Source organism: Schistocerca serialis, chromosome 2, assembly GCF_023864345.2.
Source record: "Schistocerca serialis cubense isolate TAMUIC-IGC-003099 chromosome 2, iqSchSeri2.2, whole genome shotgun sequence".
In the NCBI taxonomy this organism is placed as follows: Eukaryota; Metazoa; Arthropoda; class Insecta; order Orthoptera; family Acrididae; genus Schistocerca; species Schistocerca serialis.
Genome location: NC_064639.1, coordinates 907,423,482 through 907,650,219, shown reverse-complemented (window position 1 = coordinate 907,650,219; position 226,738 = coordinate 907,423,482). Strand labels below are relative to the sequence as shown.

The 226,738-nt window shown below is 41.0% G+C and overlaps 1 protein-coding gene and 1 pseudogene across 1 annotated transcript; both read right to left on the bottom strand.

Moving 5' to 3' along the window:
- Window positions 1-2,599: 2,599 nt before the first annotated feature.
- Window positions 2,600-2,717, bottom strand: LOC126459372 (5S ribosomal RNA; annotated as a pseudogene).
- Window positions 2,718-32,889: 30,172 nt separating this feature from the next.
- Window positions 32,890-211,123, bottom strand: LOC126458260 (esterase E4-like). The gene is made up of 10 exons (XM_050095185.1): window positions 210,870-211,123; window positions 132,841-132,969; window positions 123,826-123,985; window positions 123,074-123,259; window positions 105,852-106,036; window positions 103,299-103,473; window positions 72,391-72,566; window positions 61,387-61,534; window positions 60,814-60,946; window positions 32,890-34,337 (listed from the first exon to the last, which is right to left on the bottom strand). The coding sequence occupies exons 1-10, from the start codon at window positions 211,092-211,094 to the stop codon at window positions 34,088-34,090; spliced, it is 1,767 nt and encodes a 588-aa protein (XP_049951142.1). The 5' UTR covers window positions 211,095-211,123; the 3' UTR covers window positions 32,890-34,087.
- Window positions 211,124-226,738: the final 15,615 nt, after the last annotated feature.

The following is a 226,738-nucleotide window of genomic DNA, read 5'->3' as shown; positions in this document are numbered from 1 at the left end:
TTGCATTTCACAGTCTTTTACTTTCACTGCTCACAACCCCCAATAATACACAATTATTTGGCCAGTGCACTATAGATTAACCTTCAATAAGCCTCATTAATAGGTTGCAGGTGAACATCCACATACTGCTATTCTTGAAGAATAGCCAGGTACATATGGAGCAAACACTGCCATTGATTTTACACATGGCCTAATTGTGTTACACTTATTTCACGGATGCATAGTTGTTGATCTAACCAACACAGGTTCCTCATCTGAAACTCTGCCGTGGACTGACTGTCTTGTGACCAACAATTGGGCCCTTATGTATCCTCACTGTGGTGTCACCGCTAGACACCACTCTTGCTAGGTGGTAGCCTTTAAATCGGCCGCGGTCCGTTAGTATACGTCGGACCCGCGTGTCGCCACTGTCAGTGATTGCAGACCGAGCGCCGCCACACGGCAGGTCTAGAGAGACTTCCTAGCACTCGCCCCAGTTGTACAGCCAACTTTGCTAGCGATGATTCACTGACAAATTACGCTCTCAATTGCCGAGACGATAGTTAACATAGCCTTCAGCTACGTAATTTGCTACGACCTAGCAAGGCGCCATTATCAATTGCTATTTATCTTGTGATGCATGTACCGTCAGACCGATGTTCACCAATTATGGATTAAAGTTAAATATTCCAACAGATATGTACTATTTTTGCTAGTCTCATATCCCTGACCTGTTCCAGACCTCACGCCAGCCTACGTGAGCTAATCGCGTGCCTTTTGGCTACCCGTCACTGTGGATTGGCTGTCTTGCCAGTCCACAACACTCACAATAATAGGTGGTGAAACTACGCATTGTTCAAAGTTTAATTTACAGAAATTACAATTAAAACTTAACTCATTAAATTAACTGAATACATCAAAAAAATTCCATCTTTTAACAGTTGCTTCTACTACAAGAGTTAGGCTGAATTATTTGTTTAAATCTTGAATTTAAAATATACAGTTATGCAAACAATACTTTTGACAAAACTGTTAATTACTTTGGAATTAATTGAGTGCTGGCTTTTCTAACATGTTTTCGAATAGAGCCAAATAAATCCTTTAAGAATACTATTGTTTCGTCTCCCAAATGTTTATAATTAGTACAGAATTTATATTTGTTTGTATGTCAACAATAGAATTTAAGTTAGAAACAATTACTGATTTCACCCTACAATAAAATATACTAGCTAGTAATAGTCAAAATAAATTAGAAAATGAATTATATACAGAAAACTAGGCACAAAATTGGATCTGGTGTTAAATTCTTTAAAACTGAGGGCCAGTCTTTCTCTTTTATGAAAAAGCAGATTATATACACGTATATTAATGGTAATTAGTTGGAAGTGAAAAAACGAATTTAAGGAGGCAGATAGCAAAACAAGAGGGGAAGTAAAAATATCCCAGCTTTCTTCGTCACACACTGGCTCAGAAAGCATGTAGAAGTTTTATGTGTGTGTTCCCCTGCCAGTGATTGTTGAGTAGATTTCTCATCTATCCACACACTAGTTTTAATGCCCCCCCCCCCCCCCCACCCCAAATATAGCAACAAGTTCATTATTATGTTCTGACTAGTACTCGTTTTGTACTAACTGCTTAGTTGTTTACCACTGATGATTATCTTGCATATTTCTACTCAAAACAAAGTTATCAGGTTAAACTAAACATTTCTACCATTTCTCATCTAAGAGACTAATAGGTCATACACTTTTCATTCTGTCTTCTCATCCAATATACTCTTAATCACTTTCCAAAATTACTTATACTTCATTATAAGCATATTGCAGTATGATTCCTTGGATGTAATTCACTACATTGTCTGATTATTAGTCCCAAACCATAAGTTCATCTTCATATTCCTCTCAAAATATTTCATAATCTCCCACAGTACACCACAATCTTCATCATAATTACATCATCTCAAAATAAACTATCATTACTTCATTGGTCTAACATTATACATCTAATCAAAAACTAATCATTGACAAAAGCTCTCAACATCACCAACAGTGCATGTGACATGATTCTTAACTGTACATTGCCTGGCATCCCACAAAACTTCTCTTCTTTTTTCAGTATTTGATGAAATGTACCTCAGAGTATGAATGACATAAATTTAGACAAAGATGTTCAGTATATCATTTATTTACATTAAATTGGATGACTATCCTGCTCTACCATAAAAATAATGAATGCTTGACTGTAGAAACAGTATTCTGGTTCTCCCACCTATCCATAACTCTCATTATTACTATAATTTTTTCTTTGTAAATAAACATAATAATTAAAAGGTCAGACATATGCAGTTAACAGCAAAATCAATAGTTCAGTCATTTCACTTAAAAAGTAGTTAGTAATACAAATCAATTTGCAACAAGAATTATTGTTTTCATTGTTGTAGGAAATGTACAGCATTCTGTCTTCAGGCCACAAGTGGCCCATTGGGACCATCTGACCGCCATGTCATTGTCAGCTGAGGATGCAGATATGAGGGGTATGTGCTCAGCACACTGTTCTGCCGGTCATTATGATGGTTTTCTTTGACCGGAGCTGCTGCTATTAGGTCAAGTAACTCCTCAATTGGCAACAGCACATGGCAACCCGGTTGGTCACCCATCCCAGTGCCGGCCATGCCCGACAGTGCTTAACTTCAGTGATCTGATGGGAACCGGTGTATCCACTGCAGTATGGCCGTTGCCAGGAAATGTACAGGGTGGATCAAAAAGAGTCATCTGATTTGGCATGTCTATATTTCTGAAACTAATAAACATATGCATTGAATTTTGGTTTTTGATGGACAGAAAACTCAAAAAGTTTTTTTATACCTTTTCATAGGTGTTCAATATGCCACCCCTCCCCCCTTGAGATGCACAACATATGTCAATGCAATATTCAAATTGTTCCCACACTGCAACGAGCATGTTTTGAATTACAGCTTCCACGGGGTAACGGAGGCACATAAACAGTCTTTTGTAAACCCCCACAGGAAATAATCATGTACAGTCAGGTCCACTGACCTTGGAGGCCAGTAATGTAAGGCTGAATCATTTGGTCCAGTGTGATCAATCCATTGGTAAGTAATCCTTTGCTTTAAAAATTCCTGCACTTCCAGATGCCAGCATGGCGGTGCCCATCCTGTTAATAAATGAGTTGTTGTTTGAATCAGTCTCCAACTGTGAGAAAAGAAAGTTCTCAAGCATATCAAGATATGTGCTTCCTGTGACAGTGTTCTCAGCAAAGAAAAATGGACTATACACATTCTCCTGAGAAACTGCTCAAACCACATTAAATTTTGGAGAGTCCGTCTCATGTTGTACAACTTCATGTGGTTGTTCCATACCCCATATTCTCACATTATGACGGTTCACCTTTCTATTTAAATGGAATGTTGCCTCATCACTAAACACTAGGCATGGAAGAAAACTGTCATCCTCCATCTGGCCAAGAACTAAATTACAGAACTCCACATGTTGTTGTTTGTCACCTTTATGAAGTGCTTGCTGTGGCTGAATTTTGCATGGTTTCATTTGTAAATGTCAACTGCTCATCACTACTGATGCCACCTCCCTATATACTAACATCCCCAATCCCCGTGGCCTTGCTGCTATACAACACTATCTTTCCTAACACCTGATGGATTCCAAACCTACAACCTCCTTCCTAATTGCCATGACCAACTATATCCTCACTCATGATTACGTCTCCTTTGAAGGCACTGTCTACAAACAAATACAGTGTATGACTATGCATGGCATCATCCTTTGCCAACCTATTCATGAGCCATCTAGAGGAAACCTTCCTAAACACCCAGAATCCCAAGCCCCTCACTTAGTTCAGATTCAGTGATGACATCTTCATGATATGGATCGAGGGTGAGGATACCCTATCCACATTCCTGCAGAACCTCAACACCTTCTCCCCCATTCGCTTCACCTGGTCCTATTCAACTCAACAAGCCACCTTCCTTGATGTTGACCTCCACCTCAAAGATAGCTACATCAGTACCAACCACCAGCAATACCTCCACTTTGACAGTTGCCACCCATTCCATACCAAGCAGTCCCTTCCATATAGCCTGGCCACCCATGGCTGTTGCATCTGTAGTGGTGAGCAATCCCTCCCAAAATACACCAAGTATCTCATTGACGCCTTCAACCTTGTACAAAAACATACCTCTTGGCCTTATCTCTCCAGTCACCCATGACTTTCCAAAGCCCCACCATCAGACCACAGAGGAGCATTCCCCTCATGACTCAGTACCACCTTGGGCTGGAGCAACTGGATCACATTCTCCATCAGGGTTTTGACTATGTTTCGTCATGCCCTGAAATCAGGAATGTCTTACACACTACCCTTCCGATCCCTCCCACAGTGGTATTCCATCACCCACTGAACCTACACAATATCCTCAGCCATCCCTACACAACTCCTGTTCCCAACCCCTTGCCTCATTGCTCATATCCCTGTAATAGACATAGATGCGAGACCTGTCCCATACATCCTCCCATCACCACCTACTCAAGTCCGGTCACAAGCATCACCTATCCCATCTAAGGCATGGCTACTTCTGAAACCAACCGTATGATCTGTGCTGGTGTAAGCTGTCACTAACACTCTGATTGGCAAAGAGGTGGTGAGAAGATTAATAGTAGGCACTGCAAGCAACCTGTCAGGAGAGAGGACAAAGGCAAACTCACAAGAAATGTGCGACCAATGGCCTCTTGACCACCAGTATTTAGACTGCCGCCATGGACCAGAGGGCCCAGTCAGTCAGAGCCGCAGAAAGAGTCAGTCATCTAGTGAGTCACTGAGTTGAGTCACTTGCAGTCACAGACAGTTGCAATTGCAGTCAGTCTCAGCCTCAGGCAGCACATAGTGACCAGAGTAGAGAACATAGCGGGACTTGTACTTCACTAGCAGCGAGGCTAATGTGGCCTATTACGGAAGAGCTTGTACCACAACACTGGACTATCTTAAGTTAGGTAGCTTCTTGTTTAAGGTAATAAAGAACCCTGTTAATACATGTGTACAGTTGTGTTACAGAAATAGGATACTGGCCACCAAACAACATCCTCTGCTTCCTTCCCATGGTGCAAGCCTACAGTGACAACGAGACGACACAAAATGATCAAACTAAGCTGCAAACACTGTGCTGCATTCTATATGGGCATGACAGTCAACATCCTGTCTGTCCACATGAATGGCCACCGAGAAACTGTGGATAAGAAACAGCTGGACCACCCTATTGATGAGTGGGCTGCCCAACACAGCCATCTTCATTTCACTGACTACTAAACAGCTTGGGGCTTCTGGATCCTTCCTACCAACACCAGCTTTTCTGAATTGTGCAGATGGGAACTCTTCCTGTAATATATCCTGTGTTCCTGTAACCCTCCTGGCCTTGACTTTTGTTATTCTTTGTCCATACCATCTAACCCCTTCCCTGTTCCCATTCCAGCACTACACAGTCCTCTATTCCATGAGAGCAACCAGTCTTTTTACCACTCTCCTTTTCCATTAACCCTCCCCCATCATCTGTATAACCTCCCGACTGCACGTAGCTGCCCTACCCTCTCTCCACCTCATGCCTGTATGCTCCCACAAACAGCAGTTCACCATCCCTCACCCCTACCCTGCTATGCCCTCCCCCCCTCCCTGCCCCAGCCTCCTCCTTACCCTCTCGACACGGTCTACAATCCTGTGCTGTTGCTCGCAATATGGCCTCAGCTGCCAGAGACTGCAGTCATATGTGTGGGCATTATGTTTGTGTGAGTGTGTGTGTTTATGTTCTATCATTTTTTTGTTGTGCCTATCTGCGATTCAGCATCTCTGTTTTATGGTGAGTAGCAAATGTCCTTTTCATAATATTGTGCAATAGTTAGTTAGTTTTTTTTAATATAAAGAAATGAATTGGTAATTCCTACCCACCACCCTTTACACATTGCAGTGATAGAAATTCTTCTACGGAATAGAATGACCTGTCAAGGAGAAATTATTTCAGTTTGTTTTCGAACGTTACTTTGCTGTCAGACATTTTATGAGAATTGCCCAGAAAGTAATGCACCACATTTTTTTCTCAGCCAAAAACAATGCTACAAATGCAAAAAGTTACATATGTATTATTTGAAGTCTACTGAGTGAGTTCGCCAAGTCTCCGTCACTTCCAACAGATAACATAGCTGGAGGACAGTTACAAAATAGCGTATGTGGGTGATGTATGTTAGAAGCAACATGCCATCATTAAATTTCTCACGGCAGAGAAAGAAACTGTGGGGAACATCCAAAAATGCTCTTGCAAAGTCTATGGTGCATCTGTTGTCAAGAGAAGTACAGTCAGTTGCTGGGCAAGAAGGGAGAGGTCATAAGAAGGCGGTTTGGTGGAGCTCCACAGTTTGCACTGGTCAGGGAGACCATCCATGGCTGTCACACCTGACATGTTCCAGTGAGTTGATGTTTGGGCAGTTAAAGGATGTCATTCATAGTAGACATTTTGAGGACGATGAGTGTTGAGGTGATTCACACAGTGAAGCACTGGCTGCACCACCACGACAAGGACTGGTACCATCAGGGCATACATGCCCTTGTTTTGTGCTGGAGGAAGGCCATAGAATGAGAAGGAGATTATGTGGAAAAATAGGGTGTATAGATAAGACACCATTCTTTCATGTGTGTAATTCTCTTTATGTTCAATAAAGAATTAATAAAAAAAAACTGCACTGCATTACTGTCAGGGCTACCCTCGTACATCAAACTTTTGGCTGCAGCATTTTACACCCCTTTTTGTGCCAAAGGCAATCTCAATTAGGAGTAGTAAATGCCACTTTTTCTTCTGATATTACAGTATCTACATTTTTGTCTCTTTTGAACTGCAGTGGGCTATTTACAACTAGTTATGTAAGGGAATAATTACACTGGTAGTCAAAATGCCCAATGTCTTAAACAGATATCTACAAGGTGACTGTGGGTGAACACCACATATTACTCTTGCAACACATTTTTGAGCATGAAGACTTTCTTTCTTAAAGATGATTTACCCCAGAACATTATTTCAAATGACATCACTGAAAGAAAATATGCAAACTATCTCAGCTTACTTATTTCTCTCTCCCGCAAGATTAGTGATGATTCTATATGCAAATGTGACTGAACTAAGCTGTTTTACAAGTTTCAAAATCTGCTTTTTCCAGTTCACTGGTGGACTACCTTTGAGATCTACAGAAATGGATATGCCAAATTTTTACTTTATATTTATTTTTATCAAGAGAGATCATTTACAGAAAACCAGACATTGATGCTTTCAAAAAATTGGATAAATTACAATACTAGTGTCATGGGCAAAGAGAATTAATTCTGCATGTTGTATATCTGATGGAAGTCCCATACATGGTTTCTCTCCAGAAAGAAGAATATCCTATGACTACATTGGCTGAATTACTAAGTACAACTTTATGCATGATATTGTTCAGCAGTTGGCTGTAACAGTAATTACATTAAATCTCAGCACTTATAGAATATTGTGATTCATGCAGTCAAATGCCTTACACAGACTGCAAAATATGCCAAGCAGTATTTTTTTTTAATGGTTATAAAATTTGGTGAATGAATGTGTAAATGGTATTCTCAGTAGAGCAACTCTTCTGAAATCCAGACTATGATAGACTAAATATATTGTTGTTGCTCATGTGAAATACTGCTCTAGAAGACACCACCACTCAAAATGTTTGAAGAACAGTTTGGCAGTTATTGACATCTCTCCAATCACCTTTCTTATAGAGATTAGATTTGCCTTAAAGTTTTGCCAGTGGAACACTAACATCCAAGTGGAACATTAATGACCAATCCCAAGCTGACTAAATAAATTCATGCATTGCAGATGTCATGGATGTACAAGCAGCAGAATGTTAGATATGCCTCATAGAGTCACATTTCTGATACAAGGGAAAAATCCTCCATCTTGCGATTGGGTGTTCACAGCTGATGCTGGGCCATATGAAGTGCAAATTCTTGTAGAGGTGACGTGCTGGCAAAGCATACCAGAGTGGTTAGTTGTGCTGCAAAGCAGATGGTTTCTTTCCATCTTTCTTCCCCCCAAATTATTATTATTTTTTGTGAATATTTTCAATATAATCATTTACATGAAATGTGCAAATAGAGAAAAATCTTGAATAGTAACTCAGGGCTTAGCCAAATTAACCAGCACCTGTTACAGATGGTTAGTCATTTAGAATCTGTAATTTAATTACTTTTCCTAAAACAGAGATAATTATAATTACCAGTAATTAAAGATTTTCTTAGCACTGTTCATATGTAAACATATGAGGTGTGATCAAGAAGTAACAGGTATTTTCGTTTTTCTTGAAGAATCTTTATTTACTCATCAACAAATGTCTTCAGGCACTGACAAAGTACCTGGGCCAGTCATAATAAAGTATGCTAGTGTCATATCAGAACCACTCTCACATATCATAAATACATCACTGTCTGAAATAGTGTTCCCCAAAGATTAAAAATTTAAAAAATAAACCCGCTGCACAAAAAGGGCAATACATACAATGTGGGAAATTATAGGCTAATAGCTTTGTTATCTCTACACTCCTGGAAATTGAAATAAGAACACCGTGAATTCATTGTCCCAGGAAGGGGAAACTTTATTGACACATTCCTGGGGTCCAATACATCACATGATCACACTGACAGAACCACAGGCACATAGACACAGGCAACAGAGCATGCACAATGTCGGCACTAGTACAGTGTATATCCACCTTTCGCAGCAATGCAGGCTGCTATTCTCCCATGGAGACGATCGTAGAGATGCTGGATGTAGTCCTGTGGAACGGCTTGCCATGTCATTTCCACCTGGCGCCTCAGTTGGACCAGTGTTCGTGCTGGACGTGCAGACTGCGTGAGACGACGCTTCATCCAGTCCCAAACATGCTCAATGGGGGACAGATCCGGAGATCTTGCTGGCCAGGGTAGTTGACTTACACCTTCTAGAGCACGTTGGGTGGCACGGGATACATGCGGACGTGCATTGTCCTGTTGGAACAGCAAGTTCCCTTGCCGGTCTAGGAATGGTAGAACGATGGGTTCGATGACGGTTTGGATGTACCGTGCACTATTCAGTGTCCCTCGACAATCACCAGTGGTGTACGGCCAGTGTAGGAGATCGCTCCCCACACCATGATGCCGGGTGTTGGCCCTGTGTGCCTCGGTCGTATGCAGTCCTGATTGTGGCGCTCACCTGCACGGCGCCAAACACGCATACGACCATCATTGGCACCAAGGCAGAAGCGACTCTCATCGCTGAAGACGACACGTCTCCATTCGTCCCTCCATTCACGCCTGTCGCGACACCACTGGAGGCGGGCTGCACGATGTTGGGGCGTGAGCGGAAGACGGCCTAACGGTGTGCGGGACCGTAGCCCAGCTTCATGGAGACGGTTGCGAATGGTCCTCGCCAATACCCCAGGAGCAACAGTGTCCCTAATTTGCTGGGAAGTGGCGGTGCGGTCCCCTACGGCACTGCGTAGGATCCTACGGTCTTGGCGTGCATCCGTGCGTCGCTGCGGTCCGGTCCCAGGTCGACGGGCACGTGCACCTTCCGCCGACCACTGGCGACAACATCGATGTACTGTGGAGACCTCACGCCCCACGTGTTGAGCAATTCGGCGGTACGTCCACCCGGCCTCCCGCATGCCCACTATACGCCCTCGCTCAAAGTCCGTCAACTGCACATACGGTTCACGTCCACGCTGTCGCGGCATGCTACCAGTGTTAAAGACTGCGATGGAGCTCTGTATGCCACGGCAAACTGGCTGACACTGACGGCGGCGGTGCACAAATGCTGCGCAGCTAGCGCCATTCAACGGCCAACACCGCGGTTCCTGGTGTGTCCGCTGTGCCATGCGTGTGATCATTGCTTGTACAGCCCTCTCGCAGTGTCCGGAGCAGGTATGGTGGGTCTGACACACCGGTGTCAATGTGTTCTTTTTTCCATTTCCAGGAGTGTATTTTCAAAAATAATAGTGACAGTCATGAAATACAGAATCATAAATTTCCTTGATTCAATCTCATGTCTGTAAACCAACACAATTTTTGCAAAGGACCGAACGCAAAATTCATTGAAAATAGTGTAATGGGACTAGACAGAAACAACAGTGCAAAAGGCATAAATTTGGACTTATCAAAGACATTTGATGCTGTCCAACATAATATCTTGCTAGCGAAATTAGAAGTTACTAGTATATGAGGAGTTGCAAAAAAATATTTTCAATCTCACTTCCATAATAGGAGACAGATAGTAAAAATTACCTGAGCCAACATTAAATACCAGAGTCTCGCTTACAGATCTGATTTTCAGACTGTACCAATAGCGGTACCACAGAGAGTATTCTAGGACCTCACTCATTTCTAATGTATGTAAATGACATCAATATTCCAATCAATCGTACTCAAATAACCTTGTTTGCTGATGATACAAATCTTGTTGTAACTGATATAAACCAGATATTGCCAACATGTGGAACTAGAGTTTTGCAATATTTACTAAACTGGTTTGTAATGGACAAGTTAATGTTAAATATTTCAAAAACTAATTATATCAATTACAGGGAAACAAAGTCACAAAATGACCTGGGCCACAGAACAAAAAGTAAAGTAGTTAATAGAGTAGCTGTCACAAAATTTTCAGTTATCCATATAGATGAAAATTTTAGACTAGAAAACTCACATTCACTATGTCACTAACAAGTTAAACTGTTCTTACTTTGCACTACGTCTAATTCGTAGTGCGTCTGGTAAACAGTGTATCAGAATTGTCAACATCTACATCTACATCATAACTCTGCAAACCACTGCAAAGTGTATGGCAGAGGGTACATCCTATTGTCCAGTTATTAGGGTTTCTTAGTGTTCCATTCATGTATGGAACATGGGAAGAATGACTGAATGCTTCTGTGCATGCTGTAATTATTCAAATGTTCTCCTCATAATCCCTATGTGAGCAATGTGTAGGAGGTTGTAGTATATTTCCAAAGTCATCATTTAAAGTTAGTTCTTGAAAATTTGTTAGTAGACTTCCTCAGGAAGTTTTATGTCTACCATCAAGGGTCTGCCAGTTCAGGTTCTTCAGCATCACTGTAACACTCTCGCAGGGTCAAACAAATCTGTGACCACTCGTGCTGCCCTTCTCTGTGTTTGTTCAATAACCCCTGTTAGCCCTATTTGGTACAGATCCACACACTTGAGAAGTGTTACACCCAAGCATTTGTATGAGTTTTTTATTTTGGGAAGTGTACAATTTTACATTAATGAATGTTTAAAGCAAGTTGACCATCTTTTCAGAACATTGAAATCTTACAAAGATCTGACTGAATATTTATGGAGCTTCTTTCAGGCAGTACTTCATTATCAATAACTGCATCATCTGCAAAATGTCTGAGGTTACTATTAACACTCTCTCAAGGTTGTTAATATACAATAAACTTCCCTGGGGTATGCCCAAATTTACTTCTACATATGATAATGATTTTTGATCCAAGATAATATCATGTGTCCTCTCTACCAAAATATTCTTAATCCAATCACAAATTTCACTTGATACCCAATATGGTTGAACTTTACACAGTAAATATAGGTGTGGTACTGAGTGAAATGCTTTTTGGAAGTCAAGAAATGCTGCTTCTACCTAACTACCTTGATCCAAAGCTTCCAGTGTGTCATGTAAGAAAAGTGCAAGCTGGCTCTAATGCGATCGCTGTTTTTGGAATCCATGATGGATGACAATGAGGAAGTTGTTCTGTTTAAGATGCCTCATTATGTTTAAGCTCACGACCTGCACTTTCTTCGAACTACTAGTGATGGTTTATTGTTTGAGGAATCTACAGTAGTTTAGAAGAGGTGCTAACTCAGCTGCAAATTCAATGTAGTACATGATAGCAATTCTGTCGGACCCTGGAGCTTTGTTCAGCTTTAATGATTTCAGTTGTTTCTCAACACCACTGAGACTAATACTAATTTCACTCATCTTTTCAGTCATATGAGGATTAAATTGTAGCCATTCTCCCAGGTTTTCCTTTGTAAAGGTACATTTGAAAATGGAGTTAAGCTTTTCAGCTTTTGCTTTGCCACTCTCAGTTTCAGTTTCAGTCTCATTCACTGGGGACTAGATGCTAACTTTGGTGTCACTAATAGCCTTTACATATTACCAGAATTACTTTGGGTTTTGTGAAAGATCATTTGATAATACTCCACTATGGCAGTCGCAGAAGGCTTCACACATTGTCTTCTTGACAGCCAAATCTGTTTCATTGAGCATTTATCTATTATAGTCCTGTGCATTGTTTTACACCTGTTATGTGGTAGTCTGTTTCCTTAGAAGTTTCTTTACAGTGACTGTATACCATGCAGGGTCCCTTCCATTATGAACTATTCCACTGGGTACATATCTGTCCTGTGTATGGTCAATTATTCTTTTAAACTTGAGCTGTAGCTCCTGTACAAGCTTCTGCCCTGATCTGTAAGTTTCAAGTTCCTCATTGAGGTATGACATTACTGATTTTTTAAATCCAGATTACTGAGCATATATATCTTTCTTCAGAGAAGGCATTTAGTAATGTTTCACAGAATGTCTTAGCACACCCACCACTACCAAGACTGTCATTTTCCGAATAGTTGGTTGGATGATTAAAGTCTCCTCCAATGATTACAGTGACTGGGGAATGTACATATAAGTGAACTGAGGTTTTCTTTAAAGTTTACAGTCTGGCAGGCAACAGAAGGATCTAATTAACATTTTATGCCCACTCTTGATAATGAGTCATGCCCAAACAATGTCACAAGCTGCTTCAATTTCTGTCTTGGTGGAGTTGAGTTTTTTGGCTACTGCAACAAATACTCCACCTCCATTTCCCTTCACTACTTCTGATTGACTCAGAACTAAGGGCCATGATCGCTTCTGTGGAGAATGCTGCAAACTGTGAGCTTCATTGATATTCCATGCGCAAGACTGGTCTTCTCAACCTTCTCTGCCAGTTGCTGGATTGAACCAAGTATGACCTCTGAGACCAGACAACTGCGGTGGCTGAGGCAACATATTTGTTTTTTTGTCAAAAAAACCAGCATGCTCTACACAGTGTCGACAAGTTGCAATGGCTTGCTCAATCACTAGTTCTGTCTCCAGTCAAGCACAGATGGGACATGTTTGTGGACTACTCCAGTGTCATCCACAACCAACATTAACTGTCCCCGTATTGACCGACCAGGTGCAATAGGCATGGAAATTATAACGATATGTTTACGTAATGAGTATACATAAACATACAGTTATAAATGTCCCCGTTCGTAGCCGCTAATTATAACAATATGTTTACTTTTGTGCTGTAACATATAGCTATAATCAGCGGTGGAAACATATTTGCGAACGCCGACCGTGTGCGGCTGTTTCTTGTTGGATCGTCTGATCAGTCGGAAGTTGCATTGCGGAAGAGAGTAAATGCCTATTCAAAATATAATTATTTTTGGATACCTCAACATGAATTTCCTAAGGGACCGTAGTTTATCATGCATTTACCAATAGAACATGGCGCGGAGAAAATATTTCGCCGCATACAACTTCCGTCCGATTTCGACGAAAAAATTCGTGACTGTGAACTCTCTATTTGGCAGAAACATAAAGAAAATTAAATAACTTCATGAAGGAGTGAGACATAGATTCTATATTAAATAAATAGTCCATACACCAGTTCCATTTAAATCTGAATTTATGGCAATTAATAGACGAACTTACACTGCGACGAAGGATTTAACATGGATGCCGTTTTGACTGGCACTTCTCATAATGAAAACAATTCCTTTGACGTTTTCTCATACACGTCGCACAATAAATCTACTGCTAGGCACTTTTAGTATTACACATTTACTTTACACTAGAACAATATTATTTTTAACAATAATAATACGGCGGCAAGACATGCGCGTCCGACACACGTTACAGGAGACAAGAGAAGAATGAGTAGCTGTTCATCGAGAATATCTCGTACATAAAAAAAAAAAAAAAAAAAAAAAAAAAAAAAAAGTGTTCTTCTTCTGTCCGTTTTTTCGCGCCGCGGTTTTCAAAGTCAATAACTCACAGCATCTCTGACGGCGCTTCGACAACAAACAAGTTACGTCACAGGTCGTTCACCTTTTACATTCTCGCAACATTATTTGCTAACTGTAGCTGTTGCCGAGCGACTGCTCGATTAGTGAATGATTTAAAATGATAAGGCAATCACATAATGTTACATTGCCTTCCATGGGAATCTTGGAAATCAAGGAGATTACCAAGATTCACATGTCGCCGTTAACATTATGGGATTGAGTACTTTACAGATTTACATTGATCAAACACAGTATTCCTGTCATTTGATTATTAGGATTACACAAATATGGTGATCTCTCATTCATAGACAAAGTCAGTTCTTAAGGTAAAGACACACAAAAAAATTTAAAAACTAAGAAAGTAAATCTATGAAGTTTACAATGGACATTATACATTATACTCATTACAGTCCTTTTTTTACAGAGTTCATACCGACCATCTTTGTGGCCTCAAGTTATTGTCCAGAGCTCATAGGCTCTTTGCTCCTGAAAGAAAACACATAGGATTCGTCTTTTTATACACACATTATTCTCACACAATTCTCACACATGGAATTTCTCACACGTGTCCATTTTTATACACATATACTTCTCACACATGGAATTTCTCACACGTGTCCATTTTCCATTGTTCACTAATTGTTATAATTTTTACGCTTTCATTGTTTGTGTATTGACAGGAAAGTTAAAATTTGATTCTTCTCCAGGTGAAGCTTATGCCTTGAGAAGTTGGATCGCTACTTTGCGGTCTCCGAGTAGAAAACTTTTCATCAGCTCTGGCGGGCGAGTCTCTCTCGCACGTTACGTACACACGTTACATGTAACAAAAAATATAAATACCCATTAGTCTAAGAACTAAGCTTAAATCTAATTTTAGGACTTGGGATTCATAGGAATTTGACTTTGTCACTATTCGCGTGTGGTTTGGCTGTTCGCATTTCATCCACGGGATATAACATTAGCATAGTATGTGATATGTTGTGAACTCATATAAGAGTCTTTTATTTTGGGAGCGGCTTTCATGGAAAGTCCGTTTCTTCGAACTGATTGTTAGAGCTGAATCGCAACTCGAGGCGCTCACCAGCCTCCACGCGGTACTTCAGCTTTTCCGCGCACGGTTCAATGAACACGTTGCGTCGATGGTGTTGTGGTTTGCTGAGCTGGTGCGGAGGGACGAGGATTACCAGGGACAGAGACTCCATTGAAACCATCCCTGTCTCCACATTTTCCAGCCGATTTTGAAGATTTTAAGGTAGGCTAGCGCTCGCACTTTGCAAAGCAGCTAACACACTTGGTTTCCGATGCACTGCACGTAATCACATCACCGCCTTCGGTTACACAACCGGACTATCATTGTCCGTCGGCCTATCTGCACGTTTAACACTTTTTATCTTCATCGTGGCTGTGGCAGACTTCCACACCATTTTAAGCCTTCACTTATACATTACTATGTACACAATTTTTTTTACAGTTTATAATCAAATAGTTTGTCTCACTTTGAAGCTTGCTAATTGAGAGCTTCGATTATCATGTCCATTTCAATTTCTGTTACTTTGTTGGTAACTATCTTTAACATTTCGCTTTACATTGTTCATCATCTTTCTCTAAGACTAATTATGCTTTTAGTTCACAGTCACAATACATTAGTTTCTCCGATCTGTTAGCAATTATTATTATTTTAATTCATTTCAACCGTTCTTTCTATTTATTAGATTCATTAAAGTTATCACTGTCATTTCAACAAAAATTCTCTTTTTACTAGATGTGAGGATCAATCAGTCACATTTGATCGCCCTCTCACATGAGAACAGAACACCATTCAAGAAAATATTCAAATTCCTTATCGCGATCTCGGTTTCCGTCTCGGACTGACTTTAAAAGGAAAAATAAAGACATTTCAAAACTAGCTTTTCCCGATTTCGTTCACGCGTTTCCTTTTGAAAATCGTATGCCAAACCAGCCTTCCACGTCGACCGCATTTCTCAATCTGTGACGTCAAGTCTACGGGACGGGTTTAGGCGGGTTAGGGTATTTAAACAAATTCAGAAGAAAGACATAGGTATAATAATACATAGAAGAAGAAATCTAGCAAACAACTCCTTGTTCCTTATGACTTAGAAATTAATTTCCCTTTGCGCCGTACGTCTGCGTACGCGCTCCAATTAAGAACTAGCTGCTTTGTTTTGCTGCCTGTTTCATTGTCATTTTATTCTCGCCTTGATGCCTGCTTGCGCTACACTGCATTGACCTCTATATATGACCTTAAGTCATTATTGCTTTGTCCTTGCCACTTACGCTCTTACACTTGGTATTTATTTCACTTATGGCTTTTAATGTATCTGACCTGCCTATTGCAATTACAATTAATGCTACTTTGTTTATCTAGCTGAAGGATAGCGCTTTCGTGGTCATGTTGGTACTTATTAGTAACTCACATGCTTCGTAAACATTACGTTATTTTAATGCAGAGATGAACCTGTTCCAGATTTCTATGTACATTGGAACTTAATCTAGACATAGCTGACTTAGAAACTAGTTACTTGTTTTCCTTTTTAGTGGGATCAGGAACCAATAATTGTCAAGCGACCCTTGTCCTTGACGAAAATAAATTTCGTTTCTGGATCATTGCTCCTTGAACTTAAAAAAAAAAATTGTTACATACTATGTTTTATTTTCACTTCTTTAGCATTTCATATCGCAGAAGCCGGCTTGTTAGGCACATCCTTCGCTTTATATTTCATTTTTCTCTCTTAAATATTATCTCCTTAAAACTAAATCATAAAACTAGAGTTCTTGGAGTTGATCACTTTCTTTGTTAAACAAGAATTTTTTTTATTTGTCAGCTTGTATGTACTTAAATTGTGGCTCGAGATAACATATTTTAAATTGTCTGCTGTATAGCAAGATAGATTCACTGTCGTGTAATATATTCTAAGCATTTTTTTTTAACGAAGTCAAATCAGTTGTCACTTAGTCACTAGCGGCTAACCTTCTCTTGTCATTATAAAGCTTTCCTTTTGACTTATTCTGTAGCATGTTATTTTTTAAGATCAGAGTGATGGTATAACCCTTTTATTTTTCCATTTGTGGGATCAGAAATCAGATAACAACCTGTGTGTGGTATACGAAGGATCTCGTAAGGTCCCTCAAAAAGACTTTGCCATTTTCGATTTTTGTGTAAGAGCAACGATGGTTTAAAGTGTGTTTTTAGCAAGACCTTTTCGCCTACTTTATAAGTTAACACCTTATTTCAGTACAAGTACGTCATGGTTAGTCTCTCCGTCGAAGTGGTCGCCCCCGTTCTGTCTCACAGCATCACTTAGGGAGCTTTCAGATGCTGAACTTAGTTTTCCTGCTTGTGTGGTTTTGATTGGCCTTCATCATTAGAAAGTTCAACCAATCTGACATTGTGAGAACACTGAGGAACAAAATTACTGTTATGCACAAACCTCGTGTCAAAATGTTGCTGCGTTGGTTCTGGTGTCCAATACGTGTTACTGTCTTCCGCGTTTGCGAAAAATACAGGGGGATTGTAATGCCTTCGCGGGGTCTGATGATTTTTATTACTATTATGATTTCCGGAATTGTTACTGTGAAATCCACCTTCACACTGTGGTTTGCCGTTAAACTGTGTGTTTCTGTACATTCCCTGCGCTTGATTTTTACTAGGCGCGGAGTTGTATTGGTATGAGTGGGCGTTATCAGCTGTTTGTTGCTGCCCGTAATCTGAGTGTTGGCTGCACGAGTACGGTGCATTCCATTGCGATCCGCTCTGCTGTTGCCAACCTTTTTGACTGAAACCGTTTCCAAACTTCTGCTTGTACGATTGATTGCCGTACTGGTTACCAGTCGTGTTATACACGGGTTGAATCGGTTGTGTTGATTATGTCTATTCCTTTTGTGCGGATACCCACTGCCTTTATTTCCGTTTTGCCAATCGTTACTATTTTTTGAATCGTTCCCTGGCTTTTCATAGCCGTTACTGTCGTAATGTTGTGGCCAAGAATTGTGCGGAGTATTCCGCGGTTTGTTAGCTCTCATGTCCTCATAGATCAGGTCTAGGGAATCTAATATCGACAGAAAGGTATCTGGATCATCATCTGGTATGGCTATCGGCTTTTCACGAATCGAAATGGGTAATTTAGACTTGAGAACCATAATTACATCTTTACTATTGATAGGGTTATCCCAATACCTAATGTTGCCAAGATATTTTTCGAAGTACTTTCTCAGGCTACTATTCCTGGGGTCAAATTGTTCTGCATTATAGACTTCTTTACGAAGGCGCTTCTGAACACCTTCGCTCCAAAATTTGCTGAGGAAACAGTGCTCAAATTCCTCATATGTTCGACACTTATCAACCATTTCTGTTCCCCATATTGCCGATTCGCCACCTATATATCCGGTAACAAATTGGATACGCTGTCTATCAGTCCACGAATTTGGAAAAATGCCGGAGAATCCACGAAGAAAAACAATTGGGTGGATATTTCGTTTTTCCGGGTTAAAGGTTTGAAAAACTCGGTGCTTTCTTCCTTCATCATTTTTACTACTGAGTCAGATTCTTGGTTTCGGTGACTAACTGGAATATGTGGTGGTGAAGTGTGTTCATTAGATACAACAGGTATTCGGAATTGACAAAATAATTCATCTTCTTCCTCTGAGGCTAAAGAATTAGGAAAATTCGGTCTCTGTATTCGGGAACTACTACTCACTTGTGCCTTCAGGTTATTTAGCTGTTCTGTTACCTCTTGCTTCCAATTTGGTAATATTTGCTGAAGGGTACACCTAATGCTACCGAGTTGAGACATTACGGCATCTCCGGAGCTTCCAGGAGCTGACAAGATACCAATAGTGGTTGCTTTCACAGTCTCTACTAGGTCTTTGTTAATTTTATCTTAGACAAATTTGTCCTTTCCAGCAATCCAGTTCTCATACTTTTCTCTAAATTCTCTCTCATGACTATCTAGCCTCTCCTTTACTTTCGTTTCCGTTTCCAGAGTCAAGTTTGACATTCCCTCGGTTAATTTTTCTACCTGCGTAGTTACTCTGTCTAATCTGTGATTAACCGTGGTTGCGGTGGAATCAAGATTCTTGGTTGCGTTTCGGATGTCAGCTGTCTCGCTTTGCATGGTAGCTAAAGTGTCATTCAGTTCGACAATTATTCCACTTCGCATTTGAGAAACAGCATCCTTAACTTGCTTTGCTACTTCTTTGGCTACGTTTCCTCTAACAGTTTTTATTTCTTCGCTTACTGTAGACAGTTTATCTTCAAGCGAGGCTAACATTTGGCGATTTCCGTCCTGCATCATTTGACTTATTTGACTCAGTAGCTGTTTGAATACATCGTCTGTCACTACCCCTGAATTGCTTTCACCTGCCTCCCTTGTAACCGGTATATGGCTACGACTACTAGTGGCAGAAACTATGCTGGCATTGTCCAGTTCAGTACCAGTAACATTATGGTGTGAGGCATCAAAGTCCGTAAGATTTCCCACTTCACTTTCTACAGTTGTTTCGATTGGTGTCTCAGCCCTACTAATTATTGTGCGGGACCGTAAGCGACGCGACACTTCACTCGTTTCATTCTGTTCATTTGAATCTAGTGATGACATTTTATCGTCTGCCATAGCTCACTTATTTATAAACAGTAAGTCAATGAAGTTCATTTGAGCTACGGCCGTCAGCTGTCGACAGAGATGTAATTTATCGGTTGCGAGTCGGTTGTCACTGCTACGTCCAAGTTCGGAATGTCGGGAGTTGCACGTCACGAGAACAAGAGACTATCCTGGACCGTAAAGAAAGGAGGATGCTAAGTTCACCGGACTTGGATACGATGTGACGTCATTATGACGTATACACGCTACATCGAAAACGATAGAAATCGTATATCAACTATTCGACGTTTGTGAACTTTCGAGAGGTTGTGACAGGGTAGCGCTGTGCTCTCCGCCATTCGTTTGTGAACAGTAGACTCTAAAGCTGAACTGAGTATATGATGACCTAACACATTGGTTCTCCGAGTAAGAGACCTTTACTGTTGCCATCTTCTGCAAGCTGCATCCAGCAAAAGTAACGAGACTTCTGCATAGTTTAAGGTATCCGCTCATGTTGTGATGCAATCCGTATTTTGTATAATCTTGTCTTAGCAAATTATACTGCTGACATAAACTACACTGACATGGCCAGGTACATGCTAAAACTATTGTGGTTGTATACATGACAATAAACAGTACGTCTGGTTTATCATACCACCGTGGAATGCTTTGACACTGCATTCAATTATTTCATACGTCAATCAGTACTAGACATTAACCTTTGGTTAAGATTACATTGAGAAATCCACTTCCCCTCGTATTTCATCTCCGGTCGACGATTTTTCTTTAACAATGCCTCATATTTTTCTTTTTAAGTTCGAAAATCAATCATTCTACACACCAGTCATTACTGGACGCTAAGGTACCTGTCTCTGCGGTCCGAGTGTAAAATTACTTGGAATTATGGTTGATAAAAGACTATCTTGGGATGGACATATAAATTACTTAGCTAACAAACGTGCACGAGTTCTCTTTCAGCTATATAAATTAAGAAAAAAAGTCAGCAAGAGTATGCTGCTACAATCTAATATGTACTGACAAGACCAATTGTATGAAACCATACTAAAATGTTGATAGTAAATAAATATTATTTTCGGCGTAAGCATTCAATACAACAATCACACAATCTAATCTGGTCGGCACATAAGAAGACTTCACTTTTTTACGAAACGTGTTGTCCGTGGCGTTTTCAAGGCCGCGGTCAGGAATATTTCTACTAATATCCAGCTCTTTTATTCTGGCGAAATACATATACGCTGCCACACTGAGCTGTTTTCAGAATCGCACATGTCAAAACAAACCACTAGCAGACGACAGTTTAGTATCTCGATAGGTGTGTTAATCGAATAAAGCGTATATACGTCATAATGACGTCACATCATATCCAGGTTGGGTGAACTTAGCATCCTCCGTAAAGAAAGTATGGCTGCACACTGGTCAAAATAAATGAAAACTAAGGCTGGTCAGCTCCGTGAACAGGCAGCGGACATTTAAAAACAATTAATATGCAATACACAATAATGTAATTTAAACAATACTTGAAGAAATTTCTACTCTACTAAATGCAATCTACTGAATTCAAAGCAAATTTTTACTGCAACTACTAAAGATCGTCACAAATTGATTAATGTCGGATGAAATTAAGGAAGCTTGGCTATGGCTAACGAAATTTTAACTTACGTTGTTGATGACTGCCTTGGGCGTTGCAACTAGATTTTCGCACAAATTCTGTTCCAAAAAAAAATCTCTCTTCCGTAATTTTCTCTGAATATCTCGTTTCTTTCACTCAATGGAAATTTTATTGGATGGCGTTTGATGTCATGTAACAAATAAAAAGCACAAGATTAGCTACAATTATTTATGAATATTTACACAATGCCTAACTTACATAAATTTTTATTCCTTTAAGTTTTTTTTTTTAAATTCGGGTCCCTGTTCGGGCGCCAATTATAACGATATGTTTACGTAATGTGTATACATAAACATACAGTTATAAACGTCCCCGTTCGTAGCCGCTAATTATAACAATATGTTTACTTTTGTGCTGTAACATATAGCTATAATCAGCGGTGGAAACATATTTGCGAACGCCGACCGTGTGCGGCTGTTTCTTGTTGGATCGTCTGTTCAGTCGGAAGTTGCATTGCGGAAGAGAGTAAATGCCTATTCAAAATATAATTATTTTTGGATACCTCAACATGAATTTCCTAACGGACCGTAGTTTATCATGCATTTACCAATAGAACATGTCGCGGAGAAAATATTTCGCCGCATACAACTTCCGTCCGATTTCGACGAAAGAATTCGTGACTGTGAACTCTCTATTTGGCAGAAACATAAAGAAAATTAAATAACTTCATGAAGGAGCGAGACATAGATTCTATATTAAATAAATAGTCCATACACCAGTTCCATTTAAATCTGAATTTATGGCAATTAATAGACGAACTTACACTGCGACGAAGGATTTAACATGGATGCCGTTTTGACTGGCACTTCTCGTAATGAAAACAATTCCTTTGACGTTTTCTCATACACGTCGCACAATAAATCTACTGCTAGGCACTTTTAGTATTACACATTTACTTTACACTAGAACAATATTATTTTTAACAATAATAATACGGCGGCAAGACATGCGCGTCCGACACACGTTGCAGGAGACAAGAGAAGAATGAGTAGCTGTTCATCGAGAATATCTCGTACATAAAAAAAAAAAATGTAAAAAGTGTTCTTCTTCTGTCCGTTTTTTCGCGCCGCGGTTTTCAGTCAATAACTCACAGCATCTCTGACGGCGCTTCGAGGAGGATGCTAAGTTCACCCAACCTGGATATGATGTGACGTCATTATGATGTATATCAACGAGTTAAAATTTCATAGAGTGGCTGAGATACTAGTTACAGCGCTCCTAGCGGCAACCAACGCTAACTCGGCCGCCATGTTCTCCTTAGTCAAAACATTAGGAAAGCGTTACTGTTGTTTGTGTTGGAAGTGTGTCAGCCGTTGTGATATTACTGCAATATTTAACTTTTCTAGTTGACTTTTTTGTTACAAAATATAAAGTCAACATGCCTGCAGTGTGTTCAGCGTTCAACTGCACAAATCGCAGCAATAAAACAACAAATATTTCATATTATAAGTAAGTATATTAGTACAGAAATACGACACAAGTTTTTTAATGTTTATTAAAGAGTCATTTGGATTGGAACTGTAATTATGCTTAAGACAATTGCAGGAAGTAATTTATTTATCGTTGATTACAGATTTCCTTTAAAAGATAAGGAAATTACAAAAAGATGGGTTATAAATACACTCCTGGAAATGGAAAAAAGAACACATTGACACCGGTGTGTCAGACCCACCATACTTGCTCCGGACACTGCGAGAGGGCTGTACAAGCAATGATCACACGCACGGCACAGCGGACACACCAGGAACTGCGGTGTTGGCCGTCGAATGGCGCTAGCTGCGCAGCATTTGTGCACCGCCGCCGTCAGTGTCAGCCAGTTTGCCGTGGCATACGGAGCTCCATCGCAGTCTTTAACACTGGTAGCATGCCGCGACAGTGTGGACGTGAACCGTATGTGCAGTTGACGGACTTTGAGCGAGGGCGTATAGTGGGCATGCGGGAGGCCGGGTGAACGTACCGCCGAATTGCTCAACACGTGGGGCGTGAGGTCTCTACAGTACATCGATGTTGTCGCCAGTGGTCGGCGGAAGGTGCACGTGCCCGTCGATCTGGGACCGGACCGCAGCGACGCACGGATGCACGCCAAGACCGTAGGATCCTACGCAGTGCCGTAGGGGACCGCACCGCCACTTCCCAGCAAATTAGGGACACTGTTGCTCCTGGGGTATCGGCGAGGACCATTCGCAACCGTCTCCACGAAGCTGGGCTACGGTCCCGCACACCGTTAGGCCGTCTTCCGCTCACGCCCCAACATCGTGCAGCCCGCCTCCAGTGGTGTCGCGACAGGCGTGAATGGAGGGATGAATGGAGACGTGTCGTCTTCAGCGATGAGAGTCGCTTCTGCCTTGGTGCCAATGATGGTCGTATGCGTGTTTGGCGCCGTGCAGGTGAGCGCCACAATCAGGACTGCATACGACCGAGGCACACAGGGCCAACACCCGGCATCATGGTGTGGGGAGCGATCTCCTACACTGGCCGTACACCACTGGTGATCGTCGAGGGGACACTGAATAGTGCACGGTACATCCAAACCGTCATCGAACCCATCGTTCTACCATTCCTAGACCGGCAAGGGAACTTGCTGTTCCAACAGGACAATGCACGTCCGCATGTATCCCGTGCCACCCAATGTGCTCTAGAAGGTGTAAGTCAACTACCCTGGCCAGCAAGATCTCCGGATCTGTCCCCCATTGAGCATGTTTGGGACTGGATGAAGCGTCGTCTCACGCCGTCTGCACGTCCAGCACGAACGCTGGTCCAACTGAGGCGCCAGGTGGAAATGGCACGGCAAGCCGTTCCACAGGACTACATCCAGCATCTCTACGATCGTCTGCATGGGAGAATAGCAGCCTGTATTGCTGCAAAAGGTGGATATACACTGTACTAGTGCCGACATTGTGCATGCTCTGTTGCCTGTGTCTATGTGCCTGTGGTTCTGTCAGTGTGATCATGTTATGTATCTGACCCCAGGAATGTGTCAATAAAGTTTCCCCTTCCTGGGACAATGAATTCACGGTGTTCTTATTTCAATTTCCAGGAGTGTATGAAGCGTGAAAACTGGTTTCCTACTACAGCCAGTTACCTCCGTTCAGCTCATTTTGAAGAGAAATATATGTACCACACAAATGTCCAGAGGCGCCTTTTGTCAAAACCAGTACCTAATATCTTTAACTTTCCACCACATTCACAAAAGCAAGATAAAGTATTACGACCACAACCCAGAAAGCGATCTTTCGACAATTTGCAATATAGTGCTATTGCAGTGACATCATTAGCACAATGTAAATCAATAATTTAATTTTACTCCGTGTTCTCATTACTTTGAATTACATACTTTCTATTATAATCTTATGGTGTAACTCTGTTATAAACTTATGATGTAACTACATTCTTTCAGTGCCTGTCGGACCCACATCTGTTTCTGCTGACCACAATTACTGTCTACCAAGCCCTAAGAAGTTGAAAACACAATATAACAGAGTACAAGCAGAGAATGTGCGACTAAAGAAGCGGATAAAGCAAATGAAGCAACTTAGTGTACGGCACAAAAGAAGAATAGTGCAGTTACAGACTTTAGTTGCTGGTTTGAGAAGAAGGCTATGTAGTTCAGTTTCTGATATTTTAAACAGTGAACATGTAGTTGGTTTGTTGAAGGAGCTATCGGAACTTCAGTGCAGTGCTAAAGTATGCCATTATTCTCAGCAAATAAGGAAATTTGCCCTGACCCTACACTTTTATTCTGCCAAGGCGTACAGCTACTTACGAAAATTTGTGAAATTACCCCACCCAAGAACGCTTCGACTTTGTTATTGAATTACTATGCTTGTGTTAACTACTTGTAACACATATTTCAAATAAATTCTCGTTCACAGTGTACTGGTTTTTGAGGCTTTGACTGTTTACTTTGAAGTAGCGACAAAAATATCGCATTTCTGCGCCCGTTACTGTTTCTAATAGTTAACCACAGCATGTTTAGAAGTTTCACCGTAATATTCTGGTGGTACCTGCTCTAATTGCATTAATTTATGGGCAACAAGTAACGTTATAGTGGATGGACAGACTTATTTGAGTTGTCTTGTAGTGTTATCACATCGAAAAGTTTAGCCATATTTCGACAAAAACATCCCTTTTTGCTGTCAGTGTACACTGAAATCACTGCTGTCTATTGCTTGTTTTAGAAAAAATAAAGCTGGTATGGGCTATTTCAAGTAAGTAAAATGCAGTTACAAGGGGGCGGGACACAGCAGACGAATGCCTTGACTAAAGAAAACATGGCGGCCAGAACTTCAATTTGCTTCAAACATGGCGGACCTATAGCCACTCTATGAAATTTTAACTCGTTGATGTATATACGCTTTAGTCGATTAACACAACTATCAACTTTTACGAACGTTCGAGATTCTAAACTGTCGTCAGCTAGTGGTTTGTTTTGATACGTGCGAGTCTGATAACAGCTCAGTGTGGCAGCGTATATGTATTTCGCTGGATATTAATAGAAATATTCCTGACCGTGGCCTTGAAAACACCACAGACAATACGTTTCGTAAAAAAGTGAAGTCTTCTTATGTCCCGACCAGATCTGATTGTGTGATTGTTGTGTTGAACGCTGACACCGAAAATAATAATTATTTATTATCAATATTTTAGTATGGTTTCATACAATTGGTCTTGTCAGTACATAATACATTGTAGCAGCATACTCTTGCTGACTTTTTTTTCTTAATTTATATAGCTGAAAGAGAACTCGTGCAAGTTTGTTAGCTAAGTAATTTATATGTCCATCCCAAGATAGTCTCTTATCAACCATAATTCCAAGTAATTTTACACTCGGACCGCAGAGACAGGTACCTTAGTGTCCAGTAATGACTGGTGTGCAGAATGATTGAATTTCGAACTTAAAAAGAAAAATATGAGGCATTGTTGAAGAAAAATCGTCGACCGGAGATGAAATATGAGGGGAAGTGGATTTCTCAATGTAATCTTAACCAAAGGTTAGTGTCTTGACGCATCTAAAGATTTTGGCTGCTGAGTGTTTCTTCGCACTGAGTACGAATAACCGACGCACTTCAGCTGGGTCAGAAGTACATCAATTTCTGCTTGAGATTCACAATAACCACGCAATTGCCCGTCGTCATCGATGCTGAACTCTTTCAGATTTTCTCTCATTAGTCTCTCGAATGCTGAACACATAATTAGAGACGAGCAAACGAAAAACAACGCACAGGACACAAACACAGCACAATACACGATTTAAACGCAAGGAGCGCAAAGCACATTTAAACGAATGGCGCAGAGCACAGCGCTACCCTGTCACTACCTCTCGAAAGTTCACAAAAGTCGATATACGGTTTCTATCGTTTTCGATGTAGCGTGTATACGTCATAATGACGTGACATCGTATCCAAGTCCGGTGAACTTAGCATCCTCCGCGCTTCGACAATAAACAAGTTACGTCACAGGTCGTTCACCTTTTACATTCTCGCAACATTATTTGCTAACTGTAGCTGTTGCCGAGCGACTGCTCGATTAGTGAATGATTTAAAATGATAAGGCAATCACATAATGTTACAAACTCCATCCAGCAAAGTGACATCCGGCACCGGTACAACACAATGCATGCATATTTGCATGCTTGCATTCATCATTGTGGCAGTTACACTGGTGATTAATGTACCAGCATTTCACATTTGCAAAGGCTTATCTCACATTTACATTAACATGTGGTCTTTTAATATATATCACTTAAATATGTTACCTAGACAAATGCATTGCTGAAATTTCATTACTGTACATTAATTGTTTTTTGGTGTTGTGATTTTTTTTTTTCTTTCAGCACATTTATATAGGCTCCCTAGAGCTACACACATTTTGAAGGTTCCTATTGTCATCTTTTATAATTAAATTCTCTGCAGCTACATCCATACTCTTCATACTACTGTGAAGTGCATGGTAGAGGGTACATCCCATTGTAACAGTTATTAAGGCTTTTCCTATTCCATTCAGTATGGAATACAGGAAGAACGATTGCTTAAATGCCTCTGTGAGTGCTACAGGTAGGCTAACCTTCTCTTCAGGACCTCTATGGCAGCTGCACGTAAGTGGTTGTGATATATTCCTAGATACACCACTTAATGTTCGCTCTATGAGCTTACTAAGTTGATTTTCACAGGTAGTTTGTGTCTGTTTTCAAGCATCTGCCAGTTTAGGTCTTTCACCATCTTTGTGACGCTACCACTGGTCAAACAAACCAGACTGTTCAGTGTCTCCTGTCAGTCCTATTTGGTGTGAGTGCAGCACATGTTACAAATTTCTAGGATGGGCCGCAGTGTGTTTTGTATGCAGTGTCTTTTGTAGACTGATTGCATTTCCCTAACATTGTACCAATAAACACCAGTCTGCTACCTGCTTTACCAACAACTGAGATTATGTAATCCTTCCATTTTGCACGCCTGCAAACTGTTACACCTAAGTATTTGTACGAGTTGACTGATTCCTACAGTTAATCATTAATATTATAGACATAGGATACTACATTTTTTTGTTTAATGTGCTGCACAATATTACATTTAAGATGATTTAAAGTGAGTTGCCAATCTTTGCACCATTTTGAAATCTTATCAACATCTGCCTGAATATTTGTGCAACTTCTTTCAGACACTACTTCATTACAGATAACTGTAGTACCAGCAAACAGTTTGACATCACTATTAATATTGTTTGCAAAGTCATTAATATACATCATGAACAGCAGTGGTCACTATGGCACACATGAAGTCACTTCTACATCTGTCGATGCCTTTCTTTGTATTTTTATTGGTGAAGCATTCATTCACTAAAAATTTGATGTGGGATACAGCTGACTTTGTACATTAGTACATAATTTTAAATACATATTACACAACAGTTAACACTGATTTGATTAAATAAATAATTCAGGCACATGATACAGTGCAGTAAATCATTGAAATACAATGCAGGCTTTTACTGAAAGCTCAATGTGTAATGATCTTTTATTGTGCTTGTCTGCAACTCAGCATGTCATCTTTATGGTGAGTAGCAATAAATCCTTTTCATAATATTGTCATGCTGCTACCTGGACTTCCCATTCTTTGACTGGGCATCATTGTTCAGTTACTTTATTTTATTTTTTGTTTGATATGCCAGATGCCTTATAGTACTATACACATTCAGCATGGGAAACTTACATGCAAATGTAACGAAACATTATTCATTATAAATTTAGTTACACATATTATAGTACTTATAAACCTATAGGGCATACATGTTGTAATCTGTCAAAAAATTAACAATTAAACAGAAACACTTACATTACAAAGCCAAGAAATGGCACAGTCTGTGAGTCTATGCAGATCCTCTAGTGAACCATCCTGAAAACCATGAGTTTCACACTCAACTATGTGCTGCATTGTCTGTTAGGTTAGGTTGTTTGGGAAAGGAGACCAGACAGCAAGGTCATCAGTCTCATCAGACTGGGGAAGGACAGGGAAGGAAGTCGGCCATGCCCTTTCAAAGGAACCATCCCGGCATTTGCCTGAAGCGATTTAGGGAAATCATGGAAAACCTAAGTCAGGATGGCCAGATGCAGGATTGAACCGTCGTCCTCCCGAATGCGAGTCCAGTGTGCTAGCCACTGCACCACCTCACTCAGTTGTATTGTCTGTATTTCGCCACAGTCACAGTGAGGATCGTCCACATAGCCCCACTTGGCCATCAGCTCGTTGCACCGTCCAACACCAGTTTTCATTCTGTTTAGTGCCACCCAGGTTCTTCGGCATGTTGAGGACAGGAACATGATCAGCCGGATTCTAATGAAGTGACCAGTGTTAACACTTGCTTGTTGTCATAGGTGTTTCCATTATGCTATGGTGTCCCGATTGTTTGAGGAGTGATGTCATAAGGGATTTCTTGACTTTAACCATGTCAAGCCGTGCAGATCAACATGTACTGGGAGGGTGGTGTCAGCAGAAATTGTTTGCATTTCTCTTTGGATTGTGTGTTGTCTGCAGAGTGAGGGAGGTTCAATGTTTGCCATAGTGTTGGGGTAGGTCTCACTGTTCCAGTTATTGTTCTCAAGGTGTCATTTAGGTGAACATCTACTATATACACATGCAAACTGTTGGCCCATATAGGCGCACAGTATTCTGCAACACTGTAGACTAGAGCCAAGGAGGAAGTGCGAAGTGTTGTAGCATTACTTCCCCAGGTAGAGCCTATGAGTTTCTGGATGATATTGACTCTGCCTCTGAGTTTTTGGCTGACATCCTGCAGGTATTCTTTGAATTTTAGGTTGCAGTCTAGTTTAACACCCAGGTATTTTGGTGCTCTTTCATGTATTATATTCTGGCCTACAATATTCAAGCACAACTTCCTATCTGATTATTTGTTATTCAGTTGCATCACTGTGCTTACTGTTTTTGATGCATTAAGGTACAGATGCCAGGTCATGTAGTAGTTATGAAGCTGCACCAAGTCAAATTTAGGCCTGATTCCAATTGTTCGAATGACTCGCCATGCAAAGCACTGAAGAAATGTGCAGAACAGTCAGACATTGTGAGCTCTGTCTCTGAAGAAGAGTTGATAACTGCAATAAACGACATCAAATCAAGGAATGTTGCCGGACCTGATCGAATCCTACTAGAGTTTCTAAAGAACGTAGGTCCAAGAGCATGCACATGGTTTTGCAAATTTTTCACCTCCATACTTAAGACTGGAAATATCCCAAACAAATGGAAGGAGTCGAAGATAATAGCTATCTTGAAGCCTGGAGAGGACAAGAGAGATCCCAAGAGCTACAGACCTATCTCTCTGCTATGTGTGATGTGCAAACTTCTTGAGAAAATTGTTCAGTTATTTGCTACAAAGGTTGGTGATCTGCAAATGCCAGGCATTTTATGATTTTCTTGTTTGCACACATTCTTCCTAGTTGGTTTCCTTTTACTTTTTCTTCCCATTGTTTCATAATTTTGTCCAAGACAATGTTGAATAAAAGCAGTGAGAGACTATGTTCTTGTCTGACCCCTGTATGTATCTCAAATGGGCCTGAGATTTCTCCCACAGATTTTATTTTGGGTGTGATATCTGTTGTATGAGTGTCTTAGTTTTTCTGTCTGTTCCATATTCTTTTAGTATGTCAAAGAGAATCTGCCAGGTCTATGGAGTCATAGGCCTTCTTAAAGTCCATGAATATGACTACAGTGTTGTTTGTCTGTCTGATCTTGAGGAGCATTTGCTGGTTCCATATTTGTTCAATACAGGACCTTCATTTTCTCAAGCTTGCTTGGTATTCGCCTATCTTTTATCAGCTTTTGGTTATATTCTGTTGAGTAATGCCATGGAGAGAATTTTGTGGGTGACCGGTAATAATGAGATACCTCTGTAATCATGACGGTCTGTCTTATCACCCTTTTTTTTTAGTGGGTGAATCAGTGCACAGTGCCATTCCTGTGGAATTTTCTCTGTATTCCATATGTCTATAAGGATTTCATGGATTTTCTTTGTGATGATTTGGTATTTGAGTTTACAGAACTTGGAAATAATGCCCTGGGGCTCTGTTGTGTTTTTAGATGTTTTATAATCTCTTCTACCTCTTTTACTGAAGATGGCTTTGTATCTGGGTTTGGTACTGTTTTCATGTAGAGTAATTTTTCTTTAGAATTCTTGCAATTGAAAAATTTATCAAAATAATTCTTAATTATTTTACAGTTTTCTGTAATATTTGTTTCCAGATATCCATCTGTTCTTTTGAAGCAGATATTTGGAGGCTGATAACCCTTTATATTTTCCCTGAAAATTCTGTAGAAATTTCTCTTGTTATTTATCTTGAAGTCTTCCTCAATTTCATTTAGTCTATTTTTGTCATATGTCCTTTTCACTCTTCTAATACCTTTCAAGGATTGTTTCTGGACATTGTAGAAATTGTAATTTATATTTGATTGTTTTATACCTCTTCTCACTGTAGGGAATTCCTAAGCATTTTTAGCATATTTTGTACCTACACAATGCTAAAATTTATATCTATGAGCCTCTGTAAGTACTGTCCCCATGTATAATTATGACTCATTCTGTATCCATGCAGTTCTCTTGCATAATGGATAAATGGAACATGAATAAATAAATAAATAAAAATCATAATAACAGACACATGTTCCAGTTCAGCACTAAGACTGAGTGGCTTATGTGCACTTGACAAGTCATCTTGTTTTGATCCCATACTAGTTCTGTTAATGGCCTTTGTTGGGAACCTGTAATTAGATTCCACTAATTTCTAATCTCATGTACATTCTGAACCGTCTATGCCTTTGCATTTTTTTGCTTTGCAAATGCTTTTGATGTGTACCTGCACTCCACATCAAAAGCAAACTGCATCTGTAAATGCACTATAAAACATGAATGCTTGATATAACACTGAGTACACAAAGGGAGTCTTAATACTTCTTGTAATGAGGAGGCAAGTAACAGATGACTTTCTTCTCACCAAATGCTGGTGGCATGTAAACAACATTTTTGCTTGCTGCTCATTTCATAGGTCCCTTGACTAGAGGTGCCTCATAATATGTGGAGACTTTTCCTTCCTCATGCCTGTGTACCTACCTAGTGGGACACTGCATGCAATGTGAACATTATCAGTTCCTCTGTGCTATCCTTAACACATCTGCTAATGACAGATCCTGTTACCTTAGCATTTGTGATCTTATCCTATTGTTGGAGGCTAATCTAATCACAATATCTCAGACAAGGGCCTATGGATAGGACTGCTGACACTGAGGATTTTCAGATTGAAATTTGCAATGACAACTATAGTTTTGAAGACTGATAATAAATTATTGATATGGTTGATCAGGTCTCATCTTATGCTAGTTGAATTCTAATGTAGCTGTCACTACATGAATTTTCATAGTGCAAAATTCAGATAACACTTCGCAAACATGCGAAAATGAAAACATATTGGACACAACTTGCTAGGCAACTGTACTACTTTCTTTTCAAGACACCAATAACACAACAACCTTGGGAAATTGTAACTGTTGCTGCAGTATCTGACATTACACTTCCCACTCATACAAGTGAGATAATGGAAAGTGGCAAAGGTTTTGGGTACAGGCCTAAGATGTATAAAAACAAAAGGGTTCTTACAAACCACAATCTAGTTAGTGCAACAGTCTGAGACAGTGACAGAATAAAAATCTTCCTAGAATGAGTGCAAATACAGGTAACGTGAAAAATCAGGTCCTCTGATGTCCTAAGAGCCTCAACGGAACTACAATCTTTTACCTGAAGATCAAGGTAATGTGTAGGGAACATTGTAATATACACAGAGAGAAAAAAGAAAACCTGCAGAATGACACATTAATTTTCAGAATTTTATATTCAGTAAATTTATTACATTTAGCTATAACTAAATGGTAACAGTAAACTCATTTATGATAGCTTACTGTTTATACTGCCTGTTACTTTTGCATATAATGTTCACAAAATCAGCAAGCCTGTTTCACAACATTTTCTTTTTTCTTTAATATAAGCAGTGGGCACTGATTCTTTTTCTTTGGCTTCACCATCACAGACACTCTCCTGGAGTCCTCTGATATTCTTCTTAAAAATTATGAGCATTGAATGTAGAAAAATTGTGAAGAAATTGATTTTACTGAAAAAATTAGTCACAAATATTTAATTTCAAGCATTGTATAATAGATCTCTCAATATTGAGAGACTAGATTCATCAAGAAAAATACAGAATATTCAAATTTGTCCTGTTCCACATACATATTAATACTTGAATGTAATCATAACAAGTCAACTAGCTTGCCGCAGGGCAATGAAAACAGAAATTAAAGAAATGTCAGATGCTCTGAACTCCCTGTGACTTCTGCACACTTCTACCCAGAGTCAGTGTCCAGAAATAGGTGGCAACTAAGTTAACTTAACAAAAAATGATAAAACAAATTAAGAGTGTAACTGATAGTAAGTCAGTGGTTACAATAGGTATATAGGAACTGACAATGTAAAGACATTAGATAAATGAATCCAATTAAAAAAAGTACAAACCTCATCCTGACATATTTTTTGCTCATTATAAGTATCATATAAAAGTTGCAGGCCATCTTCACAGTTTAGCTCTTAGCTATTATTTACTTTCTGAATTTAATAGAAAACTACACTGAATTCTGAAAGAAATGTGTGCTGAAATAATTTCTAATGAGAGACACATTTTTAACAGTATAATCACCATTTTATTACTGCAGATCATACACACATGTACAGTGTCACCTTGCAGTTGGCACACAATTTCAATTTTTATGGTCATTTCAAGTCAATACATTCGATGCTGCTTCCCCTTGTGTCACCACACAGTAAGTGCTCTCTTAATGCAGCAACAAACATCACAATTTCCCACTACCAAAATTAGTATGACATGCTTTCAAACTGGACTTCCTTCCATTTAGTATCAGTACTTATAAAACTTCACAAATTATCTGAGATTTTCTACAGTTATTGTTACAGTCTGACAGAGAAGACAGCATGAACTTTCTCAAACATCATTTAAAAATGTAAAACATCTCATTAACAATCCACTTTCAAGAGAACTGTATTGTACGGCTTGCTGCAGATTTAAGGAAGTGAGCTATTTAATGAAACAGCAAAGAACTAAAACTAAAAGAACTTGTTGCACTGTTAGTCCTGTTTCTTTTGTGGTGCCAGAGGTGGTATTTTGATAGAGAGGGAACAATCTGTCCCACAGCTGCATCCTGTCTTTGTAGTAAAAGCCTTGTTTCATCATCAGGTCTGAGCCTATCTCCAGGTATGCTGGGCTTGAAAGGTTTAGTGGCTGCCAGTCAATGTTAATCAGGTCATTCTTCTCTGATGTTGGATTTCTGCAACAAATTAAACAGATGACCCTTTGTAATATGATCAGGTATGAACATTTACGAGCAACAAGTATCACATCTTATTAGTGACTAATGAATTATGAGACAAAACTGCTGGCCACTACTTACATTGTGTAGGTGAAACACACAGTACTGCAAACAGGCACATAGGGAAATACAAGGGAAAGTGAGGCACAAGAGAGATTGGACCTACAGTACTCTCCCCAAAATTTTCACCTTCACCTTATTTGTCATCGTTAGTGGTGGGTGCCTCTCATACTGGTGTGTGGGTAATCAATGCTTCATTTTTATGCTTCCCTGACCTCTCCCTCTGATCTACTTTTGGAAGGAACTGTTTGTTCTGAAAGCTAGAGACTGTACCATTTTTACTTTTCTATGCATTTATTGGTAGTATTACACTTTTCACACTCTGCTCAACATCCAGAGACTGTGGTCATGTGTGTGTGAGTTGCATTTTCTTGAGTGTATGTGTGTATGTTGTCTATTTCTAAAGATGGCCTGTTGGTCTAAAGCTTACTTTCTGATAGTCTTTTTGTTGTGCCTGTCTGTGACTCGGCATCTGCACTAGCAACTATGCTTTTCATAGTCCCTATTTGAGATGTGTTTCCCAAAAAAGCTCACAAAGATCAATGTCATGCCTAGGAACACAAGCCAGTGGATAACACCTGCTATTAGAGTATCTAGTCAAACACTAAAACATATCAGTCAGCTCAAAAAAGATAACAAAGATGTACACTTCACAGATTATGTTAAGACATACAAGAAAATTTACAGGAAGGTGATCAAAAAAGCCAAGACAATGCACAATGACAGTGTAATTGCTGGGTCAGCAAACAAATCGAAAGCTATATGGAATGTAGTAAAAAAAGAAATAGGCCCAAGCAAAAATGTTAGAAATCTGGATGACTATGTTTTAAAAGATGATCAAGGTGTGCTAGTCAGAAATCTTACTTTAGCAAATTACATTAATGACTACTTCATAAATAGTCCAATCAATCTGAGTAAAAATTGTTCTAAGATTAGTAGAACATCAATCCCAGAAAAACAAAGTGTTAATTCATTGTTGCTACCTCCCATGAACAAATTGGAAATTGAAACTTCCTGGCAGATTAAAACTGTGTGCCCAACCGAGACTCGAACTCTGGACCTTTGCCTTTTGTGAGCAAGTGCTCTACCATCTGAGCTACCGAAGCACGACTCACGCCCGGTACTCACAGCTTTACTTCTGCCAGTATCTCGTCTCCTACCTTCCAAACTTTACAGGAGCTCTCCTGCGAAACTTGCAGAACTATCACTCCTGAAAGAAAGGATAATGCGGAGACATGGCTTAGCCACAGCCTGGGGGATGTTTCCAGAATGAGATTTTCACTCTGCAGCAGAGTGTGCGCTGATATGAAACTTCCTGGCAGATTAAAACTGTGTGCCCGACTGAGACTCGAAGTCGGAACCTTTGCCTTTCGCGGGCAAGTGCTCTACCATCTGAGCTACCGAAGCATGACTCACGCCCGGTACTCACAGCTTTACTTCTGCCAGTATCTCGTCTCCTACCTTCCAAACTTTACAGGAGCTCTCCTGCGAAACTTGCAGAACTAGCACTCCTGAAAGAAAGGATAATGCGGAGACATGGCTTAGCCACAGCCTGGGGGATGTTTCCAGAATGAGATTATCTTTTCTTTCAGGAGTTCTAGTTCTGCAAGTTTCGCAGGAGAGCTTCTGTAAAGTTTGGAAAGTAGGAGACGAGATACTGGCAGAAGTAAAGCTGTGAGTACCGGGTGTGAGTCGTGCTTCCGTAGCTCAGATGGTGGAGCACTTGCCCGCGAAAGACAAAGGTCCCGAGTTCGAGTCTCAGTCGGGCACACAGTTTTAATCTGCCAGGAAGTTTCATATCAGCGCACACTACGCTGCAGAGTGAAAATCTCATTCTGGAAACATCCCCCAGGCTGTGGCTAAGCCATGTCTCCGCATTATCCTTTCTTTCAGGAGTGCTTGTTCTGCAAGTTTCGCAGGAGAACTTCTGTAAAGTTTGGAAGGTAGGAGACGAGATACTGGCAGAAGTAAAGCTGTGAGTACCGGGCGTGAGTCGTGCTTTGGTAGCTCAGATGGTAGAGTACTTGCCCACGAAAGGCAAAGGTCCCGAGTTCGAGTCTCGGTCGGGCACACAGTTTTAATCTGCCAGGAAGTTTCATATCAGCACACACTCCGCTGCAGAGTGAAAATCTCATTCTGGAAGTTAATCGAATAATAAAAACAATGAAGAATAAAATGTCCTCAGGGATTGACGAGATACCTTGCTCAGTCATGATGAGATGTGCTAGTGTCATATCAGACCCACTCTCACACATCATAAACATATCATTTTCAGAAGGTGTCTTTCCACAACGATTAAAAATTGCAAAAGTAAAACCATTGTATAAAAAGGGCAATATATATGAAGTGGGAAACTATAGACCAATAGCTTTATTATCGGTATTTTCAAAAGTAATAGAGACAGTCATGAAAAACAGAATTACAAATTACCTCCAGAAATTCAATCTATAGTCTGTAAACCAACACGGATTTTGCAAAGGAATCACCCAATTCATTGAAAATATTGTAACGGGGCTAGATAAGAACAACAGTACAATAGGAATAAATTTGGACCTCTCAAAGGCATTTGATACTGTCCAACATGATATCCTGCTAGACAAATTAGAATATGTCGGTATACGAGGAGTAGCTAAAAAGTGGTTTCAGTCATATCTCCATAATAGGAAACAGGTAGTAGAAATTGCAACAACAAACAGTTAAAACCAAAGTATTGTTTACAGATCAGATATTCAGACTGTGCCAATTCGGATACCGCAGGGGAGTGTTCTAGGACCTCTCCTATTTCTTCTTTACATAAATGATATCAAGATTCCGGTAAATGGTACTTATATAACCCTGTTCGTGGATGACACAAACATTGTAGTAACTGACATAAACCAGGTATTGCCAACATCTGCAACCAGAGTTATAGAATATTTGCAAAATTGGTTTGAAGTGAACAAATTAATCATAAATATCTCTAAAACTAATTGTATCCATTACAGGAAAGCAAAGTCACACTCTGATCTAGATCTTAGAATACAAAATAAAGAAATTGTGAGAGTTGCTACCACAAAATTCTTAGGTGTACATATAGACGAAAATTTAGACTGCAAATCCCATATCCTGTATCTCTCGCATAAGTTAAGCTCTGCTTGCTTTGCTTTACATGTTATTAGCTTGGTATGTACTAAGGAATGTAGCAGAGCTGTTTACTTTGCTTATATACATTCTGCTATTACCTATGGCCTCACCTTCTGGGGTCATAGTAAGAAAAATCTCAAAACCATCTTCACTCTACAAAAACGAGCTGTTAGAATAATTACCAACAGTTCAAGACTAACTCCTTCAAAGCAATTATTTAAACAGCTGAATATTCTACCCCTACCGTGCCTCTATATACAGAAAAGCGTAATTAATGTAAAAAGAAATATTAACAGTTTCCAATCCAACTCGGATCTACATACTTACAACACAAGAAAGTGCAATGACATTCACATAAAAAGAGTTAACAAGGCTTTGGCGCAGAAACAAACAAACATACAAGGAAGCAGATTGTATAACAAACTACCGGTAAAGATAAAAGAAATAAAAAAATTGTCTTCATTTAAAGAAGAAGTATTCAAATTTTTAATGACCAACTGCTATTATAGTATAAAAGAATACCTGGAATAGCTTCATACTAAACAATTATATTTATGTACTCTGTGCCAATAGTAATTTCTATCTGACTGTTGCTATGATCTAAATAAATAATATGTACAAAAGTGCTAGAATTGTATATGTTATATCTAAATATCAACTGTGTATACCATGTAAAAAGTCTTTCTCATACATCAATGTAAATAATCAAAGTTGTACATGCTATTTCAATGTGGTCTGATGTTATGTAGTCTACTATGCACATCTGTATTTTGTATAGTATTGTTAACCCTATATGTGTGTATATATATACTATGTATTTTTGGACGAAATCCATGCAATGTACATTGTCTCTGGATGAATAAACTACTACTACTACTACTACTACTACTAGTAGTAGTAGTATTGTCATATTCCATTGTGGATTTTCCATTATTTGAATTTTCCATGTGTTGTGATGACATTAAAAGACATAAAGCATTGGAAAACACTTGCCAGCAGTTCTGTCTCATAATTTATTAGTATTGTCATATTCCATTGTGGATTTTCCATTATTTGAATTTTCCATGTGTTGTGATGACATTAAAAGACATAAAGCATTGGAAAACACTTCCCAGCAGTTCTGTCTCGTAATTTATTTACAAAATAATTTATCTGGATAGATAAAAAATCTACTCACCAAGCAGTGGCACAACACACACGTAAAAGTCGTTTGTAAATGGCAAGCTTTAGGAGCCAGTGGCTCCTTCTTCAGGCAAAAGGTTTGAAGGGAAAGGAAGAAGGGTGAAGGAAAAGAACTATAGAGGTCTAGGAAAAGGGGTAGGTTTCAGGAAAGTCACCCACAACTGTGGGTCAGGGGAGACTTACTGCATGTTTATTTGTTTTATCACCCAAATTTTTCATATATTGATGCCACTAAAGGTACTTTTACACTGGGATACATGTATCGCGACATGTACGAGCGACATGTCAATTTGACATGTCCCGATACATCACCTCATACAAAAATTCACGGAACTTGTATGTGGACCCTCGAGCTCATACATGTCGCGTATACATTTTGTATATTGCTTTTTGGCCATATACGCGACATATATGAGCGACATTTGAAGAACTCGCGCATGCGCAGTACTATCATTTCCTGTCGCCTTGTCAACTGCCGCTTATTTCGACGATTAGCGTATGCGTAGTACCAGGCTCTTTGGCGGCTGTTTGAGTTTTGAAGGTGCCGACTGTCGTTTCGACGTTAATGTATCTGCATAGAATATCAAAAAGTGCCATATGCAACATTATTCTTCGTGTTTGCGAGGCCATTGTGCAAGTTTTATCCCAAGAAGTGAAGGTAAAAGTTTTATATATATCAGAGTATGTAATACATTATATAATTTTTTCATGCATCTGGCACGTATATCAATGTTTTGCTGTTATTCCGGCGGCCTCGCGTGATAATGTTGACAACGGATGCCGACAATCGTGTGTGAGACGTTGGCAGTAGCTATCGCGTGACAATGCAAATGTTTTGTCATGAAATCTTCGTTTTACGAGGAATCCCCAGTGGCTAAAAAACGGATTGTTACTGCCAACTGATCCTCTGGTGGAATCGCTTCCCGAAAGTTTGTGTTGGTTTTGGACACACGAGGAGCCAAAAGTGATAACAAACCGCGGAAATCCTCCATACTCATCCTAACATAATTTCTACACTGGTTGATATGTATCACTCTGCGATAGCTTCTGACGACGATTTGGAAGATTTCACATTTTTATGTGCTGATACACTTGCTCTTTTGGAAGATGATAGGAAGAAAAGGCGGGAGGAAGCGTAGATGGTGGCACAGAGAGTTTCTCGCGAATTAACGATAGAGGATGGCGCATATTTTAGAAATTATGTTAGGATGAGTATGGAGGATTTCCGAGGTTTGTTATCACTTGTGGCTCCTCTTGTGTCCAAAACCAACACAAACTTTCGGGAAGCGATTCCACCAGAGGATCAGTTGGCAGTAACACTCCGTTTTTTAGCCACTGGGGATTCCTCGTAAAACGAAGATTTCATGACAAAACATTTGCATTGTCGCGCGATTGCTAATGCCAACATCTCACACACGATTGTCAGCATCCGTTGTCAACATTATCATGCGAGGCCGCCGGAATAATAGCAAAACATTGATATACGTGCCAGATGCACGAAAAAGTTATATAATGTATTACATACTCTGATATATATATAAAACTTTTACCTTCACTTCTTGGCATAAAACTTGCACAATGGCCTCGCAAACACGAAGAATAATGTTGCATATGGCACTTTTTGATATTCTATGCAGATACATTAACGTCGAAACGACAGTCGGCACCTTCAAAACTCAAACAGCCGCCAAAGAGCCTGGTACTACGCATGCGCTAATCGTCGAAATAAGCGGCAGTCGACAAGACGACAGGAAATGATAGTACTGCGCATGCGCGAGTTCTTCAAATGTCGCTCATACATGTCGCGTATATGGCCAAAAAGCGATATACAAAATGTATATGCGACATGTATGAGCTCGAGGTTCCGCATACAAGTTCCGTGAATTTTTGTATGTGGTGATGTATCGCAACATGTCAAATTGACATGTCGCTCATACATGTCGCGATACATGTATCCCAGTGTAAACGTACCTTCACACATACAAAGTGTTTAGTGGTGGGGGATAATAATCAACTGAAATACACAAAGATGGCCGCCGAGTAAGTGACGCCAGAAACTATTTCCAGAAAGTTAAGTGATTTAGACAGGAATATAATTTAGTTTAACGCTGATAACAAATTAAATACGTGCATTAGTGTATCGTTTAGTCTTGCCGTTGAAGGTTTGACTTTTCTTTGCGTATTTTTTCGGAAAACATGAAAGCTCGTAACTTCGCGAAGTCGCGCTTAGGCTTAAATTTTGTAAACATGTTTGTTTCTTGTTTCAAGGGTAATTTAACTAGTTTCTCGGTAACAAATAAGTAAACTACCGTAAATAGCGTACAGCTTCATTGTTTTGAAACAGATTTCGGAAAAAACAGCGTAACTTTATATCAGAAACTTGCTTATATACATTTGTTTATAGGCTTAATTCTCGTAACGTTTTTGGAGAATCAAACTTAAAGTATCTCGTTTAATTGTCCTTTTTTCATTCCATCGAGTGAAATATATAATAAATAGCGTATACCTTCATTGTTTTAATACAGATCTCAGAAAAACAGCGGAATTTTAAATCAGAAACTTGCTTATATACATTTGTGAATAGGCTTAATTCTTGTAACGTCTTTTTTTTTTTATTTTAGGTAATTTAATTGATATATTCTAGCTAAAGTATTATTTTTGCCATGAGTGAGAAGTGCCTGACTTGCCGTAGAATTGTTAGTTCCGGGGTTTGGTGTGATGGATGCAGTAGTTTTTTTCACTGGGGGGACTGCAGTAGTGTGGGTGTCGACGAAGTGGATCAGGCTCATCAGTGGTTATGTAGGATTTGCAGCAGAGATAGGAAGATAGTGGAACAGGAGGGGAAAATTGCTGCCCTTCAGGCTGAGCTAGATCAGGCTAGGGAAGATCTGGGCAGGTTAAGGAGGGAGAAGGGCAAAGAGAGGTGGGAAGTGGCAACAGGTGACAGAAGGAACAGGCCTAGAACTAAGTCTGACAGTTTTGTGGTGAATGTAAAAAATAAGTTTGACCTGTTGCTTCAGTTAGAAACTGATGAGCCTCAAGCATTGGTAGTTGTAGACAGGACACAACAAACTTTCAATAGGAAATTGCAAAAGAATGTAGGAAAGTCATCGAAAAGGAAGAAAGTTTTGTTGTTAGGCAGTTCTCATGCCAGAGGTGTAGGCCAACTTCTGCAGAAGGAATTAGGACCAGAATACCAGGTCACAAATTTTTTCAAACCAAGTGCTAGTCTGGATCAAGTGACAGAGGATTTAGGTTCACTCTGTAAAGGATTTACCAGGGAAGACACTGTGGTTATTGTGGGAGGGCTAGGGAACAGCATCGACAGAGATCCTGGGTACAGTATAGAGTGTGACCTGGTAAAGATAGCGTCGGCATCGAGACACACCAATCTTGAATTTGTATCTGTCCTGAGACGCCATGACTGGCCTCATTTGAACTCTTCTGTTGGGAGAGTTAATTTGGAGTTGGAACGGCTGCTTGGGCCGGATGCGGAGGCTCATATTGGTGTGGTTCCTGTTGATTCTCTCAGTAGGTGGGACTATACCAGGCACGGCCTACATCTCAACAGGAAAGGGAAGGGGAAACTGGGGTAATAGCAGGAAATTTAAGAGGGGGAGGCACTGCGATGAATGGTAAAATACCAGTGGTTACAGGTGTTGGAGCAGCACCATTTTTAGGATGGGTAAGACAGAAAGATGCCAAGTTCTACGAGAGGTCAGGATTGAAACAAATCTTCTGTTTAGGAAAGAAATTAAACAGCACAATTCTAGCACATTGGATCACCAATCACAGCTGTCAGTTATAAATTTTCACTAATCACCAGAAATTTTATCTCCACCAAGTTGTATCTCAGTCCTAGGTAATTGCATTGATGAATTAAACTCACCCAACCCAGTTGACATAATCTGCCTCTCTCAACACCATGTGACCACTGGTATAAGAACTACGCCTAAGCACAATGAAAAACTCAGACAGGAGAGTACTGCAAATGTTAGAATAAGGAAAGGTTCTCATAAAAGTATAATTAAAAATAATGTAAGTATATTTCATCAAAATATTGGGAGTTTAAAGAATAAAATAGATGAGCTTCTGGTTTGTTTAGAAGATTTAGAAGCTGAGGATGAAATAGATATACTATGCCTGTCTGAGCATCAAATTTTTACTGATATGGATAAGGTAAATGTAAGTGGATATAAGCTCTCTGCACATGTAATGAGAGAAAATATGGAGAAAGGAGGAGTTGCCATATATGTCAAAAGTTATCATTGTGCAAAAAGTATAGAAACAAAAAAGTTTTGTGTAGAGAAACATATAGAAGCATGTGCCTGTGAGCTTAAATTAAATAAAGGCACATTTATAATTGTAACTGTATATAGGTCCCCATCAGGAAATTTTCATCTATTTCTGAAAAATTTGGACTCCTTGTTGTGCTATCTGTCAGACAGGGGGAAGCAAATTATTATTTGTGGCGACTTCAATGTAGATTCTCTGAAAGAGGGCAATAGGAAAAATGACCTTGAAGTATTACTCGGTTCTTTCAATTTGACACCCGTTATTGATTTTCCTACTCGGGTGGTAAAGGATAGCAGCTCACTGATAGATAACTTCTTTATAGACCAAGATAAGTTTAACCAGATAAATGCTCAGCCTGTTGAGAATGGTCTTTCTGATCATGGTGTACAGCTAGTTACAATATATGACATAGCTCCATTCAGCAATACTAAACAGTCCTCAAAGGAGTACGTTCAGTCAACGATTTAACAATTGCAAATTTCAAGGAAAGCCTACAGCAGTTACACTGGGATGAGGTGTACCGTGAACCTGATGCCAATTTAAAATATAATTTATTTCATGACATTTTTGTAAATGCATTTGAAAACTGCTTCCCCAAGAAAATAGTTAAATATACTCATAAGAAACCTTGTAACAAACCATGGCTTACTAAGGGTATAAAAATATCTTGTAACCAGAAAAGGGAAATGTATCTGACAGCAAGAAAGAGTAGTGACCCAGAAACTATCAAACATTATAAAAACTACTGTGTTATATTAAGAAAGGTTATTAAAAAAATCCAAAAGTATGTGTATCATGTCTGAAATCAGCAACTCTGATAATAAAATTAAAACAATTTGGAATATTATTAAAAGAGAAACAGGTCAACCAAGAGCACAGGAAGACAGAATTACCATCAAATTGAATGAAAACTTTACAAACAAAAAGTCAGAAGTTGAAAATATTTTTAATAATCATTTTCTAAATGTTGTGGATATAGTAGGATCCAGGTGTTCATTAGAAGATGGTAGGCCAATTAATGGAAGAGGCCATACCTATGCAATTTGGTACAATTGAAATCTCACCCACTTCTCCCTCTGAAATTAGGAAAATAATAAACTTGCTTAAAAGCAAAAACTCACATGGAATTGATGGCATTTCCAGCAAAATACTAAAAGCTTGTTCTCAACAGATAAGTAAGATTCTCAGCCACCTGTGTAATAGCTCTCTGGAACAGGGCATTTTCCCTGATAGACTGAAATATGCTATTGTTACACCTTTGCATAAAAAAGGGGATAGATCTGATGTCAACAATTACTGTCCAATCTCCCTTCTAACAGCTTTACCCAAAATTTTTGAGAAAGTAATGTATTCAAGAGTAGCTTCACATATCTGTAAAAATGAAGTACTAACAAAATGTCAGTTTGGTTTCCAGAAAGATTTTTCAACAGAAAATGCCATATATGCTTTCAGCAATCAAATTTTGAATGATCTGAATAACCGAACACCACCCATTGGGATTTTTTGTGATCTCTCAAAGGCTTTTGATTGTGCAAATCAAGAAATTCTGCTAGACAAGCTCAAGTATTGTGGCATGAGTGGGACAGTGCACAAATTGTTTAATTTGTACCTAACTGGACGAGTGCAGAAAGTTGAAATAAGCAGTTCTCATAATATGCAAAGATCAGCACATTCCTCAAACTGGGGAACTATCAAGAATGGGGTTCCACAAGGGTCAGTCTTGGGGTCCTTTGTTGTTCTTAATATATATTAACGACTTGCCATTCTATATTCATGAAGTGGCAAAGTTAGTTCTCTTTGCTGATGATGCAAGTATAGTAATCACACCTGACAAACAAGAATTAACTGATGAAATTGTCAATACTGTCTTTCAGAAAATTACTAAGTGGTTCCTTGTAAATGGACTCTCACTGAATTTTGATAAGACACAGTACATACAATTCCGTACAGTGAATGGTATGACGCCATTAATAAATATAGACCTTAATCAGAAGCATATAGCTAAGGTAGAATATTCCAAATTTTTGGGTGTGTCCATTGATGAGAGATTAAATTGGAAGAAACACATTGATGATTTGCAGTGTGCATAACTACAATACTAAGAGAAAGGATGATCTTCACTATTCAAGATTAAATCTAACTTTGGCACAGAAAGGGGTGAATTATACTGCCACTAAAGTCTTTGGTCACTTACCAAATAGTATCAAAAGTCTGGCAGATAACCAACAAGTATTTAAGAAGAAATTAAAAGAATTTCTGAATGACAACACCTTCTACTCCATAGAGGAATTTTTAGATATAAATTAAGGGGAAAAAAAACAAAAAAAAAATTATTAAATAAAAAATAAAAAAAACATAAAAAAGTTGTTATATTAACTTAAGTATGTTGTTAAAGTAACTTAATTATGTCATGTATTGGAAAATTTGACTCGTTCCACATCATTATGAAATATCGTATTCATGATCCATGGAACTAGTATTAATCTAATCTAACACAACCAGTCACTTTCATTTTTCTTACCACTACACATTCTGGAGGACTATATCTCTTGTATCTCAAGGAGATAGTTCTTCAGACACTGGCTCCAAAATGACATAAGTTAACAATACTTCTGGCAGGAGGAATTGAGCCAGGGGGATCAGTTATTGAAACTAAGAAGAAATTGAGCTGCTATGGAATTACCACACAATACAGCACTCAAACTGCCTGAGCTGATCCCAGGGAACAGAAGAGACCAATTTAAAAGGAACTGCTGGATGGAGCTAGCAGTTTGTGGCTTGATTAGAAGCTTCTGTACCTTTGACTAGAGCTCTACTTGAGTGTTTTGGTGGTGTATGGGTATTGGGATCTGAATTGGGATATTTATCCAAATTTTAGTTTTGGAGACACTACATGGAACCTCTTTGTTCATGGAATACATTGAAGAACATACATCTACATCTACATCTACATGGATACTCTGCAAATCACATTTAAGTGCCTGGCAGAGGGTTCATCGAACCACCTTCACGATTCTCTATTATTCCAATCTCATATAGCGTGCGGAAAGAATGAACACCTATATCTTTCCATACGAGCTCTGACTTCTTTTACTAATTCTCAAAACAACCAACCCACATTGCCAACTTATTAGAGAAACAATTCATGGATACCAACTGTGCTCTTGCTCTTACATTATCAATTACATATTGTTTCTGTTTACGATGATCTTTGTGGTTCAAATGGCTCTGAGCACTAAGCGACTTAACTTCTGAGGTCATCAGTGGCCTAGAACTTAGAACTAATTAAACCTAACTAACCTAAGGACATCACACACATCCATGCTCGAGGCAGGATTCGAACCTGCGACCGTAGCTGTCGCTCGGTTCCAGACTATAGCGCCTAGAACCGCATGGCCACTCCAGCCGGCTTATGATCTTTTTATATCTTAAAGAAAATAATATGTTATTATCTCGCTATTTAGTGAGATAATAATAGGTTGTATTTCCCGACATCACACCACGCCTCTATTTGCGCCCCAGCGGCGCGAGAGATTTCAAAAGACTGCGCAATGGAGAGAACTTCATCTAGAGTCGGATTTGCCAACTGAAGGGCATGTTGCCGAACTTCTTTGTTGGGTGCCGACCAGGTAATAGCATCCCATACCATGGAATCGGCATAGGATTCTTTGTGAACATCAGTAACAAATTGACACTTTCGACTGAGGCCGTGAAGTTCAGCAGCCCAAGCGTGATAGGATTGATGTGGCTGTTTTTGACAACAATAAAAGGCAACACGAGAGGCTACCACATGTGTTTGCTTTTGAAAATAGGCAGACAGAAGAGAGCACATTTCAGCAAAGTACAAAGATGCAGGATCCTTCAAAGGAGCCAATTGCGACAACAAACGATACATTTGAGGTGAAATCCAGGAAAGGAACAGAGACTTACATGGTTGTTCGTCCGTGACATGAAATGCCAAGAAGTGCTGTCGAAGACGTTTTTCATAATCAGACCAGTCTTCCGCCGTCTCGTCGTAAGGAGGAAAAGAAGGTACAGCCAACGACGAGAAACGCCCCGCATTTGACGCCGCGACGAAATCGCGAATTGCCGCTGTTAGAAGCATTTGCTGTTCAAGGAGAATTCGCAATAGTTGCTCGACAGTAGCCATGGAAGCCTGTGGGTCAACGGTGAAAAGGAAAAATCCACAACCTCGTCGCCAATTGTTATAACGTCAAGTTTAACAAATATATTTCAGAACAACACAACACATATAGTCACAGAGTAAGTTGACAAGCAAGACATGTGTACATGTTAGCATTCGAATGAGCACTGAGTCCCAGTCTAGCGGCCGCTGCTCGGCTGGCCGCTTAGGTGGCGCAGCTGCTGCATGGCTGGCAGACAGCGCCGCACATAGAGGACGCGCGTAATTGCGCAGCGGCGCTTTGAATGATCGGCGAGTCACAACCGTAATCAATCTTAGTGAAGATTAAATGTGTGTGTCAGGGCAAACTAAATTAAGATGTCATGTACATCTTTGAGCAAACATCATCCGACACTCATTTAGACTTTCAGCTTTGCAGTGCTTGAGATTGTTGCTACCAAGGCAAAACTATGCTATGGAGGAAAGATTATAAGAATTACATCAGTATAGCTACATATATGTGGTGCCGTACCAGGTGAGGAACTGTCCCACCATGGTATAATTACAACTTGGATGTGTTGAGGCTTGTTCCACCCTAAACAATTAAAAAGGACAGTGAAACAATGGAAAATCCAGATTTATGTACAGTGGTAAAAAGCTATTGGACAGTGAACTATATTTTTGTGGGGTATAAACAAGCTAAGACTATGTTTAGACAGCAAATATGCCAGTGCATGAAAAGTAGTTGGACACTGCAAATTATGTTATGTGAAACACAACATCAAGCATATCTACACCCAAATCTACATAGACGCTCTGCAAGCCATCGTACGGTGCGTGGCGGAGCCTATCCTGTACCACTACTTCTCATTTCCTTTCCTGTTTCTCTCACAAATTGAGCAAGGGGAAAACAACTGTCTGTATGCCTCCATATGAGCCCCAATTTCTCATATCTTATCTTCATCGCTCTTACACGCAATGTATGTTGGTGGCAGTACAATCGTTCAGCAGTCAGCTTCAAATGCTGGTTCTCTAAATTTTCTCAATAGCAGTTCTTGAAAAGACTGTCGCCTTCCCTCCAGGGATTCCCATTTGAGTTCCCAAAGCAGCTCCATAGCACTTACATGTTGTTTGATCCTACCGGTAACAAATCTAACAGCCTGTCTCTGAATTGCTTCGATGTCTTCCACCAATCTGACCTGGTATGGATCCCAAATACTCAAAAAGTACTCAAGAATAGGTTACACCAGCATCCTATATGCAGTCTCCTTTACAGATGAACGACTCTTTCCTTAAATTCTCCCAATTAACAAAAGCCAACTGTTTGTCTTCCCTACCACAGTTCTCACATGCTTGTTCCATCTCATATCACTTTGCAACGTTATGCCCAAATATTGAAACAACTTGACTGTGTCAAGCAGGACACTAGTAATACTGTATCCAAATCTTACAGGTTTCATCTTCCTACTCATCTCCATTAACTTACATTTTTCCACATTTAGGACTAGCTGCTATTTATCAAACCAACTTGTATCTTCGTACAGTCACTCAACTTCAACACCTTACCATAAACCATGGCATCATCAGCAAACAACCATGGATTACTGCCTGGCCTGTCAGTCAAATCATTTTTGTATATAGATAACAACAGTGGTCCTGTCACTCTTCCCTGGGGCACTCCTGATGATACCCTTCTCTCTGATGAACACACTTTTGTCGAGGACAACATACTGGGATCTATTATTCAAGAAGTCTTTGAGTCAGTCACATATCTGTGAGCTTATTCCATATGCTCCAACTTTGTAACTTTGCAGGTCTATCCTTTTACCTTTCTTTATACTGAAATTACTTGCAATTTTTTCCATTTGCTTGGGACTTTGCACTGGTTGAGAGACCTGGTGATTTATTTGCTTTCAAATTCTTCAGTTGTTTCTCTATGCCGGGTATGCTTATTACTATGTCGTTCATATGGGAGTGTGTCCAATGGTCAAATGATGGTATGTTTGTATGATTCTTTAGTGTAAACAATGGTATGTTTGTATGATTCTTTAGTGTAAACAATTTCTTGGTGGTGAAATTTAAAACTTCAGCTTTCGTTTTGCTATTTTCAACTGTCACACCAGCCAGGTCAACAAGGGACTGAATGAAAGCCTTAGACCCACTTAGTGGTTTAATGTATGACCAGAATTTTCTTTGGTTCTCTGTCAGATCTGTTGCTAAGGTGTGACAGTAGTAGTTGTTGTATGCTTCATGCATAGATCTTCTCACAGATGCACAAATCTCTACTAACCTTCACTTGTCATTATTTATGCATTCATTTTTGAACCAAGTGCAACAGTCTCTGCTTCCTCAGCATCCACTGAATTTCATTATTAAACCATGGTGGGTCTTTTCCATTCTTTATCCAGTTATTAGGCATGTAACTCTTCAGAGCATGAGTTACCATCTGCTTAAACTTTGCCCATAATCCTCTACATCCACCGTACTGAAACTAAGTGATGCCAATTCACTGTCTAAGTGAGATGTTAATAATTGCTTATCTGTCCTTTCTAGCAGAAACTGTCTCCTACCATTCTTGAGTGATTTATTAAGTTTCGTAATCATATTTGCTATAATGACATTATGATCACTAATCCCTATTTCTATTTACTGACATTGTTGATAAGGTCTGGCTTATTTGTAGCTATACGGTCCAAGATATGTCCATTGCATGTGATCTACCGAGTTAGCTGCTTGAATCCATAGATATCCCAGTCTATACTCAGCAGGTTAAAATTGCCTCCAACCAGTATTGCATGATCTGGGTATTGATGCACTATTGACTGTAGACTTTCTTCGAATGAATGTAGAACTGTCACATCAGAATCGCGTGGCTGGTAAAAAATCCACCTACATCTGTTATATGTGAACAGAAGACTTCATTGTCACATTTGATGCCATTATGGAGAAGACTTTGGTGACGTCAACATTGTCATCAACACCATTTTGAACAGCAGGCAATCTGTGCAGAACCCAATTATCGACAAATCAGATTGGTGTGAAAGTATATGTAAGTGGCATGGAAGTTATGAGTGGAAGCAGTAAGCAGATGGCAGTTATGAGCTGCAACAGCAAAAGATTTCAATAGCAGCAGCACCTGTCATTGAAAAGTTTGGACTTAAAGTATTTTTTTTTTTTTTTTTGTTTAAGTCTGAGTAACTGTTTGCCAAAATTAGTGACAAGGGGGGAGACAGGGTGTTTGACAGTGAGGGATGAGTAGTAAACGGTAAGAGTGAATAAGGGAGAAGGAGACAGTACATTTGACAGTGAGGGACAAGTAGTAAACAGTAAGAGTGGACCTGAAGATGACAGTGGGGTAAAATCAAAGGAATGTTATCATTATGATGAAAGCAATGAAATCAGATAATAAATGACACGTCAAGGGCTTGACCCACTGATTGCTGAAATGTGAAGGAGGAAGAGAGTGTAATTCAGAGTTGATGGGACAAGTTATTGTTAAATACAAATTTTGTGAAGAAAAACGAAGTGAATAGGAAAAGTATGGAGGTGATGGTATTAGGTCAATACTGCGGCAGTTTGCAGACAAGATAGTGATAAAAATGAACAACAATACTAGCGACTTCTAAAAAAAATTTAAAAAAGACATTGGTATTTTAGATTCAAAAATGAACAAAATAGTAGTGACATTAAAGAAGACATTGATAGCTTCAAATTGAAACTAAAAAATGATACTGACAATTTGATTTCAAATTATAATCTATAAAAGTTTGTTCTGAAAATAAATTAGATACCTGAATTCAGAAAATGTGACCCAGTGAAAATGTAATTGAAAACAGGTGCAATGAGAGTATGGAAGTTGCTGTTGTTCATCCTTGTCAGGATGAATGAACAAAACCAGAGAAGAAATGGGTTGATAGGGAAGATGATGGAATTTTTCTTGGTAAAAAATAAGTACATACATCAAAAAAAGTTTTGCACCACCCCAGTTCCCAGAACTCCTGAAGGTAGACATTGACTATGGATATTGTATCACAGACACAGTCCCTTTGACAGTTCAGAGATGTCACTAAACCCACGCAAAGATGTAAACAATCATGCATGAGCAGCGCGTATTAGACGGAGAGGGTCCATCAGCCGATCAGTTCCAGTCATTCCATCAGGAAGGAGGTACACGGCTTGTGCTGTCTGCAGTTCAACCATGTCTAGACAGTCAATACCGCAGTACAATCGTGTCTGCATTGTTACTTTGTGCCAGGAAGGGCTCTCAACAAGGGAAGTGTCCAGGCATCTTGGAGTGACCCAAAGCAACGTTGTTCAGACATGGAGGAGGTAGAGAGAGATGGGAACTGTTGACGACATGCCTCGCTCAGGCCACCCAAGGGCAGACACAGTACGTCATGTTATGACTCAGACTGTGCGCGCTCGGCTGCATGATGCAAAACTTCACTCTCAAAACATGCAGCACAGTACACATGAGGCCAACAAGATGCCGAATGGACTGCTCAGGATTGGCATCACGTTCTCTTCGCCGATGAGTGTCGCATATGCCTTCAACCAGACAATCATCGGAGATGTGTTTGGAGGCAACCCCGTCAGGCCGAAAACCTTAGACGCACTGTCCAGTGAGTGCAGCAAGCTGGAGGTTCCCTGCTGTTTTGGGGTGGAATTATGTGGGGCCACCAACATACACTGCTGGTGGTCCTGGAAGGTGCCATAACAGCTGTATGATATGTGAATGCCATCCTCTGAGCAATAGTACAACCATGTTCTTGTTGCTGTGGTCTTCAGTGCAGAGACTGGTTTGATGCAGGTCTCACGCTACTCTATCCTGTGCAAACTTCTTCATCTCCCAGTACCTACTGCAACCTACATCCTTCTGTATCTGCTTAGTGTATTCATCTCTTGGTCTCCCTCTACAATTTTTACCCTCCACACTGCCCTCCAATACTAAACTGGTGATCCCTTGATGCCTCAGAATACGTCCTACCAACCGATCCCTCCTTCTAGTCAAGTTGAGCCACAAACTCCTCTTCTCACCAATTCTATTTAGTACCTCTTCAGTAGTTAGATGATATACCCATCTAATCTTCAGCATTCTTCTGTAGCACCACATTTCAAAAGCTTCTATTCTCTTCTTGTCCAAACTGATTATCGCCCGTGTTTCACTTCCATACGTGGCTACACTCCATACAAATACTTTCAGAAACGGCTTCCTGACACTTAAATCTATATTTGATGTTAACAAATTTCTTTTCTTCAGAAACACTTTCCTTGCCATCACCAGTCTACATTTTATATCCTCTCTACTTTGGCCATCAGCAGTTATTTTGCTCCACAAATAGCAAAAGCATCTACTACTTTAAGTGTTTCCTTTCCTAATCTAATTCCCTCAGTATCACCCGACTTAATTCAACAACATTCCATTATCCTTGTTTTACTTTTTTTGATGTTCATCTTACACCCTCCTTTCAAGACACTGTCCATTCTGTTCAACTGCCATTCCAGGTCCTTTGCTGTCTCTGACAGAATTACAATGTCATCGGTGAACCTCAAAGTTTTTATTTCTTCTCCATGGATTTTAATACCTACTCCAAATTTTTCTTTTGTTTCCTTTACTGCTTCCTCACTATATAGATTAAACAACATCAGGGATAGGCTACAACCCTGTCTCACTCCCTTCCAAACTACTGCTTCTCTTTCATGCCCCTCAACTCTAACTGCCATCTGGTTTCTGTACAAATTGTAAATAGCCTTTTTGTCCCTGTGTTGTACCCCTGCCACCTTCAGAATTTGAAAGAGTATTCCAGTCAAAATTGTCAAAAGCTTTCTCTAAGTCTACAAATGCTACAAATGTAGGTTTGCCTTTCCATAACCTATCTTCTAAGATAAGTTGTAGGGTCAGTATTGCCTCACATGTTCCAACATTTCTATGGAATCCAAACCGATCTTTTCCAAGGTCAGTTTCTACCAGTTTTTCCATTTGTCTATAAAGAATTTGCATTAGTGTTTTGCAGCCATGACTTATTAAACTGATAGTTCAGTAATTTTCACATGTGTCAACACCTGCTTTCTTTGAGTTTGGAATTATTATATTCTTCTTGAAGTCTGAGGGTATTTTGTCTGTCTCATATGTCTTGCTCACCAAATAGAAGACTGTTGTCAGGGCTGGCTCTACCAAGGCTGTCAGTAATTCTAATGGAACATTGTCTACTCCCGAGGCCTTGTTTCGGCTTAAGTCTTTCAGTGCTCTGTCAAACTCTTCACGCAGTATCATATCTCCCATTTCATTTTCATCTACATCCTCTTCCATTTCCATAATATTGTCCTTAAGTACATCGCCCTTGTATAGACCCTCTACATACTCCTTCAACCTTTCTGCTTTTCCTTCTTTGCTTAGAACTGGGTTTCCATCTGAGCTCTTGATATTCATACAAGTGGTTCTCTTTTCTCCAAAGGTCTCATTAATTTTCCTGTAGGCAGTATCTATCTTACCCCTAGTGATATATGCCCCTACATCCTTACATTTGTCCTCTAGCCATCCCTGTTTAGCCATTTTGAACTTCCTGTCGATCTCATTCTGAGACATTTGTATTCCTTTTTGCCTGCATCCCTCAAAGCTGCCCATATTGGCGAGGCATTTGTCTTCATGGATGACAATTTGCGCCCCCATCATGCATATCTTGTGAATGACTTCCTTCAGAATAATAACATCGCTCGACTAGAGTCGCCAGCATGTTCTCCAAACATGAACCCTATTGAACATGCCTCAGATAGATTTAAGGGCTGTTTATGGACGACGTGACCCACCAACACTCTGAGGGATCTACGCCGAATCGCCATTGAGCAGTGGGACAACCTGGAACAACAGTGCCTTGATGAACTCATGAATAGTATGCCATGATGAATACAGGCATGCATCAAGGCAAGAGGATGTGCTACTGGATATTAAATGTACCGGTGTGTACAGCAATTTGGACCACCACCTCTGAAGGTCTCACTGTATGGTGGTAAAACATGCAATGTGTGACTTTCATGAGCAATAAATGGGCAGAAATGATGTTTATGTTGATCTCTATTCCAATTTTCTGTACAGGTTCCAGAACTCTCGGAGCCGAGGTGATGCAAAACTTTTTTTGATGTGTGTAAATATTGTTGATAATTGGGGTCTGGAATTTGTACAGAAGGTTGTATCTTTAAATGTAAGTGATATTTTAAAAAAAGACTGTGTACAAGCAGTGACAGAAATTATTGTCAAAGTTAATGAATTTTTTAGTGAGATGTTAAGCAATGTGATGATGACAGTGTTGGTCTTGTTGGAAGAATGTATGAAGATACTGATAGATAATGAAGTAAATGAAGGACAATTAGTAAGCATTAATGTAAATGTTATTGTGATGCAGTGTAGTCCAGCTGCAAAGTGAAATATTGCCAAAAGGAAGAAATATGTTAAATTGCCAATGGTAGCCATCCTTAAGTTATTAGAAGCTAATTTTACTGGTGGAAGAAATAATTTTTTGGAACTGACAGCAAAGTAAGCAGTTGCCAAAAAGTAATGTGCAGTGTTACTGTATCAAATGTTCTGAAAGATAGAAGTTGTTCTGCAATCAGTAATGTAAAACTAGATGCAAGGTCATGGGGTAAGTTTAATTGTGAATCCACCTGTGGGATGCGGTTCACTGCCCTTTAGTAAATACATTACACAGTGCATAATGCCTCACAGAGCTACATGATTTCATTGTTCCTCTTTCCTGTATCCCTGAAACTCTTTTACTATGCTGTCAGTAGCTTGTAAGTAGATAGTAATCACCATCTACTTTGCACAGTTTTAGGTATAAGGAGATATAATGTATTGAATGATTAAAATCTGCAGGGTGTTGGGCATAAAATTTGTGTAGTGATGAACTGCAGCAACACAACAGGATGGAAGCCTGTACAATATATAAAACTGTGATACACTTTATGATTTATTGTTTTGATTTTTAAAAATATAATAATGATGAGTTTTTTGTGTTTGTAATAATCACTTTTTTTTAGCCAAAAGGTAACTTACAAATGTAAAATATAAAATGTGTAAGAATGTAAGAGAATGTTTAAGCATTGGGTGAGGATGAGGAGGAGATTAATGTTTAACACCCCATCAACAATGAGGTCATTATAGATGGAGTACAGGCTTGGATCGGAGAAAGATAGAGAAGGAAAGTGGCTGTGCCCTTTTGAAGGAACCATCCCAGCATTTGCCTTAAGTGATCTAGGAAAATCATGGAAAACCTAAATCAGGATGGCCACACACTGGATTGAACCGTCATACTCCCGAACATGAGTCCCATGTGCTAACCACTGCATTACCTTGCTCAGTTTAACATCTGGAGATAATACTGAAAATCCAATGTAACCAGCAAATATGTGAGCCAATAAATGTTTATATAGCAGCTGAAAGACAGAACATTTTATATACATGTGCCAGTACTGTTTCTGTAAACATGTTAAAGTCTTTCGTTCAGTCTAAAGTGAAACTGAATGCGACTGCTTATGGAAAAAGTTCATCTTTAGTTGAAATGTGGCATATTTGAGTCCTTCAGGCATTAGTAAGGAAAAAGTGAATATTGTTGCATATAGTAAAGTCTGTAGAATAAAGAAAACATTTGTGTCTGTGTTGCCTAAATGCAGAATAGTGCTTTGACATAAAGCGAAGTATTCATTTCACTAATTGATGTTTTTTGTGTTATGAAAAGTGGAATTTTATCTATAAATGGAAATGCCGTGTGGCTAGGGCCTCCCGTCGGGTAGACCGTTCGCCTGGTACAAGTCTTTCGAGTTGATGCCACTTCGGCAACTTACGTGTCAATGGGGATGAAATGATGATGATAAGGACAACACAACACGCAGCCCCTGAGCGGAGAAAACCTCCAACCCAGCTGGAAATTGAACCTGGGCCATTAGGTATGACATTCTGTCGCACTGACCACTCAGCTACCAGGGGCAGACATTTTATCTATAATATTATGTTTGGTTGCTGTGGGGTGTAGTGCTCTAGAATCATTTTTAGTACATTAAGCAATGCAAGTGTTTATTTGTTGTTTAATGAAGTAATGACGTAAAAATGAGGTGATGATATAATGAAGTATAATGGACTATGTGAAGTACAGATAATGAGGAAGTATTAATGAAAATTATTATATGTAGTAGTCTCCTGACTTTTGCTGTAGTTTAATTTTTTCCAAATGCACTCCTCTAGTTAACAAGGTTGGTAAAGAAAGAATTTCATGGGAGTAACAGGCTTGAGTAAATTATATAAAATTAACTGTGTACAGACAAATACAGACTGAGTGAGGTGGCACAGTGGTTAGCACATTGGACTCACATTCAAGAGGATGACGGTTCAAACCCATGTCTGGCCATCCTGATTTAGGTTTTCTGTGATTTTTCTAAATCACTTCAGGCAAATGCTGAGATGGTTCCTTTGAAAGGGCATGGCTGACTTCATTCTCCATCCTTTCCTTATCCGTTGGGGCCAATAGCCTTGCTGTTTGGTCCCCTCCCCCAAATCAACCAATGGACCAACAAATACAGTTTTTGTTCTGTTGAAACATCTATATTGACTGCAGTAACGTCTAGTTTTGTGTATGGCACTTCCAAGAAAGCGTGAACTGAAATATTAATACATCAATAAGTTATTGAATATACCTGGTAGCATACCTAGTTTTTCATGCAGTGCAAATTTGATGTTTATAGTTTTGATGCTGATGATCTTGCAATAAGTGAAAAGTATCATGAATATTCTGACAGAATTTAACATTAGTAAGATAGTAATTTTGGGAAATACTACATAATACTTTGAACATTTTACTGACATTTGACTTTGATTCAGTAAAGTTAATATGTGCTTTGAGCAAATGTACAAGTTAGTATGAAACAATTTCTACCCCCTTCACTGGTGTGGACATGTAGTGTATTGTAATGTACAAAGTGGATGGGAAGATTCTCCATTTCTTATGAAGAGATGCTCTGTGGAGACAGTACCACTTTACACCAACAGATGGTGCTAGCTGTATGAACTTCATGTTAGTCTAAATTACTTAATGAATCATAGTGAACATATCACTACAGCCATTTGTCAGCTGGTGGTAACTTTTGTTGTGGTGGTGCACTTCTAAGCAGATCATTCTCACAAATTTAACATTCCTGTAATATGTAAGTTGATGAAAATTTGTCATTAAATATTTTTTTATGTTTTCTTATGTTCTCACCTAATGAAAGAACAAAAAGAAAATAATGTAATCTCCAAATTTTAATCAGGGACATAAAAAAGACAATGTTGCAATGATTTTTTTTTTTCAGTTTAATGGATTCATACAGTATATTAATTTTTACCTTTGTTTATACATAGATCTGTGCTTATTTATCTTTTCATCTTTTTTAAGGCCATCTTTAAATAACTGACATTAATCACATACAAGCTCATGCTGAGATACAAGGCTTCCATGCCAATGGGATGTCTAACACCAAAATTATTCAGACATTGGGTGTTGATTGAAAAATTGTTAGAGTTTGGGTTAATAGAGGTGACTGTAACGTTAGTGACAGCAACAGGGTTGGAAAACCAACAAAACAAGCGACTGAAGATAATGGTGGCATTTGTAGCTGTGGAAAAACTGAACTGCACCATCAGTGGTGATTATTATTGGGAAAGTATTGTTCCTGTCAGTGGTCAAGCAGTCCAGAATGGTCTTTTCCCAAATCCACACAATACTGTTCTTATGCTAGAGGGAGTAACAGCTCACACAGCTAAATAAGCAGTAGTGTTTCTTAAGAGAATGTTTCCTATTGTGTGGGATGATTGGTCTGGAAACAGTCCAAACCTAAACTCTATAGAGCACCTATGGGTCAGACTACAGGATGCAGTCTTCAAAGAACCTCATCCACGTAGCAGGGGCCAAATTATTTCATGTGTTCTGGAAAAATGGAACTCAGTCACTCTTGAGGAGACAGCAGTGCTCGCAGAGAGTTTTGGCAGATGAATTGAATATTGTCTTCATAATCAGGAATGCCATAAAAAATACTGAAAAAGTAACAAACTGTCCAAAATATTCATTCAAATGTAAAAATGTGTTTTTGCAAAAAAAGAAAAAGTAATAATAATAAAATAAAATCTGCATGATCAAAATATTCTAAAAACACTTGAGATTTCATTGGGAAATAAGGGCCAACATCTAAATGTAAATAATGTTCCCAATAAACAAATAATTCAAGTTTATATGTGAATGTAATGCACCACCGAGTCTTATGCACATTCCAGTTTTGGATACAGCATGAAGGCACTATGCATATTAGATTCATCTAAATAAAGCAATTTATTTCATTTATCATTAGGTTTTTATATGCTACTTAATGCTGTGGTTATGTTCACTTACATTTTAATTTATTCCTTAGTTGCATAAGTTTTGGTTGTATTATTTTGTTATACTTTTACCCCATCCTGAGATCTAACTCAGGGTATGCATGTCCCTAGCTGACAAGCTCCAGTTCTGGCATGATGTCTGGACTTGCTGTTTAATTTCCTTATACTATATTTGTACAGGCACTATGAGCCACTTGCAAGCATTTATGAGCTCTTTTTGCATTAATGCCTTTTTTATTGTATTACGTACAGTTCTTGTATTTTTAGGACTACAGTAATATGTTGCATACACCTATCTACTTTTGATGCTTACTAATAATGCAATAATTGTATGTACCATATTTTTATCTTTAAATTTTAAACTTTTCTTTCTCGAATATTAATATTCTTCTCTAATTTGTATTTATTTGTGGTACATTTTTCTGTACAGTCTTCTGAAGAAGGGCCCTAGATGCCTGAAACTAGTAAAGGAATAATTCCCCCCCAACTGGTTGCTGATTCATGGAGCTGTGTTCTATCTTTGCAGTTAAATGAAAGGCAGCTTGTTTTTTTTTCATACTTATTTTGCTTCTTTTATTGATGAAACACCCTCCCTGGTGATTTCCAATGTTGTCAGTCCATGTATGTTGTTCTGGAGATGCGTTTACTCGGTTCCCATACTCCAGATGGCTGATGTTGTGTTGTGTTGCATTATTTTTCTATATTTTTGTCCACCTCTACCTCCACCATTCCTTCTCATATATTTCCCATCGCCTAAAAAATGTGCATCATAGTGAGTCACTATTTCTTGTTCTTGTTCTTCTGATGAGTAGAATGTGCTACTCCATGTCACTGATTGCAGGTATCTAAAGTTCTGCTCGGATTTTGGATGTCTGAATGATTTGAATCACCCAGTGATCTTCTTTCATAGTTCACTGCACATGCCAAGTCCAATTTCTTTTGCATGTCAAATACAATAAACTGCCTATCAATTAATGATACAGAAAGTCCGACATCTCTCTATTGATTGCTTCAACTTCTCCTTGTGATGAAACTAGAGTTGTTACACTTTTTGATTTTTCCATTCTGCATCTTTTCACCACTTTTTAGCATATTTTTCTTGATGAATAAAGACATCATCTTCTATTCTTTTGATTTCAAGTCCAAGACACGTTGTTGGTTCTTCATCAGCTGTAGTCTCAGATTGTTCTTCAGTTTGTGCAGAAGATTTTTCAATTGACAGTTGCCTTCTCTAAACAGAATCCCATCATCAACTTGTACAGCAAGATACATTTTTTTCTCATGCATGATGTCTCCACACCATGCCTGAAGAGTTAACACTGGTATGTCACTCCAAAAATTTAGAAGACAGACCATGATCTATCACTGAAAATGATGCATTGCCATTTGTCAGCAGTCTGTGTTTCATGGGGTATGGCACCACTTAAAATGCAGCTGTCTGTGCTGTAAAGGAATAGCCCATGCATGGGATGGTGATCTGGTAACCTGGCTTTAGCTAGTCCCTGATCAAAGGTGTGGCACATCATGGAGTACTGCAGTGAGTGCATTACTTGGACTTAAATAATAGGCACAGAGGTTATGGCAGCATGAATTACTTTGTGCACCATGCACTGATCCTCCATTAATGTGTTCAAATTTGATCAACCAAAACCTTGATGTCACATGTGGTTTCGTTCAAGTTTTCCCATTCAGCCCAACATCGTACCACTGTCACATCCGGACACCACACATACACCAGCTGGCGATATGCAGAGCTACAATGATGCCCTTTCAAACTTTGTCAAATGTGAGTAATGTTGTCACACAAGCACAGATTTCTCCATGGTCCCTCACAATGTTCACCAACTGTTTGCCATAGAGCACACCCATTACATACTTTGTAACGTCTGATAACATGTATGACAACAGTAATACCATCTGGTAAGCATTCTGAAGATCGCGAACTGTTGCAACTCTCATAATACACACATATTTGATGATATCTATGTGTATAAAATTAGGACTTTATTGGACCATTCCTTCCAGGTGCTAAACTTCTCTCTCTCTCTCTCTCTCTCTCTCTCTGTCTCTGTCTCTGTCTCTGTCTCTCTCTCTCTCTCTCTCTCTCTGTATTTGTGTGTGTGTGTGTGTGTGTGTGTGTGTGTGTGTGTGTGTTGTTTCTGTTAGGTTCTATACGCAGGTAACCATTATTTGAAATTAGTAATTATTAGTAGTATTTAATATAGACTGCAGATGAATTCACATGAACTTACCCATTTTTAACAAAATTTGCCCACATTTTTGTCAATTTTTTGACTGTTTGATATTCAGGATCAGTCTTTAAAAAATTTGGAAACATTGCTGAGATGAAGAATAAATAAATCAGGTCATCCTGGTGCAAAACACCTGTGAAAATGAATAAAAATTAATATAACTAGCTATAAATAACACATGAATATTATGTAAGCTGAGAATATAATTAAACAATTAAGATGTCAAGATATTACACATAAATTTATGCAAATAATAACTATATCTTGAAAATGGTTGTCTCCATTGACATGGAAATTTAGTAACATTCCCTTGTGGACCATGTCTCTGCTCACCAAAACCATATCTGACACAGACGTCAGACCATTGCACTTCTCAACTGTAGGTTCAATTTTCCTCATAGTAGCTATTTCTTACTATTGAATTTCTGCTTGGTCATTGCAGACATCTGTCATCATGCATCTATGCTTGCAACCTCTTTCTTTTAATTTTAACATCCTTTTTAAAACTGCTCTTTATATGAATTGCCATGTACTGAAAGAAAGTAAAGTTAGAAACAATGAGTGCGGACGTACCAAGAGGTGTCAAGGTTCCTGGTTTGTATGCCCAGCTGTACCTGCCTTGGTAAGTGAACTGGTAATAATAAACAGGCTCAGTGTTCTGCTGAGATACTAGCTTGGCTACACGCTCCACTGGGAATATTACAGCAATGTCGGAATAGACCTATAAAGAGAAGCTGAAAGTACATGAAATTCAAAGAACACACTAATTTTAATACAATCAAATGAAGATTAATCTTTTGTAATTGCAGCTCCAGTAGCACAAAGACTGGAAAAAGATAAATTAGTAGTACTGTTACCAATCATAAGACTTGTTTATAGTAATTTAAAATATTCATAGAAACATACACCTGATTTTATGTGTTAATAGACTACAGGTGGTTCAAGAACCATCTTCTCACACAAGTGAAATAGCACTTGGTGCCCCCCCAACCCCCCTCCCTCCCCCCCCCCTCCCCCCTTTCAGACATTACTTGCCTTTCCTTGGGATATTCACAAGAAATTTAAAAAATAAGTTTAAGCCTACTGATCATGCAAATGAGTTGTTTTTTTCCTTTAAAAATAAGTACTACACAGAGTTCCTCTCTGACTGAAGTAAATTCTGGGATACTGTTCCGTTGCAAAATATTAAAATAAGAAACAGTTAACCTTCATTTAAGATAATTAATGAAATCTTTAAAAGCTTTTAATGGAAGCAAGAAGAACTAAATCTGTTGTACTGTTCTCTCTTAAATAAAAATATGCTCTCTATTAAACTGAGTGAGAAGAATGAAAATATAATATCTCTCTTATTTTTTTAATTGTAATAACAGAACTTTTTAATTACATAATTTACAAATTACTTCGCTTTCGATTGGAAGAAGTGGGACAGAAATAATATCGTCTAATTTAAACATACATGTTAATCATAATGCACTATTTAACTGCAGAAGTTGTATGCTACGTGTAAACAAAACGTGAATGCCATTGCACTTGGGTACCTCTGGCATCCCTCTTTTATAGAGCCTCAAGCAGCTTGCTTATGTTTCTTGGACTGTAAACTGGCCCTGAATATAGCATTTTTGTTGCAATAATTAAATTCTGTTAATATGAGAAGAAACTGAGAATAATGTCTGTGATAAGGGTCAAATTGATTCAATATCAGGCCTCTTCTTTTCATTGATTCTTTAATCATGTTCTGTACATCTCATCACAAAAGTGAAATCGTGAGAAAAGGGAGTGAATGAGGAAATTTTTCAAGAAAATGAAGCCACTGTTAGAAACTGTTGAAACACTATTTGTTACTAGTTAAGTTAAATTAAATATTGCAAATTTTAAAAATACTGCTTTCCCTTAGTTGTGACACTGCTGCCATTTTTCTCCAGTGGAACCTTAATGTATACATACCCAGTCTGCTGCATAATTTACAATGTGGCATTCATAGAGTACAATTATTATAATGTAATGAAACCATTCACTAGGCAGAAATGAGCAAAAAGAATACTTCACAAAGTAGACAACTGCACATCAATGAAAAATATTCAGCTAAATAATAGTGTAACAACTACAATGCAAGAAGGATGTATAAGTTTCATGCAGACTTAGCTTGAAACTTCCTGCAGATTAGAAGTGTGCATCAGTCCAGGACTCGAATTTTGGGACCTTTGCATTTTGCGGACAAGTGCTTTACCATACCCAAACATGACTCCTGACTTGCCCTCTTAGCTTTACTTCACAGAAGTTCTTCTATATAAGCTGTAGGACTAGAATTACTGGAAGAAAGGATATTTCAGAGATATGACATAGCCATCACCTGGGGAATTGTGCCCAGACTGAATTTTCATTCTGCTGCTGTGTGTGCACTGACATGAAACTCCCTGGTAGATTAAAACTGTATGCCAGACCAGAACTCGAATCTTGGACCTAAGCCTTTTGTGGGAAAGTGCTTTACCAACTTATCCACAAAAGGGAAATGTCCAAGTTTCAAGTCATGGTCTGCCAGGAGATTTCATTTCAGTGCACACTTTGCTGCTGGGTGAAAGTTCATTCTGGTAGACTTAACTTCCTCTCCTAGGGTTCAGAGTAAGGATCTGCATTTTGAAGCAAAATTCTGCAATAAGTTCCCATTAGTCATAAACCAAGAAATGGGAATCCCTAAAAATGAATAAGAAGTTTACATAATATTTCATAATATCTATTCCTCTTGCAAATTATCTGCTAAATTTAAGGACTGAAGTCTCTTTTTACTCATATGGCACATATGAGGGAGTGTCTGTTGTTGTAAATTTAGGTAATTGTCACTGTTAAGCAAATTTCAACATGGTCTTGTTGCAGCAATAGATAAGCAGCAGCTATTTAATGACAGGAACATCTTACCTTTGTAAGTACAAACAGAGGACAACCATATTGTGAGAATTTACATCTACATCTATACTCTGCAAGCCACTTGATGGTGCTTGGTGGAGCACCTTTGTGTATCACTGCTGTTTCTCCCCTTCTCCTGTTTCCATCATGAATAGTTCATGGGGTTACAGTTGTTGATAAGCCTCTGTAATCTCAAATCTTTCTGATTTTACTTCCATAGTCTTGTTTCAAGAAACATGTAGAAAGAAGCAATACATAATTTGACTCTTCCTGGAACACATGCTCTCAGGATTTTACACCATGATGCAGACTGGCTCTCTTATGCATCTGCCACTGGAGTTGACTGAGCACATTTCCATGATGCTTTCAGGGCTACTAGATGGATGTGGCTGCTTCCAGTGGTTGTTCTGCAGTTGTATACTCATGCAATAATGGGTATTTCTGTCTATTTATGCAGAATACATTACATTTCTGTATGTTAAGGGTTAATGCCGGTCCCCAGATCAACTGTCAGTCGTCTGCAGGTCTTCTTGCATTTTGCTACAATAAAGCGTTGTGACTTTGTATGCAACAGCATCATCTGTGAAAAGCCTCATGGGACTTCCAACATTATCCACTAGGTCATTTACATATGTATGTTGCTATAACACTCGCTTGGGGATACACCCAACATTACTTTTATGTAGAGGATTTTTCTCCATGCAAATGACATGCTATGTTTTGTTTGCTACAAACTCTTCACTCCAGTCACACAGATGGTCCAATATTCTGTACATTCATATTCACCATATAGGGGAGATGCTGACTCACAGATAGGCACAACAAAAAGACTGTCACAGAATAAGCTTCTGGCCAACAAGGCATTTGTCATATGTGTGTGTGTGTGTGTGTGTGTGTGTGTGTGTGTGTGTGTGTGTGTGTGTGTGTGATCTGTTTTTGACAAAGGCCTTGTTGGCCGAAAGCTTATTCTGTGACAGACTTTTGGTTGCGCCTATTTGTGATCAGCATCTCTGCTATATGGTGAGTAGCATCTTTCCTTTCATAATATTGTTACATTCCATCTCGGATTTTCCATTGTATGATACATCCATATTCTGTTCATTAGGTAGCAATGTAGAACCATATTGAATGCCTTAAAGAAGTCAAGAAACACGGCATCAATCTGGGAGCCAGTATCTACTACTTTCCGGGTCTCAAAGATGAAAAGAGAGCAAGTTAGGTTTCACATGATCCTTGTTTTTGGAACCCGTGATCCCCATAGAGCAGATTATCAGTCTCCAGATATTTCATAATATGAAAGCACAAATTATGTTCCAAAATAGTTCACAGATCGACATCAGAGGTATAGGCCTATAGTTATGGGCATCTGTTCTATGACCCTTGCTGAAAACTGATATGACTTAGTATTTCTCCAGTCATTAGGAATGCTTCCCTCCTCCAGAGACCTATGGTACACCGTTGCTAGAAGAGGAGCTATTTCTTTCGCACACTCTACATACAGTTGCAGTGGTATCCCATCAGGCCCAGTGACCTTTCCTCTGTTGGGTGATTGCTGTTAATCTTCTATCCCACGGTCACTTACTTTGATATTTGTCATTTTGATGTTCATCTGATGATTTAAAGGAGGAACTACACTGTACTATTCCTCAGTGACACAATTTTGAAAAAAGACATTTAGAACTCCTCTCTGTCATCCTATGTTTTTATGCTATAATGACTATGGAGTGTCTGAACAGATGGCTTTGAGTCATTTACTGATTGATCATAAAACCAAAACTTATTAGGATTTTTTGTTAGATTTTTACTTTTGAATTTATTGACTGCATCCCTCATGGCTCTCTTTATTATAGGTTTGGCTTTGTTCAATTTTTGTTTGTCGGTGAGGCTTTGGCTATGTTTAAATTTGCACTGCAGCACTCTTTGCTTTTGTAGTAGCTTTCTAACACTACTTTCCAACCACGGTGGGTCTCTCCCATCCCTAACAAGTTTGCTCAAAACATGCCTGTCTAAAGTATTTTGTACAATATTTCTGAAAACCGTCCATCTGTGCTCAACTTTTTCAGTGATAGAGATGAAATTTTCATGTTGACCACTCAAGTAATCTCAAATTTGTTTCTTGTCCCTCTTTCTAAGCATAAATATCTTACTATCTTTCTTTATTTCTTATTTACAGCCATATTCACTGATGCTGTAATGGCTCAAGATCACCAATTCCCTGTTCTATACTAAGTCAAGAAGTTCAGGCTAGTTGGTGACCACAAGAGCTTATATGTTGTTTTCATGAGTGGATTTTCTGATAACATGCTCAAGGTAATTTTCAGATAAGCCATTTATAACAATTTTACATGATTCATACTTCCTGCCTTAATAATTTGCAACTCTCAGTCCATGGTTCGTAAATTGATATCGCCACCTAATACTATAACATGATCAGCAAATTTTTGCAAAATTTTCTCCAGGATTCCCTTCAAATGTTCTGCCACTACTGATTCTGTGGCAGGGGGTCTATAAAAGCATCTGATGACAATGTCTGATCAATTTTTAGCACTTATATTCAGCCAAATTACTTCGCATTCACATTCTGTACTAACCTCATTAGATATTATCATATTTTTTTGCAGCTATAAACATGCCTCCTCCACTAGCATTCAACATATCTTTGTAATATACATTTCAGCTGAAATTTAGAATTTCATTGCTGATTTCAGCCAGGTTTCTGTCACTAGCACTATGTAGATATTGTTATTAAGAAACAGAAATACACCTTCAAACATCATTTATGGTGTACAACAGTGATCTAGGCTGTTTATAGTAGAACTAAATTGATAATGTCAAGCATATATAACACTTGGTCTGGCTCCAGCTGCCAGAGACTGTGGTCATGTGTGTGTGAGCTGCATTTGCGTGAGTGTGTGCATGTATGAAAGTTTCTGTTCTTGACAAAGACCTTGTTGACCGAAAGCTAACTTTCCAACAGTCTTTTTGTTGTACCTTTCTGTGACTCAGCATCTCTGCTACATGGTGAGTAGCAACCATCCTTTTCATTATATTATTACATTCCATCCCAGATTTTCTACTGTTTTATATATAACACTGTTATGAGCAATGATTTGCACATGTTGCATGTAATTGCTGATGGCAGAGTCTACTCCACATGTGAAAAGAGAATCCTTGGAAAGCAAGCAGAGCAGACAAAGGCCTTCTTTCTCAGTCTGGCTCTATTTTCCCAAGGGACTCCATCACCTGCCTACTTTTGCATCTCCCAATGACAAGAAATCCTACCTTGTACACTTGTTTGGACCCTTCAGGAAAGTCAACCCAAGTTCCAACAGACATGTCCTGTGCTGGCTCAGACATATTTTCAGGAGAGGGCAATACCTCAAAACTGTTTTTGAGTTGTAGGAGGACAGTTGTGTGGCCACATTCATGATCCCATCACCATCAGATAAGAGTCGACCAACTACTACAAGCAAATAGGTGGACTCTATGATATCAGGGATCCCATGTGACATTGTAGGCTTCAAAGGTGCCAAATCATTTGTCTCACATGCCTCAGTGACATCACAGCCCAGGGTAGCAGCCAGAAGCCTGTCAACCTTGGCCAGCTTCCACAGTTTATGGACAATAGCAAATTTCCCTGCTCCTGTAAAGAGCAGGTGCAGTGCCCATTGATCTTTAATCAATTTTTTTTACACCACAAGTAACATTAACACTAACCTAAGAAGTCACTGAGTGCAATCTAAATTCTTCTGGTACCCTACTTCCAGTTTAACTACACTCCAAAGTCAGCTCCCACAATGAAAATTGAAATTTGTGCAAAAATTTGGACAAAGTTAGTATACAGTAGTCAACACAGTATGATAATGGATACTTCTCGCAGAAGGACATGAGAACAAAAACTAAGCTTAATTCTATATACAAACAGAAAACAAAAATTGATTTTGCTGCTGGCATGTCTGCTGCCAGAGCTGTGGATACATTTGTGATAAAGCAGGTTACCTCCAAACATTCTAATTTGACTAGACTCCTAAATGATGTTTTAAGTCCAGAAAAATTTTGCTGACTTTCTTTTCAAGATTCTGATGTAAAAGTTCCTACAATGAGCACATTAAGCACTTGTCATGCAAATTATTAAAATCATAGAAACAAATTACCCCCCCACCACCACACACACAAAAATTTATTTCAGATCATTCAATTCTTTGTTCTGGCTGCAATGTGCTAATTAATTTCTTCACAAATGATGGCAATCAAGAGTTAGTACAACAACAAAATTTCACATATCAGGAAAGTGTTATGAGCTAATAGATAGATTTGTAAGGAAAGACCACTTTCAGATTAAAGAGCTAGTTTTTCTCTTTTCAGTGATGTATTTGCATTAGCCCAAAATTAATTCATTTAAAAAATAATGATAATTACAAATTTCACTTGATTCAAACTTTCAGTGCCAATTATAGCCTAACCACTATGAATTTTCAGGAGCTGTTGACATACATTTGAGTGCCTGATATTTCTAAATTTGTTGACACCCACATTAATGAGCAGGAGTCAAAATTAAAAATTACTGAATTTTCAATAACATGTTAAACACAAAAGATAGATCCCATAGGCATAAAGCTGGGATTCCCAATCCACAGGTATAAATTATTACAGTAATTTTAACAGATAAATAATATACAATCAGAATATAATGATTGACTCGATACCCAATAAAGGACAAACTTTTAGATCTGTAAAATTTATAAACTTAAAGTTGACTCTTGCACCATTTCCGTCATTCTGCACTTAGCCTTCATTTATTATAGCTTCATTCCAGCTAGTCTGCAGTTTAGCCCAGCCTTGGGACCCATTTGCATTGCCTCTCAATTCATTTAAATCAGGCTGAGAGAACACATTTTATAGTTATGAGCAGTAGACATCAAAATGTGTGTGCTTTTCTTCAGTTGAATGATATTAGTGAGTTAAGTAACAGTTAAGTGACTTTTTTACTTAAATGAATGTGAAGCAACTAATAATCACTTCATCCATACTGCATGCACTTTACTTTCTGAAGAGATACAAACTATTACCGTATTTACTCGAATCTAAGCCGCACTTTTTTCCGGTTTTTGTAATCCAAAAAACCGCCTGCGGCTTAGAATCGAGTGCAAAGCAAGCGGAAGTTCTGAAAAATGTTGGTAGGTGCCGCCACAGCTAACTTCTACCGTCGAATATATGTAGCGCTACACAGGCATGCTTTGTAGGCACAAAGATAAATACTGGCGCCAAAACCTCTGCGTCAGTAAATAAATTACAAAAAAAAAAAAGGTGGAAGACGAGCTTTTTTCTCCGCCCCGAGTTTCGACCACTGCATTTTCATACATTATTCAACGAAGTAAATACAAATTCCGTATTGTTCATCTTCGAATGTAGCAGAATTTCAATGCAATACGAAAATCCGACTGGCAAGACTGTTTGGGATGTTTGTCAATATGGCCAACCCTACGTTCTGAATTTTTTCCTACCTGTGAGAAGAGATGGTTGCTAATAGGAACCTGATGAAATGTGAATCACATGCAGTATTCTCTTCACTATAAGAATAATACGAATATAAACATTTTGCCATGTATTCTTTCGTGTTTGCTGCTATCTCATTTAAATCCTGTCTGCCTAATAAACTACGAAACTAGAGTGAGACAACAGCAAACGCGGAAGAATATACGTATCGTTTCATGTTTATATTCGTATTATTCTTATGCCTAATAGTGATACAGTCAGAAATGAAGCACGGCAACTGACTAGATTTTTAAATCTAAGGTGACTCTAATTTCTGTGTAGAATTTGATGTACTAAAGAAGCGGCCACAAAGATTTTCAAACGGAGAAAATTTTTCGACTAACACTTGTTCAGAACTATGTTCTATCATACGCAGTCTATTATTTGGTTCTTGTTGATCATTATCAAAGAAAGCAGCAGTGTATGTAACAACAAATAGCAGTCTCTTGCCGTTGTTTCGGTTATGAGACAATTCCTCTATTTTTTATTATTGTAAGCGGCGGTAGCGCGCACAAAAGCAAGCCACGCCACGAGCGGCGACAGGCCGTAAACACGAACTATCAGAATGCGACAAACAATGCATGATGCAGTACAGTAATGTATTTTCAGCTTAGAGTGATGTAAACACCTACAACAAAGAAAACGGCACTTATCAGATCAAAGCAAAATAAGCAATCAATTCAATGAAAAAGGAAGGGTACCTGTATAAATACGGATGGAGTGCCTGACACACAGCAATGGCTACCTGGTAAAGCTTAACTGCTAAGCTTACGATTCCAACCAAATTACTGTAGCTGTATCGTCATTCATTCGACCTAAATAGTGTCTCATATTACAATGGACCAACTTTGTTTCGATTTGGAGGTGCGGCCTAAAACTTTTTTCTCCCTTTGAATTTCGAGTCTCAGATTTCAGGTGCGGCTTAGATTCGAGAATTTTTTTTTCCTTTATTTCAAGTCTCATTTTTCAGGTGCGGCTTAGATTTGAGTGCGGCTTAGATTCGAGTAAATACGGTAGGCTCCACATATGTCCACACTAACTACCTGTTTGTAAGCATTATCAGAGACTTTTAAGGGACCTAGTCACCACTGGTAGGGTCAAAGGACATGACTAAAGATTGGTGAACTTCCAATTTTTAGCTTCAAAAAGAAGCTTCTGGCTACTCATTTTAAGGATAAGTATTACAAAAGCAATTTCAGGTGGTGATCCAGAAAAACTATGCAGCTACTGAAGACTTATAATACAACAGGTAGGTTTAGTTATGAGTCACATTGACTATGCGAGAGATGTATTCATTGGTCATGAGATTCAGATTGAATCAGGCAACAGTAGCACTTATGGTGGCACAAAGTTACACAAATTTTAAAGTTGCAAAAAAGAATCATTCGCAATATGTGCTCTGCATGTCAACCATTATTTAAAGACCTAAAAATATTAACTGTCCCCTCTTTATGCATCTTTGAGGTGGTTCTTTTCCTATGCAGCAGAACTGATCTATTTAAAAAAATAATAATAATAATTTTGAACACTCATACGACACAAGACATAAAAAAAACTTTATGCTTACCTCTCATTGCTTAAAACTGCGTGCTCAGACTCCTCAGTATATAGCCATGAAAATTGACAACACAATAAAGGGTGTGACATAATGAATATGAAGATAAATATTTTAAAAAACGAGTTGCATGATTTTCTGATTGAACAATTACTCTGTGGAAGATCTCATGAAATGGAATAAAAATTTATGATAGTCACAGTAGATGTAAATATTGTAAAGATTAGGTGACTTACCGAACGAAAGCGCTGGCAGGTCGATAGACACACAAACAAACACAAACATACACACAAAATTCAAGCTTTCGCAACAAACTGTTGCCTCATCAGGAAAGAGGGAAGGAGAGGGGAAGACGAAAGGAAGTGGGTTTTAAGGGAGAGGGTAAGGAGTCATTCCAATCCCGGGAGCAGAAAGACTTACCTTAGGGGGAAAAAAGGACAGGTATACACTCGCACACACGCACATATCCATCCACACATACAGACACAAGCAGACATATTTTAATATAATTTTTCCCACGTGGAATGTTTCCTTCTATTATATTGTAAATATTGTAAGTTTGACAAATTTCAAGTAAGTACATTCTCCACAAAGTATTATTGTAAGAGTGACAAAATTTTAAATGAGCAAATTGTAACCTTGACATGTCTCCTGTACATCAGACATTTGTACTGAAGTTGTGTACATTATGAGATGAAGAAAACACATTTCACAAGAAAACCAGCTCACTCAATGCAAAATTTTAGAATATATTAGGTTACACTAGTCAATGTGGTAACATACACAGATGCAGCTCATTTTTTTACAGAAGCGCATGAGAACAAAAAATACACTAAACCTAATGTGCAAACAGGAACTGCTGCTGGCATGTGTGCTGGGCTCTGTGGCTTTGGATGGACTGAGATTACAAGCACTGCTTACTGCAATGCAGGTTATAATAAGTTTATATCAGCTGATTTTCCTCTGTTACTCATTTTACATCTTGGAGGAGTAATACATCACAATGTAACCTATGAAACACTATGAACGAATGAATCAGTGTTTACTACTCGAATGGCTCAGCTGCTCCATGACTTGAACTGAAGGCTGGAACTTGAGCCGTCACAGTTTGTTATTATTCCTTATTTCTGTCTTGCATTTCAGGTATGCATCTTAGAGATGACTCTGACAGACATAAGCATTCACTTACTTCTTTTTCAATTTTCTAAAATGTGTGTCCTGTTTTCTTTTCATTTAAGAAACTGTTGAAAGAGGACATCAGATCCAACTCTAGTAATGCTAGCTGAAAAGCCTTATGATGGTATTGTAGTTCTGGACTTCATTTTTTACTTTCCTCATTAATTTTTTAAAATAAAATACTCTAGAACAAGAGGCATTTTCCTTCCCGATAAACAGTTCGCTACAAATGGACAAATTATTGATTTAACTTTGCAAATGAGTGTAAACTATTGACAGATTTATAACTGCCCAATTTATTCATAAAATTAATTGACCTTTATTACTGAACATCTTAAAAATAAAATGTGGAAAACACATTTCACCACAAACTTTATTCAGTGTCATTTAAAGAGGAAAAATTTACTTACTTGTCCAAGACTAATCATGGAATCATTTGTTATTGGTTTATCATGAAAATAAAATTTCCGGATCTCTCTACTAATTTCTCGTGAACGTGGAGTATTACGTTCATAGAAAAAGGCTATTGGGAATACAGTCTCATAATTTTTTGACATATTTTCTGCCAAATTATCATGAATGACATCTGAAAAATAAAAGAAATTAATTACAACTGATTGTTTGATATATTATATGTAAGTGTCAGATCTTATTTATTATCTTACAATACTGTTCCCCACTCTCCTTTAATCTCCATAAACCATCATTTGTTATCATAGCACTGTTTTTACATACATACATTTGTTCAAAACCATTAACATTGGAAAATAATGCCAAATAGTCAAATAAAAAGTTAAGAGTTTCTTGCAAGAGCTCATATGCTTGATGCACAAAATAGTCAGATACTTGAACAAAACTGCTTATGTGGAAATGCAGTGCTATAGCTGTTATGCACTGTTGCTACCACTATAGCCATAATACTTGAGACATATTCTGACAGACTTCAATATGCTATAGTAACATCACTCTACAAAACTGGAGCTAAGCAAACCACCTCTAATTTCAGACCTATGCCACTCCTCTCAGTCTGATCAAAAGTGTTTAAAAAATGGTCTATGAAAGAAAACTGATTCTTTTAACTGAGCAGAACTTGCTAAGCAAGTCTGAATTTGAATTTTGTAAAGGGTTCACTATGCAGAAAGCAATGTAATACCTCACAAATGAAGTGAGCAGCACAAGAAAATTTATCTTGTTGATAAGTTTGTGACCTTGGCAGAGCCTTTGATTGTGTAGATCATAAAATATACCTTAGCATACTAAAGCAGTACGGCATTATGGCATTCCTATCCAGTGGATGAAAGCTCACATTCACAACAGAAAACAGAGGTGTCAGGTAATTAACTGTTTCAGTTGCAAATAGTTTTATTGGTTCAAAATCATTACAGATTTGGGACAATTAGAAGCCCATCATCAGGTACAAAAGTCTGCAAAAGGGAAAGTGAAAAAGCTATAATAAGAGACTATGTAAGACAATACTTTTTAGGTATAATAATATTGGGATCCACTCTCCAATTATAAATATGAGATTGATACGGTTGGGTTAGTCAAAATGGAAACAGGGATGTCACATCAGATAGCCACAAAATAACCTAAGAAAAGTGAGTGCATAAAGGAAGACAAATGGAGAGAAATACAAAGGAAACATCACTGAATGATTTTAGATGAAGTACATCAAGAGGTGCATGGTCTTCATACACTGCCCGCAGCCTAGTTTTCGTAGAGTGTGCCTGCATGAGCAAAGAATGGGGGGGGGGGGGGGGAGGGGAGAGTAGCAGGAGAAGGCAGAACATGATCTGCAGTAGTGGGAACAGATTAGTGGAGGGTTAGGCCAGGAGGACTGCAAGAATGTTTGAGAAGCAATGGACACCTGCATAGTTCAGAGAAACTTGTGCTGGAAGGGGTACATATTGTGACAGTTTATTGTTAACACAGTACACAAATTAAGTTTCTATGATTTCTTTGTCTTATACCTTGAGTCTTTCCACATCCCTGAAGGTCTTCTTCTTCATAAAACATGTTGAATGAATGGGTGAATGAATTTTTGGAAATTTATGCCATCACAGGTGACACTGAGTGTATGAAGATAGAGGGTTCTATTGAAACACTTACAGCCCTAGTGACTGAGATATCCAAGCAAACTGCAGTACACTATATGAGATGCTCCAGCTGAGTGCCACAGAAAGAACCTTTGTTTTTATTTCGTAAAGTAGAGAAAGCAGCAGCTTTTTATAAGTGGAGGGAGGCGTGTTAGCTTTGCTACACTAAATTTAAAATGAAGAAGTAAGAATTGTTAACTGAAATTTAATGGCAGTCAATTATTGGCACAACTTTTAACAGCAGCTTCACTTTGTTAATGAACATCTTTACTGACTTTAAATCTCTGGAGATTCTCCTTTGTAAAGGGACCCTCACAGTGTGATGGATAAACAAGAGAATAACTGGAATTATTTCTACTTCTAGCTCACTGTCCAGTACACTGAAGAATTAAGTGACATAAAGCATTTTTCTGGCAGGATGTATATTCCCTTCATTGTAGTTTTGGTTCCTCCTTACAGCACTATTATTGCAAATCACTTAAAAAATTATAAAAAAGGTTAGTTTTGGTGTGTCAAATCCAAACAGTCTCAATGACATTTGTACATCTTACACAATTAATTGACACAGTAAAGTAATTATGTTGAGTGGCACATGTGGAAGTTGAATTTTGCAGGAATGCTGGAACGAAATTATGAATCTATGGCTGCACCCTCCACAAATTTGAAAACTGGCAAGGACTGTTCATCAGTATTGTACAAGGTGAGTGTCACACCATCTACACGTATATCTATGTCTATACTCTGCATATCATCGTGAAGCACATGGCTGGGGATATGTCCCACTGTACCAGTTACTAGGGTGTCTTCTCATTCCATTCACTTATGGAGTGCGGAAATAATTATTGTTTGAATGTCTCTGTGCATGCCGTAATGATTCTAACCTTATCCTCACTATATGAGCAATACGAAGGGGGTTATATGATATTCTTAGAGTCATCAGTTAATGCCGGTTCTTGAAACTTTATTAGTAGGCTTTCTTTGGATAGTTTACATCTATCTTCAAATGTCTGCTAGTTCAGTTTCTCAGTATCTCTGTGACACTCTCACATGGACCAAACAAATTTGTGATCATTTTCACTGCCCTTCTGTGTATACGGTCAATATCCTCTGTTAGTCCTATTTGGTACGGGTCCCACACACTTGAGCAATATTCTAGAACTGGTCACATGAGTGCTTTGTACGCAATATCATATGTAGACTGATTGCACTTCCCCAGAATTCTACCAATAAACTGAAGTCTACCACCTGCTTTACAAATGACTGAGCTTATCAAATAATTCCATTTCATATCCCTATAAAGTGTTACACACAGGTATTTGTATGAGTTGGCCAATTCCAACAATGACTCATGAAGTTATAGTCACAGAATACTACATTTTTTTCGTTTCGTGAAGTGCATAATTTTATGTTTTTGAACATTTGAAGCAAGTTGCACCACTCTGAAATCTTATCAAGATCTGAATGAATATTTATGCAGGTTCTTTTAGACAGAACTTCATCATCTGCAAAAAGCCTGAGGCTAATATTAATACTGTCTGCAAGATCATTAATATACAACATGAACAGCAAGGGTCCCAACACACTTCTCTGGGGCACACCCAAAGTTACTTCCACATCTGAAGTAGACTCTCCAGCCAAGACAACATGCTGCATCCTCCCTACCAAAAAGTCCTCAATTAAGTCACAAATTTCACTTTATACCCATACGATCATACTGTTGTCAATAAGTGTAGGTGTGGTATTGAGTCAAATGCTTTTTGGAAATCAGTAAATACTGCATATACCTGACTGCCTTGATCCAGAGCTTTCATTATGTCATTTGATAAAAAATCCAAGTTGAGTTTCACAAGATTGATGTTTTCAGAATCCATACTGGTTAGCATGGAGGAGGTCATTTCCTTTGAGATACCTCATTGTTTTTGAGTACAGAATACATTCTAAGATTCTACAGCAAATTGTTGTCAAGGATATTGTATGGTAGTTTTGTGGATCACTTCTACTATACTTCTTGTAGACAGGTGTGATCTGCGTTTTTTCCAAGAAATGGGCACGATTATTTATTTGAGGGATCTATGATGGATTATAGAGCTGCAAATTCATTACAGAATCTGACAGGGACTCAACTGAGCCCTGGAGCTTTGTTCAATTTGAATGATTTCAGCTGTTTCTCAACACTACTGACACTAAAACTTATTTCATTCATCTTTTCAATGGTATGAGGATTAAATTAGGGAAATAGACATATGAAAAGGGAGTCAAGCATTTCAGCTTTTGCTTTGCTACACTTAATTTCAGTTCCTGTCTCATTTTTTAGGGACTGGACACTAACTTTTGTGCCACTGGAATTTACATATGACCAGAATTTCTCTGGGTTTTGTGAAAGATGAGTTGACAATATTCTGCTACAGTAGTAACAGAAGGTTTCGCACATTGCTCTCTTGACAGCCAAATGTGTTTCACTGAGAATTTCTCTATCTATATGCCTATGCATTGTTTTATACTTATATTGCAGTAATCTCTGTTCCTGTAGAAGTTTCTTTAAAGGGGCTTTAAACCATGAAGATTCCCTCTCTCTAAAAACTATTCTACTGGGAAGATATATCCAGTGGATGGTCATTTATTCTCTTAAACTCAAGCCATAGTTCCTCTACAAGCTCCTTCCCTGTGCTGAAAGTTTCAGTTTCCTCACTGACATATGGCACTGTTGCTAATGTGGTCTTCAGTCCAGAGACTGGTTTGATGCAGCTCTCTATTCTACTCTATCCTGTGCAAACCTCTTCATCTCTGAGTAGCTATTGCAACCTACATCCTTCTGAATCTGCTTAGTGTCTTGGTCTCCCTCTGTGGTTTTTACCCTCCACACTTCCCTCCAGTACTAAATTGGTGTTCCCTTGACACCTCAGTATATGTCTCACCAACTGATCCTTTCCTCTAGTCAAGTTGTGCCACAAATTCCTCCCCTCCCCAATTCTATTCAGTACCTCCTCAATAGTTATGTGATCTACCAGTCTAATCTTCAGCATTCTTCTGTAGCACCACATCTTCTTATCTAAACTATTTATTGTCCATGTTTTACTTCCATACATATCTACACTCCATACAAATATTCTCAGAAAGGACTGAAATTTAAATCTATACTCAATGTTAAGTAATTTCTCTTCTTCAGAAACACTTTCCTTGCCATAACCAGTCTACATTTTATATCCTCTCTACTTTGACTGTCACCAGTTATTTTGCTTCCCAGGTAGCAAAACTCATCTACTACTTTAAGTGTCTCATTTCCTAGTCTAATTCCCTCAGAATCACCTGATTTAATTAGACTACATTCCATTATCCCCATTTTACTCAAGACACTGTCCATTCCGCTCAACTGCTCTTCAAAGTCCTTTGCTGTCTCTGACAGAATTACAATGTCAGCAGCAAACCTCAAAATTTTCATTTCTGCTCCATGGATTTTAATTTCTACTCTAAATTTTTCTTTTGTTTCCTTTCCTGCTTGCTTAATATATAGATTCAATAACATTGGGGCTAGGCTACAACCCTGTGTCACTCCATTCTCAACCACTGCTACCTTTTCATGCCCCTCAACTCTTATAGCCATCATTTGGTTTCTGTACAAATTGTAAATAGCCTTTCACTCCCCATATTTTACCCCTGCCACCTTCAAAATTTGAAAGAGAGTGTTCCAGTAAAGATTGTCAAAAGCTTTCTCTAAGTCTACAAATGCTAGAAATGTAGGTTTGCCTTTCCTTAATTTACCTTCTAAGATAAGTCATAGTGTGAGTATTGCCTCACATGTTCCAACATTTCTATGGGATCCGAACTGATCTTGCATGAGGTTGGCTTCTACCAATTTTTCCATTTATCTGTAAAGAATTCGTATTAGTATTTTGCAACTGTGAATTATTAGACTGACAGTTCAGTGATTTTCACACCTGTTGACACCTGCTTTCTTTGGGATTGGAATTATTATATTCTTCTTGAAGTCTGAGGGTATTTTGCCTGTCTCATACATCTTGCTCACTAAATGGAAGAGTTTTGTCATGGCTAGCTCACCCAAGGCTGTCAGTTGTTCTAATGGAATATTGTCTAATTCTGGGCCTTGTTTCAGCTTAGGTCTTTCAGTGCTCTGTCAAATTCTTCATGCAGTACATATCTTCTATTTCATCTTCATCTACATCCTCTTTCATTTCCATAATATTGCCCTCAAGTACATTGCCCTTTTATAGCCCTCTATATACTCCTTCCACCTTTTTGCTTTCTCTTCTTTGCTTAGGACTGGTTTTCATCTGAGCTCTTGATATTCATACAGATGGTTTTCTTTTCTTCAAAGATCTCTTTGAATTTCCCATAGGCAGTATGTCTTTCCCCTACTGATACATGCTTCTATATCCTTTCATTTGTCCTCTAGCCATTCCTGCTGAGCCATTTTGCACTTCTTGTCGATTTCATTTTTGAGACGTTTCTATTCCTTTTCACCTGCTTCATTTACTGCATTTTATATTTTCTCTTTTCATCAATTAAATTCAATATCTCTTCTGTTACCCAAGAGTTGCTACTTGCCCTTGTCTTTTTACCTGCTTGATCCTCTGCTGTCTTCGCTATTTCATTTCTCAAAGCTACCCATTCTTTTTCTATTGTATTTCTTTCTCCCATTCTTGTCAATCATTCCCTAATGCCCTCACTGAAACTCTGTAAAACCTCTGGTTTAGTCAGTTTATCCAGGTTGCATCTTCTTGAATTCCTACCTTTTTGCACTTTCTTGAGTTTTAATCTACAATTGAAGGGCTTATTTCAATAGTGGTACAAGTCCATTTTTGTTCATATTCTTGAGTATTTTTGGTATCTCAACTGCAGATTTTGCAGCGCTCAATTTACTTTAGGACTCTGTATCTCAGAATGAACAAAAATGGACTTGTACCACTATTGAAATAAGCCCTTCAATTCATAGCCAATAAATTATGGTCAGAATACACATCTGCTCCTGGAAATGTCTTACAATTTAAAACCTGGTTCCTAAATCTCTGTCTTACCATTATGTAATCTATCTGAAACCTTCCTGTGTCTCCAGGCCTCTTCCACATATCAACCTTCTTTCATGGTTCTTAAACCAAGTGTTAGCTATGATTAAATTGTGCTCTTTGCAAAATTCTACCAGGCAGCTTCCTCTTTCATTCCTTACCCCCATGTCATATTCAGCTACTACTTTTCCTTCTCTTCCTTTTCCTACTATCAAATTCCACTCCCCCATGGTGCATCATACATTTCTTCAGTCTCTATGGCACTACTGAATCTTTATCTAGTTTACTGATCATATATGTCTTTCTGCTTGTTTTAATCATCCTTTGTACTCTGGTAATCATTGTTTTAGAGCAGGCATTTAGTAATGTTTCACAGGATGTCTTATCAAGTCCAAGACTAACAAAATTGTAATTTTCCCAATTGATTGTTGGATGATTAAAGTGTTTGCCAGTAATTACGATATGTCTATGGAACTTCTGTACAAGTGAACTGAAGTTTTCTCTAAAGTTTCAATTGCATCAGGAGATGAATCTGATGGGCGATAGAAGGATCCAATTATCATTTTGTGTCCACTCCTAGTGTTGAGTCTTGCCCAAAGTCTCACACACAGCTTCAATTTCTATCTTGGTGGATCTGAGTTTCTTGTCTTCTACAACAAATATACCACCTACATTTCCTGTTTGCCTACCCTTTTGATATAGACCCAGTTTTCCCCAAAAATCTCACTGCTATCAATTTCAGGTTTCTACCAGCCTTCTGTACCTAGTATTATGTGAGCTTCACTGCTTTTCAGGAGCACTTCAAACTCTGGCACTTTGTTGTGAATGCTTCAGCAGTTAATCATTAGGATTTTAATACTCTCGTCTGTGGGAGTCATTTATTTTGATCTCACATTGATACTTCTGTGTTTCTTACAGCTATCATCATCTGTATTGGATGGAGAGTTGCCTAACCTAAAAATCTCTTGTGTGCATCCCACACACAACAGCTACCTGCGAAGCAGCCTCTGATGTGCAGTGCATATCTGACCCAATTGGAGGACCCTTCAGTTCTCAACCCTATGGCAAAAATCCAGGAAGTCACAGTCTAGCTTGACACAAGAACCTTCAAAGTCTCTGGTTCAGTCCTTCCACTCTACTCAGAACCAAAGGCCCATGATCAGTTCTGTGCACAATCGTGCAAATTGTGAGCTTCATTGAAGCAACATGCACCAGGCTGGTCATCTCATCCTTCTCTGGCTATCACTGAAATGACCCAAGTATGAACTCAGAGCCCAGATGACCAACATCATTTGTTTCAGCATACACTACAGTCTGCAATTGGTTGCACCCTGTTCCCTCAATGGCTGCTGGAATAGCCTCTTCAACATGTTGAATGAGGCCCCCAAACATACACTCTGAGTACAGATGATGTCCTTTCCTGTCTCTTGGTGCCATTTCCCTAAGGGAAATCTTCTACAGAAATGAAATCTGACATTGTCAAATTGGAGTAGATGATCTATTTTGAAAGATACTTTTTCATTTATAATTGTCTTGATAGTATTTGATTCATTTGTGACAGTGTACTGGTTTCAGCTGTTACCATTCATAATCATAACTGAAACTCCACAAAACACCAAACAGCAAAACTGCTGTTAAATATGAAAAGTTACAAAAATATTAAAAAGTGCAAGGTAAAGAGAAAAAATAAAAATATACCCAGTATCTCCATATTTAAGTAACATTCAAATAGTCATCTAGGCCCATTGTGGTAACTTAAAATTGACAGTTGTGTCTGCTCACACATTTTACTTACACAAATGAAACAGTTTTGTTTTTAGAGGATGAATGAGCATGCTTGACTTACATGTGCAGGAAGTACAATTTAAAAAATAATAATTACATTTAAAAAGCTTTACCATAATCATTAATTTTTACATTAATCACAATTTAGAATATTAAAGAAACTTAAACAAATTGGGTACCATTCATCCAATAAAATGAAATAAATATGTTTTTTCTCTACTATAATTACGAGCACACAAAATTATCAAAAGCAAGGAAACGAAGGATATGTAAAAATGTAATTCTTAAAGACAGAGAATTTTACCAGAAAGAGACAATAAAATGAAAACATACAGTTGGAGTTGTGTGAAGACACCTTATAGATGGGCCATGAGGGATGGCTCTGCCATGTCCTGCATGCCTACAGAATTTGGAGGCAACTACAAACTGCAATGTCATCTATGGTGCATGGTCAGAAGCTGACTAATGCAGAAACTATAATACATATGCAGTCATTTCATTCACAATGCTACAAAAAAGTTTTCTTTTACTCTATGATACAACACTTAATAAGATATACCTTACAACTAGAGAAAATAAAGAAAAAGCTTTAGCTCATATACAAGAGATGGTGGTTGCTAACAGCCATAAGAGCACAGAAGTCCAAACCTTTAATGCTTTCATTCTTTGTTTTCTATAGGTTTCATCAAGAAGAAGAACTTTCAGGGATGTGGAATGAGTTAAGGTATAGGTTAACACAAGATGTCACAGAAATTTAATCTGTATACTGTATAAGCAATAAATTATGATTTAGTGCTCTTCATGTTTACGCCACTAAATTTAATCGAGTAAATTATTAAGGAAGTTGAAACTTTGAAAAAAAGTTACCACTTCACCAGTTTTACTGTATAGTTGCTGTTCATCTGCTATTAGCAGCTTACTGTTTACTTGATTACAATGGCATTTTTCAAAGAAAATGTTTTTTACACCTGTGAATACTGAGTCCTATTTGTAGTACATTATTACTTCTCACACAGCTTTATGACAAAGATTGAAACTTCCTATGCAGCTAACAGAACCTTTCAAACCCTTAAGCTAGATATTCTGATAATTTGTAAAAAGAGTGGTTGATGAGATTCGTTTTTAACCTTCTTTTGAACTGGTAGTGTTCCCCAACTTTTTTCTTATTGAATATCCTACCACATTTATTCTGTATGGTCAGCTGAAACTAATTTCTATTGTCTATGACAAAAAGCTTGAAGGAATAAATATATTGCAAAATCAGTGTATGAGTACTTATATCCCGTAAAAAAGTCTTTTGCAAGATGTACAGTTATCTACTTCACAAAATACTCTTATTGCTTGTTTCTGTTGAACAAATTATTTACTTGCTTTAGGTACACTGCACTAGAAGATAATTCCACAAGAAATTACCTCCTGAAAATATGCAAAATAAACCAACACTTACTTCCCGACCAGCTGGGCCTCAAGGAAGTTCATTCAGTGTATGACTGTTAATATCTACTTCAGGTGTTAAGACAGCATTATTTATTGCTTGTTTGAAATGGTGCAATGTTAGTCTTTGTGAGGTTAAGACTTCAGCTGTTACATGTGACCCACGTGTAGGCCTGTTCACTTGTCATCTGAGCCATGTCTGCTAGGGCTGAGATTGTATCCTTCATTAGAATGCTCATATAATAAGATTATAAAACAAAAGTATTGAAGCCTCTAAATGAAAATAAACCACTCCATAACCACAATAAAGAAAGAAAAGAAAAAAAAAACTAGACGTGTCTCTATGATTTTAAGTGGTAAAATTTCACAGAAAATTAAAAGGTGGGTTAGAAATAAATGTCAAAATTGGCTTTCCAACTCAAACACTTAAAATATGATTATATAATAAAATAGATCAGAAGGTTGAGAAACTGTACTAATTGTGACAGCTGTTGTACACTGATCATCCAGAACAATATGACCAAACCTAATAGCAGTATGTCCACCTCTGGCATAGATAACAGCAGCAACACCCCATGGCATGGAAGCAATGAGGACTTTGTAGGTTGCTGGCGCCATATCTGCACACACAAGTCACCTAATTCCCATAAATTCTGGGAAGGAGGCAATGAGCACTGATGCCATGTTCAATTACATTCCAGATGTCTTCGATCGGCATCAGATCTGGCAAGATTGGAACTTGCCGCTGTGTTTCTTGAACAATTCCATCACACTTCTGGCCTTGTGAAATGGGGCATTATCTTGCTGAAAAATACTACCTCCATCAGGAAACATGACCATCATGAAGGGTGTACACGGTCTGCAACCAGTGTATGATTCTCATTAGCCATCACAGTGCCTTACTTGAGCTCTATTGGAGCCATCGATGCCCATGTGAATATTCCCCATAGCATATGGAGCCTCTGCCAGATTGTCTCTGTCCAGCAGTACAGGTGTCAAGAAGCTGTTATCCTGGAAGACAACGGATTCTTGCCCTCCCATCAGCATGATGAAGAAGGTATTGACATTCATCAGACAATGCAAAGCTCTACAACTGTGCCAACATCCAGTGCCAATGGTCACATACTAATTTTAGTCATAGTTGCCAAAGTCATCGTGTTAATGTTGACATGCATGGGTTGTCGGCTGCAGAGGCCCATTGTTAGGAGTGTTTGGTGCACTGTGTGTTCAGACACACTTGTACTCTAGTTCATTGATAATATCTTCATGATCTGCACTCTGGGCCGAGACACCCTATCTTTGTTCCTTCACAACCTCAACACCTTCTCTCTCATCCACTTCGCATTGTCATCCTAAAACAAGTGTACCACCTTCCTAGATGTTGACCTCCTTCTCTATTATGGCTCTATCAACACCTCAGTCCACATTAAACCCACCAACCACCAACAGTACCTACATTTTGACAGCTCTCATCCATTTCATGGCAAAAAATCATTCCCATACAGACTGGCCACGTGGGGATGGCATATCTGCAATGACAAGAAGTCCCTTGCTCAGTATGCTGAGAGCCTCATGAAGGGATTCACAGATAGGCAATATTCCCCAGACCTAGTCCGCAAACAGATTTTCTATGCCATTTCCCCTCATGCCCCCAATCCCCCCACCAGCCCCCAAGAACCAGCCCAAAGGAGTATCCCCTTTGTCACCCAGTGCCACACAGGACTGGAGCAACTGAACCACATTCTTCACTAGGGCTTTGATTACCTATCATTATGCCCTGAAATGAGGGACATCCTATGTTAGATCCGTCCCACCCCTCCTAAAGGGATGTTCCATTCCCTAACCAATCTCCATAACAACCTAGTTCATCCCTATGCCACTCCCAGTGCCAACCCCTTGCCACAAGGATCATATTAGTGTGGAAGACCCAGGTGCAAGACCTGCCCAACACATGCACCCAACACTTCCTATTCCAGTCCTGTCACAGGTTTATCCTACCACATCAGGGATTATGCCACCAGTGAAAGCAGCCACGTCATTTACCAGCTCTGTGGAAATAATTGCACAGCTTTTTATATTGGCATGACTACCAACCAGCTGTCCACCAGGATGAATGGTCGCCACCACACTGTGGCCAAGAGCAAAGTAGACTGCAGCTGAACACAACATACTTGATTTCAATGGCTGCTTCACTACCCGAGCCATCTGGAGCCTTCCCTCCACCACCAGATTTTCTGAACTGCGCATATGGGAGTTATCCTTACAGTACATTCTTCGCTCCAGTAACTATCCCAGCCTCAACCTGTGATAACATACTGTCATCACACCCTCCACCCAACAATTTCCACCCCCTCTGTCTGATCACCTCCTCTCCTTTCTTTTCTCCCACTCTGTTTATTTGCCACTCTCTGCCAGCTCACCTGCCCATCTTTTTCCCAGCCTCCCTGCCCCACAACCTCCTGATGTTGTGCCTGTTGGCACTCTAGTCCCTGCACATTCCACCAGACAGCATTTGTCTCTCTCACCACCTGCACACAACTATCCTTTCTCCTTCTACACCCCCTCCAGATTGTTGCTTGCATCCCATGTGGTAGTTACATCCTGGCCCGAGATGCTGGAGTTGGTGGTCATGTGTGCATGAGATATGCTTGCTTGTATGGATGAACAGTGTGTGTTTCTCTTTTGCTGATGCAAGCTGCAGCCTAAAGCTTTATGTAAGTTTCTTTTAATTGTGCCTGTCTGCAACTTAACATGCATTCTTTACAGTAAGAAGCAATCTACCTTTTCTTAAATTGTGTAGATAAAAAATCTACTCACCAAGCAGCAGCAGAACACACACATAAAAGGTGGCTGTAATTAGGCATGCTTTCAGAGCCAGTGGCTCCTTCTTCAGGCAGAAGAGCTGAAGGGGAATGAAGACAGGTGAAGGAAAAGGACTGGAGAGGTCTAGGGAAGAGGTAGATTTTGGGAAAGTCACCCACAACTGTGGGTCAGGGGAGGCAATTTGCATGGGATGAGATGGAAAGATTGATTGTTGGGGAATGCAGTGGTCCAGATTTGAAAACCTGAGAGCTTAAAGGCGGAAGAGAGGTTAATACACAAGACAGAGATTACTGCTTAAACATCATGCATGAGTTAATAAGAGTGAAAAGTGAGTGGATTGTATGTAACAGAGGTTGGAGGGGGCCATGAAATATAGATGGGTAAGACAATGAAAGATGTAGAAAAGTAAAATATAGTGAAGAAAAGAGTAGTTACTGTGAAGAAATGCTGAAACAGAAGAAATTAGTGTAAATTAAGGTGGCAAGAACAAAGGATGTTTTGTAGCACTAGTTCCCACCTGTAGGGTTCAGAGAAACTGGTGTCTGGAGGAAGAATCCAGATAGTGGGTGTGGTGAAACAGGCACCGAGGTCACAATTCTAATGTTGTAGAGCATGCCCCGCAACAGGATATTGTCTGTTGCCAGTATACACCATCTGCCTACGTCCATTCATCCTGACTAATAATTTGGTGTTGTTGTTGTTGTTGTGGTCTTCAGTCCAGAGACTGGTTTGATGCAGCTCTCCATGATACTCTATCCTGTGCAAGATTCTTCATCTCCAAGTACCTACTGCAACCTACATCCTTCTGAACCTGTTTAATGTATTCATCTCTTGGTCTCCCTCTATGATTTTTACCCTCCACGCTGCCCTTCAGTACTAAATTGGTGATCCCTTGATGCCTCAGAATATGCCCTACCAACCAATCCCTCCTTCTAGTCAAGTTGTGCCACAAATTTCTCTTCTCTTGAATTCTATTCAGTATCTCCTCATTAGTTATGTGATCTACCCATATAATCTTCAGCATTCTTCTGTAGCACCACATTTCGAGGGCTTCTATTCTCTTCTTGTCTAAACTATTTATCATCCACGTTTCACTTCCATACATGGCTACACTCCACACAAATACTTTCAGAAACAACTTCCTGACACTTAAATCTACACTTGATGTTAACAAATTTCTCTTCTTCAGAAATGCTTTCCTCGCCATTGCCAGTCTACATTTTATATCCTCTCTACTTCAACCATCATCAATTATTTTGCTCCACAAATAGCAAAACTCATTTACTAATTTAAGCGTCTCATTTCCTAATCTAATCCCTGCAGCATCACCCAATTTAATTTGACTACATTCCATTATCCTCGTTTTGCTTTTATTGATGTTCATATTATATCCTCCTTTCAAGACCCTGTCTATTCCGTTCAGCTGCTCTTCCAAGTCCTTTGCTGTCTCTGACAGAATTACAATATCATCGGCGAACCTCAAAATTTTTATTTCTTCTCCATGGATTTTAATTCCTACTCCAAAATTTTCTTTTGTTTCCTTTACTGCTTGCTCAATATACAGATTGAATAACATCAGGGAGAGGCTACAACCCTGTCTCACTCCCTTCCCAACCACTACTTCCCTTTCTTGCCCCTCAGCTCTTATAACTGCAACCTGGTTTCTATACAAATTGTAAATAGCCTTTCGCTCCCTGTATTTTACCCCTGCCACCTTCAGAATTTGAAAGAGAGTATTCCAGTCAACATTGTCAAAAGCTTTCTCTAAGTCTACAAATGCTAAAAAGATAGGTTTGCCTTTCCTTAATCTATTTTCTAAGATAAGTCGTAGAGTCAATATTGCCTCACGTGTTCCAATATTTCTACGGAATCGAAACTGATCTTCCCCGAGGTCGGATCCGACCTGTTTTACTATTCATCTGTAAAGAATTCGTGTTAGTATTTTGCAGCAGTGGCTTATTAAACTAATAGTTCAGTAATTTTCACATCTGTCAACACCTGTTTTCTTTGGGATTGGAATTATTCTTCTTGAAGTCTGATGGTATTTCGTCTGTCTCATACATCTTGCTCACCAGATGGTAGAGTTTTGTTAGGCCTGGCTCTCCCAAGGCTGTCAGTAGTTCTAATGGAATGTTGTCTACTCCCAGGGGCCTTGTTTCGACTTAGGTCTTTCCGTGCTCTGTCAAACTCTTCATGTAGTATCATATCTCCTATTTCATCTTCATCTACATTCTCTTCCATTTCTATAATATTGTCCTCAAGACATAGTCCTTGTATAGACCCTCTATATACTCCTTCCATCTTTCTGCTTTCCCTTCTTTGCTTAGAATTGGGTTTACACCTAAGCTCTTGATATTCATGCAAGTGGTTCTCTTTTCTCCAATGGTCTCTTTAATTTTCATGTAGGCAGTTTCTATCTTACCCCTAGTGATATGTGCCTCTACATCCTTAAATTTGTCCTCTACCCATCCCTGCTTAGCCATTTTGCACTTCCTGTCAATCTCATTTTTGAGACGTTTGTATTACTTTTTGCCTGCTTCATTTACTGCATTTTTATATTTTCTCCTTTTATCAAATAAATTCAATATCTCTTCTGTTACCCAAAGATTTCTATTAGTCCTCCTCTTTTTACCTCCAGGCTTCTTCCATGTATACAACCGTCTTTTATGATTCTTAAACCAAATGTTAGCTATGATTAAGTTATGCTCTGTGCAAAATTCTTCCAGGTGGCTTCCTCTTTCATCTCTTACCCCCAATCCATATTCACCTACTACATTTCCTTCTCTCCCTTTTCCTACTATCAAATTCCAGTCACCCATGACTATTAAATTTTCATCTTGCTTCACTATCTGAATAATTTCTTTTATCTCATCATACATTTCATCAATCTCTTTGTCATCTGCGGAGCTAGTTGGCATATAAACTTGTACCACTGTGTTAGGCGTGGGCTTCTTATCTATCTTGGCCACAATAATGCATTCACTATGCTGTTTGTAGTAGCTTACCCGCATTCCTATTTTCCTATTCATTATTAACACTCCTGCATTACCCCTATTTGATTTTGTATTTATAACCCTGTATTCACCTGACCAGAAGCCTTGTTCCTCCTGCCACCAAACTTCACTAATTCCTACTATATCTAACTTTAACCTATCCATTTCCTTTTTTAAATTTTCTAACCTAAGTGCCCGATTAAGGGATCTGACATTTCATGCTCCGATCCGTAGAACACCAGTTTTCTTTCTCCCAGATAACAACGTCCTCCTGAGTAGTCCCCACCCGGAGATCCAAATGGGGGACTATTTTACCTCCAGAATATTTTACCCAAGAGGACGCCATCATCATTTAACTATATAGTAAAGCTGCATGCCCACAGGAAAATTACAGCTGTACTTTCCCCTTGCTTTCAGCCGTTTGCAGTACCAGCTGTAAGGGGTCCGTAGGCCCTTACTATAAGTTTTGCGACAGCACAGGTCGACAGGACAAACAATCGATAGTGTGCGTCGGGTGGCGAGAGCGAGAGCGAGTGTTGAGAGAGTAGTAGTGTGGTACGCGCTGTGGGCCGAGCCGGGTGGAGGTCTATTGCTGGAATGCAAGACCGTACCGACAAAGGGAGTGGCCATCGCCGTGGTTTAACCCCTTTGTGTTAGAAATATACGGGAAAGTGAACAAGTACAATTACTAGTGTGATTCAGTGATATTTCAGTGCCGATATTTGTATTTTCGCGTCTACCGCGCCGGCATTATTTGGATTGCAGTGTTGGATACAGTGATTAAAATTTGCGTGTGACGATAATGAATAACAAAAGGGCCTGTGCTGAGATTAGCCATTATTAATTTTGTATGACAAAGGCAGTGGCTGTCTCCTTACTTTGTGTTTTTGGTGATAAATATAGGTTGTTGATTAATGAAGCTGTGTTGTTGTTCTTCTTGGCACCAAACATATCATTATTACTGCATTTGAGAAGGACAAAATGGAATGTAACCACTCCATAGCAGTCCAATCCGATTGCCAGCCCCATTAGGTACACGGTCACATTAATTAATATCTATTTGGGCTGCTATCAGATCCCGATCGAGCGGGATAAGTCAGTAGATCAAACCGGAGTGTTACACCCTTGGCTTACCGTGAAAGGACAAGTGCAATTTTCGGACGAATCATAAAGAACAATAGGTAATATTATCTTATTTAACGTGAGAAAAAATTTTCCAATGTTGGATCGGGACATAGCATAAACTTTAATATCGCGACAAGAACAGTGCATTTTGAACAATACGAAGTAATAGCACCTTACGATTGTGACTAAACTTTTTTCTTGCCATATTAGATGAAAATAATAGTGTCAACAAACTGTGTTATAATGTGCAAATGTGTAAATCCGCGCGAAAAACTGTGAAAAGTGAACACCAAAGAAGGACACGTGTGAACATTATCACGACAAAAGGGCCAAGAATTCGCCACGAAAGCTTTACAGAAGTGTTTAATAGTAATATTGTGACTGAAATTGTTTTTTGAATAGTGAAATTCAGACAGCTTCATGCGGACCCATAAAATGGTATGCGGACGACAATGTATTGTGGCGACGCAATTATTGAGTGACGTCATGCAGACACGTGTAGCAGTTGCGCCAAAGAGCTTCGATCTGCGAGGTGATTTCACACGTCATCCCAACTACCTGTGCAAAGAGTAGTTCAAGCACAGACGCACTAGACCGAGCGCCGTCCCGACATCTAGCAGCCGAACTACAAACTACGCCCGCCTGCAGCACCACGGAGCGGCAGGCTGAGAACTACGACGTCGTCCCGCCACAGCGAGCCGCGAGACCTTCACGCGTTCCGGCGGCAGTACAGCGCCACGCCCACTTCAAACGTCAAAACATCGCGACTCGTGGTAACGTCGGTTGGTGAGTGAAGACGACTGATTGACATAACATTAAATTGCAATGTGCAGTTTTCGCGGTAAATAAACATTTGTAAACTGAATTGCGTGTTAGGAAAAGTGCCCAATTGCAGTAATTTCCTAACAGTTTGCGAAAAATACTCTGAAATTGAGCGTACTTATTTATGCATACTGCGCTGTCTAAATGATAATTATACAGATATGCTTATTGTTTTTGGGGGATTTTATATGTATAGATTTTATGAATAGTATGATTTACCTTATTTAAAACATTTTACATAAGCTGTGTATGTGAAAATTGATATTTGAAGTGATTAGGTTTTGAGAGTTGTTGTGTTCGATGCTCTTGCATATTGTATCAATTTAGGGATTAATTGAATAATACTTCAGGTACTGTTTGATTAGTTTCATGGTAATTAGGAGTGTTTTGGGTTACTAGAGGTTATTCTATATTACCTACCTGTGCATTAAAAATAAACAAACATGTCTACTGAAGATAAGCAGGTTTGTGAGGCAGTAGTTGAAAGGAAAGGGATAGGACAGGAAGACAGAGATGATTCGGGAATCAGTGATTATGGAGTGTCATTAGATAGCCCATTAGCACACTCAACTAGTTATCCCGAGACACCAGGACAAACGACGAGAGATAAGCCAATTTCAGAGGATGCAGATATACGGTCGATGTTAGCAGAGTTGTTAAAGGGGACCAAATCATTAGAGAAAGGTTTACAAGGAACTAACGCATCATTAGAGAAGAGTTCACAAGAAACAAGAGAATCACTAAAAAGTTTACAAGAAAATCACGCATCGTTAGAGAAGCGTTTACAAGAAACTAACGCATCGTTAGAGAAAAGTTTACAAGAAACTATAGCACAAGAGATCAAAACATCGCAAATGAAGATGGAATGTAATCTGAAGAAGGAAATGCAGGAGTTACAAGAACGACTGAAGATGGACATCGACGAGAGAGAGAGGAGGCTACAGAAGAGCATAGACCAAGTCCAGGGAGACGTGGAGAAGGTGGAAGGAAAGTTAACAAAAAAGATAGAAGACGATATTGAAGAAACGAAAGCCGAATTGGGAGAAAGAATCAACGAAGTGGAAACAAATTGCAATCATCAAATCGCCGAGGTGACGCAGATGCAGAGACAATGCAATGATGCGGTTAAGGGGATAGGAGATAGGCAAAACCAACTGGCTATCAATCTGAGAAATGCTATAGCCATGCGACGAGAAGAGGATAATCAGAGGGTTGCAATGGAAGGCGAGGCCTTCACTTGGGGAATCAAGAAGAAGGAAGGGACTAAGGTTCATGTAAAATCAAAGAAAATAAACTCTGAAATAAATAAATTCAACCACGTTTATAAGGGACCATACAGGATTATAAAAATTGGTCATCCTAACACTGTGGAGTTGGAGTATGCACGGACAAAGAGAGTGCATGGTAAGGAACATGTGGAAAACATAAAAAGGTACTACTCACACGAGAACAGGGATAACCCAGATGAGGAAGAGGTATGAGTTGAAGAAAGTTAGGTGTAGGGAGCTAGCAACTCTTTTGCTGGTATACCAAATGGCGACTGGTACACTCCCAGCTGGGTGAGACTTTACTTCTAATTTCAAGTTTCATTCCTCTACCATCTTTCTCTATCCTTAGGTTAAGAAAGTTAGTGTGTAGTAGTTAGAATAGGTAGTGGTTGTACAAATGATAGTTAGGAATCTTGTAGCAAATTTATAGTTCACTCATATATGGAGAAGTAGTTAAGGTGTAGGGAGCTAGCAACTCTTTTGCTAGTATACCAAGTGGCGACTGGTACACTCCCAGCTGGGTGAGACTTTATTTCTAATTTCAAGTGTCACTCCTCTACCATCTTTCTCTATCCTTAGGTTAAGAAAATTAGTGTAATAGTTAGGATTGGTAGTGGTCATCCAAGTAATTCAGTCAGGAACCATGTAGTAAATTTGTAGTAGTTGCTGTTGATGTAGAGTGTGAGATGTCAGAGAATCAATAACTTAAAAAAGCTCAGTTTAGTGTGAGTAAATAACCAAAATTAATAATGCCAGAAGGAATAAAACGAGAACCATATCAGAAAGCGAATGTTTACATAATGTCGTGGTAAGCTAATTGGTTAAACAAGAATTTGGGTAATCTTATAGAGTTGTTTTATGAGGCATGAAAAGGTCAAACTGTTGTAAGAAAATTGAAGTAATGTATCAGCTTGTAAGTAGATGAACATATAAAGAAACAAATACACAAGGAGATAGTTGTTCGAATAAATGATGTGAAATATGATGAATGGAGAGGCTAAGGAGCCTGAAGTAGTATTTTTATGTCGTTATTGCAGCGAATATGGAGAGTTGATGTAGGTTGAAGATATATATGCAGTTGAAGTTGCTGTTAAGTTGAGGGAGTTATGTCGTAATGATGTGTATTGAGTATGAGATATTTGAAGTATTGAATTATATGGAGAATTGATGTAGGTTGAAGATATATATTTATTTGCAGTCGAAGTTGATGTTAAGTTATGTGTAATGAAGAATATGGAGTATGAGATGTTTGAAGTATTGAAGTATGTCATTTAGCGCATGAGCAACATCTGTTTGCAAGTTATTTGTAGGTATACATGTTTATCTGAAGTATGCTGATAAAACAAAGTGTAACTAATGAATAATTAGTAATTCATGTATCCAATTAGCTATCAGAGTCAATTATGGTTATACGTAGGTCAAGCTTCAGAAGCAGAATTCTGGCACTGAGTAATGAATGACAAATATCCATATAGTGGATTTGAATTAATGTGAATATAACAGGAAATATTGTACCTCTCATCTAAGCTTTCTTGATAACAATTCAGATATGGCAGTAAGGTTTGGCAAAATGAAATGATCAGTAGTTTAAAATTTTTCATTGGGTGACCACATTAGTTGTAGTGTTGCAAATAATTATGTAAGACATGCTTAGCGGTACAATGTAGCATTTAAATTTATGGAATCTGTAATGAACAAGTTGTGAATTTCTTCCTTAACTTTTATGTGTGTTGGCCAAGTGAGTTATAAATTAGAGTGATAGTAGTATGGATGGCACAAACCCCGCTGAAAAGGACGGCATACCAAAGGGGTAGCTGGCATTCACCTAGTTTGTTTTCTTGTCTTTGCTGTAGCAGTAAGTTGTGAATTTCTTCCCTAACTTTTATAAGTGTTGGCCAAGTGAGTAATGAATTAGAGTGATAGTAGTATGGACGGCACGAACCCCGCTGAAAGGACGGCATACCAAAGGGGTAGCTGGCATTCAACTAGTTTCTTTTCTTGTCTTTGCTATAGCAAGTTATAACAGATATGTAGTTAATGACTCGTACTAACCTTTGAAAGTGAAAAGTTTTGGAAATTTTTGGTAAGATAAGTTTATAAAAAATATTTACCATGCTATGTTAAGTAAGTAGGATTGATGTTGTGTGTTATTTGGACAATGCCATATTTTTGAGATGTAATAACTTTTTGTAGAATATTATTGTAGAGGCAGCCCACTACCGGAGTCAAGGATTTTCTTGGTGATTGTTTATTTGCACTGTGTGTTTTGTTCATATGTAGTGATGTCTAATTCCCTAACCGATTCTTTTACGCCTGTGGCTTCAAAGAAGTTTTCGAGGGCGGGGATGTAAGGGGTCCGTAGGCCCTTACTATAAGTTTTGCGACAGCACAGGTCGACAGGACAAACAATCGATAGTGTGCGTCGGGTGGAGAGCGAGAGCGAGTGTTGAGTCAGTAGTAGTGTAGTACACGCTGCGGGCCTAGCCGAGTGGAGGTCTGTTGCTGGAATGCAAGACCATGGTTTAACCCCTTTGTGTTAGAAATATACGGGAAAGTGAACAAGTACAATTACTAGTGTGATTCAGTGATATTTCAGTGCCGATATTTGTATTTTCGCGTCTACCGCGCCGGCATTATTTGGATTGCAATGTTGGATACAGTGATTAAAATTTGCGTGTGACGATAATGAATAACAAAAGGGCTTGTGCTGAGATTAGCCGTTATTAATTTTGTACGACAAAGGCAGTGGCTGTCTTCTTACTTTGTGTTTTTGGTGATAAATATAGGTTGTCGATTAATGAAGCTGTGTTGTTGTTCTTCTTGGCACCAAACATATCATTATTACTGCATTTGAGAAGGACAAAATGGAATGTAACAACTCCGTAGCAGTCCAATCCGATTGCCAGCCCCATTAGGTACACGGTCACATTAATTAATATCTATTTGGGCTGCTATCAGATCCTGATCGAGCGGGATAAGTCAATAGATCAAACCAGAGTGTTACACAGCACAGCAAGGCCATTTTGGTTAGTGTTACAAGGCCAGATCAGTCAATCATCCAGTCTGTTGACCCTGCAACTACTGAAAATGCTGCTGCCCCTCTTCGGGAACCACACGTTTGTCTGGCCTCTCAACAGATACCCTTCCGTTGTGGTTGCACCTACGGTACGGCTATCTGTATCACTGAGGCCCTCAAGCCACCTCACCAATGGCAAGGTCCATGGTTCATGAATGGGGGGGGGGGGGGGGTAGTCATGCCAATGCAAAAGGCCAAACAGTGTTCACATGCAAGCCTTTACATATACCAACTGTTATGTAAACACTGTTAGCCTTTTACATTGGCATGACTACCACCAAATTATCAGTTAGGATGAATGGGCATAGTTAGAGGGTGTATGCGGACAACACACAATATCCTGCTGCAGGGCATGCTCTACAACATGACAATTGTGACCTCGGTGCCTGTTTGACCACACCTGCCATCTGGATTCTTCCCCCTGACACCAGTTTCTCAGAACTCCGCAGGTGGGAACTAGCACTACATGTCCTTGGTTCTCGTCACCCACCTGGCCATAGTTTATGTTAATTTCTTCCTTTTCAGCATTCCTTCACAGTAACTACTCTTTTCTTCACTCTGTTTTAGTTTTCTACATCTTTCATTGTCTTACCCGTCTATTTTTCACCACCCCCCTCCCTCCTCTGTTACATACAATGCATTTCACTTTTCACTCTTATTAACTCTAGCATGATGTTAAAGCAGCAATCTCTGTCTTGCATATTACCCTATCTTCCACCTTTAAGCTCTCGCATTTTCAAATCTCATCCAATGCAGTCCCCAATAATCAGTCTTTCCTTCCATTCTGTGTGGTACGTCTCCCAGCATGTTAGAGGAACTAGAGGTTTTTATACCAACAAACAACATATTGACCAGATATTAAATGAACAAAGTGAATTTAACCAAAAGTTTTGTTTTAATATTTTCAAAAAGTTGATTTCCTGATGATATTTTGCACCTGGTATTTTCAGTGGATAATCTGATGTAGTGCCTCTTAACAAGATAGTCATTGTTGTGTGCTTTCAATGGTGCACAGGACCTGACATCTCAGTGGACCACTTGTCCAAATGTTCCACAGGCATGCAGAACGTAGTGGAGCTGTTGCTTCTTACTCATTTATAAGCTGTTGTCATACAATTCCAGCAGAAAGCAATAACAATAAAACAACAACTCACTTGCAGGTTATGAACCACAGTGGCTACATTGAACAACTGTCAATCAATTCTACTTTTTCATTTTATGGTCCCTTTCTGACAAAATTGTTTGCCTATATCAATGATACTTTTACTTACGGATGATTTCTTTGCTTTTTATAATTTTATATGCTCCCTAAATAAAGTAGTGAATAGACACATATGTTTCATTTTGTTAGATGAGTGGTCCTCAATTATCTAATTTTGTTTAAAAGCCATAAAATTAGGAGACAGAATTGCTGGCCAGAAATTGCATGTAGTAGAAATGACAGTACTACCAATAGGGGTTCCTGCAGGTTTTCATGTCAGTAGAGTACCTGAATCCTTCCCAGGGGACATTGCCTTATCGAAGGTACCTTCAGTGCTGGTCAGGAGGGTTTGCGTGCTCCAATGAAGTCAAGAGCTGTATCAGCAGTAGTGTAGCTACTGGCAGGGTCACCCAAGCTGGAGTGGTCTTGACAAAGGAGCCAGACAAAGTGTGTCCCACAACATAGGGTAGGGAGGGCTCTATAGGCATAGTGAAGCCAGCTGCCTTAAAGGAGTAAACCTCATGCAAATCCTGGTCCTCCAAGTTGGGGGTTGGACAAGTGGCTAACAACCCTTTCCTGTAAAAGAAAAATCTTGTTTAGAAATCTCTGAGTAAAGAAGCTGGACGGATTTATGGACAATGACATGGCACTGTTAAAGGCAAACGAAAATGAAAAAATGATGTGTTTATTGGAACCTGGAACGTACAATCACTGTACAGGGTGGGGCCCCTGAGGTCACTGCTGGATCAACTTGATAAAACCAAGGAAGGCATAATTGCCCTAAAGGAAATATGATGGACTGGACGTGGAGTGCTTGATATGGGAAGGTGGATAATTTTCTACCATGGTCCAGAGAGCCACCATCAATTCGCTACAGGGTTCATGGTAAGACAAAAATTTATTCACTGGAATAACATCTAGGATCTCACATATGAGACTGAAGACCCAATTCTCAAACTACTCATTGATCAATGTACATGCACCCACAGAAGTATCCGATGACCAGGATAAAGACACCTTCTTTGAGAACCTCAAGAGAACTCATGCCAGATGCCCTGTGTATGACACTAAAATAATTATTGGAGACCTAAATGCATAGATTGGTAATGAACATTATCTCCCAGCAATGGGGAAGCACAGACTCCATAAATACACAAATGACAATGGCTACAGAGTCATTCAGTTTGCACTGTCACATAATATGACTGTAGGTAGCACTACGTTTCCACACAAAAGGGTTCATAAAGCAAGATGGTGTAGCCCTGATTAGCATACCTTCAACCAAATTGATCTTGTAATTATTGATGACAGGCATTATTCACACTTACTAGATACACGAACTTACTGAGGAGTTAATGTAGATTCAGACCAATACCTTGTGATTGTGAAACTAAGAGCTTGAATATCCAACACAAGAAAAGTCGAAGGAACACCTCAAAGTAAGTATATGGTATCGAAGTTAAAAAAATGAAGACATCTCTAAAATGTACTCTGAGAAGCTTGCTGAGAATCTTGCATTACACACCCCTACTATAAGTGATAACCTGGATCAGGAATGGAATGCTTTCAGGGATACAGTCATTAAGGCAGAAGACAAAGTGCTAGGGAAAGAAGAAAAACAACTGAGGAATTCCTGGCTTGATGAAGAATGTTAGAGAATAAGCCAGGAGAAAAATCTGGCATACAGAAAAATGCTTGAGAAATAATATACTCGTTTAGCAGTAAAAAATTATTAAGATAAAAGGAAAGAAGAGAAGAAACTGTGTCAGAGAAAGAAAAGGGAATGGGAAAGAAAGCAGATTGAAGAACTGGAGACAAATGCTGCTAGCAAATTTTATCAGAAAATTAATGGTGGAAGAAGAGCATTTAAGCTGTAAAAGTAAAAAAGGGACGCTAATAACCAGTGATCAAGAGGTATTGGAGCACTGGGTAGAGAATGTCAGTGAACTATTGGATGCTTCAGAGCCCCTTTTGAAGATATCCCAGTCGCTTCAGAAGATGATGCCATGGTACCCCTCCTTCCCAAGGAGAAGTGAACAAAGCAATTGTTCAATTGAAGAACAATAAAGCACCAGGGACAGACAATATAACATCTGAACTATTGAAAACTGGAGGAGTTGAGCTAAATCGTAGGATCTACAAGACTGCATGCCTCATCTGGGAAAAGGTAGAGCTAACAGAAGAATGGAATGTAGGGATAATGTGTCTGGTGCATCAGAAAGGAGATCTATTTGAATGCAGCTACTACAGAGGCATAACATTTTTAAATATTATATATAAAGTACTATCAAATATCCTGTTTAGTAGACTTTCACCTATAGCAGAAGATATTACTGGAAGCTATCAATGTGGGTTCAGACCAGGAAAGTCAACTTAAACCAGATATTTACTCTCCAACAAATAGTAGAAAAGACCAATGAATTCAATGTTGGTGTGCACCATCTTTTCATTGACTTTAAATCTGCATATGACACAATAAACCAGGCTAAACTTTATGAGGCAATGTGGGAATTTTGAGTGCATGGAAAATTGGTGCGTTTAATAGAGGTCACCATAAAGTATCCCTAGTGTACTGTGTGAGTGCAGTCAAGTACAGTCAAGGCTATCACCTCAGTTTCCCATTCAAACTGGGCTAAGGCAAGGAGATGGGCTTTCCTGCCTACTTTTAAACCTGTCGCTTCAAAAAGTGGTACATGAATCGGGTATTCAGACAAGAGGAACTATCTACTATAAGTCTGTATAAATGCTGGGGTATGCAGATGACTTGGATTTAATGAGCAGAACACTTAGAGATCTACAAAGTGCATTTTCATCTCTAAAACTGAGTGCAGAGAAGATGGGCCTGAGAATTAATTAAGGAAAGATGAAGTATATGAACAGGGTGTTCAAAAAGTCTCTCCACAGTGCTGTATGATTGTTAGCCATGCGTGCCGTATGCTGCAGTGAATATACTGAAATTAAACTCAGTGAAATACAAGTTATTAATTTATTGAATATTCATTTTTACTTACAAATTTTCACATTAAATGTTGAAAGTGTCCCCCCTGTTGTTGAATACACAATTCAATTCGTCTAATCATACGGCACGAGCAGCTAACAATCATACGCCACTGCGGAGAGACTTTCTGAACACCCCGTATAATGGCACTAACCAACCCTTACAGCCCGCAATAACCCTTGATGGAATGACATTTGAGCGAGTGGAATGTTTCACCTATCTGAGCTCAAAGATAGAAGCAAATGGCACCACCTTTACTGAAATTATGGCTCGCATAAGTGCTTCTAACCTATACTACTTTGGAATTTTGCGACATTTTAAATCCAAACTTATATCATGAGGGCTAAGTGCTGACTTTACAAAACACTGATAATGCCCAGTACTTACTTATTCCTCAGAAACATGGGCAATTATGAATCAGGGAGAAAACAAACTGAGATCACATGAAAGAAGTATATTGAAATGGATTTTTGGCCCTGTATATGAAAATGGGACCTAAAGAAGACAAAGAAATGATGAACTTTGTGATTGCTATAAGGAGGATATGTGGTCAAATTCGTAAAGCTGTGTAGACTGGGATGGGCTGGACATGTGATGTGACTTGATGAGTCAGATCCTGCAAGGAAAGCCTGCTGCAGTGAACCTGGAGGAAGAAGTGCAAGAGGACGACCCAGGTTGAGATGCAGCGATGAGGTTGGGGAGGACACTGCTAGAGTCGGTTGCCATAACTGGAGGTCGACGGCAAAGTCCAGAGAGGAATGGCAGAAAATAATTGAGGATGACAAGTCCCATCCCGGGATGTAGTGTCAATGGAAGAAGAAGAGGAGTAACTGAGTGCCAATAGATTCATAGAGAAATACATTTACTATCAAAACTTTTGGACCTAATAGATTAGATGGTTAGATCACATAACTAATAGAATTGGGGAGAAGAGGAGTTGTTCTGAGGCATCAAGGGATCGCAAATTTAGCATTGGAGGGCAGCGTGGAGGGTAAAAATCATAGAGGGAGACCAAGAGATGAATACACTAAGCAGATTCAGAAGCATGTAGGTTGCAGTAGGTACTGGGAGATGAAGAAACTTGCACAGGATAGGGTAACATGGAGGGCTGCATCAAACCAGTCTCAGGACTGAAGACAACAACAACAACAACAGTTGCCTCCTAAGGGTGGTGAGGACCTGAGGAAGGCCTATTAAGTCCAAAAACTAGGATAGTGGTATAGTTTTATATGTTCCCTTGGAAGTTTGAACAAGGGAGTTACATGTATGTTATCTTACTTCTGTGTACTGAAAACTATAACAAATATTTGTGTATCTATACTTCAGGAATGTGTGTAAAATACTGTATCACATTTGTATTTCTTCTTAAATGTTCTTATTCTAAAACTTGACATGTCTTCTGTACATCAAATCAAATGATTTGAAAATTTCATAATGAGCTGATTAGATCACATTTCACTTTAAATTAAGTTTTGAAAATTTTTGAAAATGACAGAAAAAATAATTATTATGTTGCAGTTTTTTAAACATAAAAAAAATTTAAATTTTACTTCCCACTTATGTAAGCCAAGCCTCTAAAAACAAATCCATTCCATTATAAGTACAATGCATGAGCAGGAGGGCAGCTGATTTTAAATGACCACAATGGATGCCAGATGACTAATTTAAGTGAGCAGGCTAAAATGAGATAAAGGGGAGGAGGATGGGAACACGTACAAATGGGAATGAGGTAAGGTTAAGTGGTATCTATCTTGACCACCACCATCTGCCATCTTTACCACTATGTCAACACATCACTACAATTGCCTGAAGCAAACCAGGATTGAAATTGGAAAATATAAGGGACCCAAGTGCCAATGTGTACTTGTTAGATTCTACGTAGAATATGCAAGTGAATTAGTTCCACACTCAGACATAATTTATGATAGACTACAGTGGCAGAAAATTATTCCTGATGATTGCATTAGAGCACACAGGTTACATTCATCTACAAAAATAATAGTAAAATAGTTTACACAACTATGATTATAAATGATTTTCCTCCATTTGTCAAAGAATTCTAATACATGCTCTGAATTCAGTATAATAAACTACATAGACAAAATGAACTATTCTTTGGCAACTAACACGGTGTGCAAAAATACTGATAATGAAAAACACAACTTCCATTCTCCACATACGATACCCTAAGTGGCATGAATAGAGTTACCAAAAAGTTTTAGTGTTCTTAGACCTCTGACATACTACCAGATCATTACCACATAGTCATCTACACTATGTGATAAAAAGTATCCAGACACCCCCAAAAACATATGTTTTTCATACTAGGTGCATTGTGCTGCCACCTAATGCCAGGTACTCCATATCAGCAACCTCAGTAGTCATTAGACATCGTAAGAGAGCAGAATGGGTGCTCTGCAGAACTCACAGACTTCGAACGTGGTCAGGTGATTGAGTGTCACTTGTGTAATATGTCTTTACACAAGATTTCCACACTCCTAAACATCCCTGGGTCCAATGTTTCCAATGTGATAGTGAAGTGGAAATATGAAGGGACACGTACAACACAGAAGTGTAGAGGCCGACCTTGTCTGTTGACTGACAGAGACCACTGACACTTGAAAAGGGTCGTAATGTGTAATAGCCAGACCATCGCACAGGATTCCAAACTGTATGAGGATCCACTGCAAGTACTATGACAGTTAGGTGGAAGGTGAGAAAACTTGGATTTCATGGTCAAGTGGCTGCTCATCGGCCACACATCATACCGGAAAATGCCAAACGATGCCTCTATTAGTGTAAGGAGCATAAACATTGGAGGATTGATGAGTGGAAAAATGTTGTATGGAGTGACGAATCATGGTACACAATGTGGCGATCTGATGGCAGGGTGTGGGTGTGGCGAATGCCCAGTTAACGTCGTCTGCCAGCTCGTGTAGTGCCAACAATAAAATTTGGAGGCAGTGATGTTATGCTATGGTTGTGTTTTTCATGGAGGGGGCTTGCACCTCTTGTTGTTTTGCATAGCACTATCACAGCACAGGTCTACATTGATGTTTTAAACACCTTCTTGCTTCCCACTGATGAAGAGTAATTTGAGGATGGCGATTGCATCTTTCAACACAATTGAGCACCTGTTCATAATGCACGGCCTGTGGCAGAGTGGTTACATGACAATAACGTCCCTGTAATGGACTAGCCTTCATAGGGTCCCGACCTGAATCCTATAGAACACCTTTGGCTTGTTATGGAAAGCCAACTTTATGCCAGGCCTCGCCGATTGACATTGATGCCTCTCCTCAGTGCAGCACTCCATGAAGAATGGGCTGCCATTCCCCAAGAAACCTTCCAGCACCTGATTGAACATATGCCTGTAAAAGTGGAAGCTGCCATCAAGGCTAAGGCAGGGCCAACACCGTATTGACTTCCAGAATCACCGATGGAGGACGCCACGAAGTTGTAAGTCATTTTCAGCCAGGTATCCAGATACTTTTGATTACACAGTATATCAAAGAAAATGCATTCATTTAGAATATTAATCCATACTTATGAACAGAGTGATAACATCACAACAGACACAATACAGTACATTTACCATTGTACATAGTGCCCTTCACAGATAGAAATAATTTCAGACGTACCACAAGGAGGAGTGGTAGTACCAGACATTGTGCAGATGATGTGATCTGTGAAGAAGGAATGTCTGACAAATATTATAGCAATATCCAATTGAAAGTGTACAAAATATCAAAATTGTGTAACACTCATAATAGAGTGAAATGTAAAGTTATGCTCTTGTACAAACGTAGTAACTTCAGACTAAAATATTTTTCAGTAAGAATTGGGGTCAGTCACATCATATGAATAATGGAAACAACAATATGTGTGTGAAAATGAAACAGGATGGTCAGGTAAATCAAATTTTAAGTAAAACAAGTGGCAGGTTTTCAGTTTGTTTGTATAAACTACAGATGATCTACAAAAGAAATTGCTTATAAACCACTTGTACTGTATGCCCTATACTTAAAAACTGTTGAAGAGGGTTGTCCTTTTCAGGACACATTCTTGTACACAGATGGTGGTACAAATTTTCACATAGTGTTTGGTTGCCAAACCAGTGTAACTTCAATACTGAATAACCATAAGTGGCCTAAATTGGAAGACAGATGCCCAGTACCTCATGATAATGTGCTTAAAAAATTCCAAGATGAGCATCCAATGCAAAATCTATAAATATTCTTCAGCCCTAAGTTGTTATTATTATTGTATGAATCATTTAAGTAAAATTTGCTCAATAACAACACACACTAACACTAATAAGCAACTAAATGAGCCTTAAGATGAAAACAAAAATGTATCCAGTGGTAAATGAGTTATCATTCTTCTCAACTCCAGCCATTAATAGGTAAGAATAACGTTTCACATAAAATACATAATACAACTACTCTTTGGCATGCACTTTGCAGTAGTCTTCTCAGTACAGATATTGATGCCAATGTAAACTTACAAAAGTATAGAGTACGGTTTTAAGAGCTCAACTTTTACTGAGAATTCTACCATTTAAACAACATTATTAATTGAACAGATCTTCTTGTATTTTACTCTGACTTTCAACCTTCAGTCTGAATATCACTGAAAACAATAATAATAATTTGTGTCCAAAACAAATGACAAACCCAAGCCTTTCCAAGAGATTTCATCTTTAGTTGTTCCTATTATCAATGGAATATGAGTGAAATTCCCTGAAAGAAACAGTTCCGTGACATCAGCTGTCAAGAATCTTTCAGCTCCATCTCCAAAATCTTTCTCAGTGACAGATCCAAATGCAACCATTGGATCAAAGCCCCATTCCTGTAAAAATAATGCATCAGACACAATTGTGGAACAGTGATTAATCTTTCAAATCTATTCTGCACTATATTCATCAGCTTCCATGACAAATACATGAATCTCTGTCCAAAGAAGAATAAGTGAAAGACACAGTTTATTTTTGTTATTTTTTATTGTTATTTCTTTAGGTACTGGCTCATAGGAGATAGCTAATGATTATCCCACTGATGATTATGTGAATGCTTTATGTATACATGACCCACATTAAGTGAAATAAAATCAGACAGAAGACAACATTTTATTGTATACATGACCCACATTATGTGAAATAAAATCAGACAGAAGACAACATTTAAAACACTGAAAATGAAGAGAACTGCATCATAATGGCACACCAATAAATATCATGCAAGTTTTAGTTACTAGTACACACCATAATAACTGCTGTGTCCCAATCATAGAAGGTTACAGAGCGTTAAAGGCAAAAGTAGATCACATTAGCAAACAAAAGAATAGGTAGTTGTCCATGAAAGCAAAAAACAACAATGAATTGAAGGGCATGGTAGCTGTAGACATACAGTATTTTATAAAATCTGTCATGACATGATGGAAAAAAAGTAAAGAGACTAATTTATTCTCAAATGATATTGTGGCATTATCTTTTGGATGCACTGTGGTTTCTAAAAGGTACCAAGTAAGCAACATATAGTTATACCTCTGGTGCCTGATAGTCCACAAGATACTACAGAACTGCATGAGGGAATCCGCTCAGTTATGTCTGTAGGTTACGAAGTCCATGATGATTTGCAAGTTTTTATGTTTCTTGACGTGAGGGTAGTGGTTATAATAGTGGAAAATTGGTGTTCCAACTTGAAGGAAAAACCAATAATTATTGAATTGAAATCACTTTCTGATATTGAGTCACATGAGTAGGTTGGGAGATGTCTGATATCCAACACAGTGCTGATGACTTGGGAAGTTTCCATGATAGAAGCGCATCCTTGTGATGAGTGTTACATGCTGTACTGCAAGTCCAGTCCATAAATTTTGTTGATTTAGAAGGATCAGGTTGGAGTTATAGTACTGACTTCCTTAGTATTTCTTCCTACTCTTCTTTCTATTATATGACCTAACTTGAAGGATATGGTTAGCCTGTAGCATAGTTTGTAAGCATTCTTGTACTGCCAACAACTGTTGTTGACATTGTATGTCTGATGCAACAGCTGGGATCTGACAGCTGATCATGGCACTCAGAGCAGGTAAGTACTGCTATCATTAATAAATGCCTTAGCATATAAATAAGAATCTGCCATAGCTAGACCTCTTTGTAAAGTAATTTTGTGAAAAATGAGCCATCCATTTATTTATAAAACTGTATGGATCACCTGTGTGTCAAAATGCTCACCAAAGCAGTTAGCATATTTATCACAAGGGGCATAAAAAGAGTGATTTGAGCAAATTGTAGGTAATTTAAGTGCTGCCTTAAAGCAGGATATATGGGAAAAACTGGCATCTTATTCCATAAATAACAAAATATGTTGGTAATTCTTGAAAGCTGAAAATCAGTATGCTTATTCTGAAGATCAATCAAACAGCTTTGTTTCTCTTGCACCAATGTCTTTGTAAATCATCTGATATTAACAACAGGTACAATTCATTGTACAGTTGATTTAATTTTGTCTGCAGTTATGCTTTTATCAACAATTTTGGTACACAAATCAGAATATAGGCATCTGAATGTTTCTGTTGTGGTCACTAACATGTTTGCATTTGTGATGGATTTCAATTCTGTTTGAATCCAGTTCCTAAATATATCACAAATATTAATGACATCATCTACGAAATCATTAAAAGGCTGAGTGTCCATGGCTCTGTACATGTGCTTTTGAAACAGTCTGACAGGATAACTATTTGCTATAGAGCCAGGTGCATTGGTTGTTATCATGCCCCGTCTGATTACCACTGGAACCCAGAACCTTGCCTTTTGCTCTTACCAGTAGAGTTATACAGGCATGACTCATGCTCCATCTACTCCTGCTTTAAAAACTTTTAGAGAAGCTTCTGAAATAAAACAAAGACTCAGAACCATCAGTGTTACATACTTCAATTGTGACTTCCATAATACAACTGTTACTACACAACTAGTACGAAGCTCTCATTACAAGGGAAAAAACACTATGGTGGGACATATAATGAAGCATCAGGACAAATGCATCAGGTCATTAATGGAGTAGTAAATTGGGGGAAAACATAGTAGGAAATGAGAACAACTGGAACAAGTAGTACAGATTATTGAGACAATACAAGGCAACAGATACTGGGAGGTGAATTAATTCACACAGCAGAGAAGTAATTACAGGACACATGTAACATATTACAACTAAAAATATGATGCTTACATAAAACTGTGTTACTGATTTTGCAATTTCCAAAGCATCCTTTTCTCTCAAGCAACTAATTATCTCTTCAGATGATGTATCTGGGCAGTTCAATAGTCTTGCTTGTTTTCTGGCTTTCTGCACTGGATCAGGATCAGTACTTGTCAGGTCAGCTCCACTCATTACAATGCCCTTATGAAACAAACCTGAAGAAACAAATTATTTCTTATTACAATTGATAACAAATGTCTATTATAATCTCGTTGATTTATGGTGTGATATTTGTACAATTTTCAATAGGGCTTCAAAATCTGGACTAAGATTTCTATAGCATCATAATTCTTAGATTTTTGTTTGTGTTCTTTACTGATGTAGAACTTTGTATTGCTTTTATTGAAATTTACACCCTTTCAGAGCCACTGGCTCCTTCTTCTGGCACAACAGTTGAAGGGGAAGGAAGAGGGGTGTAGGAAAAGGACTGCTGAGGTTTAGGAAACGAGGAGAGCTTGGGAAAGTCACCCAGAACCCTGGATCAGTGGTGACTTACAGGACAGGATGAGAAGGAAAGATACCTGTTGGGACTGCACTAGATAAGATTTAAAAACCTTAGTGTTTAAAGGGGGAAGATAGGGTAAGATGCAAGTCAGAGATTAGTGATGAAACGTCACACATGAATTAAAAGATCAGGAAGCTAAGTGCATCCTATGTGGTAGAGATGGGTGGGATGGGTGGTAGAGGTCAGAAGATAAATTTTCTTTTTCTTTTATTTTCTGACCTGTCTAACTCCCTTGGCCTCCTCCCCACCACCACCTCTACCTGCTGTAATTAACTCGTGCACAGTGTTTTGTCAGTAATATATGTATTGTGTATTATCCCATCTTTCATCCTTAAGCTCTCAGGTTTTCAAATCTTGTCCGATGCAGTCCCAAACTATCAGTCTTTCCTTCTTATCCTGTCTGGTAAGCATCCTCTGATCTGGGGTTCTGTGTGCCTTTTCCAAACTCTCTCCATTTCTTAAACCTTACTAATACTTTTGATTCACCTCTCTTCCTTCCCGTTTAACACTTCTTCCAAAATAACAATCCACTGGATCTGAAAGCATGCAAATTTCAATACCTTTGTATGTGTTTTCTCCTGCTGCCACTTGATGAGTAGATTTTTATCTATCCAGTTACCTTGTATTGCTTTTAGTTTTTGTGATATGTAACTAAAATTGATAAATTACTTACAGCAAAAAAATACACACATCCACTAAGTCAGTATGTTATAAACATATCATCATGAAGGACAACTTTCAGGGATGTGAATTCAAGCAAACTCAAATTCTTGTTTAACTATTTCAAAAAAATAAAAAATTAAAAAATCATGCTAGTCCATAAATTTACATTAACATAATTCAGTGACTGAATTTCTTTCAACAAAATTTCTTGGTATCTAGCTAGATAACTATCTTAAATGGAGCCATCATCACAGACAAAACTGAAAGATTATTTCCCGTATTTCCATTCCTACTCACCATACAGGTGAAATCAATGAAGTTACACAAATAACAATATGGCAAGGACAGATTGCTACTTATCACATAGAAAATAATTCTAAAAATATTTCAGATTTTGGTCAAAATCCTTCTTTAGAAATAGAAAATTCATACACACATAAGGCTATTGTTTCCAGGAGCTAAGTCAGGCCTCAGTGCCAGGAGGCAGCCACTTTTTGTGTGTCAGTTGTGCTTGTTTGAATGTGTGTGAGTTTTCAACTTCTGAAAAAGGATTTTGACCAAAAGCTGAAATATTTCTAGAATTCTTCTCTATTTGGCGAATAGTAATGTATCCTTGCCATATTGTTGTTATTCCATCCAGGACTTTCCATTGTTTAAGTTACATAAATATTTAATCTGAAGTAGAAGCTGTGGTGACAATTATTATAACAGAGCAGTTGACTGGGTTGATAGATGTGGGGAGAAGGTAGCAAAGGATGCAAATGGTAAGGAGAGGTTGCGGAATAGCACAAGACAGTAGCGAGTAACACAGATGACTGAGCGGATGCACAATATATGATGGAAGGAACAGTTCGGGGAGGTGGGGGGGGGGGGGGGGGGGGGAAGAAGGGATGAGAGATATATGTAGATGGAGAGGGGGAGATGGAGTTAGGGAAGGGAGAGAGAAGGGGTGAAGGGTGGAAAAGTGGGGGGGGGGGGGGGAGGAAGGGAAGAGAGAAAGAGAGAGACAGAGAGAGAGGAAATGACCACATGATTTTTTTGCAGGGGTGTCGGGGGTGGGGGGAGGAGAGGGAAGAGTGGTGGGAGAAGGTAGTACATGGCCTGGGCAGGAAAGGAGTAGTGCAAATGGCAAGGTGAGACAGTGGGAAACACTTTAGTAGAGGTTTAGGCCAGGAGGATTGAGAGAGCACAAGATAAGCTGGAGAGACAATACCAATTAGTTCAGATAAACTTGTTCTTGATGGAAGTCTCCAAGTCATATGTGCAGTGAAATAGTTGTTAACATCTTTTGTGTTGTAGTGCACAGTACATTCGGCAAATGGATGGTAAAGTTTGTGAATTGCCTCAGTTCAGCAATCACCACTCATGCGAGCAGACATTCATACTGTCATACTGACTCAGAATGCTGCACAGCAACTGTAGTATAACTGATTTATGATAGGGCTGCTTCTGCACATGGAACTGCTTTTTATTGGGTACAGAATACCTGTTACTGGATGGTCATGGTGGGCAAGTGTGTAGGACAAGTCTTGCACCTGAGTCATTCACAAGGAAGTGACTCACTGGATGTAGGATTGGAATAGAGATGTACAGGATTATATAGGTTGGCTGGGCAGCAGAACATTACTTTGGGTGATATGGTTAAGATTTTTGGTATGATTACCCTCATCTCAGGACAACAATAGACAGTTGAAGACCTGGTGTAGCATGCAGTTGAGCTTCTCAAGTCCAGCATAATATTTGGTGATTAGTGGTGTGTGGATCGGCTGCTTGCTAACAAATTTATTGCTGTCAGAGGAGGACAAGGCATGGGAGCTCTGTTTATGGATGAACTGGATAGGACATTGTCTATCAATAAAGGCTCTGGCAGCATTATTGACATATTTTGACAACTCCTGTTTTCCAATGCAGATGCAGCATCCACGGGTGGTGAGGCTGTAAGGAAGAGATTTTTTAGCATGGAATTGGTGACAGCTGTTAAAGTAGATGAATCGCTGGTGGTTTCTGGCCTTGATATGAACAGACATATTTATGGGACCACCTGAGAGTTGGAGATTGACATCTAGGAAGGTGGCTCATTGAGTTGAGAAGGACAAGGTGAAATGGTTTTTAGGAGTTGGCAGTAAGGGAGGAAAGAGTAAAGATTGTCCTTGCCATGAGTGCAGATCATGAGAATGCCATAAATGAATCTAAATCAGATGAGGGGTTTTAGGCATTGACTAGAGATGAAGGAATATTCCAGCTGGCCCATAAATAGTTAGCATAGGATGGTGCCATATGTTTACCTATGGCAGTACCACGGATTTGTTCATACATATGGCCTTCAAAAGTGAAATAACTGTAGGTCACAACGTGGTTGACCAGGAGTATTCGAAAAGAGATGGTAAGTGTGGTATCACAAGGACATGGGGTAGGTGGCATTCCAAGGCACCATCTATGCTAACTTATCTATGGGCCATCTGAAGGAGTCTTTTCTCTCCAGCCAACACATTAACTGCTTGTCTGATTCACATTTACTGATGATATTTTCATGATTCAGGCTCATGGCAAGGACAACCTTCACTCTTTCCTCAGTAATTGCAACATCTGCCCCCAAAACCACTTCACCGGGTCATTTCCAACACAAAGAGCCGCCTTCCTAGATGTTGACCTCCACCTCTCGGATGACTCCATAAATATGTCCTTATATATCTAGCATGCCAACCAGCATCAGTATTTCCACTTTAGCAGCTGTCACCCATTCTATACCTATAAGTATCTTTCTTTACATGCCACACCAACTGTTGATGTCACAACTGCAGTGAGAAGCAGAAGTTGTCAAAATTGCCAATAATCCTGCCAGAGCTTTTACTGATAGAGAAAATCATATCCAGCTCATCCATAAACATATCCTGGTACCAACTGACGGCCATGCCACCCTCCATGACTGCTACTACTTGGCCAAGTAGCTCCTCAGTTGGCATCGTGAGGCTGAGTGCACCCCATTCCAATCCTCTCACCAAGGAAACATTGAAGATTGGGTCCTCTGCATAGCAGTCAGACACATTGATCACTCAGTTTCCTCAAGTACTGTGCAGCATTCTATGTGGGCCCAACAGGTAACTGACTGTTTACTCACATGAATGAGACTGCTAAACTCTGAGAAACCAAAAACTAGACAATCCAGTTGCCAAATGTCCTGGTCATTACAACAAAACTGACTTTTACAGGTGCTTCACTATGCATGCCATTTGGATACTTTCATATAGCACATGTTTTCTGAAACACAAAGGTGGGAATTGTCTCTCCAGCAAATGCTGCATTCTCACAAACCCCTTGGCCTAATCCTCCACTAACCTGTTTCCCACTGCCTCAACTTACCCTTTCTCTTCTCTTTTCTGCCCACATCACTCCTTCCCAATCCAAATCATGTACTGCCTTCCCCGCCACACTTCTTCCTCCCAAGTGGGTATTTTCTCTCTCTCTCTCTCTTTCTCTCTTCCCTCTCCCCTTTTGCCTGTCTTCTTCATTTTCAACTTCCTCTCTTTCTCCACCTCCATTCTCACCTCTCTATATCTCTTTAATTCTCTACTGTCTGTAATCCTTTCATCTTGTTGTACAGCCACTGAGTCATCTATCAAAAGACCTGCCTTTTTCTAACTACTTTATGTCATTCCCTACACCCCCCTTGCTTCCTTCCTTACCTCCTCCCCACTTCCTTCAGTGCAGGCAACTGCTTTCAGTAATGATAATCAGTCTTTTCATGGCCACAGGAGTGTGCATTTGTGAATCTGTGTGGTTGTATGTGCGTGAATGTGTGATCTTCTACTCGAAAAAAAAAGCAAAAACCCAAAAGCTAGTGTGACGTTGTGGTCAAATTTATACTTTGACTACTTCTGTAGGTTATGGGTCAGGCACTGCTTTTTAGGTCAGAGATCTTGCAAACACAAACAGATCTCTAATCTTGCAGTCTGTGGATAGCTCTCATTCTATGAAAATTGTTAAAGTGCTGTACAAATATTCCATGATAAATCACTTAGTAGCTGGGGCTGTACCGAGTGGCTAGCATTCCAAAACAATGAAGATAACTTTGAACTGACAGTAGAATGTCTGATCAACAATAAACCTACATTGAGTAAGGATAAGACTGTTGTCATGAAGTTTTTACTAAATTATAAGCAATCTCAAGCAGACATAAATAATGAATCACTGTCTACAGCTGAAAAATCTGATAAACATAAATTTTTAGGCATTTTGATTGATGAATATCTTACATGGAAAGTGCATATTGCTACAAGTGTAAAAAGATTAGCTACAATATTTATTTACTAAAAGTGTCACAAACATAATAACTTATGCTATTCTTAAATACATATACTATGGATTAATCCACTTTCATTTGCAATCTGGGGCTGAAATTTGTGGTGAAGCACACACTGTCTACAAGGGGACTGCAAAAAGTAAGTTACACATTATAATGCAGGCCACATAACTTTTATTGAATGCTTCACTATGCTTCAAAGTGATAAAGATATCTGACACTATTTTTCAACATAGTCACCAAGTCTCAGTAAACAATAGTTGGAATGTTCTACCAATATTCAGTTAATCATTGATAGACATCTGCCACTGGTCACAAAGCCATTCGATAACCAATGTGTGAATACCCTCATTGTCAGAAAACCTGCAGTTCATGGTAACTGGTTCCTCTGTTTTCTGGGCATTGTCATCTATGGTTGATGTTGATGGTCTTCTTCTCACTATGACCCACATTTGTGACACTGTCCCGCATATTTCAACTTTGGAGTATGTTTCGAGTTGCTGCATTATTCACTCCCACACTGTGATACACCTGTTGTCTATACCACAGTATAACTGAGTCTGCAGAAAACCCTGAACATGCACTCTCTTCTGACAATGCATCATTCTTGCTGCACATTGGTCTTAGCATGGGATGACTTATGTAACTTACTTTTTGAGATACCCTCATAAACGGATAGAATATCCAGGCTTCAGGCAAGAGAAATTAGGATAATTCCTAATATAAATAAACACCAGTCCTGTAGGGACCACTTTGTCAGCTATAATATGAGGTTCACTCAAAAAATTCCAGAAGATTCATAATTTCACACCAGCGATGTGTTGGAGCAAAATGGGGTTGGCATCCCTGCACACATCTGTGTTTGATGTGTAACTGCCAGATGCTTCATTGCTGCATGTCTGTTAGTTTCTGTTCAGTACTGTATTGAGTAAAACACTGTGCCACACACTTTGTGAATTTCAAGACAGTGGAATTATGGGAGCAACACGTCTACATTAAATCTTGCATGAAATTCAAGAAAATCTTTACAGAGACACAGGAAAATGATGCACCAAGCATACAGTAATGAGTGCTTAAGCCATACTCAGTGTTACAAATGGCTCAAACAGTTTACAAATTGCCAGATGGAAGTTAAAGATGAACCTCTTTCAGCAAACCCTGTGATGTCTACTGACGATGCTCATGTCAGGGTTGTCAACAGAATTGTGTGGCCAGTCAATCACTGACCGTCCAAGAGATTGCAGATTGCAGTTGGATTGTGTCATGAAATCCTGACACAGCAGCATGGAGTGCATCAAGTTGCCACCACTTTTGCCTCACAGCTCATGAATCAAGACCAGAAAGGCTTTCACCTCGCTATCTGTGAAGACATTTTGGATCATGTAAATGAGAACAAGATATTACTTAAGAGAATCATAACTGGTAATGAGCTGTGGTCTACAGTTATGATGTTGAGACCAAGGTTCAATCTTCAAAAAGGGTCAGGAAAGGTTTTCTAAAATGTCAGGTCAGGTCAAATGTCAAAGCCATACTGATAGTTTTCTTTGGCTTTGAAGGATTAGTTCATCATGAATTCATTCAACAGGGACAACTGTTAATCAGTGATTCTATCAGGACATTTTGTGATGTCTGCAAGAAAATGTGAGAAGGAAATGACCTAAATATGGCGAGACAATTCACGGCTCTTGCACCACAATAATGCACCCACACCTTCATCCCTGTTGGTGTGGGACTAGTGCGCAAAAAACGAAATCACTGTGCTGCCTCATCCTCCGTACTCTCCAGACATGCCCCCTGCAGACTTTTTTTCATTTCCAAAGCTGGAAACCCCATTGCAAGGATGAAGATTTGCAACAATATACAAGCTAATTGAAAAATTGCAGATGGCACTTCGCATGAACCAGCAAATGGGGTACCAAGACTGCTTCTTGAAGTGGAAATGACATTGGGAGTGGTGTATCAATTGTGGAGGAGAGTATTTTGAAGGAGATGATGCACAATAAATAATAGGTAAGTGAAGAAAAATTTTGTGGACAAAGTTCCAAAATTTTTGAACAGACCTCGCATACTGATTGTGTATGCATCATATGTGCTTAAGACAATTACGTTTGTAAAAAAGAATGAAACATTGAGCAAATTAATTGTATTTATTTTTTATTTATTTATTTATCCAGCCATAGACAATAAATATTGTATGGATGTTGTCCAAAGTACATGTAAGTTTATGAGAAACAATTTGTGCAAAAGGAACATACAAAATTTTACATTAAGTAGTACAAAGAATAATACATACAAAAATGTACAAAAAATGTACAAAGAATAATACTTGGTCATACTGAACACAGTAATACAACTTTTTATACTTGTATACTAACAGTATTGTAACTGCATAGTCTGTCTGCCCTAAGGCTTCACTTTTGTCTTCCCTAAACAGGAAGACCTTATATTCACTACAATAATTCAGTAAAGATTTTACCACACTCAGCAGCTGTCCATCAGATATACAAAATCAACAGAAACTGTATGGGATGAAAGACAGTGTTTTCAGTTTTGCCTTAATATAAACATTATCAGAATTGTTTATTGGCCTAAATAGTCATTTACTGGGTAAAAACATTGTTCAAGTAGAAACTCATTAAATTCTGCTTTAAATCTGTTTTCATCTTACTTTTTTATGTTAGCTGGCAGTACATTGTAGAGTTTTGTACCAATATGGCTCACATGCCTTTGTGTGTGTGTTCTTTTTGTTCACTGAGTATGGAATGCTGTGCTGTTTCAAGTATTGTAGTTACCCAAGTCGGCATTTGTTTGAAAATCTGCAAGGTGGGTCCTAACTTATAAAACACATTTGTATATACAGGATGTTACAAAAAGGTACAGCCAAACTTTCAGGAAACATTACTCACACACAAAGAAAGAAAATATCTTATGTGTCTGGAAACGCCTACTTTCCATGTTAGAGCTCATTTTATTACTTCTCTTCAAATCACATTAATCATGGAATGGAAACACACAGCAACAGAATGTACCAGCGTGACTTCAAACACTTTGTTACAGGAAATTTTCAAAATGTCCTCTGTTAGCGAGGATACATGCATCCACCCTCCGTGGCATGGAATCCCTGATGCGCTGATGCAGCCCTGGAGAATGGCGTATTGTATCACAGCCGTCACAGTACGACCACGAAGAGTCTCTACATTTGGTACCGGGGTTCCGTAGACAAGGGCTTTCAAATGCCCCCATAAATGAAAGTCAAGTGGGTTGAGGTCAGGAGATCGTGGAGGCCATGGAATTGGTCTGCCTCTACCAATCCATTGGTCATTGAATCTGTTGTTGAGCAGCGTACGAACACTTCGACTGAAATGTGCAGGAGCTCCATTGTGCATGAACCACATGTTGTGTCGTACTTGTAAAGGCACATGTTCTAGCAGCACAGGTAGAGTATCCTGTATGAAATCATGATAACGTGCTCCATTGAGCATAGGTGGAAGAACAAACTAAAATGAGCTCTAACATGGAAATTACACATTTCCGGACACATGTCCACATATCTTTTCTTTATTTGTGTGCGAGAAATGTTTCCTGAAAGTTTGGCCGTACCTTTTTGTAACACCCTGTGTATAAGGGAGGTATTGTTAGAACTTTAATTCTGTTGAATAAGGGTTTACATTGTGTCTGTGGATGGTTGTGTGTTATTATTCAGATAGCCCTCTTCTCTGACAGAAAGATTTGTTTTAGACGGCAAGTGGTGGAACCCCAAAATATTATTCTGTATGTTGCTAGAGAATGAAAACAGCCAAAATATGCCATCCTGGCACACTCTGCAGTATAGACATCTGTAATAATTCTAAGAGCAAAACAGGCTGAGTTAAATTTGTGCACAAATTTCATTACATTGTCATTAAAATTAAGATTATCATCTACATGAATCCCCAGCAATTTTGTTGATGCCACTCTGTCTATGGCCTTGTCACCCAACAACAGATCAAAATTTACATTTTAACATATTTTCCCAAACTGCATATAATTTGTTATTTGCATTTAATGTCAACCAGTTTGCATTGAACCAAGTGTGAACATTCTTTATTACTTGATCAATAGTTGTTTGCAGCATTTGCTTTTGTGCACCTATTATCACACTAGTGTCATCTGTATGGCCTCTGCTGCTCCATCTAAGGTGTGAAAGTCATTTATGTAGACAAGGAACAATAAGGGACCTAGAATACTGCCTTGCAGCACTCCTATTTCCACTTTTTTTGCATCTGATACTAAATATATTTTGTGGTTGGAATAATCTGACATCAATCCTACAATCTGTGTTCTGTTTTGTAGGTATGATTCAAACCACTTTTTCCCTGTCCCATGAATACCTAATGCTTCCAGTTTTTCTAAAAGAATGCCATGATTGACAGCATCAAATGCTTTGGAGAGATCTAAATTTATTCCTACTATGCTGTTGCCTTTTTCTAGATTTTTGATTATTTGTTCAGTGTAGCACATTAGTGCTGTTTCTGTATTTTTACCTGCCTGGAAGCAATGCTGATTTCTATTTAGTAACTTATGGTCATTGAAATATTTCTTGATTCTGTGCTTCATTAATTTTTCTTTTATTTTGGAAAATACTGGAAGGAGGGATATTGGCCAATAGTTTTCTACCTTATGCTTGTCGCCATTTTTGAATAATGGGACTTCACTTTTGACATTTTCATCCTTTCTGGAAACACTCCTTTTATTCATTTATCTACAAATTCCATTGATCCTGTTATGTGTATGACGCTAGGATGTAGAACGACTTGAGTAATATATGTTCACAGACCATGGTATCAATAAGTTTACAAGAGCAGAACTAGACATAAATTACATAAGACTTGCAAAAATAATAATGAACTAAAATAAAGTCATAGGAATAATACATTATGCAAAGTTTATCACATTGCAAAACCCTATTTGTCACAGTAAGTATATGGTTACAAATAGGAACACAAGGAACATAAACAAACAACAGTAAATATACATACATACAAAGACTACTTTTCTCTGTTGAAGTATTCATCAACTGAGTAAAATGTTTTCTCGATTAAATATGTCTTTAGATTGTTTTTGAATGATGCACTGTTACTACGTAGACTTTTTATATAGCTCGGTAATAAGTTAAATATTTTGACACTGGAGTAATGCACTCCTTTCTGTACCCGAGTTAAACTTTTTAGTTCAAAGTGGAGGTCAGCCTTCTTTCTTGTATTGTGATAATGGAAGCTTCCATTGGTTTCATAGTGGACAGGATTTTCAACCAAGAAACTCATTAGGGAAAAAATATACTGGCAGGTTGTGGAAAGTATTCCAAGTTTTTTAAAGAGCGTACGGCAGGAGGTTCTCGGGGGTACTCTGCACATTATACGGACTACTTTTTTCTGCATGAGGAAGATTTTTTTAGATGAGGGTGAATTGCCCCAGAAGATGATGCCATAACACATAATGTAGTGGAAATATGCAAAGTATGTGGACTTCGTGACATTTATATCTCCAAACTGTGAGATTGTCCTAACGGCAAAAATTGCTGTGGACAGCCTTTTTACAGTCTCGAGGACATGGTGGTCCCAGTTGAGCCTACTGTCTATGTGGAGGCCTAAGAATTTGGTGCAGTGTACCCTTTCTATCTGATTATTGTTATTTAAAACAGTAATCTCCTGAGGGAGTTTGTGGTCAAGGCTGAAATGGATATAATTTGTTTTACTCAGGTTTACTTTGAGCGAGTTCTCTTGGAACCAGGTTAATAGCACTGTAAGTAATTTGTTGGCATCAACCTCTATATCAGTGAGCTGTTTGTTACTAATCAAAATGCTGGTGTCGTCAGCAAACATGGTGGACTTGCATGTATTGCATGAAAAAGATAGGTCATTTACGTATATCAGAAACAGCAACGGACCAAGGACAGATCCCTGGGGTACTCCATGGAGCACAGTGCTCCAGTCTGACTCTACTACCTCTCCCTCTTTATTGCTCCCATTGAGAATTACCTTCTGCTTCCTGTTTTGGAGGTAGGATTTTAGCCAGCTTCCCAGTGCCCCAGTGATCCCGTAGTGGCGTGCTTTGTTGAGGAGTATTTTGTGGTCCACACAGTCAAAGGCTTTGGACAGATCACAAAATATTCCAACTGCCTTCATTTTAATATTTAGGGATTCCAGTATATCATTTGTGAAAGAAAATATGGCCTCAGTTGTGGACATACTTTTCTGGAAACCGAACTGTCTATCACTTATGGTGCCAAAGTTTTCTAGGTGCCTTACAGTTCTGGAGTGCAGTAGTTTTTCAAGGACTTTAGTGAAAGTGGACAGGAGGGAGATTGGACGATAGTTTGAGACTTGCGTTGTGTCTCCCTTTTTGTGGAGACGCTTCACTATAGCAAGTTTCATGCCCTCTGGGAAAACACCCTGGTACATAGAGGCATTAAATATATGGGCTAATACTTTGCTTAATTGGTCAGAGCAGGTTTTTAGCAGCTTACTGGAGCTATTATCTACACCAGATGATCCCTTACATTTTAATGAGGCAATGGTTTTTTTAATCTCATATCTGGTTATGGGGGATGTCCTTATCTCGCTCACTGAAATGGGAAAACTGTGCTTCAGTAGATCCATGGCACTTTCTAAGGATCCATTGCAACCTATTTGCTCTGCAGCACTTATGAAGTAGTCATTGAATGCATTCGCAACAGTCTCTTGGTTGCTGACAGTATTGTCATCAATGTTTAGTACAATGTCTACTGGTTTACTGGCACTGTTCGTACCAGTCTCGCTCCTTATTATGTCCCAGATTGCTTTAATTTTATTACTGGATTGGTTGATTTTGGATCTGAAATATATGCTTTCTGAAAGTTTGATTACCTTACTCAAAGTTTTACAATACTTTGTATAATGATTTATTTGACTGGGGTTTCCTGATTCTTTTGCTGTTATGTACAAAATTCTTTTCTGCTTGAAAGATGTCCTAATCCCATTTGTTATCCATGGTTTTTTTGTGTTTTCTTTTGGTACATTCCTATAAACTTTTTTTGGGAAGGAGGTTTCAAATATTGATGCAATTTCTTTACTAAACAGGTTATACTTGGAATTTACATCTGTTTTGGAATATATGTGACTCCAATTTACATTATAGAGGCATGATTTGAATGTTTTGATTGTTAGTACATTTATGGGCCTGAATACCCTCCACGTTGGCTCTGTTTTATTCTGACAAACATTTATATTTTTGATGGTAAGTCTTTGACCATCATGGCCAGAAAGACCATTTATTATTTTACTAACGCTGATACTGCCCAATTACTCTTGGTCTACAAAAATGTTGTCAATTAGTGTGCTTGAATATGAAGTTACTCTGGTGGGAAAATTGGCCACTGGCAGAAGGTTGTAGGTGTACAACAGATTTTCTAGGTCTGTCTTCCCACTACTATGTGTAAGAAAGTTGACGTTGAAATCTCCAAGTAGTACAACATCTCTTTTATAGTTGAATAAGTGCAGTAAAAGCAAATCGAGCTGCTTCAAAAATAGGTCAAGATTTCCTGAAGGTGCTCTATAAATTGCCACAATTAATAGGGTGGAATTACTTACAGAAATTTCGATGGCACATGATTCAAAATGTTGCTCTAAGCAAAAATTTTGAACATACATTTCTTTGAAATTGATACTGTTCTTAACAAAAATTGCAACACCACCACCTTTTCTTTGGTTTCTGCAGTATGAAGACGTCAGGTTGTAGTCAGGTATTACCAGCCTTTCCATCCCTGAGCAGGCGTGATGCTCAGTGAAGCATAGTACATGGGTGTGATCTATGCTTCCATTGTCTTGCACATTGACTGAGAGTTCGTTGAGCTTATTAAACAGGCCTCTAGTATTTTGGTGGAAGATTGCAAGTTGATCCGTTACAGAGGCTGTTACAGGGTTTTGCCTAAAAAATTATTCTTAACTGTCGAGTTCACGAATGCACTCTTGTCCTGTTTTTTGAAAACCATTTGTCTATTGTAGTTTGTTTATACGAAGTGCATCTCGTAGAGTTGAGTTGTTCTGTCATTGCTGCTTTTAGGAGAATACCTAATGCTCTCTTTCCTGCCCGGTTTAGATGCATACCATGTTTTGTGAACAACTCTCTTCACTAAATGATAAGTTGGCTATGTATGCCAGGGGCCTTGTGATTTGTGCAGCTGTCATTGTTATAATATGAACATGCACCTCATCTAATCCTGCTGACATTTTAGGTTTCAAGCTCCTTATTACTTTGAGCACTTCATGTTCATCTGTTGGATCTATCCTCATGCTACAAGCAGATTTTGGAAATTCAGGTTTTTCTTGGTTTGTAAATTTTGAGCTTAATGAAGTTTTGCATATATGAAATAATTGTTGATGTATTTGGCAAATCTTGTTTTTTAATATTGATATTTTCTGTGTTTTTGAGAATGATGTCCTGGTCTTTGCATCTCTTTCCTTTTTCAGTCTTCACAATACACCATATGGCTTTTGATTTGTTACCACTGTCTTATTAAGTTGTCATTACTCATAAATTTTGCCTTGGCAATAACTTTTTGATGTACCCTCTTGTAATTCTTAACATATTCTATGAACTGTGGATCTGTAGATGTATTCAATTTTGAATTTAGTCTGTTTATAGAGTTCCACATGAAGTTTTGATGCCAGCTGTGATCCAAGAACTTGGCTTTGTATTGTGAAATGATGTGATTCTTGACAGCTTCTTTGGAAAGCACATTTTGAAATATCCCATGAAAATTTAAGAAAAAGTTTTTTTATGCATCATTTGTATTTGTTAGGGACAACACTTCTGCCAAGAACTCACTAGTTAGAATATTTGTAAATTCTACACAGTTTTCAGTGGAAAATTTACTGTTGTACATGAAGTACACTTTTTTTCCTTGCAGGGACATTGAAGGAAATTTGAGGATAAGAGCATTATGGTCTGATAATTCCAAATCAGTATTTGTTACTTCTATTTCTGTGGATTGTATATTTGGATTGGATTGAATTGTTTGGGGGAAGAGACCAAACAGCAAGGTCATCGGTCTCATCGGAGTAGGGAAAGACTGGGAAGGAAGTTGGCCGTGCCCTTTCAAAGGACCCATCCCGGCATTTGCCTGGAGTGATTTAGGGAAATCATGGAAAACCTATTCAGGATGGCCGGACACGGGATTGAACCATCGTCCTCCCGTAGATTGTATATTTGAAAATATATTATCTATAAGGCTGTTTGTATTATATGTTATTCTTGTGGGTTCATGTATGTATGGAAACAGATTGAAACTACATAATAGATTTAGGAATTGATTTTTTAGCCTACTTTCATTCATAAGATTTATGTTGAAATTCCCATAGACAACTACAGTGGCTCCTTCAGTAAAAAGAATGTTAAGCAGTGTTTCTAATTGATTAATGAATATGCCTGTAGGTTGTCTGTATATTGCTATGACTATGACTTTTCCCTGTATTTCATACAACTGTATATATGATTTTCACACTCAAAGATTCAGCTTCACACCTTCTTTTGCACCTGATACTTGATTTAGTAAAGATACATACACCTCTGTTTTTGGTGTTTTTTCTACAGTACTGACTTGTCAATTTATATGGATGAATATTAATGACACTTAGTTCAAAACTTCTGCACCAATGTTCCATGATGCACATTCAGTCAATATTTGCACTATTCATTGCTACCTCAAGTTCCAGTGACTTATTTGTAAGGCAATGAATGTTTAATCTTAAAATCTGCAGGTGACTAGGGTGAGAACTGGTTACAGTTTTATTTATGTTTTGTGCTGTCATATTTGTTCCCGTGTCCTGTTGAGATACCAAAACTCCTTGAGAAGGACAGGTTTCCTGCACCTCTCGGGACGTACCTGTACATTGGGCTGCGATGAGTTGCTTGTTGCTGCTATTGGTGCTTTTGCTAATGTACTTAATACTGCCAGATGGTGATGCTGTTTCTGACATTTCCAATGCTGGTTCTGCCACTACTGCTGTGCTTTCTTGTGAACTTGGAGTCTTCTCATTTTTCTTGTTTTCATCTAAAATAATATTTGGATGGTGAGGAACTGTAGTTCTCTTGTCGTTCAAATTGCTGTCCACTGTTCTTTCTGTCAACACTTTATCTTTTTTTAAATGCTTTGCTGGTGCTGATGATGGTTCTAATACTTTTACTTCTTTTTGCAGTGCTTTTGTGATGGAGTCTGGTGATGTTGATGCAATTGTCATTCTGGTTTTGAATTTATTTGGGTGGTTTTATATTTCCTTGGTTACCAGGTTCGCCAGATATTCTTTCCCCAAGCCATTCAGGTGAAGTCTGTGTGGAATCTACATCCAAAATTGCTTCTATAAACACATTTCACTTTTTTAAGATGTCTGCAAATTTTTTCAAACTGATTGTTGGCACTTTTTATTTCCATATTAACACATGACCATCTTACAAGATCATAGCAATGTTGAATATTGACCATTAATATGTTTGCGTGAGTGAGGTTTCTCAGGCACTGTTTAAGACCGCGAATGACACTCTCTGTTTCATTTTTGTAGACGTCGTTTGCACCTCGCAGAAGTATAACAAAGTACCTGATCATGTACCAGATGTGATTATCATCGATGTTTATATTCACTCAAATTCTTCTACGCTCGGTGGCAAATGTTTATGTAACAGTTCCTAAAGTGCTAATTGTTATATTTATGAAAATATATCACTGTTGTAAAAGTACAAAAAATTATGATGTTCAAGACTGTAAAGCATTATGGGCAAATAAAGATTATTTTTATCATCGTTTTTATTAAATATTAATTACTAATTTTATTGGTCTCACTTACACAAAAAAATAGGAGAATCATAATAATCAATTGTTAACACAGTCAGCAGAATTATTTTCTGATGGCTACTGCTCTCCATTAACACTTGTCTTGAGTTGTTCTGCATTTCTGAAGTTCTCTTCAATTATGAGGTTTCACTTGATCTTGTTGATACCTATTACATCTCAAAAATTCCAAACGCATTTCTACTAGCAAGCTACAGTAATAGCATTATGAAACAACAGCTACACATAATTGGAAATTTTCAGGTTACAGATTTCTTCATTTGATAAAACAGAGGAAAGGCTGGGGAAATGAGGCTATTTACCAAATACAAGGACTAACTTTTCTTTTTTCCTCCAACTTCTGGTAGGCATTAATAAAAGACAAGTGTTTATAAAAAATTGTAAGTCTTTGTAAATTTTAGTAATACAATACTATAGCATTGTAATTAGGATAACTAGTAAAGTCTTCAGATTCAAGGAGATACTGCTAGGTGTGATAGCAGAGAAACTAAAAATGTAAGAGCAGCAGCAGACAGTATTTGAGAATCCGAGGGATCCTCAGATCATAGAAAGTGAAATAATTACTCTGCACTGCATTTGCCATTCAGCAGATTCTTGGTCAGATTCAGCTTACAGAATCAGCTACTCAAGTTTCATTTTCGGTCTGTCAACCACTTTATTTCTGCTTTGTTTGAGCCAGGAAAATATATGTGTACAATCTACTTGAATGGATGTGTGTACTGTTATGGACACACACACACACACACACACACACACACACACACACACACACACACACACACACACACACATACCCCCCCCCCCCCCCCCCCCCACACACACACACACTCACACACTTTTTTTTGAGAATATGTAGCACATACCTTTAGACATTGGGGACAACATGTGCAAACATACACTGACAGCACCAGCACTATAACCAGCAAGTGTCACGCTATCTGGATCCCCACCAAATGCAGCAATGTTCTGCTGCACCCATCTGAGAGCCATCACTTGATCCTTTAATCCATTATTCCCAGGAAGAACTGAGTCTCCAGTGCTTAGGAATCCTGCAGCATAATCATTAATTTATTAAATCATTTAAAAAGTGCATTTTGTAGAGTCTACGTTATTGTGTTATAGGATACAATCTGAACTAAGGCATAGTAAAATTAATTTTCATAATATTATCTGACCTTACAAGTATGAATGAAATAAACAGTATTCTCTAACACATAATTGCAAAACATCCCATAGCCTCTGTTCCTGTAACTAAAACACTTCTAATTTTCTCCATTGCCTTGAGACAACATCTGTTCCATTCCCAGCAGACTCGTGGTTTGCCACTGTCGACACTGTGTGTGCATATGGACCAACATCCAGCACTACCACGGTTTTACCTCTTACTGCATCCTGACATCAAATTCATCACCTCCTTAATCCTTCTAGCCAGTCAAGATCTGACATATACTTCTTTCAATAATCATTATTTTATGCATATGTTTCCCGATTAAATCACTGGTTTCTGAAAATTAGGTATTTCAATCTATAAAGAACAGGTATATAGTTTGAAGCATTGCCTAGCACATTTTTTTCTAAATTGTTAGGAGTTAATGCATTCATTTCATTTACATACCCAAAGCTCCAAGCCTGTAATTGAGTGTCACCAGAACTATGTCTTCATCCATTAGGTACTGTGGACCAAACAAGTCACTGGTGCCTCTGTAGACGTAAAAACCACCAGGGTGAAGGAAAATCATCACTGGTCTCTTAGGATTGCCTGTTCTATCTGACAACTGGTATAATGATTCATACATGAAATTTGACAAAGAGCTAAATGGAAACTCTTTTTAATGATTAACATTGTAATGTAATTATCACAAAATAGAGAAATGGGATAGCTTATTTGGTTTATGTATTTGGTTACTACATTCTGCAAATTTTTCAACAAATATTTTAAGAACTGTTGGTTTGACAGCTGTTCTTGTAACTAATTAAAATGCAGCATTATGTACATAATTTCTGTTTGTAACAATGACAGTTTACAAGACACAATATACTTATACAACAAATATTATGAAATAAGTTATACACTGAAGCACCAATGAAACTGGTGTAGGCATGCATATTCAAATGCAGAGCTACGTAAATGGCAATAATACGGCACTGTGGTCAGCAACACCTATATAAGACAACAAGTGTCTGGTGTAGTCGTTAGAATGGTTACGGCAGCTACAATGGCAGCTTATCAAGATTTAAGTTAGACTGAACATGATGTTACAGTCACCATGCAAGTGATGGGACACAACATCTCCGAGCTAGCAACAAAGTCTGGATTTTCCTGTACAAGCATTTTGAGAGTGAACTGTGAAAATCAGAAATCCGGTAAAACAACAAATATCCAACATCGCTGTGGCCAGAAAAAGATCCTGCAGGAACAGGACAAATGATGACTGAAGAGAATCATTCAATGTGTCAGAAGTGCAACCCTTTTGCAAATTGTTGAAGATTTCAATGCTGGGCCATCAAAAAGTGTCAGCATGTGAACCACTCAACAAAACATTATCGATATGAGCTTGCTGAAGGGCCACTCATGTACCCTTGATAACTGCATGACACAAAGCTTTACACCTCACCTGGACCTGCCAACACCGACATTGGACTGTTGATGGATGGAAACATGTTGCCTGGTTGGACAAGTCTCAATTCAAATTGCATCAAGTGGATGGACACAACCTCATGAATCAATGGACCCTGCATGTCAGCAGGAGACTATTCAAGCTGCTGGGGGCTCTGTAAAGGTGTGGGGCATGTGCAATTGGCGTTATATGGGACTCCTGATATGTCTAGATACAACTCTGACAGGTGACATGCATGTAATTTTATCCATTTTTGTCCATTGCACATCCCGACAAACTTGGGCGATTCCAAGAGGACAATGCGACACCCTACATGTAAAGAATTGCTACAGAGTGGCTCCAGGAACACTCTTATGAGTTTAAACACTTTCACTGGCCACCAAACTCCCCAGACATGAACATTATTGAGCATATCAGGGGTGCCTTGCAATGCGCTCTTCAGAAGAGACCTTCACCTCCTCGTACTCTTACAGATTTGTGGACAGCCCTGCAGGTTTCATGGTGTCAATTCCTTCCAGCACTACTTCAGACATTAGTTGAGTCCATGGCACATTTTGCCGTAGCACTTCTGCATGCTTGCCGGGACCCTACACAATATTAGGCAGGTGTCCCAGTTTCTTTGGTTCTTCAGTGTAGATGTAGACATGGCTTTATGCAAAGTTTCAAAATCAGACAAAAAAAGTGGCAAGATATTTTGCATCAGCATGGAACAAAAATTCTTTCATGTGCAAAACAGGCTCTTGTTGCAGTCTCTTCTGACACAGATTTCTTATTTGTATGTTTAACTGTCAACAATACAGGGCTATTACAAATGATTGAAGTGATTTCATACATTCACTGTAGCTCCATTCATTGACATATGGTCACAACACACTACAGATATGTAGAAAAACTCATAAAGTTTTGTTCGGCTGAAGCCGCACATCAGGTTTCTGCCGCCAGAGCGCTCGACAGCGCAGTGAGACAAAATGGCGACAGGAGCCGAGAAAGCGTATGTCGTGCTTGAAATGCACTCACATCAGTCAGTCATAACAGTGCAATGACACTTCAGGACGAAGTTCAACAAAGATCCACCAACTGCTAACTCCATTCGGCGATGGTATGCGCAGTTTAAAGCTTCTGGATGACTCTGTAAGGGGAAATCAACGGGTCGGTCTGCAGTGAGCGAAGAAACGGTTGAACGCGTGCGGGCAAGTTTCACGCGTAGCCCGTGGAAGTCGACGAATAAAGCAAGCAGGGAGCTAAACGTACCACAGCCGACGGTTTGGAAAATCTTACGGGAAAGGCTAAAGCAGAAGCCTTACCATTTACAATTGCTACAAGCCCTGACACCCGATGACAAAGTCAAACGCTTTGAATTTTCAGCGCGGTTGCAACAGCTCATGGAAGAGGATGCGTTCAGTGCGAAACTTGTTTTCAGTGATGAAGCAACATTTTTTCTTAATGGTGAAGTGAACAGACACAATGTGCGAATCTGGGCGGTAGAGAATCCTCACGCATTCGTGCAGCAAATTCGCAATTCACCAAAAGTTAACGTGTTTCGTGCAATCTCACAGTTTAAAGTTTACGGCCCCTTTTTCTTCTGCGAAAAAAACGTTTCGGAACACGTGTATCTGGACATGCTGGAAAATTGGTTCATGCCACAACTGGAGACCGACAGCGTCGACTTCATCTTTCAACAGGATGGTGCTCCACTGCACTTCCATCATGATGTTCGGCATTTCTTAAACAGGAGATTGGAAAACCGATGGATCGGTCGTGGTGGAGATCATGATCAGCAATTCATGTCATGGCCTCCACGCTCTCCCGACTTAACCCCATGCGATTTCTTTCTGTGGGGTTATGTGAAAGATTCAGTGTTTAAACCTCCTCTACCAAGAAACGTGCCAGAACTGCGAGCTCACATCAACAATGCTTTCGAACTCATTGATGGGGACATGCTGCGCTGAGTGTGGGAGGAACTTGATTATCGGCTTGATGTCTGCCGAATCACTAAAGGGGCACATGTCGAACATTTGTGAATGCCTAAAAAAACTTTTTGAGTTTTTGTATGTGTGTGCAAATCAGTGTGAAAATATCTCAAATAATAAAGTTATTGTGGAGCTGTGAAATCGCTTCAATCATTTGTAATAACCCTGTATATTAAAAAACAAAGATGCTGTGACTTACCAAACTAGAAAGCACTGGCAGATACACAAAATAAAAAACACACAAACACACACACAAATTTCAAGCTTTCCCAACCCACGGTTGCTTCATCGGGAAAGAAGGAAGGAGAGGGAAAGACGAAAGGATGTGGGTTTTACGGGAGAGGATAAGGAGTCATTCCAATCCCGGGAGCGGAAAGACTTACCTTAGGGGGAAAAAGGGACAGGTACACACACACACACACACACACACACACACACACACACACACACACACACACATATATATATATATATATATATATATATATATATATATATATATACACACACACACACATCCATCCGCACATATACAGACACAGGCAGACATATATAATGACAAAGAGTTTGGGCAGAGATGTCAGTCGAGGCAGAAGTACAGAGGCAAAGATGTTGTTGAGTGACAAGTGATGTACAAAGGGCGACAATTTGAAATTAGTGGAGGTTGAGGCCTGGTGGGTAACAGGAAGAGAGGCAAGTTCCCATCTCCAGAGTTCTGATAGGTTGGTGTCAGGGGGAAGTATCCAGATAACCCGGACGGTGTAACACTGTGCCAAGATGTGCTAGCCGTGCACCAAGGCATGTTTAGCCACAGGGTGATCCTCACTACCAACAAACATTGTCTGCCTGTGTCCGTTCATATGAATGGACAGTTTGTTGCTGGTCATTCCCACATACAAGGCTTCACAGTATAGGCAGGTCAGTTGGTAAATCACGTGGGTACTTTCACACGTGGCTCTGCCTTTGATTGTGTACACCTTCCGGCTTACAGGACTGGAGTAGGTGGTGGTGGGAGGGTGCATGGGACAGGTTTTACACCGGAGGCAGTTACAAGGGTAGGAGCCAAAGGGTAGGGAAGGTGGTTTGGGGATTTCATAGGGATGAACCAAGAGGTCACGAAGGTTAGGAGGACAGCGGAAAGACACTCTTGGTGGAGTGGGGAGGATTTCATGAAGGATGTATCTCATTTCAGGGCAGGATTTGAGGAAGTCGTATCCCTGCTGGGGAGCCACATTCAGAGTCTGATCCAGTCCCAGAAAGTATCCTGTCACAAGTGGGGCACTTTCGAGGATCTTCTGTGGGAGGTTCTGGGTTTGAGGGGATGAGGAAGTGGCTCTGGTTATTTGCTTCTGTACCAGGTCGGGAGGGTAGTTACGGGATGTGAAAGCTGTTTTCAGGTTGTTGGTGTAATGGTTCATGGATTCAGGACTGGAACAGATTCGCTTGCCACGAGGACCTAAGCTGTAGGGAAGGGACCGTTTGATATGGAGTGGGTGGCAGCTGTCATAATGGAGGTACTGTTGCTTGTTGGTGGGTTTGATGTGGTCGGATGTGTGAAGCTGCCATTGGACAGACGGAGGTCAATGTCGAGGAAAGTGGCATGTGATTTGGAATAGGACCAGGTGAATCTGATGGAACCAAAGGAGTTGAGGTTGGAGAGGAAATTCTGGAGTTCTTCTTCACTGTGAGTCCAGATCATGAAGATGTCATCAATAAATCTGTACCAAACTTTGGGTTGGCAGGCCTGGGTGACCAAGAAGGCTTCCTCTAAGCGACCCATAAATAGGTTGGCGTACGAGGGGGCCATCCTGGTACCCATGGCTGTTCCTTTTAATTGTTGGTATGTCTGGCCTTCAAAAGTGAAGAAGTTGTGAGTTAAGGTGAAGCTGGCTAAGGTAATGAGGAAAGAGGTTTTAGGTAGGGTGGCAGGTGATCGGCGTGAAAGGAAGTGCTCCATCGCTGCAAGGCCCTGGACATGCGGGATATTAGTGTATAGGGAAGTGGCATCAATGGTTACAAGGATGGTTTCTGGGGGTAACAGACTGGGTAAGGATTCCAGGAGTTCAAGAAAGTGGTTGGTGTCTTTGATGAAGAATGGGAGACTGCATGTAATGGATTGAAGGTGTTGATCTACGTAGGCAGAGATACGTTCTGTGGGGGACTGGTAACCAGATACAATGGGGTGGCCAGGATGTTTGGGTTTGAGAATTTTGGGAAGTAGGTAGAAGGTAGGAGTGTGGAGTGTTGGTGGGGTCAGGAGGTTGATGGAGTCAGGTGAAAGGTTTTTTAGGGGCCTTAAGGTTCTGAGGATTCCTTGAAGCTCTGCCCGGACATCAGGAATGGAATTACCTTGGCAAACTTTGTATGTAGTGTTGTCTGAAAGCTGACGCAGTCCCTCAGCCACATACTCCCGACAATCAAGTACCATGGTCATGGAACCCTTGTCAGCCAGAAGAATGACGATGGAGTGGACAGCTTTCAGATCGTGGATAGCCTGGGCTTCAGCTGTGGTGATGTTGGGAGTAGGATTAAGGTTTTTCAAGAAAGATTGAGAGGCAAGGCTGGAAGTGAGAAATTCCTGCAAGATTTGGAGAGGGTGATTTTGAGGAAGAGGAGATGGGTTCCGCTGTGATGGAGGATGGAACTGTTCCAGGCAGGGTTCAATTTGGATAGTGTCTTGGGGATTTGGATCATTAGGAGTAGGATTAGGATTATTTTTCTTCGTGGCAAAGTGATATTTCCAGCAGAGACTACGAGAGTAGGACAGTAAATATTTGACGAGGGCTGTTTGGTTGAATCTGGGAATGGGGCTGAAGGTGAGGTCTTTGGATAGGACAGAGGTTTCGGATTGGGAGAGAGGTTTGGAGGAAAGGTTAACTACTGAATTGAGGTGTTGTGGTTCCAGATTGTGTTGACTAGAATTTTGAGGTTTTGGGGGCAATGGAGCTGGAAGTGGGAGATTGAGTAGATCGGAGAGACTAGGTCTGTGTGCAATGAGAGGAGGTTGAGGTTTGTTGGAAAGGTTGTGGAGGGTGAGTGAGTTGCCTTTCCAGAGGTGGGAAACCAGGAGATTGGATAGTTTTTTGAGGTGGAGGGTGGCATGCTGTTCTAATTTGCGGTTGGCCTGTAGGAGGAGGCTCTGTACAACCAGTGTGGATGTGGGAGAGGAAATATTGAGGACTTTGATTAGGGATAGGAGTTGACGGATGTGTTCATTGGCTGAGTTGATGTGTAGGTAAAGGATTAAGCGGGTGATGGATATGGATTGTTCAGTTTGGAACTGGTATAGGGACTGATGGAAAGAAGGGTTACAGCCACAGGTGGGAACTTTAAGTGTGAGGCCTTTGGGGGTAATGCCAAATGTCAGACAAGCCTGAGTAAATAAAATATGGGAGCGTAATCTGGCTAGGGTGAAGGCATGTCTGCTGAGGGAATGTAAATAAAACTTAATGGGGTCGTTGTGGGGATGTTGTGAGGGTGACATGGTATTAGAAGGTGGAAAGGGTAACATGAGGCTAAAGTGAAAATAAAAATATATGGGGAGAAATAAAGGTGAACTAGAAAGCAACTGGAGTTCTGGTGGGAAAAAAGATGAAAAAGTTTTGGTTTAAGCTGAGCTATGTTGATCCTGTGGTAAACTTAGGTTGGTGAACAACGATGTGTACAAAAGTTAGGTAGTTGTGCTGCCTCCAAAACACGTTAAAGGGGGGAGAAATTCGGGAAAATTTCGAAAAAGCTGTGTGTGTGAGACAGGAAGCAAAAAGGTTCCTCTTGTCATAGAAGTAAAATTTTCAGTATAAGCAAAAACGTTTGATAACATCTAACATATCCATTTTTATTTTTGCATGTATTATAATAATTTACTTCATACTGTGTGCATGTTTATATACGTTTCAAAGTTGTTTGAATCCAATGAAGTCAATAATGTCATTGAAAGTAATTGATGTCAGTCTTCTGAAAATGGACATCTTGTTGTTACAGGGAAATAACATTGGCCTGACAAGAGCACCCTTTTCAAAATCTCGCAGCTGTGTATGTAATGCTTCACAAAATAATATATATCCTAACTTTTAGAGGCATTTTGAGGTGCTCAGAGTGGCTTTGTATAAAAGAACAAGATTTTGTGATTGCAGTAATGCCAAACACGATAAGTGGTCCCTTCTTGTATGAAAGTTAAAAATGCCTACTGACATAGCCAATTTTGCAGTTGGCCATAACGTAGAATAAAAATGCCTACATTCCCACAAACAAGCAGCACCGGATTCACCATTTGCTCTCAATTAGCGGCCAATTTACTTGGTTTTAAATTTATGTAGACTGCAGTATGATGTAGGTCTGAAGGAATTAACCACATGATATGTACTGTTGATTTAAAAAATGCTACACCATTTGACAAATTACATCCTAAGGGTAATATATATGCAGAACTGGTTTCTAAAATACTTCAAATTAAACAATGGTACAGTAATAAAATGTAATTTTAAAACACATTATCTCGAAACAATACCAGAGAAGGAACATTGCTACTCACTATACAGTGGAGAGTCACGGTAGGCACAAAAAAAAGAGAAATTCACACAATTATAGCTTTCGGCCATTAAGGCCTTTGTCAGCAGTAGACACACATACACACACGCACGCACACATTCAAGCAAACGCAACTTGCACACACGTCTGCAGTCTCAGAGAACTGAAACCACACTGCGAGCAGCAGCACCTGTGCATGATGGGTGTGGCGACTGGGTGGGGGTAAGGAGGAGGCTTGGGTGGGGAGGGGAAGGAAAATTGTATGGTGGGAGTGGTGGACAGTGAAGTGTTGCAGTTTAGACGAAGGGCAGGAGAGAAGGTGCAGAGGGGGGAGGGGGTAAGTAGCAGAAAGGAGAGAAATAAAAAGAAATTAAAAGCCTAGGTGTGGCGGTGAAATGATGGCTGTGTAGTGCTGGCATGGGAACAGGGAGGGGGCTGGATGGGTGAGGACAGTGGCTAATGAAGGTTGAGGCCAGAACGGTTATGGGAACCTAGGATGTATTGGAGGGAAAGTTCCCACCTGCGCAATTCAGAAAAGCTGGTGTTGGTGGGAAGAATCCATATGGCACAGACTGTGAAGCAATCATTGAGATGAGGGCTCTGAGCGCTATGGGACTTAACATCTGTGGTCATCAGTCCCCTAGAACTTAGAACTACTTAAACCTAACTAACCTAAGGACATCACACACATCCATGCCCGAGGCAGGATTCGAACCTGCGACCGTAGCAGTCGCGCGGTTCCGGACTGAGCGCCTAGAACCGCTAGACCACCGCGGCCGGCTGATATGAGGGATATCATGTTTGGCAGTGTGTTCAGCAATGACTGCTCCACAGCCTGGAATAATGTCCAAAACTGTAAATTTGAAATTTCATCTTATAACAGAGTTATGCCTGGATTTTATCCATGAATGCAATAGGTAGGTGGTAAAACGATTTTGATTCACTATGTTCACTTCTCCTCACACTTTATGGTGGCTTGCAAAGAAGGAATGTATGTTTAGATATATGTACACACTAATGCTGCCCAGACAGTCATGTGGCCTTATTCACCAGCAAATTGCCAGTCAGAAAGAGTGTTTACGAAGCTAAGGACACTTTTCTTATACCTGAAAAGATTTATATCATTTATGAGACCCATTTGAGAAACTGTACTCTAACATCAGGTGAATATTATTCCTGGATCCTCTGTTGTAGCAGTTACAGTATACTACACACAAGTTTTCAATTTGGGGGTTTAATGGATCTGTTCCAGAGTTTAACCATTTCCTGAGAAAACCACATTTCCCAAGGTTGCTCCATGTTTTTCAAATCTTTTAATACTTGCTCCAGTATTTGAGCTAATATTTCTGGGTACCACACTTTCTTAATCACCCTTGAACAATAGCTGAAATGTCAGGGGACATACTGGAAATAACAGACTATTATATGAAAGAAATGTTTCCATTGACTTCTTAAGTTTAGCGACTTTTAAGGCATTTATAGGGATTCTATTATGATTGAATAAACTTTACTTACGCTGGTTGTATACACATTGAGTAGCAAACAGTCTTCAGACGTTTTGTCAGTGTTTTCTACCTCTGGACACCTTGCCCCATCCTCTGTGGCATCCATAACGCCTTCCCATGGATCTACTGGTTCTGGTGGCTGTAAAATTGGACTCTGGTGAGAACAAAGAATTATGTATTTACGTGCATATGTAATTACATAGAGACCAACATTTGATAGTTCTGGCTTATGTCGTCACATTCAACACACTGAACTTGATCTTTGAAAGATGTTTTATCTGGTCATAAAATGTTTACTCTCGTTTAATCTATTTAGTCCAGTTAACACATCTGCTATTTAGTCCAGTTAGACACATCTGCTCAGTTGTCAATGGAAAATAAAGAATGGGTCACACAATTTGAACATAATAACTTGTAAGTTGTGGCATATACTGCACAATATCAGTACAAGGTTTATGCCCCAACCCAAACGAATGCTGCTCATCAGATCTTTCAGGCGACGCCCAATTGCCGAGAGAAAGCATCGGTTAGTTTCCAATCACTAGAAAAATGACCCTCAATTTTGTGTTACTATTCCATTGAACGGCCCCAAAGTAGTATAGTCGGATATTCATTTTATCTATCTGTATTGACAGGAGGAATAAAATGCGAAGAATAGGAAGTTCTCCGGCAGTGACTGCGTGGCAGTAGCAGCATGGACCAGGGTAGTGCTGTCTCTGCTTGGACTGCTGGTTGTTGTTCGTGTTATACTGTCTCTGTTAACACAGATCGATTAAACGAGTATTGCACTAGGATAATTTTGAACCGCTCAATCGAATGGCAACATAAAATTCCACTTTGAAAACTATTCTGCTGCTGTCGGCACTGGGTGTCGCGTGAAAGACTTGATGAGCAGTACTTGTTTGGACTGACTCTAGGTACACAGCGCAAAAACTAAATTGTAAATATCTGCCGAAACATCACAGAAAGAGCTCGTGACGACCCATAGGAGAGATTATCTGTATAATGTCAGCTGAATGTTTAGCTAGCTAGTTACACAGTTACCGGTTTACGTAACAATTTTTTTGTCACTTTTTGTGTCTTTCACGCCTGGGCCGGTTGTATTTAGGCTCTGTAGACCCAAAGGCTGAACCTATGATTTGGGCCCTACCAGGAGAAATTTTATGATATCATAGCTAACCATCAAAACCTTCATTGCAACTTAGCAATTAAAAGCCTTAAATGCGGTACTTAAATTTTATTATTTAACTGTACAAGATTTCTGATTCGACGAATTGATGAAACAAATAAAAGAACTGAAATTATTAAGTTATGCAACACAATTTACTGACATTGCTAAGGGCAACTACGTACATTAAGAAAAATAAGATTGATGTCCAGGCAATATTTAGTATTTCAGTTTTAAAATAACATATTGTCAACTATAAACGAACGTTACGCATATACAAGATAACAAATGGAACGCACACTATTACTTGGCTCCTGAGCGGAGGATGATTGGAGCGAAAACTTGCGATCGGTTTGTAACACATTGACTGCTGAGACAAGGCCCGTCTCCTCCTGGAGCAGGCAGATTATAGCTTATAAAAGAAACGATCATGTAATGGATTGATGCATCGCAGAAGTGACGCAAAAGTTGATAGCATGCCGCTAGAACGACCAGGTACAGCCTCTTCCCCCCGTTTTTTGTAGCTAATATTAACAATCACTAGGCGTAACAATGCACACGGCTACTTACTGTTACGGAGCACAGTACTGTTACATAGCTAATGCTGGCAACGAGCGTAAGCATTCCGGAGTGGCACGAAGTCACCGGACTTCGACCGATCCTACAGGAGTCAAATAGAAGTGTGCGACAAGTAACAACCGGGTAAAATTTTACTGATATTTAATTCAGTTCAACACATTCCCTACGTAGACTTAAATGAAAGTTCCAAGTAATCTTGTCGTCTAATTGGTTTGCACCCATACTACATACTAATGAAGCTGCTATGCTTGTAATTGCTGCACCCACCATAGTGCTGTGTTACATGGATACTGACAAATTTTTTGAGTTATCTCCAAATGCTAGTAATATAATTACTAGCATATAAAATAGACAAGTTGGTCCATTGATCGTGACCGGGCCAAATATCTCACGAAATAAGCGTCAAACGAAAAAACTACAAAGAACGAAACTTGTCTAGCTTGAAGGGGGAAACCAGATGGCGCTATGGTTGGCCCGCTAGGTGGCGCTGCCATGGGTCACACGGATATCAACTGCATTTTTTATTACACATTCGTGTAGTACGTAAAGAAATATGAATGTTTTAGTTGGACCACTTTTTTCGCTTTGAGATAGACGGCGCTGTAATAGTCACAAACATATGGCTCACAATTTTAGACGAACAGTTGGTAACAGGTAGGTTTTTTAAATTAAAATATAGAACATTTTATTTTGGTTGTTCCAATGGGATACATGTACCTTTGTGAACTTATCATTTCTGAGAACGCATGCTGTTACAGCATGATTACCTGTAAATACCACATTAATGCAATAAATGCTCAAAATGATGTCCGTCAACCTCAATGCATTTGGCAATACGTGTAACGACATTCCTCTCAACAGCGAGTAGTTCGCCTTCCGTAATGTTCGCACATGCATTGACAATGCGCTGACGCATGTTGTCAGGCGTTGTCGGTGGATCACGACAGCAAATATCCTTCAACTTTCCCCACAGAAAGAAATCCGGGGACGTCATAAAATATGATATTTAATACCGCTTCAACCGCACGAGAGCTATGTGCCGGACATCTATCATGTTGGAAGTATATCGCCATTCTGCCATGCAGTGAAACATCTTGTAGTAACATCGGTAGAGCATTAAGTAGGAAATCAGCATACATTACACCATTTAGATTGCCATCGATAAAATGGGGGCCAATTATCCTTCCTCCCATAATGCCGCACCATACATTAACCCGCCAAGGTCGCTGATGTTCCACTTGTCGTAGCCATCGTGGATTTTCCGTTGCCCAATAGTGCATATTATGCCGGTTTACGTTACCACTGTTGGTGAATGACGCTTTGTCACTAAATAGAATGCGTGCAAAAAATCTGTTATCGTCCCGTAATTTCTCTTGTGCCAATTGGCAGAACTGTACACGACGTTCAAAGTCGTCGCCATGCAATTCCTGGCATATAGAAATATGGTACGGGTGCAATCGATGTTGACGTAGCATTCTCAACACCGACGTTTTTGAGATTCCCGATTCTCGCGCAATTTGTCTGCTACTGATGTGCGGATTAGCCGCGACAGCAGCTAAAACACTTACTTGGGCATCATCATTTGTTGCAGGTCGTGGTTGACGTTTCACATGTGGCTGAACACTTCCTGTTTCCTTAAATAACGTCACTATCCGGCGAACGGTCCGGACACTTGGATGATGTCGTCCAGGATACCGAGCAGCATACATAGCACACGCCCGTTGGGCATTTTGATCACAATAGCCATACATCAACACAATATCGACCTTTTCCGCAATTGGTAAACGTTCCATTTTAACACGGGTAATGTATCACGAAGCAAATACCGTCCGCACTGGAGGAATGTTACGTGATACACGTGATACCACGTACTTATACGTTTGTGACTATTACAGCGCCATCTATCACAAAGCGAAAAAAGTGGTCCAACTAAAAGATTCATATTTCTTTACGTACTACAGGAATATGCAATAAAAATGGGGGTTCCTATTAAAAAAAAAACGCAGTTGATATCAGTTTGAACTATGGCATCGCCATCTAGCTGGGCAACCATAGCGCCATCTGGTTTCCCCCTTCAAGCTAGACAAATTCGTTCTTTGTACGTTTTTTCGTTTGACGCTTATTTCGTGAGATATTTGGCCCAGTCACGATCAATGGACTACCCTGTATCCCGTAAGTATACAATCATGAATTTCTTTCTTTCACAAAATTCATTATATTTTGCTCATTTGACTTTTCAATTGCCCACTAAAACGCTCATGGTGGCTGTATGAACAAGGGCGCAACTAGGCGGGTCCCTGCGGACAAGGAGCCCATTGGCACACAATAGAATGTAACGGAAAAAACGAGGAAAAAGTAAGATTAGTTTTTCACTCTTTCTCTTCGTAGTAGCCTAAAAACTTTTAAGTATTCTATACACATTAAAAAAGTTCTGCATCACCTCGGTTTCTTAGAGTTCCGGAACCTGCATAGAAAATTGGAATAGAGATCGACATAAACATCATTTCCGCGCTTTTTATTTCTCATGAAAACCACACATTGCATGTTGTACCACCACGCAGCGAGACCTTCAGAGGTGGTGGACAAGATTGCTGTACACACCGGTACCTCTAATACCCAGTAGCATGCCTGTATTCGTCGTAGCATACTATCCACAAGTTCATAAAGGTATTGTTGGTCCAGATTGTCCCACTTCTCAACCGCGATTCGGCGTAGATCCCTCAGAGGGGTTGGTGGATCACATCGTCCGCCCTGTTCAATCTATCCCAAGCATGTTCGATAAGGTTCATGTCTGGAGAACACGCTGGCCACTCTAGTCGAGCGATGTTGTTATCCTGAAGGAAGTCACTCATAGATGTACACGATGGGGGCGCAAATTATCGTCCATGAAGGCGAATGCCTCGCCAATATGCTGTCAATATGGTTGCACTATCGTTCGGAGGATGGCATTCACATATCGTACAGCCGTTACGGCGCCTTCCATGGCCACCAGCGGCATACATCGGCCCCACATAATGCCACCCCAAAAAAGCAAAGAACCCCCACCTTGCTGCACTCGCTGGACAGTGTGTCTAAGGCGTTCAGCCTGACCGGGTTGCCTCCAAACACGTCTCCGACGATTGTCTGGTTGAAGGCGTATGCAACACTCGTCGGTGAAGAGAACGTGTGCCAATCCTGAGCGGTCCATTCGGCATGTTGTTGGGCCCATCTGTAACACACTGCATAGTGTCGTGGTTGCAAAGATGGACCTCGCCATGGACGTCGGGAGTGAAGTTGCGCGTCATGCACCCTATTGCGCACAGTTTGAATCGTAACACGATGTCGTGTGGGTGCACGAAAAGTATTATTCAACATGGTGGCATTGCTGTCAGGGTTTCTCCGAGCCGTAATCTGTAGGTAGCGGTCATCCACGGTAGTAGTAGTCCTTGGGTGGCCTTAGCGAGGCATGTCATCGACAGTTCCTGTTTCTCTGTATCTCCCCCATGTTCGAATAACATCGCTTTGGTTCACTCCAAGACCCCTGGACACTTCCCTTCTTGAGAGCCCTTCCTGGCACAGAATAACAATGCGGACGTGATCGAACCGCGGTATTGACCATCTAGGCATGGTTGAACTACAGACAGCATGAGCCGTGTACCTCCTTCCTGGTGGAATGACTGGAACTGATCGACTGTCGGACCCCCTCCGTCTAATAGGCGCTGCTCATGCATGGTTGTTTACATCTTTGGGCGGGTTTAGTGTCATCTCTGAACACTCAATGGGACGGTGTCTGTGATACAATATCCACAGTCAACGCCTATCTTCAGGAGTTTTGGGAACCGGAGTGACGCAAAACTTTTTTTGATGTGTGTATATTCCTATGTTTCTTCTAATCTTTGGTGATGATCCTTAATTGATCTTGGATATTACTGAGAGAAATGTCATAGAGAAACTGCAGTGAGAACATCGGAAAAAATGAATTCAGGAGCATAAAAGCAGATGTCGAAGGAAAAAAATAGGTAAATTAGTCATACAGGGATATACTTTGCAGTTGAAAACTACTACGTCCTATCTGATACATCTCAAGCCGTGGCAGCCACAGCGGATAGGCTGCATACGTTACACACTTGGGAGACAGAGGGTACTGCACGAAGTGGCCACCCTACTACCAACACAATTGTATGAATGTCAGTTTTCATTCTTATTTGTGTACTGCTTATTCATAGAAAAACGAAGCGTACGACAAAACTTAGTGAAAGCGGTAGTCAATATTACATAGTTGTGTCATTTTGCTGAGCTCGTATCCCTACATTCGTTATCACGTCGGTAATGTGTGTGCACTCTGTTCGCTGCATATTCCATCGTCCTTTGTGTAAATCAATGGGACATAAATTCAGTACTCCAATAAAAATGACATGAGCAGCATTTCCAATCCTGATTACAGTTTTATGAGATCCAAATACTTTTTCACAAAACGTTGACATTCAGACAACTGAGACTAACTTTCAACTTTCGGTCCAAACAATCACAATCCGACTGATTTTGCGGACGCAGCAGCAGTAGTAGGTCTACACCGGTAGATACAAAGTGTAACAATGGAAGTTTTACGATGCATTATTAAACCGTACGTGATAGAGTTGGGCAACACGATTCTTTTTCCCGATTCGATTCCTACGATTCAATCTCAAATTGCGAATCGATTCCTACGATTCGTTCACGATTCATTCTAGTCTGCGATGGCACGATTCTTACGGAGTGCAAAAAGTTCTACATCTTACTCACAGATGGCAAGACATGTCTGAAATTGTCAATGGGGTTAGAATCGAGCTGTGTCATGATATGCCAGAAATAGTTTATTTATGAGTAAACATGCATATGACGTTACAAGTGTGATTCTCGATTTATACGTGTAATGCCTGAATTGATGAAAGGTCACGTTTGATTTGATTGCATCTATTGTTTTATTTCAGTATGCCAGGACAGAGGAGTTGATTTGTGCGAAAGGTGGTGCAAAATTACGTGGTATGCCAGTTTCGTTGTGTGGCCTGAACGTATTTAACTACAGACGTCTGTTTTATAGTAACAAAATCTAGCAGTGAAGCAGACGTGGTTTGACTCATATCATCCTATGTTTTTCTGTGCTAAGATGTCTTTCCAAGTCCACATCACCCTTGTAATTCATAACGCAGCTGACAGCCCTCCCACACAGCAAATTTAGCTTAACTTTCATTTCTTCTAAATACAAAGCATAGGTATTTTGCTTTTAATTTGTCTGAGAACTTGCCGCTGTCATTATTATTTGCGTGAGAAGATGTACTTCTAAACAGTAGGATTCAATCGGATACAGCGACATTACTTCAGTAAAATTTAATGTGAATCTGAACACGATAACATTCGAAAACTCGAACTTGAAATTATTAATTAAAAAGCTTTTGTTTAACGACGGCATTACTTCGTTTGTTCGTTCCGTGCTTCCTTTGTTTTGTTCACACGCATCCTCCATCTGACTGCCATCTGGCGGTCGTAATCATTCGGCACGACTCGGCATGATTCGGAAGTTGCCTTCGAAGCATAGCGTACTAAAGTGCGAGTCGTATGTCTTGGCGGCCGAGTTTAGGTTCGTTCTGCGCATCTGACGTCACAAAACACAATCAGCCAATGAACAGAGAACGACGTTGCCAGATCTCGACAGCAGTGCAGAGCACGGACGAGTGTCTTCAGTTTTAGAAACGTTCAGTCATAAATAAAGTAATAGAACAAAAGCAATCTCTTGATAGCAGACTTTCTTTTACAGAAAGTTTGGAAAAAGTATTCTTTTCCGCTTCATATTCTATTAATTAATTAAACCAAACAAGCAATAAGACTCCTAATTCAGGCGATAGCAAGGAAAGGTGTTTGTTTCAATCTCATGAACTGCTTTTTCGCAATAAAGAATAGTGGTAATTGTTTATTTCCTATCGTACTTCGACGAAGCGTCAGTATTTCATAGTCATACCAACAGTGTTTATAAGTAGCTGCGTGAGGTGTTAAGAGTCCTTATGGAGTTACTGTTTGTTGAGCTGAGGTAGCGGAACGGTTAAGGTGTTGGGCTGCCTAGTGAAAGGTTATGAGTTCAAACCTTGTATGGTACTTAATATTTTCTTTATTAAAAAACAATATTGGAGTGCCTTACTTCACGAATTTTATTCGTTTGAATGAAATTTCTAGTGCTTTGCCTCTTCATTAACTTTTTCGCTGCTGCAGACACGTGCTCCCCGCATTCCGCGCTGTGCGCGATTTTGTCATCACTGCACTTCTCGCCTGTGCAGACACATGGTGTTCCCACTGCTTTGACACACTTATCATTCGATTTCACAAAAACTATTTGGCCAAAAAATTTGATTTTTACACGTCTTCTTGCCTGATACCTTCCCCCCCATAAATGACTTAATTTTGTTTTGATGTGCAGCATTAAATGTAGTAAACCATTGCAAAAAATTTTGAAGAGTTTGCAGAGGTAAAAGTCCATAGTGTATACTTTCCGTATGGTCGATTTTAGTTGCCACAATGTTGAGAATGAAATGTGGACAAGATACCCAAATTTCATATAATTTTACTGTATAACAATATCTCATTTAATTTAAGTACCACATAGGTGTCGTATGTAATATTGATAAATATTCCGTCTTTCGCGACTGTAATAAAAGTTTTATATACACACGGCGCGTTTGGCTTTATTTTAAAGCACTTCCATCGGTGAAAGGTATGGCACATACACAATGGTATTCATGTTCTATTTCTTGTTTTTGTTCCACAGTCGCAGTTTTACCAATGGTGTTGAAATATATCCCTCTTCTGCAACTGTAATAAGCGACTTATTTAGACCAGACGCGTTTCTCTCTTTTGAAGCATCATAAGAGGACTATTTTGCGTCCTCCATTGGCAAGTCACCTTTCGTAGTTTTGTGCTGCAGTAGCACAATATTCAACGTTTGTGTTGGCTCATCAGTGTTTTAGCAAATAAATGCTGTTTGTGTGTGCCACACACAAAATTATATTTGACATAGCTCTGAGCACTTCACTGACAGACGGTATATTCAAGTCCTAATGTTTTTGTAAGTCCACAGTTTTGTTTAATGTATTTTGTCTACTTCCTTTTGATTGATTGAAGTGCTTTAAAATAAAGCCAACCGTGCCCAGTGTAAGTAAAACTTTTGTTACAGTCGCGAATGGTGGAATATTTCTCAATATTACATAGACACTTATGTGTTACTTAAATTAAATGAAATATATAGGTATCTTGTCCACATTTCATTCTCAACATTGTGGCAACTAAATTCGACCATACGGAAAGTATACTCTATGGACTTTTACCTCTGCAAACTCTTCAAAATTTCGTGCAAAGGTTTACTATATTTAATGCTGCATAATAACTGCGTTGAACTTCGAAACAAAATTAAGTCATTTATGGGGGGAAGGTATCAGTCAAGAAGATAGGTAAAAATCTAATTTTTGAGCCAAATAGTTTTTGTGGAATCGAATGACAAAGAGTGTCAAAGCAGTCGGAACACAATGTGTCTGCACAGGCGAGCAGTGCAGTGACAAAATCGCCCACAGCGCGGAATGCAGGGAGCACGTCTTTGTAGCAGCGAAAGGGTTAATGCGGCCGTGGTGGCTTTACTTCATGAACTGCGCGCTCCCCCCTACACGTAAGCTTGCGAACTATGCTATACTATGACGCTGCTTCTATTGGCACGTGCGTCGTGTGCAACTGGCAATGCAGCAATCTCCAGCGTCTGGGCGGGCATGCGCGAGCCGCCAAGATAAAAGAATTGAACTATAAGAATCGATGAATCGTTGGAACTTGGAATCGTCGCGACTTGGAAACACGCAATCGTTCTTACGATTCTTTTGAACGACGATTCGTCCGTATCACGATTTGATTCTTACGATTCTTTATTTAGAGTCGTTCAAATGAACGACTCATTCACGAATCGCCACAACTCTAGTACGTGAATGAACCAACAGTTAAAATTTACAAACTCACAATAGTTCTGATACGTCATCATACTTTCCAAATTTCGCATATATGTTTGATGTAATTACAATTTTCGTAAGAGTATTTTCAACATGAAAATTAGTAAAACAAATTTTTGAAACAGTTAGATGTGAATAGTTATGGGCTGCACTTGCATTATTTTAATTGTCAACAGTTGCGGCGTAATTTAAAATTGTACAAAATTTATGTACCGTATTGTAGTGTTTTTACTTTTGTTTGAAATTACATAAATGTGTAAATGTGACTAAGTTTGCTTAGCAAGCAAATAGATCTTTTGTATAATCGAATAACAATAAGATTCCTTGTACATAGGAATAACATAATGATCAGCAATGAACACCAAGCGAATCCAAGGGGGAGCGGTGTGGGGCGCTGTAGGGCTGCTTGCCCTCCCTGCCAGAACAACATCTCTTTCTTCTTAATCTACGTTTCTCGCAGTATTTCGTTAACGAATGTAGTTATCTGAATATGGTTTTTCCCAGATTTAAGAGCTCAGAAATCCGTGTCTTGAAACAGGCAATAAAAAAATTATGTGTCTTAGTTTCTGTGTAATGAGATCTGGAAGAATTAAAACTCACTTCAAATTGCTAAAGCTCTGTTAACCGTTTTTTAGTAGTCTTTGCAATTTTACCAGCTGAAACATCACGCTTCTGACTGGGAGTCACTGGGAATCTGACACGAGTTAAGTGCGGGGTTTGAGAAGTGAATGCTGATTTGATTCTCATGAGCTGTGTAATAGTTTTTGTAAATGTCAATGTAGAAATAAGTTTAAAGGCCTTCGCCAGTGTAATGCAAGCTTTTAGACCCACAATGACTCATTGAAAATTTATTGTGCGTGGACGAAAGAAAGGACATTCAAAGCTTAGAAGCTACTATCTTCAACGATGAATATCGAAGTAGGTAAAACAGAAATGGCCCTCCCAGGGGACACCGCTTTATCGTAGGCACCTTCAGTGCCGGGAGGGAGGATTTGCACGCTCTGCCTTAAGGCCGGTTCCCACTAGGGCTGCCGCGCGGCAAAACCGCTGCCGCGTGCCGCGCTCCAGGTGCACGCCGCCAATCACAGAACGCGCTGAGCGTGACGTCAGGTACGGACCCCCGGGCCACACGAACTTTCGCCGAACCGCTGGCGCGGACGCGGCGCCAGCTATGAAATACTTATCATCCGATTCCAAGAAAACTATTCGGTAGAAAAATTTGATTCTTGGGAATGTTACAGCCTGATATCTTCTCTCGATAAAGGACCGAATTTCTTTTCGTTATTCGTCGTGGTTACTTGCTGTATCGCATTTACGTAAACCTTTACACGAAATTTGAATGAGTGTGCAGAGGTAAAAACGCATTGCGTGGACTTTGCGTACAGTTCATTTTAGGTAATACATTATTGCGTATGAAATTTAGTCAACATATCGAAATTGTTTTTAAAGCTGAGAGCAGAACGATAGCTATCACCGTTCTCGAGATATTGAATGATATGTCGGCGGACGGGCTGTGCGGTGACCGCGCGCGGATCGCTCGCGACGCGACCGATACTTCGTCCTGCTCGTCATAAACCATGTGGTTGTATCAACTGCAAATTTCGTAAACGGTTCAAGAAATCGAAACGTGTTTTTTTGCAAACGATAACTTGTAAAAACTCATGTATTTCGTCGCATGATAAATATCCAAAATCTGTTTAACTACCAAGATATAAAAGAAACTACAGTTTTTTCGGAAGGGATAGATGAATTTCTTAAACAGCATTTAATAGCATGTGTAATGAGAAGTTAAACCGAGACTAATTTGCTGGTATGTCATAAGATGTAATTTGCTAATTATCTACAGCTATTGATTATTTCCTTTGGAAGTAACAAACGTTTTTTTCTTTATCCAGTGTATTTTATTGGTTCAAGACGCATTTCGCCTTTTACTTTAAGGCATCTTTGGTGGAATCTAGAATGATTCAGTTTTGTTTTGATACGTGATACTTGCAGATTATAAAACAGTTCACATCTTTTTTTACGTGAATAACTGATTACTCTGAACGGAATGGACAGTGTCTTGAAAGGAGGATATAAGATGAACATCAACAAAAGCAAATCGAGGATAATGGAATGTAGTCGAATTAAGTCGGGTGATGCTGATGGAATTAGATTAGGAAATGAGACACTTAAGGTAGTAAAGGAGTTTTGCTATTTGGGGAGCAAAATAACTGACGATGGTCGAAGTAGAGAGGATATAAAAGTAGACTGGCAATTGCAAAGAAAGCGTTTCTGAAGAAGAAAAATTTTTTAACATCGAGTATAGATTTAAATGTCAGGAAGTCGTTTCTGAAAGTACTTGTATGGAGTGTAGCCATGTATGGAAGTGAAACGTGGACGATAAATAGTTTAGACAAGAAGAGAATAGAAGCTTTCGAAATGTGGTGGTAGATCACATAACTAATGAGAAGATATTGAATAGAATTGGGGAGAAGAGAAGTTTGTGGGACAACTTGACTAGAAGAAGGGATCGGTTGGTAGGACATGTTCTGAGACATCGAGGGATAACCAATTTAGTATTGGAGGGCAGCGTGGAGGGTAAAACTCGTAGAGGGAGACCAAGAGATAAATACACTAAGCAGATTCAGAAGGATGTAGGCTGCAGTAGGTACTGGGAGATGAAGAAGCTTGCACAGGATAGAGTAGCATGGAGAGCTGCATCAAACCAGTCTCAGGACTGAAGACCACAACAACAACAACTGATTACTTACAGTGAATCGAGTTTTTGGCGGACATCTGCGTTTCCCCTCACCTGGTCACATGCTGGAGGTTGAACTAAAACTTAGATTATGGAACATAAGCACATTTTCATGTTCGCTCTTTTTTCTTCTGTAACTAGCTGTAGACATTTTACCGAAAACACTGATTTGAAGTCATAACTACAGTGTGTTCACCTCATGTCCCTTCCTGTTTGGTTTGTTTATGTGCATGTTGCCAATCTTAAGAATTATATGCTGAAAACTAATGTTTGTTTATTTCTGTCCTCCTTATATCTTTATGTGTGTGTGGCTAGCCAGTGATAGTTATAGAAAGTTGAAAGAGAATGCAGTAGTTGTCAGACAGTGGTTGAAAGATTTGGTGTTCAGCTGATTTCAGTTCTGGTTTAAATGTTTCGTGGAGAAGTGCATAGAATAGTAAATTCACTGCTTACATTAATCGATAAAATAGCAGAATAGCATTTCAACAGATGATTATTATCAGAATACTATCACCCAACCCCTTTGTCCTCACTCTTTGACGCCTCATAATATGTCCTGTCAACTTACCCCTCTTGTAGTCAAAGTTGTGCCGTAATTTCCTCTTCCTCTTCATGCTCTAATTCCGTTCCTCTTCTTTAGTTACACGATCCTCATATCTAATCTTCAGCATTCTTATTGATCACCACGTTTTGAAAGCGTCCATTGTCTTCTTGACAGAACTGTTCATAGCCCACGTTTCACTTACATACAAGGCTGCACTCCACACAAATACCTTTGTAAAATTGTACCCAATCATTAGAATTTATATTCGATGTGAACAAAGTTTCTTTTTCAGAACGCTTTTGTTGGTATTCACAGTCTTCATTTTATATCCTCTCTACTTCTGCCTTCTCAATTACTGCTTCCCTTGCAAGTCATTAAAGTCTTAGAAATGCAGTTTGGTTTCTGTACAAGTTGTAGATAATCTTGTGGCCCTATGTTTTAGAGCTTCAAAGAATGTTTTAATTAAGATTGTCAAAATCTTTCTCTAAACATGCAAATGCTATAAACACAGTTTCGCAGTTCTTCAGTGTGTCTACTTAACTAAGTGGTAGGATCAGTATTGCCTTGCGTGTTCAGACATTTCACAGGAATCTAACATTGTGCTTATGTTAGTTTGTACAACCCCTTCCCCTCTCCTCTCTACATATTCCTTCCACTTTCTAGCCTTCTCTTATTTGCTTAGTTCTGGCTTGCCAGATGAGTCCTTGGCAGTTGCTTCTCCTTTGAGCAAAGTTTTCTTTGTTCTTTCTCATTTTCATTCCGCTGTTTTCCAAGTGCAAAATCGCGTTGCAATTTTGGACTTTCTGTCAACGTCATGTTTAGACATTTCTATTTCCCATGGCCTACTTTATTTGCTGCATTTTTATATATTTCCCTCGTGTCAAATTTAATATATCACGTTTTATCTAACGATTTCTACTGTTCCTTCTTCCCGTTCACATACTCTGCTGCATTCACCACTTTTTCTCTCAAAGATATCCATTCGTATTCTAGCGGATTCCTTTCTCTGTTTCAGCCAGTTGTTGCATTACGGTAACTTTAAGATTATCGAAAAACTGTGGGTCTTATTCAAGTTCCATTTCCTTAATTTGCTACCGTTTACTGTCTCTTTAGTTGTAAACCGCAGCTCGTAACCAATAAATTATTGTAGGTTTGCGTCTGCACCAGGAAATATCTTATAATTTAAAATCTGGTTTCGAAAACTTTGTTCCAGGTATGTATTATTCTTTCATGATTCTTAAGCAAGGTGCTGGCGATGATTACATTGTGCTCTGTGCTAAATTCTATCAGGTGGCTTCCACTTTCATCCCTTCCCCCAAGCCTTTGTGTTTTTAGTGTTTTCCTGTACCTGCTACCGTATCACACTTTAAATTTTTGTCTCGCTTAACTATCTGAATAATCTCTTTTATCGTACATTGTTTCAATGTGTAAGGAGTAGTGAACAATCATGAACGGTAGTCATGAAATCTGTTTATGTTGAAATGAGAAAACATGAATAATGAAATATGTAAAAGAGTACATTGTACAGAAAATGAAAAATTTGTATGTCTTCACCCAACTTCGTCTTTCCTTCATGTAGGTATAAGATATAGTTATTCAAACACACCGGTCGTTTCGGTGGGTCCCACCCCGTACCTCAGTGGCTGTTCGTCATTGGCTACCGCTAGCGTCTGCCGCTTCCAGATGGGAACGCCAATTCCGCGAGCCGCCGCGTCAAAGCGGAAAACGCTTGTCGCTGCCGTTGCCGCACGACGCGCTGCCGCGCTCTAGTGGGAACCGGCCTATTTAGTCGAGAGCTGTGCGGGCAGTAGCGTAGCTACTGGCAGGGTCACCCAAGCCGGATTGGTCTCGATGGAGGAGTCAGACAAAGCGTGTCCCACAACGTAGTGCAGGGAGGGGGGGGGGGGGGGGCTCTATAGGCGTAGGGAACCCAACCTTCCTAGGGGAGTAAGCCCTAAAAAAATCCAGGTCCTCCAAGTCGGGGCTTGGGAAAGAGGCTATCAACCCCACCCTGGAAAAAAGTGCTGTGGCGGATACTAAACACATGCCTCGCAACGGAAAGGATTGCCTGTTGACGACCCGGCGAGAAAAACGGTTAATGAGAAGGAACAAGGGTATTCGGATAGCCACCTGGAATGTGAGGACACTCAAGAGGCCTGGCAAGCTACAAGAAATTGGGAATGAACTAGATAAGTATAAAGTGAAAATAGAGGCAATACAAGAAACTACATGGAAAGGGCAAGGAATGATAGCGTCGGGGGAGCATTTAGTGATGTATAGCCGTGGAGATACAGGCCTTTATGCCAGTGGTTTCCTTCTATGAAGGTCTATGAAGGCTAATGTAATTGGTTTTACGGCAATAAGTGACAGAATGTGTTCTCTAAGGATAAGGGCAAATTTTTTTTAACGTTTTAATAGTGAATGTCTACCTACGGAGGAGGCAGATGAAGATGCAAAGGACATATTTTATGCCAAACTGGAAGAAGAAATTGGTAAAATTCAAAGGCATGACGTGAAAATAATACTTGGAGACCTAAACGCAAAAATAGGGAAAGAATCAGACTGATAGACTTCGACAGTGGGAAGAACATGATAATAAAAAGCACCTATCACCCAAGGAAAGATATTAAGAAATGTGCATGGGTATCACCAGATGGAAACACAAGAAACCAAATAGATCACGTACTCATAGACAAAAGGCATGTATCAGATACTATGGAAGTTAGCAGCTGCAGAGGGGCGGATGTAGACACAGTCCATTACTTAGTACGAATTAGATATAGGCAGAAGATAGATTTGGTAAGAAGCCAAAGGAATAGCCGGCTGCCGTGGACGAGCGGTTCTAGGTGCTTCGGTCCGGAACCGCGCGACTGCTACGGTCGCAGGTTCAAATCCTGCCTCCGGAATGGAAGTGTGTGATGTTCTTAGGTTAGTTAGGTTTAAGTAGTTCTAAGATCTAGGGGACTGATGACCTCAGATGTTAAGTCCTATAGTGTTCAAAGCTATTTGAACCATTTTCGAATCAAAGGAATAAGATAAGAATGAAACACAATATACAAAGTCTCCAAACGGAGGAAACACAGGAAGAATATAAAAAGAAACTAGAAGAGATATTGGAAGTAGGGAGAAACACAGGGAACGAAGATAATGTGGAAACTAAATGGGAGTCGTTGAAAACTGCCATTAGCGTAGCTGCAGAAGAGATACTGGGGAGAGAACAACGCAAAGGGTGGTTAAGTGGTTCGACGAGGAATGCTTAACGGTAATACACGAGAGAAATGAAGCGAGACGGAGAATGTTGCAAAGGAACACGTGGTTAGCGGCAGAAGAATATAAAGAAAGGGGGAAAAGAGCGGATAAGCTTTGTAGGTTAAAGAAAAGGCAGCATGGAAGGAGAGGGACAGAGCAGCTGGACGAAATGGGAGACAATAAAGAGATCACGAGTTTTTTTTAAAAAAGAACAGGAGATTTGAAGAATGTTTTCCAATCTCGAGCAGTCTTCTATAAGGATAAGGACGGAAATCTAATTGGAGATAAAAGTAAAGTCCATCAAGGTGGCAGAAGTATTTTACCGAATGCTTGACGGGAAAGAAGGGGATAAAGAAGACGGAACCGTGATTGAGAATGAAAGGGAACAGGACTCAGAATTGGAATCAGAGTTAGAAGTAGAGGATCGGTAAGAGGAAGTAATACCAGAGATAGAAGAAGTGAAGAATGCTATCAAGAGCCTAAAAAATAATAAAGCAGCAGGAGATGACGGCACAGAGGCTGAATTATTAAAATATGGGGTAAAGAAAATGGAGGAGGCAGTCCATGAATTGATAAAGGAAATATGGATAAAGGAGGGAATGCCTAAGGATTGGAACATGGGAATTATACGCCCTTACATAAAAAAGGCGACAAGTCAGAATGTAGCAATTATTGTGGAATCACTCTCTTGGACGTAACATATAAGATATTTAGTAAAATTTTAGCCTCCAGACTTGAAGGCATAATAGAAGGATATTGGGGGACTATCAGGCTGGATTTAGGAGGAACATACCCACGACGGATCAGATATTTTTATTAAGACAAGTGCTAGAGACGTTTTATGAGTATGACAAGCAACTACATCAGTTGTACATTGATTTTAAGCAAGCGTACGACAGACGACACAGGAAGAAAATTATACAGATCATGAAAGAATTTAGAATTCCACTAATACTGGTCAATTTAACAGAAATGACAATGAAAGCAACAGTGTGTAAAGTAAGAATAGAGCAAGAACTGTCTGGTGAATTCCAAGTACAGAGGGGCTACGACAGGGAGATGTGATCTCTACAATTCTATTTACTTTAGTTTTAGAAAAGGTGATGCGGCAAATGCCGAAAAACCCAGGAGGAACAATACTTAATCGGCAAGTTCAAGTGGTAGCATATGCGGATGACGTAGCATTAATGGCAATGGATGTAAGGGCACTAAAGGGGAACTACGATAAGTAAGAGGATGCAGCAAGAGAAGTAGGTTTAGAAGTAAACATAAGCAAAACAAAGTATATGGTGATGGAAGAGCCCAATATAAACGGACAAAAGAATTCAATAGTAGGCCTAATGAATGGGAAAGAATATGAAAGAGTGAAAACATTTAAATATTTAGGTTCTGTAATAATAGATGACAATAAAGTGGCAGTAGAAATTCAAAAAAGGATATCGAGTGGAAATCGTTGCTGTTTTGCCTTGCAGAATGTATTTAATTCCAGGAATGTTAGTACGAATACAAAAATCAAAATATACACGACCATATTAAGACCTATAGTAATATATGGATCAGAAGGCTGGGTATTAACATTAAAGGAGGAGAACTGGTTATTGAGATGGGAAATAAAGATACTGAGAAGGATTTTTGGAGCAGTGAGAGAGGAAGACGGCCGGAGAGTAAGGACAAATGTAGAACTACAAACACTTTTTGGACAGATGGATATTGTTAAAATGAAGCAGAGAAGAATAAGATGGGCAGGACATGTACAGAGAATGCCAGAACCTCGGAATGTCAAGAAAGTTTTCATGGGAAAACCTGACGGGAGAAGGAGAAGAGGTCGACCCAGGAAAAGGTGGCTGGACGATATGGAAGAAGATCTAAAGGCGATGGGAATAAGAAATTGGAGAAGGAAGGCGATGACAGAGAACAATGGAGACTGGTGATACAAGAGGCCAAGGTTCTTCAAGGACTGTAGAGCCAACCAAGAAGAAGAAGAAGAAGAAGAAGAAAACAGAAATGGCTTCAGTACATCTGACTTAAAACTAATGAAACCTTAACTGGTAGATTCCTGCTATTTCCAGAACGTCAAGACAGATGTAATAGATCGCTAACATTTCACTGTTTTCGTCGTTCGCCCGATGTATGCAGTGCTTCACAGCAGACTGGTCAGTATATTCCAATTTAACTCTAGAATACTACTGGCAGTCGACTCGACGAACACATTTCTCTTCAATAACCGCTCTGTTGTTGTGGACGGGAGGGGCGCGAGGGTTTACGATTCTACTGTTGCGTCTCTTTTAGTAATTTTGCTGGCCAAACCTATGTGTGGTAATCAAATCGACGAAGGTATAGGTATGAAAGTTTTCGAAATTGGTATAGGATTCAATGGTTAAGTGTATAACCATGTAGAACTGGTATTCACTTTAGGCACATGCCAAATGATGAGCTAGAGGTGCTGCTTTGGCTTTATTTGTTACATCGATATCTTGTTATAGCCGACAGGTGACTGCATTTCACGCTGCGAAACTACCTATTTGAACATTCGGAGCACTGTCCGGGGAAAACGTGGCAGTCGCATGAGTATTGGTCACTCTCTCTCCTTTAACTTCTGTAGGCCCTCCTCAAATCACGTTTTTGGAGTTTGCCGCATCAACCGCAGGCCACCTGCTCACATTTCCGGGAAGGCTGCGAAATGATGCCCACACAACGGTTTCTTCATAGCCCGGAAAATTTGGTAATCCGAGGGGGCCGAGTGAGGAGAATTAGGTGGGCGTGGCAGTACCTGGAACTCAAGCTCAGCGATGGCAGACGTGGTTTTCCGACGTGTGTGGGGGCGGTCGTTGTGTTGCGAAAACACTTCCGTGACAGGGCACTCTCTCCACACACTGCCACCAGTCGCCTGTGTTCATACTCCTCCATCCACAGAAACCACGTCGTCAAGCGCTGTCCTTGATGATCACACACTATGTTGTCCGCTCTCGTGATGACAGCGGTAGGGAAAATGGGCTGCAGGGTGTTACCCTTCCCGGTATTACACTATCATATTTCTTTGTCTAAGCTGCTATGTCAAATATTGATGTCAAAGAGATTTGACAGTGTAATAGGGAACTTTATCAAATATCGCCTTTCGTCAAAGAGATATGATCAAATCTAGAACCTCACCGTAGATCTGACCATAAAAGTCATTCCTCTTGTGTCCACTGCAATGTGAAATTTAACCGCTTGGAGCGCTGACATCGCGACAGGTATTTGACATCTCTAAGTGTATTTGTAAACATGGCTTCAAAGTTGGGACCAGCGATGGGTGGAACTCTTTTCAGTAACCTTGCTTGGACGGGGGTTGGGGCACAATGCATGCCATCAATCGCGTGCTGATGGGCAGGTGGAATATGCTGCAGGCGTCTTCCTATCTACAACGTCAGTTACAGCCAGCCACATATACATCTGGAAACATCCAGGCAGCTTTTAGTAAGCCGGAATAGAGGAGGTGTTCACACTCTAAAATAAAAAATTCTTAGCTCTCCATTTTACTTTGTCTATTTTTTAACTCCAGATGCAACAAGTTCATCTGCTTCTTACTTTTTTTAATTTTGTAGTTTTTGTAACACTAATTCAATTAATTAAATTATTCAAAAATAAATATTGTTCTTATTGCCCATTTAGCGTACTAAACATTTATTTACCTTCAGATATTCCCCCTTCAGTGCTTTATAAATCGCTCCACACGTTTCTGGAACTATTTTTAGTTAATGTGCACTGTGGTATTCGAGGGCTACTAGAGTAGCTATCTCCTGTATCAAGAAATCATGGTGTCACAACGAGCTTCTCTTCTGCACGTATAGCATTTCTCAAGTGAGTATTCTGTTTTGTAATTTGAGAACCCACTTTACTGAGCAAATACTGAAATACACTCTCATCCATTCGTAAGTAATTTGTATAAGACTTTCCGGTCTCGTAAACTGGCATATGGCCAGGAGAGCTGTCTGCTGATCACATGCCTCTCCATATTCGCATCCAGTGACGCCTGTGGGCTGAGGATGACACGACGGCCGGTCGGTACCGTAGTGCCTTCATGGTCTATTCGGACGGAGTTTAGTTTTTTTATATCAGACTTGAAGTTCTCTACTTGCAGCTCTTGTAACAAATTTCACTGCATGCTTTTATTATCTCGACGTAACTTATTTATTCACACTTTAAGCACAAACCTTCAGTCCCCTTCAAAGTACTCTCCACTTGCACTAATACACTTGCCTACTCTTTCACACCATTTTTCAAAACATTGTTTAAATTCATATTTTGTGATGCTCGACAGCGCCTTTATCGTTTCTTTTCCTTCGCCTCAGCAGCGCCAGCCAAATGCTTTCCTTTCGCATCTGTTTTCATTCTAGGAAACAAATAAAAAAAATTCACTGGGCAAGGTTGGGTGAGTATAGGAGGTTAGGAACATGGGTCATACCATTTTTCGTCAAGATTTGTCATATAGAAAGGGCTGTGTGAGCAGGGGCATTGTTACGATGGAAAAAACAGTCACCCGACTGCCACAAATCAGGTCGCTTCCGCCGCACACTGTTGCGCCTTTTCAAAACTTCCAAGTAGAAAGCCTGGTTACCTGACTGACCCTGCAGAACGAACTCTGATTGGTGACTGCTCGCACATCGAAAAAACAAATCAGTATTGGCTTTAATGTTTGATTTCACCTGGTGGACTTTCCTGGAGCGAGGCGAACTTGAAGTCTTCCATTGGCTTCATTGTTGCTTTGATTCAAGATCGCAAGCATAGCACCAAGTTGCGTCACCTGCGATAATTTTTGAAAAAAAAAGGTTTCAATCATTTCGAGACTCTTCTTTCAAAGCACAGCATGCTTCCAAGCGATCTTGTTTTTGTTCGTCAGTCAGCAGTCGTGGCACGAATTTGGTTCAAAATGGCTCTGAGCACTATAGGACTTAACTTCTAAGGTCATCAGTACCCTATAACTTAGAACTACTTAAACCTAACTAACATAAGAACATCCGAGGCAGGATTCGAACCTGCGACCGTAGCGGTCTCGTGGTTCCAGACTGAAGCGCCTAGAACCGCTCGGTCACTTCGGCTGGCCACGAATTTGGCAGCCACTCTTTTCATTCCTAATTCTTCTGTCACAATTCGTTGTGCTAAACTACAAGTCACATCCAGCAGCTCCACAGTTTCTTCAATAGTTCGTCGTCGATCTTCGTAGATGATTGCACGAATGTTTTCAACACTTTTGATGTTTTCGAGTCGTGGAAGGACTACCAGAACGAGGTATGTCATCAACTGACATTTCATCATTTTTTAAACGCGTAAACCGTTCAGACATTTGAGTTTTCCCCATAGCACCTTCCTTGTATGCCGTTTTAGACATTTTCAGAGATTCTGTTCCACGTATTCCGAGCAAAAAGCAGAATTCCGCGACCGCACGCTGTGCAAGATAACCAGCCATTGCAAAAACGAGAATCACACTAAACAGCTGTCACTATAAACTCTGTCGAAGCTATTCCTGACTTTATTCAGCGACGGAACTCGGCTTACTGACTCTGGAATGTTCTCTCTGTGCACCCCTAGTGGAAAAATGCAATACTACACACCCTCTGCCCACCAGAAATAAGTTCGGTTTCTTTTGGTGGCCTCCCCGCAGGGCGGAGGACGGGCGGAGTGGCCCATGGGAGCTCCCCCTGCCCTGCGCACATCCTTCATTTCGTCGTCGAACACATTCTGCCTCATCGGCATCTCGAGGACTGGTTGAAAACGGCCAACAAACACGTTCACTTGCGACAGAACTTATGAAAGGTGAAAACCGAGTTTCGAGAACTGATTTTCGATGTCGTGTTTACGTACGAGGGATATTAACAAATTAACCCTATAGTACCTACTACAAAAAAAAAAAATAGATTTTTTTACATGAAATCTGTATTTACATGTTGACTTCTTACATATTCGCCGTACAAATTCATATACACTGGTGTCCAAAATTAAAGCAAAAAACTGAAATTTTGCAAGGTTGCGTTTATTTTGTCATAAAACAGTGCAGACAGGTGATAGTAAACGAAAAACAACGTAAAGAATAAAGAATGTAAACAGCTGCAACATGCATAACAGTAGACGAAAATGTTTGTCATTTTTTCCAACTTAACAGATTTGCACACGCAGTCCGACATCCGCGTTAATGTGCTCACTGTAGTGTGTGACCACCTCTGGCAGCAAGTCAGACCTGACAACGACGGAGCATACTCTGAATGACGTCATCATTGTCCTGTTGAGGCAATAACACCCATTCACGTGCGGAGCTGATCACAAGTCTTGGTGGATGGTTGGTGGATGCTGACGTGATGCAACCCGTCTCCCTAGTGCATCCAGACTTGCTCTATGAGAATCAAATCGGGAGAGCGAGCAGACCACGCCATACGTGCAGTATCTTCTGTTTCCAAGAATACGTCAACCACTCGTTCTCTATGACGTCGAGCATCGTTGTCCATCAGTACCAAGTCTGGGCGCACAGCACCTCGCAACAACCGCACGTGAGGTGCGAAGATCTCGTTACTATACCTGACAGCAGTTAGACCTTTCCCATCCACCCATACAATTTTATGAACAGATGTTCGAATGATCAACATAATCCCTGCCCACACCATTAGCGATCCTCCTCGATATCAGTTTAATTCCACAATATTCGGGTCTCGAAATCGTGTGCCTCATTCCCTCCAGATGCGAACCCGTCGAGAACTCCTCTCCAGACCAAATCGGGACTCATCTGTGAAAAGAAAATTGACCCACTGTTCGACTGTCCAGGTGGAATGTTGACGACCACATTCTAGACGTTCCCTTTTGTGAAAACACGTCAGAGGCACACATACAGCAGGTCTCCGACAATAAAGGCCACTCTGTCGAAGCCTCCTCTGCACCCTTTTGCCTCGATACAACACGTCCAGCGGATGCAGCGAGGGCAGATGCCGGTTACAGTGCAGTACTAAGGCGGTTCCGTCGTGCCTTTACAGCAACAAACGGGTCCTCTCTTTCTGATGTCACACACGGTCGACCCTTCCTTAATCTTCGGGATACAGTTTTGGTCTCTATAACTGTCGGCACGTCCGAAAAACAACAGAACGATTCACTTTGAGATATCGGGGTACATGAGTTTGCGACTATCCTGCTTCCATTATTCCTATTGCCTTCTACCGCAGACAGTCTGTAGGCGCCTTCTCTGTGCCATACTGTACTGTCTGTGACTGTGTACACAGCAAATGTGAAGGTGGGTCTACACAGCAAACACTACTCCATTTAAATGTGAAGGTGGGTCTACACAGCAAACACTACTCCATTTGATAGGTGCCCTGAGGTCATCCTTGGCGTGGTTTTCAGTTGAGCGAAATGTCATCTTACATGCAGAACACGATCGTACGGACGTCTATTGACAGTTTGTATGATTTTATGCTGGCGCAGTGGCCGAGCGGTTCTAGGCGCTTCAGTCTGGAACCGTGCGACCGCTACGGTCACAGGTTCGAATCCTGCCTCGGGCATGGATATGTGTGATGTCCTAAGGTTAGTTAGGTTTAAGTAGTTCCAAGTTCTAGGGGACTGATGACCTCAGATGTTAAGTCCCATAGTGCTCAGAGCTAATTGAACCATATGATTATATCGTGAATTATACACAGGACGGGGAAATAGCGGTTTGTTGCTTTAATTTTGGATACCAGTGTATTTTCTGTACCGTGCTCCTTTATCCCTCCATCAAAAAATGGTGGAGACAGGCGCCTCAGCCAGTTGTTGGCAGCATCGTTGACGTCATCATCGGTAGTGAAGTGTTGAGCAGTCAGCCAGGCCTTCATCTTGGCGAAGAGATGAAAGTCATTTGGTGCCAAGTCCGGACTACAGGGAGGATGCTGAGAAATCTCTCAGCCAAAAAGACTGACTTTTTCCTTCGTTCGAGTCGCAGCGGGCTACGTGGTCGCGCATTGTTGCGAAGGTGAATCTACATCTTCAACTACATCCATACTCCGCTAGCCACCTGACCATGTGTGGCGGAGGGTACCTTGAGTACCTCTATCGGTTCTCCCTTCTGTTCCAGTCTCAAATTGTTCATGGAAAGAAGGATTGTCGGTACGCCTCTGTGTGGGCTCTAATCTCTCTGATTTTATCCTTATGGTCTCTTCGCGAGATATACGTAGGAGGGAGCAATATACTGCTTGACTCCTCGGTGAAGGTATGTACTCGAAACTTCAACAAAAGCCCGTACCGAGCCACTGAGCGTCTCTCCTGCAGAGCCTTCCACTGGAGTTTATCTATCATCACCGTAACGCTTTCGCGATTACTAAATGATCCTGTAACGAAGCGCGCTGCTCTCCGTTGGATCTTCTCTATCTCTTCTATCAACCCTATCTGGTACGGATCCCACACTGCTGAGCAGTATTCAAGCAGTGGGCGAACAAGCGTACTGGAACCTACTTTCTTTGTTTTTGGATTGCATTTCCTTAGGATTCTTCCAGTGAATCTCAGTCTGGCATCCGCTTTACCGACGATCAACTTTATATGATCATTCCATTTTAAATCACTCCTAATGCGTACTCCCAGGTAATTTATGGAGTTAACTGCTTCCAGTCGCTGACATACTATTTTGTAGCTAAATGATAAGGGATCTTTCGTTCTATGTATTCGCAGCACATTACACTTGTCTACATTGAGATTCAATTGCCATTCCCTGCACCATGCGTCAATTCGTTGCAGAGTCTCCTGCATTTCCGTACAATTTTCCATCGTTACAACATCTCGATATACCATAGCATCATCCGCAAAAAGCCTCAGTGAACTTCCGATGTTATCCACAAGGTCATTTATGTATATTGTGAGTAGCAACGGTCCTACGACACTCCCCTACGGCACACCTGAAATCACTCTTACTTCGGAAGACTTCTCTCCATTGAGAATGACAAGCTGCGTTCTGTTATCTAGGAACTCTTCAATCCAATCACACAATTGGTCTGATAGTCCATATGCTCTTACTTTGTTCATTAAACGACTGTGGGGAACTGTATCGAACGCCTTGCGGAAGTCAAGAAACACGGCATCTAACTGGGAACCCGTGTCTATGGCCCTCTGAGTCTCGTGGACGAATAGCGCGAACTGGGTTTCACACGATCGTCTTTTTCGAAACCGATGCTGCTTCCTACAGAGTAGATTTCTAGTCTCCAGAAAAGTCATTATACTCGAACATAATACGTGTTCCAAAATCCTACAACTAATCGACGTTAGAGATATAGGTCTATAGTTTTGCACATCTGTTCGACGCCCTTTCTTGAAAACGGGGATGACCTACAGTACACCGCTGCAAGAAGGGGGGCAAATTCCTTCGCGTACTCTGTGTAAAATCGAAATCGTGTCCCATCAGGTTCAGAGGCCTTTCCTCTTTTGAGTGATTTTAATTGTTTCTCTATCCCTCTGTCGCCTATTTCGATATCTACCATTTTGTCATCTGTGCGACAATCTAGAGAAGGAACTACAGTGTAGTCTTCCTCTGTGAAACAGCTTTGGAAAAAGACATTTAGTATTTCGGCCTTTAGTCTGTCATCCTCTGTTTCAGTACCATTTTGGTCACAGAGTGTCTGGACATTTTGTTTTGATCCACCTACCGCTTTGACATAAGACCAAAATTTCTTAGGATTTTCTGCCAAGTCAGTACATAGAACTTTACTTTCGAATTCATTGAACGCCTCTCGCATAGCCCTCCTCACACTACATTTCGCTTTGCGTAATTTTTGTTTGTCTGCAAGGCTTTGGCTATGTTTATGTTTGCTGTGAAGTTCCCTTTGCTTCCACAGCAGTTTTCTAACTCGGCTGTTGTACCACGGTGGCTCTTTTCCATCTCTTGCGATCTTGCTTGGCACATACTCATCTAACGCATATTGTACGATGGTTTTGAACTTTGTCCACTGATCCTCAACACTGTCTGTACTTGAGGCAAAACTTTTGTGTTGAGCCGTCAGGTACTCTGAAATCTGCTTTTTGTCACTTTTGCTAAAAAGAAAAATCTTCCTACCTTTTTTAATATTCCTATTTACGGCTGAAATCATCGATACAGTAACCGCTTTATGATCGCTGATTCCCTGTTCTGCGTTAACTGTTTCAAATAGTTCGGGTCTGTTTGTCACCAGAAGGTCTAATATGTTATCGCCACGAGTCGGTTCTCTGTTTAACTGCTCAAGGTAGTTTTCAGATAAAGCACTTAAAAAAATTTCACTGGATTCTTCGTCCCTGCCACCCGTTATGAACGTTTGAGTCTCCCAGTCTATAACCGGCAAATTAATATGATTCCTTTGGTAACCATCCTGCTTGACCTTCGGAATTTCGTAAGAGTCTCTGATCTCACAGTACTGTCATGCGTTACTCTCATGAAATCTGTTGTCGAAATTACTTTGAAATAAAAAAAAGTAACCATCATTTTACAAAATGGTTCAAATGGCTCTGAGCACTATGGGACTCAATATCTGAGGTCATCAGTCCCCTAGAACTTAGGACTACTTAAACCTAAGTAACCTAAGGACATCACACACATCCATGCTCGAGGCAGGATTCGAACCTGCGACCGTAGCGGTCGCGTGGTTCCAGACTGAAGCGCCTAGTGCCGCTCGGTCACATCGACCGGCCATCATTTTGCACTCTGACATCGTTCGCTTGAAGTTTTTGGGCTTACTGAGAGAATGAGTGTGCATCCACTGTGTGGAATGTATCTGAGGTTCAAGATTACACGTACTGCACCCATACCTCTTCTTCAGTAATAGTTTTGGTGAAAAATTCCTCCCTGTCTTCATGGTAACGCTGAAGGAAAGTCACGTCTGAACCCATTATTTAAGTTTTGTGAATATCAGTTAGAAATTTTGGTGCAGACCGTGCACAAAACATACGATAACCTGACCTCTCTGTGACACTGCTAAAAAGGGTTGTTCTTTAAAACTGAGGCATATCTTCAGAAAAATAAGAAAATGTGATCTGAGGTCTCGCACAGGCAGTTTTGTCGATATGTTGCACAAGTTCGCCAGTAGCATCTGCATGTCTTCCTCGACTGCTTTCATCGTACACATCTGTGAGATGAGCCCCGAATTTTCTGTAACAGTCCTTCATGACAGTAGTAGTGGGCTAGTAAGACACTACCCCAATTATGATATCAAATTGATATGCAAATTAATTAAATTGATCAATTATTTACCCCCCAAACACGCCGCCCCCACCCTGACCACACCCACACCCAATCCCGGGTGATTCTGTGTGTTTTTCTCTGCCTGCAAGAGGGCCCCAGCCCCTTCCCCATCCCTATCCCCTACCCCATGTACCCTCCTGCACGTGGACCGCAACCCCCTCCCCCTTCACTCCGCCACATACCCCATTGGCCGGAATTCCGAATTTTGGCGGGAATTCTGAATTTTGGTAAGAATTTCTTTGTCTCAGGGCTGTACCAGTGTGCGACCTCACCCCCCACCCAGGAACTGGCAGGATATTAAAAATAGTGGTACCCTTTATAGCACTCGAATCCAGGTCCTCCTGGATGGAAAGCCCAAGGGCACCCCCTAAACAATTATATCACCAGAGGCTCTTGGAATTGACGGGAAATTAAAAATGGCAGTGCCATTTCTGGGACTTTAACCTTGGTTCTACTGGATGGAAAGCCCAACACATGGAATCTGTCCAGATGCGGGAGAGGAAGGATACGTTAGTGTACTTTATTTATTTTGGTTGTGAAAATGAAGTAAAGATAGGTTCTAACTATGTAATTAATCATAAAGATCGGCCTAATTACACAACTATATGTTTAACGCTACACAAGGGCAGCCTAAAAACGCAATACGACTAAAAAACAGACAATGCCATGCAACTGGTGTTATCCTGCTGTAAAAAAAATTCGCAATACCACTCGAAACTAGTGACAGACACACTCAAACTTTACCCTTCACCTAGAAGCTGGCGGGAAAAAGGCAGGGGTGTTAAAGTACTGTCTTTATTCTTTTTGCGTGGAAATATGTACAACTGACAAGATGCTGGTGTTGGACAGAGAGGAGTTTAAAAAGTGTATTACCTGTAGGCAAAGAGCTGAGGACAGTATCTATCGTTGTTTGACGTCAGAGTTCGCTACACCTGCTCAAAAGCTACTCTGCTGCCCAGGTAACTGAAGCCAATACATGCTACCACAACTGATCGAAAAAAAATCATCAAAGTTCTAATTACACTTCAAAATTGTCATGAAAAAATCAGTACTAATAATGAACAGTTCATAATGCAACACATGTACTGGGGAAAATCGTCGGCCACAGCAATGCCTCTGCGACGTGCATGGCGTCGTCGCTGGCGGCGCAGTGTACCTGTGTATCGCAGTTTGAAGGCGATTGATATTGACTTGGCTGGGCAGTTTAATAAACAGCAATTGATTGGAGGTCCAAATGGTTTTCGTGGACTCCATATGAGCTTTACCTGTGATGTACAAGCAGTAGTTGAACGTGCGTTCTCCTCAAGAGGCGTCCACAAACTGCCGAAAATCGAGGCCCTCTTACCTCCCCTCATCCCTCCCCTCCCTCCCTCCCTCCATCCATCCAACGACAGGGAGGACACAGTCTTTTTCAAACGGCCAGCTGCTCCGCCGTGCTTTGTGCGGTCGCTAACCACCTTGAGGTGACGCTCCTTCGCCAACACAATAGCATGTATAGTCAACTAAACTATAGGAGATAAAAGGACAGCCACCCAAGAGCAACTTGTTTGTCTAAAGTATAGCGACAGTGCCCCCACACTTCACCCCCCTGGTCATGTCTGGCGACCAACCACGGTAGAACGGTAGACATACCCCCCCCCCCTCCCTTTCGCCCCCAGCATTCCGCCGTTCTGTGATGGAGAATGACTGTATTAATCGTCAACGCAATTTTTTCTTGCAATCTGTTAAATGTATTTCTAGGGAAGACTGGATCCCTCTGGAACAACAACGAAATTCCGAAGAATGCTCCAGATCGTTTTTTCAAATGGCTTGCTGTTCCGCCAAGCACTTTTTCTCTGGTCCACTGCCACCCCTATGCAGTGACTGGTCTCTCCAGCCTCTTCACTATCCTCTGCGGTCGCTCACGGTACGCTGCCATCCTTGAGGCGATGGTTCTTTGCCAACACAAAATCAGTTATAGTTAACTAAACAGTGGGAGATAGAATGACGGCCACCCAAGTGCAACTTGTTTGTCTAAAATATAGCGATGCAGACCTGCCCCCACACGCACGCCCCTGAGTCAGCGGGCGCACCTGCGGTGGCGACCTCACACAGACTGTGCATGTCCTCAATGGCTCCCATAGCCCTGTCATTATGTGATGGAGAACACTTTTATTTAGCGTCAAGGCAATTCTTCTTGCAACTGTTAAACGTACGAAGGTAAGTCAATTATTATCAGCAAAGTAGTTATAAAATTTTATTGTAATCAAATACGAGACTTACAAGAACATCATTTTTCGACATAGTCTCCTTGCGTTTCAACGCACTTGGTCCATCGTTGTACAAGCTTACTGATTCCCTCATAAAAGAAGGTTCTCGGTTGAGCTGCGAGCCAGGAATGCACCGCTTTTTTCACTGCTTCGTCCGAGGCAAATCGCGGCCCCTTAACGCCTGTTTGAGTGGACCAAACAGTGATAGTCAGAAGGGGCAAGATCGGGACTATATGGGAGATGATCCAGTACTTCAAATGTTAGTTTCTGGAGCGCTTCAGCAGTCTGGGCAGCAGTAAGCGGACGGACATTGTCGTCCAACAACACAACGCCTTTTGACAGCAATCCTCGGCGTTTGCTTCGAATTGCAGGCTTTATCCTGGCAGTAAGCGGCTCACTGTAACGTACACTGTTTATTGTTGTGCCCCTATCCCCGTAATGTTCCAGTACTGGACCTTGTGCGTCCCAAAAAACCGTAAGCATCAATTTTCCTGCGGACGGTTGGGTCTTGAACTTTTTCTTGTACGGCGAATTTGGGTGTTTCCATTCCATACTCTGCCGTTTACTCTCCGGCTCGTAATGATGGATCCATGTTTCGTCACCAGTAATGATCCTGTCTAAGAAGTTGTCCCCTTCGTTACCATAGCGATCCAAATGTTTTTTGCAGATGTCCAAGCGCGTTTGTTTGTGCAACTGTGTGAGTTCTTTTGGGACCCATCTTGCACAAACTTTATGAAACCCAAGTCTGTTGTGAATAATTTCTTAGGCAAAACCGTGACTAATTTGCAGACGATGTGCCACTTGGTCAATAGTTAATCGTTTTTCTAAGAGAATCATTTCACGTGAACGCTCAATAGTTTCTTCATTTGTGGCGGTAAACGGTCGTCCGGCTCCTTCATCGTGCGTAACACTTGTGCGACCATTTCGGAATTTTTCAATCCATTCGTAGACACTCCGTTGTGGCAAAACACTGTTCCCGTACTGTACCGAAAGTCTTCGATGAATTTCGGTCCCTGATACGCCTTCCGACCACAAAAAACGGATCAATGAACGTTGCTCTTCTTTGGTGCAAATAGACAGCGGAGCAGCCATGATTAACAGCACGGCAGCAATAAAGAAACTAACCTAGCAGCTTGAAAATTACAAAGCTATAACAACAAATAAACAAAGCATGCGCCATCAACGTAAAACGACAGTACTACCAAAATAAACAAAAATATAACTAAATTGCGGATAATAATTGACTTACACTTGTATTTTTCGGAAAGACTGGAGCCCTCTCGAACAATAACGAAATTTCGGAGAAGGGACCAGATGGCTTTTTCAAAAGTCGGCTGCCTTGAAAACAGGAAGCCTTCCCCGTAAAGAGACTACAGTATATCAGAGCAGCCTCACACCACAGAGTTTTCACTACAATGCCCGTTTGCGAACACTTTGCTGGGCTATATACTCGTACATTTCCGAATTATGGCTGGTTCTCATAAGCAGTGTTATTCCCTAAGTAGTAAAGAGAAGAATCATTGCGGTTATCAGATTTAAGCCATCCTTAGAATAATCTGTAGGAGAGTTGACCGATGTCACATATATCACCTGTTGTAGTGTGAGGGGGGTGTACTCGAGAGCCGGCCGGGGTGGACGAGCGGTTCTAGGCGCTACAGTCTGGAATCGCACGGCTGCTACGGGCGCAGGTTCGAATCCTGCTTCGAGCATGGATGTGTGTGATGTCCTTAGGTTAGTTAGGTTTAAGTAATTCTAAGTTCTAGGGTACTGATGACCTTAGAAGTTAAGTCCCATAGTGCTCAGAGCCATTTGAACCATTTTTTGTACTCGAGAGCTGTGGTGTCAGAATGAAATTGCTACATTATCCTACACATGAGCAAAAATATCTAACATGAGACCAGGACTTCTTTGTGCAAGTTGAATGCTACCGGAGCTGTGGCGATGCTACTGAAAACAGCAATAAGACAGTTACATCTCGGTTGTTGACTGATTAGATGCATACTCTCTCATAAGAAGTTGCTGCTTGCTCGTGTGCATTTTCCTGCATCAGTGTTTGTGTGGTATCAGCTGTCAAAAATATTCAAGTCGGTTTTTCTTTGCTCTATTTCCTCGTGAGACATAGCCGCATCCGTCAAAAACGGTACTACTACTACTACAACAACAACTACTACTAATGATATGCACGACTGACATGGGAAGTACGATTGAGGGTACGTACGTTTCCTACTTAAAAAGACATATAAATCGATTAGTTTCGTAAGAGATGGAACAAAAGTCTCCTGACTTCGTTCTAGTTGGTTAGAGCGGTGGATATACACTGACGATGTCATCTTAGGACACCAGAATAGTGTGGAAGGGCTTAACAACATAGCGTTTTTAGGTGCAGAACCATTTAATCATCGAAGCGTGCGTTTATGCCGTACTATCATTTCTCTCATGCTGGTACATTCCTGGTACTGGTTCTGAACAGTGGAATAATACTTCAGAATTGATTGCATGATTGATTTACGTGAAATGTTTCAAACTCAATCCATCTGGAGCTCTATCATGTATAAGCCACACGTTTCTTCCTAACCGTCTGTTATACCAACGCAACACTCTTATGTTTACTATACACCTGTAAGAGGTGCTACCCTTCTCGACAGGCACGCATCTGGTTAGATCTTGTGCTTTTGGATGGGTGCCGTGGGTAAGAATGGTGTTGCAGGGAGGATTTGTCAAGGACAATGTGGGAGGGATCTGTCAATCTTCGACTTTATCCTACGAATGCGACAATACTCTGTGACGCGCATCCACACAGGGAAAGATGGCTAATCGTAATCGTAAATTCTGCGCCATGATCGATGCGCTGGAAATATGTAGATAACCTCATTGCATCGGTATAGGACGTTGTCTGGTATACTTTAGCGTATACGGTGGAATGGAAGTACTTGCACAGTCATCTAGCTGCATTCGCAGTCTAGTATATGATACTTGCAAGGTAGTGGAGGAGTGATTTAGCGATGATGCAGAAACTGGGAAGCATTCTACTGTGTTCCTGACTGGGGTTGAAATTACGGAACAACTGGACATCTGCTACTTGGCACTGTGGAGCATGGGAAGAAACGTAGACAGTTGTTTGGAGGCGTTCCTCAATGCTCCAGAGTCGTCCTATATCCATATGCTGCGGTGCCCCCCACGCTTTTATTTTTAGTTTTTCATCAATAACATAACAGTACCTCTTTTTAATTATACTACCTCGCACGTATTGTGAACAGCACCTTTCGGCGATGGTCAACATCCCCCACACAGTGAGATGATCTATGGCCGATCTCCCACTACTGAATAACGATCTTGATTGTTCCAGGAATGCAGCAGCAGCAACAACTGGGACACATCGCCATCGCTTGTCATGGTAATGATGCATGATACCTATACTAACTAATCCAACCTTGCATGAACTATCGCAGCTAGTAAGCCACTACTGCTCTTACTACCCATCCCACTGTCGCAGAGGTTTTTTTCCCACGGCACGAGCCATGGCACTTTTTTTTCCTCTGCTCTTCAAATCGCTACCCTCACTCGCGTTTCGTCCACTATCTATCACCTGATGGACCGTGTTAATGCGTAGCCTTACCCAGACGCACGGACAACATCACAGCCCAGCATCCTGTGTTCCACATACTAGACAACTAACATGTTTACGGAGGTGACAGTAGAACTTTTGGTTTGGTCACCACGTTGGTGCGGGAGTGGAGGGGCCCCATCTCTTTAACCGGAACAGTAATCATGCACTTGACTGCAAAATGAGGTAGCAATGCTCTTCGAAACGAAACACCGAGACATCCTTTACCCTTTCGCTGTGGAAGATGAGATTAACTGTGCAGGCCATCACCTTCGGATAGCTGTTGGAAACGCTCTACAATACAACAAACTCTTCCAGTTTCCATATGTTGCGACGACTTCCACATTTTTGTCAATGAGAAATATCGTTCCTGTGTTTCATTTCAAACAAATTGTATGTTGTGGGAGCTGTATAGTTTACACCATGCGTTGTTCAGCTTTCTGTGAGAAACACGTTAATGTCGATTTAGCAGCAGCTGACACAGAACTCGAAGTAATGGTAGAAAAACATAGTGTATGGAGGTATACACTGATTGGATGTTACAAAAGAAAAACAATGTATTAAACTCTTATCAAGGAACATCAATGTTAACACATGGTTTAAGTATCATGAAAGAAGGTTGTATACGTGGAAGTGGCCTGGAGACACTGGAAGATTTCAGATAGATTATATAATGATAAGACAGAGATTTAGGAACCAGGTTTTAAATTGTAAGACATTTACAGGGGAAGATGTGAACTATGACCACAATTTATTTGTTATGAACTGTAGGCTAAAACTGAAGACCGCAAAAATGTAGGAATTTAAGAAGATGGGATCTGGATAAACTGAAAGAACCAGAGACTGTAGAGAGTTTCAGAGAGAGCATTAGGGAACGATTGACAATAACATGGGAAAGAGATACTGTAGAAGAAAAGAATGGTTAGCTTTGAGAGATGAAATAGTGAAGGCAGCAGAGGATCAAGAAGGTAAAAAGACGAGGTCTAGTAGAAATCCATGGGTAACAGAAGAATATTGAATTTAATTGATGAAAGGAGAAAATATAAAAATGCAGCAAATGTAGCAGGTGAAAAGGAATACAAGCGTCTCAAGAATGAGATCGACAGGAAGTGCAAAATGGCTAAGCAGGGATGGCTAGAGGACAAATGTAAGGATGTAGAAGCATATATCACTAGGAGTAAGATAGATACTGACTACAGGAAAATTAAAGAGGCCTTTGGAGAAAAGAGAACCACCTGAATGAATATCAAGAACTCAGATGAAAAACCAGTCCTAAGCAAAGAAGAGAAAACAGAAAGGTGGAAGGAGTATATAGAAGGTCTATACAGGGGCGATGTGCTTGAGGGTAATATTATGGAAATGGAAGAGGACATAGATGAAGATGAAATGGGAGATATGATACTGCGTGAAGAATTTGACAGAACTCTGAAAGACCCGGGGAGTAGACAACATTCCATTAGAACTACTGATAGCCTTGGGAGAGCCAGACATGACAAAATTCATCCATCTGGGAAGCAAGATGTTTGAGATGAGCGAAATGCCCTCAGACTTCAAGGAGAATATAATAATTCCAATCCCAAAGAAAGCAAGTGCTGACTGTTGTGAAAATTACCGAACAATCAGTTTAATAAGACACAGCTGCAAGATACTAACACGAATTCTTTACAGACGAATGGAAAAACTGGTGGAAGCCGACCTCGTGGAGGATCAGTTTGGATTCCCTAGAAATGTTAGAACACGTGAGGGAATACTGACCTACGTCTGATGTGAGAAGATAGGTTAACGAAAGGCAAACCTACGTTTCTAGCATTTGTAGACTTAGAGAAAGCTTTTGACAATGTTGACTGGAATACTCTCTTCCAAGTTCTGAAGGTGGCAGGAGTCAAATACAGGGAGCGAAAGGCTATTTACAATTTGTATAAATACCAGACGGCAGTTATAAGAGTCGACGGGCACGAAAGGGAAGCAGTGGCTGCGAAGGAAGTGAGACATGGTTGCAGCCTATCCCCGGTGTTATTCAGTCTGTATGCTAAGCAAGCAGTAAAGGAAACAAAAGAAAAATTCGGAGTAGGAATTAAAATCTCTGGAGAAGAAATAAAAAATTTGAGGTTTGCCAACACTGAAAATCTGTCAGAGACAGTAAAGGACCTGGAAGAGCAGCTGAACGGAATGGACAGTGTCTTCAAAGGAGGATATAAGATGAACATCAACAAAAGCAAAACGAGGACAATGGAATGTAGTCGAATTAAATCAGGTGATTCTGAGGAAATTAGCTTAGGAAATGAGACACTTAAACTAGTAGACGAGTTTTGCTATTCGGGAAGCAAAATAACTGATGACTGTCAAACTAGGGAGGATATAAAATGTTGACTGGCAATGGCAAGGAAAGCGTTTTTGAAGAAGAGATATTTGTTAACATCGAGTATAGATTTAAGTGTCACGAAGACTTTCGTGAAGTTATTTTTATGGAATGTAGCCACGTATGGAAGTGAAACATGGACGATAACTAGCTTAGAGAAGAAGAGAATAGAGCTTTTGAAACGTGGTGCTACAGAAGAATGCTGAAGATCAGATGGGTAGATCACGTAACTAATGAGGGGGTACTGAAGAGAAATGGGTAAAAGAGGAATTTGTGAAACTACTTGACTAGAAGAAGGGATCGGTTGGTAAGACACGTTCTGAGACATCAAGAGATCACCTATTTAGTATTGGAGGGACGCGTGGAGGCTAAAAATCGTAGAGGGAGACCAAGAGATGAATACACTAAGCCGATTCAGAAGGATGTAGGTTGCAGTAGTTATTTTTAGATGAAGAGGCTTGCACAGGATAGAGTAGCATGGAGAGCTGCATCTCACCAGTCTCTGGACTGAAGACCACAACAACATGTAGGAACAATGCAGTAACCCACTCGTGTGCCTGATTGTCTGTTGGATAGGTCTTCCTCCAGTACAGACAACAAAACTTTGTGCAGATCTGCGCAAACGACTTCGAACACTGACCTCCACCTCCAATGGAACGATACGTGTATATGTAATATGCTCGATGACAACATGCAGACGGTAATTGTTTTTCGATATATCGGAAGAGAGAGACGCGGTAAAATCTTATAGGAGGTTGTATTACAAGGTGTGCTGGTTAAAGTTTCTCTCAAAACTACACCGATTTTGCTCACAAAGCTAATAGGAATCGGCTATATTTATTCTCGTGGAATCATGACTTTATATTATCGTCACAACTGCGTGTTTAAAAATTAGGTGTTACGACACGTCCTATGTTATTTCACACTTCATAACCTCTAATTATAAATGGACACCACTTATGTTACACATAGTTAGTTGTGGAACCTAGAAAGGGTGGTGTTTTTTTCCCCGACATGGGAGTAGATTGCGTGAAACATGCTGTGCTGATCAAATTGTTTACAAGACTAGAACGCGAGACTCTGCTATTGTATGACAGAACCTTTACAGACATGTCGGTAGAGGTGAGTTCTGCATCAAAAATGTTAAATGTGAGCGCGTAGACGGTAATTGGTTTCGATGTAACTGATTAGAGAGAGACGTAATAAAATCTATTACAAGACAGGCTCTCACGATTTGTTTCGTAAACGCCACTATGATATAGCATTGCATTGGTAAAACGAGACATGCCATCGTGTACAAAACAGCTACGTCGTCTTGAATTATGGCTTGTTGTTGTTGAACATAAAATGATTGTGGTTTTTTTCTGACATGCGAGCAAATGGTGTGAAACATTGTACGCTGTAATGTTATTTCACGTGTCTGAAATGTTTATAATCATATGTGCAGTTTATTTACAGACACTGATTTGAAGGTGGTAGACGCTCTCAGCTCGTGTAATTTGTTCATTAAGCTGGAAGAAATTGCTTTACATAGATTTTTTTTCTTCAAAGTTTAAATTCTCGCTTTTTCTTCACTCCAATGACGGTTTCGAAATAACGAGGACATTCTGCGGTGATCGGTAATTTTCGCATCAAAACAACGGAAGTTTTTTTTCCCGATTTTACGCAGGGTGGGCATGTCTCTGCTGATCGTCTGTAATCAGTGGCGGTGCACTTCGTTGGATGCCCCAAAATAATGAGGTGTGAGTTGTAACCTGCAGTTGAACCTAAAAACTGTACTGATTTTGCCCATAAAACTAAAAGAAAATGAACTGCACCTATTTTCGTGGAAAGGGCACATTCATTATCGTCGCCATTGCGTTTTCTTTTTTTAAATAGATGCTTGATTATAGGAGATGTGATGATGTTAAATACAAATAATACAGTCCAATGCTCAGAACGGTGTGGGGCCGAGTTACGTAGGATATCATGGATGTCCCTTTAGACAAACAACCTGCTGTCCGGATAGCCCTCATTTACCTCGGTTTAGTGTTCAGAGATGCCGACATTGGGCTTTATTGTAGCGTAGCTTTTGTTGGCGTCGATAATGCTGACCATCCAGCAATGTGCATGCGAAGGCGCATTGTACAGAAGACACTGTGGTATGAAGCTGCTTTGATGCCTGCAGTCGCTGTAGGTGAAGGCTTCCTGTTTTCCAAGCAGCCAACTTTTGAAAAAGCCATGTGGACCGTTCTCCGGAATTTTGTTGTCGTTCGAGAGGGGTCCACACTTTCCGAGAAATATGTTTAACATATTGCAAGAAAGAATTGTGTTGACGTTAAATAAAAGTGTTCTCCATCGCAGAAGGACAGGGCTATTGGAGCCATTGAGGCTGTGCATAGTCTGTGTGAGGTCGCCACCACAGTTGCGCCCCCTGAGAGTGGTGCGTGCTTGTGGGGGTAGGTCGGCATCGCTATATTTTAGAAAAACAAGTTGCACTTGGGTGACCGTCATTTGATCTCCTACTAATTACTATTAAAAACAGTGTTGATCACGATTTATTTCACAAGGTGACCGGTTTCGACCACTACTGTGGTCATCTTCAGACCATTGAGTAGGAACCTCTTTCTATTGGAGAATCAGTAGTGATTCTCCAACAGAAAGAGGTTCCTACTCAATGGTCTGAAGATGACCACAGTAGTGGTCGAAACCGGTCACCTTGTTAAATAAATCGTGATCAAGACTGTTTTTAATAGTAATTATTTATAAGACATTGATCACTGCTGTTCCCGTAATGCATTCAAAAGTAATTGATCTCCTACTGTTTAGTGAACTATATCTGCTTTTGTGTTGGAAAGGTTCATCGCCTTAAGGCGAGCAGTGTACCATGGGCGACCGCGGAGGATAGCGGAAGGCCTCGTGAGACCAGTGACCACAGAGGGTGGCAGCGTGCTGCAGAAAAAGCACTTGGTCGAGCAGGTAGCTATTTGAAAAAGCGATCTAGAGCATTCTTCGGAATTTCGTTGTTGTTCTAGAGGTGTCCAGTCTTTCCTAAAAATATATTTAACAGATTGCAAGAAAGAACTGCGTTGACAATAAATACGATTGTTCTCTATCGCACACCGGTGGACTGCTAGGGGCGAGGTGCGGCGTGTCTACTGTGGGTGGTCGCCAGACATAGCCGCACTCTGACCATGGAGGTGAAGTGTGGGGGCTCTGTCGCTATATTTTAGATGAACAAGTTGCCCTTCGATGGCCGTCCTCTTATCTCCTATTGTTTAGTTGATTATACATGCAATTATGTTGGCAAAGGAGTGTCACCACAAGGCGGTTAGCGACAACACAAAGCATGGCGGAGCAGCTGGGCGTTTGAAAAAGCCTGTGTCCTCCCCATCTGTGGATGGATGGAGGGAGGGAGGGAGGGAGGGGAGAGATGATGGGAGGTAAGAGGGCCTCGATTTTCGGCAGTTTGTGGACGCCTCACCAGGAGAACGCACGTTCAACTACTGCCCCCTCTGTAGTCTTTTGGGGCGACTATTTTCCCCGGTACATGTGTTGCATTATGACCTGTTCATTATGAGTTCTGATTTTTTCATGACAATTTTGAAGTGTAATTAGAACTGTGATGATTTTTTTTCTATCAGTTGTGGTAGCATGTATTGACGTCGGTTACAACGGCTGCAGGGTGGCTTTTGAGCAGGCGTAGCGAACTCTGGCGTCAAACAACGATAGATACTGTCTTCATTTCTTTCCCTATAGATTATACACTTTTTAAACACATCTCTGTCCAACACCAGCATCTCATCCGTTGAATATATTTCCAGCCGGAAAGAATAAAGACAATATCTTACATCCCCGCTTTTTTTCTGCCAGCTTGTAGGCGAATGGTCAAGTTTGAGTGTGTCTATCACAAGTTTCAAGTGGTACTGTGAAACGTTTTCCCGGCAGGATAACACAAGTTGTATAGTGTCGTCGGTTTTTGAGCTGTATTGCGATTTTAGACTGTCCTTGTGTAGCACTATGCATGTAGTTGTGTAATTAGGGCCAATATTTATGATTAATTACGTAATTAGAACCAATCCTTACATCATTTTCACAATCAAAATAAATAAGCTACACTAACCTAACCTTCCTCTCCTGCATCTGGACAGTTTCCATGTGTTAGAGGGTGCACTTGCTCTTTCCATCCAGTAGAACCAAGGCTCGAGGCCCGGAAAGGGCACCGCCTTTTTTAATTTCCTGTCAGTTCCAAGCGCCTCTGGTGGTATAATTGTGTTAGGGGGTGTCCTTGGGCTTTCCGTCGAGGAAGACCTGGGTACGAGTGCTAGAAACGGTACCATATTATTAATTTCCCGCCAGTTTGGGGAGGGGGAGGGGGACGTCGGCACAGCCCTGAGACAAGGAAGTCTCTACCGAAATTCGAAATTCCCGCTAAAATTCGGAATTGCCACCAAAATTTGAAAGTCCTGCCAAAATTCGAAATTTGCAATAAATTCGGAATTCCCGCCAATAGAGTACGTGGGGGGGGGGGGGGCAGGGGGGAGGGGGCTGGAGCCCACGTGCAGGCTGAGAAAAACACACAATGTCATCTGGAATAGGTGTGGGTGTGGTCTGGGGTGAAGGTGGGTGTGGTCAGGTGTAATTAATTGATGAATATACTTAATTTTCATATTAATTTGATATCAAAATTTGGCTGATGTCCCCAATACCCTACTACTGATAGTATCACTCATAACACCTTTCCTATACACAAGCCACAATTGACGATGAATCTAAACAGCACAGACTCCTTCTGCTTGCAGGAAACGAATGACAGAATGTACCTCGCATCTGGTACGAGGCGCAGTAACACCGCCCAACTCAGTCACTTGCTGCTCCTACACTGATGAATGCAATAGAGAAGTGACTGGCGCAACATTACCTTCAAAAATCTCCTTTTCCAACCACGCAGGCGAAATGATTTTAGCCAGCCGGAGGTTAATTTATAGGTAACTCTTGTGTTACACCTGAACCCGTTTTACTAGACCGACCAAACAACAGTTTCCCGAGTGTCAGTTGTTTTACACGAAAGATGTTTGTAAATCAGTTGTTCTGATTTAGTCTGCAGGATGAGGTGAGATTACCACTACTACTTTTGTTATTTTTTACTGAAAGTAAGTACGATTTCCTTACGTATCTCAGTGAATTCATGAGAAGGAGTAGATTGTTGCCGAAGAGATGCCCAAAAACCTTATTCATGCTGATGTATGGATGCGAACCTCTTATTACACCCAAATCAAGAGAGATATAATAGAGCATGGGAAAGATTATTTATATCTTGTACAGAAAGCAGACTGCGGTTATAATAGTCGAATGACGTGAACTTGAGGCATCAGTTGAGATAGAGCTGAGACAAGGGCGTAGTCTGCTATACTATTCAATCTATTCATTTAGTAAGCAATAAAGGAAAGCAAAGAGAAAAGGGAATTAAAATTCAGGGAGTAGAAATAAAGAAATTGACGTTTTCTATTGACATTGTTATTCTTTCAGAGATGGCAAAGGACTTGGAATATAAATTAAACGGATTCGATAGCGTTTTGAAAAGAGGTAATGAGTTGAATGCTGACAAAAGTAAAATAACGCTAAGAAGTGTAGTTCATTTCAGTTATACGTATAAAATATTTTGAAATATTGCGTTACGGACGAATGCTTGAAGATTACATGTGTAGACAGGATAACTAATGAGGACATACTGCATTGAAATTGGTAGAAATTAAGTTTAATGCACAACTTTAGTAAGAGAAGGGTTGGGTTGTAGGACGCATTTTGAGAAATCAAGGAATGGTTGGTTTGGTAATAGATCACGATGAAGTCCCATATTCCTCGACAGAGCGTAGGGGACGATGCGGGAGACCCGCACCGCTACACTAGGCAAGGTCCTAGCGGAGGTGGTTTGCCATTTCCTTCCTCCTACCGTAATGAGGATGAATGATGATGATGACATAACAACACCCAGTCATCTCGAGGCAGGTGAAAATCCCTGACACCGCGGGGAATAGAACCCGGGACCCCGTGCTCCGCAAGTGAGAACGCTACCGCAAGACCACGAGCTGCGAACTTAATAATAGAGTGAAGTGTGTGTTTGTGTGGGGAAGAGGGAGGGGGTTTGAGGCTTCGGACTGCCAAAACAACAATATATCGCGAGCGCTGAGAAAAAACTAATCGCTGGCGGAATTTTACTGCATTCCAAAATTTTCAAGATTTGGAACGTTTACAAAACTTCCAGTGAGTAAAGGCACATTCTAATTCTTGCGTACACAATTAGCGAATGTTTTGTCACTAGCCATTTACTATGTATTAAGTCCGCCCCAGGTAGCTGAATGGTTGGCGTGACGGATTGTCAATCCTCTGGGTCCGGGTTCGATTCCCGGCTGGGTCGGGAAATTTTCTCCGCCCAGGGACTGGATGTTGTGTTGTCCTCATCATCATCCTATCATCCTCGTCGACTGCAGGTCGCCGAAGTGGCGTCAAATTGAAAGACCGGCAACCGGCGAACTGTCTGCCCGAAGGGGGGCCCTAGCCATACGATTATATAAAATAAACTGTGTATGAAAAAGAGCTTTGCCATTAAAAGAGGGACTGTATATAAAAGTTTACACATTAGCCTGTAGTACAGAACATAGTGTTGTTGCCAAGCAGTTCGATTTTGCTAAGTCAGCAAACATATCATAATTCATGAGTATCTATTCCTCTAATAGAGATAAAATACGTTTCTCTTCAACTAAATAAGGGACGCGAGTAACCTGCTCAGTCGAATGCTTCTTTTCATTCACTCCGCACAAAATCACTTCGTCCGAATGAAGTACCGTTTTGCAAAGCGTATAGTAACCTGACGGCCCAGCGACTCTTCTTTACTCTGGTGTGTTTGGTGCAGGGTGTCGCCTTTTAGTGCAGCTACTATCTGATTATGGTGATAATAGCGACGCACCTGACAGAAACGAGCAGGCGACCAGGGGAAGGGTTCTGACCTCGCGCCAAGTGAAAGGCAGCCATCTTGTTGGCTAGGCTCCAGCGCTGGAACGTGTGCCAGCTAGATACGGTGCTGTTACACCCGCTGTCAGAGGTAGCCATGAAGCGTTCTACTCCGGAGACGAAACTGTCGCATTATTCCAGTTGGAGCCTCAGAGTTGCCTCAGTTGAACAGGCATCGAAGGAAATCCAGAGAGTCGGTGGTGGCGGGGTAACGTCGCTTCCTCGATTTCTGCGTAACGAGCGAGGAGTAAATTTCACTTCAGATACTTTTGTTATGCTGAAGATATTGATAATTTATTTTCACTTTGACGAACAGGCACTTTGGCCTTGCCACACAGATCGTGCAGTGTGGTATCACGAAAAGCCGAGGAGCCGCCGGCACCAGCCAGAGGGAGCTCCAAAAAAATCTGAGGATGGCTTTAACATAAGCCGAAACCGGTCATAATAAACAAATCTACATCTACATTTATAATACGCAAGCCACCCAATGGTGTGTGGCGGAGGGCACTTTACGTGCCTTTGTCATTACCTCCCTTTCCTGTTCCAGTCGCGTATGGTTCGCGGGAAGAACTACTGCCAGGAAGCCTCCGTGCGCGCTCGAATCTCTCTAATTTTACATTCGTGGTCTCCTCGGGAGGTATAAGTAGGGGGAAGCAATATATTTGATACCTCATCCAGAACCCACCCTTTCGAAACCTGGACAGCAAGCTACACAGGGGTGCAGAGCGCCTCTCTTGCAGAGTCTGCCATTTGAGTTTGTTAAACATCTCCGTAACGCTATCACGCTTACCAAATAACCCTGCGACGAAACGCGCCGCTCTTCGCTATCTACTAGGTCATTTGCATATATTGTGAAAAGCAATGGTCCCATAACACTCCCCTGTGGCACGCCAGAGGTTACTTTAACGTCTGTAGACGTCTGTCCATTGAGAACAACATGATGTGTTCTGTTTGCTAAAAACTCTTCAATCCAGCCACACAGCTGATATTCCTTAGGCTCTTACTTTGTTTATCAGGCAAGAGTGCGGAACTGTATCGAACGCCTTCCGGAAGTTAAGGAAAATGGCATCTACATGGGAGCCTGTATTAGTATTTTCTGGGTCTCATGAACAAATAAAGCGAGTTGGGTCTCACACGATCACTGTTTCCGGAATCCATTTTGATTCCTACAGAGTAGATTTTGGGTTTTCAGAAATTACATGATATGCGAGCAAAAAACATGTTCTAAAATTCTACAACAGATCGATGTCAGAGATATAGGCCTATAGTTTTGTGCATCTGCTCGACGACCCTTCTTGAAAACTAGAACTACCTGTGGTCTTTTCCAATCATTTGGAACCTTCCGTTCCTCTAGAGACTTGCGGTACACGGCTGTTAGAAGGGGGGCAAATTCTTTGGCGTACTCTGTGTAGAATCGAATTGGTATCCCGTCAAGTCCAGTGGACTTTCCTCTGTTGAGTGATTTCAGTTGCTTTTCTATTCATTGGACATTTGTTTCGATGTCAGCCATTTTTTCGTTCGTGCGAGGATTTAGAGACGGAACTGCAGTGCGGTCTTCCTCTGTGAAACAGCTTTGGAGAAAAGTGTTTAGTATTTCAACTTTACGCGTGTCATCCTCTGTTTCAATGCCATTTTATCATCCCAGAGTGTCTGGATATGCTGTTTCTATCCACTTACTGATTTAACGAAAGACCAGAACTTCCTAGGATTTTCTGTCAAGTCGGTACATAGAATTTTACTTTCGAATTGACTGAACGCTTCACGCATAGCCCTCCTTACGTTAACTTGCTATTGCGCTCTCGACTGTTTTTTAATTAAAGTTAGTACGAGATCGCTGCACTCCACGGACAATGTTGTTTACATTAATAAATTTCCACAGGCCTTGGTACAGCCCTGCACTGCCCTGATCACCTATGTGCCTAAAGGCAGTACCCTCACACAGCTAAACTGGGCACAGCAACAGTAAATACACGCCACTCAGACCTTATCAGCAACCTGTCTTCGACTACTGCCAATGCCGTGTCATACTCCACGCAGTCCATTGATCCCATGAAGGCCAAGCACCAAGGGTGCGAAAGAGGAGAGCTGAAAAAGCTAAGACATCCATTGCTGTTTCAGATGACTTTCAAATTTGGTCGAATGGTTTTGAACAGTCCCTAGTGGTTTCGCTGTATATACCAGAACAACAATTTCTGTCGTCCTACACTCCAAAGGGGTCCGTCCAATGGGGTTGCAGCCCAACGTCCATACAGAAGGCCTGAATCGTCCTGGGGGGTGTCAGCACTGTCGAACATTGTCAATAATTTAATCTGTTGCTCATCACACTGAGAACTGCCAATTTTAGACCGCGATATGTGTGTGAATCAACGCCCCAAGGGAAGTGTGGTGGTTTCATTGGCGCCCCTTACGCCATCTCCTGAGGCTTTTTCTTGCCGATTATGAGCGTCAGTGTGTCTGAAATGTTTTCCACAGCCACCTATTAAGGAATACGTGTGGTTTCAACGTTGGGCACCGCGGTCCTGGCCGGCCAGTGTGGCCGAGCAGTTCTAGGCGTTTCAGTTTGGAGCCGCGCGACCGCTACGGTTCCAGGTTCGAATCCTGCCTCGGGCATGAAAGTGTGTGATGTCCTTAGGTTAGTTGGGTTTAAGTAGGTCTAAGTTCTAGGGGACTGATGACATCAGATGCTAAGTCCCATAGTGCTTAGAGCCATTTGAACCATTTGAACCGCCGTCCTGACCCCCAACGGAGAGGCAACAAAGAAGGGGTGACATTTGAGTCAAAGGGGGATGTGAAGATTTTCCCATAGTCTGACATGTCCTTGGCAGAATTGTGCTGATATTTAGTGAGAATGTGACACCATTAACCCACCTCACACCTCACATGAACTTCTGAGCTCTGGCCTTTTTTCTTCTTCTTAATATTTTTCCTCACGTAACCGACACCTTGCTGTTTGAAGTGTCGCTGAGTCCGAGGGTGTCGTCGCAGGGCGCCATGCTTTCACATCATTACAGAGGAAGGTTGTAGGCACCTTCAAACCAAATTTCAAATTTCTTCGTAGCGATGGGAGGTAATGACGGGATTTTAAAAAAGTAACCCTTTGTGTTTCGCAATGTACATATTTTCGAAACAGTTGAGAGAGTTGTTTTACTACATAAAAGTCGGTCAGTAGAAGTGTGTGTTAAGGCTCAGTGCCTGGCACACAACTGGTTTCTCGCTGGTTATCACACTCCGAGCCGTGATAAGACGTGCGTCGGCTCAGGTAACCCTGCTGCACCTTCAGCGCTTTTCCACTGACGCATCATTTATGTGAATTACATTCAACACACCGTATTTCTTATTCAAAGGCAGTATGTGCACAGGATGCACTTCATCCCCTTGTTGACAAAGTGGTACAATAATAACCTTTCGTTTTCCAATTTTTGTGGAATTTGGTAGTGGATAGCCATCTTGTTGTAATTAATTGCAAAGAGTGCGAGCAATAATAGATCATTTATTTACTTGTTTTGTCCTTGGCACTTTTCAAAAGTTGTTTTCAGTGTTGTAACCGATAGTGAGTTTATGAACGCTGTATGTCCCAGCGTCTCGACAGAAACAGCCCTGTTTCGAGGTGCAGCGATGATTTATTTCCTCTGCGACTACCGTTTTTCCTTTGTTGTGGTCGAATTTGCTCCTGCCAGTGTTACGACACCGGCTAAAGCTCCTACAAAGTTTTATTCTTCTTGATGATTATTCCTCTTTCTCTGCTAGTCAGCTGTTTACGTTCATGTTAGCGCCAAAACTGTCTCTTGTGAATGTCTTATATTCCCCTATTGCTATCTGGGTAACGTGAATAGTGGTAGAATGGAAGTGTATATGTTTTAAATTTTACTCTTTAATTAAATAAACAGGCTGCCGCTACGCTGTATATAAGTGATTCAAGACTACATGAATGATATCCAGAATGCATGTTACTTTTTTTTAGACTGCTGTCTTCTTCAGAAATTACATACTATTTACTATGTACTTCATTCAACTGCGCTATGCTCGGACCTGTACGTTGTTACCATACCATTTGGCTACTCTCTGTCAGTTGTACTTTCCCTTCTCAAGCATGGAACTTCAGGCTTCAATGACTGTTATCACTCGAGGGCTTACCAAAAAGTTTCTGACTTTCACTTATAAAATCAATCTTTACTCAGGTTCAATTGTTTGACTCAAGTCCCATACAAAGCTCTCCCCTTCGGCTTCTACATACCCCTCCCAGCGCTGTTGTCACTGCTGGAAGCACAGCTGGAAAGCCTCTTTTGATACGGCGTGCAGCTGCTCCATCGAATTCTGTATAATGTATTCCTTGTTCTGAAATCTGGCCCCTCTCAGAGTCTTTTCTACCAGGGAAAAGCCTGGAGTTACTCGGTGCTAGGTCAGATGAATAGGGAGGTTGGCAAACCGAGGCCGTGTTGTGTTTGGCCAAAAAACTCTGCGTTTATTCAGAACGATGAGCATGTGCCTTATTGTGCTGAAGGTGCCACTTGCCTCTGCACACAAGTTGACCCGTTTGTGTCTCACTGCTCCACGAAGGTGAAGCGGAACCTCTTGGTAGTATTCCCTATTGACATTATTACCTTGAGGGGTGAACTCATGATGGACCACGCCACTGGAGTCAAAAAAGACGGTCAGCATGACTTTCAAGTTGCTGCGGATCCGCCTCGCTTTTCTGGCTCTCGAGGATGATGGATGCTTCCACTGCGATGATTGGAACTTTGTTTCTGGTTGAACCCATCACCCGAGACTCAGCACCAGCGATCACTGCTTTAAGGAAATTTGGGTTTCCAACATGCCCTGTGCGATATCTGAACGAAGTTGCTTCCACTCAGCTGTTAGCATCCTAGACACAAATTTTTCTGAGATACTCCTGTGGTCCACGTGTTTAGTTAAAATGGAATGAAAGAATCCACTACTAATTTTAACCTCGTCTTCAGGTTCTGTGATCATGATTCGTCTATCCTGTGCCACCTAGAACCTTACGTGATCAGTAAGAACCTCAGTTGCGAATGTTGAGGGCCCGCCTGAACGTCCTTCGCTCTTCACTGATGAGCTGCCATCTTTTGAAGCGGTTGTACCACTTCTTCATCTGTGTAGTACTCATTGTTTCTTCCCCAAACACTTGTCGAATCTTGCAGTATGTTTCAACTTGGGAATCGCCCAGTTTAAAACAAAATTTGATGCAATAACGTTGTGGTACTGAAACAGAGGATGACAGACTAAAGGCCGAAATATTAAACGTCTTTTTCCAAAGCTGTTTCACAGAGGAAGACTGCACTGTAGTTCCTTCTCTAGATTGCCACACAGATGACAAAATGGTAGATATCGAAATAGACGACGGAGGGATAGAGAAACAACTAAAATCGCTCAAAAGAGGAGAGGCCGCTGGACCTGATGGGATACCAGTTCGATTTACCCAGAGTACGCGAAGGAACTTGCCCCCCTTCTTGTAGCGGTGTACCGCAGGTCTCTAGAAGAGCGTAGCGTTCCAAAGGATTGGAGACTAGAAATCTACTCTGTAGGAATCAGCATGGGTTTCGAAAAAGACGATCGTGTGAAACCCAGCTCACGCTATTCGTCCACGAGACTCAGAGGGCCATAGACACGGGTTCTCAGTTAGGTGCCGTGTTTCTTGACTTCCGCAAGGCGTTCGATACCGTTCCCCGCAGTAATTTAATGAACAAAGTAAGAGCATATGGACTATCAGACCAATTATGTGATTGGATTGAAGAGTTCCTAGGTAACAGAACGCAGCTTGTCATTCTCAATGGAGCGAAGTCTTCCGAAGTAAGAGTGATTTCAGGTGTGCCGCAGGGGAGTGTTGTAGGACCGTTGCTATTCACAATATATATAAATGACCTTGTGGATGACATCGGAAGATCACTGAGTCTTTTTGCGGATGATGCTGTGGTATATCGAAAGGCTGTAACAATGGAAAATTGTACTGAAATGCAGGAGACTCTGCAACGAATTGACGCATGGTGCGGGGAATGGCAATTGAATCTCAATGTAGACAAGTGTAATGTACTGCGAATACATAGAAAGAAAGATCGTTTATCATTTAGCTACAATATAGCAGGTCAGTAACTGGAAGCAGTTAATTCCGTGAATTATCTGGGAATAGGCATTAGGAGTGATTTAAAATGGAATGATCATATAAAGTTGATCGTCGGTAAAGCGGATGCCAGGCTGAGATTCATTGGAAGAATCCTAAGGAAATGCAATCCGAAAACAAAGGAAGTAGGTTACAGTACACTTGTTCGCCCACTGCTTGAATATTGCTCACCAGTGTGGGATCCGTACCAGACAGGGTTGATAGAAGAGATAGAGAAGATCCAACGGAGAGCAGCGCACTTCGTTACAGGATCATTTAGTAATCGCGAAAGCGTTACGGAGATGATAGATAAACTCCAGTGTAAGACTGCAGGAGAGACGCTCAGTTGCTCGGTACAGGCTTTTGTTTAAGTTTCGAGAACATACCTTCACCGAGGAGTCAAGCAGTATATTGCTCCCTCCTACGTATATCTCGCGAAGAGACCATGAGGATAAAATCAGAGAGATTAGAGCCCACAGAGAGGCACACCGACAACCTTTCTTTCCACGAACAATAAGAGACTGGAATAGAAGGGAGAACCGATAGAGGTACTCAAAGTACCCTCCGCTACACACCGTCAGGTGGCTTGCGGAGTATGGATGTAGATGTAGATGTACCACTTTTTCTGTCATTTTGCCCACATCAAAAATCCGAAACTACAACTTACATGTGTTCACTCGTCAACGGCCAGCCAGCACCTGGTTGTTTCCGAAATCGTGAAAAAAATCAGGCATAAGCACTTCGTGTACCTATAAACACAGAAAGCGCGCCCGCCCTGATACTATTGTTGGTTTCAACAATGAAAATAAGGTCGGACACTTTTTCAACAGTCCTCGTACATATGTCAGTTTACTTTTATTGTTATCATCAACATTCCCTAGGCATCATTCGGGGCTGAAGTCGTTTCCTGAGCCCGAGTGATTCCATTTCGCACAAATGGCAAAATACCAAATTTCTTAAATAAAATCCCAAAATCTTGCATGTCATTGAAGTCAGTAAAGAGTAGCACAATTATTTATTTTTATTTTAATGCCTTTATCTTTGGCCATAGGTGCAAAATGTGACACTTAACTGGTTTTGGTACTTAACATCTGCTTTTTAATTCATGAAGCACCATTATGAAATTTTGTTGATTACTTGCGACTTCTTTGTATTTCAGATGCGTGAAGTGACATTTAAACTTGTAGTGGAAGTCAGGAACTTGTCGAATTCTACATATCAGCTATGAACACTTTTAAAATCTGTTATTCTATTCGCCTTAATGACGAGAGGACGGTATTCCACAGGAGGAGAGGTGCTGCCAGTTTTCTGCAAGTGAGAACAATATGTTTTTAAAGAGAACCTAAGATAAAAATCTAGTCCCTGTCGCTATTTCTCTTTCCCTCATCGTTTAAAAACCAATGGTCCTGTCTTTCAGCGCAGATGCACACCATGCCCGATCTCTTCAGGGAATCAGTGACTGCGAGTAACGTGTTCATGAGTGGGTGACGCTATGCCAGTAGGTGTAAGAGGCCGGGAATTTGGATAGGATGGAAGGCGTGCTCGGATGGCCGAGGCGCTTTAGGCAACCGCTCGCGTTGCATGGGAGATCCGGGTTCTACTCCCAGTCCGGTACAGAGTTTCGCCTGCTTGTATTGATTCATTTCATTGTCTGATTGTGGCTAACATTATTAAAATATTTGAACAAGAAAATTAGTATGTCACAAGGTCGTCAGAAAGAATGCAAGGATCTGACTGAAAGTCAGAAAACAGAGACACCAACGGGTTGGCACGCTTCTGGCAGACAAGCTCACTGACTTTTGTGATTCCTCTGGCGGTCTGGTCACCACCTGCGACCACTTGCTGATTACTTACCCACTGTCTCTTCATTCTCTCTTGAATGTCTGATTATCTGATCCCTGGCACTTCTGCTTGGCAGTTTTTGTTACCTCTCTTCCACAAGGTCTTCCACGGTGCACAGTTTTCCACTGCAGCGTCTTTATCATTGGTGGGCCCAATTTGTAATCCCACACAACTAATGATCAACATTGTGTAACCACGCCTCCCAGCATTCATACATGGTGAAAATTTCCGATTTTGCAGCGGCTAGCTTGTGACCCGAGAACTCCCGTCTCATCCCCATGTTGTTTCATCTTATGGCAGTTGCCAGTCCTGGCTACAATCTCCCCAGTGCACTGCAAAACGCTAGGCATTGCTTCAAGTGTTTGTCTACATTCCTGAGTTGTCAAGAAAGCAAACACACAACAACAACAACAACACCGCTTCTTCGTAATGTGAATCCTTGTGCTTCGCTCATGTATCCCCAGGCGCTTATGACTTTGCAGAATTTCTCTTGCTGTCCGTCACACTTTCCGTGGGCAACAAATTCCTGAACAAGGCAAATACTTGAGTTAAACCATGCCTGAACGACTTTTGAGCAAGTTTCGTGCACCAGTTGCTACATAAGCATTCCTCTTGTCCTCAGTGCCCAGCGGCGAATTATTACATCACATTTGAAAAAGCGAACTTGATACCAGTGTATCAGCAATTAATATAGCTATGAAAAGAGATTGTATATCGTTCGGTAAAAACGTTCTCACAATTAATTTGGGTGAAATGGAATTAACTTTAATGATTCCAGAAATATTTAATGAAGTCTGAAGAAACTTTAAACAGCCAAAATCGCTAGTAAAGCATTTATGATTTATTAGCGATCTTGGCATTTGGAAACTTCTTCAGAGTCCATACTACTGCAGATCGCCCCCACGCTGATACAGTGCAGGTATATTGTTGTTGATGTTGTGGTCTTCAGTCCAGAGACTAGTTTGATGCAGCTCTCCATGCTACTCTATCCTGTGCAAGCTTCTTCATCTCCCAGTACCTACTGCAATCTACATCCATCTGAATCTGTTTAGTGTATTCATCTCTTGGTCTCCCTTTACGATTTTTACCCTCCGCGCTGCCCTCCAGTACTAAATTGGTGATCGCTTGATGACTCAGAACATGTCCTACCAACCAATCCCTCCTTCTAGTCAAGTTGTGCCACAAATTTCTCTTCTCCAATTCTATTCAATATCTCGTCATTAGTTATGTGATCTACCCATCTAATCTTCAGCATTTACTGTAGCACCACATTTCGAAAGCTTCTATTCCCTTCTTGTCTAAACGATTTATCGTCCACGTTTCACTTCCATACATGGCTACACTCCATGCAAATACTTCCAGAAACCACTTCCTGACACTTAAATCTATACTCGATGTTAGCAAATTTCTCTTCTTAAGAAACGCTTTCCTTGCCATTTTATATCCTCTCTACTTCGACCATCATCAGTTATTTTGTTCCCCAAATAGCAAAAGTCATTTACTACTTTAAGTGACTCATTCCCTAATCTAATTCCCTCAGCATCACCCGATTTAATTCGACTACATTCCATTATCCTCGTTGTCAGGAATTTATAAGAAATATTTGAGATAAACGGCTTAGCTGGAACATTCTGTATATGCTCTAGTCCCGTTACAAGTTTTCTATAAATTTACAAGCAATTATCTTGAGAAATATACATGTACATCTTTTTGTTTTCGTACTTGAAATCTTCTTAATACTTTGCCTTCATCATTACAGTAATCTTCATAACATCATTTTAAATGTTTGTCGAGGCTAGATGTTACAGAGAACCACTGACATACGTCACTACAGCTTGTCTTTGCTACTCCTGTGTTTTAAAAAATTGCCGCATGCGATCACCTATTTGATATATCTAAAATACACTGGGCTGGTAAGTTACAGGATACTTCCTAATATCGTGTCGGACCTCCTTTTGCCCGGTGTAATGCAGCATCTCGACGTGGAATGGACTGGACAAGCCGTTGGAAGTTCCCTGCAGAAATTTTTAGCCATGCTGCCCCTATCACCGTCCGTAATTGCAGAAGTATTGCCAGTGCAGGATTTTGTGCACGATTATGTCCCGGAAATGTTCGATGAATTCATGTCAGGCGACCTAGATGTCCAAACGATTCGCTATAACTGTCCAGAATGTTCTTCAAACTAGTCGCGAACAACTGTAGCCCAGTGAAATGGCGCATTGTCATCCACAAAAATTCCATCGTTCTTGGGAAAATGACATCTATAAATGGCTGCAAATGATCTCCAAGTAGCCGAACAAAACATTTCCAGTCAACGACCTATTCCGTTGTACTTGAACACAGAACACACCACTGTGGAGCCACCACCATCAGTACAGTGCCTTGTTGACAACTTGAGACTATGGCTTCGTCTTCGAACTCTACGATCATCTGAAATATGGATCTGACCAGGTCAGATTTGGTCAGGAGCCTAGGAAAGGCGCTGCAGACGACGTCGTGTTGTTAGCAATGGCATTCGCGTCGGTCGTCAGCTGCCATAGTCCATTAATGCCAGATTCCGCCGCACTGTAATAACGGATACGTTCGTCGTGCGTCCCACATTGACTTCTGCGGTTATTTCACCCACTGTGGTTTGTCTCTTAGCACTGACAACTGTATGCAAACGCCGATGCGTTGGGTCGTCAAATGAGGGTTGTCAGCCACTGAGTTGTCCGTGGTGAGAGGTAATACCTGAAATTTGGTATTCTAGACACATTCTTGTTACTGTGGGTTTCGGAATTTTGAATTCCGTAAAGACTCCCGAAATGGATTGTCCCATGCGTCTAGCTCCAATAACCATTCCACGTTCAAAGCATATTAATCCCGTCGAAAACCTTTTTATATGAATCACCTGCGTACAAATGACGGCTCCGCCAATGCACTGCCATTTTATACCTTGTGTACGCGATACTACCGCCTTTTGTATATGTGTATATCTCTATACCATGACTTTTATCACATCAGTGTATATTTGTTTTTCGATAATAAGTGTAACGGTACTCTCATACGTAGCACTTTTATCAGAAGAATTCGCGAATCTACGAGTTCGTGCTGAAAAGTAATGCCTCCGGATTTTTTATTCTGTTCTCAACCATCGCACGAGGTATTACATGTCATGCATATTACTCAGTCGACTTTCCCGCTTCGCCGACCCAAGTTGCAAACCTCTGGCGCTAGAGGACACCAGATTGTAGTGTGTGACGTGGCGGTATGTGACGTAACTACGTGACTTCGTGAGAGACCCTCAGAAAACTGAAAGAACGACTTCCAAGAGTTCGTCCACACATGAAGAAACCTTTCCTTCAGCATGACAATGTCAGACCACAAATGAGCGCTGCGACCTCTACAACAATCCGACGGCTTGCGTTCATGCAGTCCCAACTTGGCCGCATCTGGTATTCATTGGTTTCCAAAACTTAAAGAACACCATCGAGAACTTCACGCTAGAAATGATGAAGCGGTGCAACTAGAGGTGAATCTGTTGCTTCATCGACAAAGTCAGACGTTCTACATTGACGGCATAACCAAACTGGTCTCTCGTTGCAAGAAACGTGTTCGTCACTAGGGTGAAGGTGGAGAATAAATGAGTAGATATGAAGCATAAAGATGTAGAATGTTAGTAAAGTTTGTTTTGTATAAAAGGCTTTAAGAGTTTTCACGTAAAATATTATAGGACATTGCTTTTCAGCACGATCCCGTGTACAAATCTCAGTCCACGTTATTCCTTGTATGACACGTAATATACAGGGTAGTCCATTGATAGTGACCGGGACAAATATCTCACGAAATAACCCTCAAACGAAGAAACTACAAAGAACGAAACTCGCGTAGCTTGAAGGGGGAAACCAGATGGCGCTATGGTTGGCCCGCTAGATGGCGCTGCCATAGGTCAAATGGATATCAACTGCGTTTTTTTTTTAAAAAGAGGAACCCCCATTTTTACTACATACTCGTTGGTACGTAAAGAAATATGAATGCTTTAGTTGGACCACTTTCTTCGCTTTGTGATAGATGGCGCTGTAATAGTCACAAACGTATAGGTACGTGGTATCACGTAACATTCCGCCAGTGCGGACGGTATTTGCTTCGTGATACATTACCCGCGTTAAAATGGACCGTATACTAATTGCGCAAAAGGTCGATATCGTGTTGATGTATAGCTATTGTGATCAAAATGCCCAACGGACGTGTGCTGTGTATGCTGCTCGGTATCCTGGACGACATCATCCAAGTGTCCTGACCGTTCGCCGGATAGTTACGTCATTTAAGGACAGGAAGTGTTTAGCCACGCGTGAAACGTCAACCACGACCTGCAACAAATGATGATGCCCAAGTAGGTGTTTTAACTGCTGTCGCGGCTAATCCGCACATCAGTAGCAGACAAATTGGGCGAGAACAGGGAATCTCAAAAACGTCGGTGTTGAGAATGCTACATCAACATCGATTGCACCCGTACCATATCTATATGCACCAGGAATTGCATGGCGACGACTTTGAACGTCGTGTACAGTTCTGCCACTGGGCACAGGAGAAATCACGGGACGATGGCAGATTTTTTGCACGCGTTCTATTTAGCGACGAACCGTCATTCACCAACAGCGGTAACGTAAACCGGCATAATATGCACTATTGGGCAACGGAAAATCAACGATGGCTGCGACAAGTGGAACATCAGCGACCTTGGCGGGTTAATGTATGGTGCGGCATTATGGGAGGAAAGATAATTGGCCCCCATTTTATCGATGACAATCTAAATGGTGCAATGTATGCTGATTTCCTACGTAATGTTCTACCGATGTTACTACAAGATGTTTCACTGCATGACAGAATGGCGATGTACTTCCAACATGGTGGATGTCCGGCACATAGTTCGCGTGCGGTTGAAGCGGAATTGAATAGCATATTTCATGACAGGTGGATTGACCGGCACGTTCACCGGATCTGACGTCCCCGGATGTCTTTCTGTGAGGAAAGTTGAAGGATATTTGCTATCGTGATCCACCGACAACATCTGACAACATGCGTCAGCGCATTGTCAATGCATGTGCGAACATTACGGAAGGCGAACTACTCGCTGTTGAGAGAAATGTCGTTACACGTATTGCCAAATGCATTGAGGTTGACGTACATCATTTTGACCATTTATTGCATTAATGTGGTATTTACAGGTAATCACGCTGTAACAGCACACGTTCTCAGAAATGATAAGTTCACGTAGGTATGTGTATCACATTGGAACAACCGAAATAAAGTGTTCAAACGTACCTACGTTCTGTATTTTAATTTAAGGAACCAAACCTGTTACCAACTGTTCGTCTAACATTGTGAGCCGTATGACTATTACAGCGCTATCTATCACAAAGCGAAGAAAGTGGTCCAACTAAAACATTCATATTTCTTTACGTGCTACACGAATATGTAATAAAAAATGGGGGTTCCTATTTTAAAAAAAACGCAGTTGATATCCGTTTGACCTATAGCAGCGCCATCTAGAGGGCTAACCATACGCCATCTGGTTTCCCCCTTCAAGCTAGACAAGTTTCGTTCTTTGTAGTGTTTTCGTTTGACGCTTATTTCGTGAGATATTTGTCCCGGTCACGATCAATGGACCACCCTGTATATTAGAACACACAGTGTCAATGTAAGTGCTCTGTCTTTCATGAAATGACCACCACATTCATCTGTTCGTGCTCTCGAATAACACTCGAACACCCCTGTTTACTGACCGGTCAATCGAATCCGCAGACCAGCTCTAGCAGCTGCAGAGTACTTGTATACAGCAAAACCTGCTGTTCCGCTACGTGCAGGTGATAAAAGTTCTGACAAGACTGCTTTGTTAGGTCAGTGAGTGGAAACTACAAGGAACGACATTAGCACAGTATTTAGCTTGTATTTACCGCCAATCTCTCGCCGAGCACAAAGTCCCAAGCGACTGGAGAAAAGCGCAGGTGGTTACCGAATATAAGAAGGCTAAGAGAATGTACTCGCACAAATACAAAATAATCTTCTTAACATCGGTTTCCTACAGAATTTTTGGACATATTCTGCGTTTGAATATAATTAACTTCCTTAAGATAGAAACGTTTATATCCATAAATCAGCACGGGTTTAGAAATCACTGCTCGTGCGAAACTCAAATTGCCCTTTTCTAACATGATATACCGCAAACCAAGGAAAGAGGGCAACAGGTAGATCCATATTCCTGTATTTGTGGACAGCGTGTGACACTGTTAACGAAGGTCCGAGCTTACAGAATAGGTTTCCGGATATGTAAGTGGCTCGAAGACTTCTTAGGTAAGGCAAGTGTTCATAGGAGACAAGGGTATAGCCAGAAGTGCCCCAGAGGAAGTACGATAGAACCACTATTACTCTTATCTACATAAATGAACACAGTTTGCGGCTGATCGCTGATGACTCTGTGGCGTACGGGAAAGTGTTGTGGTTGAGTGATTGTAGGAGAATACAACATGACTTGGACAGAATTTCTCATTAGTGTGACGAATAGGAGCTTGCTCTGTGTGTAGAAAAAGTAAGTTAGTACAGACTGGTATGAAAAACAATCCCGTAACGTTCGAATACGGCATTAGCAGTGTGCTGCTTGACACAGTCACATCGGTTAAGTATATAGGCTTAACGTTGCGGGGAGATGAAATGGAACGAGCATGTCAGTTTGGAAGGAGAATGGCCAACTTCAGTTCATTGGGAGAATTTTAAGAAAGTGTAGGTCATTTATAAAGGAGACCGCCTGCAGAACATGAGTGCACCCCAAGCTTGAGTACTGCCTGAGTGAGTGGAATCCTCATCAGGTCGGATTAAAAGAAGACATCGAAGCAAATACCGGGTGGGCTGCTAGATTTGTTGCAAGTAGGTTCTAACGGCATATAAGTATTCTGGAGATGCTTCAGAAACTCAAAGGGTGTCCCTGAACGGAAGACGACATTTATTTCGCGAGGCACTACTGAGATAATTTAGAGAACCAACATTTGAGGACGACTGCAGAACGATCGTTCCGCCCTCGACTTACATTTCGCATGAGGACCACAAAGATAAGATAGTAAATTAGGACTCGTAAGGAAGCATATCGGCTGTCGTTTTTGTGTCGCTGCGTTTGTGTGCAGAACAGGAAAGGAAATGACTGTTGAAAGTACAAGGTACCCTCCGTCGCGACCCACGGGGTGACTCGTGGAGTGTGTATATAGATTGTACATGTAGATGAAAACACACAAGTGAATATCTTGTTACTGTTCTCGTGATGTATTAATGACCATACTATCTAAATGCATTCTCACTGTAAAAAACAGCAGTCACATACCTTCGTTCCTACAGCAGTATGTCCGAAGATTCCGCCCTCTCTCCGCTCCTGTTTACCTTTCACACTGATGTCATGCCTGAGCCACCGGCTAATGTCCAAATCCTCCAGTATGCCCACTAAACCACCTTTTTAGAGCGTTACCCTATCCTCCAAAAATCCCAACGATCCCTTGAGCTCCATTTCAATCAGCTCGTCTCATGGTGCAATCAAGTGGCTCCTTAACATAAACTCATCTAAACTCTATGCAGTAATTATAGCAAGAACCATCCGACGAACGGATCAGTATCAACAGTGTCACTTCATGAGATGCTATGGAGACGTTTGTAATTTGACTCAAAGCCTTAGTGGAAAGTATGTTAACCAGGAACAGGGACTCAGTACCACAACACTTTGTTCGCCAAATATTGGCGATAAAAATAGCTTCCGCAACCAGGGCACTAGAGGATGTCAAACCAAACATCTTTCAGCCATCTAATTTCCAAACCTATTTTATTTGACCACCAGTTTCGGCGAATTACTACACCATCTTCAGGCCTCTGACTAACATGTTGGAAGATTCCACATCGGTTCTGATCAAAACAGGGGCCAGAATTCGAATACTGGTATCTGCAGATTTCTGCTTGCTATAGCGATCACTTCATCCATCATCCACCGTCTGTTCAGATCTATTGCGGGGTAACTATATAGATCTAGATGTAGGGAGGAGAGAGGGGGAGCCCTATTGTGAAGTGGAAATAGGTGGGGAAACTATCTACTATGGTAGGGAAGTCATGAGCGGGAAGGTCAAGGGACGCAGAAAGTGAGATCGAGTACAAGGTGTTCGAGGATTTGGAGCGACTTTGATGGGGCAGAGATCCGAGCAACATTTGGTGCGATAGGGATCATTACAACATTTTCAAAACAGAGGATGGGTCAGATCAAGGTTTTGTAAGTGTGGAGAATAGTGGAGGGATGTAATCCCCAAGTCCTGCCTGTTATTGGTTTTAGTCTATTGTACGCTTTCTGTTGGAAGGTTGGTAGGTGAGGCTACCACATTAGCCACCAGTCGAAGGTTAGTTAAAGATATTTTACTGTGTTATTTAACTGGGTAGGACGGTCGTAAATGGTAGGGTAAAAGTCATGGAGATGAAAGGTGCAGTGGTTCATACTATAATTATTACCTGTGTTTTGGAGGGGTTGATCTTGAGGAGCCATTGGTTCCACCTGGAGGTAAACTAACTGAGGCAGATTTGTATGGAGCATCTGGATGTCTGAAGAGTAGGGTAGAGGGTGAGGAAAGCGATGTAATCAGCATACTGAAGGAAGTGGACTGGTGGGGGTGGTTTGGACGTATCACGAGCGATAGAAGATGAAGGCGACGAGAGAGGGGACAGTCTAGGCGCACTCCTGCAATGGGATGGAAGGTAAACGTATTGGTACTGTTAGTAACAGCAAAGGATTGGTGATTAAGTAGGAAGGATGCAATTAAAAAGACTCACTTAATTGGAAGTGCATAGGTATGGAGTTTGAAAAGGAGACTGGATTGCCATACAAGGCTGTAGGCTTTGTCTAGGTAGAGGGTGACAAAAACAGCAAATTTTGAGGGGTTGAGTTGTTGGTGGCTGAGGTGTATGAGCTGGTCATCAGAGGAGAAATTGGAATAGAAGCCAGACTGGTTAATGGGAAGGAGGTGGTGTTGGTTCAGTTGTTGATGGATGTGTCAGGAGAAAACGGATTAGAAGACCCTGCTGAACACTGAGGCGAGGCAGATGAGCCGATAGGAGGAGGTATCAATTGGGGGTTTTTGCACTGTGAGGTATAATAGGATTTTGGGGTTTTTCCACAATTTGGGATAATAAACTGTGGAGAGGGACAATGGTATAAGGGATTAAAAGGGAGACTAGAAAAGGGGGAGATCATTCTTTAAGCTGTCAAGAAGTGATGCTGTCGTGACCAGGGTATTTGTTGCATCTTCTGTGAAGTACTTGTTTTATAATTGGTGTATTTAATTCTGTTTGTGGTATGTTGTCCAAGCACTGGAAGCTAGGAGCCAGGCGTTAGACAGCAGTGTTTGTAGATTTGTGGATGGTAGGGAACAGGGGGTAATGAAAATGAGGGTCATCAAGGATGGAGATGTTGGAGAGAAAGGATGCAAAAAAGTGGTCACCTTTGCTCAGATTCTCAGGTAAGTGATTGTTGTGGAGGAGTGGGTAGTGAGGTATGAGGTTACTGCCAGTGAGTCGATAGAGTGCTTTCCAGTTCTTGGAAGACTTTATGGGGAATGTAGCTTTGAGTCAGGTTCCTGTCAGGCGCCAGACGCGGCGTTTTTGTGCATTTAATAAATTCCTGTTAGTCTCTGTATTTGTTCGTGGCCGATGAGTGTATCCCAGTCACGAGTTTGAAGAAAGGAGCAGTACATGCCATGGGATTGTCAGAAGAGGAGTAGTGCTTTTGGGGAGAAGGTGGAAAGGTGAGGATGTATTGTCTTGGTAGGAATGAGGGTGGATATAGCGTCTGACAAGGTCTGCTGTAGGAAGGGTGTGGTATGAGGGACATCATCAGGTTCTGAAAGGTCAAGGGATGCCTTCCTGTCTGGGTTTCTATCGATTCCCAGTAGGCATTTCAGTTGGTGTGGGAGAAGTCTCGCATAATTCTTCGATAGAGACTGGGATGGCGTGCAGGGGGATGAGGTTGTTTGTAGGAGATGGTGAGGAGTACAGGTGGGTGGTCACTTCCATTCAGGTCAAGGACTTCTGCAGTGAGGTGTCCAAGGAGGTTCGGGTGGTGTTGCTTTCAGGATGGGTGTAGAGTGGGATGGAAACATTGTCACCTTGCAGGGAATCGGTAAACTGACGCCCTGAAGTTCTGTGGGGGATCTACTATGGATGCTGAGGTCAGCGGCAATAATATAGCTGGAAAAGGTATGGTCTTTTTGGGTGAGGAAGGCATAGTGAGTGGGATGATTAGATCAGATGTAGATGGTGGCACAGGTAGCGGTTAGGATTTGGAATATAAGGGTAAAGATAAGGCGTTTAGTGTTTTGTATAAGGGCTGTGGCTGAATAGGGATGTTCTTGCAGTGGTCAACTGTAACTCCGCCTCTGGCAAGGGGAGAGGGTTTATATGTGCAAGGTAGGGTACAGAGACGGGTCCAGTTTGCGTGATAGGGTTGGAGGAATGTTTCATTAAGGATAAAGGTGGGACATTGTGTTGGGGCAGGGTATGCCTTAATAGGTGTTTATTGGTAGGTAGGAATCGGATGTTGCTGTAAAAGGATTTGGTAGTGCCGTCGATCTGTTATAAGGGATAAGAGTGCTTCTTGCAGGTGAGGACTGGAGGAGGTTTAGACAAGATTTTCAAGGTGTGTACAGATGAAATGGACTTGGTTGCGGAAGCAGGTAGCTTGAGTGTTGAGATGGAAGATGGAGTGGGCAGCAAAGGAGATTTGTTGGAGGAGGTGTGGATGTTGGAATGGATGGTTGTTTTGGAGGACGATCATCATGACTTTGATGATGTCTTCAGCACTGGGAGTTGGATGGAGGGAATTGTTGATGTGAACAGGGGTGTCAATCGGACGGATTGGGACGGTGAGTTCAGGTCAAAACACTATGAACGGAATTGCTGGTATAGGAGATAGCTGAAAATGCAATAAGCGACAACAGCATGACGGTCACAAGTCTAAGAACACAGAAAAACGCAAGTAATAGGAAACGAGCAGTAAATGTCGGCAGGGAGACAGCCTACACACTGAATGTTCCAGACACATGTATTTGTTTGTGACGGAGAGGCAGAGAATACGTATAGAGGCTGTGGCACGTTATACGGAGTTCCTTGTGTTGCCAAGCCACACTACTATGAGTTATGTTTCGGGAAGGCATTGGTTGGAGGAGGGGACCAAACAGGAATGTCATCGGTCCCATCTGATTAGGGAAGGATGAGGAAGGAAGTCGGCTGTGCCCATTCAAACGAACCATCCTAGCATTTGCCTGAAGAGATTTAGGGAAATCACGGAAAACCTAGCTCAGAATGGCCCGACGCGAGTTTGAAACGTCGTCCTCCCGACTGTGAGTCCAGTGAGCTAACTACTGCGCCACATTACTCGGTGGGAAGTCATGATGCGGCTATTTTGAATGCAAAAGACTTTGTATCCTCAGTACAAAGTGCCAATTACTCTACGAAATAGCCGGCCGCGGTGGCCGTGCGGTTCTGGCGCTGCAGTCAGGAACCGCGGGACTGCTACGGTCGCAGGTTCGAATCCTGCCTCGGGAATGGGTGTGTGTGATGTCCTTAGGTTAGTTAGGTTTAAGTAGCTCTAAGTTCTAGGGGACTTATGACCTAAGATGTTGAGTCCCATAGTGCTCAGAGCCATTTGAAACATTTTTGAACTCTATGAAATGATCTTGTTATGCTTTTATACACACGTAGTAATTTTGAAGAGTTTGGATCTATAGAAGGAGGTGGATGAACATAGCCCAATAAACGCAGGAAGTCAGCCGCATTGAGTGTACGCTAGTGTGTTTTAAAAGCGCCTGTCAAATGGTACAGGATAAGTTCCATTACATGTGACCTTGAAAAGCCACATATGTTCGACTGCATCTACACTCTGAAAACCACTCTGAAATGCATGGCAGAGGGTTCTTCCTGTAATACTGTAGTTGACTGATTCCAGTTGTGACAGTACAGATGTTAATTGTTTTATCTACGCTCATCAGCCGAGTATAATCGTCTGCTTGGACCGTGTTCAGTGTGGCTACCATGCACATAAAGACTCACTCGGGGAAATGTTCCTGGACTTAACAGGTGAAGAGTGGCGTGTGACAGACCGAATTCAATGCAAGCGCCGTGTCGTAAGTAGGAAGTGCGACAGGAAGGAAAGTGAGGGGGAGGGGGGAAGATAGTTTCCTGCGTGCGGGTCGACACCTGCGCACCTGGAGGTGGCCCCCTGCAGTGGTCAGCCTGATCGTGACGCAATCGGCGAAGTCTTCTGCGCGGCCACAGTTCTACAGGAGCACTCCAAGAAGAAACTCCCCAATCTGGCTTGTGGGTTTAACTAAGTCAATAGAAATAGGCTGACATCGATCGCTATTCATTGCTTTGTGGTCGCTGCCAACATCAGTTACCAAATCACACTATGTTTGCCACCGACCGAGGTGGCGCAGTGGTTGGCGCACTGGACTCGTATTAGGGAGGACAACGATTCAAACCCGCGTCCGGCCATCCTGATTTGGGTTTTCCGTGATTTCCCTAAATCGCTTCAGGCAAATGCCAGGATAGTTCCTTAGAAATGGCACGGCCGACTTCCTTCCCCATCGCTCCCTAATCCGATGGGACCGATGACCTCGCTGTTTGGTTTCCTCTCCCAAATCAACCAACCAAACAACTATATTTGCCTAAAAACTTCTCGGTTCACTTGCCACGTCAGATTCGGATAAAATTCCAAGCTTTCGATGATAGAATCCATCGTTATCCTCAGGGACTAAAAGCGACTGTCGTGATATGGCAAATTTCCCTCTTTTATACCCAAAGGACGGCATCTGAGTGGCTGGATTACGTGATGATGAGGCGTACAGAGGTGGCGCGCTCTACGTCCATAGACGCTGCTTGCGCACTCTATCTAGCGTTGCTTGCAGTGCCACCCATCGCAGCAGGCGGTGAACTGCGAGAAGTATTCCTATGAGTTTTCTCCTTGTCAAGTGCACGCTTTCATGCGTTGCTAAGTGCATGGCCGGTGTCTCTATTAAAGTTGTTTGCCGGTCGGTGTGGCGGAGCGGTTCTAGGCGCTTCAGTCTACGGTCGCAGGTTCCAATCCTGCCTCGGGCATGGATGTGTGTGATGTTCTTAGGTTAGTTAGGTGTAAGTAGTTCTAAGTTCTAGGGGACTGATGACCTCAGATGTTAAGTCCCATAGTGCGCAGGGCCATTTTTTTGAAGTTGTTTTCACGAAGCCTAATTTCAACAGGTCGATGCGTGAGCAAGTATTCTCGTTTGTTCAAACAAAATCACGTGCTTATTTAACAGGCTGTACGCTGCCACCACCAATTTAGCCAAAAGGCTGTATGTTACGTGACGCTGATGCTCGACGCAACAATCGGTAAGCGTCCGTATAAACTGGCCCCCGTAACTCTTGCCACACTGCCGAGGAATGTTAAAAGTTCCCGGCCCTCCTGAGTCGATATTATCTTTAACCGATTGCAACATTTCTTTAATTTTTCTGGGTGGCCAGGAGACTGGTCTGATTCCTTGGCTGGTTCAAATGGCTCCAAGCACTACGGGACTTAACATCTCAGGTCATCAGTCCCCTAGACATAGAACTACTTAAACCTAACTAACCTAAGGACATGACAAACATCCGTTTCCGAGGCAGGATTCGAACCTGCGACCGTAGCAGCAGCACGGTTCCGGACTGAAGCGCCTAGAATCGCTCGGCGATTCCTTGCCTGTTTCGGACTCTACCTGTCTTGTTAGTTGTTGCATCGCAGAATAGAACGCGCGCTGTGTACTGGATCTCTCGACTTGTTTGAATGGCGTCGCGCCTTGGTTTTCTCAATAGTGTTGATCTAATGTCAGGGACAGAATACCCGTTCCTTCCGAACACCGTCTTCAGATGCATAATCTCGGAACCAAGGTGGTCCATGTCCGAAATAGTTCTGGGTCCTTGTGCTAATGTGTTCAGCAAAGCTGTCTTCTGAACTGGATTGCGAAAGCTACGCCCGTTGAGATACAGATCTGTATGCGTCGGTTTCCTGCAGACAGAATGGCCGAATGGTCCATCTGATTTCCGTTCGATCAGCGTATCTAAGAAAGGTACCTTCCTGTCCATCTCCACCCACTCTGTAAGTCTAGATAGAGAGCGGAAGGAAAATCTACGGACATAGGCGGCGCCACTTCTGTACGCGCGATCATGACGTAATCCAGCCGGTCGGATGCCATCCTGTGGGTGTTAAAGAGGGAACCTTGTCAGTTCACGACAGTCAGCTTTAGTCCCTGACGACGATGGTGAAGTCTATCTTTTATTTTCCTTTATTGAATTTCGATTCCCCCGAAGGGGGCGGGCTGGCAGCAGCTTAGTACGCTGTTCTTCAGCGTACAGAATTTTTAAAACATAAGAAAATAAGAAACAATAAAAGCAGGCGATAATACGGTGACTTAAAGTGTTAAAGGGCGGAAAATTGTGGAAAGTTAAAGCATAAAACAAAGCGTGGGCGCTGCTAATAAAAGCCGGCCGGAGTGGCCGAGCGGTTCTAGGCGCTTCAGTCTGGAACCGCGCGACCACTACGGTCACAGGTTCGAATCCTGCCTCGGGCATGGATGTGTGTGATGTCCTTAGGTTAGTTAGGTTTAAGTAGTTCTAAGTTCTAGGGGACTGATGACTTCAGATGTTAAGCCCCATAGTGCTCAGAGCCATTTGAACCATTTTGCTAATAAAATACACAGGTAGCAGACAGGTAAAATAGTAGACAGACAATTAAAAAACAAGGCGACAGTCTATTTTCTGTTCCCAAGAGATATAAAAATCACACCCAGCGACAGTATGATGTCCGTTCGCAACACTTCGGAAAAGACGCACAACACTTAACAATCACTGGAAACACTGCACTAAAACGTCGGCATGAAGATGATACACCACAGCCAAGGACAGATGGGTGGGCGGGGGGGGGGGGGACCTGGACAGATGAGGGGAATAAAGGGGGAGGAGAGGAAAAACGAAAGGAGGGAGGGGACCGATGGAGGGAGAGGACTCATGGGGGGGGGGGGGGGGGACAGGGCAGACGCGAGAGGGAATAGGGAAGGGCAGAGGACGGAAATGAAAAAGGACTCAGAGGAGAGAAGGGAGGCAGAGAGAGGATAGGCAGGGAAAAAACAGGATGGAAAGGGGGGGGGGGGGGAGGGGAAGGAATCAGTCGCTAGTTCCGAAGCGGTAGCAGTAGTCCAGCTACCACAGTGACTATGCGCAGGAAGTTAAAAAGAATGGGGTACAGTAGGCGAGCAGCTTCCCATAAGTGACACATTTCCGTAACCAGTACTAAGTGATGCTTGAGGAGGTGGGAAGAACGACGTGAATGACTCAAACGAGTGAGTTAGAGTGATGAATGGCGCTGTACCCTCTGGAAACCCTACGCTAGGTTTTGGGTTTGGCGAATGCGTGGAGAACGTTACCTGCCATCATGTGCAGTACCAACAGTAAAGTACGGAGGAGGTGGTGTTGTGTTATGGGGGTGTTTTTCGTAATTAGGGTGGGGTTTCCTTATGATGCTTAAGAAAACGCTAAAAGCAGAAGGATTTGTACACATTTTATAGCATTCTGTACTGGCTACAGTAGGGGAACACTTCGGATAGGAAGACTGATTGTATCATACCTCTCACATATCAGCATCTCTGGGGCTATGGTTCCTGGAGAACAACATTCCTGAAATAGACTGGACTGCCTAGAGTCCCGACTAGAGCCCAATAGATAGAACGTCGACATTGCTCCAGATCGTTCGTCCAATATCACTATCTTTTCTGGCTTCGGCCCTTGAGGCAGAATGTCCTACCATTCCTTCACAGACATTCAGACACCACTATGAAACTGTCTCTTTCGCCAAATAACCTGCTTGCACAACGACTAACTGTGCTGCGATCGAGCGTCGTCCTCATACTTCCTCTTCAATCACTTGTGAATATATGTCACTGTCTCTTCCCCACAACACAGAAACTATATAACAGCACGCTGCTTCAGACGAACATTAAGGACAGCTGTTACCTTGACGGAGTACTTCTACAGCATGGCTGGAGGAAACAAATTGCATTACATTTGAATTCAAGCAGCAATAATGTTTCTATGACTTCCGTGAATGGCAAAGATTTAGAACGAAAGTTGGGGCTTTGAAAAAAAAATTAAATAAATAAAAGAAAAATGTCGGGAATTTGTTTTGGGATGACCCTCGTACTTTCACGGCTACTTTTAAAACTTAAAGAAATACTGAGTTACGGCGCACTGTCTCTTGCTTTCTCAGCCTGTAATGGCGGATGTCGCTTGATGGCCAGAGGTTGAGTACCAAACTGTGAAACGAAGACGAGTCGATCCGCAGCCGTCCTAGCATATTTTCGGTCGTTTATCGAGTCCTTCACCTCTGGTAATGCTTGGTTAATGTAAAAATGCCAACTTACACTGTTGTTCGTAGTCCACGGCAAGCTGTAGATCCATCTATAACTGGCTACGGGAGTTTGCTCAAGGGGAAGAGACTAACATCTCAATTCCTGGCAGAACCTATGTGCTATTCCCTTGGCTATTGTCTACTTCGGGGTCGGGTACTGACGAAGAAGGCTTTTTTCGGGCTGGAGCACATGCGCCAGTCTTCCTCTAATCAAAAAAATGGTTCAAATGGCTCTAAGCACCACGGTACTTAACATATGAGGTCATCAGTCCCCTAGACTCAGAACTACTTAAACCTAACTAACCTAAGGACATCACACACATCCAAGCCCGAGGCAGGATTCGAACCTGCGACCGTAGCAGTAGCGCGGTTCCGGACTGAAGCGCCTAGAACCGCTCGGCAACAGCGGCCGGCTTCGTCTAATCCTCCTAAATAGGTTGTGGCCGGAGACTACTTGGCTGGCTTTCAGGAGGAGTAACTCCTCCACGACGGCCAGTGTTTCCAACACCTGTGGCAGAAAAATACCTTAAGTCTTTTCAGAAGGTAGCGCCTTACATAAGCGCTGTAAGCATAAGCATGAAAAGTGTAACGCGAATGTCTGCATTCTGCTCCTGTTTCTAATTGGCTGAATGGCCTGTATGTTGAATAACTTCATGATTAAGTTTTGTAGCTGTTGAAATCGACCAGTCGGCCATCAGCTCTCGTGCTGTTGAGGTGACAAGTCGTCAGCCTCCTGAGCGCTGTTTGCGTTTTAAAGTGGTTATCGTTTCGGAAGTCTGGAATTTCTCATCTTTTCGTGATGAACGAAGTTACTTTCCTGGTATGGAAAGCCTACAAATTATTGGAAAGTGCAGTCCCGTACGCGGGCATCGACTTCTACTTAAGCATTTTCCTGTTCTTCTCTCCAAATGTTGTGGATTAATGAGTGTGGAGTTGATCAAAGGCCTCAGAGAAGAGCATGAGGACATTACACTGAGGTGACCCAAGTCATGGAATGCCTCCTAAAATCATGTCGAACGTCCATTTGCCGGCGTAGTGCAGCACCTCGACGGGGCATGGGCTCAACAAGTCGTTGAAAGTCCCCTGCAGAAGTACTGTCAATTTTTATTTGTAGTTCACTGTCGCTATTTGACTTTACATATTATCACTTCGTCGGAGATAGTGAGTGGAGCTGTGGACGCTATAAATTGGAGTGCCAAGTGGACGACAAATCGGATCATTTTCAACGTATTCTATTTGAATTCAATAGAGGAGCGACAGCAGCGAAAGCAGCCAGAAACATTTGCGCCATATACGGGGATAACGTCTTTGGGCAGAGGCCGGCAAGAAAATGGTTTTCTCGTTTTAAGGAGGACTGGTTTGACATTAGCGACTCGCCATGTTCATGAGGTGCTTCGGGGTTCGATGAAGATCATTTAAATACGTTAATCCACAATGGTCGGCGTCAGTGTACTCGAGAACTGGCAAATGTGACGAACTGTGATCTTCCACCATTGTGTGACATTTGTATACAATGGAGAAGGTTAAAAAATCGGATGTATGGGTACCGCATGTTCTGTGCCAAAATCACATAAATCGGTGGGTGGCCATATGTGCATTTCTGCTTGCTCGTCATCAACCGGCTCGTGAACAACACCGACCATTCCTATGCTGTTTCGTTACTGGTGACGAGAAATGTGCTAAGGAGGAGAGGAATGGCTGAGCCCAAACAAAGCAGCAGTTCCTGGTACAAAGACCAGCGCGCATTCACAAAAGATAATGTTACCCATCTGCTGAAAAAGTCTTTGTGTGGTGTACAACTGAGGCGTTTTACAGACGCAATCCAAGAGCAGGAAGACAGCGTGAAGTGACGCTACTCCACGTTAACGCCCCCTCCCCCCCTCATTTCTAATACACTTGCAAAAAACGCCATACCGTAGTTAGGTTGGGAATCATTCCGCACCCACATTAATCACCTGACCTTGCGCCCTTAGACTTCCACCTTCTTCGTTTTGTATCGAACAACCTTCAAGCAGCTTCCTTTTCCGTTAAAAGTATGGTCCGAACATGAGTTCTTCGCCTCAAAACCACATGATTTCTACAATGCTGCATCGAAAAATTACACCAGCGTTTGGAGATTGTTGTAAATTGTGAAGGAGAATATATTACACTACTGGCCATTAAAATTGCTACACCACGAAGAAGATGCTGTGATATGCAAATGATTAGCTTTTCAGAGCATTCACACAAGGTTGGCGCCGGTGGCGACACCTCCAACGTGCTGACATGAGGAAAGTTTCCAGACGATTTCTCATACGCAAACAGCAGTTGACCGGCGTTGCCTGGTGAAACGTTGTTGTGATGCCTCGTGTAAGGAGGAGAAATGCGTACCACCACGTTTCCGACTTTGATAAAAGTCGGATTGTAGCCTATCGCGATTGCGGTTTATCGGATCGCGACATTGCTGTTCGCGTTGGTCGAGATCCTATGACTGTTAGCAGAATATGGAATCGGTGGGTTCAGGAGGGTAATACGGAACGCCGTGCTGGATCCCAAAGGCCTCGTATCACTAGCAGTCGAGGTGACAGGCATCTTATCCGCATGGCTGTAACGGATCGTGCAGCCACGTCTCGATCCCTGAGTCAACAGATGGGGACGTGTGCAAGACAACAACCATCTGCACGAACAGTTCGACGACGTTTGCAGCAGCATGGACTATCAGCTCGGAGACCATGGCTGCAGTTACCCTTGACGCTGCATCACAGACAGGAGCGCCTGCGATGGTGTACTCAAGGACGAACCTGGGTGCACGAATGGCAAAACGTCATTTTTTCGTATGAATCCAGGTTCTGTTTACAGCATCATGATGGTCACATCCATGTTTGGCGACATCGCGGTGAACGCATATTGGAAGCATATATTCGTTAGCGCCATACTGACGTTCACCGGGCGTGATGGTATGGGCTGCCATTGGTTACACGTCTCGGTCACTTCTTGTTCGCGTTGACGGCACTTTGAACAGTGGACGCTACGTTTCAGATGTGTTACGACCCGTTGCTCTACCCTTCATTCGATCCCTGCGAAACCCTACATTTCAGCAGGATTATGCACGACCGCATGTTGCAGGTACTGTACGGGCCTTTCTGGATACAGAAAATGTTCGACTGCTGCCCTGGCCAGCACATTCTTCAGATCTGTAACAAATTGAAAACGCCTGTCAATGGTGGCCGAGCAACTGGCTCGTCACAATACGCCAGTCACTACTCTTGATGAACTGTGGTATCGTGTTGAAGCTGCATGGGTAGCTGTTCCTGTACACGCCAGCCAAGCTCTGTTTGACTCAATGCCCAGGCGAACCAAGGCCGTTATTACGGCCAGAGGTGGTTGTTCTGAATACTGATTTCTCAGGATATATGCACCCAAATTGCGTGAAAATGTAATCACGTGTCAGTTCTAGTATAATATATTTGTCCAATGAATACCCGTTTATCATCTGCATTTCTTCTTGTTGTACCAATTTTAATGGCCAGTAGTGTATTCATGAATGAAATCCCTGTTATGTGCATCTGTTGTGTTTATTAAACTCATGGAAAAACACTATGAACTTGCGCACCAACACGATAGCTAGCTAGCTACAAAGCTTTTAATCATTGACTCAGAAGCTGTGAGCAGTTTAACCTTGTCTCGCGGGTCAAAGCGAAGATGGCGATCCTTATACAGACTGATTTCATAGTGTAGCAGAGCAGAGAATTGATAAATGTTTCCGATTAAGCCGGTGGAACAGTACGTGGCGTAGTTCGCCTCGCGCGCCGCGCACTGCCAGGATTCGTGTGGATTCTGACAGTGGCACTGGCGTGTGTGACTTCCCGCAGTGCTAGGGAAGCCCCGACGCATGGCCGGGAGCATTTTAAGAGAAGGGCGCGGGCATAGTCACCGGGCCTAGGAAGGCAAGGTGGTGTTCAACTCGACCTTCGGGACGAGGACAAGTACAGTTTTACTCTTCCTCAAGTGAACTGCTGCACGGTTTACTACTTTCTGGCTGATACTCAGAACGCAGCACGTAGTTCAAATGGCTCTGAGCACTATGGGACTTAACATCTGAGGTCATCAGTCCCCTAGTACTTAGAACTACTTAAACCTAACTAACCTAAGGACGTCACACGCATCCATGCCCGAGGCAGGATTAGAACATGCGACCGTAGCGGTCGCGCGGTTCCAGACTGTAGCGCCTAGAACCGCTCGGCCACCCGGCCGGCTCCGGAACTTTCTCCACAGAATTTTTCTACTTTTACCTTCTACTTATTGTGCATGGTTTCCTTCAGAATACTCTCCTCCACAACTGATACGCCACTGCCAACGCCGTTTCCACTTCAGGAAGCACTCTTGGTACACCTCTCGCTGGATAGTGCTAAGCGCCGTCTACGAACTTTCTTGTATCTCGTCTCCCGTTGCAAAAATGGTTCAAATGGCTCTGAGCACTATGGGACTCAACTTCTGAGGTCATTAGTCCCCTAGAACTTAGAACTAGTTAAACCTAACTAACCCAAGGACATCACAAACATCCATGCCCGAGGCAGGATTCGAACCTGCGACCGTAGCGGTCTTGCGGTTCCAGACTGCAGCGCCTTTAACCGCACGGCCACTTCGGCCGGCTTTCCCGTTGAAAATCTTCGTCCTTTCAATGGGGTTTACAGCTACGTAACTAAAAGAAAAGTCCGCAAGGGCCAGGTCTGGAGAGTACGGTGGATGAGGCAGCACAGTGGTTTCGATTTTTGTGCAATAGTCACGCACTGACAGGGATGAATGTGCCGGTGCGTTATCGTGATGCAAAACCCATCAATAGTCTCGCCACATTTCAGGTTGTTTCCTTCTCACATTTTCTCGCAGGCGTTGCAACACGACCCAATAGCACCATCGATTAACAGTACTCCATGTGGCACCAGTTCATGACAAACTTATCCTTCAAAGTGAAAGAAAAGTATCGGCATGGCTTTGACATTTTACATGACCTGACGAGTGTTTTTTGGTCTTGGAGAACCCTATTCGACCCATTCTATAGATTGAACCATGGTCTGCGAAGGAACTTGCCCCCCTTCTTGCAGCGGTCTACCCAAGGTCTCTAGAAGAACGCAGCGTTCCAAAGGATTGGAAAAGGGCACAGTTCATCCCCGTTTTCAAGAAGGGACGTCGAACAGATGTGCAGAACTATATACCTATATCTCTAACGTCGATCAGTTGTAGAATTTTGGAACACGTGTTATCTTCGAGTATAATGACTTTTCTGGAGACTAGAAATCTACTCTGTAGGAATCAGCATGGGTTTCGCAAAAGACGATCGTGTGAAACCCATCTCGCGCTATTCGCCCACGAGACTCAGAAGGCCATTGACACGGGTTCCCAGGTAGATGCCGTGTTTCTTAACTTCCCCAAGGCGTTTGATACAGTTCCCCACAGTCGTTTAATGAACAAAGTAAGAGCATATGAACTATCAGATCAATTGTGTGATTGGATTGAAGAGTTCCTAGATAACATAACGCAGCTTGTCATTCTCAATGGAGAGAAGTCTTCCGAAGTAAGAGTGATTTCAGGTGTGCCGCAGGGGAGTGTGGTAGGACAGTTGCTATTTACAATATATATATATATATATATATATATATATATATATATATATATATATATATATATATATATATATATATATAAATGAGCTTGTGGATAACACCGAAAGTTCACTGTGGCTTTTTGCGGATGGAAAATAGTACTGAAATTCAGGAGGATCTGCAACGAATTGACGCATGATGCAGGGAATGGCAATTGAATCTCAATGTAGACAAGTGTAATGTGCTGCGAATACATAGAAAGAAAGATCCTTTATCATTTAGATACAATATAGCAGGTCAGCAACTGAGAAGCAGTTAATTCCATAAATTATCTGGGAGTAGGCATTAGGAGTGATTTAAAATGGAATGACCATATAAAGTTGATCGTCGGTAAAGCTGATGCCAAACTGAGATACATTGGAAGAATCCTAAGGAAATGCAATCCGAAAACAAAGGAAGTAGGTTACAGTACACTTGTTCGTCCACTGCTTGAATACTGCTCACCAGTGTGGGACCCGTACCAGATAGAATTGATAGAAGAGATGGAGAAGATCCAACGGAGAGCAGCGCTCTTCGTTACAGGATCATTTAGTAATCGCGAAAGCATTACGGAGATGATAGATAAACTCCATTGGAAGACTCTGCAGGAGAGACGCTCGGTAGCTCGGTACGGGCTTTTGTTGAAGTTTCGAGAACATACCTTCACCGATGAGTCAAGCAGTATATTGCTCTCTCCTACGTATATCTCGCGAAGAGACCATGAGGATAAAATCAGAGAGATTAGAGCCCACACAGAGGCATACCGACAATCTTTCTTTCCACGAACAATACGAGAGTGGAATAGAAGGGAGAGCCGATAGAGGTACTCATAATACCCTCCGCCACACACCGTTAGTTAGCTTGCGGAGTATGGATTTGGATGTAGATCACAATCGTAGACCCACGTCTCATCATCAGTTGTGATTCTCTTAGGGAACATCTCCTTCTCATTTGCGAAATCCAAAAGCTCTCCGTAGATTGCGAGGTGAAGGTCTTTCTGGTCCTAATTCATGAGCCGTGAGACGAACTTAGCGGCAGCACGATGCGTTCCAAGATGCTGTGTCAAGATTTCATGAAATTATCCAACTGAAATGTTACATTCTTTTACAAACTTTCGGACAGTCAGTCTTCGATTGGCACACACAATTTCGTTGACGTTCCTGACATGAGCTTCGTCGGTAGACGTCGAGAGGCGTCCTGAACGATGGTCATCTTTAACTTTCGTCTGGCCATTTTCAAACCTCATGAATTGTTCCTACCACCGGGTACGGTTTAAGCACTCATCACTGTAGGCTTCCTGCTTCATTTTATGTGTCTCTGTATAGGTGTTCTTGAGTTTTACGCCACATATAATTCAAACGCATTGGTCCTCTGACTCTGCCATCTCGAAATGCGCAAACTCCGCGACAACTTTCTACTCAGTACAGCACTCAACAATAACTCAGGCATAAAATAGTGAAACTTCTCGCAGTTGCACATCAAACACAGGCGTGAGCAGGGATGCCAACAGATTTCGCTCCAACACACCATTGTCGTGAAATTCTGAGTGTTGCGGAATTTTCTGACCAGACCTCATGCGCTCTTTTGGGATACAATAAAATGCTGCTGTATGACCTCTCTTGTTTTCCCAGCTAGTTTTTCAATAATTTGTGTTGTTTTCGATGATCGACTACCTGCTGCGATAGTTGACGTGTGCTGGCATGTGGTCTTTATGCAGTCAGTTCAAATCCTACCGGTTCAAGAATTTCCCACTGCCATTATTTATCCACTTAGAAGAAAGGAGTAACTCATTTTTCATTCTGCTGAATACTTGCTTCGTACCAAAGGTCTTTATAATGATTTATTTCTTTCAGTCTGACACTACAGCTTCAATAAATTCCAAGAAAACAAAATCACTCCTGCCATAATAACGACAAAAAACAATACAGAATACTTAAATGAAATCATTTCCACTTCTTTTGTTAAAACATTATTTATTGCGATTGCAGTTCGAAAACGATATGTCGAAAAAAAGTCGCAATAGGAAATGTTTCAATGTGCAAAAGCGGAAATGATTTCATTTAAAAATTTCACAAAGGCTGTGTGGACCTAGCTATCATCAAAATTCTGAAAACAGAATCCGATTTCTTCTTCAAAAAACAATCAAATAAATAAAGGACGATTCCTGTTTAATTTCCCGTAGACAGTGAGGTCATTAGAGACGATATCTTTTCTGCAGAATGAAGTAAAAGCATTTATCCAACTAGCCCCTGTGGAAATAAATTTTTTGTTTTGTTTTTATAATCAGTAATCCACTGTGGTTATCTGATGTTATTTAAATGGACTACGTCGCGGTCAGTTTTGTTATGGGCTTTCGGGAATTTATACACTATTATTTGCCACAGTCTTGTCTTGTATACTTCTGATGCTGTGCTCGCGATCTTGTTGCTGGCAGTTGTCTTTTTTCATATTTTTTCCTTTGATGAAAGACCGTTGTTGTTGCGGCAATGTTTGTATTGTACTTCTAGTATGCCCTTTGCTTATCTGTGATTGTGTCTTCAAGTTCTGGCAACCAAATATTTAAATCCTGTTTCGTATGACACTTATTTTTCTATCTTAATGCTTCATTAGTTGCTTTGCTACTGCATTTGAAGTATTTCACTATTCATCTTCAGTATTGACGTGAATACTATCATTCTATCAGTCATTTAATAACCTCTTTTGCTATAACATTTCGGTATTTCTTACAATCAATACTCTTTACAAACTTCTTGTCCATTCAATGGTTGTGGTGTTTTTGCCCTTTAAAGTTCAGCCTCGGTATGTATTTGTAAGATGTTGAGGAAATGGTCTGATGCTGTGTCGTAGCTTCTGTATAAGCTCAAGTCACTCAATTGTCCGTGTAGTTTCGAATTTACTAAAACAAAATTTATTATTGATTAATACTCCCACATCGGCCGGCCGAAGTGGCCGCGCGGTTCTGGCGCTGCAGTCTGGAACCGCGAGACCGCTACGGTCGCAGGTTCGAATCCTGCCTCGGGCATGGATGTGTGTGATGTCCTTAGGCTAGTTAGGTTTAACTAGTTCTAAGTTCTGGGGGACTAATGACCTCAGCAGTTGAGTCCCATAGTGCTCAGAGCCAATACTCCCACATCGGGCAATTATATTTGCATACAGCTTTCTGTATCTTGAATTTATCGTTTTTAGATAATTTACAGTTACAAATCCCGTAGGGATTATGTATCATTGTTTCTGGAAGGCATTTGTAACAAATTATTAATCTATCATTCTAACCCTTTTCTGCTACCACTCATCTTTAATTGATGTATTCATTGTTTTATAGACTTTTTCGCTTTCTTAATTTTAAAGGACGTTACTGCTTTATCTACATTCACATTTCCTTCTACCTCACTATATAGCATGATATGATATCATATATCTTTAATTGATGTATTCATTGTTTTATAGACTTTTTCGCTTTCTTAATTTTAAAGGACGTTACTGCTTTATCTACATTCACATTTCCTTCTACCTCACTATATAGCATGATATGATATCATATATATTTAGTAGTTTTAATTTTTTCTTAGTTTCAATAATTTCTGCAAGATATGTCCTTTGGTGAATGAATTTGTTTTGGATTTCTTGCTATCTATTAGCAATACTTCTGAAATTTCGTGTTGGAAATCTAATTTTTGCCAGAAATCCATCCCAACTTGATTTGTATTCTTGCTTGTGTTTCTGTGTTTATTTCGATTTTTTATATATTTTAAGGTGCAAATTTGTGGACTGAGACCAATTATTATTGTTCCAGCAGCAGATTTTTTGTCATTTGCTTAATTCCTAATCAGTATGACCTGTGTTTGTCATCAGTGTTTATTTATCTGTGATAGCTAGCATCACTTTGCAATAAGAGGCTCCCTCTCACCCCTTCCTTAAGTTGGTTGACTCATGTTCCCACATTCTCTACTACGGCTTGTTCACTCGTTATAACCATGACACTTATCATACTACTGCTGCTATAGCTCACAGCTTCTTCAGAGTAGTGTAGCTTCCTACTACAAGGCAGTGCCAGCCAAGCAGTCTATAATAAAGAAAAGAAGACAGAAGAATATGGAATGAGCATCTACTGAGAATGCAGCCTGAAAGACTGCCAATGCAATTTAAAAAATCGTGCCAAAAGGGTAAAAATATGTTGGTTAATCAAGAAAAACAGAGTACTATGACAGGCGGTAAATGGCATAATGAAGAAGTATGAGAAAGACAAAAAAGAAGAGGAGAATGGAGAGGAGGTTAAGGATAAGTGTGAGGAGGAAAAGAAGCCGTTCTAGAGGAAGAAAAGGAAGGAGGTGCAGGAATAGGAGGAAAGAGAGAAAGTGGAACGCTGGATGAGGAGGAGAATGAGGAGGAAAGTGAGGATGAAAGAAATGACGAGACAGTTTGAGAGAATGAAGAGGAAAAGAAAGAATAGGCAAAGGAATAGGAGAAATGGGAAGCAATGAAAAAGAAGATGAGGAAAGGAGGGGAAAAATGTGGAGAAAGAAAAGAAGGAAGTGAAACTGAAACAATGAAGGGAGATTCAGAGTAGGAAGAGGAATGACAGAAGGAATATCATCGTATGAAGCTTCCTAGAGAATCTCAGGGTTACAATGCGCCATGAATTTTACTCTGTTATTGGAGATTCATTAATCAGTGGTAAAGCAAACTTTGGCAATGATGTTCTAGAAGAAGACACTATAAATTATACACAGGGAAGAGAAATAAATAGCATTGACAAACAATTTATGTCGTTTATTTGCTCTAACCAGAGTTTACAAAAGGAGAGAAAAACTGATTTTAGAAGGCAGTTCACATTGAGAAATAAAGGAAAAATGTTTGCTCCTCCCTTCCATTCAAATACTGATGGTGACAACATCAGTGTCGAGGCCAATTTCGTACAACAGAACTTTACAGAGTTTTTCGTTATCTTTCTAAGAACGCAAAGTGCAGACTCGTTGTCCATGCATAAAATCTGAACACTATTTATTTTTCAGACGTTGCGTCGCTTTTACGGGGGAATACCGTCAGGAGAGGTTAGCAATGGAGAGACGATTAGCAAGCAGCAAAAGCAATCCACCAGCGTAAGAGAGCGGAGCGAGAAGAGTTCTTGGCAGCCAGCAACAGACTGTACTAGAACAGGTTACGTGAGCCACCTTCCCCTCGACGTCAAAACGTTCTACAGCAAAATCCATGAAATGAGGTGACGCACAGTGGAACGCATCGTGAAAGTACGCCACCGATCAACCACGCCGAGGAAGCCTCGATAGCCACAATAGGACGCTTATCTGATGCGCGTAGCGCAGAAGCTGCGTACCTTGAAACGTCGCTCGCCAACAGGTGGCCGTGCGTAAGGCACTCCTCGGAAGGAGAATATCTGCCGTCCGTCCAAGGACCATAGGATGTTGCCCCGCACTTGGCCTAAGGGCGTCTGCACCTCCGGGAACTCTGGCGTCGAGGTGGCATCATCGGCGTCTTCCTCTGCGAAGCCGACAATACACAGCAACACGGCGGCCGCCACCGCTCGTCCGACCCCAAGCATGTCTGCTGAGACACTGCCGCCGGTCCGCCTCCGCCGCTGCTGCTACGTAATCTGGCGAGACCGCGCTGCTTCGTGTCCAGCCGGTTCTTCCTAGACAGTGCTGCGCGGTGTGGTGCCTTCCGCAACCACTTGTACCGAATCCGCTCCAATCAAGCGCTTCTCGTCTTCTCGTTGGGCTGCAGTCACAGTGGCTCCGATATCGGTGGATTCCGTCGCCGACCGACCGTCTCCGGCCGATCTTCGAAGTCAGTTCGCCACTACGTCACACTATAGCCGATCCTGTCGCTCGAACGTACAGACTACAGACGACTATCGGTGAAATTCAAATCTTTTTTTTTTTTTTTATCTTCGGTCAAATCGACCGGCGTTCTCTCACACGAAATACGGAGCGCGAGAGACTGATAAGTTTAGTCTGAGAAAGAGTGAGTTTTGTGGCATCCTGAGTATGAAAATTTCATAATCAGGATATAGTTCGGAATCTGTTGACTGAAATCGCAGGTTTATTCGAAACCTCAAACAGGCAAAATCATCAATGGAAATTTTAGGCATAGATCATAAAATCAAAAATTAGTTTCTTGAAGTGAAGAGGTTGACGTTCTCATATGCTTATAGCCACTGTAATGGATCCTCTTTATAGTAGGTTGTGATTAGTTGTCTACAAATTATTATTACTGCTTACTGGCGTTTTGTGGCAGTAGGGTAGTGATACTGTTAAGCTGAAGTGGTTTGCAAATGTGGTGTACAGTACATATTTCCACTTTTAAATGCTTTACGTTTTCAGAGTACCTTATGCTACACTTAACGCTTATCTTTCACTCGTATGCTAATTGACGGCCAGTGAAGGTTAATTGACATACGTCAGCACAAGTTTAAATAGGTACACCGAAATAGAGTGTTTATAACTTGCTGTTCAAGGCCACCCCGCATTATCTAAAATATGTAACGGAACGTTTCTCCCGTCATCTCATATATTTGTAAAACTTGTCTGGTTATTCCGATAACTGAGGACAGAGCGTATAGTGGTCGCCACGTTGTTTGCGGGACAGAAAAGCTCATTCACATGCATTAGGCTTCTCTTTAACAGCAGGAGCCGCTACGCAGCAGTCGTATCCAATCACAGAGGCCTCGTGGTATTCACCCCACTCTAACAGGTTAAAATCTAATCTACTTCATACATACAACAGATTCTAACCTAACCTCATCGACACTGCCAAAAACTGACGAAGAAGATCGGACACACTATGACCACGATGTCGGCCAACGTTGCCGGGCGACGTCTAGCGACGCTGTTTGACGACCGTTGTCCCTGTCACTGTAAACGCAGTCTTAGGCTGCGTTGGTAGTTGCACTGACGACGGTCGTCAGATGCCGTTTCCAGAGGTCGCCCGATATCATCGGCCGAGTCGACCGATGAGAGCCAACAGATTATTCACACTGTTTCCGATCTGCTCTGCCGGTTTTTGGAGGGTTCAAGGAGGATGGGTTATGTTAGCTTATGTGAGAATCTGTTCTAGGTATGAGGTAGGTCAGATTTTAACCACCTAGGGTGGGACGGATACCATGACGTCTCTCTGCCTGGAGACGCGTGCTGCACTGTGGATTTTGCTCTTAGAAAGACGCCAAATGCATGTGAATAACGCAGAAGACTTTGTGTTCAGGGCAGCCACAGCCTGGATCTATCATTTTGAAGATAATACCGCTTCAGATGCAAGTACTTAATTATAAGCACGGCCGGTTTCGCAGCATTATAGCTACATTATCAGGTGCAATAAAATCATGTTCTGACCAAAAAAGAGAATGGGACAAACCAGTGTTCCGAGTAAGCAATGTTTCGCTGTGTAGCGGACTTCAGTTATAATATAGCATAAACCAACATAGAACGCTCCCGTGATACGCTCCCGTGATACGCTCCCGTGATATCAGTATCTGGTGAGCTAACGAGTCCCCATACAGCGAAAAAGTGGTCAAAAACCGGCCGAAATACCACATTTGAACCTTTTTACTACCATTTACGTGTTGTTTATCTGTGGCAACATCGGCACTTATAATAATTTTTAAGAAATTTAGGTCTTTCAGCACATTGTAAGAACTCACCCAGCTTTCCCATCAGCCTAGTCATCGATCTACATGTATGGTTATCTACCAATGCGCATGCGCGCTCCACATGAACCTTCTCTCCATGTCGCTATATGGCGCTTCCACAGTTCCATCTTGACACGCCGCCCTTTATTTCACATCCAGTGCGAGCGCTTACGATGGTAAATGAGGGACCGGTGGTGACTAATTTTAAGTAATCCGATAGATGATCACATACGGTGGGTTTTTGACCAATTTTTCGGTATATGAGGACTCGTTAGCTCACCAGATACTGCCATCAAGAGAGTGCACCACGGGAGCTTTCTAAGTTGATTAATACTACACTGAAGCGCCAAAGAAACTGGTATAGGCATGCGTATTCAAATATAGATGCAGAATACGGTGCTGCGGTCGGCAAAGCATTTTTAAGACAAGTGTCTGGCGCAGTTGTTTGATCGGTTACTGCTGCTACAATGGCAATTTATCAAGACTTAATTGAGTTTGATCGTGGTGTTATGGTCGGCGTTCGAGCGATGGGACACAACTTCTCCGAGGCAGCAATGAAGTGGGGATTTTACTGTACGACCTTGTAACGAGTGTACAGTGAATATCAGGAATCCGGCAAAACACCCAAATCTCCGACATCGCTGCTGACAGAAAAAGATCCTGCAAGAACGGGACCAACGACGACTGAAGAGGATCGTCCAGCTTGACATAAGTGCAGCCCTTCCGCGAATTATTGCAGATTTCAGTGCTGGGCGATCAACAAGTGTTAGCTTGCGAACCATTCAACGAAACATCATCGATATTGGCTTCGGAGCCGAAGGGCCACTCGTGTACCCTTAATGACTGCACGACATAAAGCTTACGCCTGGGCCCATCAACACCGACATTGGACTATTGATGACTGGACACATGTTGCCTGGTCGGACGAATCTCGTTTCAAATTATATCGAGCGGATGGACGTGTACTGGTATGGAGGCAACCTCATGAATCCATGGACCCTGCATATCAGCAGGGTACTGTTCAAGCCGGTGGAGGCTCTGTAGTTGTGTGTGTTTGCAGTTGGAGTGATATGGGACCACTGATACGTCTAGATACGACTCTGAAAGGTGACACATACGTAAGAATCCTGCTGATCCCCTGCGTACATTCATGTCCATTGTGTATTCCGACGGACTTGGACGATACCAGCAGGACAATGCAAAATCCCACACGCCCAGAATTGCTACAGAGTGGCTCCTGGGACACTCTTCTGAGTTTAAACACTTCTGCCGGCCACCAAACCCCCCAGACGTGAGCTTCATTGAGCATACCTGAGACGCCTTGCAACGTGCTGTTCGGAAGAGACCTCCACTCACTCGTACTCTTACTGATTTATGAACAGCCTTCAGCATTCAAGGAGTCAGTTCCCTCCAGCACTACTTCAGACATTAGTCGAGTCCATGCCACGTCATATTAAGGCGCTTCTACGTGCTCGAGGGAGCCCTATACGATATTAGGCGGGTGTTCCAATTTCTTTGGCTCTTCAGTATACTTTATAATTGACGTCCGCTACATAGCAAAAAATTATTAACTATGAACGCTAGGTCATCCAGTTCTCTTTTTTGATCAGAATATGACTTGATTTTATTGTACCTGATGATGCAGCTGTAATGCTGCGAAACCGGTCGTGCTTATAAATGAAGTACTTACAGCTGAAGCGGTTTCACAGTACCTTCAGCATGTGAATGAGCTACATCTGTCTCGAGAGGAACATGGCGAGTATTCTCTACTCTGTCCTCATTTATCAGAGTAACCAGACAAGTTCCATGAATGTACGAGATGAAGGGAGAAACGTTCTCTTACATACTCGAGATGATTCGTGGTGACCTTGAAAAGCTAGGTTACAAACACTCTATTTTGGTGTATTTATTTGATGTTGTGCAGACATACGTCAATTAACCTTCAATTACCATCATTCATCACACGTTTGAAAGCCAAGCATTAAGTTTAAAATAAGATACTCTGCGCAGCAAACGCACTGAAAAATGGAAATACTCGAGTCACATTTGCAAACCACTTCATATAAGAAATAAACCAGTAAGCAGTAATAATATTTTATAGACAGCAAATCCCCGCAAACCACAACCCAATAAAAAGACCCGCTATAGTAAGTATAAGCATAAGATACGATACCTTTCTCACTTGAACACATTGTTTTTTCAGATTGTCATTTACGGCTAAAGTTCCCTATAAAGAATTTGCCTATTTGTTGTTTCACATAAATCAGCGATTTCCGTCGAAAGATTCCGGACTATATGCCGATTAGGATACTTTCCATCCTCAGGATGCCACAATATCATTCTCTCTTGGACTAAACTTATCAGTTTCTCACAGTCCACAGTTAGTATGTAACAACGTCTGTCGATTTGGCCAACGAAAGCAAACCGATCTGAATTCGACTGGTTGTTGTCCGAGGTGTGATCGGCTACAGGGTGACCGCACACGTAGTGGCGTATTGATCTGAAACGATCGGCTGTTTCCGGCCGATGTCAGTCGTCGTCGTAATCCACGAATATCGGGGTCACTGTGACTGCACCCTAACGTCGCGCACTGCGGTATTCCTCAGTGTTTTTCAGTTCGGCGCCCCCTTGCTCCCTTGGAATACAAGTCTGCGCCAACCCGCCACCTCACACCCCACTCCCCCAATACGCCATCGCCATCTCGAGTCTTCCTAGTTAACGTAGTCAAAGCAGACACTTAAGTGGACAGAGCATATTACAGTCCTCATTTATAATTCACGGCACGTCTAGTTTCCTGCCCCCCCCCCCCCTACTTTCCACACACACACACACACACACACACACACACACACACACACACACACACACCAAGGGCAGCGCTGGCATTGCTATAGCGTTAGCACCTGATTAGGGGGTGTGTCCACTGTGTTTACGGCGCTGCTGGTACCGTGGAACAGTGCAGGACAAGAGTTCAAATGGTTCAAATGGCTCTGAGCACTATGGGACTTAACTTCTAAGGTCATCAGTCCCCTAGAACGTAGAACTACTTAAATCTAACTAACCTAAGGACATCACATACATCCATGCCCGAGGCAGGATTCGAACCTGCGACCGTAGCGGTCTCGCGGTTCCAGACTGTAGCGCCAGAACCGCATGGCCACCCCGGCCGGCAGGATAAGAGTAGATCCACCTTCTCCTCTTCGAACGTGTTACATCTCCCGGAAGCCTGCACCATTACTGTGGTCGTACAGCCTGTGGCGCGTCGTCAACAGTCAGTGTAAAGTGCGCAGAGCTGGAGCAGTGGCCATTGTTGGCAGCTCAGTTTGTGCTTGGAGGCGGACAGTGTTGGACCAGTCAGCACGAGCCAGAAGGAGCAGTGATAGACGGTGGGGTCAGCGGCTCAATGGAGAGGAAGGAGCCTATTTTGGCAGAACCGATAACAGGAGCCTCGACAAGCTCTTGTAATGTGGTGCTGTCGTGCGGACGTCACTAGCGTTCAATGCAGGACGTGGAGCGTTTTCGAGCGGTTGGTGTCTTTTACTTAGCTGGGAAGGCAGCGATTCCAGTGGAGGCGGAGAAAGGGGCTTCTGTATGTCAAGAGGATCGCTACTGTAGTGGTTTAAAACTGCTGATCGTTGCGCTGTAATGCCTTAGTGCTTCGATACATTGAACTGTGTTGTGTACGAGCAGTACAGTGGATGTGCGGGTTAGTAAACAACAGTACACACGAAATTCTGTAATTATCGTGTAATAACTTGTGGTTATTGATTGATTGCACACTGGGTGTGCACTTGTATTCTCTGTGAATGAGATCCATTTTATTTGTTACATTACTCGCTGTGAGCATGATTAATTGTTTTTGTATTACACAGAAAGTGTGTATTTAGAACTACACTGTGAGCCTATCTGATTTTTTTGATGCAATTTGTATTAAGAAAGTCACCTTGTCATTTGTTCTAACTGATTCATGAGTTTCTACATGTTATTCTATACAATTTCATGGACATATTTACGTATGCAGTTTCTAGAGCGTCCACGGTAGCCTGCTGTAGTAGCTACTTGGTGATGACAGTGGTAGTAGACCAATATGTAAGTGCATGCTATTTAGATCTTAATTAAGTCTGAGAGGTGTTTTGGTATCTTACGCTTAATTGCAGAAGCTGTATCTGATATGACTCCTCTCTATGGTCGAGGGTCTTACGTTGCAATTGTTGCCGTAGTTGGCCGGTTATGTACCCAGGGGCCGGCCGTGGTGGCCTTGCGGTTCTAGGCGCTACATTCTGGAACCGCGTGACAGCTACGGTCGCAGGTTCGAATCCTGCCTCGGACATGGATGTGTGTGATGTCCTTAGGTTAGTTAGGTTTAAGTAGTTCTAAGTTCTAGGGCACTGATGACCTCAGAAGTTAAGGCCCATAGTGCTCAGAGCCATTTTTGTACCCTGGGGAAACGTTAGATTTTAATTCTGTTCAGCGAATGGAAGTTATTTTAGCTGTACTTTATTTTTTGAGCCCTGTTTAAGGAGTTATATGGTGTACATAATTATATTCTGTTTCGTAATTATTGTGTTATTCAGAAGTATTTTATGTTTAGTAAATTAATTGTTAAATTAAGCCCCATATCTGCACAACCCCCCAGCCCGAACCCCATTCCACCCAAATCCTGCTCCACAGCCCTAACCTGATCATGTCAAATAAATGTATAAATACTTGTATAAAAAGGTATGTGTTATCATTCTAAGAAAAGAAACTCCTGAAGATAAATCTAGCGTTTCCGAAATGCTATAGTGCATGATACAAAGAAAATTATTATGTGACTGAAAGCGGCATTAGCAGACAAGTTCAATTGAGTTATCACAGTCACTGTTATTTGCATCCTAGTGGAATTATTTTTATTTTCTGTATCTGACTAGATAATTCATCAAGATATGGATAATAATATCGCAGAAATAATATTATAATAATACATCAATATTTGTAAGAGAAACAAATTTAAAATTTGGTTTTGCGAGTACTTAGCGACAAAGATGCTTTTCTCACCGCATGTTATAGAGTTTCGATTGGTGCCGGCTGTGTTCTGATTCTGTCAGACCAGAGGGTCTTCTTCAGTTTGTGGTCACATGTTTCATTCCCATTCAAGTACCCTGTCTAACGAGACTGGTGTCATACCTGGAAACTTCCGTCTTCTGTCCGGTAATGGATTCCAAGTCCCATAGTGCTCAGAGCCATTTGAACCATTTTTTTTTTTTTTTTTTTTTTTGATTCCAAGTGAAGTCTGGGACGGGGAAGCCTGCAGAGGGCCGTTTTGTACTTGCTGTGGCCCCAGTTCCATTCTGTGAGTTTCTACGTTACCAGTAAATGGCGCAATTATTCTTAAAAATCTCTTCCTTGATTTAAGACTGGACAGTGAGATCTGATGGCTTGTGCAGTGGGTGGTTTAGATCAGTAGTTTGTTTCTTCCACTCGATTTCTGCTGTGACGACTCTCCTTGTATCAGATAGAATAATTCCTATAATGGAATAAGTTTTCTCTATAGGTGTGGGATTCAAATACCCCGACATAATACGTCCTAAGCGACTTTTGTTTTATAGTCATTAGGCTGTGGTCCAAGGGATATTTTTGTGCCTAACGATTCATCTCATAGTACTGTAGGCGTCATCACAGGGTATAAAGTCTTAGATATAAGTTTCACACTTAAACAAGTTCAGTAAGCCAAACTGTTTGTATGTATCCACCCAACAGTCCAGTCTTAAGCCGTCGGCACACGGACCGTGCATCCGAACGTTGAGCGTGGAGCGTGCCGAGTTTGTGACGTCATAGCGTGGAATAGCACGTTGGGGAGTCTTTCCGAACGTGCACAGCAATATCTAGCATGTCAGATTTTCTGAGCATGCGTCTGAGCGTTGACCAATGAGAGGGCACACCGCCACTTACGTCACACGCACGCCATCTCCCTTCAGCACAGAGTTGTGAGGCGCCGTACTGATATTAATTTCAATCCTATACGTATATATGCCGTTTCTGAGCACCAGCAAATTGAGAATCACTCGAAAACACGTTAACTGTGTGATTCGTTGCAATAAAATAATGAAAAACATCATATTCGTGGCAAAAGAATTATTGTAACTTGCTTATTATGAGACTAGGCCATTTGAAGACAACGACACACTGAGGATCTACCAAAAACGCATTTTTCTTGGTACAGTTTGTTGTAATTAAATTTCAATGAGTAACGTAGCTACGATTAAAGCTTTTATCAAGTGTCAACATGCTAAGATTGGCTACCATATATGCGTCGGCGGTTCCACGTAGTGGTAGCGTTACTGATTCCTGAAAGAGATGGGCGGTGGTTCGCGTCTATCCTCGTTTAATTGTTTTTTCCCCTAACATTCACGTTTTAATAGGTTCTGATGCTTTATTATTAGTTTAACATAAGTATATACTGTAATATTTGATGTTATGTAAATATAAGTTCACATTTTTTTGAGGAGTGAGTTTGTTCAATTGACTTAATCTTCAGGACAGCTTGCGCTACTTGTATAAAGATATTTTGCTCCTTTTTCTTTGACGTTTCGTAATTCACATGCTGCAAAGATTCTGCTACTAGGTAGGAACAGTAATCAAGCAACAATGATCTTGGGGTTTTACTAAAATGTGGAAATGATGAAATAATGTTTGTCTTATGTGGAGAACTACTGCAAATTTGTATCGCACTGTTTGTAATGGAACGTTTATAAGGCCGTGTCCTTATTGATTGGACATGGTACTTTCCTTTTCGTCTTAAAATATGTACATGGATATTGACGTTTTTATTTGTGTATATTACATATAGAACAATGTGACTAGCATATGGACTGTGGAGGAAATGTGCGTTTTGATAGAGCTAACGTGGGAATTTACGTGCGCCGTTTAGTAAACAGTATGATTAACGAACTAGAAACATCCCGCAACTGTCGCTGGAGTGCGCTGTGATCGCGTATACCACGTTGGGGCCCACGTACCGTATGCACAAGTCGCATCGTTTCTGAACGTTCACCAGCACGTTGAACTCAGCACTGTCAACGTTGACGTTCGACAGCACGGTCCCTGTGCCGACGGCTTCAGCATCGGACCACTGCCTAAGATCGCAGAACCGCACTCATACGTCTTATGGAGCTTGTACTGGAGAAGATTTGGCGCTGTTTGCTTTATGTAGCACTAAGGTCCGTAATTTATCTAATCTGAAACCTTCTTCTCTGCTGTGAAATTTAATTTTTTGCTTTTGAATTTCTTTTCTTTTTTGTAGTTCCTATGTAGACTTGACCGCATGTGTAAGGGATTTTGTATACACTTACTGTGTGGCAAGCGGCGGGTACATCTTAGCATAGTAATTATTAATTCTTGATAAAACCACAGTATCGGAGAAACGAATTTGGCACTTCCCAGACCCAGGACATGATATACTACTGTCGACTTCTTCACGTTTCTTAGGCTACAACTGTTGCTGTGTTTCTTAATATTTTATGTTGTAGTTCCTACACAGATCTGATCGCATGTGCAAGGGATTTTGTCAAGGGACATGGATCTGCTACGGCAAGCGGCGGGTATAGATCCTTTGTAATTTTCAAAGGTTCGCCGGCCGAGGTGGCCGAGCGGTTCTAGGCGCTACAATCTGGAACCGCGCGACCGCTACGGTCGCAGGTTTGAATCCTGCCTCGGGCAGGATGTCCTTCGGTTAGTTAAGTTTAAGTAGTTCTATGTTCTAGGGGACTGATGACCTCATAAGTTACGTCCCATAGTGCTCAGAGCCATTCAAAGATTCACATCCTTTCTTGTTAGTGTAAACACTGTTTCATTGCCATTCTTCTTAGTACTCTGAGGATGCGATCTGTGGCTGTTTTCAGAAATGGAAAGAAAACTTTCGCTTTAGGTGGTTCTTTTTCACCGAAAGCTCCAGATCTTTTGGGGTGAGGTACCCTGTTTATCTCTTTGCCAGTGTAACGGTTACTTCTGAATGTAGCTCTATAATGACGAAGCTCTTCAGAGTTTGGTCCACCAACAGTTTAATCAATTTTCTTTTCTGCTTTGGATGTTGACTGAAGTAGTATATACTTTATATTAGAATTTATATAAATCAGAATATTTAGAAATTCTGAGCGTTATTTGACTCCATGAGGCCATATACTAAAAGTATCATCAGCTTGCCATAACCAACATGAGGGTTTCATCTAGATACTCTTCACTGCACAGTGTACAGTTGCATTAAGGTCATAGGAAAAAATACACCGTGGACGTACACTGGCTGACAAAAAGAGTCAAGCACGCATGAGAGATTGCCAGGTGCCAATGTAACTTCGTGCACGTGGACACCGTTAGCGAGTTCGTAAATGATTGGAGTAGTAACTCTCTGTGACAGGTAGAACGGCCACCAGTGCTTTAGTGTTGTTCGCATTTAGTGCTGTTACCAGGCCTGCTAGGGCATATAAGGACGTAAACAGCATCAGATGTTGAGTGATCACTGTGTAGCTCACAGAGAAGCCACATACTCATGTGAGACAGCCTTTTCAGAGTTTGAAAGGGGCCTCATTGTAGTTCTCCATTTGACTGGATGGTTGAATCGTGAAATACCCAGATTTGTTGGATATTTCCGATGTGACAGTTGTCGGAGAGTACATCGGCGACGTGGGGATAGGTCACATTCTTCCAGTTTTGTGGCGACGTCCCATTCCTCCAGTGTTTCGTTGGATAGGCACAGTGGTGCTACCTTTGACATCATGGCGTGTGCTAAGACATCAGGTCATGGCTGGTAGTGATTGGGGAACTCTGATCTCACTACGGTGTGCCACGGACGTCCTACGCTTCCATGTGTTACCTATGATACGGCAGTGTCGTAATGCAGTTCTTCTACAGGGGAATGCTCGTCCACACATCGTAGGTGTCTGAATGAGCTTTCTCCGTGATGTTCGGATACTTATATGACCAGCAAGATCTCCAGATCTGCCTCTGATAGGACATGTGTGGGACCATTGCGGACATCAACTCCGTCCCAATACCAGTAACAAGGACCAGTTATAGCAGCTCAGGGTCAGCTTTCTGTAACAGTCAGGTGGCGATGAAACAGCCTTATGACGCCCTTTCCTGACGAGTGAGGTGGCGCAGTGGTTAGCTCAGTGGACTCGCTTTCCGGAGGACGACGGTTCAAACCAGCGTCTGGCCATCCTGATTTAGATTTTCCGTTATTTCCCTAAATCGCTTCAGGCAAATGTCGGGATGGTTCCTTTGAAAGGGCACGGCCGATTTCCGTCTCCATCCTTCCATAATCCGATGGGACCGATGACCTCTCTGCCTGGCCCGTTCAGCCAGCACTTTTTCTAAACGTGTCAGTGCATGCATCTAGGTCAGGTGGGGCGCAATCTCATACTGATAAGTGAGCTTCTACAGCTAAGTTCTTTGTAAATTTGATTCGATGTTGTAATCACTGAAAAACGTCACATACCTTCTCCACCCATGAACTTTCGTTGCGTTTCCTCCTCCATTTCAGACAGTGTATTGCAGACCATAGTGACTGATTTTCGAGGTAGCGAAACCAAAGCTGTTCGCTATGAAACTCAAGCAGTTTTGCAAACTCGTTCTTCATACGCATTACTCATTCAGGACATTACATCACCTGCAATATTCATTTCTGGGCGTTTGTTCCTGATCAGAAAATACTCCCGCCTATGTAATACTGGAGTCTGTATAATATTTACTCTAAAAGTTTTAGGACACCATATACACTCAATAAACAACCGGAAAAGTTGTATAAAAATACAGAACTTCGAGAAAGTTTTTGCTTTTTTTGTTACTTTTGGTGGTGTCCTAGACCTGTTATGAAATGGGGTTGTCGCACCTGCATCACGAAGAGGATTCTGGGGATCAGTGCAACAAGACAGCGGTACATTTCAGGTTTACACCAACGTGGAACAGCCAAGTGTCATTAGATTTCTGTTAGCTGAAGGGTTGAAACTAATCGAAGTTCACCGTCAGATGGCAGTGCAATGTGATGGAAGTTATTTGAATCGAACACAAGTGTACGAGTCAGTAGGTAAGTTCAAATGGAGCGCAGAAGGTGCCGGAGATTCGCCACATCATGGACGCCCTGTCTGTGGAGTCGCGGAGAACAATTGGCGAGAGCTGATGACATGGTACGGGAAAATGGGCGTATTACAGTGAGTGATATTGCAGCAGGGACTAACATTTGTGCCGGATCAGCCCACTACATTGTTCGTGATGTACTGATGTTCAAGAAAGTGTGTGCGAGGTGGGTTCCAAAACATGTGACGTGAGAAATGGAAGATATGTACACGAATTTTTCAGGGAGCTTTTGCCACAGTACGAGGCTGACGGGAACGCGTTTCTTCGCCGTAATGAAACGGGAAATGAATGTCGGGTGCATTCTTACGAACCTGAACGAAAGAGGGCTTCAGTGGAGTGGTGAATTCTTCAACTCCATGAAGGTGCGAACTGAAAGAAGTACTGGTAAGGTCACGTTGATTTTATTTTGGTGCCATAAGGGAGCAGTTCGTGAACATTACGTGCCGAGAGATCAAAATGTGAACAGTGCGACGAACGCAAACCCTGTGTGTGAAAATTTGAAACCAACAATTTCGAGTACTGGTGGTGTCCGGTGGCGTCCTGTTGCTGCATGACAACGCGAGGCCACACACTGCTAGAGTCACCTTAGATACAAACAAAGAGCTGAAATTCGTTTTCTTGCCACACACCTCGTATTCCCTGTATCTGGCACTATCACATTATCACATTCTTAACCCGCTGAACGAATGTCTTGGTGACTCAAGATTCGCTGATGATGAGGAAGTGCAGGCAGCAGTGCATAACTGGTTACGCACACGCCCCCAAGAATTCCTTGCACATGGAATTGAGAAACTTGTCCAGTGTTGGAACAAGGGCATAGAACTTGAGGGAGATTTACACTACTGGCCATTAAAATTGCTACACCGATAAGAAATGCAGATGATAAACGGGTATTCATTGGACAAATATATTATACTAGAACTGACATGTGGTTAAATTTTCATGCAATTTGGGTGCATAGATCCTGAGAAATCAGTACCCAGAACAACCACCTCTGGCCGTAATAACGGCCTTGATACGCCTGGGCACTGAGTCAAACAGAGCTTGGATGGCGTGTACAGGTACAGCTGATCATGCAGCTTCAACATGATACCACATTTCATCAAGAGTAGTGACTGGCGTATAGTGACGAGCCAGTTGCTCGGCCACCATTGACCGCACGTTTTCGATTGGTGAGAGATCTGGAGAATGTGCTGGCCAGGGCAGCAGTCGAACATTTTCTGTATCCAGAAAGGCCCGTACAGGACCTGCAACATGCGGTCGTACATTATCCTGCTGAAATGTAGGGTTTCGCAGGGATCGAATGAAGGGTAGAGCCAAGGGTCGTAACATATCTGAAATGTAACGTCCACTGTTCAAAGTGCCGTCAATGCGAACAAGAGGTGACCGAGACGTGTAACCACATGCACCCCATACCATCACGCCGGGTGATACGCCAGTATGGCGATGACGAATACACGCTTCCAATGTGTGTTCACCGCGATGTCGTCAAACACGGATGAGTCCGTCATGATGCTGTAAACAGAACCTGGATTCATCCGAAAAAATTACGTTTTGCCATTCGTGCACCCACGTTCGTCGTTGAGTACACCATCGCAGGCGCTCCTGTCTATGATGCAGCGTCAAGGGTAACCGCAGCCACGGTCTCCGAGCTGACAGTCCATGCTGCTGTTCGTGCAGATGGTTGTTGTCTTGCAAACGTCCCCATCTGTTGACTCAGGGATCGAGACGTGGCTGCATGATCCGTTACAGCCATGCGGATAAGACGGCTGTAATCTCGACTGCTAGTGATACGAGGCCGTTGGGATCCAGCACTGCGTTCCGTATTACCCACCTAAACCCATCGATTCCATATTCTGCTAACAGTCATTGGATCTCGACCAACGCGAGCAGCAATGTCGCGATACGACAAACCGCAATCGCGACAGGCTACAATCCGACCTTTCTCAAAGTCGGAAACGTGGTGGTATGCGTTTCTCCTACTCACAAGAGGCATCACAACAACGTTTCACCAGGCAACGCCGGTCAACTGCTGTTTGCGTATGAGAAATCGGTTGGAAACTTTCCTCATGTCAGCACGTTGGAGGTGTCGCCACCGGCGCCAACCTTGTGTGAATGCTCTGAAAAGCTAATAATTTGCATATCACAGCATCTTCTTCGTATCGGTTAAATTTCGCGTCTGTAGCGCGTCATCTACGTGGTGTAGCAATTTTAATGGCCAGTAGTGTAGTAAAAAGATAAGTAAGTCTTGTATTTCATTCTAGTAATGCATTCTTCAATAATTCCCGGGTTTTTACTGAATGACCCTTGCATGTGAATGAAACTCCGCTGATGTGCGACCACCAGTTTAGAGAGTTCATCATTTTATTAGTAGTGTATTTTACTACTCGGTCGTTAGTAGTTCCGGGAGGCTGTAGCAGCCCATCCCATTGGCACTGAAGCACAGGGCTGTTACTCAATGACAATATGGTGTATAAAATCGCCGGAGTGGAGAAAGCTGGGCGTAGGTTGTGTTGCACTTGTTTCTCTTTAACGCGTCACGCATGCCGCAGCTGCTAGAACCGAGCTTGATGCGTGTCCTTGACTGCAGAGCTATCGGTTCTGGCCGCAAGCAATAGAGCAGGCTGACGTCAAACGCGAGGCTGTGAGCCACAAGTGACGGTGAGTTGCAGCGTCCAGAACAGGGCAGGCCGTTGATTTGTGGCGAGTTAAAACCGAATCTTAGGGCGGAGTCTGAATCTGGGTGCTTGCCTTTTGCTTACAGTACTCTTCGGGAAGCGCCCTACAAGTTAACTCAAAATGTACTCAGTTGCATATGTAGTATGCTAAATACTGCACAGAGCGTAGCAAAGAGTATTTTTATTATATAATGTATTAACACTTTGCCGCCCGCACGTCTCATACAAATCTACCCGCTTGGCGCCGGCATCGCTAATTCGGATTACTTGGCTTGTCGCCGGCCGTTCTTGACATTATCGGGAGATTATAAATTGTTAAGTTTTAGTAATCTCATCGTTAGTTCTCATAAGTTCTCAACCCTGTTCCCCTACTTTCATGAAATTTCGAGGATATACGTATGTAAATAAATACAAAATTAGTTTGTTTCATACATTTGTTTATTTACATTGTTTTGGTACTTAGTATTTCTCTTTCGTATGATATGCAGCAAAACAGTCTCCAAGATGTAACGCAACTCCACAAGACTTGCACATTAAGTTTGTTGTTCTTCTTTTTTGTTTTTGGAACATACATGGCAGTTTCTTCGTTTTCGTTTATTCGTTTCGGAAATAAGTATTAGTTGCTGTTGCTTTATGTGAGTATGTCAACCGGATCATGATGAGATGTACGCGACGTAGTGGCAACCTCCAAGTTTTGCTCAGAAGCAGGTATATGGTCTTTCATTCACGAATCAGGCACTTTCAATAAAAAGTCGTGAAATCGGAGACTTTTGT

Excerpts from the sequence above, each read along its gene's own strand:
- LOC126458260 (XM_050095185.1), bottom strand. The coding sequence starts at position 211,094 with ATGCTTGGGGTCGGACGAGCGGTGGCGGCCGCCGTGTTGCTGTGTATT. Across the intron at positions 72,567-103,298 it reads AATCTCTTGGAAAGGCTTGG|ATGTCATTCATGATAATTTG; the intron begins GTTTGTCATTTG and ends TTTATTTTTCAG. Across the intron at positions 60,947-61,386 it reads AGGAACCTTGACACCTCTTG|GTGTTTTGCACCAGGATGAC; the intron begins GTACGTCCGCAC and ends TCATTTTCACAG.